The sequence below is a fragment of the Aulonocara sp. 'chitande type north' Nkhata Bay genome, linkage group LG18, assembly GCF_057382095.1.
Source record: "Aulonocara sp. 'chitande type north' Nkhata Bay isolate Kocher_YH1m ecotype deep benthic linkage group LG18, A_spYH_male_GT1.1, whole genome shotgun sequence".
In the NCBI taxonomy this organism is placed as follows: Eukaryota; Metazoa; Chordata; class Actinopteri; order Cichliformes; family Cichlidae; genus Aulonocara; species Aulonocara sp. 'chitande type north' Nkhata Bay.
In genome coordinates this window covers 11,851,424-12,139,781 of record NC_141361.1, presented here as the reverse complement: position 1 = coordinate 12,139,781, position 288,358 = coordinate 11,851,424, and the positions used below count along the sequence as shown (strand labels likewise).

General features: G+C 40.5%; 11 protein-coding genes and 1 long non-coding RNA gene across 40 annotated transcripts; 6 read left to right on the top strand and 6 right to left on the bottom strand.

Moving 5' to 3' along the window:
- Positions 1-4,736: 4,736 nt before the first annotated feature.
- On the top strand, positions 4,737-16,128 carry tmem200cb (transmembrane protein 200C, genome duplicate b). 2 transcript variants are annotated; one of them, XM_086272898.1, is made up of 2 exons: positions 4,737-5,095; positions 12,628-16,128. In XM_086272898.1, exon 2 carries the CDS (start codon positions 12,661-12,663, stop codon positions 14,209-14,211), a length of 1,551 nt encoding a protein of 516 aa, XP_086129024.1. In that variant the 5' UTR covers positions 4,737-5,095; positions 12,628-12,660; the 3' UTR covers positions 14,212-16,128. The 2 variants fall into 2 exon arrangements, with proteins under 2 accessions (XP_086129024.1, XP_086129023.1); XM_086272897.1 differs by lacking the exon at positions 4,737-5,095 and adding an exon at positions 9,809-10,059 and having other exon boundaries at positions 12,628-16,126.
- Positions 16,129-16,732: 604 nt separating this feature from the next.
- On the top strand, positions 16,733-77,202 carry epb41l3b (erythrocyte membrane protein band 4.1-like 3b). Of its 25 annotated transcripts, none has more exons than XM_086273461.1 (27): positions 16,733-16,886; positions 37,197-37,366; positions 40,821-40,964; positions 50,977-51,081; positions 51,310-51,352; positions 51,471-51,546; positions 51,758-51,976; positions 53,849-53,936; positions 55,144-55,188; positions 55,826-55,978; positions 58,247-58,344; positions 58,783-58,958; positions 59,222-59,427; positions 59,827-60,411; positions 61,761-61,814; positions 62,893-62,928; positions 63,357-63,422; positions 64,097-64,285; positions 64,999-65,058; positions 65,775-66,479; positions 67,303-67,335; positions 67,510-67,581; positions 68,872-68,955; positions 70,001-70,099; positions 72,220-72,300; positions 72,646-72,761; positions 76,080-77,202. In XM_086273461.1, exons 3-26 carry the CDS (start codon positions 40,911-40,913, stop codon positions 72,754-72,756), a joined length of 3,438 nt encoding a protein of 1,145 aa, XP_086129587.1. In that variant the 5' UTR covers positions 16,733-16,886; positions 37,197-37,366; positions 40,821-40,910; the 3' UTR covers positions 72,757-72,761; positions 76,080-77,202. The 25 variants fall into 25 exon arrangements, with proteins under 25 accessions (XP_086129587.1, XP_086129578.1, XP_086129577.1 ...); XM_086273452.1 differs by lacking the exon at positions 16,733-16,886 and adding an exon at positions 30,017-30,141 and having other exon boundaries at positions 37,170-37,366; positions 40,827-40,964; XM_086273451.1 differs by lacking the exon at positions 16,733-16,886 and adding an exon at positions 30,017-30,141 and having other exon boundaries at positions 37,170-37,366.
- Positions 77,203-79,350: 2,148 nt separating this feature from the next.
- Positions 79,351-82,129, top strand: LOC147308100 (zinc finger and BTB domain-containing protein 14-like). Its single transcript, XM_086272855.1, has 2 exons — positions 79,351-79,489; positions 80,132-82,129. The coding sequence occupies exon 2, from the start codon at positions 80,155-80,157 to the stop codon at positions 81,325-81,327; it is 1,173 nt and encodes a 390-aa protein (XP_086128981.1). The 5' UTR covers positions 79,351-79,489; positions 80,132-80,154; the 3' UTR covers positions 81,328-82,129.
- A 39,527-nt stretch (positions 82,130-121,656) lies between these two features.
- Positions 121,657-143,222, top strand: LOC147308099 (protein APCDD1). The gene is made up of 6 exons (XM_086271248.1): positions 121,657-121,710; positions 121,799-122,064; positions 129,077-129,260; positions 129,973-130,498; positions 140,645-140,966; positions 141,977-143,222. Exons 2-6 carry the CDS (start codon positions 122,025-122,027, stop codon positions 142,438-142,440), a joined length of 1,536 nt encoding a protein of 511 aa, XP_086127374.1. The 5' UTR covers positions 121,657-121,710; positions 121,799-122,024; the 3' UTR covers positions 142,441-143,222.
- Positions 143,223-146,044: 2,822 nt separating this feature from the next.
- On the bottom strand, positions 146,045-165,222 carry LOC147308098 (vesicle-associated membrane protein-associated protein A-like). The gene is made up of 6 exons (XM_086271251.1): positions 165,012-165,222; positions 156,592-156,744; positions 154,766-154,869; positions 153,704-153,784; positions 148,423-148,602; positions 146,045-147,095 (listed from the first exon to the last, which is right to left on the bottom strand). The coding sequence occupies exons 1-6, from the start codon at positions 165,067-165,069 to the stop codon at positions 146,934-146,936; spliced, it is 738 nt and encodes a 245-aa protein (XP_086127377.1). The 5' UTR covers positions 165,070-165,222; the 3' UTR covers positions 146,045-146,933.
- A 2,514-nt stretch (positions 165,223-167,736) lies between these two features.
- rab31 (RAB31, member RAS oncogene family) lies at positions 167,737-178,562 on the bottom strand. Its single transcript, XM_086270767.1, has 7 exons — positions 178,354-178,562; positions 176,024-176,103; positions 174,809-174,890; positions 172,686-172,757; positions 172,265-172,371; positions 170,587-170,696; positions 167,737-169,719 (listed from the first exon to the last, which is right to left on the bottom strand). Exons 1-7 carry the CDS (start codon positions 178,387-178,389, stop codon positions 169,622-169,624), a joined length of 585 nt encoding a protein of 194 aa, XP_086126893.1. The 5' UTR covers positions 178,390-178,562; the 3' UTR covers positions 167,737-169,621.
- On the top strand, positions 177,794-184,860 carry LOC147308096 (uncharacterized). 2 transcript variants are annotated; one of them, XR_015125949.1, is made up of 3 exons: positions 177,794-178,390; positions 181,948-182,197; positions 182,345-184,860. It is a non-coding gene; the product is annotated as an uncharacterized LOC147308096 (long non-coding RNA). The 2 variants fall into 2 exon arrangements; XR_015125950.1 differs by having other exon boundaries at positions 177,797-178,390; positions 182,412-184,860.
- ralbp1 (ralA binding protein 1) lies at positions 180,469-190,953 on the bottom strand. Its single transcript, XM_086270766.1, has 10 exons — positions 190,777-190,953; positions 188,537-188,839; positions 186,002-186,433; positions 185,563-185,912; positions 184,895-185,056; positions 184,005-184,136; positions 183,566-183,676; positions 183,364-183,485; positions 182,385-182,505; positions 180,469-182,212 (listed from the first exon to the last, which is right to left on the bottom strand). The coding sequence occupies exons 2-10, from the start codon at positions 188,784-188,786 to the stop codon at positions 181,910-181,912; spliced, it is 1,983 nt and encodes a 660-aa protein (XP_086126892.1). The 5' UTR covers positions 188,787-188,839; positions 190,777-190,953; the 3' UTR covers positions 180,469-181,909.
- A 2,152-nt stretch (positions 190,954-193,105) lies between these two features.
- On the bottom strand, positions 193,106-213,326 carry twsg1a (twisted gastrulation BMP signaling modulator 1a). Its single transcript, XM_086272671.1, has 5 exons — positions 212,903-213,326; positions 212,015-212,175; positions 200,945-201,044; positions 195,611-195,871; positions 193,106-193,591 (listed from the first exon to the last, which is right to left on the bottom strand). The coding sequence occupies exons 2-5, from the start codon at positions 212,138-212,140 to the stop codon at positions 193,410-193,412; spliced, it is 669 nt and encodes a 222-aa protein (XP_086128797.1). The 5' UTR covers positions 212,141-212,175; positions 212,903-213,326; the 3' UTR covers positions 193,106-193,409.
- A 2,144-nt stretch (positions 213,327-215,470) lies between these two features.
- Positions 215,471-257,172, bottom strand: ankrd12 (ankyrin repeat domain 12). 2 transcript variants are annotated; one of them, XM_086271204.1, is made up of 13 exons: positions 256,988-257,172; positions 232,158-232,272; positions 229,619-229,769; positions 228,266-228,337; positions 227,711-227,851; positions 225,852-226,055; positions 225,481-225,623; positions 223,979-224,126; positions 219,455-223,863; positions 218,539-218,637; positions 218,209-218,352; positions 218,012-218,107; positions 215,471-216,749 (listed from the first exon to the last, which is right to left on the bottom strand). In XM_086271204.1, the coding sequence occupies exons 2-13, from the start codon at positions 232,215-232,217 to the stop codon at positions 216,564-216,566; spliced, it is 5,853 nt and encodes a 1,950-aa protein (XP_086127330.1). In that variant the 5' UTR covers positions 232,218-232,272; positions 256,988-257,172; the 3' UTR covers positions 215,471-216,563. The 2 variants fall into 2 exon arrangements, with proteins under 2 accessions (XP_086127330.1, XP_086127331.1); XM_086271205.1 differs by lacking the exon at positions 228,266-228,337.
- Positions 257,173-258,927: 1,755 nt separating this feature from the next.
- Positions 258,928-267,110, bottom strand: ndufv2 (NADH:ubiquinone oxidoreductase core subunit V2). The gene is made up of 8 exons (XM_086273358.1): positions 266,953-267,110; positions 264,281-264,334; positions 262,272-262,334; positions 261,726-261,842; positions 261,483-261,651; positions 260,950-261,059; positions 259,215-259,291; positions 258,928-259,125 (listed from the first exon to the last, which is right to left on the bottom strand). The coding sequence occupies exons 1-8, from the start codon at positions 266,992-266,994 to the stop codon at positions 259,032-259,034; spliced, it is 726 nt and encodes a 241-aa protein (XP_086129484.1). The 5' UTR covers positions 266,995-267,110; the 3' UTR covers positions 258,928-259,031.
- Positions 267,111-268,529: 1,419 nt separating this feature from the next.
- acss2l (acyl-CoA synthetase short chain family member 2 like) lies at positions 268,530-282,689 on the top strand. 2 transcript variants are annotated; one of them, XM_086273356.1, is made up of 18 exons: positions 268,530-268,821; positions 268,974-269,169; positions 270,718-270,809; positions 270,969-271,072; positions 273,115-273,187; positions 273,817-273,892; positions 274,794-274,878; positions 275,174-275,311; positions 275,874-276,044; positions 276,139-276,272; positions 277,732-277,864; positions 278,729-278,785; positions 279,063-279,143; positions 279,522-279,630; positions 279,783-279,851; positions 280,006-280,182; positions 282,001-282,075; positions 282,158-282,689. In XM_086273356.1, the coding sequence occupies exons 1-18, from the start codon at positions 268,698-268,700 to the stop codon at positions 282,283-282,285; spliced, it is 2,022 nt and encodes a 673-aa protein (XP_086129482.1). In that variant the 5' UTR covers positions 268,530-268,697; the 3' UTR covers positions 282,286-282,689. The 2 variants fall into 2 exon arrangements, with proteins under 2 accessions (XP_086129482.1, XP_086129483.1); XM_086273357.1 differs by lacking the exons at positions 268,530-268,821; positions 268,974-269,169; positions 270,718-270,809; positions 270,969-271,072 and adding an exon at positions 272,095-272,908.
- Positions 282,690-288,358: the final 5,669 nt, after the last annotated feature.

Below are 288,358 nucleotides of genomic sequence, written 5' to 3'. Positions count from 1 at the left end.
GACGTCAGGGGTACAATTTAGTGTTAACAATTGATCTGTCCAGTTCACAATGTTTGGATAACTGAGTGTCTGAACACTCAGTGCCAGAGGAAGGATTAGTGCTTATTCAAACAAATCCAAAAGTTAGAGAGAGACTGAATAAAATAAACCAAAAGATAAAGATGTAAAGGAAATGATGGATGGATGGATGGATGGATGGATGGATGGATGGATGGATGGATGGATGGATGGATGGATGGATGGATGGGACAACTGTAAAAAACTAACAAGAAGGCATGATACTCATTACACTGGCACCTCATTGTTAATGTGGCCACTTGGAAGCAATAGAGTGGAGCAGGTTGTTACCATATAATTGCTTTTTAACTTATATAATGAATGAAGGGATATATGGTCTGTGTCTGCCCGCATGTTTGCCCTGTGATTGACTGGTGACCTATCCAACTAGTGTACAGATTTCAACAGCACATCTCAGTTTTTCCAGATGATAAAGCAATTCTGCTGTAATAAATGAAAGAAATATTTTAGCGTGACTCTTTGGGCTTCAGTTATAAGACATAAATGTGTAAAATAACAGAAAATTCTGGTAGCTCGTTGTCTAGATGGCCCTGTAATTATAAAACAGAAAGTTATTCTATTTATTTGTGAAAAAAACAGGAACTTTACTGTTATTTAATTATTTATTTATTTAATTACTTCAGTGTAATATGGATAAACGGGGGAGATTTTAAGCTTTTATGACTTCCTTTACACTTTCCAAAGGCATCCAGTGGGCCTGATTAGACTCTTTGCCGGATCGATTCTGGCCCCCGGACCTTATGTTTGACACCCCTGCTTTAGAGTATAATTACTGTAAGCAATCCATGCACATTGTCACATTGTTCTCTCATTTTCATTTGACAAATTGATCTTATAAAAGGAAGATGAATTATAGCTTCTTTAAATGAGATCTGCAGGTCACTTCCTGGCCATTGATTTTTCCTTAAAGAAGATTCATTGTTAACGTTTACAAAGCACAGCAAAATGCACAGGATCACTGACATAAAACAAACTTAAAGCAGACTCAGAGCACATAAGCAGACATTAGGCTCTGCCCTGCCTGCATCAATAATGTAGTTAAAACAATGGTGTGGATCGGTCATTGTCCCGCTACACTCCACTGTTCGAAGTGGGTTTTTTTGGGAACACAGGATAGTGATGAGTAGGCATTCTCGCTGGACCATTTGATCTTAGGCCAGTGTACAGACTGCTTTGTTGCTCTATTTTCCTTTCCTTTCCTGTTTTCCTGTCTCCCACTCTTGCTAGAAAAAGGTGGCAGTGGGTGAGTGTACACTATGTTCGAGTAATTTAACACAACATGTTCCGCTGCGTGCACTCATAATTTTTGGAGCCTTTTTGGCAGTGGGTACTGTTTACTATGATAGCCAGGGCTGTGATAAAATTGTTATGTGTGTGTTGTTTTTTTTGTTGGGTTTTTTTTTTAGCCTTTTGGGCTCTGTTTTTAGGAAATATAACAAATAACAAATGTCAGACATCAGAGATTCTGGTCTCACATGTCCTAGCCAGATAACCAGCATAACAAAGCTGACTTTTACCATGTAAAATAAGAAAACCTACTGTTGTCAGCTGTGGATTTAGCTGAGCTACATGTTCATGCTAACATGGACATTGTCAACATGACTTGCTGAAGTTCAAAACTGAGCAACAGAATGGGGAAGAAAGGTGATTTAAGTGACTTTGAACATGGCATCGTTGCTGGTGCCAGACCAGCTGGTCTGAGTATTTCAGAAACTGCTGATCTACAAAGATTTTTCCACACAACCATCTGTGGGGTTTACAGGGAAAGGCCAGAAAAAGAGACTATATCCAGTGAAGGGCAGTTCCCTTAGTGATAATGTGTTATTGATCCCAGAGGTCAGAGGAGAATGGCCAAACTACTTCAAGTTGACAGGTAGGCAAAAGTAACTCAAACAACCAATTGTTACAACCAAAGCAGAAGAGCATCTCTGAACAGGCAGTATATTGGACCTTGAAGATTGGAAAAACATTGCGTAGTCTGGTGAGCCATGATTTCTGCTGCAAAATTCTAAATTTAGGGTCAGAATTTGATGTGAACAACTTGAAAGCATGGATTCATCCTGCCTTATATCAATCATTCAGGCAGCTGGTAGTGGTGTAATATGTGGAGAATATTTTCTTGGTAGATTCTGGTAAGCATTTTTGAAACACCACAGTCTACCTGAGTATTGTTAATGATCATGTCTATTTTTTCATGACCACAGTGTAACCATGTTTTGATAGCTGCTTCCAAAAAGATAGCGCACCATGTTATAAAGTTTAGATAATCTCAAACTGGTTTCATGAAGTTCTAGCTATGCTAGCTAACAAGCTAGAACATAGCAACTAGGTTCCTAGTACATATCATGTAACATATTGGTGCAGGTTTTAGAGTATGTTTACAGAGATTTAGGATGTCTACATTACATGTTTTGTAATATCTGTTCTAACTTTCCTAAATGTCTCCTGTGGAAAATACCCTCCACCTAACAAAAAACAAGTAAAACCACAAATTTTCAAAGAACATTACATCCACTCTGGAAACTAAGCTATATTGAAAGCAAAAAAATAAACTGAAACAAAATAAAAAGTAACTAGAAAATACAAACTATAATCTCTATGCCCTGTGTGAATTTGCTCAATAGTCTACTTCCGCATTCTTTTGGGGTGTTTCAGGGACCAAATAAAAAGGTTTTGCCAGATTATTGAACTCCAACATCTGTAAGTAGATAACTATAACTAACATTTTGATTTATATATTGGAACACTGAATTAAATATGTGTATGTTATATAGGTCTTTATGGTACTGAAACATGCTGTTGGAGCACAGGAGAAACATCAACGGTTAACAACCAGCTGATGAACATGTCTGAATATTTAGCTGCTTTAGAAACAGATATTTCCCTCAGGAGTTGGTGCACTGCAGACCAATAACAGCTGGTAGGAAAGTGAATATTGGATTTACTGTTATCATTTAGCCGGAAAGCACAATCCCAAACAGAAGCTAATGGTAATGGATATCAGCTGGCTGTTAAAATTTTCACTGTGCTTTTTTTTTTTTGATGTTATCACTGAAAGCACTTTACACTTCACGCCACACACACTCCTATTCATAAAGAACTAATGATACATTAGTGCAGTTTCCACATCTTGCCCAAGGACACATCAACATCTATAGTTCCAAAGTTGAAACTACAGATCTTCCGATTAGATTGTTCAGCAGCCAGATACGTGTTGGACAATATGTGTGCATTGTGTTGACAGCTGTTGATGGGCTGTCCCAAGTGGTTAAAACATCAATTAATGTGGGTTTAACATCGTTCAGAAGCAGATGGAAAGATTCCTGTGATGCTCTTTGGTTTTCTCCGAAGCATTTTGTTTCTCCACTCAAAATGAAATGTACTACATGAGTGCAGCCTTATTACATCTTCCTCAAAACTTTCTTGCTTTGCTTTGAGCGTTTCTCCATTATTATCCTTCTAATGTCAGCTTTTAATAACGAAGAATAATGACAGTACTGGCTGTGCTTCTCTGAGCCTCACAGCCAGTAATCAGTATTTATTCTGTATCTGTTACATGCTTGTGTGTTAAAGAGAGGTCTGAATCTATGATCCCTTCGCTTTGTCATATTGTCCATTTAAAGTTGTGATGAAAACGAAGGTTAAACAGGTTAGACTATTTTGCAGTTGTGGCTGAAACTGATTATCCGTCCAGATGCACACACAATGATATACAATAGTAACTCCATTCACTCACTTTGTTGGCAGAAGGAAAATTGCCGTCCTCTGAGTATGCTCGGACAGTTGGGATTTCAACTGTCCTTCCAGCAGTAGAGGTTAATTTGCCCGATAACACAAATGAGCCTGAGGCCTGCAAAGGCTTAATTCATTGGGAAATGTTGATTAAAATATTAGCATATGAAAAGATGAATGACCTCAAAGATTCTCTGGATAAAAGCAGTCAAAAGTTTTTGTGTTAGGTCAGCCACTGAGATGAAACCCTTTTGATTGGAAATACATTTTCCGGCTGTTGCTACACAACTGGGAATGTTGTGATGGAGATAAGTGATTAATGTGCTAAATATATGCACTGTAGGATCGACAAGGAAATTGTGTTTCTAAACAATCCGTGTTGTCAAATTTACAGCATATTCGACTCTCCAAAGTCAAACTAATATAATGGAGTCCTTTATCCCAGCAGTCATATCTATCTATCATCCACTGCTGTTTGTGTCACTCAATCTGGTGACTCACAAGTCTTTTGAAATGATTAAAGAGCTTATCCAAAGAAGAAAAACACTTTGGGGAACAATTGGCTTGTTGGTCTCCCATCGCAGCACCTAGTCTCCAAACTTTCTGTGCCACAAAGTTGAGGTAACACTATATGTGTTACACAACAGAAAATAGAAATAGGAGTGGAGCTGTGAAAAAGACAAACTGGCCACATTAGCCTAAAACCCATTTATAGGATTGTGCTAAAATGATGAAAGGCTTCTTTTGCCATAGCCTGCATGTTTTTGAGACTGTGCTCTTGTTTTTGGGGGGGTTTGTGTGTGCGTGTGTCCGTTTTCCAACATAGCGTTCTAGTTTCCTCTCAACTTTTTTGTTTTGAATTCTTCCATAAATCAAGCAGTGTTTGCAGTCATATCGGTACTTTTGCTTTCTCATTCTGCAGCTTTTGACTCATCTGAGAATGCATGATGTAACCGAAGGTCACGTAGCCCTGTGCGGCCAACGCCAAGATTCCTTCCACTTGGTTTACCTGCTCAGGTAATATCGTGTGACTGCTGCTGCTGTATCCATAGCAATGAACCCCTGCAAATGCCCTCGACCCAGGCTCCTCTGACGGGCTGATTAGCATGCATGGATGAGGCCTGAGCCCTTCACTGATTGGTCCTGTCAGTTCCTGGCATGGGTTCTGTCTCACCCCTGCAGAAGACCCAGCTGGCTGTATGCTGCCCTCCCATCAAGCTCACGCCTGCTGCATTCCACATGACTGGACTTGTCCTCCAGGACCCAGAGAACATGCTCCTATACAGTGAGTGTCAGTGCCAGCATGTCTCACTGAATCACATGAACTGACGGTTGTCTTTCTATGCATGTAGCACAAACTGCAGAAGTAGAAGCTCTAAATCTGCAAGAGAAAGAGGGTTGCTTTGACAGTTGTGCAGTGCAATAAATATCAAATGTTCTTATGTCATCCTATTTTTTCCCTGGTTTCTCTGGGTGAGCTCTTTTCATTATCTCCCCATTCCATTTTGAGGGGGCGACTTCTAAAAATGTCAGCTAAAGAATATGCTGTGTACAGCCTGTCAGCTATCACTTTTGCCCTCTCATTTGATTCTCTGTTGCCTCTGTCCCAGCCCTCCAGCCTAGATAAAAAGGAACCTCTTCTAAGGTGTTTTGCGAGGCATTATGAAACGGTTGCCATGGATACCCAGTCTGAACAGGCTCCACATACAGGCAGCAGAATAGAAAATGACAGATGCAATATTTCACATTTCAGAAATTCCTCTTTCTCTCGTCAGCACACAGGCTGATGGACTGTTGTGTTAAAAATGCCAAAGATCAAGACCCTAAAAATAGGTCTGCCGGGCGATGTTGTGGTCCTCATTTGAGGCGCTGCTTGCTTCGTGTTCCACAGTGACTTGAATGGTGTTTTCCGCCTCATTTTGGTTTTTGTTGTTTCTCCCTGAAGAGATGACCTATATTATCTAGGATGGGAGATCAAAGAAGGCTTCCTCACTGATCTTATGAAGCTCGCATCTTCCAAGCCCCGAGAATTAGTCCAGATTGCGCAACAGCCTCGCTCCCCTGCAAAATGTGGCCATGAAGGCAAACACTGCATGGAAAAACAGCTTCTTTTGTAGTTGTTCAGCCTACAGGGTTCATGATCCTGCAGTTTAGGAATTGCACAGCTTTTTGATGTTCAGGATTGTAATTACTGCCTTTTCTTTAGGTAATGCATACTCGGCACAATTCTGTTTTGTTGCCCAACTGATAATCATATTCAGAGAAAGTTGTGCATAAACTAGGGCTCAATATATGCATTTACTTTTTGAAAAACTTTGGTACAACTCAGTTCAAACTTAAAAGTTGTCCGAGTTTTGTATCTGGGTCTGTTTTATCTTGCAAAAGACACTGGGTCCATATTTTACCCATGAATTCCCATTAGTGTTACAAGCTGATGATATGTGAGCTAATATTGGCCTCTATCCGAGTCCTGGGTCCTTGCTCGCCTATTAATCAGCCATTTACACTATGTGGAAATGAAACAGGGCCACCAGTGGGAACCAGCTACCTGCTGGGAGCAAGCATTCACCTGCTGCTCTCTATTCACACCCTCTCCTGATACTTCCTCATCAATTTATTGGTCTCTCTTCCTGCGATGACTGGGCGTCTTGCTCCATTTCCAGCGTGCTGCATGATGTCAGTGACGCATGGCTGCTGAACATAGAACCGGACGGACCCGAAATGCCCATATGTCTCCATGACCTGTATCAGTCTTAGCGCTGTCATGCATCTCATTAGCCACAACCACAATCTGCACATGGACCCAAATGGTCATTCATCAAATGGAGGTCTTCTCCCAACAGCACCTGAGTAGTGGTGCCGAAGATGCTTACTCTGGGAAACTTTGGTGTGATTTATGAGGAGGCCCAACATTCCCATGTTGTGGAAGATAATGAACATAGTGGCTCTATGGGCCAAGAGATTGATGCGTCTGGAGTTAAGCTTTCATTGCAATGGGTTTTGGTAAAGAGTAGAAATTCAGCTTTTTGACCCTGTTTATATACCTGCAGCAATTGGGGAGCTTGGTGGATTCATTGAGTTCTAACAGATAATCTAGTCAAACGATAAGTCTGAGGATATTTCATATTTTCTTGGAAATAACAAAAAAATGGCAAAACCCACAAAATATATAGATGCTGCTAACAACTATTGATTATGTGGCAATATTCTAATAACTTAGAGCTCCACGAATGTAGCTAAACTAGTTAAAAACATCTATGAAGCACATTGTTGCTGGGGGTTTGTTTGTTATAATGAACATGGGCAATGTAATTTGTTTTGTGTCCACCACTCACCCCTCTGCTTTTGTAGCTATTTTTAGAGAGTCAATTGTGTATTCACCTGCAGCTGAAAATAGGCCCCTTAATTTTAGTATGAGTAATGTTTTCTAAAGGTCAGTGCCCAACGGTTTAAGGAGATTATTTTTCAAAGAATTAAAAAATATAATTCGTGTTCTTATTCTGAATATATTTTTGTACAGGCCAGTGGGCACTGGTTAGGGATGTGAGCCCTAAACATTGTTGCCTTTTGTTTTGATTGGATTTGATTTGAAGAAAAAAATCCTTTATCCTTTAATCACTGAGAGCTCAGATCAGAAAAAAATCAGCTTAACTGATGAACCATCATCACTCTTGGTCATCACCTCTAAGAGCTAGAAATGTGGCATGACCTGATCTTTTGAACTGACTCCTAACTTCAGGTGTAATTGTGGCAGCATTTCCTGGGGGCAGCTGATCTCTCGCTGCGCCCACATTCCAAGTTCCTACATTCCCAATTAACTTATGAGACCAAGCTAAGAAAGAAATGAACTGAACGCCCCGCAGCTCCTGAAACTGCTTCAGACGGATCTTTTAGCTGTTAACCGGCATATTACACTCAAAAAGAATGTTGGATGAGGAAATGGAGCCAAAGGACAAAGTGAATGTCTTCTTCTGTGCTGTGGCTGTGCAGATACAGTAACAAAGCTGGTTATGTTTCAGTTGCAGAAGCGCTGGAGCTATTTTTGACACTACAGTATATGAGAGCTTCTCTGTGGAGATACTTCGATATGTGAGAGATGATGTGGGGTTTTTTGTTTTTTGTTTTTGGATAAGGATCAGAATGTTCTATAGAAGCAGATTTGTTAGGGCTTGAATAGAACTGTATATGCAGGGCACATCATTCATAGCGAGCAGGACCGGAGGCTGGTGTTTTAAATAACCGTGACAGACATGATATGATCACTGAGGAATAAATTGAATTATTGAATTACTGCTGATGGAAGACCCAGTATTAGAAGACTAAAACATAGCGAAAGCTCTATATCGCTCTTTCCATCCCATCTTTTTACTTTTTACTTTTTCATATTCCTTCATTTCTTTCCATATGTAGTGAAAACCAGCTGTAATTTATCACTGTGCTGTAGGTGAATTTAATTACCTGGGGAAGTCTTGATAATAAATGATTAAGTATGCAAGGGCATAGTCATTAGGGAAAGTTGGGAAGTCTGCAGATTTTTTTAAGTAGAAGTTTCTACAAAAGTCTGCAGTCTGCTCTTTTTCCTTGTGTTACAGTGGAATACATCTTTGGCGTGGAACACATAGATTGAAGGCGCTGATAGTGGATCCCATCCCATCCTCTATTTGAGACAGCAGAGTGAGCCCAAACTTTATTTGAATTCCCTGCATTTCCTATCTCGCCTGTACTGATAAACAGCAAGAAGAGAAAAAAAAAAACCCTTTGAAATACAGTGCAATCAAAAAATAGAGAAAAGTGTCAGGCTAAACTTGTGAATCTGAGAGTGGGATCTCAGGCTGATTACTGATTGGAATGAAGTGTTGTTGAAGGGGGGTGTAATCTCTTGAAAATGAGATCGTACTAGAGAATTGATGTGCAGATAATGATGTGAATAAGTGTGTTGACTGCAGTGCTTTGGATTGCATCTGTTGCTATCTTTAAAAATTATATTTCCAGATGTATATTTAGAACATCAACGATTAAGAGATGCAGGAGGTAAGTATTTCCTCTTTTTTTTTTGCACCAAGCTGCTTTCAAAAGCTGCTTAAAGTGACTGAATTAAAAGTGTAACCACATCAAGACAAGAGATGCTTTCACTTGCCCTTAAAAATAACAGACACACAACTTATATTCAATCAAATATTCAATAAATCATGTTAAGACACGATCTGTGCTGATTCTTTTGCATCACTATCTGTTGACTTATTTTCATGGAACATCATATTTTGGAATGTTTGTTTGCAGTAGCAGGATTTTAAGTCTCTGTCAGAAACACTGAAACGTCTGTTGTGTCACTGTGTCTTACTATACCACACAAGCTTAGAGCTATACAGAAATCTGTTCCAGACCTACAGACCTACAGTGCACCAGTCAACACTGGGGATTAAAGACAGCTCTTTAAAACCCCGTCGGATTATTTACCATGTCTCTGTATATTTCGACTCTGACTGCGGCATGCACGCTAGAGTTTTTTCTCTGTTCCTTTCCTCTAATTTATGCCATAAACAAAACACATTTCTGGGTCATAAATTTGCAGCCAACTCTCTGGAGCATCAGAGCTGAGCTTTGTTATGTGTGCTTCCTCTGGCCAGTGTAGAGCTGCTGCCTCTGTCTCCAGTCTCACATCACTAAAACACATCTGGACTCTGTCATATTTAATTTTGTTAAACACAAAGACACAGCATATAAGCAATTATAGCAATCTAACCCAACTGGGGGGAAGGTAAGGATAGAAAACCAAATGATAGATGATGCATTTGGTGTATTTAAATGTGGACTTCAACTCCACTATGTGCAGTTTTAAACCCATAGTATAGTAATTCACTCATGCATGGTATTTCTGCTTGTTTAACCACATGCAAATGAAAAGCCTGGATGACAAGTTGCAATTGTCATCAAACTCCCCAAACAACAGTGCAAATACATAAATCAAGGAAAGTCTCATGGTGCAGAATCTTTGTCTTTCTATAGAGGTAAGAAATCCTGAAAAATCTGGAGGTGTTTGCAGTATGATAACAGCTCTCCCCTTTCTCGTTACTCAATAATCACCACCAATGGAAATGCGGTTGGCCCGCCCCTGCCGGTCTATTGTGAATCTGCGTTCAACTGGGTACCACTCTTCCAGCCTTGGCACCAAAGTGGCGCACCACGACATGCACAGCTGAACGAGGAGTGCGCCTTTGAAGATGTTTGATTGCCAAGCTACAATTTCTGGTGAGAGACGCGCTGATTTACGATTTTATTTAATCTGCGGTTTTTATCAGGCGGGCTATTTTTCGCGCTTATGAAGCGGGTCTGATTCCCGGTGTCGAGGTAGAACGAGGTTTGTGAAGTGGTTTAATTCTGCGACCGCCTCGTTTAGGTTGGTAGTATTTGTGAAAATCGAGTAAGTCGACATGAGTTTTTGATGTCAGGAAGGCGGTAGACTCAGAGCACTGGGCACTGGAGTCCGTTTACTTTCATTTATGATGCTGCTTTTTATACATATATAAATATTTCGATTGGTCTTCCTGATAGCACGCCTCCTCTTTCAAATGCACGACAGATAAAAATGTGTAAATAGAGCACCATTTCAAATGCGGATCGGCTCATGCCGCTTAACTTTTTTATGGTCGTGGTGTTGCCAATAGATACCGATTTCGCATAAGTTGTGAAGGCAAAGCAGGGAGAGCCGAAGGCATTGCTTGCTATAATTTTTTATTTACGACACAACTCTGAATTGTAGTTTCAGTTATGAAACCACGAGCTTCGTCAGGGCCGTGGAAGAAATATGGATGTTTGTCATCTGTCTGCACCTTGTGAGACCCCCTCCTCCTCCAATACCGTATTTGGCTTTGTGTTGGAGCGAGAAGCGTGCGTCGTGGTTCTGGGCATTTTCACGGCACCCCCAGCTCCACGGCAGCTCGTGTTTGCTTCACGGGATTTTTTACAACAGAAGGGAAACAGATGCGCCCTAATGTCAACAGCCGATTACTCACGCAACATTGCGCGAAAAATGCGCCCCCGCAGCTCAGATGGACTGAGCGTTAAGACCACCCTGGTCTCCGTTTTGCCACACGAGCTGGGGGGGGGGTTTCTTTTTTTGGGGGGGCGGGGGCGAACCGACGGGTTGGCAGCTTCCTGTTCAGCACCGCAGACAGAGACAAAATCCGACTTGTCCACACCCGCTTTTGGTCCACGTTACCGCTGCCCTTCTCTCCCCAAACATAGAGAGAGTACCGCCTACGCCTTATCGGTTTTAGTGCAGGTTGAGTTGCTCTCGCCCAGGACGTATTTTGAGTGGTTATTGGATGTGATATACACTGAAAGTCGCTATAAACAGCAGCTGAGTACCTGTGTGATGTTTGCTGAAGCTCAGGTGCAGAGGTCCGTGCTCTACTTTCGTTGGAACAGCATGTAATAACTTGAATTATAAAGGGATTTCGAAGGCCATCGTGATTATTATTTTGTCCCACGACAGCTTTTGAAAACGTCTTATTAAATGGAAGGAGTGTCATGAATAAGTTATTCACGAACCCAAGGTCTAAGTCTTACACAGTCAGGCGTGATTTATAAAATTAAATATCTAGCTATAGACACAATCAGACAGGGGCTAGAATCTGTCTAATTAATCATTCTTATCCTCTGATTGTTATTCACCACATGTGGTTGGTGCGCATCAGCAGATGTCTGTAATCATGATAAGTGTTGGTGGCTTCGTTGCCCTTTGAACCAGAGCTTCTACGATCAGTCAGCAGTGGCTGGTCTGCGTTGCATAATCGTAAAAACCCCAAACAAATTTAAACATCCTACATGGCTGTGTTGCTGTGTAAACACATGGCTAATAGCTCATATTTGCCTTTGTGATGTGGTGTGTGTGTGGATGCAGTCATGTTGAAGCACAGCTGCACTGGTTGATGACGAAATGGATTTGGGTGGAAAGCAGGAAGGGATAGTGTTTTATGGGAGAGATTGGTGGAAGAAATGAGAGGCAGAGAAAGAGAAGGAGAGCAAGAAAAACAGAGTGAGGTGGAGAGAACATGCCTGCTGGCCTCCTGTCTGGACACATTACATTTTCATAGGCTGATATCGCACCGGCACAGCTGAATATAGATAACAAGCACTTCTTGTTCTACGCTGTCAACTTGGGTTTTTGTCTGTCTTTTGCTTACGTCTTCAGATTTGTAGATCCAGCAGCAGCAGATGTATACTATCTTTTATTTAGACTCCTTCTGATGACTAATATTTGCCTCTGCCTTTAGTCGGATTAGTGCAAAGAAGCAGGCTAAATAAACCTGTTGCGTAATCTGAGATTCAGGGCTGATTAAATCACTGGCAGACCATGAAAATTAGCCATGGCCCTCCTTTAGGTCCTCCTTGGACAGATTTTGTTGCTAATATCTTACTAGTATTCCACCTCTGATATTTTTTTTACACCTTAAAGAAATTCTTGACGAGAATTTGATGAAAAATAAAAACATGTCTGTACAGCAGATACACAGCTTGAGCAAAAGTTTTGAAACAGGCAACTTCATTGTACCCAGTAGTAATGAAATCCCTCTGCCAGGTTCTCTAAAGCTCACCAAAGAATTAACTTCTCCCCATGCTTTACACCTTTCTTCTAAACTAACCTTCACATGTTAGCATTTTTATTTTTTTAGAGTGAAACTAGATAAATGCTAAGACTCTTATCGTTTGAGCTTACCGAGATCTGACTTGTAGTAGTATGCAGTATGCAGTAAACATCCTCTCTGCTCTCTCCTCAGGCTTATCTTCTCTCTCTTTTGTTTTGTGTTCTCACAGACTGAGTGACAAGCCTGTGGTGTAGTCGCCACCATGATAGCCACGGGTGGCCTGCTGCGCATGAACAGGCGCCAGGATTCGCTCCGATCGAAAAACCGAGCGGAGAACAAACGGAAGAGGAAATCCAAGAAAAAGAAGAAAAACGATGTGGTGGTGGTGAAGGGCAAACTCAATCTCTGCTCCCCTGCTGGTTTGGTGGCTGCTGTTGGAATTATAGTTCTTATGGTTGGGATTTCCATGGCTGTACTGGGCTACTGGCCCAGCCAGAACCAGCAGGAATACCAGGAGCGCCGCAGAACCGGGGGATTTCACACCAGCAGGATGAGCTATTCCAGAAGTCCTCAGATTACCTCCAACCTGACCCGTGGTGAGCCTTCCTCTGGCCAATCAAATCTGTTCAACCAGAGTCATTCTAACACCAGTGTTTCCAGCCCGTCCCGTCACTGTGGCTTTTTCTGTGACTTCCTGGATAACTATTTGTATTCAGACAACCTGAAAGTCTTCGGACCACTTGTGATGGGAATTGGTATCTTTCTCTTCATTTGTGCTAACGCCGTCCTCCATGAAAACCGAGACAAGAAAACTAAAATCATAAACCTGAGGGATATCTACTCCACAGTGATAGATCTGCACAGCATACGATCAAAGGAGTACTCACCTCTGAACGGCATGGTGAATTACACCCAGTCAAAGAGTGCAGAAGGGCCGTCGGGTACATTCCCAACAAGTGGGATGCTTACTCGCAGTTCCTGGCCCTCCACTGGAATCACTTTCAAAGGTGAGGTAGATGGCGAGGAGGTATTCAGACGCTCCTCATTGGTCAGCAGGCCTCGTAGCTTGTCCAAAGATGTGCAGAGCTTCACAGAGACTGTCTATAGCATCTATAAAGACTACAGCAATAGCAGTGAGCAGGCACCTCAGCCCCGACAATGGGAGACCACCTCCATCGTCACCTCTTCTGTGAACGCTTTTACCCTGCCAGTAATCAAACTGAACAACTGTGAGGTGGGGGAGAAAGCAGAGGCAGAGGGATGCTCAAAGGAGGAGGTTGTTATAGAAGCTGCTGCTGAAAACATAAGTGAGGAGGGACAGGCCAGCAGCAGCAGCCAGAGAGATGTGATGTACGGTAAGCAGAAGGAGGCTTCGATCATGGACTCTCCTCCTCCTCACCGGAGCCACGAGGACACCGACACAGGTATCCAAGAGGGGGTGCCGCAGGCTCAGCGTCAACCGCAGAGGCCTCAGCTGTTTCCGCCATCTCCTGTTGCCAGGGCAATGGGTTCACGGCTGTCGCTCAACTCTCTCACGGATCAGCCCAGGCCAGCACGCCGCTGCAGCTTGTCTGTGTCTGGGTGCCGTCAAGGTGACAGAGCCAGGCGGTTCAGCTACCCCCGTCTGGAGCACTCCAACAGCAAGGGCTACATAAAACTGAATGACCTGGGGGGTGAATCCTTCGAAGCCCCCGACGCAGACACTTCTTTGGTGGCCCCTAAACAGGAAGTAGCAATGGACGCAGCAGCGGCGGAGGAAGAAGCTCAGGGACAGGACAATTTGGCGACACCGAGCACCTCTGGAGAATCCTAGGCCTCTTAAAACTCTTTGATGTCTTGTTATTTGCTTCGCACCCTCTTATGTGATTGCTAATGGGTGAAGCTGGCCATTAGAGAGGAAAGGAAACACGGAGAGTAAGCAACTAAGGACTATTGAAACATAGCCATGAATACTCAAGAGCAAGACTCTATAAATACACCAGACCAACAGTTCAAAATTCAGATGTAATTTTTCTATTTTTTCAATGTAGCAAGAGCAATACTAAAGACTTGTAAGGAGATTTAGAAATGGTTTGTAAAAAAAAAAAGAAAAGAAAAGAAAATTTGATCAGATGAGGGTTTTTTTTTCTTTTGTATAAGAGTAAGGCAAACATTGTAGCTTGTAGAATTGCCAAAACTTTCACTCTGAACTACTGTCCAACATGTCGTACTGTAGCATTAACATATGCCACAGATATTTAAATAGTCTAGATTTGCTTCTCTGCATTGTTATGTGAATACCACGTGAATAGGTGAACTGAACTGAATCTCAGGTAGATGTCTGGCTTAGGATCGGGACCTTGAGGACAAGGTCTTCCCTATGTGCACACACTTGTTTATATGAAACATTCATGGTTTAATAAATTTGACTGTAACACCTCCATTGGGTCTAATAGATGTCTTTGTGTGATATTAGATTAAATGCCACGAATGCAAAATGGCTTGTTTGCTCCAAATAGTTTCACTTGCGTTAAGAAAAATTAAAAGGATTAAAAAACTGGAAGTCGGACTATGATTGATTGTGTGGCAAACGTAGAGACTGTATGGATTTTTTTTTTCCTGGACTTTAGCCGTACTTCTCATTACTGGGAAACACTGCAGTGGTATTGATGTTTTATTATTTCTGCCAGCTGAACCGAGACCAGTGACCTATAAGTGACCTTTACAACAGTCTTCTTAATAATTGTCTTCACTATTACAAAGGGAAGTTAACAGCTGAGTATCTGCTCAAATGGGTGACAAAATAAACAGGGAAAAATAAAATGGGCGTTTATTGATAATAGTGACTGTCATAACTGTCAGTGCCCAATAACTCACCTGGTTGAGCAGGTGACCCGGAGGTCAAAGGCTGCTGTATAGGGGTCTGAGCACAAGTCTAGATCAGATAGTTTCCTGTGTGTCATTTCCGCACGATCTCTTCTACTGTATTGTCAAATAAGGCCTCAAAATGCTAAAAAAAAAAATCCCTTGAAAATCATGTTCAGCTGAGATCTGGCAGATAGATGCTAATCATTCAACAATCCCTTGTATGCAAGCAGGTGCATTTATTACTGTTTCTCCATTTACTTAAACAGATTTTTCCATACAACTTGTATGATTAGCACCAAAAAAAAACCCAAACAGGTAGTATTCAGTTATCCTAAGTGCATCAATACTCCTGTTTTGTGGCAATTTATACATAGAGTTTATCATATGTCTACATGACTTCATCATAATCTGCTACTGTACTATTGTACTTTTTAACCTCACTGCAGTTATAGATACACCTTTAAGTTGTGCACATAAAATACAATAGACTTACTCTATAGCTAGCCCTATATTTTTTTTTAATATAGTTACTTATATGAGATAAATGCATGCCTTGTACTGTTGTAAATGCATATTGCACCACTGCCACTTCACTGTGTATACAGTGCTGCGCATCATAGAGCCAGGCCCCTTTCTTTACATTTTGCTTCTAAAATGCTTTCTTGTATTTTTTTAAGAGATCTTGAGCAACAGTTCTCCGGGGCTTATGAAGGTCGTTCATAAAAGTGCCATCAGATTTTGAATCTACCATGCAATACCATCTGTCAAGTGTCCGATTAGCAACGGCTTTGTTTTTTGTTTTCTCAGCATAATGATGATCCAAACACACTGCCACTGCAGTAAAAGCATGAGTGAACACTATCAGTCATGCATTGGCCTCCCCAAAGCCCGGACCTTAACATTACTGATGCAGTGTGGGATCAAATGTCAACCAACAGTCCTTCAACAAGCCTGGAGAACAATTCCTTAAGTATACTTAAAGAAACAGACAGTTCAGAGTTCAGGCTGTGTTGAAGAGTAAAGGTAGCTATAGCAAAACGTTGACTTTCAAGCTCATTGGAAGTACACAGACTCTGTTTTTGCCTTATACACATTTCTATGTATGCTTGCATCCGTTTCAATAAATTCCTGTGACTATTTTTATTTTCTTTGTTAAATAAAAAGAAATAAGGGGTACTTCAAGACTGTTGCACAGCACTCATCTTCCAAGTCCTACATATTGTTAACAGTTCTTACAGGATCAGACAAAAAGTCCACTTCGAAGTTTGCAGACTATTCACGAGAGGAGCCAGCGCAGCTCAGCCTAACGTGGCCATCTAGTGGTCATGTGATGTTTGAAAAAAACAGAAGAAGAAGAAGAAGTACAAAAAATAAAGCGACCAGCAGGTGGCACTGGGTCTATGCTGGTTGAGTCGTGGGCGTGCCCGTTTATGAGCACCACGGGGCCGATTTCTTTTTAGAGGCAGGAGGGGGCGGGGTCAGCTCGCTCCGTCTCTGGGAAGGTTTGCCAAATCTGGCGCTCACAGGTGTGTGATCCCTTTCACCCGGACGAGACCCACGCAGGGGATTCCTGGTCTTCGTAGCGCTCCCTGACCAACAGCTGGCGTTTGGGGAGTTTGTGTCCCCTCGCTGAACACTCAGGTAAAGTGCTCGCTTGTGTTTACACTGTTGTTTAGTTTGTGTGTCGAAAAACAGGCTGTCACTATATGAGCACGAGCAAACTTAAGTCGGGTTTTTTTTGTAATTAATGCAGCATTAGGATGTTATATGTGGTTGTTAATATTTCTAAAGGGCTATTCTCGTCGTCTGACATATCTTAGTAATGTTCTGTTTCATTTTTCATGTCTTTTTTCCGTTGCAATCACCGGGCTTTCCACCACAACTTGACCTGCTGCTTTCCCGGCGATCTGTTACATTTCAAACGGTGAGTACAAGTGTTTATGGGCAACAATGTGAAACACACAGAGAGACAAGCACAAGGAATAATTTGGAGTTAGAACAAAATACGTTTCAAGCGGCAGCCACTTCACACATTATACTGCAGAGTAAAGGGCCAAACAGACGCGATCAATACTTTACCTCGCTTTATTTTGAAAATCTAACGTGACGGAGCATTGAGAAACTTCGTGTAACAGCTGTTTAAAAGTGAAAACAAGTCAGATCCATTTCTTCCCGATACAAATACAAAGCCCTCGATAAATCTAAGTTCTGTGTCACACTTTTGACTCAAGTCTTTTACAATTTGCTGAATGCGTCTATAATCTCCTCATCAGCATTTTTCTCGGGCTATTTCTTAACTCGTTTCTTCTCATAACTGCTGAGGAAGCACTTCTTGTTTTCTTTGACACGCACACACACAGACACACACAGACACCTGATTAAATGTTTGCTGGGCACAGACAGGCTATTCGGAAAGGGGAAGTTGTCACAGCATGTGTTTCCTCTCCTTGAAATAGAGAAGACGTTTCTGTTATAATATTCTCTTTCATCTACACTGAACTGAACATTCATCTCATGGCATTGTTAATAGGGAGGTCCATATGGCTGCAATGAAATTTTATTTGATATTTAATCTTTTAGATATGTATGTATCTTAATATGGGACAGTGCGTTTTATAGTGCCATCTGACCATTTGCACTTGAGTAATTTCAGCAGTTTTATAAGGTCGAATGATGAGTTTGAATGTACAGGACTGAGGAGATAACACCGGCCAAAGTCCGTGGGACTTGTCTTGTTCACTTGCTTGTGTGTGCAGTCTTTGATGTTTCTGCGGATGATTGGTAGCATTTTGCTGAGGCTTAACATTTCTTGTACCCCATGAGCTGGCTTGGACTGGCCAAAATGTTCTCACTCTGTCATACCAGAGGAAGTAGTGTTATTTAATTTTGTGTCTTTCACTGATATGTTAGCGTTGTCGTTAAGGACAACTTGGACCACAAAGAATGGTTGGGTTGTTGTTTTTTTTTGTTTTTTTTGTTTTTTTTTTTGATAGTTTTTTTTAAACCCTTCTAACTAAAAACACATTTTAGCTGATTTTTTTTAAACCCATTAACTCCTATGAAATCGTTTCTTTTATTATCATTATTATTATTATTATTTTACTTCAGTAGTATATATTTTGTTATTTTGGTTGCTTGGGGTCAAGTTAACATATTGTTTGTTTTTGTTTTGTTTTTTCAACTTGTTAGCTAACAGTTGTTTTACATACCCAGTCGTCACAGTGGATCATTTACACTGGTGTTACATTTTCTGTGTACACAAATATGCGAGCTTCTGAGTAACATAAAATTTGCCTTCAGCCAACCAGCAAGTTTGTCGTGACTGCGTGGAGATGTTTGTTTTCTTGTTATGCATGGCCAAAGAATTGGAGAGTATAAGGTCTGTTTGACTTCTTTCAGCACTGTTTTGGTCTCTACCAACTGCTGGATGAAATGGCTGTCTCTATATCCAGCTGCAGATGGTGCCCAAGCAAAGCTACTTTAGCGCTAACATTCCTGTCAGGATAGGTAAACAGTTTGCATTCTGCAAAGGCAAATAAAGCCTCAGCGAGCTTTGGGTGATAAAACTCTTTCAATCATTTGCTAAAAGCATCCCTCTCACTGCTGCATTGTTTTTATTTCATACATTGCTATGATGATAATAATACAGCCAGTTTAAATATTCAAAGCAGGTAAAATAAGTATTATTTATGAAAAGTTTAATCCACAAAATTTTTGCTAATTTGCTTCTTCACCGGGAATTTGTAAGTTTGTGTTGACCACTACTTTGAGAAGATCACCATATAGAAAAATCCAGACATGTGCACCTTTTGAAATGGCTGATCTTTTCTAACTTTGGCAAAAAATGTGCAAAAGCTAATAAAACTATTAGGAGAGGAAAGTTTTCCAGGACCTGTTTAAAGGATGAATTCCACTTAAGGAAAGGCATTAACTCCAAACAAGAGTTTTCCAGCATGCTCTTCCTCCAGCTCTTTCTGGAAAAGGTACAACGTAAATTGAAAATGGCAAGCTGCACTTACAGATTAGCCAATAAAACATTGTCTTAGCTGCTGTGATTTATGTGACACAGCTGGAACATGGAAAAGGCTATTTAAATGTGTTGGGTGTCCATGTTGCTTGTTGATTTTTTTTCCAAGTTGGACCAGTGGAACATGGGAAGGTTGTAATTACAGGCAAGCAGCTGGGAAATTCCAAATTGTGACCAAAACTCCAAAGCTGTATATTTTTTTCAAACATGCATAGTTCATGAGATATTAAGTCTGAGGTTACATTGATGTTATAATGGAGTAGTCCTTTAGAGTTTCCCATGTTGCCTGTATAGCCTTTTGAGAATCAGAGGATTTTCTATAAGTTGTATTAAATTTTATTTTTTTTACTTTGTTAGCTGCCTCTACACTATATACAGGCAAAACCAGATAAAATCTCTTCATCGTGGTTTAAAAAGAGTCATTCACGTCACACATCTAAGGCTTTAAGAGCTACACAAAGACAGATTTCTTACTGTTGTTTTGATGTAATGTTGTAGCTGATGAATCCTATCTCTGCCTATTCATCTTAGGAATTTACATCAATGCTGCTGTCAGTTTAGTACATGATCAATAGCACTAGGTTTGGACTGCAGGAGAATACATTATTTTACCTGCTGCTCTTTGTTGCTGTGACTCATTGTGCTGCTGTATGAAAACCAGTGGAAGGGCTAGGTGTGTGACTCAGAAGTAAGAGGTTAAAGGTTAAAAGGAACAGCCAGCAAACCCTTGTTGTTATAACGATTCATAGATAAGTAAGGCAAAGGTTGGAGTATTGTCTGTGCACTTTAAATGGAATGAAATGGTTATTACATTAAAGCCACAACTTTCCCATGGTGCACATGCTGGATTTTAAAAGCTCATATTACATTATCTTTGTGGAAAGCAATATATGCTTTTGAATACTGTTATACCAAAGTGAGTGTTTCAAATCAATCTATTTTTGCAGTTCTAGTGAAACTTGGGTGCTTTTGAATAGTGAGATTGAATTCTAATACAAAATTGTGAGTTTTTATATATCTATATCTCGCTCTCTCTAGATAGATAGATAGATAGATAGATAGATAGATAGATAGATAGATATAATGATCAAGGGGTTGCTGTTGCTCAGATCATCAGCTAATTGAAAAGTCAGTGGTCTAATCCATGGCTTCTTTAGTCTGCACATCGAAATATCCTTAAGCAGGATCTGTGTTTCTCCCTCAGAATCCATCAGAGTGCATGTGTGTGTGTGTGTGTGTGTGTGTGTGTGTGTGTGTGTGAGAGAGAGAGAGAGGAATGTTGGATAAAAGCTCTTGTCTGAATGTATGTGACTGGGTGAAAGAGCCCTGTAGTAAAAACGACTTTTAAGTGCTCAATTGAGTAGAAAAGCACTACATAAGTACCAGTCTATTTACAGTTTCGATAGCAAAGTGTTAATCAGTGATAATCACAGACTTTGTGCCTTCAGGTGTACAGTCTAGTTCAGTCTATTAAAGCAAGTTGAACCCAACGCGTGAGTGCAGCGCTGCTGTCTTCAGAGGCTGGAGGAGATAAAACGTATGACTCAATCTTGTTGCAGTGCATTGATAAGCTTGTTGGGAGCATTGTTATCTCCCAGCATGCCCAACCACTTGAAAGTGGTCTGGAGCGGTCTTTGCCTTATAAAGCCGTAGTCTGCGCGATGGCACCCTGAAAGTCACAGGCAGCAAAGAGGTTACTCTTTCAGCTTAACCTCCAATGGGATGCTGGGCAGGACTTCCAACAGTTTACATCAGAGTAAAGCTAAGACTCTTATTGGATAGAATATTTTATATTCGGTAGATATAAAATAAATTCTTCATATTTTTGTTAAGTGGGTTTCTGCGCTTGAGAGTTAAATGATTTTAGATGAGAAGGTTGACTCTAACTCAAATCTTGAATCTGTTTTAGGCTAACGATGCTACCTGGTTAGCATTATTTAGCACAAATATTCAAATTGGTAAGAAAGGCTCACCTATTCATGAAGTATCCCCTGGTTTTCCTCTGTCTCGCAGAAGCACTCCAGGAAATAGTCTAGAACATCTCTCCTATAAAACCACAGCGCAGGCTGCTGTTTTTAATCCTAGCTTTCTGTACCAATTAAACAAGAGCTCCTTTGCTAATTATTGAGCTTCAGAGGTGTACAGACAGGTTAGCTTCCCCTGCCCCCACATTCCAGCCTTTATGCTATATTAAGCTAAGCTCATTGACTTTTGATGGCAGCTTCATAATTATTGCAGGTAGATTAAGTTTCACATCTAACTCTGGCTGGGAAGGGGAAAAAAGAGCTTTTCCCTTTGAGAAACAGTGTTGAGTGCTTATTGGAAATGTTGGTTTTCATGAAATCAACACAGATAAATATTTTAGATTTAATTGCAACAGTTGAGAGGAAAAAGTGTGATTTATTGTAGACCAGGCTGGTTTGGATTACATAGTCGAAATCCTCCTTAAAGTGCTTTGTTTTTCACGAATTGGTATCCACAGCAAAGCCAAAAAAGGAAGCTTTTTTCTCTCCTTGTTGCCACGTGCTGCACACGTGCCGCCCCTCGCTTACTCAGACAGTTCCTAACCAAAAGTTACTTGATGGGCAAAACTGTGAATTCCAAAGGTTGTAAATACAGCCCTCATTTATGATGCCTCGAGATAAGATGTGCTTCCTACATGCAGAAAGCAAGTATCTTATTATTACTTCATTTTTATTTCTTCTTAATCTGCAACGTGTGCCTTTCAGCCAGAGCTGAAAAAAGTGTAGGAGGTGTAGTGGAATGAGGGTGTGCGCAAAGTGGGGTAGGGGGTTGATTTGGAAGCTTTTGCCCAGTGTGGGGTGTCAAAATCAGACTCTAATTTCCATTGTGTGCTTGCTGACCTGCAGCCCTTTGGGAGTGAAGGCATTTGCAGCTGAGTTGAGCTGGACAGTAGGGGATGGTAGTCGTGACTGGTTGGAGGTGAAGTTCAGCCCATTTGATTTGAGTTCATTCAGTTCAAAGTGTAATTTACAGACGAACTAACGCAGTCATAAACTCTCAAAAATGCATTCATAGTTTGAATAATGGAACTGTAAAAAACCCTATAAAAGCCACAGATTGCAATGATTAAAAATGCCTTTTTATCGGAATGGTTCAGGTAAGCATAGAAATATCATCTAGTGAAGTGTTTCTCTTACTGTGTTTGAAAACCCAGCAGACAAAATGGAAAGTGATCCTGTGTTTGGCAAACAAAAAACAAACCAAAAAAGGCACATTTTAGAGTAGCAGTTATTTTCCCCCGGACCTGGGATTTGCTGAAACTGCTGGAATTTTCTTTCTTCTTTTTGTAATTGGATCACACGGGTGATTTGCCAGGTTCTGTAAGGGACATGCTTCAACTTAATTGTACATTGATGAAGTGCCAGCTTGCTTGTTCTGACCACAGTACTGTAAATTGGATTGCTGTAATGAACTTCATGAGGTTCCTGATTATAGAGAATGAGCATATAGACATATTTATACTTAACAAGCTTTACAGTGTGAATTTTAAGGAAAAAGTTTTTTCCTCAAAAAACTAGGGCTTGTAGTATTACTTCTCACTTTTTTATGTTCTTGTGTTAAATGAAAGTGAAATGTAAGAAGATCAGCTGAATGCAACTTCTATTACATTTCAGTTTTGAGTCAATTGAAATAAAAGAGACAGTGGTAGAGTTGTTAACTATTGTTTTTTGTCTTATGTTATCTGCTTTTGTTCATACTTGTTTTGATTCTAAGAAAAGAAAAGATTTTAGAAGTAAACTGGGTTCAAGGTCAGGGTTCTCAGCAGACGACCTGCACGGGAACTCGGTGTCTGTACACAGCAGAAAAAAGTGAAGAGTTAAGCAGCCACATAAGCTAAGTCGAGTCCACAGATCACATGTTGGCTGTCTTGCGTGGTATTAATCATTTTGCTGACCAAGGGCTGCTCTAGAGACTTGGAAGAGTCACCGATGTGCACTCACTTATCTGTGAGTAATTATATGTGAAGATAGAAAGTCACAGCACAGTTAAAGGCCAAGGCTTTATTGCCTCAGATTTAAATAACCATTGAGAAAGGGTGACACGCGCAGCCTGTTTTATTACATGTTGAGCTAACAATTATATATTAAAAAACCCCACAAGTGTTTAAATATTTTTCTGCAGAACAGTTCTGTTTACCTTCTGCCTTCTAATGGATATGGACTTAGAATTTTTTTTGGATTTTCAAAACAATTGAGACAGTAACACATTTTGAACATTGCTTTGGAACTTCAAAACTGGCTGTTAATTTAACATTAAATCAGACCAGTCATGGATTTGTGAAAACCCTGCCTACAATAGATACTCTTCCACTTTGAGGAGCTTGTTTTAGGCTACCAGCTGACAAAAACCAAAGGCATTCTGACAAAGCCAGGCTTAAAATATTAGCATATTTAAGACCTAGTCTATACAGTCCCCTGTTCATGTTGAACACTGAAGCAGATTTACTGCAGTAGCAGAAGACCGCTGAGTTCCACTTCTGTGAGTTAGGAATGGGAAACTGAGGCTACAGTTCATACCAGCTCACCAAAGATGGACAATAGAAGGTTGTCAATGTCTCTTGATTTCTTAGTCCTGATTTCTGACCCTAGGGTCAGAGTTTGGCATAAACAATATGCTGCTGCTGGTGTAGTGGTGTGGGGGATATTTTCTTGGCATTTTTTAGTGTTTAAAAAAACAAGATGTGTAAACGCAACATCCTACCTGAGTATTGTTGCTGACTTTGTCCATCCCGTTATTATCACAGTGTGCACATGATGGTTGCTTCGAGCAGGAAAACTCACCATGTCACAGAGCTCAGATCATCTCAAATTGCTTTTATGACAATCAGATCACCCTACTCAAATAGCCCCCACACTCGCAGATCTCAGTCTGATAGATATGTTTGGGATGTGGGGGAACAGGAGATTTGCATCATGGATGAGTAGCTGCCAAATCTACAGCAACTCTAGTACTATCATGTCAAATGGAGCAAAATCTCAGAGAAGTGTTTCCAGCAGCTTGTTGAATCTGCCATGAAGAGTTACGGCAGCTCTAAAGGCAAAAAAGGGATCCAACCCAGTATTAGTGTCTGCTTTAACAAGGATCAATTTTCTGATGGTGTATTTTGGTCTCTTTTTTTGCTGTGTGGTAGCCAAAAACCACCTCATGAGGTGTTTAGGGGATAATCCCCCAATGTCACTACCATCACAGACTGTAACAACTTCATTACAGAACTACCCAAAATATATTTAAGCTACTCCCTACCCTCAAATATGAAAGTGGGAGCAAGCAAGCAAGCAAGCAATTTATTTATATAGCGCTTTCAGATCAGCCACGAGCTGAACACAAAGTGCTGTACACTTGACATGCCAAACATGATACATTGAGCATGTTAAAAAAAATGAGAAAAATAGTAATAATAATATAAGATAAGTAATATATATATAAACACATTTAAAACAATAAAATCAGCACATTAGATTAAAACAATAAAATCAGGGTCAGACTGTGTCATAAGCCAAAGAGTAAAAATGAGTTTTAAGACGTGTTTTAAAAGTGGACAGTGCTGGGAAAGATTGTTCCACAGATTAGGAGCAGCAATAGAGAAGGCCCTGTCCCCTTGAGGATGATTGATTTGAAACAAGTTTCATATTTTATCTTCTATTGGCAACATTTTTTTAAGTAGTTTTTCATGACCAGCAATAAAGTACTGTCTGTTTGCCTTTGTTAAGCAGCTTAAATGTTCAACATTTAACCATTTTTATTTGTTATCTAATGACCAAGCTCCATTACATTTAATGCTTCAAGTATTCAATGTGCATTGATATTTCCTGTAGGGACAAGCTAATATGCAAGCTCTCATCCCTTATTTTACTGCATTAAAGTCATACCGCCGCGACCCGCTGGCTAGACAGGCCCTGATGAGCAATGTCTGAAACAATCAGTCTGGTCATACTGCGCCAGACTCCACCAGCTCTAAATGTAGATAACCATTGTTTAGCTGGACAGAAAAAAAGATATTGTAGCTAGTTGTTACAGCCTCTTGTACACTATGTTTTCTCAGAGAGCCTCATTGTGGTAATGTGCACAACAATTTGTTTTGGAAGCATAAGCTATAGTACTCATTACAAAAACAAGACAGGACGTGAAGGGGAGGGCGTGTAACAGACCATCACTGATCTCCACTGGTGGTAAGGGTATGTGACAAAAGCAAATCCTTTCACTTTTTTGTGGTTAATGGACATATCACTTTAACACTCAGGCTGGTAGCCCTTTAAGTTATTACATTTATTACATTTACATTTATTATATATTACAGGTATTACATCATCTCCTAACTACACAAGTAAGAGTTGTTTGAATAAAAAGACTGTATATAGTGTAGTTTAATTACTTTACTATATCCACTAAATATAAAACATTGTTTTATGGTTTTGTTTTATGACTTGTCCACCGAGAGACTGAATGAGGAAGCAGCTGTCTGCTTTCTGTATATAAGTGTCACTGTGTGTTGTTCTGCTATGTGGAAAGCACGCCCACTTTGTCACTGTCACTATTTATGTATGAATTCAGCAGAAAGTTCTCATTAGTGTTCACGACTGCATGTTTATATTTGTGTAGCATATTGTAAGTGTGGGCATCCAGCATGAAAGCAGTTCAATGAAAGAAAAGTCAAATGGGTGATCGAGTTGGGTCAAATTCCCACTGGGAGGCGGGAGGCAAAACCCACAAATCCCCAGAGGGAACAACCCAGACTCTAATTAAGAACTCGCTTTTATGTCTGTATTTGTGAATGCACACAAACCAATATGTATGCCTGGGAGAGCGCTGCAGATGTGCGTTTGCGTCGCTGCGTTCACATCCTCATAATTTCCTTTTTTTTTTTTTTATTGTGCCTTAGATTGTTTTTCAGTTGGCAGTGGATGATATAGAGATTATCTAGCTTCAGCTCTGTGACAGAAGTAGTATTTGAATCCTTTATGCAAGTAAAATTTCTACTATACCACAGAGTAAATGTCCTACATTGTCCAGAAATATTCATGGAAAATGTACTTGAAATGTAAATAGTGGAAGTGCTTGTCGTGCAGTTCCTGTCAGTGTTATATTTCTGGAAAATGATACTGATGCAAAAACTTGTTCCTGTGGATGGTCAAAGTGAGCTTTTTTTAATGGTGGTGACTATTTTAACCTGAAGCGTGTGTTTTAAGCTTATTACTGCTTATATATGTTGAATATCTGTTGCGGGGTCCTTACCCTACAATATAAAGTGCCTTGAGGTGACTGTGGTTGTAAATTGGCTCAATATTAATAAAGTTGAATTGAAATACTAGTCTGCAAAGTAACTTTAGCCGCTACATAAATATCAGAAAGTAGAAAAGTGAAACACAGTTTAATGTACACTGTTGAACTGAGATTCAAGTCGCCGCTCTGTCTAGACACATTTATATTATACGCACGCACAAGATTCTGAAATGTTGATATAGAACATGGCATAGTGATAATGTTTATGCTTTTAATTCTTGGAGCGTGACCTATGTTGGATTTTTGTGGCCAATCCTGTTTCTGTAGCCTAAAAGCATTCTGATATAGATATTTTCAGTTTGTGTCTCCAGCTCTGTATCTAACAAGCAAGACATTACTTTACATCACGAAATGGCACATATCAGACAATATATACACGAATGCCAATATTGGTGGAATGTTTTTTTCCAGTGTTATAAAGATGATATTTTTGGCAATGATTTGTTATTTGTGTTGTAAACAACAATTGCCTCTATAACACATTAGGTAAATGAATGGAGCATATTGGTGAACAATATAGGCTTCAGAAATTGTTTTTAAAATTTCTTTATTTTAAACAATTTTTAAACAAATAAAAATGTCCACTTATGAGTAGGGCTGAACGATATATCGCATTTGCGATAATATCGCGACATGATCAAGTGCAATTTTCTAACCGCAAAGGCTGCGATTATACTCTGGACATGTCCAAATTCATGGGCTGCATCCTCCTGAGGCCGCATTTGTAGACCGACTACGTCACAGCGACGCGCCGAAGGCTGTCCAAATTACTACCATATCCCAGAATTCATAGCGCGGCCCAGCCAAACTCCAGTTTCCAGCAATGGCGGCCGCTACTGAGTTTTAAAATTACTCATACTAATCTTTCAGGGTCACAAAATAAACTTTTAACATATTTTCAGGCGAGAAAGTAGTTGTGTAAACATCAAATATCTGCTCGGTTTATCAAGATATCCCATATTTGCAAAAGTGCTTCGACGTTTTCAGAGGCGTCTGCTACCCACGAGCTCGACAGCTAGCCGGGAGCTCGAGGGTTACTGATGCGGCCGAGAACGGCACAACTCCCGGCACATCATTTTCAGATCACCGCGGAGTTTCGCTGCTCGGGTTAAACGTAATATATAAGTCACTTAGACAACCTAAAAATGTTATTGTTGGGCTTTTTTCAGTGTTTTGTTTGTTCGTGAGTAAATCGGTTTGGCTGAGATTAAAGTTATTAGATTAGATAAAATAAAACTTTATTAATCCCCCGGGTGGGTTCCTCCTTGGTTTTCACACAGCTGACTAAACGTCAAACAGAAAACTTATTAAACAGAAGTATGAGACAGTCGAGAATTTACACCAGTGTCTGGTTATATTTTAGATAGCAAGAAGCAGACGGCCGAGTTTATTAAACTCCACCGAGACAGCGGTGACGCTAATCAGAACGACCGTCCAATTTCACGCCTTTAAATTTTAAAGGCGTGTTTGTGTGTGTGTGTTTATACAATTGCTATTATGTTTGCACTTTATGTGTAATGTTACTGACTGCAGAGATCAGTAAGATGTGTGTATTTTTTATTTATTAGTTTTATTTATTTAATATTATTTTTTAATTGAATGACTGTCTAGTAGTTCACAGATGTCGAAAAACTGAGTGTGGTAAAGCCACTGATTTTTTTTTTTATGTATATTTCTGCAATCTGCACATTGTACTGACTTTCATTTTAATGTTTACACCAGGGTTCCTTGTCAGCACTTTATGCTCAGATGTTTGTAAGCTAAAAATAAACTATTGTGTATGTTCAAATATACTGTTGTGATTGAAGAAGTTAAATAAAAATGTCAGTCATCAATTCATGCATCACCTCATGTCATCATAACAGAGGTCTGTCTTCCAGGAAAGAACAGTTTAAAATTAATGTAATATAGTATTGGCCATACTATATGATGTATTGCTTGTCTTTGTTTAATAATACAGAAGACAAAGACCTTAAAAAATAATCGCATATCGCATCGCAATCGCAATATTGGGGCAAAAAATCGCAATTAGATTATTTTCCATAATCGTTCAGCCCTACTTATGAGATTTGGTTGCTGTGTGCTATGCTTGACACAGTAGTTTGTTTTCTTTTGTTGTTGTTTTTTTAACAAAATTGTTTAATGAATTCTTGACCATTTAGTTAAAAATGGTCCTACTCACATTGAAAACTCAATTTTAGATGAGACTTAATTTAGATTAATTTAAACAACTTTTGAAATCTATCCTGCCCAACTCTTTAATAGTCAGTTTATTTTAGAAATTTTGTATCTATTTTGAAATATTTTTCACAAACACATAATAATTCAAGTGATTATAAAGGCAACAGATTAAACCATTTTGAAAATTACATGTTAGAGCAACGGGGTTGTACACGCTAACATGGCTTAACAGATGACATACATATGACAAGGACCGCAGATGTATTTTTTATTAATATTTTAAATGTTTGTAGCATATGTTTGTTTTAAATTGATTTGTTTTATGGTAACAGGATTGCAAATAACAGACTGATCACTGTTAGGGCAAAGTGCTTGTAAAAAATAAATGGTAAATGGCCTGTATTTATATAGCGCTTTACTAGTCCCTAAGGACCCCAAAGCGCTTTACATATCCAGTCATCCACCCATTCACACACACATTCACACACTTGTGTTAGTGTTTTCATGGGAAAAGATGCTAGCAGTGGAAATAAAGCAAGGAAACTTGGAATTTGATTTGTGTTCTTTGGGGAATATGAGTAAGAGTGTTTTGCCTTGATTGGAGTGGCACACTCCATCTAGCCAGAAAGTACTGGAAAAATACGAAATATGTCAAAGAGGGCCTTTAGTGTCCCCATGGTGTTAGCACAAGTTGCATGTCTATCACCGTGTTGTCTCTTCCTTTAAATGAGTTCCGGTAACAGCGCTGCAAAATTATTCTTTAAAATATCTTGATGTAAAAAAAAGTGTCAACTATTTTTAAGTGGATTTCTAAGTCATTTTAACATCCTATTTGGTTACAAAGAAGTTGAGAAAATGTTCTCAAAGAACTGTTTTGTATTTTAAGGCTTTTAAAAAAATTCTCTCAGGAAAAGTGCAGTTTACGCAACAAAAGTATCCTTTAGTCTTTTGCGCATGCATTATTTTCAAATTCATGGGTGGGACAGAAAATACCCTGCAGACTGTAGAACGGCCCACGGACACCTTTAAACTCAACAATCAGTTGAGCACATCATCCTTCCTTTGTTACATTCCTCCACTGATTGACTTTAATTTAATCTCATGTCCGTACATAGAGATGACTCTTAGTGTCGTTCGTCACTAAAACAACAAACCTCGTGCCATCAATTGCTGTGCGCGTGCGTGTATGTGTATTGGGAGGAGGGTGCTGCTAAAATAATGCCCCGGCTGTTCTGATATCCCACAATTCTACTCTCGGCTGCATAGTGGAGTTTGATAGGCTGGTGGAGAGGGGAACTGCAGCAGAGTAGCACCGCTGTCAGGAAACAGAAGCCCACTACGAATGCAACTCGCATAACCAGCTGAACGAGGACGCCGTGTCTGGTAATAAACCCATTTTCTTCGCTGCTTGTCGTTTGTACCATTACACCGAGGCTCACTTAGAGAAGATGCAAGTTTCGCTGCTTGAACGGCTCTTTGTGAGGTTTTGTCTCGTGCCACATTTTCGATCGCGTGCTCACAGCACCCGCAGCCGATGACAGATGATTAACATTAGAGTACAGTTTTACTGTATCTACTCAGGCGGAAAAAGTCTAGTGGACGTGGTTAACCGAGTCAGAAACGGGGGTCATATGGTTTTTCTTTCTTTTTTAATCCCACTGTGGTTTCACATTGTAACCATTCGGCGCGTAACACTGAAGCAGAAAATGTTGCTTTTTGCCGACTGAGCTGCCTGCAGCGGTGGTTAATCTGAAGCTAAAAGTCGGGGTATGCACGGATATTTTAAAGAAGCGCACCGCTTGAGGTGAAGCTGGCTAACGTGCTCAAGTTTCGGGGCCAGAAAGTGGGTGAAATTGGTGAAATGAGACGATACAGATGCTTGTCCGACCTTCAATCCCTCCCGTTTTTACATCAGTGAAGGAGAGCGCTGAGTCACTGGCAGGCAGTGTTACAATTTGCAGACAATTAATGGATTAAAACTGTCAGATTGTCCGAGGTTAAGACGACACACTTCGGTGTTTTTGATCTGCAGTGCGGTAGGCGTGGTTACGGGCAGGATGACACGGTCTGGATCCTCTTTTAGCATCCTTACATCCTTGCTGCCACAGCATGCAATGGCTGGAGACTGATTTGACAATTTAATTAAGATGCACAGTAAGCTGCTGTTGCAGTAGCATTGAGAGGCAAGAACATTGTGGGCCTTGTAGGCAGGGATTCATAACTCGTTTACTGAGGCTGCACCTCTGTTTACAGCTTTAGTTTGCACAGTGACAATGGAGGAGGCAGTCTTTTCATTTCACTCAACAAAAACTGCTGAGACCATTGATTTTATATGAGGAAGACCCAAATTTATATTGGTCAGTATTGTTGAATCATGATTTTTGGCTTGTATTTATACATATATAAACCATAATTTGTCTCATATACTAAAGAATAAGATGCTCTGACATCTGTAGCTGTGATACAAATGGTGACTCTCATATCAAAGGCTACAAAGATGAGCAATGACCATTTGTAACTTTTTTCTACTTCTAAATGTCACTCATCAGTTATTTGTCCAACTGTGTTTGTGTGTATATATAATGTAAAAATGTCTAGACAGACAGGTGACTTGATTATAGCACTTTCATCATCAGGATTTTGTAACACAAAAATCACATGAATAGCTTTGTAATGATCTGATCATTACTAAAACATATTTTTAATAGTAAACCACATGACTATGTCTCTGCTAGCTCACTCAGACATCAGTGTATCTTTGTATTTTTTTTTGTTGTTGTTGTCTGTAACAGCTCATCAAGCTGGATTAGGTTGTAGAATTATGTTACCTTTAAGTTCTAGTAGACACAATGCCATGTAGTGACTGCTCTTAATGGGAATGCACTGGTATTCCATCAGTATTTTTCAAGTTAGTCATTCTTGGCCTATTACTGTCCAGTGAGCATAAAACTAATTTAAAAACATAATGAGCAAATGTGCCTTCAAATTTACACAGTAAACAACGTAAACGGGGAAATAAAAGGTTTATTTTAACTTTTTTTTTTTTTATTAGTGCCAGCAGGCATTATTAGTAATTAAGTCAGATTTACTGATTGTAAATCTCCTAAAATGCTTAATCTCTTCTGGTCCGTCTCGGCCACAGTATAAGAAGTTATTAGCTTCTCATCAATATACAGAGACTTAGTTCTAATCTTTTACATTAACAGGGGTTTTTCCCTTTGTCAACTAAGGCAGACAACTCAATCGAGAGCCACTAACTCCAACAAATCCTATCAGACAGATTGTGTTTGTGTTACCCTTTCACAGAAGTCATCCATGGCCTTAAGCAACTGCATGTCAACAATCCCGCGTTGATTGTGTCGCACGGTGTGCATAGTCAGAATGCAATAACAGTACCGGTAAGCTAGCTGTGTTGCCCACCGAATCATCGGAGGCCTCACTGCTAAAGACAGTAATGTAAACGCAGAAAGCCGACAGGATTTATGGCCGCCTCAGCAAAAATGCTCCCTGCTTGGAGTCACCTTCATGTGACCAGTCTACCTTCCCCAAATTCTGCTCTTGAGGTCTCACGTGTCAGCTAGATTTGTGAGGGTTCAACCAAAGGGCTTTTTAAAATTGACATCTGAAACGGCTGCTAAATTATATAATCAAATGTGCAAATACTATTTGATCAGATGTCACAAGGCCGTTTTCATGGAAGTCTCAGCGAAACCTTACAGGGATCATTTGAATGACTTGCACTCTTAAGCTGTAAACTGGCAATGGAGCGTACACACAGAAGCCATAAACCATCTGCCTCAGATGCTTGCTGAGTCTAAGATTTTACAATTTCACGCATTTATTGTCTTGCAGGGACCTTTTACAGAGAGTTGTTTTTGGAATGTCTTTGCTGGCTCTTCAAATGAAACCCATGTTTTTAATTGTCAGAACTGTTGACATGCTCAAATTTTCCTACACCAGAGCAGGAGAACATTCAACCCAGTGTGGTATAAAACATCTGGGTCGTGTAAAATTCTTTACTCAAGTGCACGACTAAAATGCACAAAGCTATATGAAAATGTTGTAAGGAAGGTTTTCAACTCAACTTTTGATTAACTGGAAATGGCAATAATGACCTCTATTTCATTGTTGTCACCTTGTGTGATGTCCAATCAGGTTTTTGTGTTTCAGTAAACTCGGAAGTTTCCTGGGATGATGCTGGACAGCATTTTTGGCAGAAGTCTTGAAGGTTTAGGAAGTTCTAAAGCTGTGATTAATCTTTTTTTTTTTTTTGATTAATCTGGTAATTGAATTTGTTAAGACAGCACTTGGCTTTTTATATATGGCGGTAATCTTTAGATGTCTTTTTGTGTCACAAGTACAGCACAAACCCAAAACAACATTTTTTTTAATTAATTAATTTTTTTTAGTAAAGTAAGAGGAGGTAGAGCTTTAAATAAAAATGTTTTAATTACTTAAGTTATTTATTTTGATAAATAACTATTTAAGTAATAAACTTAATTGATTTATCTACTAAATCTACTAAACCACAGACTTCTCCAAAAACATGTCAATAATTTTCTTAGTCAGGACAGTTGATGAGACTTTGGGGATCTGCAGGGGTGCCTAATTTGAATGTCCAGACCAGCTACGTGATATCTTGTTACAGCGGCTGGGTTTTGGTCTGCGACAGCTGTCGGCCCTGCGGCCATGCAAAATGGTCAGATCTTATTTGGCAGGCCTGCTCGGGATGGGCCTTGACGTGTCAAGCAACGCAGACTATTCCCCTCCATGTAACCTCCATAAGTCCCTGAGGGGTAATGATTGTGGGGGCAGGGGCGGCAGGGATGGGCCCAGCTGTGGTGTACTCTGGCTAATAGCACTCGGCACAGATGGCAGTCCCTCATCCTCCCATGTGTGTGCATGAGACTTAATGTGCACAGGCCCCTTTCCAGCAGTGTGCATTACAATCACACATGGCCCTTAAATGGAGGTCTGCATGCATGGGCAGTCCTACTACAGTATTTAGTGTCTGTGATCAATTATATAATAATGCAGCTACACACCGATAAAACCCTGGCTGCACTTTTAGGATGGATGTGAATATCCACTGCAGTGTACAACCCAACCATTGCAGCTCAGTGGGATTTTATTGGTCTGTCCAGTGACAGACAGCAGGTTTTATTAACTGTGGGCCTCTTTGGATTCACAGAAGGATGAAGCATGATAAAGCAGTATTAATGTTTCTTCAGAGGTGGGTGGTTTCTACTTGTCCTTCCTTGGAAGGCATAACACAGAGAGTATTAGCTTTTATCTTAAGGTGTGACTGAGGAGACTATATCTGCTTTCATCAGCTCACATTTGACCGTGAAGCTACTAATCCAAGAGGTAAATTTGATTATATCTTTGACACTAAGTGCTTTTTTTTTTCTTCTGTAAGTGCTGACTTCTACTTTTATTACTTCCAGAATTTACAGGGGGAACAAACAGATGTTTTAAAACTTCCCATTTTTATAATACGCTTCTGTTTTAGAGACGGTTCCCAGTCAACAAAATGTTTTGCATGTAACTGATTCTAGATCAAGTACATACATTAGTGAAGTTGAGGTGAGAGGATGAGCAGTAATTTAGTTGCTTTGTCAGCACATTGAGTTGTCTATTTCTGTCCTTATATACTTGTTAAAAGGTAAATCTTGTAAGTTTACTAGAGCCTTCAAAAAGACTTGAACTTGATAAAATGGCATTGAACCCTTTCTTTTCCAAACACACATTTTTGAAGTACTTTGGCTGAAACTTGTCTTCTATATTGGTACAATATTGGGCAGCTACTAGCAGAAATCCCAGGCAATACATGGCTTTCTTTCTGAATGCATAATTTATGTACCAGTCCATGGTGGAGGGCCACACACAGGACTACTGTGTAGGCTGTTGTGTTGCACTGTGAAGAGTGCCTGTCACCAGTGACTGAACTTATTCTTCCTCCATTTCTATGGTGCTAAGATGTTCCGTTCCACCACTCCTTCCATAGTTCCTTTTTCATAAAAGGATTAAGAAAGGCAAAGGTTAGCTACGCAGCCATCTTCTGTCAGCTGATTAGTGATCCGCGCCTCAACTCTGCCGCACATGACACAACAAAGTTGCAGCGAAAGAGGTTTTGACAGGATTTTTGCTTGAATTCAGCTCAGTGGTCTTTTACATTTCTCGTCTTCACTTGGAAAACATGGGTTGGAATTTGGACCTTGTGACTTTATTCGTTTATTCAAAGTGCTGCTGCTCAGGCTTTTAATCTTGATTAGGTCATCTTTATAGCCCTTTTTATGAGGTCTGAAGTTGAAAAGTGTTTGATCAGCACGTTGCATTCAGTGACCCTTAGAGCTTAGAATGCTCATGACTTTTTAGAAAGCATAGTTTCCACTGATTTGAGTCCATGAATTACTGTTGCTTTATATCAGCATCATTCTGATCCATTAAATGACCAACAACATGCTGGTTTGAAGTGTTTCTGCTACTTGGCAAAGTTTGAGTTTGCATTATTTTTGAACTGCTAGTTTGAAGCAATTCCATCAGGATTTAAGAGGAGTGCTCATTAGCAAAGATGAAATATTTTCTGGCATTCAAAAAGCAATTGCCTGTTTAAGTAAAGCATCGTTCTGCATTAGAATTAGCAGCTAATACCAAATGGCTTTGAATCAAGGGGCTGACAACACAACCTTGAGTCTATTCAGCTCAAAACTATTTTGAAGCTAAAAAGTGCAAGATGAACAACGCATCCGAGGCATGAGGTCATGTAGTCCAGCTGTTGATAATCTAGACGCATGGAGCTGGACGTGTTTGCCAAATTTAAATCTTTAAGGTTTTCAGAGATTTTTTTTTTCCAGTCTGGTAAAATGTCTTGAAAGGCTTGTAACAATCAGATGTAATCAGTCATACCAAGTAGATGTGATCTTGTTTTAATGTGCTCAACGTTTGAGTTGCAGATGTTGCCATTTCTTAATGACTGTTTGATTATTTTGGGGATGGCCCCTAAGAAGTGTTGGTTTTGTTGATCCAGACAGTGCTGACCATGCCCACAGCTAGAAGTAGATCTTCCTTGGAATCTTCCGTGCTTGCAGTAAACACAGCCCTATAAATAGAGCTCAGGGAAAAGCATACCAGCAGCAGAATGACAGGCATCCATACTACAAAACCCAGGCTCTGTGCAGCAGAGGCGCAGTATGCCGTTCCACACACAAACAGCCTCCAAACCCCACATCCCAGTGTCAAAGACTGTGGGTACAGTTAGCCTCCGGTGTGAGCTGTCCTTTCTGTCATTTTTGTTTGTCAAATCTAGCCATTAGATATATCCTCATTACCCAGCCTCAGGCCCTTGGGACCACATCCATCGCTGGTATGCTGCTATTCACAGAAGCAGAAGGTCATGCCATGAAAAACACGTACTGGTGCAGCTCAGACACTTTGGATTCCTGAGTGTAAACACTACAGAGAAACTGGGGGCTTTTACTTTAATACAGAGTTAATCAGCTGTTTTGTGTTGTTAAAGTAACTGCAGATAAGAAAAAGGCAGATTACTTTCTGCTTTCTCCAGTGAATTGCTGCTTTTCATTTAGTTTTCCTCTGTGGAATTAATATATTTAAGTTTGATTTTTTTTTTGTTTATTTTTGATATTTGCTTCGAAAATGTAAAATATTTTCCAACTTCAAATTCCCAGAATTGTCTGAACAACAGGTAGGAAGCATAAAGTGATGTTTTTTTTGTCTTGTGCAAAAAATAGTGGAGCTCCACACTGGAGAGCTTGAGATGTTTGACATTTCCATCGGATTCATTCAAATATTTAATCAATTTAAATCGTTTTATTATGGTTTCTCACTTAATTTCCTCCTAATCAGCAAATTAGGCCAATTTAATTGATTTACACATGTAAATTTTTCACAGATGCTTTTATCAGAATGTGAAACAACTGCAGAAGTTCATAAATTATTTGATTAATAAACTGACAAAAGTAATTGGCAAATATATTCAGACATTTTCCTAGACTTATTTTTTCTCATATTTTAGAAACCAATTTATAAAAAAAATACTTGCAGAAATAGATATTTGTTACAGTTGCAGATATTATTTTAAATTTGTTTAATTCCCCTTAGTGAGCTTTGGATATATTGTAGAATTTGTTGACGTCATGGTACAAGCAGTCCAAGCCCTTAGCATTGTCAGCTACTGACACTACTGTGATTAGTTAAAAGGGGGACGTGAGTGCACCAAAGCCACTTGCATTCATGCCTATTCTGCTGTCAAACAATATCCACATCTCTGCATTTGCATCAGAGGGGAGCTTATCGTTAGACGGGCCCAAAAAGCGGCACTGCATCAATTCATAACAAGTCAGCTGACTCATCCACTTTTCCTCTTTACCCTCAATTTTCCTCCACTCCAGTGTGATTTACCATGACAACTGAATCAGGCGCCGACTCGGAGGCCAAGCAGCCACAGGAGAATAAGGAGACAGAAAAGGGGAAAGCAAAAGCGGCATCCCAACCCAGCCAGGTGGCAGCCGAACCCGCCTTGCCTCAGAACCAACCGGAGCAGCTTCCAGCCGCCGTCGGACACAGTACCCCGGCCAGGAAAGAACAGGTCAGCCTCTTTGTAACCACATCCACCCACTGTCACTTCTTTTAAAAATGGAACATCCATCCATCGCATCCACCATAATTTTCCTTTAAACATACTTTTACTGAATTTAATATTAGGAAAAAAACAAAACAAACTTTGCCACTTTATTTAAGAATGATTCTTTTGTGGTGTAAACATTGTATAGATCCTTTTGAATTTGACAAAACATTACACACCATTCATCCCTCTTCTGAATGAATTGTGGCTTTGTGAGGAAAAAATGGAAATGAACGTGGGGAGGGGGAGAGAATGTGAAGACGTGACCTCAGTCCTCCATGGCGGTTACAACCATGCGTCAGATGCATTTGTTTGTTTTTGAGGAAAGCCTGGTGTTCAGTTAGAGCTTTATATATTAGAAATGGGAAGACGGATAGATCAAGAAACCTTCAATTGTGGATGCTTTGTTTTCAGGCTTTACAGCAACTAAGGCAGTTTGACAGATATAGTCACTGTCACTGATCGGCCACACGCACGGGCAGTTTGGTGAGGGATGATTTTAGTTGTTTTATTTTGCCGTCTTTGTGTTTTGCCTCTTTCACAGGTTTTCTAAATAACTTGTCTACATAACAGCAAGGATGCCACAGCCATCCTTGCTGTTATGTTGAATAACTTATGAATGTAGTTCAGTAGAAACCTGGCATTATTTGCAATCATCACAACAATCATTTGTTGTACTGACTGTTTTTTACATCTCTCCCAATTTGCAACTTCCTGCAGCTGTGGGGACAATGATTGGAAGAATTTAGGGAACAACCTGGAATTAAACCCGTTGAGTTGAGTCTGAACTATGATGAAGACTTTTGGTGTATTTTAAAATGTATCCATAAGATTGCACACCACTTCGACGCATGAACATGTTTAAATGATTTTACATGTTTGACAAAGAAGCTGGACGAGTCTAAAACCAGAGAACAGTGATCTCTGGTAGTATAATATTATACCCTGTAGCCTATCCATGTTATATCTGATGAAGCCTGGGAAGCTACTGATGTTATCTGAGCACTAAGTGCTTGTCTTCAGGTTTTGGCCCAAACAGCCTTCTGGCTCACTATTTAATCGATCTACAGATTGAATTTCCAGTGCTTCCAAACTACAGAGGTTCAGTGTGAGGTAGATCCCTCCTGCTTCTCTAATTTATTACTTGAAAGAAAAACATTTTCACCAGCTGCACATGCTTGTAGATGTGGTCTCTTACTGTGGTAGTTAGTGGAAAATGTATATAAAAAGTTACATCTCAAACAACTTAACAGGTCACATTCCCAGTCTACATAGTGTTTGTGTTGCTTTAAACGTCTAGGATGTGTTTACTCACTCAGAAAACTTTAAATCCATGTTCAATAATTTTTTTTTTTTTGGTGACTTTGAACTTTGAACTTCTTAATATGTTGGAGCGTGTAACCATAGTTTGAATGTGCTCAGGCTCACAACCCCACTCATTCAGCAGGTTCTTATCATGATGTGGAAAGGAGAAGGATTTAAATGGTGCCTTTGTTGAAAAGAAGCTTACACGTGAATCATAACAGGCTGTAATGAGAGAGCAGCAGTCGCAGGGCGATGTGATGGATAAATTAATTATATACAATGCAGGGTAATGTGGTGAAACGGTGATGAAATAAATGACATGTTTTCATGTTAACAAAGTCTGACTTGTACAATATTTTGCATTGATGTTATTGATATCATTTGTCTACATTAAACACTTCTGTGGTAGCCAGATTTTAATTTCAGCTTTAGGCTTTACATGGGCGCAGCATTGCTTTCATTCAGATGCTAAAACTTGACTGTGTCTGCAATCTTTATAAAGCTATTTAGCGTTGCTAAAAGAGCAGCATATTCCCTTTGGCCTCAGTTGTCCTTAGGAATGGGGTTTTTAGTCATAAACCAAAAATCTTGGACTATTGATGGCGCTGGATTCAAAATACTGGGAATCCAATTACTACCCTGTCTTCCCAGGGTAATGCTTATTTGTGCTGCATTTCTCAGACATTAGTCAAGCACTTGGTGAGATATTTAAGATGTATACAGAGACTGGATATAAAAGATGGGTGTAATATGGCCAGCACAAACATGTGTTCTGAGAAACCGAGGACACTGCGTGCTCACACAGTAGTGACTCGTCAGTCACAGCATAGCCATGTCCTAAAGCATTCCTGCTCCGTCATCTGCTTTTATCGAAATCGGGATCAGGAATTGAAGCAATTGAATGGGCAATTGTTACCATAAAGTGATTAGGAAAGCACCTGCTGGGATAATAAGGCAAGTGAGAAGTGGGATCATTATCTTACAGGTTTCTACCTGAGATTTCTTTTTTGCATATAGATGAGTCGCTCCCTGCTGGCCACTAGAGAAAATGCTAAGGCAGCTCCCTTTTGGCTTCACCTCTCAGGCTACAGTTTGTGGTTTGGTCCAAAGTGAACATTGCTATTCTCCTAGATCCAAGTAGCTCCAGGGGAATAGTTATACATATATATGATCTTCTTTTATAACTTGCAGTGTTGCCCACTGAGCTAATCGACCCCAGGATTCTTTCAAATTCACACAGCAACATTATGCACCCCTTGTTTTTCCACACTGAGGATGATCAGTGATGCACCATCAGTGTTAGAGCTGTGGGAATTGCCAGGAGCAAGACTGAGGGGAAATTGCACCAGTCTGACACAACACTGTCGGCCTTCCCTGCGAGGCACGTTCTCCAGCAGGGTGCACATGTAACTGTGATTTCATACATCTGTGGTGCCTGTTCTCACCAGTCATACGTCAAAACAAATGGGGGGGGGGAGAATGTGTTTTGTGGTATTTCCTAGAAATGTTAACTTGACCTTTCATTCTTGTGTTCTTTAGAGTCATCTTATTCTGCTTCTATTGTTTAATACTACATCAAAATGAGTCTACGGGGAGAGTAGTCCACATGAGCTGCAGTAGATACTGCAGGAACAATGCAATGAAAATGGCTTGAAGAGCAAGATAAGAAATGTTCTTCATCAGAATAAAAGGGGGGAATTAAATTCACTGTATGTAAGAAAGAAAAATATCTCGAAGCAACGGCGTCTATTCAGCATAAAGTCAGTCAGCAAAGGCTTTGTTTTCAGCGAAGTGGAAAATTGGATTTTCTCTCCTTAAGACAAAATGGCGGTACACCCCTAGCTGTTCTCAGTGGGACCTGATTACACTCAGTCAGGGTCCCAGTGTCTATTTTTAGGTTTACATTAACGGTGATTTAGGTAAGGAAACTTCTCTTCTGGTGGACATTTAGAGACGTTAATGCCTCTATCCACAATTAGCATGACAAGGTAGAAGCAGCTCATTACTTTTAACAAGGAAATTCCACTCAGCTCTATCCCAAATGTAGAAAACTGTTATTGTAAATGTATTATTCTCATTATTTTTAAGTGACACATTTTCCTCTTTTTGCCAGGAGCAGCAGGAAGAGGATCTGGTATCCCACAGGTCATCCACCAGTCGTCTGTCTAGGTCTCCGCTGAGAGGAGTCAAGAAGGTGAAGATCATGCAGTGTAAAGTCACTCTGCTGGATGGCTTAGACTTCACGCTCAATGTAGAGGTGAGACGCTTTAAGTTTAACACAGAGTGGTGGTCATTTTAAATATTCTGTTTCCATCAGCTTCGTCACTACTTTAATATGTAAGAGACTCGAGCCACATGGAAACTGTTCAGGTCCAAAAAGAGAAGGCAAGAATCAAATCAAATCACTTTTATTGTCACATCACATGTGCAGGTACACTGGTACAGTACATGTGAGGGAAATTCTTGTGTGCGAGCTTCACAAGCAACAGAGGTGTGCAAAAATACAATAACATAAGAACAAGCAAAATATAAGAATGGCTAAATCTGAGAATTATATGAATAAATATATGTACAATATAAGAGTGTATGCATATTACTGAATGTGTGTGTGTGTGTGTGTGTGTGTGTGTGTGTGTGTGTGTGTGTGTGTGTGTGTACATATTTAAAAATTAAATGGAGTAAACACAAATAGAATATACAGAGGTTAGCAGTTGGATATTGTGCAAAACAAGGGGCATTACTGTACAGTATGGAGTGCATAATGTTGAAGTTCCAGTAGTGAAGCTGAGGTGTCTATGATGGCCTGATGGAAAAAGCTGTCTCTCAGTCTGCTGGTACAGGACCGGATGCTGCAGAACCTCCTTCCTGATGGAAGTAGTCTGAACAGTTTATGGCTGGAATCCTTGATGATCCTTCCCGCTTTCCTCAGGCACCGCTTCCTGTAGATGTCCTGCAGGGAGGGAAGCTCACCTCCAATTATCCGTTCAGAGCACCGCACTACTCGCTGGAGAGCTTTGCAGTTGTAGGCGGTGCTGTTGCCATATCAGGTGGTGATGCATCCAGTGAGGATGCTCTCAATGGCACAGCGATAGAAGGTCCTGAGGATGTGGGGGCTCATGCCGAATCTTTTCAATCTCCTGAGAAAGAAGAGGCGCTGCTGCGCCTTCTTCACTGTTTTGTTTGTGTGTACTGACCACGTAAGATCCTCAGCCAGATGTACACCAAGGAACCGGAAGCTGCTCACTCTCTCCACAGCAGCGCCGTTGATGGTGATGGGGGTGTGTACTTCTCTGCACCTCCGGAAGTCCACTATCAACTCCTTTGTCTTTGCGACGTTGAGGGTGAGATGGTTGTCTTGACACCAGTGGGTCAGGGCGCTGACCTCCTCCCTGTAAGCCGTCTCATCACTGTTGGTGATAAGACCCACCACTGTAGTGTCATCCGCAAACTTCACAATGATGTTGGAGTTGTTAGTGGCTGTGCAGTCGTAGGTGTAGAGTGAGTATAGGAGAGGGCTCAGTACACACCCCTGTGGAGCACCAGTGTTCAGTGTGATGGGGGATGAGGTGATGCTGCCCAGTCTGACCACTTGGCGTCTGTCAGACAGGAAGTTAAGGATCCAGCTGCAGAGGGAGCTGCTCAGTCCTAGATCCTGCAGTTTCCTGTCCAGCTTCGAGGGAACGATGGTATTGAATGCTGAGCTGTAAGCTACAAACAGCATTCTCACATACGTGTCTCTCTTCTCCAGGTGCGAGAGGGCAGTATGTAGTGTCAGGGCTATGGCATCATCAGTGGACCTGTTGTGGCGGTATGCGAATTGTAGAGGGTCCAGTGAGTCGGGTAGTGCAGAGCAAACGAAGTCCCTGATCAGCTTCTCGAAGCATTTGCTCACGATGGGGGTCAGGGCTACAGGTCGCCAGTCGTTCAGTGAGGAGATGGTGGAGGATTTGGGTACAGGGACGATGGTGGCCATTTTGAAGCAGGCTGGGACTACAGACAGAGAGAGGGAAAGGTTGAAGATGTGTGTAAACACTCCGATCGCCTGGTGGGGACCAGAATCGGCTGATTTCTAGTGTTTTCAGCTCTGACTGCTGAATGGCTGGTTGGCTCCCTTTATGTCGTGTTTATATAAGAACTTGTTTATGAGCCCTGTTCCATCACATTTGTCAAGTAAAGTTATCTTTATTTTTCCTTCTGCATGTGAAATGCAGCTCATGGCGTTCCACTGCACTATTATTATTATTATTATTATTATTATTATTGTTATTATTATTATTACAGTTGAACGATGTGAGCAACCTTACGTATTGCTTTAATATATAAAACAAATGTTTCCTGTCAGGGCGTCAGTAATCATCAGTACTCACATGATTTGATAGCTTGTGCCAGTGGTCTTCTCCATTACCCAGAATTCATCTGTGTGTTACTTTTATGATCCCTGCACGTTGTATTAACAGAATAAAGCTGCTGTTTTGACGGCCCTGCTTAGAAGCAGTGATTTCACGCTTTTCTCTGCACACTCGCATTTGCATTGTCAAACTGTTTTATGGGATTTTGTTTTTCCTCCAAACCTTCTCTGGGTAGTCTGTAGGGGGGAACAAAATATTCATGTAATGGTTCTTAAATGTTCAGTTCTTACTTCAAAGCTCATCTGCTCTCCAGAAATAAACCCTTTGAGGAAAAGAGAGCCAACAATCAGTGGAAAAACATGTGTCTTTGTGTTGTAAATGTGAAACTCGGAACCCCACACTAGCCTAGAAGCATGGCTTTTATCATAATATAGGGAAATTAAATATGGAAATGGGATATTTTGGGAGGAGAAGAAATGGAGCATGAGTTGGTTGTTAATCATTATTAGCATGGCGGGGTGTGGATTAGGGCTGAACGATATATCGCATTTGCGATAATATCGCGACATGATCAAGTGCAATTTTCTAACCGCAAAGGCTGCGATTATACTCTGGACATGTCCAAATTCATGGGCTGCATCCTCCTGAGGCCGCATTTGTAGACCGATTACGTCACAGCGACGCGCCGAAGGCTGTCCAAATTACTACCATATCCCAGAATTCATAGCGCGGCCCAGCCAAACTCCAGTTTCCAGCAATGGCGGCCGCTACTAAGTTTTAAAATTACTCATACTAATCTTTCTGGGTCACAAAATAAACTTTTAAAATATTTTCAGGCGAGAAAGTAGTTGTGTAAACATCAAATATCTGCTCGGTTTATCAAGATATCCCATATTTGCAAAAGTGCTTCGACGTTTTCAGAGGCGTCTGCTACCCACCAGCTCGACAGCTAGCCGGGAGCTCGAGGGTTACTGATGCGGCCGAGAACGGCACAACTTCCGGCACATCATTTTCAGATCACCGCGGAGTTTCACTGCTCGGGTTAAACGTAATATATAAGTCACTTAGACAACCTAAAAATGTTATTGTTGGGCTTTTTTCAGTGTTTTGTTTGTTCGTGAGTAAATCGGTTTGGCTGAGATTAAAGTTATTAGATTAGATAAAATAAAACTTTATTAATCCCCCGGGTGGGTTCCTCCTTGGTTTTCACACAGCTGACTAAACGTCAAACAGAAAACTTATTAAACAGAAGTATGAGACAGTCGAGAATTTACGCCAGTGTCTGGTTATATTTTAGATAGCAAGAAGCAGACGGCCGAGTTTATTAAACTCCACCGAGACAGCGGTGACGCTAATCAGAACTAGACCGTCCAATTTCACGCCTTTAAATTTTAAAGGCGTGTTTGTGTGTGTGTTTATACAATTGCTATTATGTTTGCACTTTATGTGTAATGTTACTGACTGCAGAGATCAGTAAGATGTGTGTATTTTTTATTTATTAGTTTTATTTAATATTATTTTTTAATTGAATGACTGTCTAGTAGTTCACAGATGTCGAAAAACTGAGTGTGGTAAAGCCACTGATTTTGTTTATGTATATTTCTGCAATCTGCACATTGTACTGACTTTCATTTTAATGTTTACACCAGGGTTCCTTGTCAGCACTTTATGCTCAGATGTTTGTAAGCTAAAAATAAACTATTGTGTATGTTCAAATATACTGTTGTGATTGAAGAAGTTAAATAAAAATGTCAGTCATCAATTCATGCATCACCTCATGTCATCATAACAGAGGTCTGTCTTCCAGGAAAGAACAGTTTAAAATTAATGTAATATAGTATTGGCCATACTATGTGATGTATTGCTTGTCTTTGTTTAATAATACAGAACACAAAGACCTTAAAAAATAATCGCATATCGCATCGCAATCGCAATATTGGGGCAAAAAATCGCAATTAGATTATTTTCCATAATCGTTCAGCCCTAGTGTGGATGGAGTCATTACTTTCAGAGCTCGATAATCTGTCAAAGAATTTTATTTATTTATTTATTTATTTATTTATTTGTCGGTTTGCTGTGTGGTTTTGACCAACTGTGTCAGACTGTTTTGAATTTCTCCATTTGTATTATCTTATTATTTCTGCTTTGTAAAGTTTTTCTAAAGCAGAACTGTTCGCTTGAGTGGGACCCTCTGATAAGCTGCAGTCTTTAAGTATCGAGTATTCAGGAATAACCTCACAACTAATAGAGCCTTTGAGGCAAATGCCTTTCTGTTGTAAATATGAGTTTAGCTCCACAGCCAAACAGCTGCTTTCTGCCCTTCAAACAGTCTTTCTTTCTGTCTGAGTGTCATTAATTCAGGAGTAAGTCTGACTTCTGAACTTATGTGACATTTGGCTCATGAAATATTTCTTCCATAGCAAAGTTGAGTCTTTTGTCAAAGTTAGGAAACTTTGTAGGATTCCCAAAACGTGTTCAGGCTGAAAAAGAGAAGCAGACCCCCCTCTGCAAATCTCCTTTAGTGGATTCCTCCCCACCAGGGGCTGGGATGGAGGGATTGGCTGGCTGGTTTGGGGCAATGGGGGCAATTGTTGGAGGGAATCGGTGTCATTGACACAGTGGGTTGGCATGATTACGAAGGCCCACTGTGCCACTGGAAGGACTTTTATTAAGGATGGTGACGTGGAAGTGGGGGATCAGTCCAGATTTGTTAACCTTAAGTCAGGAAAAGTTTTTTTATTTGTTTTAGTTTATGCTGAAAGAGCTACACATGATCTAAAATATGAACACTTTAAGAAAACAAAGACATTTTTGAGAATTTTCAATTAAAAACATTTCATGTTTTATTGAAATGTTTAATAAATGTGTTACACAACCTGAAAAATTCAAAACATGACTCTGAAGCCTTCTTTCACAAATGGCAGGTAATTTAACCCTCGTGTGACCCTCGTGAAAAAAGGGACCCAAACGGGACCCTTTTTTCACGAGGGTCACACGAGGGGTAAAGGGGTATCTCACCCTGGGTGGCTGTAGCTCAGGTGGCAGAGCAGGTCAGAGCAGGTCAGCCACTAATCAGAAGGTCGGTGGTTCGATCCCAGGCTGCATCCTGGCTGCATGCCAAATATCCTTGGGCAAGATACTAACCCCATGTTTGCCTACTGGTGGTGGTCAGAGGGCCCGGTGGCGCCTGTGTCCGGCAGCCTCGCCTCTGTCAGTGCGCCCCAGGGCAGCTGTGGCTACAATGTAGCTTGCCATCGCCAGTGTGTGAATGTGTGTGTGAATGGGTGGATGACTGAATGTAGTGTAAAGCGCTTTGGGGTCCTATGGACTAGAAAAGCGCTATACAAATGCAGGCCATTTACTAATTTACTGCTGCTAGGCAACGTGCCTTCTGTGTTATTACCAAACATGGCTCAAGCACCAAAACACAAACACAACTAAGCAGCATCTTTGGTTTTAGTTTGGCTTGGTTGGCTTGTAAATGGTTTACAGTAAGCTTAATATTAAGAGATAAAGGTCTTTAAGCCAAAGCTGAGATAACCTTTACCACCAAGGGTTGTTGTTTTAGGTTTTTTCTGACTGAAGTCCACTCCTCCAGATTCACAGAAAACGTTATTGATGCTTTTCTTAAGCAAACTGATCTTGTGTGTGTAATCAGTAGGGTTACACCAGACAGCAGCAAGATGTGACCTAATCGTGTGCTTTCAAACATGTTACCTTATGAGATTTATTTATAATGTATCAGTACATTTGTTTATTTTAATTGAGTTTACTTCAGATTATTATGAATAGACAGTCAGTTATAAGGAGCTCACAAAAGAGAAAAATTGATAATTAAATAAAGTTTCTAATTTTAAATTCTTTTCTTTTTTCATCTTAATACTTAGTGTTTACTTATTGCATCCCATCTGCTTACTATCCTGTAAGCTCCCAGTGCTGCCCACCTGCTAGGATGGGCAAAGCAAAGGCTTTCTTTGCCCCACTTTACTATTTCTGAACACTAAGATCCATTATTTTAGGGAATACTTCCAGATGACGGTGGATTTGGTGTATTAGAGGGGATATGAACTACTCTGTGGAGTAAGAAATATAAAGCAGAGAAAAGTTGACAATTGTATCGTCTAAAATGTTTGATTATACAAAAACATCAAGCAAAAATGAGAAAATTCACATTTAACCTTTAGCTCATAGCTCAAGCGTAGCTCATTGCCTAGACTGTCCCGTACTTATAAAACGTGAAGTTAGTGCTTATTTAGTTGGTGTCAAAAATGTTACTTTTTTTGTCTTTTCTTTTTTACCATGGACCGAATTGAACCAGAAAAACTTTTTTTTTTTTAATGCTAGATTGTATTCCATCCATCCATCCATCTTCATCCGCTTTATCCGAGGCCGGGTCGCAGGGGCAGCAGCCTAAGCAAAGAGGCCCAGACCTCCCTCTCCCCAGCCACCTCCTCCAGCTTATCCGGGGGAATACCAAGGCGTTCCCAGGCCAGCCGAGAGATATAATCTCTCCAGCGTGTCCTGGGTCTGCCCCGGGGCCTCCTCCCGGTGGGACATGCCTGGAACACCTCACCCAGGAGGCGCCCAGGGGGCATCCTTGTCAGATGCCCGAACCACCTCAGCTGGCTCCTTTCGATGTGGAGCAGCAGCGGCTCTACTCTGAGCCCCTCCCGGATGGCCGAACTTCTCACCCTATCTCTAAGGGAGAGGCCAGCCACCCTTCGGAGGAAGCTCATTTCTGCCGCTTGTATCCGCGATCTCGTTCTTTCGGTCACTACCCACAGCTCGTGGCCATAGGTGAGGGTAGGGACGTAGATCGACCGGTAAATTGAGAGCTTCGCTTTTACACTCAGCTCCCTCTTCACCACGACAGACCGGTGCAGCGTCCGCATTACTGCAGCTGCAGCCCCAATCCGTCTGTCGATCTCCGGCTCCCTTCTCCCATCACTCGTGAACAAGACCCCGAGATACTTGAACTCCTCCACTTGGGGCAGGAACTCATCCCCAAGTGTGTGAATGTGTGTGTGAATGGGTGGATGACTGGATATGTAAAGTGCTTTGGGGTCCTTAGGGACTAGTAAAGCGCTATATAAATACAGGCCATTTACCATTTACCATTTATCCCCGACCCGGAGTGGGCACTCCACCCTTTTCCGGCTGAGAACCATGGCCTCAGATTTGGAGGTGCTGATCTTCATTCCCAGTGCGAGCTGGAGGCCCTCACCCGATGAAGCCAACATCGGGTGAGGGTGCTAGATTGTAAAAACAGGAATTTTTATCTTATTCAATTGTTTATCTATTACTTTACTACTTTGGTGTAGTATAAATGGTAATGGGGGGGGCTTTATTCATAGGAAAAGCTGTAAAAGTTCAAAATCTATACACTCGTTCACATTTTCCAACACCTTCCAGTGGGTCGAATTGGAGTCTGACATGGCTGATTCTGGACCCAGGGCCTTTCATTTGACACTCCTGGTTAAATGAATAACAATATTGTTACAGTGCAGTTTTCTGCTTAGAAATGCACAACATAGACATTTTGTGACACTCTGTGTTAAGAAGCAGTGCTTTTTTTTTATTTATATTTTTTAATTTGTGGGTGCAGAAATTTTACACCTACTCGGGACATTTACTTTTCTGCACACCTTTTTAACGAGTAATGCTACAAAATCAGGCTGTGTTAATCGATGCAGTGGCGTGCATGACACCTGCTTGATAATGCTCTTAATCACAGTAAAGGTGTCTCCATTTGTGCATTGTTTACAACAGTGACTAATACTTGCAATCACTATGATATAAAGCAGGAGACTAATAAGTTCGCTGCTTCCTGTAAGGCTTTTCATAGCAGCAGTTAAGGCACTAACATGACCAGTCAGAAGAATTAAATTTCAGCTTTAGGGGGAAAAAATGCTCTGTGTGCTCCTGCAGCTGAGGGTGAGCCGGACAAAAGCCAGGTCAGCTTATGGTGTTTGACACAGTAGTACAGCTGATGTCAGAAGACCCTCATAATTGCCAGGGAGTTCTTCTCCTCCTCCCAGTCCAGACTTGAAACTGGTCCAGAATGTCAGGATTTGACATTTTTATCCTCCTGACCTTGTAGTTTTCCAGCTCAATTTAATTTCCTCCTGTGGGGGGAAAAATGTCCGCAATAATCGTTTCCCATCATTTTCTATGACACAGAACAGCTGAACCGCTCTCCCTCACTTCAAAGGTTGTTGGAGGCAGAAAAACATCCCACACAATGTGTTGAATTGCTTTCAGTTAAATCATCCTTTCTCTAAAGGACATGAGAATTCATGCTAAATTTTGGCTTTAATTAGAGCTAAAGTGATTAGTCAGTGAGTCTGTTGGCAGGCAGTTATTTAGCCTATTTTGATAGTCAGTTAATCAAATTTAGTCTTTTATCTTTGTGAAATTATTATTGTTGGCTTTTGGACAGTCAGTTGGATGACACAGGATGCCTGAAGGGAACAAAGACTCTGGAAAAATGTGTTGTCTAACATTTTATAGGTCAAGTAATGACTGAAAGTGTTCTTAAAATGACTAGAAAACTAATTAAAGTAACAGATGAACCATAATGCATGGTTTGATGCACAATCAGTTTTTAATCCTTAGGAGTGTTTAACCTCTGTGACGGTCTCACTGTCCTGATTGATCAAGCTTTCACAATTTAAGATCAGTATACTTCTGATTTCTGGTCTTTCTTCTGCTAGAGAACTCCAGGAATACGTGTGCAGTACCCCATTAGCTTATTTATAGATATAGTTTAATGATTGGCAGCTTATTTGACTGATCTGAAAACCTCTGTTTGCATATCACAGCCATTTTTTTTTTTTTTTTTTTTTTTTTTGTCTGTGTCATTTAAGCCAGCCAGCTTTAAGTGTTGCATTAAGAGGAGATTGTCACACCCAGGCAGCAGTAGTCTGACATAACTGTGCTAATTCCCTCGGAGATGTTCTGGTAGGATTAACTCTCTGCCACCAGCACCTCTACCAGCATTGTTAAAATCACACGCGCACACACATGCAAGAATCTTCTTATTTAAAGATGTGTGTGTGCTCATGCACACACCCGTTAGTTCTTTGTTTCACATCCAGGATGTATTATTGCATCCATGTGAGTGTGGCAGATAAATAGCCGTGTTCTGGATAGGTTAGGCTGTGGCTGTGGGCTTCAGCCGATCCAAACGTGACGAGCTGGCATTGGTTTTGTGCAAGCAGAAGACGTCTGTGTCATGGCAACTCGGGCCTTAAAATATCCTCTGTGAGCTGGTCAAATGAGTACTGGAAGTCCAACCTCTTCACGAGGGGGGGGATGACAAAGCTCCAGCTGATGACGTCCAGCACTCAGATGTGCAGTCGATCGATGTAATGCATTCACGCAACCAATGGTCAGGAATTTGAAAGTGTGTTTATGCTTTTTATAGAGGGAATCGATCCAGAGTTGCCAGGTTGGTGGATTGTGTCTCCGGTACCCAGGCTTACATCACGCAGCAGAATAATAATAATAATAATTTGCTTCATTTTCACAAATTTATATTCATAATGGGGTTTTGCAGAGATGAGCTCACTTTCATTTAATTATTGAGATAACAATAAGAAGAGAAGGACTTGAAGGGGAACGCAGTCCCACGGCAGCGTAAAATAGCTTTTTAAGCTGCAACATGGATTAATGATATTGCTTTATTGTTTGTGTTTATCATTATTTTGTGGGTAATTGTTAAGCAAATCAGGACAAATGAAGAGTTTGCATTACTGGAAAAACTCTTAAAAGAAATTACACAATCCTACTAATCTAATTTGGTGTGACTGTTTATTTTAAATGAGTTTCTGTGTTCTGTATGTTCAAATGTTTCACATCAGTATACCCATCAAATGACTCTGCATTCAACATGTGCTTTTATTCTTTTTCTGTTCACAGAAACGAGCCAAGGGCCAGTTCCTCTTTGATAAAGTGTGTGATCACCTCAACCTACTAGAGAAGGACTATTTTGGCATTACATATAGAGATGTAGAGAATCAAAAGGTACTTTTTTATTTTAAGGCAATCTTATTAACTAACATGTTATATATTTTTACTTGGAAAGTGGTTCATCGACGGTAGGAAATGAAGTTAAATGTTTCTTTCAAGAAGACATTTATAAGATAACTGTTACATATGCATACCAGGCAGGATTTCCCCCTCTGAGTTCTTGGTAATTTGCTCCCAAATTAGAGATGATTTCATGTTTCATCTTCTGTGGTTGTCTCGCAGAATTGGCTGGATCCTTCCAAGGAGCTGAAGAAGCAGATCAGGAGTGAGTGCAGCAATCCAGTGAAGCTACCTGATTGTTATATCCTCTGAATTTCCAAGTGAAGCCTTTGATGTTGTTGAATGTTGATTTTTAATCATTTGATGTTCTGTCGATACCTCAGCTGGACCCTGGAACTTTGCTTTCAATGTAAAGTTTTACCCACCAGACCCCTCACAACTGACTGAGGACATCACAAGGTCGGTTTTGCTGTCCTTTGCTTATGTTCTTCTATAAACCTTTTATAGACTTGGATGCATAAAAATGTACTTCTAGCACTTAAAAATCTCAGGAAGTTTTCAAAGAAATGAGAAAATCCAGACATTAGATATGATTTTTTTTTTTTTTTAAAAACACGAAATTGCAGTTTTGTTTACATATATATTGTATATTTTGTCCTCATTCTCTCAGGTACTACCTGTGCTTGCAGCTGAGGGATGATGTAGTTTCAGGTCGCCTGCCCTGTTCCTTTGCCACCCACACGGTGCTGGGCTCGTATACAGCGCAGTCCGAACTTGGAGACTATGACTCAGAGGAACTCGCCAGCGACTACCTCAGTGAACTGCGCTTCGCACCCAACCAGACCAAAGAGCTAGAGGAGAAGGTCATGGAGCTCCACAAGACTTACAAGTTAGTATCTGTAGTGCTATTTATTAATAGAAAGAGTCAGAAGGGTGTCAAATAGTCCAGTGAATTTATTATTGGTGGTCATAAACATGTCACTTTAAATTTCTTCTGTGGAAATGACACATGACATGTTCGTAGAATGTTTTTAGAAAATATAAACTGCTTTTCTCGTCTCACTGAATGGATCGCATATGATACATAGAACATAAAAGGACTAGTGCTGTCAGCGTTAATCTCGTTAAAATGATGTTAATGTCGTTAGTGAGTTAGCGCGTTAACGTCAGTTTAACGAAATTAACGTTGACAGCACTAAAAAGGACCCATCATTTTTTTTCTACTAATAAAATGCTCTGTTTGCATTTAGTGATGACATGTGTGTAATAAGGTCCTCTGATCAAATTCTTCATAAATCTGAAGTTGAATTGCACATCTAGTTTTTATGTCATTATTAGGCCTTGAATCAATCTGTGAATCTGAGTGAACATTCACAATCTGACCTAAGTCTCTCTTTTGAGCCCCCTCATTCCCCTTTATTGTAATGATTTGTCTGTAATTTGATGCTGGTCCATTGGCTGCAGTGACATTTCCAGGATTAGGGTCTTAGACAATAGGGCTGCCACGATTTGTCGACTAGTCACGATTACGTCGACTATCAAAATCGTCGACGACTGATTTAATAGTCGACGTGTCGTTTGAAACTTTGTACGATCACAAAAGACGCAGGAATAAGTGGCAGGATTTAAGAGTGTAATAACGGACTGAAACAGAAGATGGCAGCATTGCATGTACAAGGATGTCAGCTACCGTTAAACCCCGAAGAAGAAGAAGAAGCAGCTGTGTCCCAGAATTCATAGCGCGGCCCAGCGCAGTTTCCAACAATGGCGGCAGCTAGTTAGTTTTAATGTTACTCTTATTATTCTTTCTGGGTCACAAAATAAACGTTTAACATATTTTCAGGCGAGAATGTAGCTGTGTAAACCTCAAATATCGGCTCAGTTTATCAGGACACCACATATTTTCAAAAGCGCTCCGACGTTTTCGGAGACATCTGTTACCCACTAGCTCGTTAGCGAGCCGGGGGCTAGGCTCACTAGCGCCGTGAGAACACCGGACTCCCCGCAAATCGTTTTCAAACCCACCGCCGTCTTTCGCTACTCAGGTTAAATATATATAAGTCACTTAGATAACTTAAAATGTTATTGTTTGGCTTTTTTTTTTTAGTATTTTATTTGTTCCTGAGTAAATCAGTTTGTCTGAGATTAAAGTTATAGTTTTTACACAGCTGAATAAACGTCAAGCAGACAGCTGATTATCAGAAGTGTGAGATGCTCCAGAATATACTCCAGTGTCCTGTTATAGTTTAGATAGCAAGGAGTTTATTAAACTTCACCGAAACAATCTGCAAATTTCATTAAAATTTAATAAACTATCATCTTGTCTTTATTTTTAGTTAGCACAGACCTTAAACACTTCAAGCTGTAAGCTAATGATAGTTATATAAGAGCAGATGCTGCTGGTGCAATAAGCTGTAGTTTTACGTCTAATGGATGATGATCTGATTAGTCGACTAATCGCAAAAATAATCGGTGACTAGTCGACTATCAAAATAATCGTTTGTGGCAGCCCTATTAGACAATCTAAAAATGGATACACTTAGAATTCTCAATAGAACTTCAGCTAAAAACATCCATGAAAACAGCCTTTTTCCAAAATCTTTCAAGCTATAATCCTGCTAATAATCCATGTAGAGATTTTCTCTCTCTCTCTTGTCACATTGGTCAGAAAGGTTTAAGTCTGCTTTTAAGAAAAAAAGAGAGGTTTAAATCTCTTTGCCTTACGTGTTTATGTCTGACGTGCTCTGTTGTGTGCATTCAGGGGGATGTCACCGGCTGATGCCGAGATGCACTTCTTGGAAAATGCCAAGAAGCTATCCATGTACGGTGTGGACCTCCACCACGCTAAGGTAGCAAATCGCAACAAATCTTAAGTATTTATTTATTAATATTTCTTACAACACAATGATATATCAGTCTATAGAATTCAACCTAACTGGTTAATGTGAAGTCAAATGTGGAAATCGATTTAGTTGTTTTTTTTAAAGGTTAACCTGTGAGTTTTTACAGCGTGCTTCATTATACATGCAAACCAAACAGTAACTTTTTTCCCCTCTTTACAGTCGACATGTGCAAGAAAGCAAACAACCATCGCTCAGTCTCATATTTACTCATTAAATATGAAGTTAACATTGGCACAGAGTCTAAAAGTCTCTCTCCCACCAGTACATGAATATATCGCTAATTTACACAAATGAGAGGCTTCACCTTTATGTGAGGTTAGAATAGTCTTTGTGTAAAAGATGGACTTAGCTACCACGATATCACAGAGGCCTAAGATAAAAACACCAAAATGTAAAAACTAGTTATTTAATTTGTTACTATAAACAAAGAGGTGGAGCTGAAGGACTTTCACCTCGTCAGACGTGGTGGGTGTTTCAAAACAATTCATGTTTTTCAGAATGTGGACGTAAACTGTTTTTGGCGTTTTCTGTGTGAGGTCTTATACAAACACATCACCCATGCAGTCGGTATTGACGCTTGCTACCACAACACTGCTGCTTCAGACACATCATGGCTGCCACAGTAATGCCTCAATTTAACATGCCACCGCTGCTCCCCTGACTGACTGACATTGTGTCACTGTTGCCTCTCTGGGGATGGGATGGGTTTAAGAGGGGCGATAGGTGGGAGGGGGTCTGGAGCCCAGCTTGACTTGGATAATTTCCCATCTGTTTTATTCTACTGTCCAGATTGGATCAAATATGTCACTAGAAAACGGGCGGTAAAAACAGAGAGCTGGTGTAGGACAGCGGGGCCGCTGTTGTCATAAAAGAAAATTACAGCCATCAGTCTTCTTGATATGAATCTGTTATCAAATGTGCTTTGAAAGTCAAAAAAGGGTCTAGATGCACATGATGGGGAGGAAATTGCCTTCACAGATTTAGATCAGAATAGAGGAGATGACAGAGATGCGGAAGCGGCCTTGATCAAACGAGCAGACATCAATGCTCAGTGTTGCTTCTGTGAGTCACAGTTTTGATACACGAGAAAAAGATGTACATATCAGACCAGCATCCCTCTTTTGTCTTCTCTCCTCTCTCACTAAATGCAAAGTTGGTAGGGAATCTCTATGAATGCTTGGCTCCAGCTGAGGGAGAGGTAAGAGGCTGCTTTCCATGTGCTTTGCCCGAATGAGAGTGTGTGTCTATGTGGTCTCTACTTGTGCATGGTTTCCTTCAAAGGTGTCATTTTAAGCACCCCACAAATCACTTAAGGCTGGTTGTTCATGCTTTGGATCAGCGCCTGCCTTTTCAAAACGTCGTCATTCATTTTTACCTGCTCATCTCATGCTTTGTGCAGTGAAGAGCGTCATTTTTGTGCTTCATCCACCATTTCCCGAAACTTCACTGTTCCTTTTGCCAGTTGGAACCCCTTCAGTCTTAATCCAAACTCCACACAGCCTGCATAGAAGAGTTTAGAGTGCCATATGCCTGAATCTACTCTCCACCTGCCTGCTTAACCCTGTTATTATCACAAACCTGGCTCTTATCTTAAACTCCACTTTGTCCTGCTGTGCACCGTCACCTAAACGCCTCCCGTATATCCTGTAGAGTCTATGGAAGTTCATATTTTAGAGACCACAAAAAAGAAAAAGAAAACGGTGCCGTGGTCAGTGAACTTCTTTGTAAAGCTTGTCAAGGACTTTGTGTTAAATAACATCTTGTAAACAATATTTCAAACATAACGTATTTCCATATTTTGCTTTGTCGTGTGTTGATGTTTGTGTTGTTTCCAGGACTCGGAGGGTGTGGAGATTATGCTGGGAGTTTGTGCAAGTGGCCTACTCATCTACAGAGACAGGTTGCGGATCAACAGATTCGCCTGGCCCAAAATCCTCAAAATCTCCTACAAAAGGAACAACTTCTACATCAAAATCCGGCCCGGCGAGGTAAAGATACGTTATGAAGATACTGGAAATGACTTTCTTGCAGCAGCAAACATAAACTAGAAACCTTTTTGAAATTGTGTATCAGCTATAAAGACCAGTAATTTAAATTCTAACACGTGTTGTTGCCACTACATTCATAATACCCCATCTCTGCTATGTGTGCATTGTAGTCTGTAGCTGATTTATGTTGGAAATATGAATATAAAATTAGGGCAGGGAATTGGGTGATTGTAAAATGTGTCATTGAGATCTGTGGCAAAAGTACAGCACTGGGATTTCACTATGCTTAAACTAAAAAAATACATATTTATAGAGCACTTTTAAAAATCCACAACACAAGGACAGCAAAAAAGCAGTCATGGGCCTGATCGTGCCATCCATTATACGCTTTATTTGACTTGATTGCTAAGTCGAATGGTGGGATGGAGGTATGTTGGTGTGCACTTCCTCTTGCTTGGAGACTAAAGCAATATTCTGAAGAGCAATGGACCACTCAGCTGGAGTAGAGAGAGACTGAGTAACAACAACTTAGCTCTCAGTTGCCTGGCTGGGCGTCTGCATTCAGCCAGTAGCTACTAAAAACCCTGTGGCAGCAGTGGGTAGCACTTCTTCTGGACTTCATGAAACATCTCTAAGAGCTGATGAGTTTTTGAACAACCTCCAGGGTTAAGAATATAATGGAACCACTATATGTAATTTAGAGGCAGATGATTTTAACTTTGATTTATTTTTGAATGGCTGCACTTCTAAATATTGAATGCAGCTTTACCAATTATTGCTCTTAGCTTTTGCAAGTATTAAACAAAGTAAGGCATCTGCATTTAAACTAAAGCTGTCTTGTTTAGCATGTTTGTTTCAAAGGTTTTCAAAGGGGACACTAGATTGCACACAGTCAGTCAAACTTCAGGGATGTCAATCTGTCTGGTTAGGATATGTTAACCAGTGTGAATTCATTTCCTCTACCTTGGTGCACAGTGGCAACAACAAGACAAGCACCAAAAAAGAGAATTGTTTTGCGGGTGGTGGCAGCAAACCATTGCGCCTCCCGTCGTCTCTCCTGATTACTTTTGGTTTTCACTTGTGCCCTTGTCACTGCTGATAGCATGACCTGCTGGTACCTGCAGCCCTGTCAGGTTGCACAGGTAGTGCAGCTCCTCCAGGATGGCGCATCCGTACATGCTGTTGCAAGAATGTTTGCTGTGTCTCAAGAGTATGGACAAAATACCAGGAGATGTGCTCGTGCACCATTCATCCTGTTTCTCCTCACATAAAGCAGCAGATGCTTGTTGTGCAGCTGGGTTGAAGCTCTTCAGTCCAACTCTCCCTTAATAGCCCCCATTTCCTCACATCAGACAGCAAAAGTCTGTAGCCATCACCATTCCCTTTATGTGGGCTGTCTTGTTGTTGCTTCTTCAGTGCACTTGTAGTCACTTTGATTTGCACAAAAACAAATGAAGCAATGGTTTCTGCTTCACAGTGTCACCTTATTTTATTTATTTTTAGTAGTTTGCATTTACAGCTTAAAAATAGCAAACAACTAACAACAGTTACATTTAGAAGCAAGCAAGGTTGTAGCTCCTCGACAACGATACTTTAACATCAGCTTCCTTCTAAATGTGACAGTGCTTAGTTGCTGGATTTTTCAAAGTGCATGTACTTTTACTGCAAAGGGAATTAATTTCAGTGTCTAGAGCAACCGGGGAGAGCGTTTATCGGTGTTACACACACACACACACACACACACACCATCTGTACCACTGATACTCTGAGGAAACTTGACTCAAACGCCATCAAGCTTAACTTTACTATATTTAGTACTTTCAAAAGCTAACCGTAATAATGAAAGTGACTTCATGCAGTAATTTGACAATAAATCAACAGTTCAGTTACTGTTTCATGTATGAAAGAAGAATGAAACCAAACATTCCTAGAATAGTTGACATCAGTTCTTGCAGAAATCTCATGAAGTAGAGAAGAGCCAATAACTGCTGCTGCCTCTGGGCATCTAGCAATTACTGGCTAAGTTCAGCAACGCTTTGGGGAAAAAGAAAGTTGGGCGAATTTCCTTCTTTGTTTTCAAATGTTAATTTAAGTGAACACAATTCATTACGGTATTATCAAGCTAGAATGCAAAGCAGTTATCCTTTTAATTAAAGACAAATACCTTATAAAAACACATTAATATGATTAGGGGGAAAAGTAATGAATTGTGATTGTCAAAGGGATCTCCATGGTGACTCATACCACAGCATTTTGTCTCACTTGCAGTTCGAGCAGTTTGAAAGCACGATTGGTTTCAAGCTTCCAAATCATCGTGCTGCCAAAAGGCTCTGGAAAGTCTGCGTGGAACACCACACCTTCTTCAGGTAAGAAAAAGCAACAGACCTGTGATGAGAACACAGCATTGAGAAGTTTTAATTATAAATAATATGTGCACCTCGGCAGCTCAAGCTTATTCTCCACTCAATACCATGCATAATACATTGTTTCCCAAATGAATTTGTGAATCAGACATGTGATCGTACAGCTTTGTCGGCACAGATTTACTGCTAATCATTATACACGAATTCATGTCGTGAGAGAAGCATCGTCCAGACTCTTAATAGTTGTTGCCGTTTTGAAAACATGCGAAGTTTGTTCATTTAAGCAAAAAAAAAAGAAGGGAGGTTTTGAGTAGCGTGCTCAGCCCCACGGCTCTCTGGGGAATGTTCACTAAAGTAGCAGTTAGCGTTTCAGAGCACTATGCTTAAATCTGTGTTTTTATTTTTGGTTTGAATAATGTGAGTGTTGGTAACTTCTGACAGGCTCGTATCCCCCGAGGCACCCCCAAAGAAGTTCCTGACTCTCGGCTCCAAATTTCGCTACAGCGGCAGAACACAGGCTCAGACACGCAGGGCCAGTTCTCAGATCATCAGACCTGCTCCGTTCTTTGAACGCACCTCCAGCAAACGCTACAACATGTCCCGCAGCTTAGATGGAGGTGAGGTGTTGGTTTTTCAGAGACAGAGATTCTTGGATGTGTTTCTGTACAAGAGAAAGTTGCTATGCCTCGGGAAAGTGGAAGAAAAATATTTTCACCTGACTGTTAACGTAGCTGTTAAATTTTTGGTGCATGTTTAGCAGCACAGTGACAAATGCATAAAGGATATAATAGCAGCAATGTCCAGGAGCAAACCAAAGCTTTTTCACAGTGAATGACATGCAGTTGGCCATCACATCCATCTTTGTCCTCTGGTGTTTCAGCTCCAATTATGGAGAACCACGAGACCCTGATGAAGGACAATGCTGCTGACGGGGAAGCCAAAGTCATTGCCAAGGGAGACATTATCACCACTGTAACAACTGAGAAAAAAGCAGAGGAAGAGAAGGCTGAGGAGGGGGACGCTAAGAAGGACACAGCAGAGACACCAGAACCTGCTGCCACATCACCGCTCAGACAAGACACAAAGGTAAGTTGCTGTCCACATTTAGACTTCAAGGACTTCAGAGACATTGGATGTTTTCTGTTTGATTCAGAGAGGTGCTACACGTGAAAGACTAAGATTGTTTCTTAGAAGCTGCAGTTATTATGTTTTAAGCCCTTTCTGAGATTTTAATTTTGCTTTCTTTCTTAATAGACTTCTTCTTGGCTGATGAGAATTTCCCACTTGCTATCAGCTTAACCCTCTGCAGTAGACAAGGCCTAAATGCTTTTTCTCATTTTCTGTGCGCTTTACTAATTAGCTTTTCTTTTCTTGTTTTTCCTTTGACCCTCACACTATACTCGTGTGTGTGCTCATGCTTATTCGCCCCCTTCCTTTCCCCTACACACACACGGCCATCTCTTCATTGTCATTTCCCTCCGTCAGTGCACCCCTCATGCATTCTCATCTGACCCCCTCCGTTCTGAGCTCTCGCTCCCTTCATCCCCCATTTCATCAACTAAAGTACGGCGCAGGCACAGGGAGAACGCCCGCAAGCGGGCTTCATCAGTCAGTCCAGTCAAGAGCAGTACCGGGTGCCGCCGCCGGCAAGCCCGCGCCGACCATAAAGCCGCCCTGCTGGAGGAGCAGGCTCTGCTTTTGTCAGCCCGCAAGCAGAGGCTGGAGCAGGGCAAGAGCCGGGGCGGCACGCTCTTCTCCTTCTCCCTGCACCTGCCCGACCTGTCGTCCATCCTAGATGAGGATGGCTACATCACATTCCCTGACCTGTCAGAGATGCGCTTCCTTCCTGAGTGTGCGCAGAACTTCCTCCCCATTAAGTCACCTTCACTCATCCCCTGCTTCCTTTTCATTTTCTTCTTCCTGCTTTCCACTTCCTTCTCTGTGCCCTATGCCCTCACCCTCTCCTTCCCGCTGGCGCTGTGCCTCTGCTACCTGGAGCCCAAGGCAGCCTCCCTGACCGCCTCCCTAGCCCAGAGTTACCATGACCATGACAGTTCAGAGGAAGAGGAGGTGTGTTTTGCGGACGCCTGTATGTTCCAGTACCCGCCCCTGGCTTAGAATGACAGTCCATGATATCGGTTAACCCCTTACCGTGTCCTCTGCCGTTTCACCAGTTCAGAGCCGACCTGGAGACTGTCTGTCCCAGTGTCTGTCAGTCTCCTACTTTCAGAACCTCATCTCTGCCCAGTCACATTCATCCTGTAGACTACATCCTCATCAGCATCACGAGTACACGGAGATGAACTTGCAAGTCTCACCATCTCATATTTGATGTATGTTTAAAGAGAGGGTTAGACACAAATAGTCAGGGACATTAAGAGCTTCTGAGCTGCTTCAGTGACACGTTACCATGAACTCTCACTGAAGAAAAAAACAGTTCATCATGTGACTATTTCACTATCTGAATGAGCACATTGTGTTTACAGATTATGAGTATCAGAAGAAGTCACCTGTCTTCATTTAGTCACTAATCCTTCACCAAACCCCACAAAGAAAAACACGGCTTTTGTGGCTAACCCATCTCAGTGTTATCATGTACATTCAGGGCTTTTATAGATTAAACCGTTATCCATACCAGCTGCATGGGAACACATCCATATATATCTGCACTCAGTCTCTCTGCATTGCGTCCAGAAGAGCAGCACTAATTAAAATGAATCATTCAAACAGAACATCAGCTGAAAAGGGCACCGAGTGTTTCGGTGAAGAGGCTTGCCATGTGGAGTGCAAAGATGTGCTACCTTTCCCTCAAGCAGCACTCTTTGCAGTCACCAATTATGAGTGTAGTGTAATACACGCTGTGATGCAGAGAGACGGTGACCGATAAATGCATCCTAATCACCCCAGCATGCATGACGTGAGAGGAGGGGGAGGGCCTGAAAGTCAGGTTACTGTTCGGCAACAAATTTTTACTGTCAAGTGTTTTGTGTTTGTACAGTGACTACACAGCAAATGTCATATCCACGTGGAGTGATTGACATAAACCAGGATGTAGCCTCTCGTAATCACAAATTTGTATTATTGATTTAAAAAATATATATCAAATGTTACCCTGAAATGTCAAAGTGACTGACCGAAGGTTTCATCTTCCTCTGAGTCTGTTTTGCTTCTGCTTATTTTTCATTTGCTTTTTAACTGTTTGTTTTGTGGTTGTTCTTTTGCAGAACGTATCTGCAGTATTGTCTAATAATCTGTAGCTGACAGTGCAAACAGCCAATGCATTTCCATCTTCCCCATTATTGTGGCTATGAAGAATTTCTGTAGAGCATAAATGCAAATAGTCAAAAGTTCACAAGTTTGGTTGTTCTTGTTTTTCTTGCTTTCGACTTGGACCCGTTTGGGTGTGTCTGTGAATGCAGACTGACAGCGAACAAACTGATTTTGCCTTTGATGGAGAGATGACCGCTACAGAGGTTTGTACACAAAGAAAACCATCATAATTAAGGCATGCAGGAAATACAGAATAAAAAGGAAAAGCAAGGAAGTGCCGGTGAATTATAGGTCTGGTAACCACTGAAACGTTTTTTGCGAAAATGCAAAAGTCGTGTATGTCGTGCTCTGGATCTTGTTATGCCATTTTAGTTCCTTCCCTTTTTTATGTATTAAAATGCATGTCACAGTATCTGCACTTTTATCTCTTTATCAGTCTTTTCTACAGACTCCATTAATACTGACTGTTGGCTAAGCCCTGCACCTGTTGCAGTGTCTGTTGATGATAGACTTTAATTTGTAATACCTATAAACAAAAGCGTTTTTTAAACGAAGAGGATTTCAGACAGGCTTCTTGTGTCTGTCTGATTTCATCATCTGAAGTGAAAAATATTGCCAGATTCTGTTAGCTTAAGCTCCTGTAATACGCTCATTTTGGCCATAAAGGGGGAGACATAACCATCCCAAACTAATTTGGATGTTTCTATCTAATCGCTTCTGAAGTCTGGCAGCATCAGAAATAGCTGTTGCTAGAAGCTAATGGCTAAATACTGGTGGTTACACTTAAAGTCAGAAAAGAGAGCTTTTTAAAGAAAAACTCATCACACAAGTCAACGTCCACTTGGTTTGTGGATGTTGGTAATACTTGTTCATTGATTTAAGAATAAGCTCAATAGCTGTGTAGTATAGAGCAGAGAAAGTCACTGTTTATTCAGTTTCTTCCACTTTTTGATTTGGAAAGTTGAAATGAAATCAGCTGCCTGATAAAACTTGCTGTCAGTCCTTTTAAACCTGTGGAAAGATCCAAAGGTGGACATGGCTGCAGTTCCTTGTTACATATTTTGTCGTGGACTGTAGTTGTTCAGAGCCGGGGATTAGCTAACTGTCAGTTTCTGTTCATTATCTTTACCCGTTCCTTCCCTCTCTTACCTCTGCTTGCTTGTCCTTGTTGCTCGCTTTCTCTTTCCCTTCACCTGTTTTTTTCCATCTGCGTCTCTTCTTTAATAGCGCATTACTGTCTTGTCTCACTGTCTCTATGCTTTCCTCCTTACTTGCTGCCAGTCTGAAGCAGATGAGGACTCTGAGATGCGGACGCAGGTACACCGGGCTTGCTTCGCAGCCCTGCTCAGTGCATCACACCGACATCAGATGCACTGAGCCGCTCACAAATCAGCCATCAGTCATTTTGTTCAATCCATCTGCCTTCGCTTGCCTGTTGCTGCTGCTGCTGCTCACTATCATACCTTACATCAGACTCTTGCTTAAATCCACTGCGCAGACTTCTGCTGCTTTTTTGTGGAGTCGTGGTTATGTTTAATTTCCTGCTGTTGCTACACCCAGGACTCAGATTTCAGTTTTCAAGGTTCTTCATAACCTGTAACTTTTCAGTGCGTTGAAGCTTACCCTCATTTGTCAGTCATACTGTACAAACCGAGGCTCCCAGTTTCTCCTAAAACTATTTTGATTTTAATAAAGCATCTAATTCCCTTATTTACAGTTCCTCTCCCCCTTTCTTGTCTTTGCAGTATAGTTTCATAAGACGAGTAAAAGGGGAAAACGTTTTTATCAGACATAGTAATCTGATGCTAGAGGTTGGTAAGAAAAAAAATGCATGACTGAAATGTGCATGCAGGTTACTTTGGTAAGAGGAAACCTAACTGGTAATCGAAGTGGTAACAGATGTGTCTAACTGATGAGTGGCTGCTAGTATTTGAGATTTTGGGGGTTTAGACTTGCTGTGAGCATCCAAATGCATTCTTATGACAAAACAGGCTAAGTTGAAATAGGTCATTATTAACCTTGAATGAGATTTGGGAGTGTTCTTCTTAACTAAACCTATGAAACTAAATCTGTAAATCTCTGCATGAAACCAGTCCCCCCCGCCCCAGAAAATTAAGCTAGTCTTAAATGCTTCTTTAGCATTTCAGTACAAGCTGCTACTTTCTTAACAGCTGCCATGTGGGTGTACCTTTTTTTGCTTTTGTTTTGCGTTTTGTGCTAGCTGCTGCACAGGTAGCCTGGACAAAGTCCTAAACAGGCCTGTGAACAATAAGTATGAAGAGCCGAGGAAGCAAATAATGCAACTGATTTAGGTCTGCGGAAGTTTACGTCGCAGATCTTTTCCGAGCTGCATTTTATGCTGTCCGCGTATTTTTGGTAATTCTTTGGAAATGCAAGCTACCATTGCGTACATGAAGCATGGCCGTCGTTCCCTCCGCGCTGCTCCTGCCCTCATCATTGTATCACGGTTGATCGGCCACTTTAGGACACAGAGCCTCCGGCGGAGGTCGTCAAGCACCAAACCAACATCAGCGAATTGAAGCGTTCCTTCCTGGAGACCGACGGAAGCATCGCCACGCCCGGTCTGACAGAGTGGGAGAAGAGACTCTCCTCGTCCCCTATGCGCTCACCTAGATCGGATGAGGCACCAATGATAGAGCCGCTGGAGCTGGATGTAAGCTGCAGCACCACAGCAGACTGAATGATGGCATGTGTGTGTAGAGCATGACATCACCAAGGAGATTTCCTTTGGTTTTTTTTGCTTTAAAAAAAAAAAAGTAGTCAGTTCAGGATTTAGTGCACATTGACTCATAAAGCAGTAAATTTAATATTCATAATGAGCCTAGATTTTTATTTTTTCTCAAACGGTGCAAGTGTGGTCACACATTTTGCATCCCAAATGGTTTTAGTGCATATGAAAGGAGACGATGGGCACCTTGACAGAGGAGAATTATCTGTAAAGTTATTCAGAGCTGAATAAAGTTAATTTCAGTGAGTGTGTTTCTCTTTCCCTCTTGTCAGCTCATGTCTTCGGTAACTGATTATCATATTAATTTGTCTCGGTAATGGATGATGAAGTCATTAATCAGTGGTGTGATTGTTGTGCTCAGTGACATGTGCATTTTTATCAGAGTTTCTCCTTTACTTGTGATGTGTAAAATTATCTGATGGACTTGCACAGGACAAATGAGCGGCACTAATTAAAGTCTGAAGACGAGTCACTGACAACCAGTGTGTCTGACTAAAAGGCAAGAAGGTGAAGGAGCTTTAGGATCCAGAGTTGCCACAATGGAACATGCGGTTCCACTGGTTCTGCCCGTTCTTGTATTTTTCTTGAATATATGTGACTTTCTTTAAATGTCTATTTATGTTTTGTTCCCTCTGCAGACTAAAGAAGATGAGCCAGCAGCAGATGAGACAAAAGAGGTGGAACCTAAAATCACTGAGGTAAGCTGCTTCCACTGAGTTAATATTGAACATGTGTGAGACTTGTTGTTTTTGTTTGTTTGTTTTTACCTTTATCTATGTGGAGTTACTTGTAGCTTGTGGTTCTTTGAAAGAACAGTGTTTCTGTCAATTTCTGCTTTTTTTTTTTTCCCCCTCAACACTCTCTAAGCTTTCTTTGGCCGCTGTTTGAAAGCTTTTAAAACGTCCTTTTTGTCTTTTCAAGTTTAGAAACCACTAAAGACTCATTAGTTCTTATAGTGACAGTACCTCTGTCTCTGCGGAGGGACACTAGAACTTGCAGCTCTTGGAGAAATTGAAGTGTGATTACTAAGAGCTGCAAATTGCCTGTGGTCGTTGAGAGTAGGACGCCGTTGTGGTGCAAATGCATGTTTTTTCCAGATTTGATTGTAGTTGAACAAACCATTAAACTGTTGTAAGAATTTAAATTGACTTGACCACATCCACAAAAGTTGGTTAGCAAATCACAGAAAAACAACAGAAGAAATCTCAAATTAAACCTATGGCCAGTGTTTAGGACTGCCCAGTCTTTAAATGTACTGAAATATGTAAAATGTTATGTTAAGTTTGTTTAGCAAAAGGTGTGTGTGTGTGTTTTCTCCTTGTGCGTTCTTTATTTCTGCTGTGTATTGGCTTTGTCATGTCCTCTGTCTACTAACTTGAACGATCCATGTCCAATAAGCCAAGTGTCTCCCCAGGCAGCAAGTTATCTGGTGAAATATGTGGTGGATAGTATGACAGCTGATGGGCCCACCTCCTCTGGGCCTCATGGGATTAGTCTGTCAACCACTATGGACGACGACGTCTTTATGGACGGGACCCTGAGGGAGGTGGAGGAGAAAACCCCTGAGTCCCAGGACGAGGTGTCAGAGAGGTTGGTGGTGAAGGTCAGCCCCGGAGCTATGAGACAAGAAGTGTCCCAAGCCATCAGCGACAAGAAAGGGACGCTAATTATCCTGAAGGACGCCGAGGATAAATCAGACACTGAGGGCAAAGAGAAAAGTGCTGTCCCTGGAGAGTTTAAAGCTGATGAGCATGTAATGCGGATGGCTTCTAAAGAGGAAGAAATCCCCAGAGCAGACACTTCAGTTGTTACAGAAGCTCAAACTACAGCCGCCAAGATGCTGAGTCCGAAGGTGGAGATAAAAACAGACAGCATGACTCAGATTAAAGGCATTGACTCGCCTAAGAAGGCTATGGCATCATGGATCTCTGAGGAGGTGAAGACGGAGACTCCAGAGTTCATCAGTATGTCAACAAAGGAAGTAAAAGATATGAAGACTTCTGATGGACTACAGGAGAGAGCAGAAATCTTCACTTTCAAAGAAGTCCAGTCTGAGCAGTCAAAGTCCAGCCTGACTCAGATTACAGTTTCTGAATCTTCAACTACATCTTTAGTTGTGGTACTGTATGAAAACTAAAAGTAACTATTCAGTTTTGGCTGCCTCCCCTCATATCTCCACCACCACCACCCGCTGCCTAGCCCCATTTACTGCCTTCACTCCAGCAGCGACCAAACCGGTCTAATAACTCAAGCCCCGTGCATGGCTAACAGTCCCTTAACACCTAGCGTTTACACGCATTCTTGCCAAACCGCTGGTTTCTTTTGCAGTCGGGCCCGCTGCTTCTTTTTCAGTGCAGCTGCTTTGGGTTTGTTTTTGAGTTTTGTTGACAGCTAACAGCTTGCCTTACAGTAGCAGCTAACTCCCGCAGCTGATAAAGGAAGAAATTGGGTCTCTGTCTGTTTCTACAGCTCTGCTAAGCGACACCATTTCTTTCTTTCGGTTCCGTTATCAGTTCCCTGAAAGCGGTGACTTCATAGCCCTGGCTCGGTGCCACTGCTGCAGCTTTCATCCTCCAAAATCCCCTCTGCCTCATAAACAGGTCGGGGGGGGGGGAATTGTATGGATCTACCCGAGAAGAGATTTCACTGTTCTTATGGAGCAGTTTTGAAAAGCAGATTAGTGGAAATTTGCTCCTAGTGGATTTAGTGATTCTAAAACCGGATTTTTGTTTAAAGGATTTAGGATTTGTCATAAGTCAGCACATTTAATAAGTTACATAATGGTATTCCATACAATCATTACATTATTTACTTTTCAGTCCCTTTTTTCCTTTTCCATGCTCTCTCCTTTGGCTCTTTAAATCCAGACTGTGACTTTTGACTGTTCCCTCTTCACCTCTCTCTCTCTGTTCTTGTGTCCATCCATCTTCCTGTCCCATTAGTCTACGTTGGAGTGTGTTTCCTCCTCTCAAAAGGTGACCACTGCTCTCTGGCCCTTACAGTAAATAAGTATTGGAACACAGGTTGTATGTAATTGTTGTACTGGTTGTACACGTGCTCATAACTAACAGTTGTTCCCTTTACAGGTTTGAATTTGCCCTGTGTGTTTGAATTTTGACATTATCTAATGATATAATTATCATTCACAGGCACCAGCTGGTCAGGAGGAGAAACCGGTGATAGAGACGGAGGCACTCCCAGCCAAGTCTGCAGGGCCATCGGTAAATATCCAGACCACAGAGGCTGTACAGGCCGAGCAATCGCACCCTACAGCAGAGCCACAAGCCATGAAAATGCTGGGGAGCTAAGCTTAACAGATGTAGAGGTGGAGGCACCGATGTTAAAAAATGGCAATGATGGGTTCAGATTTACTCTTCCTGATTATATTAGTGGTTATGGAAAGCAAGGAGAGCTGCCTTTAACAGAGGAGGAACCCGATGAAGAAAAAAATAAGAGGTTTTTGGAGTCTTTAGAAAAGAAGTTTGCAGCTTTTAAACATGCAGGGGAGAAGAAGCACACAGAAGTGAAGAACAGGGTTCAGTTCTCTGATGAGGTACAATTTTTCAAAGAAGAATTCCCCGTAAAGACAGAAGATGGTATGGAGGTGGATGAAGAGGTGGTGGAATGTTTTCCAGTGGCCCCTGAGTGTACAGAGGATGACTCAAAGAAACTTTCAGAGATGTCAAACCGTTTGCCGTTTGAAAAAGAGAAATATTACCATGTTAAGATGGAAAGCCCAGAAGATGAAACGGAGGAAGCAGAGGTTAAACCCTTGGCTGTAAAGAAGGGAGTACCTCACAAGTATGACAATAAAGAAGTGAATTTGCAAAAAATGGAAGAAAATGAGTCAGAAGGGAGAGGAGATATGATGGCATCAGAAGAAATTGTAGAGGGCAAAGCACTGGAAAAAGAAACTGAGGTGCGAGGCCAGACAAGCCCACACAAAGGGACTCTATCTGAACTCCTTAGGTCACACACACCAGCTTCCAATTCGCCTTCTGCTGTGCCTCGGTTGGAGGTAACATTGCATAAGCTTCAGACGCCTCAGCCTCATTATTACAGACTCACCATCTCCCCCCGCATCACGGCCCACCACTAGTAATCGATCTAGCTCTGCCAAACGCATGGATTTATTTCTCAAGCTCCTAACTCCGCAGTTTGTTGCTGTGCAGATCAGCTGACCTTTTAATTGATGTGGTGCACACACTTGATAGAAAACTTGTGATTCCCGTTCTTCAGTGTCCTCCCCTGCACTGGATGAGGGACTAACACATGACTGCATGCTCTTTTAGAGATCTGAGGCACTCGGTGACCATCCTTGGCTTAGCTTATTAGCATTATTTTAGTCAATGTGATTTACTTATTTTAAGAACAGAAGCACACAGTTAACAGTGAACACCTGTAGCATTTGATTTCAGGCATAACATCTGACTCAGGTAGGGTGCTTTTCATAATGCTGGTCTTCCCCTGCAGGCATTTATTTGTCCCTGTTTTGTGTATTTGTCAAACAGAGTCCCGACATTACCGCAGTGGCTACCAAAGACATGCCCGTGATCCACACTGAGACAAAAACGATCACCTATGAAGCTGCAGAGGTACATGTGACCACAATGTGTGACTGTCGTAGTTATTGGATGGCAGTGATGGAGGAATAGTGTACGAGTTGGTATAAGAAATTTAGCAGTAGCAACAGCAGGATTTGAGGTGAACTGACAATCATGTTGCAGAGCAGCACTCGTTCACTGAGTGCAGTGTTTGCATTTGCCTGGGAGGTCAAATATTAACCCGACTTTTAGCGCCATTTTGCTCCCCACTACCTCTTGTGAGAAATGTTTGTTTTGAAGCTTAAAGCTGCATTGTGTTCAGCTGCTAGCTTCTGACTATAATCTGCTTGGTGAGCAGCCAGCATTTAATGGAGAACAGTTATCAGAAACGCAAAAAGAAAAAAGGTACAGCAACTGCCTGCTGTGACAGCAGACGACCAGTGAGAGTGAGTCAAAACACTGAAGTTACTGGAAAGTCTGAGCAGTAAGAAATGAGATAAAAACACATTTTTGAAGCTTTGTAGAGCTGATGGGAACTGCAGCAGTTGGAGTTACTGCAGCTTTAAAGCTCAACTATAAATTTTCATGGATTAGCGATGGATTAAGTCAGCGTTTGTTAAATGGGGTACTCGCATCCCTTAGGCATGCTTTTAAAAACTGCAGGGGGGTAAGTATGTCTACCTCTGCCAAGGATGTTATGTGATTGGTTCAGTTTGTTTGTTTGTTTGTTTATAGCAAACAGTGTGGCTCACTTAAAACCACCAAGAGTTATCGTCTGACCTGCAGTTTGTCTCACTGTTTGTCTTCAGCTGCAGACTTGGCTGAAAAACACTACCTGCACAGCAACAGACACACACAGTTATCTACTATATGGTGGGAAAAGTCAACATGTAGCAGCATGCAGCACAATCCAGATAATTTTCTCAGGAGTTAGTTGAGGCTGAAACGTAATTGAAAAAGAACTAAACGTGAATGAGTTTGAGCTTTGAGGTTTCCACTAATCAGTATTTATTGGAATTTAAAGAAGGTAGTACTGCTGCTGTGTTTAGATGGTTTTATGTGCAGTGCTCATGTAGAGTGTTTTGTGTATCAACAGGTTGAGACTAACGGTGATGCAGACCCCGGAGTGTTGCTGAGTGCTCAGACGATAACCTCAGAGACCACCAGCACCACGACAACCACACACATCACAAAGGTCAGGGCACATCTGTTGTTGCTTTAGACCAGGGGTGTCAAACTCAAATACACAGTGGGCCAAAATTCAAAACTGGAACAAAGTTGCGGGCTAACATTAATATTTATTGAAAAAAAAAAAATCTTCCTCCAGATATAAGAATGAATCTTTTCTTATGGAACAAGCAAAGCTTAATATTAAACAATATATATATATTAGCTGTATAACACCAGTAGGCCAGCTCTAATAGTAATTTGGTATGGCTTCGCGGGCCAAATGTAATTAGGCTGCGGGCCAAATTTGGCCAGAGTTTGACACCTATGCTTTAGACTCTTCACGCTTGTTGTACATCTGAGCGTCTCTCTTCTTTCTGGCAAGTTTCAAACCTGAATCGCTGAATAAGCCGGGAAAGTGTTCTCATCAAGTGATCGCAAGTGTGTGCCTGCCCAAGGGGATGAAAACAGATGCATATATCCATCCCCTGGTTTTTATTTTCATGAGTTATTACAGTTTTGTTTTTATCGGTGCTTTTAGTATTGTTATTATTAGTAGTAGTAGTATTATTATTATTATTATTATCATCATCATTAGTATTATCATCAGCTGCTTAAGCTACAAAAAAGGCCAAACAAGTTCAGATACCTAGATTAAGACTTTCTTATGACGAGCTGACGGGAGTATTGCAGTGACTGGCTCAGCTTCGGCGCCTAATAAGCTCATCACTGGACCCACTTCAGTTTGCCTACCAGCCTGGCATTGGAGCGGATGATGCCGTCATTCACCTCCTACATCGTTCCCTCGCTCACCTGGAGACCGCTGGAAGCACTGTGAGAATCATGTTCTTTGATTTCTCCAGTGCCTTCAACACCATTCTTCCCTCGGTTCTAAAGGACAAGCTGGTGAACTCTGGAGTGGACCATCACCTCACTACCTGGATCCTGGACTACCTCACCGACCGACCACAGTATGTGAGGACTCAGGGCTGTGTGTCGGACAGGGTCGTCTGCAGTACGGGGGCCCCACAGGGAACGGTTCTGGCTCCGTTCCTCTTCACCATCTACACTGCAGACTTCTCCCACAATTCCACCCAGTGCTTCCTGCAGAAGTTCTCTGATGACTCTGCAATAGTCGGCCTCATCACTGATGGGGACGACAAGGAGTACAGAGGTCTGACCCAAGACTTTGTGGACTGGTGCCAGCAGAACTACCTCCAGATCAACGCCAGTAAAACCAAGGAACTGGTGGTAGACTTCCGCAGGCACAAGCATTCTCCACTGCAACCACTGAACATCCAAGGTATGGACATTGAGGCTGTGGACAGCTACAGGTACCTTGGTGTTCATCTGAACAATAGACTGGACTGGACTCATAACTCAGACGCCCTCTACAGGAAAGGGCAGAGCAGGCTGTACCTGCTGCGGAGACTCAGGTCGTTTGGAGTGGAGGGCCCACTCCTGAAGACCTTCTATGACTCTGTGGTGGCTTCTGCTATCTTTTATGGTGTGGTCTGCTGGGGCGGCAGCATCTCTGCTGGGGACAGGAAGAGACTGAACAGGGTGATCCGAAGGGCCAGCTCTGTTCTAGGATGCCCTCTGGACCCAGTGGAGGTGGTGAGTGACAGGAGAACGGCGGCTAAGCTGTCATCCCTGATGGACAACATCTCCCACCCCATGCAGCAGACTGTGACAGCACTGAGCAGCTCCTTCAGTGGGAGACTGCGGCACCCACGGTGTGGGACGGAGAGATTTCGCAGGTCTTTCCTCCCCACTGCTGTCAGACTCCATAATAAAGACTTTAACTGATCAAGCACACACATCCATACATATGCAATAATACTAAGTGCAATAATCCTTTCTGTCATCGTTGTATTTTTACTCAGTTGTATATAGTATTTGTATTTGTATTCTATTTTTATCTATTGTATATTTATTTTATTTTATTCTACTGTATATAGTATTTTATTTTATTCTATTCTGTACAGTTGTGTACTCTATTATTCTTATTGTATTCTAATTTTTGCCTCATAACTTTTGCACTGTCCACTCCTGCTGTGACAAAACAAATTTCCCACGTGTGGGACTAATAAAGGTTATCTTATCTTATCTTATCTTATCTTATTTTATGTGTTTTCTGTTGGTCAGACGGTGAAAGGAGGCATATCGGAGACAAGAATCGAGAAAAGGATCGTTATCACCGGAGACGCAGACATCGACCATGACGAGGTCTTTTAGTCCTTTCATACTGTTTCTCTGCTTACCCATACTCATTATTTTTCTCTTTCTGCAAAGCTGATTATTTGATTGTGTGGTAAATTAAAAAGGTCAAGTGCTGAGCGGTGACTTAGTAACCGTCAGGATATTTAGGACAGGAATGGGCTAACGTGACATTTTAAACAAATTAACTCATCATATGGCTTAACAAGTTCTGGACGTATAAGAAATGTGACTAAAAATGACTTCCCTGTTGGCATACTGACTTACAATCCAACATCCCCGCTCCCTCCCTGCCTTTCTCCGTTCTCTGTCTCCCCCTGGTGATCCCTTTTGGCACTGCACTCCCGTATGTAGGCTCTGGCTCAGGCCATAAAGGAGGCTAAAGAACAGCACCCTGACATGTCAGTGACCAAAGTAGTGGTACATAAAGAGACAGAGATCACGCCAGAGGAGGGGGAGGACTGAACCAGGTAAGACAGCAAGGCCCCAAGTCCCGATCCCGGCGCTGTCCTGTTTAGTCTGGTTTTAATTTGGTTGAACTGGGCTTTGTTTTTCTTGTTTGTTCTTTCAAGCTGGTTTCCTCTCTTAGGCATGCTGCTTTTCCATCAGCACTTCTTCTCACTGGTGCAGATAGCCCTGTTTCTGTGGTACTTACAACTAATGCATCATGCTGCTGTCATTTCATTCCCCTCTGCAGGGAAAAGGACTGAAGATGCATGTGTGCACACAGGCCGGATATTACAGTCTCAATTCGTAATGACAAGGCTTAAAAACATTTACAGTAATGCTGCCGGCAGTCTCATGCAATCTAGTGCAATATGGCTACAACACTTCCCTCTGCTGGAGAGAAACACAATGAACTTTTATTTGAGAGCTACAGCCATGTACTGTGTGTTTAAAGATGTCTTTACTCCCTTTTTTTAAAGATATTTTGTAAGTTTAAATTGCTGCGCTAATATTACAGTTTTCTAAATAAGAAGTGTATTCTTATTTATTTATTAGACACACATGTGGAAAAATGTTTGAAATTATGCCTGCATGTTGTGAAACATTGAGTGAAAAGATCTTCCATATATTGTTCTGCCTGCATTGTGGTAGCTCACAAAGAGCACAGGCAGGGATGAGCGATTAAATTCCAGCTGAACCGGCTTCCGCTCCGAGCCTGCGACTGCAGACGCGCCCGTATGGACTGAAATCTGATCTTGAGTGCACACAGATGTGCTTTGGTCTATTTTCAACTACGCTCTGTAAATTTGAAATTATATATGTTAGCTGAGGAAATCCTTGTGTACCCAGTTGTACAGGTCACAAAAAAGATTACATTTGGAGAAATTAATTTTTAGGGCTTTTTTGAAACTACTGAATATGCATGTGACATAAAATATCAGATTTAATCTGATTTGAAAGTTGTTCACTAATTGTTCTTTTAAAAACTCTATGAAAAGTTTGTGACACAAAGGCGAAAACCGCAATAATTTTGCAGCAGACAGCAGCCTGCTTTTCATGGAAATGAACACCAGAGCCTGGGGTTCATCCCTGAGATGATTCTAGGGCACACTGTGACACACTTCTGCTTTCAGTTGCACTTCCCTGTTTTTGCACGAAGGGAAAAATAGGTCAGCAGTCCTTATGGCGTTTCAACAAACTCTGCAAATACAGCCATTTGTGTTTCAACTTGTCCACTGTGGGTATTGTGAGGATTTTCTCATGTGTGGAGCTGTTATAAAAGAACTTTGCATTTCACTGCAGCACAGCATGTCATTCTAGTTGCCTTCTCTCAAGCATTTATAGTCTCTGGAAAGTGCTCGCTGTCAAGTTTTACTCTAGTTCACCTTTTGGCAGTGAAACTTGTTCCTTTATCCTCTGACTGACTGAAACGGTCCCAAGGCGCTGCGTTTGGGATGAGCGAGCGTGCATGTGTGTGCTTGTGTGACTCACCAGATGGGAATGCTTGACTTTGTTTCTGCAGCCTTGCCCTCAGTCCTGTGTTTGCGTGTGTGCTGTCTTATCTGAGTGTGCTTGAACAGCTCTGGTAACATGATAATAAATGTTTGTAGTGTTTTGGGTAGTTGTTGTTTCCCTTGGGTGCTAGATACACACAGAGTGGTGGTGCAACCAGAAAAATTGGAAATCACCATTTTCTTCCTTTTTTGTTTCTCATGTTAGGAACACGTCCACAATGAAGTCAAAATGTAACTTATATTGTTTTAAATTGCGTGAGATAGTTTCCTGTTTATATGCCATTTAATGTGGGTGTGAAGGATTTGATATCAACAGGTGGTGACTCAAGGCCTAGCTGTATACAAATGTTGGCCAATCGTAGCCATAGGGGGACCAGTAAGGGCGATAAAGTGTGACACAGTCTGACACTGGAAAAGAAGATGAAGGTGAACAAGTTTGACATTGCAAGCCAAAATCCTGGTTTTCCTTGTCCACATGTAAACACAGAACAGAGTTTCTGGGGGGGGGGGAAGCTCCATTTTCTGTGTGGATGAAAGGCCAAAACACATAGAATAAAGCCACGTGCATGCAGACAGACCGTTAGCAAAAAAATATACAGCCCAGCCTCAGGACAGATTGAAAAAGTGAAATGTGACATGGACACAAATCGCCTGTGACGGTCAACACAACCTGGAAACAAATGTCAGTTGGAAGCATGTTTACTTCCCGCAACAAAAACTGTTATGAGATGCCTCAGACGGGCGTCTTCATCAGGACAATGATGATTTCTTTTTTTCTTTTCTTTTTTTGGTGGTTTATGGTGGTTAAAAAAAACAAAACAAATTAGTAGCTGTCAAACTGTGAAGCGCCACAGGTAAAAACAATAAACATGTTCTTCTTAAGGGAAAATAAACTAGTTTGTTAGTGTTACTATGTGATTTTAATGATTCCTAAATATTCCCTCCCCTTAACCAATAAATCAACGAGTGAAGATATAAGTAATGATAGCACCTAACTTTTTAAAATAACTTAAAAAGGCAATATTATAAGGCCTACTTTTTGAGCTATTAGTGATGCGCTTGTTGTTTTTAACTTATTTACCAGCTGTCACTAAAAAAATACCTCAACTTTTCTAGTCTCCTAACCTAATAAAGTATAAATAACATTAAACATCACCAACAGGTGTAAATAGTTCAAATATTTACCACTTGTGACTGCTATGCAGATGTTTATGATTATTTGGTATTTGGACTTTGCATTCTTATTGCATTAGCATTTGTTGCATTTATGATATTTTAGAGCCATAATAACTGAAGTTGTTTAGTTATTGTTTACTTATTTCAAGTACCAACAAAGTGGAGCTGGGTTTAAGTGGAGGCAGTTTTAAATACAGTAAATAAAATAATAATTCTTAGTCGGGGGGACTAATGATAAATCATTTTTTTGTGTATACATCCGTGCTATACAACTGTGCTAGCTACTGTAATTAAAGTTCAGGGAAATTGGGTCTAAAGTGAAGTTGTTGGGGTTTTTTTTTTTTTCTAAAAGCTACAAGCAGCTGCTGGTTGGGTAAAAGAGCCACATGTTTGAGACCCCTGGTCTAAACACGTGTAGGAGTTGTTGAATCCGTTGTCAGGATGGTACTTTTGTGGATTTCCTGTTGCCCGACTAGCCTGTGTGTATCTGTCTTGTATATTTGCATTTTTCTAACTTTTCTCTGAGCGTCTGTTTAACTTAACTGCCTTAAGCTGAAGTGAGGCTCATTTTCACTCTTTGGCAGAATGAACAGTGGCAGTAAATGTTCAGCTTACAGGATTCACTGACTTCTATTTCCTCTCCTCTTACAGGAATAACTCTGAGGGCTTTTTTTTTTTTTTTTTTTTTTAAACCTCTGCACCCTCCCAGAATCCAGCATCCAGAACTCCACATATAACGTCGGGACTCTCAGAAGACTAGAAAGGCCTCCTACTCTCCAAGTGCTGCAGCTCCGCCGCTAGTCACAGCCATCATCTGCAAAACAACTAAATGCATTTTGCATGAGAAGGAAGCAACGTTGCATTATCAAACAAGATTATACAGAAAACCATGTGATTCTCCAAGTGGTTCCTCAATCCGTCTGCACGCCAAATCCCTGTGTGCAGCAAGCAAAACCTTTTGCTTTCACTGCCTTATATGACTTTGATGCATTTTTATGATTATTGAGAATAATTATTGTAGCAACGTTTTATTTATGAAATAAAGCCATCACTCCGGAAACTTAAAATCGCTGTAGGCTGTATATGTTAGAGAGCGTACACTATTTAACCTCGCAGTAGAAGTGCCAACGTTATTTACAAGCAAGCATCGCCTCATTCCTTCAAACAGCTCCGTGGTTATCCAGCAGGTATGTCACTACAGAAATCACTACAGCTACGTACTGTACATATCAAAGCTTTCCTAGGAAAATAGCAAATTATCTTTCAAAGTTGATTTTTTTTTTTTTGTCATGTCTACTTGAATAGCATTTTCCTTTATATCAGTGTTTCATCATTTCTCATTGATTCCCCCACTTCAAGGTTTTTAGAGACTATGTCCTGGCAAAAAAGTCAAGGAATCAAAGGTTTCTGGGCATGAAATGGATTTTATTTGCCTGTGGAGGGTTTGTTTTTTCTCCAGGGTAGATGATCAGCTGCAGCACAAGTCCCAGGTTTGTGTGACTGTGAGGCAAAGGGTTCAGACTGGCGAGCTCTCCCCTGATTTACATTCAAAGCCAAGAGAGATCTATAATCCCCCTCCACTTTCGCCCACCCTGAACACATCAGCTGTGTTGCCCCCCTCTTATCCATTCTAATGTATCCAAAAAAATGAGTATTATTGATGTACAGCTGTGTTTTCCTCAAAAAGGTGCAACAAAAGTGGCAAGTGCATTTGTTTTGTTTTGTTTTTTTTAATTTGCTGGTCTCTTCTAAAATAATAAAAACCACCACAGTACTGAAACCTGTGTCAGCACTCATTTATGCCTCTTTAAGTATCAGTTTTTGTCATCTCCAAATATAGTTAAAATAGTGGAAATATGATTGAATAGTTGTGCTAATTTTAAATTATGTGTAACTTTGATTTTAATTTGATATTAAATTATTAAATCTTAAAGTTTCACTTTATGGAAATATGCTAAAATCAATTAGGCTGAGCACACGGCAGAAACGGATCGATCTTTAAGCGGTAAAATCAAACTTAAGCAGGGTGAAATTATCTAAAAATGACATAATTAAAGTTAAATTAATGTTTAAATATGATGATGGGAGGCGGTTGAGGCTGTAAGCTGCAGCCCATCTATTATTTATGAAACCAAATGCTCCAAACCCTTAATTGACCTGTTAAAAGGAGAGCCCGCGGGCTAATTAAGACAGGCGTTGTGCAGTCAGAGGTAATTACTGTGAATACGCGGAAGCCCCGCCCCTCTGCGTACGTGCGGTTATTTCCCAAGATTTATAGAGAGTAAGAGCGCTCACTCCGTCTCTTATTGTGTGAGTAAATGTGCATTTGTTACTAAAGTGCACCTCAGAGTCGCATGAATGTCACCACAGTGGTTACAAAGAATATTAATTACACACAGGATTAGAAATTTATAAAAAAAGTGAAAGTATTTCCAGGTGGAAGGAAACTTTTGAAACACTTAAAAATCTACAATAGAAATGTTTTTTTGTTTTTGTTTTTTAAGAATTGTCACACATGTAGTGACAGTAGAAAACATGTGGCACAATGGTGCATTATGTAATTGTTTTAGCATTCTAGCCCACTTGAGACCACACTGGGCTGTAGCCCATGAACTAACACTCCTGCTGAACAATATTGGAGTAAACGCCCGTGGCTGCTCAATCTTGAGCATCATTTGTCCAGTATATCTACCATCCCTCCTGTCCAAACCATCTCAGCCTGTCCTCTCTAAACCACTCTGCCTCACGTATTCATTTCTAATCTTGTGAACGCTACTCTTAAATTTCAGCATCTTAATTAATAATAATAATGGATTGCATTTATATAGCGCTTTTTGGGACCCCTCAAAGCGCTTTACAATACCACTATTCAGTCACTCTCACATTCACACACTGGTGAAGGCAAACTACAGTTGTAGCCACAGCTGCCCTGGGGCAGACTGAAGCGAAGCGAAGCGAAGCTGCCATATTGCACCATTGGCCCCTCTGGCCATCACCAGTAGGCGGTAGGTGAAGTGTCTTGCCCAAGAACACAACAACCGAGACTGTCCGAGCTGGGGCTCAAACCAGCAACCTTCCGATTACAAGACGAACACCCAACTCTTGAGCCACCGAAAAACAGAAAATTTTACATGTGTGGTGGGGGGCAAAGGAGGGGCACATACCTCTTCAGCAAGTATGTGAAAAGCCCTACATGTAACAGAGTCAACAAAATATCCACAAAAACACTTTAAATCTATTTATTGTATTATTATCTCTTTTGAGAAAACAAAGAATTTTTTTTGTATAAATGAGACCCCCCTCCCCCCAAAAGTTCCCCAAAATAAATACAGAAAAAGAACTTAAATGACTGTACTGGGGTGATGAACATAAAAGTTGTGGTGGGCAGCTGGGGGCTGTTGCTTCCCCGTGCCCCCCTGTAGGTCTCCCCCTGCTAAAAGCTTATCAAAAAGAAAAGCTTCAAGCCCAGATGATACTTTGTGTCTGTAGGTAGGTTTTTGGACACCCAGGTTATGTCTAAGACTTGGACTGAAAGCGAGTGGACTTCTTTATGTTTCTTGAAGACATTTCACCTTTCATCCAACAGACTTCTTCAATTCTAAAACCAAATGGTGGAGAGTCCCTGGTATTTAAATCCTAGTGGGAATTGTCCCTTAAGGGGGTGTCACGTGTCTCATTGAGTGTCACTGTGTATCTGCATTTCTTGGCAATTTTGTTCAGTTAATATGAATAAATAAATACTTTTTGTAATCAAATGTTCTTAATTTTAACTTCAAGACGTGAACAGACGGACTATCTGATGGGTGTTTGCTTGTATTATATTTAAAAATCACCAATATATTCAGCACGTCGTCTGATTTCCGGCAGAGTGAGTCACCACCGCGTGTATAGACGATCTCGGTAGCGCGCTTCGCTCCGGTGCTGTAGGTGGCAGCAGAACAATGCAGCATTTCCTGTGGAGCCGCACAGTCACAACAAGAGGAGGAAGAGGAAAAACGACAGCTCTGGATCGTCGTCGACTGCCTTGCGTGACAACACAGGGAATCGCGTTCAGGCTTCGGGTAATAACATTTTTTATTTCCTCTTTGTCTGCTCGGGCGGCGCGGAACAGCGCGCGGCGGGTTTTTGGAGGTTTGTCGGTCTGTTCGCCGCCGTCTCCTCTGCTGTTTGTGAACTCAGTTAAAGGCACCAGAAACATGCCAATGGAGGCTTGCTGACCAAAATGGCTGGGCGCAGTGAAATGTGAAATATTCTTGCTAAGGTTATCCTTCCTGCACGCGACGCGACTGTCACGCGAACTCGGCGGTAAAACGCGCTTTTTAAGTGGAGAATAGTGCGCGTGTTTGTTTCTGCTGCCGTTACTTTTCTGTTTTTGCTTCTTATTATTAGCGCTACTGCGGCTCTGGGCCCTGCCGTATTTTTTCTTCGGGGTTTCTGCATCGGTTGTTTGGCCACTTGTTTGCTCTCTTGTCTGTCGGGGGCTTATTTATGAACAGGTTCACCTTCGGTTGCAAGTTTCTCCGATACTTTGTTTGTTAGGCGCGCTGCATACGCTACCTGTATATATTTTCCAAAGTGGCATGCAAATAGAGCTCCACCCCTCAGCTGTGCAGGGTGCATGCATGCCCTCGTTCTTTGGTGGGAATCAAAATATTTGACAAGTTTGCTGATTTTTGTTTTTTTTTCCCTGCCCCCCTCTGCAGGTTGCTCCAGTTTGTCCTGCAACATGTCTGATTTACTAAGATATATCGACTATGACCACAAAGCCACCTTTCTGAAGATGCTCAACCAGCAGAGGTTGGAAGGTGAGCACTGTGATGTGGTGGTCGTGGTGGAAAACATAGAGTTCAGGGCTCACCGCTGTGTCTTGGCCGCCTGCAGCAACTATTTCAAAAAGCTCTTTAAGAAACAGAGCGACGAGGACAACTCCATCGTGGAGTTGGACTTCATCCGTTCGGATATCTTCGAGGAGGTGCTTAATTACATGTACACAGCCAGGCTGGCTGTGAGGAAGAAGGACATCAATATGATGATGTCGTCTGGTCAGATCCTGGGCATCAACTTCCTGGATAACTTGTGCACCCAGAAACGCGAGCTGACCAACATGAAAACGCGGGAAAACCAGGCTCCGGGTGACCATGGGATGAGAGCTCAGGATGCCATCCTGAAGGAGCTGGCTATGGAGGAGGTGAGGAAGAACAGCTTCTATGATCAGGGGATGGATAGCATGGGGCCCGGTGGCTCACACGTGTCTCAGCCGCACAACTATAACACCAACATGGGCAAAGAGCCGCACAGCCACACCTGGGGCTCATCGACCTCCAGCGACATGAAGCTGGAGTACCTGCTGTATGGCCACCGCGACCACGGCTCCTGCCAGAGCACGGGAGCAAAGCCCATGGACCACAACGCCAAAAAGGAGAGGCTGCTCACCGCCAACCGCCCCTACGGCTGTGAGCACTGCCCCAAAGCCTTCACCACTGCCGCCCACCTCAAAGAGCATCTGAAGATCCACTCCGGTTTCAAGCCTCACCGCTGCGTGGTGTGCGGCAAGGCCTTCATCAGGGGGCCCGACCTGAAGAGGCACGAAAGGGTCCACAGCAACGAGAGGCCCTTCGCGTGCCAAATGTGCGAAAAGGCATTCAAGCACAAGTCCCACCTGAAAGACCATGAACGGCAGCACCGGGGCGAGCGTCCCTTCAACTGCGGCTCCTGCGACAAAGCCTTCATCAAAGCGTCGGATCTGAAGCGCCACTGGAACACCATGCACAGCGCCAACCCCCGCAGACAGATGTCGCTGTCTCCCGCCGCCTCCCAGCAAGGCCAGGGAGACGCCACCGACCAGAGAGACTGGAAAATGGAGACCGGGCTACACTCGCATAACTCTGGGGACTGTTGAGCCTGCAAGCACACGTGCATACACTCACACACAGACACACATACTGACACGCAGACACACTTACATACAAATAAATATGTATACAGACTGACACAACCACAAACCTGTGACAGGCTGCGTGGCCTGACATCACATGAACAGCAATCGGAGTGAGTAACAAGAGATCATAGCATGTTAATAAGACTGTGGGGCTGTATTATTATTCTAAAGAGTTATGTCAAAGCGATGTTTCCTTTCCACCTGTAAAATCATGTAAATGTTTAGTTCACACTCTACATATATTTTTCACAAAGCATTGTTGCTATGTAGACTGAGGGTTCTCATAACATTATTCTCTTTTACTTTAATGGGATATGTAACATTTAAATGTTTGTTTAACCTTTACTGGATTTTATGGAGATGAAACGAGAGAGTGTAATAGAGAAAGGGGGGGGGCGGGGAGATATTTCTGCATAACATTTGTTGCATTGAGTATATTCACGTGGATGTTTTTAATGGCTGTGTTTAGTTGTATTGATTGATATTACACTGTAAGAGTAAGAGTCACCATTTTGCATTCAGCGCAGATGATACCAAAGTCTTGGGACTCTTGATGGATCGCCTTTATTGAGGTTGTCCTGCCCAAGCAACCGGCCAACTAGATTTACTGTTATACAGTATAACTGTCATCCAGCTATCAACAGTTAATGATAGATGTCTGTATATACTGTAGCTTAGTTTGTTGCACAATTAGAGTACACAATAATGAATTATGCACATATAACATTGTCCTACTCCAACACTTTGACAATAAACACCATTTGCTGTGTTTTATTGCTTTGTCAAAGGGGTTTTTTGGAAGGTAGAAGCGAGCTGAGCACGCTCCGTGGGATATGTGTCATGCAGAATAACTTTTCCTGTCATATCAAACCATGAAGGTAACGGTGCCACACCCAGATCAGCCGCGGGACACAGATCTGATCTTCTTTTTCTTCAAAGTTGAGCAACATGCAATGATTGAGTTTGGTCTGCTAAATGGCTACATGAAGCAAAGAGCTGCCTGAAACAGCAGCAGGCGTGTCCACTCGTCACAGCAGAGAAAGCACAAGTGGCTCCGATCCATTAAGTTTCCCAGTAAGCCTTGATGGCAAACCAGCAAAGAGGCGGGAGCTCCTCAAAGTTGGACCGCAGCCATCGTTAATCCACTTGTGCCTGCCCTCCTGTTAAGCCAAAATGATCTTGGGGGAAGCTTTTTGTTTTTATTTATTTTTTAGGTTGGTACTTTTTAAGTGTTTTTCAATAACTTAGTTGTTCAAAAATGTTTCTCTAAATTAGACAACAGACTCACTGAGAGTGGGGGGGGGAACACAACATGTTGCAGGTAGTTGAAGCTTAAACTTCCTTTCTCCCGCACATGTAGCAGCACCTCGGGGTTTGGTTTATAAGCCTGGCCTATGCAAACAATCACATCTGTTTCCCTGCTCCCACCCGCTTTAACCAGCGCTCAAGTCCGCTGAGCCCTTTGTGTGTTTGTCCAGCTTGTTTCAGCTTTCTTGCATCTCTATACTTTAACACATGCGACGAACCTCGCACTGACCCGAGCATCATGTGAGCGAAAAGCCAATTTGCACACGGCATGAAGCCAGCGAGTGCACCCAACATGGCTGTCCTTTAATCTTGAAGGGGGAAAAAAAAAATCCAAACATAAGTGCAGCTCTCTCATACTCTGCATGCAACACTAGATGGTGCCCTGTTCATAGTGATTGACCTGTTGCTGCCCAGCTTGACCTGCTCTCTCTTTGACTGTCCGGAGCGAAAGATATAGGTATCAGTATAAAAGTTACTCGGTTTCTAATGGATGCTCACGGGTAGGGAGGAGAAGAGGGGAGGGGGAAAAAAGAGCACATATGGTTCCTGTGTGTTGAAAATGTATGCGTTCTCACACCTCAGTGTTTTCCATATATTTACATACATCTGATTCCAGTGGTTGGAGCGAGGCCAGTTGCAGCATCGGGGCCTTACAGTCTCCTTTCTGTTTGCAGTGACGGGCAGATGGAGAAGCTCAGTTCTCATTTATGACAGTTTGACCGCACAGTTTAAGGAAGGGGAGAACATCATCAGCGCTGATCCCGTTTGATGCCTGTATCTCACATTGATCTATTTTAAACTGTCAACAGGTTTGATCGCCTGTAGTTTGGGGTGAAGCCGTTTTTGTGGGAAAACTGACGTCAGTGTCTAATGGAAAAGGCGAGCCTTGCCTCACTGATGTCAGTAGATGCCCGAGATCTGTTTTCTGCATTTCCTGGCCCTGCTGGACTGTACTCTCTCTGTGTGTGTGTGTGTGTGTGTGTGTGTGGTGTGGGGGGGGGGTGTGGGAGTGTGCATTAAAGCCAGTGAATGATGCAGGATATGGGTTTGTATCACATTGTTAGGCTCAATGAGGCTGGGTGTGTGCGTCTTTGTGTCGTGCCTGCCTGCACGTCAGTATCTTTGAAGAAGGTTGAAATGTAATGTGTATGTGAATTGGTGTGTGTGTGCACGCCTAGGGATTGGTGTGATGAGAGCTTTTTGTGTGCTTTTTAAAGTAGCGCATTTATATGTGCGTGCACGCACGTACACGTGTGCATGCATGTGTGATGACTGAGCGAGGAGGGGCTGGTGGATAGCGTGCATCCGTGTGTGTGTCCGCTTGCATTGAGTGTTTTTGTGCGCTACATGCATCTATAATGAGCTCTCTGTGTGCAAACACACATTCTTGTGTGAGTGACAGGCAACGAGTAAATGTGTATTCATGCATGCGTGCGCACCCATTCGTGCCTGTATTAGGATTATGCGTTTGTGTGTCAGTGCTTATATGTTCTTCCGTATGCATGAGCTTGCCTGTGCGTGCGTGCGTGCGTGCGTGCGTGCGTGCAGAAGCACACATCAACACTATTTAGGGAATTCTTGCTTCAGCAGTATGAATTCCATAATGCGCCGCGTCACATGAATGAATATATGTATTTGAATGTGGCATACATTAGTAGTGTGGGGGGCTGTGCATTCAGATTCATGTCTGCAGAAGTTTATGCGGCTTTCTCTGCGTGCATACTCTCTCTTCAGCTTTGGTTTATGTGTGTGTGTGTGTGGGCGCGAGTGCATGTGTACAACAGTGTGTGTTGGCATGTATGTGTATATGTGTACAATGAACACCCGGTTTCCATTACCCAGGCCGGCGTGGTTCCCTCAGCCAGACCACAAACCTCCTGTCTCCACTGTGGCTCCACCCAGCGCTGCCACAGGCTTCCCAGAAAAGAACAGTGTCTAATTAAAAAACTTTAATTACATTCATCTCATCTCTCTCGCACTCACATACACACACGCTTGGGGAGAATAAAATAACTGTATATAAACAATTCCTTGTGATAGATGAGAATGAAAGGCCAAGCCAGCAGGTTTTTTTGTTTTGTTTTGGGTTTTTTTGTTTTATTTCCTCCCAGGCGGAGAACGGCTTTTAATCAGAGTTGCTGACATGCACGAGCCATATAGTCTCCTACGATGTTGTCCTCCACTTGAGCACCATCTGGAATTTCTTCAGCTCTAAAAGGACTTTTTTTGATCGTGCTGTGTGTCACTCTGTCCTCTGCTGTCTTTTCACAAGTAGTTTTATGCTCCCGATATGATCTCTGAGGCATCTTAAATGTTGAAGAAGAAAAGTATAAATCACTGAACAACTGTGCATCTCCAGTTTATGTACTGTATAAACACACTCGGGTTATTAAACTGATTTGTGGGATGGCACTTAGAGTGACACGACTGTAAAATAACGCTCTATTAACGGCTCGTCTTCGGAGTGAATGTCACATTAATGCAAGGAGGATCTCTGAGGAATTTTCCTGGGGCGGTTCACTCATCACCTTGAACGCATGGGCCTCCCTATCTGACCTGCTTCCCCTCCCGTTCCCATCAGACTGCATAGATGTAGGTTTATTAACTGTGACCCTGTGTGTCCACAGACAATGTATGTCTTTGTTGATCAGGATGGCGAGAGTCGGACCGGTTGAGGTAGGTTATCGGGCCATCTACAGAGGACTGAGAGAGTCGGCTGGATCGCGGCAATCTGCCTGCGGGACTCATTGTTCAGGCCCAGACCAGATGTTCCAGCTGAGAGATTACCATCATATCACTCCTCAGTGGGGAGTCCAGCCGCACTCTCCACGTCCTATGTCACTGTCTCCCCTTCCTCTCTCATCCCTTATCTTTTCCACCTGCTCTGTTTTCTCTACATCCACAACATTTGCTCCCTTCTTACTTATCTCCGTCCTACTCTTTCCCTTCTTTTCTCCTGTTTCTGCTCCTCCCTTACTCCCTGCTTCCATCGTGTATCCTCTCCTTCCTTATTTCCTCATCTCCCCTTCCTTACATCCTCCTTTTCTTTATTCTTCACTTCTTCTTCTTCCTCCTCTTTCAACTCCTGATGCACCTGTTTTCCCTCCATCCTTTTCTTTTAATCATTTTTCTTTCCTCCTTACCTTCATGTTACTCTCCCGTCTTCCTCAGCGATAACAACCGAGGGACTCACTTTGGTCAAACACAGTTCACGCTGTTCTCTTCTTCCCCTCCTTCCACCTCTTGTTATCAGTCTCCGCCATGAAGTCTCGCTTTAATGAAATTCCCCTGCTGATCACTCTGACGGATCTGAAGGCAGTGTTTGTTGGGAGACCACATCTGGGGAGTAGCTGAGGGCATGAAAAGGAAAAGCAACTGTAATCTGGTTCTAAAAAATGTTATCTGGAGTCTGTCCTAATGTGGAATCGTTTAGGAGAAGATTTGATTAAAGTAACTTGTAGATTTGGTGAAATGTAACACATTTGATCAAAGAATCCACGAGTTTTAACAACTGCCAAACCGGAAATGCAGTTTTCCCTGGTCAATCCAAAAATGTGTACAGTAAATCCTCTGCTGTGGGAAAAGCTCCAGTTTTGGCTTTAAGAGTTTTAAGATTAGGCTTAACACTTGTCTTTGTGTTAAAGCTTACAGTTAGAGCTGATCCGTCGTCCACTCTGTGCATTTATGCCTCTGCTGAAACGTGCGTCTGACCTCACTGTGTTGGTGTGGTTAGAGTGGTGGAAAGCGTGTAGAGCAAGTCAATAAAAGATTAGGTGGTGGTGGATGAAGGCATAAAATTCAGGACTTTCACCCACCAGACTGGGGTTTGTGTTACATGTGAACCTGGATTTACTGGACTTAATGTTTTCAGTAAAAACACAGTTGAGGTTTAAGCATGAATAAAAACTTTGTTAGGGTAAGGCACCAAAACTACTTGCTCATCTTTAGGTTAAGGACATTTACATTAAAATAAACCCTTTTTGTTATATTGACCCTGTATTTATATATATATATATATTAAAAAAAACCACTACTTACTGGTCTTTTTTGACAGCAGGCCCTAAAAAAAGTTTTGCCCATGTGCATCCTACCCCCTCATTTCAAGCTGTTAAGCTATGACATCACAAAGCGTGATTGTTGCTGGCCTAACGTTGATCATGATGTCGTAAGAACAAAACCCACATGGCATTATCAGATTATTCACTACCCCATGTTATAAGCTCTTGAGAATATTTCTGTTTGCAGATGGCCACCCTCTCTCAGCCTGGTCTTGTCTGAGGTTTTTTTCTTCCCCACAAAGTGCTTGCTCACAGGGGACACTTGGGTTCCTAACTACAATGGTGTAATGCCATTATATGACATGTATATAATAGATTTATATGCACGACGTGATGAATTATACGAATTGCATTTCACTTAAAGAATTGTCGAAAGAGTCTGATCCTTTTCCAATCCAGCTATCCAGACATCAAGGTAAAGACAGCCTACTTTGTCTTCAGCCTTCACCTCCCAGATTATGGCTTCATCACAAGTGGCACTGTGGCTTCTTCCCGAGAAGAAAAGGTCACCAATCTCTAAAGGGGAGGTCACCCTGTATATTACTTCAGGCTGTGAAGTCGGTACGGATCGTCTCTATTTGGGATTCAGCAGCATGTCTTGCTGTTTTCAAGAGCTGTGTCAGCCTAGACATCCTCAACAATATTATTATAAAGACCTGTCAAAACAGGGAAGGAGGTGAAAGAAACATTTCATTCAATGACTCCACTGAGAGCAGCAGCTATGGGAAAACAGCAGCGCATGTCAATTGGATTGAAGTCTGGATCCTTAATGTTTTTTTCACCAGATGTTAAAATACCAATTATAAGCTGTTGTTTCCTGGGCTGCTGTTAAAGGGTATTGCTTTGATCTTGTTCCACCTGGACTCTTTGTCCTGTATGTGTCCGAGTGTGGAGGGCAGCATTGATGTAGGTCTGCATAAAAAGTGGGCCTTGTCTTTTCTTCAGCCAGACACCAGCACTGCAAGAGCTTCACTTCTGGGAAATTTCATATAAAAACATGTTTTACAGATAGATTTTTAATCTGCAGTTTGACGTAAGATAAGATAAGAACCATGTTATTAACAAGTTTTCAGCAGTGTTGTCAGTGTTGGAGTAGGGAGGATGAAGGATCTTTGATATTTCTTGAGCACACTTCCATGCTTGACATAGTGTCACATAATCTGAAAAATCCTCTAGTTACCATCTGCTCAACTGTACAGGTGCAAAAACTGAACAAACATGATCCCCATTTTGCTCGGAGCAAAGGTAAGTAAACACACCAGTTTACAGAAAACTCAAGTCATTTTCATCGGTTTTACTTTTCTTTATACTTTTCTGAAACCAGTGTAAGCAGTACATACAGTAAATGCATAGATGTAGACATAAAAAGAATAAGTAGACAGTTTTTGTTGTAAAAAATAAGAAATTAGCATGCATTTGCCACTTCATGCTACCACTGAACAGCAATGTTCAGTAATTCCAGTATTTATTCTTTATTAAGAATCAACAGCTCAATGAAATACTTGTTCATTAGCTGCTAATGAATCAATATTATTACGTGTAAGTAATTATGACTGTGTGTGATTCTGCAGGGGGACACCTAAGATTAGATGTCCAGTGGGTGTGGAGTGTGAATAAAACAAAGAAACCAGTCACCATAATTTAGCTTTATGAGCTCCAGTAGATTTTTCTTTGTGTGCGTGCTGTGATCAGCTGACCTGCTCTGCTGCTCTGATATATGCACTGCTCTCTGTGTTCAGCAAGATATAAGCAAATGTTTCACAAATTGCAGATTACGGATGATTTCCAAACCCCCCAGACACTAATAAAGTAGTAAAAAGGTAGAATATTTTTCAGTGAATCCAATCAGCATCATTCACTTAAACATGAATTGATTTCTGCTACCCTTGATTTAACGTAACACTTAATTTAAAAAAAATAATACATGCAAGTTTTTTAAATCACTTCTTACTTTTCCAAAGTCCTTTTCTGTCCTCTCTATCTTTCTCCACATATGAAAGTGAAATGCAGCCGCTACTACAATTAGCTCACAGACAAGCTTGGCAGAAGCAGTTTGTGTGTTTTGTGATATTTGTTGAGCGGTTTTAAAAATGTGTATTTTGAATTTACCTGCCACTTAAAAAGGTGTAATGGTGGCGTACAACAACTTTTGTACATGTGAACCATGAACACATCACGGGGATGACGAGAGAAAAGGCATGTGTTAAAGGTGTAATCAGGCTGTTAAATCTCATTATTTTCTTATTACTGAACAAGTATCTGCATGCCCAGTGCACCGCCAGCCTGTAGCACATGAAACATGAACTCATTTGATAGTAATGTGGGTTAACCTGCCTAATTTCTTATTAACCGAATGTCCCGGAAAGCCGTTCCAGATCACTCAAGCACACATTAACATCATTGTAACCATCCTAGTTTGTGGCTGCCTCTCTTCTGTTTTCAAGTTTATCACATGGTTTCTAGCCTTTAGTAAGTATATGATTATATTGTATATCTCTTGCTCAAAAGCAAAATTTATCTACTTTCCTCTTTTCCAGTTTCAAATTGTGCAATCTTTGAACAGTCTTTAGATTTGAAAGATGCGTTTTTTTCATGTCACTTTCAAAGGAAGTGAAATCTTTGACAAATTATCTCCAGGGTTTCTGTGTAAAACAATACACAGCAGCAGTGACCGCTTTCCGCCACAGATGTCACCAAAATCAAAGCAACGTGAATGTTACGATTATGGCTTTAAGTATCACCATCAACCGTTCTGCTTTCATCCTCTCACACATGACTCACATCAGCCCAGAGCTGTTGTTATCGGCTGCTCCGGCGTCCTCGAGCTGCTCTGACCCTCTGAGAGCTGCTCCATTAACAGTGACGGCCTTGTCTCAAAACCAGCACAAGCGGTCAACAACACCACAGTCAACGGTTTTGAACTCACTATCTAACAACAAGCGCCCAGCATCATGTAATGTGGTGGCTGAGCAGAGAGTTTAGGCGCTTATTGAATCAGACTAATCTTGCGGCCGACATGTTCAAAGGAAACCTTTATTTTCCAGGTAGTGGCTGCCAGCCCAGTGAATGACCGCAATAGAACAAAGAGGGTAATGGAAAGATGTGTGAGGTTTGCTGTGTGCACATACTTCCTGGGAACTCATTTGAAGGCACAGTTATCGACATCAAACCAGACTTTAAACTCTTGATACAAAAGACTCGAGCAGTGATTAAAAATGGGCATTTCCTTTCCAAACTCCCACAAGATAAATCAAGCTCAGCCACGGACAAGGAACGCACAAGTGCCTAAAGTTTGACCTGCCGCCATAAACACCACGAGGGCCACGAGGTCGACAGGCTTCCTTCACATGGATTTCAATCCCCTCCTGCATAGCAGTTGCTGTTTCAGCTCAAAGTTGTCACATTGTGCAGGGAACAGGTGGCGTGATGGCGACCGTGTCACTGCAAGGGGTAAAAATGGGGTATGACACATTGTCGGGTGAAAAGAAATTACGGTGGCCCTAAGAGGTCAAATTGACTGCAGCTTAAGAAAAACCCAGCAAATATTTTTTAAAATGCTGAAAAGGTGCACGAAACACAACAAAAGTTGAATAAAACACAATAGAAATAGTTAGATGTGCTTTTGCAGAATTTTTCTATTTACTGGTGTTTCTGAAGTTGCAATGCATTTGAACTTTCAGGGCCACTGTAGAAAATAGTTCTTACATGAAAGTGCACAAGAGCAAAGTTTTCTTTGGGTAATTTTGGTTAGTTTTCTTGTTTTTGCTGATCTGCTAAGTTTAAAAAAATACATTCAAGGGAACACAGTCGAAATTTTAAAAACTCTAGATGGATCACTTGATTTATACCAGACTTAAAGGTGGTTACAGCGGGGCGCAGCGTGTGAATGTAAACAGGATACAGCACTGACTCTAATTCTATACAAACACTCCGTTAGCACATGCCTTTCCCTGCAGTGTACACACACACCTATGACACAAGTCCATCGGCTGTCACAGGCTTTCTGAGGGGGTTAAAGAAACTTGGATGATTAAATGGCTCACAAGGTGAATTATTTACCAGCCTGATAGTGTTAAAGGCTTGAAACCCAACATGAGTGATGAAAAAAGTGGATAAACTGAATGGGTGCTTCCTCCTCGCCCATCACCGCCACCTTCCACACACAGACACAAACTCAAGTTAAACATGTGCATAGGTGTTGGGCTACGGATCTGATAACTGAGGCCCTTTAAACGTAAACATGTGAGCTAGCATTTCCTATCCATCATGTCATGAGCACAGACAGATGAAAGGAGGAGGAGGGGATATGATTCACTGACAGTCTTTTAATGACTCTCCACACCTTCTCCAGTAATGGTGATAGACTTGTTTCTTCCTGAGGAAAGGCAAAGGATAATGTTCCCGAGAGGTGAAGCACCACTTATTTTGACTTTGACAAATTTGCTTAAGGTTAGGCTAACCGTGAAAACTGAAGTGGGGTAATGATTAAATATCTTTAATATTATTCAGTTAGTGTTGTTATCGAGGTAACTTATCCAGCTCTGATCATTAGCTGCTCTCTGCCACCAGCAGTTGGTTTCAGTTCATTAGCAGCAAACACTAACAGTTCACAGCAGTTTAGAGATGTTGTTAAACCCACCCTTTTATTGGCCAGATGTAAGCTTCTTATACTTTTCTTCCCATTCAGCCTAACACTGCATCCACTTTATGGGGGAACAGATATTTAAGTCACTATAGAGACCAACAGATCTGTCTTATCCAACAAGGATGCACAGCAATGCAAAGAAACAAGTGGAACTTTATTTATAAAACCCCATATATATATTATAATATATAATATATATGTATTATATATATTATACAAAAAAGTGCTTAACACATATTTTATGTCCTAAATTAACAGTCTGGATAAAAACTAAAATCATTTTTTAATGTTTCTGTAACGGTTAATCCACCAGTATGTGGAAGTTCTTTAATCTAAATGATATTTTTAATGATAAAATATAATGACTGCTGTTATCCATGAGTGATTGCGTTTACTGTTTTGTAAAAGTGCATGATTAGTTTTTGATTAAGATGCCAAATTACAATTACTACTTGGATTCCTGAACAGGAAAATGAGTTTCAATGAGTGAATGGCTCAAATGTGGGTACAACAATGTAAATTAACTTTGTTACTTGCCCAAAAAATAACATCATTTTTTAGGTTTAAACAGGTTTTTTGACAGATTTCTGAATTATTTTTTTCTTTTATGTTTCTAACAACTGGTCTAATGAATTTGTTAATGACTATAAATTAGAGGCGAGTGGATATCGCAACATACGGTCTTACATTCCTTCTTACACATATACATCCACAGATACATTTTGTGTGAACTATAGCCTATTTAACTATAGTGTGGGCTGATTGATTAAGACAAGGCTAAGCAATAAAAATAAGATTTCAGCAGTCTTTTAAAACAAATCAATGACTCAGCAAAGTTTAGCCGGCACAACCACAAAAGCACCTAATCTTAATCACATTATGACTGCTGGAACCTCAGCAGTCATGTTACTTGTGCAGGAGTCTGGTCACGTCAGGCTTTAAACAACTTTTTAAAAAGAATTCAGAATTTTATTGGAAGCTAATGAAGGGAAGCAAGGGTGGGATGATGTGCGAACGCCGACTAAATTGTGTTAGAGAGAATTTAAGCGGATACTAAAAGTTTCAGGTTACTGGCACACAATAAAAGGCTTAATTCTTTATACTGATTCTGAGATGAAAAGAACACGACTGGATGAGCTTAAAAAGTTCAGATTTAAACATCAAATGCTGTTAAAAAAAATAACACCAAGATTCTTTGCAGATGATTTGATACTGATAGAGAGGGGGCCAGTATAATGACTCACCTTCTTAGTGAAACTGCCAGGGCCAAACATTTCAGAATTTCATCAGTTTGGCCTTGGCCGAGATGACGTCCAGTGTTTTTTGGCATAAGAGAAACAGTGCACTCCACTGATGCTTCTGCAGATGTTAAAAGCATGAATCCAAAGCATTCTGTCAAAGAAAGCGGCTCAGTAAAAACTCGTAAACTCTTGTGAAGCAAATATTGGAAAACAGCCTGATGTCAGACACTGCCATTAAAGTTTAGAGGAAGCAGGCTCGTCATTTTGAATCAAAGCCCATTAACGCCCGTTTTTTAACATTAAAACGTTTATGAATTAGATACACAGTAAAGAGCTGACTCTGTAGACATTTTCAGGCATGCTCTGCACCCATGATGTGGTGCACATTAAGAAAGAGCAGTTACCTGAATACTCTGTCCACCTGGCACTCTCGCCTAAACCAGTATTTCCAGCACCAAGGACTTATTAGAAATCGATTTGGATGATGTAAAACAGTAGGTGGTGGACTGAGTCAGCTTGAACCACTAAAACCTTAATTTTTATGAGTGTAATAGAAATGTAACACCAGCATTGCTCTTTTTTTCCAAAAGTGTAGTCATATCCCTCTGTTTACACCACATAAGTGTAATTTTAAAAGGTAATTTGGGGGCTAGTCCACACCTCCGTGTCCAAGTTCATTATCACCAACTAATTTGTTATTTTTACAACCTTCTTTAACCTTTTCCAATTTCTCTCTGCGCTCCACCATCTCTTTTTTATGCAAGCAGAACTTTCAAACAACTAATAGTTTCAAGAAAAACTGTTTACACTGCGGCCTGTGGATTACCCAGTGTGATATTCCAAGAAGCAGCATCCATGTTGGATGATTCCAACATGATTTATGTCCAGTGCCAGTGCAAAAATTAATAGGCTCCATATGCACTTTAGTTATGGATAAAGTTAAGCCGTGGAGGTCTGGAGTAATACATAGCATGTATCCAAGAGCCTCTCTAAACTCTTAGCCAGAGCTTTAGTTTCCTAACCTTAACCATATTTTTGTGAGCCATCCATTTAATAATTGATCTCATTTCCGTGCAGCTCATCCTTACTGTGCATCAACAGTGAAGCCGACTTAAATCCACAACACATTCAGTTACAATGCGATTCAGACACAGTGTAACATAAAGGGTTTGAACCCTTTTTTTTTTTTTGGCTTGTTTTGCCCAAAGAGGCTTCGAACAGCGAACGCCCACTCTAATCTGCATCTGTGGTTCCTGGTTGAGGCGGCTGTTTAATGAGAAGCATTCCTGCCTTGGCGAGAGAGAGAGAGACACAGAGAGAGAGGGGGGGGAAAGATGGCCCATCTGCAAGTCCTTTAATTTTCAAGATTTGTACCTTTGATTTTGGCTTCCCCTCAATTGCTCCGCTCCAGTGACACCAGGTTGCCCGTGTGTGTGTGTGCATCTGAGGGGGCAGGGGATTCACACATGTGGTTTCGGGTAGCCTTCAGGGGCAGCCACATGTTGCAATGTTGCAGGAGTTGCTATCTGCTTGGCAAAGGTGAATGAAATATGATAGTTGCTGGGGGTTCTTTTTATGCTTCTGTCCCACAGTGAGGAATGCAGACAGTCTGGTTGGGGGGGGGGAGGTGTCTGCCATTATTCCCGGAGAGACAGAAATATAACGTTGCCATTACTGATGTCAGTGACATCTGGCTCCTGTGTGTCATATTGTATGATGGCAGATAATTTGATCCAGTACAGCGTAAATGACATTAAAATAACTCGCATAGCTGTTCTGAGTCGTTTAAACTTCAGTGGTTTAAAAAACGTTGAACAGGTGAAACTAATAAGGGGCATGTTACTCCAAATGCATAATAGTTAGGCTTTATTTTAACCTCTTGAGCCTCAATTTTGCCCCTAAAGCTAAATAAATCAGTGATGTCTGCTTGTTCCAACACTTTATCTGAGTGTTTTTATGGCTGCACCAGATTTCTCACGCTTGATTTTATGTGCAGCTCCTCTAATTCAGTCTGACATATGTGGTATCTTTGAGAACATGGGCGTCTCCACTAGAATTTAAGTTTAACTTGTATGGGTTTGAACAATGCTTGGCCACATACCACGAATCTGCAGCAATTCGAGGGTTCAAGAGGTTAGCTTCAAAGGGCATAATTGATTTAAACTAATGTAGGCTCACAAAAATCACCTTTTGTGTTAATTATGTAGTGGTCAGAATAAGAAATATATTTGGAAACACTAAATATCTTACAGATTCACTATGATAATATTAGTGTATAGCATTATTTAGGTTTCTGAGCTAAAAGACTGAACATGACATGCAAGGAAAACGCATCATTTGTCTGTTTTGCTTTCAAATTATGCAGAAAAACAGAGACAGCTTCAGTTTTTAACATTAGCTAAACTTAACCTAAGTGGTCGTTAAGGCCAGCTATTCTGTCGTTTTCCTACTGCATGATATGCAACATCAGAAAGTGGTTACTCACACAGATGTGTAACACATCAAACTGCTTTGAAGATCACCACTAAGCAATTATTGTGATTTGTTTTTCCATCTTTGTTTCCATATTATACAACAATTGCGCTATTTCAAAACCAACTCAAGGTCCTCCCACTGTCCCCATCTGCACTTGCTAGTTTTTGCAGCAACTTCAAACCATGTTTTGCAGCATTTATCTCCAAATCCAAAGTCCTTAAGTAGATCCACCCAGATGCCAAGTCACCAGACTCCATCCACAGACGAAGACCGTTCAGTTCAAATGAGTATTTGAACTGAACGGTCTTCGTCTGTGTGTTTGAAACTACAATTTTAAAAATGATCAATAAACTTCTATTCTTAGTTGCATGTCACCCCAGTAGAGCACTACACTCTCAGACTGTGGGTTTTCTTGTGGTTCCTAGTGTAGAATGGGAGGCAAAGCCTTCAGCTTTCAGGCTCCTCTTCTGTGGAACCAGGTCCCAGTTGGGATTTGGGAGATAGACAACCCCTCTACTTTTAAGAGTAGGTTTAAAATTTTCCTTTGTGATAAAGCTTATAGTTAGGTAAGTGTATAGAAACAACTCTGCATTAATTATTAATTATTATCCATCTCCGGCTCTCTTCCACAGCGTATCTATTGCCCTGTCTCCCTCCCCTCACCCCTCACCCTCATGGCAGATGGCTGCACTTATCCGAGCCTGGTTGTGCTGGAGGTTTCTTCCTGTTAAAAGGAAGTTTTCCTTTCCAGGTGTTTCCCAATTGCTTGCTCATAAGGGTCTTCTGGTTATTGATGTATTATTGTCGTGTAATACCTTACAACACAAACCGCCTTGAGGCGTGATTTGTGATTAGGTCCGAATTGAATTGAATTGAACTCTCTAACACATTCACATCAATAGACTGTTATTGTAGCTTTTGCTGGTTTTTGTAGTGGCAGTGCAGCAGTGTTGGTATATTAGTCTACTTCCCTAAAAATGGGTAAATAAGACATCTGGACTCATTTGTTTAGCACCTGCCAAAGGAAAAAGGAGTCTCAGCATAGATCATTCTTGGACACTAAGCCACAGCTGGAATATCTGGCAACCAAAGTCTTTTTTTGCAGCCTGTCTCCATGTAAACTTTTCAGTTTGTCTCAGCGTTGTTTAAGCGTAGTACAAATTGCACTGCATAGTGTGGGCTTGTTTTAAGTAGAGTGTGCAGAGTGTCTTTTAGCAGAGACATCAAACACAAATCTGCTTGTCGGGCAATGGAGATGTGCGTGCAAATGGGCTTTTGCTGTATGTGTAACTTCTCTGTAGATCAGATGACTGTGGGTAACGTGAAAGAGGCAAACCACAGATAATTGTCACCTGACTGTGTAGTTCTCTTTTCAGTTTCTGCTTCTCTCTCTTCTCTCGTTGGTGACACTCCCAACATCAGCGCACACGTTTTCAGCCAAAAAAGCTAAAAAAGCTCCGGAGACCAACATGTTAAAATATCCAGCAGCATGAATCTGGTCTCTTTGGGTAATTTCCTTTGTTTGGTTGGTTGTTTTTACAAAATAACTGTTTAAATATCTCTGAAACATACTTATTATTAGGAGCAGAACCAATTTATCAGTTGATTGTAACAAAGGGCAGTCTAAGGAGTTGGCTCCAGCAATTGCAATTTGTTTTTATTTAATTTAATTATTAGGTGATGGGTGTGCCATATTTAAAAAAAGAGAATATTGAACAAGTTTAAATATGACAGTGGTCTATGATTCAAATAATTTTCTGTTTTCCAAGAATGAGTAATTACCTACGTTTAGAGTTGCTAATATAATGAGTGAAGTACTATTTGGTACTATTTTGGTACTATTACAATTAACAGTCTTTGGGTCAGTGTTTGGTGCTTACTGCATGGTTAGGCAGCCAGCAGCATGAGACTTCTGTGGGTCAGAAGCCTCGGAGCTGTGGACCAGATGCACACGATTAACTCAGGCTACTTCAGATTAGTCCTCTTTTGAAGTTCAAGTTCCTTTTTTGTGACATTTTCCTTTGGAGATCAGCGATGCCTTGTAACACAAGACAGAGGGGAGGGCTGAGTGAGCTCAGAAGGCGGGAGCAGGGGGCAGCATGGGGGTCTTTTTGGGTGGTCCGCCCCCGAATGAGGAATGCCGATAGTTTGTCTTTGAGCTCATACAGATTGCTCTGTCACTCGGTATCTGATTTGGCCCTCGAGACCTCACCACCTGCAAACAAGCCCACCGGCCCTTTAAGCTGCACAAAAACGCATTAGGGTATGAAACAGTCAATACTGCCTAACTTTCACATTTTAAAAGAATGCCAGGACTTGTCTTTACTCTACAATCACATAACAAAAACTGTTTATTTTATAGTGTTATATTATTATATATATATACTGGCTGAGACAGTATTCCTTTACTGGTTTTATTATTTTATCTTTTTTAGATACGGACGTGACTGTTTGTCACAGGCTGGGTCTCTGACCCAGGATTTTGAGTTCTATTTTGTAATTTTCTGAAGTTTTCATGTTAGTTTGGTCATAAGTTTGTGTGTTATTCTTATTTAGGGTTTAGTGGAGGTTTAGGATAGTGATTATTTATCATCTGTCTCCCTGGTTTCTGTGTTTGGTTCCTTGTCTAGCCTTGTGTTGCTGTGTCTAAGTCTTCATATTTCCTGTTTTATTGTGAAAAGGCTCTTGTGTTCTGTGTTCATGTGGTTGATTTTACTCTCCCCTGTGTCATTATTTTTCATTTGCCAAAACGCTGCCTTGTCCAAACACAGAGTAGTAATGATTTTTAACAGTCTTTGGGTCAGTGTTTGGTGCTTACTGAAAGGTTAGGCATGGTTCACGGGGTTGGGAAGCTCATCTTGTTGAGGTTGCCGGTTCGATCCCCTACTCTGTCTGTCTTGGTCGTTGTGTCCTTGGGCAGGACACTTCACCTACTGGTGTTGGCCAGAGGGGCTGATGGTGTGATATAGCAGCCTTGCTTCTGTCAGTCTAACCCAGGGCAGCTGTAGCTAAAACTGTAGCTTGCCTCCACCAGTGTGAGAGTGAATGAATAGTGGAATTGTAAAGTGCTTTGAGGGCCTTGAAAAAAAGCGCTGTATAAATGCAATCAATTATTTTTATTCTAGTCAGCTGTGTCCTCATGTGTCTCCACTTCCCCTAATCAACTCTTGTGTGTATTTAATTCCTCAGTCTTCCTGTGTTATCTTCCCTACCCTTTGTCACAGTTTCCCAGTCTGGTCATAGTAAGTCAGAGTTGTTATCTTGTCTAGTCACAGTGAGAGTCCTACTCATAGTTTTCCAGTTTATGTTCAGGTTTGCCCTCAGTTTTGCCCTTTTGTGTTTTCGTGAGTTTTCAGCCCTAAATAAAGGCTCGCTTTTTATTAATTCCAGTTTTGTCTGCACTTGGGTCCTCTACTCTCTCCACACAGTCTGCCCCGGCAGCCCGTGACACTTTTAGGACTTTTAGAGCTTATATTTGATCACTATCACGCAAACTTTTTTTGTTCCAAAAATATTTTTGTGGGTGGAATGGAGTTTTTTTTCCACACGTGTATTTAGAAATTCTACAGTACATTGAACATTGAATTTATTAGTATGAGGTTTTTTTTTTACACAAAATAAACCATTAAAAAGTCACTGTAGTATTCCAAACACTTTACACTAAATAAATCTTTTACTTGCCCACTCTTTAACAGTACCAAAGACATCAATACACGTCCCTGAAATACGATATGATGACAGGTTTAATGCTGGTTCTGACCGCTGTTCGGTATGTTGACCCTTCTTCTCATGGCGTGTTTCCACAGCCCTACGACGATGCAGCCAAGACACAAAGACCTTTGGTTGACTTTATCAGACTTAGACACTTAAAATACATGAAAATCAAATTGCCTCACTTGAGTTCATGTCAGTTGCAGCTGAAGACAACAAATTTGTTCAGTGGACTCTAAAAAGACATGCAATGAACTTCATTTATGTAATTTCCTCCAGCAGGGCTCCAGAAATCTAATTCATCAAAGTCTTTAAACTATAAAGAGTTTCATTACCAAAGTAAGGCTCTTTGACTGTAATGTGCAGTTACCTGACTGTAGTATCCCTACATGTCCCAGCTACTAAAAAAGTCTTCTAACATCTTTCAGCTGATTCTAAGTTCAGCCCTGTCACTTGTATCTCCACCTTCTTCCTAAACACCCCAACAGTCAAATTACTTATTTCTAAAGATCACGAGAACACGTAGGTGAATATCTTACTCTGCTTGTTGCATGCAGTTCACATATAATCTTCAGAGGAAATTATTTGTGGTGAGGCTGAATGCAAAGTTTGTTGCTCATTGAAAACTGGCACTTCTGAGTTTGTAACATGAAACTATATTTTCATTTCAACTCTTCAAAAATCTGTTTCTATAAACTCCGTCTGAAGATTGAAGGTTCAAAGTTTTGTATTGTGATTAACAGGGGCAACTTTTTTGAATTATTCTTGTTGTTGAATAGATTAATTCAGGTCAGTTCAGTGTTATTTATATAATGCGAAATCAACAATAGCATAGAGAAAATAACAACAATCAGATGAGCAATCACTTGGTGACAGTAGGAAGAAAAAAAACTCTCATTTAACAGGAAAATACCTCCAGCAGAACTGGGCTCAAGGAGATTGGGGGAGGAAGCCATGACAAAAGACACACTGTGGAAGAGCCAGAGATGAAAAACAACTAATCTTTTAAGGCCGAGAGGTGTGTGAAGAGGAAACACCCAACTATATGCTTTATCAAAAAGGAAAGTTTTAAGCCTAATCTTAAAAGTAGTGGGGGGTCTGGCTACCATATTTAAACTAGGGGCCAGTTCCACAGAAGAGGGTCTGAAAGCTGAAGGATCTGCCTCCCATTCTCCTTTTTAATATTCTAGGAAGTAAACCAGCAGTCTGAGAACAAAGTGTACTGGAATATATATTTTATTTTATATCCTCATATTACAGATTTAAGTTTTTTTAAGCATTCATTTTGATAAATGTAAAGCCTTTTGGATATTCTGGCATGTTTATACAGTTTGTACTCTACCTGACTAATTTAAGTTAATGATAATATAAGGATATTAAGAATATTCAAATAAACGTTGAGGAGAATGTCTGATGAACATACAAGGAGTCTGAGTTTGCTTTGCGTACAACAAAAGCAGCTTAGCAGCGAGAAAGCCTCACTGTTGACAAAAACAATATGCATCTGAAAAATGGAAACCAAATGTAAGTAAATGATGAGTTACTTGGCTTAGCGTGCAAACATATGTGTCACAGCACTGGATAAATGCATTCCTTCTCCTGCTCTGAGCAACAAACTGCACCAACAAAAAAAAAGAAATAAAATTAAGCAATAAACAGTTCTTTCTTTATCTGCACACTATACTGAATAAGCTCCATTGAATTAAAGGGTAAAAAAAAATGCCACATGAAAATAATAGTGTCAATAGAAAACATGACTGTCTCCATCTGAAGCGCATAAAAGTAAAGTAATTATCTGCTGCTGCACACAGTAAGTCCTCTATAAGCAAAAAAAAAATTGCTTTGCCTTGGTAACTGGTTGTTTGGGTTAAGAGAGCTGAAAGTGCCAATAAATTACCTTTATTTAAGAGGGAGGCCAAAAAGAAAAGGAGTCTAGATGAAACGACTTCACGTTTTTAGAAATGCATGCTATATTTCACTGAGTTCTGCAGCTGCGCCGTGGCTTTCTTTGAAAATCCTCGTGGGCACCCTGACAAATAATGAGACAAGTGTTTGCGATAGTTTAGATATTGTCCAGCATTTTCCTCGGTCGCTCCTGCAGTCTGTTTCCAACCTGCTGGCGAGACCAGACAAAACGAGCCTGCCAAGAGATGTTGTCAGTGATGTGTTTGAAAATCCATTGCCTCGCAACTCATCAGTAATGAAGTGTTTGAAACAGTGTGGGCTGGAGAGTAGTGAAGGAGCGAGAGTGGCTTCAGGCTCAGTGACGAATCCTCTGCAAGTTTCTAATGGCAGAAAGAGTCATGCAACACTTTGGCCTGATCATCAATAAGGTCCAGTGCTCACGATCGCTTTTCTCAATCATTATCTTGTAAACTGACTTTTAATCTTTGCTCAATGTTTCACTTTATGTGGTGAGGGTGAATGAACCCCACCTGGACTCTGTGAGTGGTTCTTGAAGTGAACCACAAGACGTCTCAGTATTGAAACATAGCAAAGGTTCAATCTGATCTCTCACTAAAAATGCACTGCTACATTTTTTGGAGCTCATTCACTATAGCTCTTCAGTTAGATTGAATTGTGTCTGTTCAAAGATATTGTAGTCTTGGATTGCAAGTTTACCTCGATATTTCTGTCTACAGTCTTGTTGTTGATGCTCTTTACCTTCTTCTCCTTCCATTTTATGCCAATGATGTCGCATTAGCCACAGGTCATGCAGGGTAAGCAGTGTCAAATTTGGATAGCATGCAGCAACATCTCTTGGGCATAATAAGGCAGAAATTGGGGTTATTAGACCATCAATTGAGGGTGTGATGTCAGGGTGAGACATTTTGCACCACTGAGCAATCCACCCTCTCAGCAGCTACTTTTGCCAGTGTTTGATTGCCTTTGGCTAAAACCATGAGGAGGATGTGCTTTGGCTCCGGTATGACCAAGTAAATATGAAGTACAGGGTGGACCATTTATATGGATACACCATAATAACATGGGAATGGTTGGTGATATTAAAGTCATGTTTGTGGCACATTAGTATATGTGAGGGGGCAAACTCCTCAAGATTGGTGGTGACCATTGGTGGCCATTTAGAAGTCGGCCATCTTGGATACAACTTTTGTTTTTTCAATAGGAAGAGGGCCATGTGACACATTATTGGTAATGTCACAAGAAAAACAATGGTGTGCTTGGTTTCAAAGAATAAAATTACGTTGAAACCAAGCACAGTGTCGTTCTTATCAATATGACCCACAAAGGATCATTACCATTTCTAAAGCCACGGCTACCTTTCATATAATATGACTGGAGTGATACTGCTGAACGTTAATGTACTGACAGGAAAATCAAAACCACCTTGTGCCTCAAACAAGCCATTAAAAAACTATTTATGTGAGTGCAGTTTGATCCAGCTCATAAGTGTGGCTTATATTCATCTCCTCATACAGACTGCTTCTCCTTCATGTCCAGTGTCCAATAATGCACAAAGAGCCTCATAGGCACACAGTAACACATAAAAGAACGAGGATTATCTTTTCAATTTTCTTAGCCCTTGAAGTTATGCAAACAAGATGGAGAGGAGAGGGAAAATCTGGTTAATCGGACATCACAGAATCTATTTCTTAAACCCAGAAGAGCAAGATCTGCGAGGCTTTAAGTCCTAATGTTCTCCAGCTGATCCCCTCAGCTTCCACGGCCTCATTCCATCTTTCAATCACAAGATTATGACAGATTTTTAATCAGATGCAGACGCCACATTCCCTGACACTGTAAAGGCCTGCAGGCATCCGAATCATATTGTTCACATTCATCTTGAAACAATCTGAAGATGACAAAAGTCTGTGACACACACATACACACACTGTTCCCATCAGGCACTGCCTCGGAGGAGAGAGAGGTGATCATCTGCACATTGCTCGCCATGCACTGTGAGCTGTAAGGGGCAAAAGAAAGAGCACCCCAAAGACAATTAAGTTAGATTTCTGGAAACTTGGGAACAGATGAGTAGTAAGATTTTCAGTACAGTTTGATTTAAAATCCAGTTTGCAAATATTGGTGAACAAGCCAAAATCTAGTTCCAGTAACCGAGATTAACTGTGGTCAGTGGGTGTTTTCCAAGCCTTTTTAAGTATGAAATTCCTTGTTTGCATTTCCCTTGAAATTGTTTCCTTGCTGACTTGGTGCAAAAGAAAAAAATCCTTGAAGTTGGAGTGCTGGAACAAAACACATAAAATAAACCTACACATAATTTCCACAGGAAAGATACCAAATCGAGCTGCTACCGAAGCCTCTTATTAGCTTTGCCTGTTTTGACTTTTTGCACAGTCCTTATTGTTTAAAAAATGTAGTGTAAAAAGCGGTTATTACACTGATTAATAAATAATATATAGTAGGATCCCTGGGTTTGGATTCAGTGTTTTGAGTTTTTGTTACAGATGCATGGTTCTACTTCTTGGTTTTGCTAATACTTACGTTTTATTATCTACATTTCTAGTTCTCAGTTCCTTTAGTTTCGTTTATTCGGTTCCTTTTCATGCCCAGTCTGTCTTAGTCTTGTCTGTGTGTGTTCTCCCTTATATTTAGTCAGTCTCGTCTCCGTGTTTGTCTCCCTGTCTTTCTGTTTTCCGTCTCTGTATTTGTCTCAGCGTCAAGTTTGCATTTCTGTTCAGTTATTTCCTGTTTCACTTTATCAGCCTGTCCTCATGCGTCTTTCCTTGTCTCATCTGTTTTGTTATTTCCTGTGATCACTGTCTATTCCCCAGTCGTGTGCTGGTGTCTGTCTGGTTTCCCCATGCCGTGTCTTTATACTGTGTTAAATGAGTGTCATCAACTCAGTTTCATCTCTGTTTGTTTACCTTTTTTTCTGCATCAGGTTTGTATGTCTGGAGTCTGGATTTCTGTCTATGTTTGTTTCCTGTCTTATGTGCTTTGCTTCCTCTGTCTCATTAGTCTGATTTAGTTCACCTGTGTTCCCTGGTGTACTCTATCTCCATGATTACTTTGTGTGTATTTAAGCCCTGAGTTTCCTTCTGTTCCTTGTGGTGATCTCCCTTGATGCTGTGTCTTGTCTGCTCAGTGTTTCCTAATTAGAGTGCTCAAGTACCTACCTAGTTTTAATCCAACGGTAAACCTCCTCTGAGTTCAGTCCTGCATACTGGGTCCACACCTCTGCCTGCCACAGAGCGACACATGACAAGGCAAGCTGTCATCATGCTTCAAACAAGGAGCTTCATCAGATCAGAGGGATGTGGTTACATATGTGGTGGTTTGAATGTACGGCAGTGTTTGAACTCTGACCTCACATCCATCCATCACTTTTTAAGCATACAGCCAGTGCAACCAAGTGCAAACCTTTAAGGATGCTTATGAAATTCGTGTTGCACAGTGTAACAGCGCCTAATTTAAGATGTAGTTCAAGTTACTGCAGTTATGACGTGTTTATGCTTTTCTTAATAGTTATAGATGACATGTTGTTTCCAATGTTTCGATCCAGAGTGTAATGCTCCACTAGATGTCATGAATGCATCTCGCCAGATAACCAAATATTTTCTTGCCAGAAATGTTTTAGCAGAAACAAGAAATTAATTTTGTTGGCCAAGGTTCTTTAACAAATACTTAAAAATGTAAAACTACAATATATGTGTTTATAAAGAATACATAACATTTTCCATTTGTTGCACTTATGTTATTTCAGATAAGTTTCCTAAAAGTTTATATCTAGGTTCACGTTTCACCAGTCTCTATGATTTCATGGGCGCTTAAAAAATGAAACAAAAAAGATTCCACCTTTGTGCGATGAGGCAATGTTTTGTTCTAATTACTTCTAAGCATAGACTGTATACAAAAGATGGCTCCAGCCTCAGGCTTGTGGGCCATCAGCTTAGTTTTGTTTGGTTTGTTGGTTTTTTTGTATAAGAAGGGCATGTCAAGATGATGTAACGCTATCAGCTCATTTTAGCTACACTAATTACAGCTTAATAACACTCTAATAAAATACTAAGATTTCATCCACTAAAATTGCTTCACAGATCTCCTAGGTGGTCTGTTAGCAGAATTAATACAAATCCACATCATTATTCATATGACACATTACACAGAGTTGGGCATTTTAAAACAGAAGACTGTAGAGACTGACTCACTTGTGAAGCCAGACTCAAGTGGTCGTTGAACAACTGCAGTTTTTAGCACTTCTGCGTTGGCTTCAGTTTTCATCTCCGTAGGTTACCACCTCATTGTGAACTGTTTGGAGTGGTGCAGTTTGAAATATGAAAATAGTGTGTTTAGAGTTCCATGCAAGAATCCCATTACTTCATTTTTACTTTGATATATTTATGCCAATACATTGTGGTAATGTTTTGCGCCTTCTCTGAGACAAAGACAAAGGCTCGGTCTCGCTTTTTAGTCTTGTGTTGGACAAACATGGGCAGCTCTGTAATGACCTCAGCATGAAGTGTTAAAAGATGCTTTGTAGTTCACTGAGGCACAGTGCTTTCTCTCACTGGCATCACACATTGAAACAGACACACAAACACCCTTGGATAAAAAAAGATATAACGGGTTTTGCTTAACTCCAAAATGAAAACCTTTTTCCAAGCAACTCCCCGGTACAACTGCACAAAAACATAAAACAGAAGAAAAATGAAAAAGCATTTTGTGCTTTCTGGTGTTGCATTACACAAAAATGCAAACAATCACGCTCGCATATACACTGTGACTTATGGGAGAGTCAGACGCTGTTGAGGGGCTGTATTGTTGATGACAAGGGGCCGTGAAGGAAGGACAGGCTTCCTGTCTGTGATCTTGTTGTCGTGGAGACAGCGGGCCCCAGACAAATAGATTATCCCCAATCCTTTGATCTTTAAGAGGGAAACCAAAGAGGATCCTTAAACTGCCACGGTTTTTCCACATGAAATAAACCACTGACATAGTTCTGAAGTTCTTCTGTCAACGACTTTCATCTGACTCGTCGCCTGGTGGAAAAAGCTCCATTTTAAAACTCTAAACAAGTTCTTTATAGGTTTCAGTAACACAACAATTTGTTTGAGGCAGGAAACATCTTATTGGACAAAGGACTTATCAGTGGGCGGAGTCAAAGAAGCCCTCTGTATTTGAACAAGCTGGTTACCTGCTGATATGAATATAATAGAATAGACATCTTTTGAATTTTTCCTCTAAAACATAATGTTAACTTGATTTATATTAAATTTTTATGTCTATATTTTGAGATACATCAAAAAGTGGCCACTTTCCTTAATTAATAACAGTATGAGCCTTAAAACCCACAAGGAAGGGAACAAAAATCCTGTGATGTCATTGGTGCAATCAAAGAATTACAGAAGTACACCTGTAAAATGTTTCCTGATTTAAATTTGGCCAATCTCCCCTGCATGGGCCCCTCCTTGTGCAGCTCTGTGAAACGTCTGAAAGAGCCACTGTCCACAAAACAGCTGGAATTTCTCAAAAAAAGAAAAAAAATGCAATAAATTTCAGTGTTTTATTTGTATTTTTCAATTTTTCAAAGATTCATGTGAGTCAGTATCATTAACATGTTGTATTGTATTTTGTGTGTGTGTGTGTGTGGGGGGGGGGGGGGGGGGGTTGTACATTATGTTGTTCAAAGAAATGCAAATGATGATATTAAAGGGAAGACTGACATCATCAAGTCATTAAAAATAATTATTTCATTCTTTAGTAAATTTTTTCCTTTTTTTCATATAGTAGAAATGTTATTACTATATTCAAAAGGTGCAACTTTTACTTTGAAAGTGACGTGTGTCTTTCCTGAAATGAAAAGAAGACAGAAATTATTGTTTTTGATAGAAATATGCCTCTGGGACAACTAACTGGTACACTCGGGTCTGTTGCTAATCACCTCACTGATGCTGTTAGGAATCTTGGCGTTTTCATGGATAGTTCCTTCAAACTAGATAAACAGGTAAAAAACCAGCTTCCACCAACTACAACCAAATTTCTAAGGCTAAACCTTATATACCACGCAAAGATCTAGAGAAACTCATTCATGCATTCATCACTTCAAGACTATATTATTGTAATTCTCTTCACTTGGGTCTCCAATCTTCCCTCCTTCAGCGATTGCAGTTGGTCCAAAATGCCGCAGCACGTCTCTTAACTGGCACTAGAAGGTATGATTCCATCACCCCTGTTCTAGACAACTTACATTGGCTTCCTATTAAATATCGAATTGATTTTAACATTTTATTGTTTACTTATAAAATCCTAAATAATATGGCACCTGATTACTTAGCTGATCTCCTCTGTCTGTATAGCCAGCAATAAGATCATCGGGCCAACTGCTCTTAGTGCAAACTTGGTCTCGGTTGAAGACCAGAGGAGACCGTGCCTTTGCCATTGCCTTTATGGAATAATCTTCCTCTTGACATCCGCGCATCAGATTCTATTCAATCTTTTAAATCACGTCTAGCGTACTTGTTTAACCTGGCATTTGAGGCTAATATAGGGTCATTTACATCTGGGTCTGCATTTAGATTATGTAATTATTTTATATTTTATATTGTGATTTTTATCTGTATCATGGTTTTACTAGAAAGCACTTTGGTGTACTTCGGTCTTTAAATGTGCTATATAAATAAATTTGATTTGATTTCCTGGTTTTCCTGTTGCTTTTATATCAGTTTCATTGTACAAGTTGAATAATAGAGCGTGTGCTGAATTGTACTGTATGTCTTTGTCCAAAGGTACAACAAGACAGAAATTTCTCAATATATAGCTTTTTTGTATATGGACCATATAATATGTCAGAAATCAGAGGCAATATTTGTGCCAGTGACATAACACAGATGAAACCCAAAGCAAAGGAACCCATCAAAACGAAATCACTAAATAATTTGTGGTCTTCCTTTGTTAAAATCCAAGATAAGCTGAAAGAATCTGAAAACAAAACATCATTACTGATCCTGCTCATAAAGCAGGTTCAGCTCACCATGAGAACCTCAAACCAATAAAAATATACATTTACAAGCATACAGATGAGTCATGCTGCAGGGTAGCTCCTCCATTACTGCCCTGGGACAATGAGAGGGCAGCGATCAAACATTTATGAAGGTCTTTGGACTGACTATTTAAATATGAGATATGAGAGAGCGCAGTAAGCACAAACCAAGTGAACTGTAATGTTTCCCACTGTGCTCTGCAGGACTTTACATGAACTACATGTGTTCAGAGCAGGAATAGCCGAGCAGTGAAGTGCACAACTAGACTACTGTGAAAGGGAGATCGCTGTAATTATTAGTTAAATTTAAATGGTGTGTGTTTGTTTTTGATCACCCCATTGTCACTCACTGTAACCATTCTCATTTAGGAGAAACCTGAAAAGTTGTAATGTTGTTATTTAATTTAGCAATATAATCTTACGCGTATTAAATCTGACGCATCCTGGTGGCCTGATGGTTAAGATGCAGAGTGATTTAGATCTTTAGTTGACCTGTCATCCTCACTCAGTTTCCCAATCTCTGCGAATGCTGATGATTAAAGTGATTCTGATCCTGTAGATCATTTAAAATGCCTTGACATTCACCAGGCAGAGAGGCTCAAAACACTATCGCTCAAAAAATGGCTCTCTGTGATTTGTCTTCATCTTAATAAACAAAATCAGTTTCGTTTTTTTTCTGGTTATTCTCCTCCGGGTTCGGTTGTCTTCCAATCAAAACAGCCGGATCGTTCCATTGTACTTAGCATCTAGCATCCATTACAGACTCCTTGTATTGCCATGCTTTGGTTTGCTGCATAAACAGTTATGTGACATGTAAGATAAACACTTCATGTCATGTAAGCCTCACAAAGAGAACAACGATGAAGCGATGTAGGGAGAGGACAATAACGGAAAGACTGACTTTCTTTCTTGACTTTCTTTCTGCCGTAATCTTTCCTTCCTTTCCGAGAGAACAGAAACAGCCAGCAGCTTGAGGAAAATTCTTAATGTAAGCCTTTATGTTTCTGTGGTCGTGGCTGAAGACGGAGCTGCATAGGTTTCCTGCCAAACTCTACGGTGTCACATGGGGGTCATAAATCAAAACTATTATGAGGTTTCTGTAATGGTACAGTGCGGGCCGTTACGGAGAGTCGTGGAGGAGATGGATTTGATTCGGCTCGTCATGCAGCTGATGCTGATGTGGTTGTTGGTGGCCTTGTGGTCAGACAGAGTGTCCTTCAAAGACAGGAAGAGAACCCGCTGTGTCAGCAAATATCCGGCTCAAGAGTCCTTAAATGAAACAAGGGGAAACACCAGCCGGTGGTGCACAGTGGATTTCAGAGAAATCATTTTGTCTGTTTTGTTTTCTAATGTCATTTATTTGTATTTATTTTTTCAGTAACTCGACTCAAATATTTCCACTCTCTGATTTATTTGTGTGAAATTCAGCATCTATCTTTTTGGATGTTGTCATGGAATAAGAAGAGAGGAGACACATTGGTCATGATGGGCATTTTATTCCAGTGTTTTCACTTAACTTTGAGTTATTTTTAAATAACTTGAGAAATATGTTAAATAAGTTACTTTTTAACTCATCTAATGGCATTCATAAGCCTTATGGCTGCTATTAGTGAAGTGCCATCTTTGAGTTACACAGACTATTTATTCCCAACTCTATATGTATGCACTCAATCTTTACATGATTCTCAAGTCAAAATAATCCTTATTTATCTCATACTGGAGTTGGGTGCACCCCCTCTGTTCATCCTCTGTGTGAAACAAACCATTTTATCTCCTCACACTCAAAGGCCGCCCTCTTTTTAAACCAACTTTCTGCTCATTGATTAGTTACTCCTCCCAACTGGAGGTTGCGCAGCAGGTGGGTGGAGATGCAAGTGCTTCCACCTAGATCTGTGTGCCTGAGGTAACCATGTTACAAGTATAGAGCCAACAGCAGAAAAAATATCTGTAACAGAGCATAAAGAGCAGTGGTTGGTTCATGTTTAATTACTTGTACATTCACTGACCTCAGAATTCAAAGCTTTAGCCATGTTTCCTTATGCTGTTTAATTCTAGTATTTTACTTTTAAAGTATGTTAAAGTATTTCATTTAATAGATCAGGCTGCTTCTTTGTTTTTACTGCTGCCATCATTCCCTTCGCATACACAGAAAAGGCTACAGCTGAACAAGGAACAAGTTCAGGCTTGCCTCCTGGTGTGCAGTCATAAGTCCTTCTGGGAAATGTAGGAAACCACTGACTTCGTCAAATACAGGGAAAGTTAAGGGGCAAAGGAACACATGTAGACAAATTAAGTTTTGCCCTTGCTTAAAGCGTTTAAATAACCGTGAATTCCATTCTTGTGATTCTCCAATGGCCTTTTTCTGGATGTGGATTTTACGATTCTCATTAAAACTCTGCCCAGGACATTAAAAATTGTTCCTCAATAAAACATCTTTTTTTGTCCATGAGTCACATGAAATGCAGTCATGTTTTTGTGGTGAGAGACATCTACTTGCTCATCTGCTATCTATTGTCAATGTTTTTGTGGGGGCTGGAAAGTGACGATGTTCACTGCTGACATTAAAGTTTTGTTCTGATAACAGCTTCTTTTAGAGACCATGTCAGAAGATTTAAAAAAAAAAAGTCTAAAGTCTTTCACGCAGATCTGATTGGAAGTGGATATTATGTTGCACTGTTCAGTTTGCCCATTCATTATGATCAAAGCTGCTAACACCAAAGCAACAAGTCTTTCAGCCACACAGCTAAGTTAAACTGCTAAAAAAAATAATCTTCTGAACTGAAAAGTCCCTTTGAGATTGCTTTACAGTTTGCAGGTTGCTGTTGCAGTTGTCTGATATGTAAACTTGCACAACTCATGTCATCAGGTTTTATTTGGTGCATAATTAGGGAGTATTTCAACATCTTGCATACAAATTGCAGCCAGTCCTCGCAACCTTCTAGTGGCTAAAGCAATCACAATGAACTTTTTGGTGCAGCACCTGCTTTCTTCATTTTCACCCAGCTATTGCCACTTGTCAGCTGACTGATTAATAGATATTTTTCCCCTAGGTTCCCACAAGCCTAGGGAGCCAACAGCTCTCTAGGCCTGAACCCTAAATATCTGATAATTTCAAGACTGCACTTTGGCAAAGTAATGTTCCCCTTTTGCTCTCCAAATCCAAATCAAAGCTTGCTCAGATATGATTGGTCAGTATAACTTGGACAACAACCTGACTACAAACTGAAACCTGAATGTTTGTGGCATCAAAAACCTAGTTTGTACTGGATCTAGTTCCAACTACCAACCTTGTGATTTGCAGAACATCCGCTCAACCGCCTGAGCTAACAAATTCAACAAATGTGCTTAATTGTTGCTATTTATTGATATTTGTTTTCTTGTTATAGGTAATATTTTTAGTCTTGACTTTGCAATTTTGTTTTAGACAGAAGATCTTTCAACCCTGAAACTACAATGTGACATACACACGTATGCCGATGATGTGATTTATTTCCTTAACAAAACAAAGTTGGAAATTTGTTGACATTTGTTGTGTCAGCAGTTGAATATTCTCTGGTCATCTCTGTGTATTCATTAATAATTTCTGATGTTTTCAGATGATGACCAAGCTGTCTGCTGTGGTGAAGGTAATTTTATAGTAAACTTAGCTGGCATGAAGGCAGCTCCCACCCCTCTTGCCCTGCACCCATCTTCTCTTCTCTCTTTCTTTTTTTTATTTATATATATGCCTCTCCACCACAAGCCAGTCCAAAGAGCATCTGGTTCCTCTTGGGCCTGCGGTCACAACACTGACAGAGTGCCACATCAAAGCTCTTTCTATTCAGCCCACAGAGAAGAGAGGAGAGCAAAGAGGGAGGAAGAAGAAGAGAGAAAATCTGGGACAAATTCTGTTTCACACACATACCGCAAATCTGTCTTTGCTCATGGAAAAAATAAAGTGCAGCTCACATCAGTGGTGTTGCGTTGAGAATCCATCAATCTTTGCAACTGCTTCACTCATACAGATAGTCTGAGTTTGGCTCCCACGCTCATCCTTTTTACAGCCTCACAGGCTTTGGGTGGACATTTTTCTATTGTCAGTTTTTATTTTATTAGTGTTGCATCATTTTTAAACAGACCGTCTGAGTGAAACTGTGACGACAGGATTTAACGTGTGTTTGAAAAAAGAAATCAAAAGGAATTCCCGAACAAACAAATCTGCGCTGTGAAAAAGATCAGCGGCGATCAAAAGTCCTCTTAATGCCTTTCCCGTCTTCAGGCTTGGGCACGTACATGCACACTGAGGCACACTGAGAGATCAAATGTTGAGGGCTGTGATGGCACGTTTTGAAATTCGACCCTCCAGCAATTTTCCCGTCATTCAGAGGCACCAAAACACAAACATGAGTGTACCTGCCTTTTCCTGCTTCTCCGTGTGAGACAGCTGAGATCTGAGAGAAGAGGTTTTTTTACTCTGTTCAGACATGTTTTGACGATTGATGAGAAGAATGATGAATTGCTATTAAATTGCATTTAGGCTCTGCTCTATGTCATCTAAATTAGTAACAGATGAAAGCTGAGTGGTGAGCAGGGCTAAAAAGCAAAGGGAAGACTGACTCAAACCCACCAGTGCTGCTGGGCAAGAATACCTGCATAGATTCCTCAGCTAGCACGCTTTTGTTGTAATGTGTATTGAAGATGTTCATCTCTTCTGACAGCTGTGAGTCAGATTAAACCAGAAAGATGTTCAATCCATCACTGCACAGTAAATCTTCAACCAAAATCCAACCCAGTATTTTACAGTTTTAAATATTGAGGTGCTTGGGCTTGTGCTCCACCTCTCCACCAGCTTTCATGAAATTCTGCTCGGTGGTTTAGCCCCGTCAACTCACCTCAGCAAGGGTCTGATCCAGTCTTTTGTGACAATAGGACGTTTTGTGGTTTTAAACTGTTTGTCCAGGCTGAGTAAATATTCATTTAAGAATTTCAAAATAATGCAAACAGTCACTTAATTATTTCCAGTTTAGGTGAGTCAGTTGTGTATATTGTAGCCTCAGCTTCTTCTTCTTTCTGTACATGAGTGGCACACGCTGTGGCCTTCTGCTGCCTCAGCCCGTCACGTTGGACATGTTGTGTATTCAGAGATTCTCTTCTACATACTGTACCTTGGTTGTAACAAGTTATTATTTGAGCTTCGGTTGCCTTTCTATCAGCTCAAAGCAGTCTGATCATTCTCCTCTGACCTTTGGCATCAACAAGGTTTTCTCCCAGAAAACTGCCTCACACTGGATAGTTTCTCTTTCTCAGTTCCTTCTGTTTAAACCCTAGTGATGGTTGTGTGGGAAAATCCAAGTATATCAGCAGTATTTGAAATACGCAGACCAGCCTGTCTGGCACCAACAACCATGCCAAAGTCTCAGTTAAATCACCTTTCTTCTTCTTTCTGATGCTTGGTGTGAACTTCAGTGGGTCACCTTCACCAGTTCTACATGCCTAAATGCGCTGAGTTGCTGCCATGCGATTGGCTGATTAAATATTTGCGTTTACGAGCAGTCGAGCAGGTGTACCTAATAAAGGGGACAGTTAATGTATGTATGATATATTTTTAATTTAACCGTGAGTAATTCGCAGCTAATGAAATATATAAATGGCAGCCATGTGCTAATGTCACCTCAGGAACCAAGGGTCAAAAACCCTCTGGTTTCAGGCTATCAAGGAAGTGCAAAGGCCAAATCCAGCTGTCATTTTAGCAGACAGAGCCAAGAACATATACAAGAAAAACAGAAATACCAAAACTGGAGGTCAAATTTCATTAAAAAGGTTTATGCACTAACATTTACTGTGCATTTTATCATATTGTTAATACTTAAGAGTAACAGTACAAAACAGGACAGAAACATGGATGACCTGTTTAACGAGAAGCTACTGAATAACTACTTAATGCCAAAAACTAATATTGGGGTAATCAGCAATAAATGAGCCTGAAAGTGGGGTGTTTTATGATTAATTATGACTAATGAGTCCCTAATATTACATATGTATATAACATAATAAATTATCGCAGCTCTTAGTGTATAATCTTAGCTTCAGCTTTCTTATTCCAACATGTTTCTCATCAAAAAGGGTCTCTCGCTCGCTCTCTCGCTCTCTCATAGATGTTTACAGCATCCAAATGTAAAACCTTTAATGAGTGGCACCAACCGTCAAAGTAGATTTATTGATGTGGAAAGTTCTTTTTTATTACATTAAACTTTCATCTCTCTAAAGCTCTGCCATAAATAAGGATGTCATCAATGTGTGTGGGTTTGGGGGGTTTTGTGTTCTTTTAAAAAAAAACAAACAAACAGATCTTTAAAAAAGTTCCACAAATTTACTAAATCTCCTAAAAGTGGTGCCACGGACTTTAAATGTAAATGATGGATGCCTTTTGGCCTTTCTCCATCTCCCAGCGTTGTTGCAATCCTGCCATAACTTCTTGTCAGTGAGTCGTGTGATTTGTGCCACTTGTGTGCAGGACGTTCTGGATGGACAGGAAGCATTTCTTTGATGCTTGCAGCTGTCCAACACACCGACAAGCTGAAATCTTTGTGTCTGACTTTGTGCCCAGTGCTTCTGTTTAAAAACCGTCAAACCTTTGAGTCCTGTGGCGAAGAAGAAGGAAAAAAACACATTTTGACCTGCAGATACCTCAGATTTAGACAAAGAGACTGATTAAGGCTGCCAACTTTCCAACTTGGCTAGGTTTTGCATCATTTTGACTCATTATAAAAACACACTTTTCACTTCTGATCTATCATTCTTTTCCTGTCTTTACTAAACTTGCTACATGCAACAAATACAACATGTGTTTCTTTTTAAATATTTGCCACTTGCCATATATAGATTTTCTGTATATTAATTGCTTTTCAACAATCAATAAAACTACGGAAGAAAATTTAATAACTCTAGGCTGAGGATTCATATGGTGAATGTCTGCTGGGCATTTCCTAACATATTTGAATCAGAAAATTTTTGCATTCACTATTTGACAATTAAATTGGCATTCAGGGGAAAAAAACTCTGACTCTTATAAACTAGATGTTGGCCCTGTGTCTATAGAAAAGATTGTGCACTGAGTTCTCCTATTGGACACTAGTAGACAGTACATAAAGTTTACGTAATCAGATTAACAAAAAAAAGTACCCATAACAGATGGTTAATAGGCTTACATTTGAAAAATTGTGTAATTAAAGCTGTATTTGTCAAGAAATGGTTGATTACTTTTTGATGGCTTCAATCACAAATATGTACTCATAAAAAAAGGATCTGATCCAGTCATATGTAAAAAACTATACTTTCATAGGAATTCTAATCCTATGAAAGTAATGCTAATCAAACCACTTCATTAACTGATCTTAAACAAGAGTGGACTTGTATAAAAGCAGAAGCTTTGGCCATTGGCAGGTCTAAAGCATCCATGATTGTTTAAACAACATGCCACAATATTCCCAGTTGTGGACATCCCAGCAAATTCACCCAAAGGTCAGACCATGCAATAGCCAGAGAAATGGCAAAAAACCCCAAGAGCTACATCTCGGCCTTGGTTACGATGTTAAACATTAAAATTCCTGGAGTGTTTGGAAAGACTGCAAAGAGAAAGCTTCTTCTCTAAAAAGAACATGGCAGCATGGGTTAGGTTTTGCATAGTTGCCACTGCACAAACCACAGGACTTCTGGAACAATGTCAGCCTTTGAAGAGATCAGACCAATATAGTCCGTGATGTAGAGCGGCACATTTGGTGAGAACTGTAGCGCACGGTGGTGGAGGTGTAATGATTTGGTTTTGTTTTGCAGCCACGGGTCCTCAGCACCTAACAGTCACCGAGTCAACCATGACCTCTTATGTATACCAAATTGCTCTAGAGAGACATCTGTCTGGTCCAAACTGTGTCATTGCAACAGGACAATGATCCCACACAAAACAACAAATCTACAACAGAATGTTTGAAAAAGCAAAGAATCAAAGAGAGGCAATGGCCCAGTCAAAGTCCAAACCTCAGCCCGGCTGAAATGGTGTTGCTGGACCATAAAAGAGCTGTGTTTAAACAAATGCCCACAAACCTCAATGAACTGAAGCAATATTGTGAAGAAGTGTGGGCCAAAATTCCTCCAAAACAACGTGACATACTGATAAAGTCACACAAAGAACAAAGCATGGGGTAGTTATGACTTGGATTTTAATAGGACTGCACAGAGTACTGTGAAAATGTTTCTTTGGCGTGATTGTATCAATAATATGTCCAACTGCAAAGTAGTTTTTTGCACTGAAAATCTGTGAAGACGGAACAAATATTTGTGAGAAGTTTTGTGGCGAGGTGAATCTTTGTGCAAAATTGTCAGCGTTTGATTTTGAAGTTACCCAAAAGTGTCCAGAACGGGCTACGTGTTTTTATAAGATTCCTTTCGCATTATTACGCCAGCTGCAGTGAGAAATGCATTTCTAATTCAGTTACTGATTACATTTTACAACAATGTGAGTGATCTGTCACGGAGAGAGGTGCGGCTGATGTTTTCAGGCTCTCTCCTGAAAGATATTTCTATCATTTCCTTCGATATTGCCAGAAAAGAGACAGGGATCGTTATACAACAGATGACAAAAGAACGTGTGGGATAGGAGTTCAAACCAAGCACATTTTCTCACGTCCTCACAGCTGTTCGTGCTCAAAATTGAAGCTGCTTGACCAGCCAACATTCACTCTTAATAAAGTGCACTTGTATCGTTATCTTTTTATGTTTTTTTCCTCGTACATCTTCTTTTCAAACACGTTAAAATCATTTGTCATGTATATCTATGTCATAATCAGACCTTTTAACATAAACTGCAGCTTCCACTGGTTGAAGATATCTGCTCCGGCAGTCCAGGATAGTGCCAAGTCAGCTTGTGTGTTCACAAGCAGTTGGCACCAGGGAGGACAAACAGTGGCCTGTCAGAGAAGGCCAGAGGCCCCTGGACGGGCCAGAGGCCACAGAAACCACAAGAATCCCAACTCTGGCAAGGCAGAGCAACAGCTTAGCCCTCTTTTAGGTCCGTGTAGAAGGAGAAACAGGCATGCATCATGGATCCATCCTGCATCATGGATTCCAGTGACTTTTAAGACTGTTACCTTTTCATGGTTTGTGCACACTGATTAATCTTCTCCCCCGGCTTTATGTTTTCGCTCATTCTTATCCGCTATAAAAAAAAAAAACACAGCCTCAGCAGTCCTGAAAATCGCCCAAGGTAAACAATCCAACACTGAAAACATGACAGCTTATGGGTTCTGTCAGTGTTTCGGTTTTATCATTATTCCTGTGTGCCGAGCAGAGTGTTTTCATATCAGCGCTGCACTGGGTTACGCTCTGCTCACTGTCAGTCACCTCACACCCGCAGGAGGACCTGGAGGTCTCTGGGAGGAAGTACCTGCTCAGAAGCTTGTTGTCTCAGAAATGTGGTGTAACATATGGGTTTTTCTGAAGGAGGACAGATTTCAGATTTCAAGCCTCTACGAAAGCTTCGATTTGCAAATGATAAAATATCTGTTAAATGGTTGATGGAAAGAAAATCAGACCAACTAAATGTGTTCCTTCAGCTTTGGCACTTTTCATCCTTTTGTGTCTTCCTAGCTGTTTTGGGGTTGTTAACATATATTTTCAGGGACAGTTTATCCTTGACCCTGCAGGCCACTTTATTTCAGAGACCTTCTACACAATGGGATCTCTCATTGCACATGGGAGTATTTACCAAGGCAACACAGATGAAAAGACCTCCCTCCAGTCCTCGCCTGCCTCCTCCTTTCTTTCTGTCTCTGCTTCCCACTCCCAGTCTGGATTGACTTAACTGTACTGCTTCATCTGTCTGTGCAGCAGCATATGTTGGCCATACTGGAACTATACTTGGAGCCAGGCCTCTTTAGCTGGGCTCTGGGCTACCTCACATGTTTGACTGCTGTTTGTGAGAGGGTACCACCAAAGAAAATCACTGTTATCCTCCCGAGTTAAACAGTTGTTTTTTTTTTCAGAAGTATGTTTTTTATATCTGAAACACACATTTAATAAATCTTTAAACATGACACTCTATGTTTAATATAATTGCACAATTTTATTAAAATCAATCCTTGTCTTGTGCATCCTTTCTTCTGTTTTTAACACATATCCTCAAACTTATCTTGTATTTAAAAATCATGTGGTTCTCTGCAATGTTTGGCTGCCACCCTCTAACTTGATATACCCACCACAAAGCTGCCGTCAGTATCTCCTCTGTCCTGATATACAGTAACAAATAATCAACGGTTAAACAATTAATGTCTCATAACTCAGTGTGAGTTTAATGCTCACTGCGTGCCACTCCCTTCTCATTCCGCCTCTTGCAACGCTCTCCAGAAATGACACAAATGTCTGCAGGGAGACATGAAGAAAGAGGCAAACAGAAAACAGCACAGTCATCCAATTCTCCAGAACACAGGCTTAATCAGAAACAGAGAGAAAGCATCTTTCAAACGTCCCCTCTTACATTCATCTGCTCTGACATGTTTAGCGACACTGATGATACTTAATGCAAAAAACATGTCAGAAAGAGCCTTGGTGTTTTAAACAGGGAATAACAGCTTTTATCATTTGCAGATAAAATCATAATTGATGTTGACCAAGGCAAAGTTTTTTTGTTTTTTTTTTAAAGATGTTATATTAACCCTTCCTGCAGACAAAAAAAAGACGCCAAAATACCTCAGATACAGGCTTTCGGGGGCTTTACTGTCCCATTGAGCCTTTTGACAACCAAAGCAGCTTTATTTCCACCTCTCATAGATCGCATTCCTGCAGCAACACAAAGAGGGTGCAGTGATGCTTTGATTAGCCACACAGGACAACACAAGGGTCAACACACCAGAACAAGCCTCCCCAGTTTCACCTCCCTGCCTCCAGCTTCTCCTCTATACAGCCTTCTTATTAATACCCCTTCCGGGCTTCCTCTAAATCCCATCACTCTGTTTGTCCGGATCTTGCTCAACGGCTTTTCCGGATCCTGAGAAAAGAAGAAATTGAGAAAGGGGAATGAGAGAGAGAGAGGAGGCCTGGAGTCACTCTCCCAGAGCGTGGATACAGGATTAGAGGAAAAAGAGCAAATACCGTGGAGCATACCGAGGGGAGGCAGCAGCGAGGGTTAAGACTCCAAACAATAGGAATTAATTAGAACTCCCTCAGTGGAGCATTGCTCTACTGATTAAGGATTGGAGGATTACTGGATAAGCACATGAAATACTGTTTTTGTATATGGTGAGGCCTCCTTCAAAAAGGCTACTCTTTTAATCTTGAAGGCATGGATATAAGCTTCACCCTGCAAAACATGTTTTAGCACCTTATGACACAAATCGCACCTGGTACTCCAGAACACAAGTTAAAGCTTGTTACACATTTTTAAGGTTGAGGGGAAAAAAACTCAAGCAAAACACATCACATTTATTGTTGACTCAAATAATGGAAATCAAGCTCTCTATGAGAAATTTTTTCTACTTTATGTTTTTTAAATCGCTTTAAGTTTTGTCCACTTTGTTCTTTGATAACAGAGGAAATTAATTTGAAGGTGTCTTGTGACAGAAATCTCTCAGTCCTTTCCAAGCCGTACAATAAATGACCAATAAACAAGCAAAGGAGAACTTAACCCCTTGCCTGTAGATGAGTAGAGTTAGATTCAGCTGGAGGGAGGATGAAGATCAAAGAGTGTGCAAGAAAGTGGCAACATGCAGAAGGTCACACGGATATGATGCCATCCTCTAGGGCAGTGGTGGGGAAACTCCAGGCCTTAAGGGCCGGTGTCCTGCAGGTTTTAGCTGTGTCTTTGATCCAACACAGCTAATTTAAATGACTAAATTCCTCCTCAACATGTTGTGAAGTTCTCCAGAGGCCTGGTAATGACCTAATCATTTGATTCAGGCGTGCTGTCCCAGGGGGATATCTGAAGCCTGCAGGACACTGGCCCTTGAGGCCTGGAGTTCCCCACCTGGAGTTGCTTTAGGGCAGGGGTCCCCAACTAGATGTGTCCGTGATCCAACACAGCTCATTCAAATGGCTAAATTACCTCCTCAACATGTCTTGCAGTGCTTGCAGAGGCCAACCCTTCAATTTTTACTGTCATTTAATAACACAAAACTGACGAAAGAGCAGCAACTGGCACCCTGAGGATGAGAATGGGCCGGACAGACAAGTGCTGCAGATCTGCAGTGTCCAGTATAGTGTTGGCTTGCGTGTTCAACTTTTGTGATGGACATGTGACAAAAAACTATGAATATAAAATCTGTTTGACTGTCTGACTGAGCTACAGCTTAGTAAGTTTTAAAGGGAAATTAAACTGTTTAAGTTATAGAAAAGCCTGATTGTGGAAGAAGCTGTCTGAAATCTGTGAAGTGTTTTTAGTTTATGCCTCTTCAGGTTAAATTGGTTGGTGCTAAAGGCTGCTAGTTTCTGTAAAAAAACAGAAAAACATATACAAACCTCTATAGCCCATTTTCATTTCTAAATGAAGCCATTAGGTGCTAATACACAGAGATTTAAACCACACTGCTGCACACTGGTGGGGGAAATGTAGTCGAAGGACTCCTGCAGGTCCACCCCTGTTCTTGATGTGCCATACGACACTTTAGTGTATTTGCCTCCCAGTAAGTTGCTAAAAACCTTTTTCAGAGCTGCAGAGATGATCTCTAAAAGATCTTTTTCACTGACTTCTAAATTATTCTAAAGTTTTCTCAAGATCATTTACTCTATAAGTTTTTATTAATTTTGTTCTTTTAACCGATCATTTTGAGTTAAAACTGAGTGAAAGTCATAAATCGATAAGCTTATAATCAATAGTCTGGTGATTATAAGCTAGTAAGATGACGCTAACAAGTAAGTTTTTGATTTTCAATTTTTAAATGGATTTGGTGCTTTTGCAGTGATACAATAGAGTTTTAAAAGCAAATGTACCACAGATGCCTCAGCCTCCAACTTTCAGCCTCCAACAGACTGGGTGAGTGATGGAGGAGCTGGAGTGCAGCCTCAGGGTTAAAAGATCAGAGAGAGACAAGAAAACCTCAAATTGAAAAGAGTCGGAAACTCAAGGCCACAGTCTCTCTTTATCACACACACACACACACACACACACACACACACACACACACACACACACACACACACACACACACACACACATAACAGGTGTTCTAGGAGAAGGACACTGAACCTCTGTTGTTCTCCCTCCAGGCAGGAGGATACGATCTGAAGGTGTATAATTTGAAAGCCATGGTCAAGAAAAATGTGCAGCATCCATCATGGATGATAAGAAGGAGGATGTGGGACCTAATGAAGGAGGAACCAGTAAAGGCTAACCCTAATTCATCCTAAACAACATGAGATTTTCTTTTCTTTTTTAATTTATTTACCCTTTCATGTTCGGTGCAAGGCATTTTTAATCACTAACAAACTGACTTTTTTTAACCACAAAATATAATACACCCCTCTACTTTTTGATCAGTTCACCTCTTCATTAGACCCTTTCTGGCTTTTTGTTGATAAACCCCAGAGAGTTGCAGGAGAAACTAGGGGCAGGTATCAGGTGATGCGAAGATATTTTTGAGTGAGAAAAAAGAGACAAAACCAAAACTGTTCTCAAATTTTGGACCAGTAATACAATATCTGTTTTTTTATGGCATCTTGTTTTTACAGTCATGGATATTTAAAATGCAATGAGAAAAATAACATATTCAACCCGAAAATACAGAAAATGTACTCCCCCCAAAAAATATGAGAAGGTGAAAAATACCTTTTTTTTCTCTCTTTGGATTTTGCACTTCACTGGGGAAGCTTAAGCACCCTCCCCACGCCCATATAATATCTAAATGGGCGGGGTGAGTCCAATCTCTGGACACACTTCCAAACACTCCTCCGGGGCGCAGCACACAGGACACGCGCGCTAAAGTAAGAAAGCCTTTTGAACTCAGCACCACAATCTCTGACTGTTTCAGGGTGGCTCGCTGTAAAGTTTAAACTTTACTTTGATTTCCAGAGGATTCTTTGTTCGGATGCGAAAGTACAGCGGGCTTCTTATTCTCTCCCTCTGCGTATCGAGAGCATTCTTCATATGATGCTCGGATTTTGCAAAAGTGTTTTCTCCACGCTTTGGATCCAAAATGTGAGGATTTCTGTCGGAATAACTTCGGACGCTGAATAAAGGGAAGCCTGATCTCCGTTGTGACCAGCGTGAAGCTCGTTTTAATCCAACCAAGTCTGAAATGGGGCCGTCATCTAAGCTGCTTCTCGTTGCTTTTTTGGGTAAGAAACTTTTCCCCATGTGCTAGTGTTTGTTATTCTGAGGTTTCATGCGCTGCAACAAGTGTCAGTGTTAAAAGATTTTAAAAAAACTGAGCTCAAAGCATGTTTTACTCCACGTGCGCTTGGAAACATGTCCATGTGTTTCGTATTTGTTTTTCTATACAAGCTGTACAGTTAGAACAATTTCAGACGGTCATTTAAGTTAATTTATTTACTTTGCTAATCATTTAAACCGCACATATGTAAGATGTGGGTCACTCATAGGTTAAAATTCCCTTCATCACACCTGTTCACTATCATGGCTTGATGTTTGCCTCCATTCAGGACAAACTTTGTGTTAACTTTGCGCCTTATGCCATAGTGATGTATAAAGGTTAGAAGGCAATAAAAATCTTCCCCGAGGCTGCTGGGCAGATGAAAGCGCTGCGAGAGTTAAGAGCCACTTAAAACATCCAATCCTGATGAAAACCCTGTCTGAGCAGCAGAGGATTATGGGACTGCAGTTGACCCAATCCATCTGTTGCCAGTGACAGTGGAAGGCAACATTTGGCAGCAACTTCAAATAACCTGGTTGAGATAAAAAAAACATTTTGGGGTCCACTTATCCTTAAGTGTGTTTAAGTGAATCCGAACGTTCAATTAAGTGGTGTGTTATTGCAGCCTTTCAGAGTGGCAATGAAAATGCACTGTCAGGCTAGATTAGAGTGCGCTGTAAATTTACTGGGAGAGAAAACCTCAGCGTGTCTTTGGAGAGCAAAACGGAAAGGTTAAAAAAAAAGCCAAGAAATGGACCCACGGAAGAGCAGCTGCTTCTATTTCACCTTTTTACTGAATCTAATCTATTCTGCTCAGTGGACCTCAATGGAGCCATGAAGTTTTTATTGTATCTGCATATAGATATTGGCTTAACTGACAGCTTTACTTTAATGTTCATTTCAGAGTAGTTGCTGTTGTTTTTTTTTATCATTATATTATTTTGTGTGTGGTGGTCATGTGGCTATAGTTTCTTTAAATTTTCAGAAAAGTTGAAAGAATAGAAAGTAGCAATAAAAAAATAGAAACACATTTCACCCATATTTGCTATAATTTGACTAATATTACACATATATTGCCAAAATTGGCATTTTGGTTCAAAAAAGGGGTTAAAAAAAAAAGAAAAAATACACATTTTAATCTCATGCCTGCCTCTGAAATCCAGATTGGACAGATGTGCTATTGTATTATAAAATCATAGCCAATAATTCTGTACTTAACATCACAGTAGTCACTGTAAAGTAACTTTAGTGAATGGTAATACACCAACACGTTGCTGACACACTGTGATTGAAATCATTTAAAGGAGTTTGTGTTGATGTCTTGAAGGTTCATAAAAGCATTTGTGCAAAATGCCTAAAACATAATATATCGTATCAGCTAGTGCTGTCAGTCTGCCGATGCATCGGTCTGGCTCTGCAAAAGCTGCTGTAATTTGGGGTTGCACTGGGTTGGATGCCAGTTACCAGCATTTATCAGCTGTTAAAGTGGTCTGGAAGTCAAAGCAGTTTGAGACTAGCAGATCTCCAAAGACGCCAAATAACCATTGCCATAATTGCAAAGCATCACTCAGACAATTTGCACAATAATTTCATAGCGAGAGGGAGAGTCATGCCGGCATAACTGAGAGAGATGCAGTCAAACTGCAGCGAAAGGAAGCGAGGAAAGGAAGTAGGAGGCACAATTTGTAGCCCGGTTTGTCCTGCACATCTGTATCAGCAGCCAGTGCAGGAATGCAGTAAAAGTGCTGGTTGTGAAGTTTGGATGGATTACAAAACAATCTCATCTCAAGGTCCATTTAGTCACTTTTCTGTAACTTTTATGTGAAGCATGGTCCACATCAGCTGTTGGAGGTGTTGTTGTTGACACTGAAATGCAGATGTTCACATTTGCATTTTTCCTCTTGAAGGTTGAGCTACGAAGAATCAGATGGCTTCCAAGAAAAATCCCCCAAAAACCTTTAAAGTGCCAAAGCAGCTGCTAAATACTCTAAAATGAGACTACAGGGGCCCTGTGAAATTCCTGTTCCATTCGTGTGTGGTCTATGTTGGTGTATTTTTTCAGAATTAAAAAAGTATTATTTTTTTTATTAATAGTAATTATGGTGGTGACTTTTTTTCTTATTTCTTCAACATTTTTCAAAAACAGTCAAAGGTTTGGATTAAGGAAATTGGAGAAGTGGAAGAAAATGGATGGATGTCTTTAATTTGTCCCAAAGGAAGAAAAATTCTGAACAAAAATAGAAAATGTATTTTCCAACATTTGGTCCAGAGTAAAAAATCTCATCAACCTGATTGCCATGAGCCCCAGAGCCTGAAAATACCTGCTGTTTCTGATGGCTTTTCACTTGGCACCACTGTGATATTGACGATCATGGTTTTGTCTTAGCAACTTGAAATTTGTAGATATGCGTGTCCCACTGAGGAAAATTAAAACTGGGTTTCCTACTCCTGCCACCCTCGGGTAAAAACTTAGACTAGAAGCAATGACGTTCCCTCCTGGCTCAGCCTTCTTAATGTTTAATGCTCACCGCTAGCGTGCATTACACCTGCTAAACATGAGCGTTTTCTGTGCCAAATTACAGCCTGTATGGCTGTACTGTATCTTATTACTTGTTTTTCTCTCAAGTTTATATAAGTTTACCTAAATGCATCTAAAATACAAAAACAGGGAGTCAAGTGTAGCTCAAAGCTCCTCTTTCCTTTGACATTGTTTTGGCATTTCCCCCATGCAAGTACAATCTGACAGCTGGCTCTACTCTCTTGTTACTGAACCAAAGCAGTATTTTATGGCTTTTACTTCCTAATCTGTGTAAGTAACTTAGATAAATGTGTACTGGCTTTCGAAATGTGCAATTTTCTTTCTGATCTCCAAGTAGAAAGCCTTTCAAAGTACTCAAGCACCTCCACTTTTCTCTTTTTTTCTTTTTTTTTTTTTTTTATGTACTCTATAACTTCCCACCTCTGGATGCAGCTGCCCTGAAGTTGAAGTGTCATTTTGTCTACCCTTTTCAACTCCTGCGCGGTCACTGCCAGACTCTGAGATAACAAGAAGAAAAGTCCTTTGTCTGGTCTCTGCTCTGGAAATTTAGGATTTTTCTCTTCCCATAAATACTGTACAGTCTCTCTTCTTGTCAGGGGTCCCAGCCTTCTTACCTCACCAGTGGGATCGGGCCAACTGGAAATGTTCGCCGTGGTTTGGGACTCTGGGAGTTTTGTGGGTGCTTTGATTTAGATAGAGCAGCAGTTTGGGAAAGCAGCAGCAGCAGCGAAGGGCCAGAAAGAGTTTGAGTGGAGCCGTTCTGATTATTGCCTTCACGAACGAAGAGTTAAAAAAAAAAAAAAAAAAACTAGTGGAAGAAAGTCACACATTCAACACTAAAAAAGTGCAAAGAAGCAGGCGTCTGATGCCTCCTCTTATAAAGTCACTTTTAACAAGCTACGCATAACCTCCATATAATCATTTCCTCATTTATTTCCCTGTCTGAGTCTGTTTTCCATTTCGAGTAGGTCCACATTTGTCTTTGATGTAATGTAAGAAGATTTGTAACTGTGGTTCAAAACGAAGCTCACGTTTCATTATAATTTTGATATTTGCACAGGCTTCCCTATGACACTGCTGACTCTGGATCAGGTCTGTCTAACGTCATGACAGAAAGATATCAGCGATGTTGCTCACAATCTTATCACAAAGAGAAAAAAAAAACATTTGACCACGACTTAGGAAAACATTGTTGGAGATAACAAATTATGTCTTAATCTAACGAAACAGCAGATTTTCACAGAAACAAAGATTTATTATTCTCCTCCTTCATTCTCAGGCTGTTGCGTAAATCTGACATTAAGCTTCAGTAACCTTTAGAAACCACTCCCTCCTCAAAAAAATTAGTTCTTTTTTGTTTTGGGGAGGTTTTTTTGGTTAATGAACTTATGCTCACACAGTAATGTGAGAAAAAAGTACACCAAGTACCATCTTTACTCCAATAGCCAGCAGATTCGTGTCCCACCACTCAGTTGAAACTCCGTCTCTGCTGTGCGCATGCTTCAGTGCAACATGACTGGCTCAAATGTTTCATAGTTCAGCTGTTGATTGGCTCTTTGTGGATGAGGTGTGAAAACGGCAAATTTCTATTCAGGATTCTTCTTAGTTCCACTTTTCTGGCTTATATGATGCTTCTGAACAAATTCCAGACCCAACTCTGCCAGGTAAAGCTAAAAGATCACAGATCTACCTTTTTTTTTTTTTTTTTTTTTTTTTTTTTTTTTTTATAAAAAGCACTGTCGATATCAACTAGTATATCTAATTGAAATTCCCGTTCCAATCTTCATTTTTCTCAGAAAAAATGATCCGATAGTGTTATTCCACAGTTTTCCAGACAATCCCCGGGTCTCCACTGAGCACAAACTTCAGAAAACATTATGTTAGCAGACTGATGGATAAAATTAGTTTTACATATAGGATATAATTAAAAAAAAATCAGCAAATAAAATCTCAGATGAACCACAACATGACATATTACACTGTCATTGTTTAACAAAAACGAAGCCAAAATGCAGAAGCGTGTGACAAACTAAGTATACCCTCTGAGGTTTTAGCTTGTAGAATCATCTTTAACAGTTTTTAACTTGAAGTAATCGTTCTCTGTGCGACTGGATCGGGCTCTCGTTTGATTGCTAACGAATTCTGGCCAACTCGTCTTTACAGTTTCGTTCAGTTCATTGAGGTTTCCATGAACTCATCTAGGCACAGCTCTCTTAAGGTTCCACCACAACATTTCAATCAGGTTGAGGTCTGGACTTTGACTGGGCCGTTGCAACATCTCGATTCTTTTCTTTTTCAGCTATTCAGCCATGGGGATCATTTGACTGTAGAGTAGAGGAGTTCACGGTCAACTCAATGACTGTAAGGTGCCCAGGTCCTGGCTGCAAAACAAGCTCAAATCATCACCTTCAATCAACACTGATATAAGCTGTTTTTTCTATTATATTGCCTTTGCTTTTTTTGCTAAACGTGCTGCTGCGTGTTGTTGCCAAACGTCTCCACTTTGGTCTGATCTGTTTGAAGGACACTGTCCAAGAGGTCCTGTGGTTTTCCTGTTCTTTCTACAGCCAAGAGGCTGGCATACCTTCCAAACAAGCCATACTTGTTCATTCTTTTTCTGATTGTGCTGTCCTGAACTTTTAGCATTTAACATGCTAATTTGGGCCTGTGCGGTCTAAGATGTAGCGCTTGGGTTTGGGGGGGGTTTGCAATTTATCTCAGCTTTGCACGTTGTGACCTTGGGGTGAATTTGCTGGGACGTCCACTCCTTAGAAGATTGGTTACAGTCTTGAATGATTTGCACTTGTGAATAATCTTTCCGCTGCATAATGACAGACTTCAAACTGTTTGGAAATGGCCCTTCCCAGATTAATGGGCAGCAACAAAAGCTTCTCTGAGATCATCTCTGACTTCTTTCCTGCTTGAATGCTCCACACCAGCACACCCCCGAACTGCTTTTGCATTTTCTCTTAAAAAATTCTTCTGTTAAATACATAATGGCACGGTGTACCACTTTATGTTCTATTCACCTAATTTATAACCGGGTAACAGTTTCGCAGCTAGATTTCTGTTAGTTTTCTTTTGGATGTGCTCAACCCTTAAATTCACCTGCTATTAAACCCAAGGGGTTGCATAAAAGTGTTAAGTGTGTTTTAGATTATACATCTCACCAGGTTTCCTTTTTTAACACTCTCAAGCGCACACTGTTAGTTTTTGCTCTCATCATAGTGAAAACAAGCTGTTGGCAGCCGCTCAGATCGTTGCTGTGGTCCAAGCCGAGTGCAGGTGTTAAAAAAACCAAAAAAACATTTATATACATACGTGGATAACATGCAGCAAACTGTGAAGTGTCTCCTTTGATTTTTAAGATCAGCTACAGCAAACAGAGCAGCGTTACTAATACCACCAGCTGAGTCGGGGGATCAAGTCTCTCCCACTGTCCAGTGTTTCCATTCAGCAGTGCTGTGATGTGGTGATTTGCACACAAGCCTGGGCTAGCTCTCATAGGAGCTGCCCGACTGGGTGTAAAACAGCTGGATGGAGCTTTGTTCTTCATGGAGCTTTTGGCTTCTTTTAATCAGATGTTTTTCTCCCTCCTTCAGTGTTATTAGTCTCAAATTAAAAGCTCAGAGGCGACCGCAGTGGCATTCCTGGGCATTAAATGATATTGCCAGGCAAGTCGGGTCTGATAGAAAGAATTCATGGCAAAGTCTTCATATTTCAAGGTAGATTTTGATGATATCGGAGTATTACATGGCATAAATCCTTGAGGGAATGTGAGCTTCGGGGCTTTTCTCTGGCTGTAGGCTTTTTAAGTGCTTTCATTTCCGACATTTTATCCCTTTAAGCTCAGTCCATCGCTAAAGGTATTGTTTTTCCATGTGGTGCGTCAAGGGCACGTGGGCGGTGTGGGAACTGAGCATACAAATCTTCGTCATTTGTCTTGGTTCGTTTGAATGTTGTTGTTAAAAGTGAGTGGAAGCCGAAATTCACTAATTGGCCCTCAACCTGTCTCATGATCTGCTCATTTTCATTCATACCAGGTGTTACAGGTTGTTGGAGCAGCCATGTAATCTCTGGCAATGACAAGAGTTAAAATGACAAACTTAAACGTTCTAAACACTTCAAAGAGGCCTGGCAGATTGAAAGCATGAGGGAGACTGCTGTTCCGTTTGATCTCAGCGTAATTGGCCTTCCCAGTTGTCCTAAAAGCGGTAATTTTTTAGAAGCTAAAGATATGCCAGAATAAACAGATTCCTCTGTGGTTTATCCAGCCTTTCAAACTCGGTGACCCCAACATTTGATGTTCAAACGCTGCTCAATGGTAATTCAACAGCTGTTTACAATGTAATTTTTCGTTTTGATTGTTTTACATTTGTTATTGTACGTAAAGGCTCGTCATCATCATCTTTGTTTTCTCATCGTCTTGTTCCCACAGTTTGGGTTGAAGGTTCCTCTCTTCACTACTCGGAAAGCCGCTCAAGTCGCCTCTATCCAGAGAAAACCTTTGGCCGATCTATCAAAGACTCCCAGTGCCAGCACATGCTAAAGCACCTTCACAATGGCGCCCGGATCACTGTGCAGATGCCTCCCAGCGTGGAGGGCCACTGGGTGTCCACCAGGTTGGCGTCTTTTCTCTGTATCTTCCCCCTAACCAAAATCTTTAAGAGTTTGCATTACTCTCTAGCAAGCTACTACTTTCACTTCATTATAGTAAGAAACTCTTAGCAGGAGGTGATTTTTTTTTTTTTTTTTTTTTTTTGTTTAATTAAAGCTTACATTACTTTCACTGTGAGTCAATGTGTGTTCACCACATTTCTTTATTTTTACGCCCACTGATGTGGTTCACAGGCACATGGGAGTGGTTTGGAGGCTTCCTTTAAACTAATGGTTGCAACTCAACAATGGGGAAACAGGAACACAAATAGTAATAGACAAACTCATTGGTTATGATGTTAAAAAAGAACAACAGCAAGTGGGTGGGGCTTTTGCTCTTTATATATAGATATATAGATACAGATTAGTTTCAGCCTCCTCCTGTCAGGTCTGACATGTCTGAGCTTCTCTGAATGCACCACCAGACAGAAACTTACGCTGATCTCGTGACATTCTTCACAAAAGAATAAACCAAAGACGTACAACCAATAAAAAAGACTGAAGCTAGTCAATCTTCTGTGCAGATTAATTGGGTTATATTTCAAACATGCTGTTTGTGAAACTCAAGGCAAGGAACATGAATACCACTCAGCTCTTCACACAAACATAAATGTTTTTAAGGGTTTTTTTTTTTTTTTTTTTTGTTTCTTTTTAACAGCCATCTGTCCTCTCTTTCAGCTGTGAGGTCAGACCAGGCCCAGAGTTCCTGACACGCTCCTACAGGTTTTACCCCAACAACACCTTCCAGGCTCACCAGTTTTATTATGAGGACAACCACTGCACCAAACCCATCTACACGCTGGTGATTCGGGGTCGACTGCGCTTACGCCAGGCTTCCTGGATCATCCGCGGTGGCACAGAGGCGGAGTACCAGCTCCATCGTGTCCAGATGGTGTATCACACAGCCACCGTGGACAAAGAGCTCAGCCAGAGGCTCAACCGCAGCTGCCGAGGGGCAGTGAAGGGCGCCTGGGAACCCAACGCGATGTACGAGCTGGTGAGCGAGGAGGGCGACTACGACTGCACCAGAGAGCTTAACTTTGCCATGCATGAGCTGCAGCTGCTGAGAGTGGAGAAGCAGTACCTGCACCACAACCTGGATCACCTGGTGGAGGAGCTGTTTCTAGGAGACATACACACTGAACCATCGCAGAGGTTGTACTACAAGCCGTCCAGCTACCAGACCGCTTTGCAAAACGCCAAGGCAAGTCCCTAATGATCCTCCCTCGCTTAGGGCTTAGTGCATTGATGCTATTATGTAGCCTTAGACTTGATTCTAGAACAGAGTTTGTCCACTTGTGGGTCGTAATATTAAATTAAAGAGTTTTTATAATTACAAAACATTAAAAAATAAGTTTTGGGGCGTCCATAACTTTGAACTATTGTTATAGCCTTAAAAGTCTACTGCTGTACTTCAGCACAACCTGTTGGGTTGTCTAAAAGCCTACATTTTTTAAATCAGCAATAGTGTGACTGTATATAAAAGATGGCAACACTCATTAGTCAATTAAGTACCATCATGACGCATCAAGCTGAGTGTCATCACTGTCGCCATCTTTGTGTTTTGTAACCAGACATGGAGTGGATAGACTGTGAAGCTCTTAGACACTGAACCCTCGCACGGAAATCTCATTCTGAAACATGCACCCTTTGATCCTCTTTTGACTCTAGTGGGAACTGTAATTTACAAAATGAACATTATGTTGTATTAAAGACAGCTTGAAAGTAGTAACTCGGCTCAAAAGCTGATCTGCAGAATGTTTGTTTAGCATTTTCCAACAGACTTTCTTTGCAACCAGGCTCCTTTTTGAAACCAGCAGTCGCCCCCTTAAGGGCATTAGAAAGAATGCAAGTTTAAGGCACACCCAATTCGGTTTCAAATGTCACAACTGGAAGCTACTTCCATCTTTTATGCACAGTCTGTGGTTAAGACACTAGGCTTCTCTGTCAGTAAACAGCCAGTATTATTTTAAAGTTGGTAAGGCAGGGACTATGTTGAAGTTTGTAGTTGTGCAGAATCTCTGCCAGTAACAACAGTTATTACCTGCAGGGGATAGCTGCCTCACTGTGCAGGAACCATGACTTACCAGTAGGAGTCCTTAGTTGAGCGACGGGAATGAGAACTCTTCCCACCCAGAAACCTGACGTTTGTATTCATTGGATCGTAGGTAGGGTTTTGTTTTCTGTCCCGAGCATGCAACTCAGTGTGCAACCTCAGCTGAACTCCATCCCTGCTGTGTTGACCCTCCACGCCACAAAGACCACACACACCAGATAGAACCTGAGCTGACCTGAAAAACATACATTTTAATTTGGGCGCTATCTTATGTATAATTTAACCAAAATCAGTGAGGAGACCAGGATAAACTGTTTACTAATTGTGTTTGTGTTTTAGAGGGAAGGCCTGTTGTTTTTGTTTTTTTTTTTTTAGGGGGAAAAATTACATTATTCTGCTGAATTATCGAGTTATTGATAATCCAAATTATTCTGAGGCGGTTAAGCCCATCTGTTGTACCTAACTGATATCTATTTAGAAAACCCTAGTCTGTGTTAGGATCTCTGTGTAAGTCAATAATCTTGAGCTTAGACCTTTGCACACTAAATATTTGCACTGAAAGAAACCAGAAACTATCTACATACTGATTTCATCTCCACTGTGCTTACAGGATATAATTTCTGTATTTACACTGCTGAAAAGGAGTTTCCCTGCTGGCTGAAACCCTAGAGTGATGTTTTCACTGTCACCCTCTACAGAGATCACAATGAAATCCTGTTCGGGTCCGCTGTCTAAATAAACATTCATATGTATGGGGATGACGGGGCTTGGTGTTGCTGATCAGAATGTAAACGGTGTGTGGGGTGACGAGCTGTGATCAGACAAGCTCCCCTGTGGCGCTGTAATGACCAGAGCTGCTCTCCTTAAGCCCCTCTGGCCTGCAGAGATGCAATGTGAAACCGAGCCTATCTCTGGGAGCAATCATCATGCGGTATTCCTGGAATTTGGATTGATGCGGCCATATGAATTAGTCCAGTGAGCACATACCAGCTCCGATCTTATGCGTGCCTGGGGCTCAAATCAAACTGTTGCATGTGCTCCGTTTTGTCTTCAATCTTTTTGGAATAAAAAAAGGAAGTTGGACTGTTGGCGGAATTTTCAGTGACACTTCCAAACTGGGAATCAGTCCTAGAGTTGCAGCCTTGAAGGGAAAAAAGGGAGTTTTTGCTTCTGTCTCTTTCATTTCTGTTACCACTCCGGTTCAGTTAATGTCAGTGAAGTTTCTTTTTAACAAACCTTATAAAAAGTATTCTCTTCCCTGAAACACCGCCAGTCTTTTTGTGTATTTTCGAAACATCCTGCTGTCAAGCTAGAACAGGGACTGTTTCTTTGCCAGGAAGCAGTTCCAATAAAAACTCTTCAGTGTGTTCTTCAGATTACTGAGAAACAAAAGATTGTCTCTCAGTAACCTGAAGAGTGTTTCTGTTACAGAAATACTCTTCTTAATTTCTTTAAATCCCATCCATCCATTCTCTTTGCTTATGCTTTTCAGGGGGAGCCTATCCCATCTACCATAGGGCAAGAAGCTGGGTATACCCTGGACAGGTCACAAGCCTGATGCAGGGCTAACGTAGAGAGACAGACAACCATTCACACTTGCATTCACACCTAAGGGCAGTTTAGAGTCACCAATTAACCAAAACCCCATGGTATGTCTTTGGACTGTGGGATTTTCATTAAATGCATTAATCAAAACGGTGCATGCATCTACATACAGAAGATTATTGCCAATCACTACAGCTGCACTTTGCACTTTAGATCATTTTAATCACATTAAAAAAATGGATGTAGTCTTTGCACCTAATGCTTAATTATGCCAGTTTATGTATGTGTTTGCCTATGAAGAACCTATAGAGAGCCTTTCAGCCAATGCCAACATGCTCCCCTACAGTCCTCCAAAATCCCAAATGCATGGCGCGCTATATGGATGACTCTGTGTATCAGTTGAATGCTGATTGGTTGAAAAATGTGCCAGAAAAGGGAAGGGAGCACCAGGAAAGTGCACAAGAATTGGCTTTCCATAGTTTTTAACACTCAGTTTGACTCCTCTGCACTGCTGGCTAACGGACCAGCAACAGCACAAGCAAGAGTAGCGCACATGGGTGTGCCCCCATCTGACAAGATGCTGTCTGCAGGTAGATGGGCAGTATTTAGCTGCCAGCACACAGCCACTGCTGTACCATAATTTCCCCTTAAAAGGTGAATCCAGTGTCAAAGTGCCTTAAAACTGCATTCTTTCTAATGACCAACAGGGGGGCGACTCTTTAGGTTACAAATAGAAATCGGATCTGAAATTTAAAAATGACTCTGCAACTTAATCACTCATTTAAGTTTTTATTAAACATGACTCGATGTTTGTCCCGTTTAATTAAACTACTTCTCCGTGATGTAGTGGTAAATACATTCACCATACTCGCAAAATACCTACGGTTAGAGATTGGGTGTAGACAAAAGTCCCAGAGACTCACAAGCTGATATCTTCATGGCTCCAATCCTAAGCCTGAATGAATGGGATGGTGTCCGGCATAAAATCTGTGCCAAAACAAACATGCAGATCAGTCCACTGTGCTGATCGCTTGCTAAATAATGAAGTAGAATAGAAGATATGTGCTCCAAGGTTTTAATCGTATTCTCAGATTCAGCAATCTCTCATGTTTAGTTTAGTTTAAAAACAAATATGGTGATGGCTGAAATTCCTATCTTGAGGGTGTTGTTCACAGACCAATGTATGATGTCATCTCAGATACACAGGCTGTGATTTCAGCATCTTTCAACTCAGTGTGCTGGTTTTAAAACCATCAATTTCACTGCTTTGATTTACATTCAGACACAAACATAGTGGAGCGTTTAGTAGCTAAAGGTATTTACAAAAAGAGATGTTGGAGACCAGAACAGTGCTCAAGGAATAAACACTGGACATGATGGTAATAAAATACAGTTTAACTTGATTTAATGCAGAATAGATTCTTTGAAACTCCACTGTATTTGAGTGGAAACCAAACTCTTGAAGGTGAACATTATAAAACTTGCAAAAAAAAGTAGCTCCTTAGTAACTCCCTATTTGGGTAAACGTGGTCATTTGTTTCTATAATAACACAAAGGTCTACATTACAGTATTGTTTTTCACAGCATTTTTCAGTTACAGTAAATTAAGTTTCGTATATTTTCTTGGTAAAGCAGCAGTACAGAGTACCGCACTCGTTCTTACTCGAAAAGCACTCAACTGGACCATCTCTTGAGGTTGTAATGGTTTCTTTTTAGGGATTTTTTTATTTTATTTTATTGCCATGGTGATGATCCAATACATTAATCTTGAGCAGTGTACCCAGGGCTGGTCCCAGGACTGGTCCCAGGCCAGAACATTTGCTGGTGCCAGCATGTTCATTTGTGGTTCCTGGGTGGAACTCAGCAGTGATGCAAGAGCAAAGCGGGGGACTGTGTTTTTAAGTTTTCTGTCGCCCCGGCTCATTGCTGCGTCACTGAGGCGGCGTAATGACCACTTGATAATGATCCTTGTTAAGAAGGGATCAGTTTTGGGGTTTTTTCTATATTGTTGCTGTTTTTAAAGTGTTGTGTTTGCTCATTTTGTGTGTGTACTTGTTATGCTGCTCTTGGTCATTTCTTTCATGAAAGTACCTCAAAACTTGAGCAATAAAGCCGGTCAATCTGAGATGAAAGGTTTTTTATGAATTCCCAGGAAGTCGTCTTACAGAAGGGATACTGGTATAGCTCAATGGATGCCAGTTTAAAAAAATCAAAGTATTAGGACTGTCTGTTTTGCCAACAGGTCTCTACGGAAGGTTTTGAAAGTCTGATATGGTTTCAGTTTCTCATAAAATGTTTGCTCCTGGACATCAGCTTTCCCTGAACTACGTCCCAAATGGAAGAATTCAGCTCTAATGCTCCTTTATCTGCCATGACTTGGATTGCACTTTATTTGTACGTCACCTCTGTTCAGTATAGTAAAAAAAAAATGAAATGAAATGGGGGGGGGGGGGAGTCACTTATATGTAGCAAGGGTAGTAATATCCTCCCTCATTTCCTCCGTTTTTATTTTCTTCATTTCCAGTAAAGTTATAAAATACTTTGCTTCTACCTAAAAGTGCATCCAGCATTTCATGGCAAGCCGGACACTGTAGGCTCAACGCGGCAAAGAAACCTGCCTGCTAATGATTTCCTGTTAAATACAAGGTTGAACTCTTGGCTGGAGTCTTTGGTCACTGACACACTGAAAACCCATCCATGCTCAGATCCACTTAAACTTCTCAGCATTTTTGCTGGTTATGAGGGCATTTATCCCACTTGTACATCAAACATAATTAACCCGTTTACAAGTAAATAAAAGGGAACTACTCTGATGAAGCAGCCTTTTATTTTAAATGTAGTTTTTAATTGAACAATTAAATATTCAATCAAATATTCTCCTCCACCACCAGTTTGTTTGTCAGTAAATAGTTTATAAACATTTAACACATGCTTTATGACACTACCGTTATTATTACGTACAGAATTTCTTAATGCTCGTCATTGTCAACAATTGTAACTAAAATCAGAGTTTCAAATAAAAAATAAAAATTCCAAATTTTGGTCAAGAAACGCAGCCTCTCACACTCTGGTGTTATTTCAGTCTTCTACTGAAAGTCTCTTTGAACACTGAACTAACTGCATTTACACGGTTTAGATGAGGACGAGTACAAGCATGGCTTGTCCTTGTTCTGGCTAAGATGAGCCCTGTCACACCTGTGCACTGGGTTTATTCATTTATTTTTACACAAAATTTAGATTCATTTTTGGTTAGTTTAATCTTTTTCATATTCTCATATTTTTCTTATGATTATTACAGATTCACAGGTGGCCATAGAAGACTATCTGCCTCCATCTAACCCTCTCCCTAGTGTCCTCTGCATGTCCTCCTTCGCTGTATCCAGAAATCTCCATGTTCAGCATTCTCCTACTCTGCACATGTTCAAACCATCTCTGCATTGCTTCTTTAAAGCAGCCTGAGCCATTCCTCTGATATGCTAATTTCTAATCCTGTACATCCCGGATTAAAAATAAGCGGTTGTTGAGCTGCACTCCCAGGCAAATTCTTTTCATTTGAAACCTCTGACTTTCCAACTCTGCCCCCCGTTTCCAAACCATACACCGTAGCGGATCTCATTACCATCTTGTAAACCTTCATCTTCACTCTTGCCGCTATCCTTCTGTCTTAAATCACCCCTGATGCTGCGCTCTCTTCCTCACCTCTCCTGTGCACTGTCTGTGGCTTTGGATGATTTACCCCAAGTATCTGAACTCATCCACGTTCACTCCCTCTGCTCCTGAACATTTCCCCTGGTACACCTCACCGTCTCACCAGGCAGTTTAAATCATTAGCTGCAGAGCTGATATCTGTACAGTTATGTCCACTAATCAAGAGAGGATGAATTACCCATAATCCTTTGTGAATGAGGCCATCTGTGATTTAATGCTCTCCTTTATGCACTTTACTCTTTATGCAGTGGATGTGGGAAATAAACTCCCTGGTCCATCTCTCTCTTCATCCATTGTCCAAAGTGAGCATTTTTTTTTTTCTTCATAATTGATGATTATGATTACAACAGTTAAATATTGCTATATTAATGAAGCACCTCCAGCCCCCCACTCACAACTTTTCTGGAAGAAACTCTGAGCTTGTAGTGTCATTTTGTTTGATTTATATTTTCAGATAACATTATCAGGAAAAGAAGCAAAAAAAAACAAAACCCTGCACTGGTTTAAATCATTGGTAGTGTCATGATATATGGGACAGATTGGTATCAGTAGGAGGACATATTCATTGTTAGGCCAGACAGGAAGTCTATATTTTATGGGCTCTGAGTCCCTTCAGATACAAAACATTTTCCACACCTGCGACTGAAACTCTCCGGATTCCGGCTCTTTTTCTTATGTCCACACATATATATGCTAAAATATACGCACATGCTGCATTTTCCTCTCTTCATATGCAACTCTTATATAAACACACACATAGTGCACAGCTTTTAAAAACACTGTTCTCTCACACATATTCTGGTGGGAGGCCTCCCTTCCAGTCGTCCCATTAACCTTTCGCTCTGAGGCGGTTATGGAGCTGCAGTGGGATTATCTCATCTGCAGGATGTAGTGATACTCCAGCTTTTTCTCCTCATTTTACCGTTCTCCATTTCTTTCTTTCTTTTAAAACTCCCCATAAATCTCATGCAGACATAATGTTGTCTGGGAAAAAGAGCGATTGAGTTGAGAAGGTCAGGTCTTAAATTTTGACCACCCTCAAATAACAAAAAACTGAATTGGTTCCCTGGAGTTCAGTCTTTGGAAGAGATTTTGTGGAATATGGGATGTAGTTTCCAGCTCTGAGTCTGTTGGAGAGCCCCGGCCGTCCTGTCTGTGGACACACGCTGCTCCACCTGACTAGTGATATTAACTGAATATGATTAACTGTTTTTTTTATGCATGTACAAATGTTGTGTGTGTGTGTGTGTGTGTGTGTGTGTGTGTGTGTGTGTGTGTGTGTGTGTGTGTGTGTGTGTGTGTGTGTGTGTGTGTGTGTGGCATTAAAACTCAGCATGCTGTTTTCTGTGTAATGGCTTTAAGTAGTCCCGACATCTGTGTTGTACTGTGAAACAATGTGTTCTCTTTGGCTCCAAACACTCCAGAGGGTCAGACTGAATGAAATAGTTTCCTTACTCTCCTCCGAACAGATTCCAGTAGTTCTGTGTGTGAATTTCATGACACAATGTGCTGATGTCATGAAAGGTTTTCAGGACAAACAGATTTCAGTGAACATGCTTCTGTTTTGTCTTTGTTTGAGTAGCAGGCTAAACTTTGAGTTCGTGAACAGTTTGCACTATAATAAGCTGACTGTCTCATAAATGGTTCACTTTTTCTTTTTATCTGACCACTTCTTGTGCAGCCTTGAAATCTTCTCACATCACCCACCTGTATAAATGTAAATGTTGGATGCAGTCGGACTATAGACGGTATAAAACACAGACGTAACCACTGTGAAATCACTCACCACCAGTGTTTTCACCATTGTCATCTCGTGATTTGAACTCAGACATGATGAGTGGAGTTCTGATTATTGAGATTTTTCACATGACGTCATGTTGTGTACCAATTTAGACATGATGTGACCACTGACTGCCGTGGAAACTGGATTCAAAGAAGGCTTCTTGGGATTGTTTTGGTTGCTAGTAGAGTGTCACTGTCTTCTGTAGTTTTTATGATTGTCTTCAAATACTTGCTAACTGCTAGCCCAGAGGAAGTAAAACTTGGAAAAAGTGCAATGTAAACCAGAAATTGAGAAAATTTGCCATTAAAGTAACAACTTTTACTGTTACTGTTGGCTACATGTTTCATAAAGTGCAACTTTTACTTTGAAGACAAACGGTTGCAAGATGGTTGCAGATCAGACTTGTTCACACGATCCTACACTATCACCATGATTATCACACATCCAAAAATGACATATAAACCGTGTCAGTATTAACAGCAAATCTTGATTTCATTTCAGTCTTTTGACTAAAACGTCATTTAGTTTTAGTTCTATTTTAAGGATCAGTTGTTTTACTTTTAGTCAAGCAAATATCATAAGATTGTAGTAGAGTAAATATAAGTGTTTTTACCAGTGAGAGTTGTTCCACATGGTTTACAAAAGCAATTTCCTTCGGGGTCAACCTTCAGGATCAATAAAGTTTTATTGAATTGAAAATGGCTTATTTTTATTGACATCAAATGTGAAATAGCGCCATATGTCTACTCTTTGATTCCTCTCAAGTGTTTACATCGTCTTGTCTCCGTCAGGGGAAAAAAAGTTTGCTTAACGGAAACTGTGACAGTAAAAAATGTAAAAATGGCTTTACAAACAGCATATTAAGCACTGTCAACATATGAAGAGATTGGCTCATCTTCCAGTGCTTTGTGTCCGACAGTTTGTCACTGGTTAGACATTTAAGGTCTCGAATATTTAGACAACCTTCTAATATATTCTCCACTTTACAGTATCATTGCAAAAACAGCCTGTTTTTCTCCCCCTTTTGTTTTTATTTTATAGCTTCAGTCACCAATCCTTCCACTCAGAATCGGTTTAACTCAGGACACAGTACCCACTCGCTTAGTTTAGCCAATGGTTATTTGGACTGTCATCACTTATGAGTCGCCAGAATCCATTTTGACATCCAATGGCCTCTGGAGGCCACACTGCTGTTAGTCTCTTCCTGTGTGTACATCCCTTTAATCACATGGTATATCCCGCAGAGAACAGCAAAGACTTTATTGTTAGCTATAAGATTATACTGAGTACTTGTATTTCAGGCATCTGGAGCCTTTAAATGTTATTCTTGACATTTGCAAATCAGCGTTTGTTTGTTTGCTAGCAGACCTCGCCATCTTTGGCATGTTGGCATTTTTGTTTGCACATTATTGGCACAATCTGTCAATGCAAACACAATGGATGCCCTCATGTAACGTTTTGCAGATAATCCAGGTTTTGCCAAAAATAACTACTTGAGGGGATGACAGATCTTTTGTCCAGTATGTTGGTGGATATAGTGACCAGCTGTGCAGGCTCGCTTTTATGGAGATCAGAGTTTATGTTGGACAATCGGTGTTGGCAACAATTCATGGATTGTTTTTTGGTTTTTTGTCCTTTATGCACTAACGTTATTGCAGTTTGTGGTATCTTCAGGCAGTTAAATAAATTGTGTTCTTTTGCAGTGTAGACACACATAACATAACTGACTGTTTTTTTTTTTTTTTTTTTTTTTTGCACGAGTTTTTCCAAAAAAAGAATCATGATCCTCTTTGAGGGACAAGCTCTTCACGTTCCGCCTTGCCAGACATCTGATTTCTGTTGTATATCTGTCTTTGAATGCATTGTTACTCATCCAGACTAGTCCAAGAAACATCCAGCTGAGCTCTGCAGGAAACCGCTGTGATGACACACGAAGGCACGTCATCAGGCAGTGATTTAGGAAGTTTTATTTATTTATTTATTTATTTTCATTCCAAATAGCAGAGCATGTATCTTCTATATCACTCGATTATGCTCATTTAACTGTGGGAAGCCAAAACTACAATTGTGACTAAAGCTTGACTGACTGAGATTTATAGTCCTAGTTTGTATGTTTTCAGTAAATATGACTTTAGTCATGTGAAAAATCTCAATAATCTTTAGTGCTTTAGTGCTATGACTTTTTTTTTGTCTAAACTTACTATTGGTAAAATGAAATCAGTTGTTATGAGTTAAATTAATTTTTTTTTTTTCTTTAGAACCACGACCACAGCTGCATCGCCTGTCGTATCATCTACCGCTCGGACGAGTTCCACCCTCCCATCCTGCCGCCGCGGGCCGACCTGACCGTCGGGTTGTACGGTCAGTGGGTGAGCCAGCGCTGCGAAGTTCGCCCGGAGGTCCTCTTCCTGACCCGCCACTTCATCTTCCACGATAACAACCACACCTGGGAGGGCCATTACTACCACTACTCTGACCCCATCTGTAAACACCCCACCTTCACCATCTACGCCCGTGGCCGCTACAGTCGAGGGCTTCACTCAACCCGCGTCGTGGGAGGAACAGATTTTGTCTTCAAAGGTAACTTAGTGGTGTAATTGCATTTTTACCGTAATGCTGATTCTTAAAAACACTACCAAACCCTATTTTGATACAGTGTAGTTTAAACGCAGTTCCTCTACCAGTTCCTAACATTTTTGGCGTGCTCACTTTGAGCAGTGTTTGAATAAAAAGGTTAGACTGTTGCTTGTTTAATTAACTGGTAGTCGTGTTATGATCCATGTGATCCCTATTGACTTCGCAGACACAGTGTTTTCACAATCGATAGAAGGGAAGGACAGAAATAAGAACAAGGTTGTTTCAACAAGCAGAATAAACTGGTTCAATGACACGTCATTTAAAACTCAAGTCTGTCTATCTACCATTTGGAGACAGGCTGTAATGAAAGATGGATGCACCTACCCTAATATCGACCATTGGTTTGTGAAGTCTCACTTTGAGGCCTCAAGATCTTGTTGTTGTTGGTTTTTTTTTGTTTAAACCTGATATGATGAGTGAGTGTGTCCCTTCTGTGTTAGCATCACTTTTTAGATAAAGAATGTAGTTCTTTGTTTCTTTCCCACATTTCTTAAAGATGGGGCACCCTCAAAGATATGGAGTTTTAGTAGACTTGACTTTCTAAAAAGCGATGCCCATCTTGTATACTGACTGTGCACAGAGCGCAACAATGTTACTCTACGGCAGGGGCGGTGTCCTGCAGTTTTTAGATGTGTCTGTGATCCAACACAGCTGATTCAAAATGGCTAAATTACCTCCTCAACATGTCTTGCAGTTCTCCAAAGGCCTGGTAATGAACTAATCATGTGATTTAGGTGTGTAGACCCAGAGTGAGATCTAAAACCTGCAGGACACCGGCCCTCGAGGCCTGGAGTTGGGGACCCCTGCTCTAGATCACAGTGAAAACAAGAAATGGCCAGCCAGGGTTTCAACAAGTAATACTTGAGAGACAAAAGTTCAGTAATAGTAATAAAAAGGCTTAAAATAAGCACAATAGATCGCTTTAAAGGTCTTCTTATGTCATCTTCTTTTAGTGAACCACATGAGAGTGACTCCCATGGACGTGGCCACCACATCCCTCCTCAATGTCTTCAGTGGTAATGAGTGTGGAGTGCAGGGGTCTTGGCAGGTCGGTGTGGAGCAGGATGTCACCCTAACCAATGGCTGCGTGGCGTTGGGCATCCGGCTGCCGCACACAGAGTATGAGCTGTTCCGCATGGAGCAGGACGCTCATGGACGCTACCTGCTCTACAACGGCCAGCGCCCCAGCGACGGCTCCAGTCCGGACCGCCCGGAGAAGCGAGCCACGTCCTACCAGATGCCCCTGGTCCAGTGTTCATCCAGCAGCCAGCCATCAGATTCCAGCCAAAGGGATGACACACAGAGGCCTCCGTTGCACCCCAACGGCTGCACAGGATGGCACAGAGGCGGCCAGAAACGCGCCGCGCTGGCCATCGCCGCGTTCGTTACTGCTCAACTTCTTTTCTGGCAAAGCTAGAGAGCAGGTTGAGTATTTTATCCACAAAGACACAAAAGAGGAGTGTGGATTCATCAGAGACCCAGAGGGGGTCACAGAGACTGCATTGGTAGACTAAGTTTACATTTGTTGTTTTAATGAATAAAGGAGCATAAAGACTGGTCCCTAAACCTCTGAACTCTTTACCAAAGACTTGAGACTGCTGCACCACAGAAACTGCACTTTAGAGTGGAACCAAAGACTGACCTGTGTTTATACAAACATACAAAGATGTCTTTATATCCACACACAGACATGAGAATATGTTATATATGATCTATTTACCTGCGACTGTTTTATATGATCTATCATCGGAGGACACGCTCGTCACCGTTTACAATAAAATGTACTTAACGTGTTAGAATCTTTTCTTTTTTTTTTCTTTTCTTCGACATATAGCCTTGAAGTATGGTGAAGTCGGCAGCAGGTATTGGCCTCCTATTCCAAATAATGACCAAGCTCTTGTCTTGAATGAAATAAAACGCTTTCATGTGCCAACAGTTACCCTCCATGTAATCTAGAGAGATGTTTTTGTTCCCTCGCCGCTCAGACAGCTGCTTCCTCGCTGGCAGACACTCGACCTTGAGTCCAACGAGGCGGTTTTGTAGTTACGCAATGCTCACAGTGGGAACGACACCTGGAAAAGTGACAAACTACCACATCCGAGAATGCAGGAGATCACTTCAAGTGAGAGCTACATTAGTTTGTCCAAGTCATTCTCTATACTACTAATAAAGTGGATATTTTGGTTCTTTATCAATCTATTGCAACTGTGAACGATGACTGTTTTATTTCTCTCTGACTATACGCAAAGATCTAAAGGCAGGTTTAGATCTTCTGCCAGTTACTTTCTTGAGTCTATAAAACTTGTGATCAAATGGCCGTAACATTTAATAAACATTCAGAGGTCCACTTCTATTTAAAACAAATATGAAAGCAGTGAAGCTATGAGTTCTAGACTTCAGGCAGCCATCGACTCCAAAAGATTTTTATCTAAGTGTTAGAAACTAACCTTATATTAAAAATTGTTTGTCTAATTTTGAGCCTCTAAAAATGGGACTGTGTATAAAAATGTCTCATCTCTTCAAGCTTTTTGAATTAAAGCTGAGAATTTTCCCTTTAGTCACATCTTAATTGTTTGGTTTCCACTGTGGCTCTGTGAAGAAGAAAATCTACTGTATATAATCACTTCAGTGATATTACCGAAGACTCTCGCTGCGTCTAACACAAATAAGATGTTTGTGCAATCACAAAGGATCGACTGTGATGATGCATCACTGTGTAGTCAGCTGTGTTACCCGTCAACAACGTGGAGTTGTAACTGTGGTCTTCTAGCAAAGGCCTCTGTAATATAAGAAACAAAGGGATTAGTGTTTGTTGCTTCTTTCAGGTGGTTTTTGAACCTGAGGGTGGAATAAATTCTAAATACCTTAATGGGATTAAAGTCCTCATGTGTGGCTCAGTATCAAAACTCCACTCCTCCAGTGGGATCTTTATTTCAGCCTTAATTAAGCTCATGGGGTTTCACTCATCATTATCATATGTTGTCATTTCGATCTCCCTCTCGGTCATGGACAAGGATTGGAGTTTCCCAGCATGCTTCTGTCAAATTTAAGCTTGAGGTTTTGTGTGTCATCATTAATAGTGCATCGTTTTTCCTCAGTGTTCCCAGGCTAAAGAAGCTTTAACGGGCTCCAAGAAATGTCTCAATAACTGGATACATGTATGAGATTACAAAGGTTTGATACTCCTTCGTGTTCATTACTGCTCTTACAGCCAGATTTTGTATATTGTAGCTTACTGAACATTTAACAGGGAACATATTTTTGTTAATCCCTTTGTTACACTTTATGGTTCCCAGCAGGGCATTTAAAAAGCCCCAGTTTTATGGGTTTGCAAAGTGGATGTACGAGGGAGTCTTACATGGAAGTTTCCAAGGACAAACTGTCCACTGAGCAGCTTTAAAGGAGCAGATGGAGGCGAAATTTATCCTCAGACATATATGATCAGGTCTGTAACATATTCTCAGTACAAAGTTACTGTGAAGCAGCAGCATTTACTCACATTTGATAAGGTCTTCTGTTGTGCGCAATGAGTAAGGTGGAAAAAACAAAGGATTTAACCCCCCCAAAAAATATGGGGAGAAAAAAAAAAAAAAAAAAAAAAAAAAAATCCATTCAGGTGATGACAAAAACCTTAGCTCTATTGAATAGAAACATATACACGCAATTCGAGTGATATTACACCGTGACATATTACTTACATTAGCCACATCCTCCATCTGTGAGCCAAATATCGAGTGTTCCAACTCACCGCTCAATTTAAGCCAGTACATGTTCGTATTGTTATAGCAACAAATTAACTATGCTCAAACCTGAAAGAATAAATCATAAATATGGTTGATTGTGCTGCTGATGGGAGAAGCTACCCACAGCTTAAAATAATTGGTGGTATAATTGGTCATTACTACAGCCAATCATATAGCAGCAACGCATGGGTAAGAACACCTGCTGGACTTCAAACAGAGCTCCAGATTGGAGAAGAAAGTTGATTTACAACTTTGAACATAGTTGCTGGGTTTTCCCACACAGCCATTTCTAGAGTTTACAGATAATGGTCTGAAAAGACAAAAAACGTACAGCGAGCGGCAGTTCTCTGGGTAAAAATGGCTTGTTGGTGTCAGAGGAAAATGACCAGACTGCTTCAAGCTGATAATGAAGGCAACCTTAACCACAGTAACAATAACAACATTGACCTTTGGGATGTGGTGGAACGAGATTCACATCATGGATGTGCAGCTGACAAATGAGCAGCAACTATGCAATACAATCATTCAATATGTCTGAGAATCTCTGAGATATATACCATAAAGAATGAAGACAAAAACAGTACTAGCAACGTCTCACTCAAAGGGGCCACTCTGTACTTCAAGCATACAATTATGCAACTTTCAGCTCGTCTCTTAACACTATAGTCACACAGCCAAAGTCTAACATGCAATTCTCCAACTCTCTAGCGCCAAACAGAGAGAGAGGGGGAGAGAGAGAGAGAGAAAAAAAAAGTGGTCTTTTACCAATGCTGCAGTGAATCACGTCACTTTGTGCTTTAACAGAATAATTGTAGGTTTCAACTCCGTGCAAAAAGAAAAAAGTAAAATAATCAGCATCTTGTAAAGAACGCTTTCTCATTTTACCAATCAGGCTAACAAAAAAATAAAAATAAAAAATTTAGGAACAAGCTTACCACAGATGTTCCCCCCTCATCTGGAATACTATAATGTACCAGAAATGCATAAAATTACCTTGGCGTAACCGACAGTGACAGCGCCTAGTTTGTGGGAGCTCAAACCACAAGAAATGTACAACAATCCCTTCCTCGCTAACTCAAGTACAGCCCAAAACTTCCATCTTGATTCATCTGACCAATCTAGGTTACATCAAAATATATACATATATATCCACTGCAATACCTATGAAGCAGAAATATAAAGCAAATTTAGAAACGCAGGGTAATTCATATACTGTACTGCATTGTACAAACACAAAGTAAAACATTGGCAGCAACAACAAGCAGGAAAAGACAGCTATGAAAACCACATTTTTCATTTTTATTTTTCAATGTTGAATACCTTTGACAGGACTTTAAGAATGGAAACGTTATTTCAGTCAATAACTGCCTCAGAAGGATATACGATTTGTATAGTAGTAGCAATAATAATAATAATAATAATAACAATAATAAGTCTGTATTTGTATTGTGAGATCAAGACAAATGTACAAGAAGGAGGCACCTATATCCCCAGCTGGGCCTGAACATTCCAACACAAGTAGAAGAAATTACAAACCGAACAGATTTTACTTCAGAGGCAATCCAGCAACAGGTAGCAACGTCTTTATGATGGAAGTTCTTTCCTTTTTTGTTTAAAAGGATTTAAAACGACATTTACAAGACACCTAACATTCCATTCAATTCCTATTAAAAACAGAAGTAGAGGGAGAGAAGGGGGGGGGGGGGGGGGGGGGGGGGGGGGGGGGGGGAGATATTATTCTTTTGAGCGCTTCTTGCCCATGGTTAACTCTAGGTGCATCTTCCATGTTGACTGATAGTATACAACTTTCATTGTCCCACCACACTGGATATCTGGATTATACAGGCAAAGAAAAAAAAGAGAAAAAAAAAAAAAAAAAAAAAAAAAAAAGAGGGGGGGGGGGGGGGGGGGCAATCGCTTTTTGTCGCCTTTCCTCACTCAACTCTGTGCATACTAACTGTGTGAGATTGTAAAAAGGCGGCGCCTTCAAATGATACTGTACAGATGTGTTCACTGTAGGCCACACTACCAATGATATGGCAAAAGTCAACAGAAAGACTTCTCGGTTTTTCCAGGCCTTTTTCCTTTTCTTTTCTTTTTTTCCTTTTTTTTTTTTTTTTAATTCCAGAGCCGAGGCGTGGGATACGGCTGGCATGCTTCTCCCAGTCTACAAGATGAACTTCCCTATGAAAAATCCGATGAAGATGGCTGCTATGACAACGAGGAGGGATGGTAGGGAGGCGGCGCTGGCTTCCCGACCGAGCAGGCTGGTCGAGTTTGGTGTCATGTGGTCTGAGCGGGGCATCTTTCTCATTCTCAAACCTTCGTCCTGTGTAAAGAACAGAAAACAAATAAAGAAGAGGAGTGAATAAGGTAATAAGATTAGTAAAACACAAGCACGTTTACAGAAATTCTCAAACTTTGAGCCCAGACTTGCAGTTTTCTGTCCCAGTGACTACTGCACTTAAACTCATGGTTCACTCCCCATTGTTGAGAGACGGACTACGAAATAAGCAACCACAATATTCCAACATAGCAGTCGAGTTGGAGAATTTCATAGTGATACTAAGGAAGGAACAATGCTGTATATGTAAACAGAGAGAAAAAAGGTGTCCAGCGTCCTGCTGGGCTGCTGTAAAACCATCTCCAAAGTCAAAAAAGTTAAATTTGCAACTTGGATGCGCATTTTGAGCTTGTTCAGCCTTTTAACATATGTACTCTAAGACACACTTTCCAAGGCCATTCCCCTCATCTCACACAGTGAGAGAGCAGATGCTGAAAATCTGTTCTTATATATTTGCAGAGAGGTCACTAATGACAACTGAAACTGGCAGAAAACTGAGAAATTTCTCTTTACTTTGTGACCTCACTGTGGAGAAGACAATGTGTAATTTTCCCACTTTTAAGTACAAGAGCATCAAACTAGATGCACATCCTGTCATACTCCAACATACATGCCAACAAGTCATCTAATAGTTCAAATGAGTGTCCAATACCCTGAAAACGGTCCCTCCCTTTTCCAGTTTGCCTCAGAAAATTCCTGTTGTGTCACTTATCTAGCTTATACCACAAACAGAGCAATAACATGCAAATCCATACATTTTAATCTTTTATTTCAACTGATTTTTGCATATCATCTTGCATTCTTCAAACAGAAGAGGTGCGTTCATCCTGCTGTTTTCCAGCAGAGGGACGCGTCTTTCCCTTGCTAATGCTGAGACTGACTGCTAGGCCCTCAGTGTAGCTGTCCCTTCTCACTGCCTGGTTGTTGTGAAGCGTGCATTAGAATAAAAATCTGCATTCATACAACTACACAAAATTCATGTTTCCACTCTGACTGCTCTAACAAACCTCTCTCATCCTCAGTTCAACGCTCTGGAAGAGCCAGAGGTGAGAAGTACCCAGCAAAACACACCCACACAACATGCTGTGTTGCATTCAAACATGTTGCTGTCACAAGCCTCTACGGAGTTTGAAACAAACACACTCAAAACCACCAGAGAGTAGTATGATGTTGGTGTGTACTCACAGGCTCGTACAATTATATTTGACAGTAAATCCCTATTCACACTTTGTTTCAGTTTTATTCTGTGTGGAATGCATTAGCATTAAAAATCCAAGTGTTTGACTACAATTAGTTACCAATCATATCCAACCTTTAATTGCCGGTTCTCCTCACTCAGCTTGTTCATCTCAGCTTGCAGTCTCTTGCACTTCTCCACCACTTTCTTCATCTCCGCGTCGTCCGCTCCGGCAGCGATAGGCACCGCGGCTGCCGACGACTCCGCCTTCACGGAGTTCATCACGGGGGCGGCTCGGGTCACCTCCACGTCATTCTGCCCAACAAAGAGAGGATGAGGTAAGGCCCAGTATGCCCTGGGCTAAGTATGCCCTGGGCTAAGTATGGAGGTTAGCCTCTAGACGGACGCATGAGCCAAAAGAAAGGCGGCCTTGTTCGAGGGCCCCGAGGCTCATGGTGCCAGATGAAAGAGACAAGGAAAAAGAAAAAAAAAAACATGTCTTTCCAAAAGTCATGGTGGATGTGGCTTTGTGTAGTGGCACAGACAGCATGACAACATGAGGGGTGGAGGAAGAAAAAAAAAAAAAAAAAAAAAAAAAGAGTGCTGCATAGTAGCAGATGAATGTTGACAATCAGTACGAGGGCAGGATCTGGCTTTTTCCTGGCTCAAAAGCAGACCTTTAGGGAGTGACTACGCTCTTGAGGATGATTGGCCAGCACATAGTTAAGGCATTGAGTACTTAATAGAAGTTTATCCTGATCATTCTGGGCCATTTGTTAAACAAAAACATATTTCAAGCTTGAGTAAATAAAACTACATTAAAATTAAAATCACAGTCCTGGCTATCTTCCTGGAGGGTAACAAATAAAACCCTCTGGACATCATATCGCTCCCACAAGTCAGGCATTTATAATGAGGCCTACTAAGGCTCAGATAAGCAATGAAAACAAGGATGACTGATCGTACACAAACTGAATTTATTTTTTTAAGTCTTAAAAATGACCTAATGTGAGCCTGCAGAGGAGTTACTTATATATTGGGGGACCACACACACACAAAACCTAACTAACCTAGGTAACTCTGTAACAAAAACAAAAAGTCTGAACTTCTCTTTAAATTATTAGGACATACAGTGGAGGCACTAAGCTACACTAACATCTTTTTCATTAAAGCTTTCACCTTTTCTCACCTTACAAAAAAAGTTAGAGCTGCCTTTGTTATTCAGTGTTTCACATCAGCAGCGAAGACAAAGTTAGCTGTTGAAATGCAAAACGCACTGACGAGCCACGATTCCTGTGGGCCACAAGAATTTGATGCATGCTAAAAAAAAAAATATATATACATCTAGTAATTAAACATTTACATATAACATTTCTCCTATGCTCAGGAACGTCAGTATTGCTTACACATGTCCCTTTGGTCTTTATTTAAGTAGAGAGGTGTGACAGTAAAACACGTTGCTGTGTCTTTCTCTTTGTGCGACCTGCTACACCCTGATACATGGTGCACACAACTGCCGTCACTGCCAACACCTGGAGCTACCAGAAGGTACATTTACATAACAGTCGGTGGTTTCACTGATCTGGGCAACAAAATGAATTTTTCAAAGTTTGGAAAACTGGCAATAGAGCACAACACAATTAATGTATTAATTAATGTATTTTAGGAGAGACTTCAGGTTCTGATTACTTTTATGTGTTAAGCAGCACAGATTTCCCAAGTTTTCAATAAATAGTTTAGGGATATTTTCATTGACACAAGGCTGGCATGACCCACGCTAACATGTTCCTGTAAGCAGAAGATGACCTTCGGTACTCTGTGAATAGGTTCCATATTTTAAACACTCACACAGTACAATCCAGGAGGCACGTGGCCTGATCGGTCCTCAATTCATTCATAAAGAACTCCCTTCAGCTACAAAAAGAACTTGTGGAACAGAGAGTACAAGTCCTACAGATGCCAGATGCTTGTTCAGTATCATGTAGTAGTGCCTGAGAGTACACGACGAGAGAAAAATAAGACATTCAGGGCATTTAAAACTGCGAATATCATCCGAGTAAATATCACGATTAGGGCTGAACGATATATCGCATTTGCGATAATATCGCGACATGATCAAGTGCAATTTTCTAACCGCAAAGGCTGCGATTATACTCTGGACATGTCCAAATTCATGGGCTGCATCCTCCTGAGGCCGCATTTGTAGACCGATTACGTCACAGCGACGCGCCGAAGGCTGTCCAAATTACTACCATATCCCAGAATTCATAGCGCGGCCCAGCCAAACTCCAGTTTCCAGCAATGGCGGCCGCTACTAAGTTTTAAAATTACTCATACTAATCTTTCAGGGTCACAAAATAAACTTTTAACATATTTTCAGGCGAGAAAGTAGTTGTGTAAACATCAAATATCTGCTCGGTTTATCAAGATATCCCATATTTGCAAAAGTGCTTCGACGTTTTCAGAGGCGTCTGCTACCCACCAGCTCGACAGCTAGCCGGGAGCTCGAGGGTTACTGATGCGGCCGAGAACGGCACAACTCCCGGCACATCATTTTCAGATCACCGCAGAGTTTCGCTGCTCGGGTTAAACGTAATATATAAGTCACTTAGACAACCTAAAAATGTTATTGTTGGGCTTTTTTCAGTGTTTTGTTTGTTCGTGAGTAAATCGGTTTGGCTGAGATTAAAGTTATTAGATTAGATAAAATAAAACTTTATTAATCCCCCGGGTGGGTTCCTCCTTGGTTTTCACACAGCTGACTAAACGTCAAACAGAAAACTTATTAAACAGAAGTATGAGACAGTCGAGAATTTACACCAGTGTCTGGTTATATTTTAGATAGCAAGAAGCAGACGGCCGAGTTTATTAAACGCCACTGAGACAGCGGTGACGCTAATCAGAACTAGACCGTCCAATTTCACGCCTTTAAATTTTAAAGGCGTGTTTGTGTGTGTGTTTATACAATTGCTATTATGTTTGCACTTTATGTGTAATGTTACTGACTGCAGAGATCAGTAAGATGTGTGTATTTTTTATTTATTAGTTTTATTTATTTAATATTATTTTTTAATTGAATGACTGTCTAGTAGTTCACAGATGTCGAAAAACTGAGTGTGGTAAAGCCACTGATTTTTTTTAATGTATATTTCTGCAATCTGCACATTGTACTGACTTTCATTTTAATGTTTACACCAGGGTTCCTTGTCAGCACTTTATGCTCAGATGTTTGTAAGCTAAAAATAAACTATTGTGTATGTTCAAATATACTGTTGTGATTGAAGAAGTTAAATAAAAATGTCAGTCATCAATTCATGCATCACCTCATGTCATCATAACAGAGGTCTGTCTTCCAGGAAAGAACAGTTTAAAATTAATGTAATATAGTATTGGCCATACTATATGATGTATTGCTTGTCTTTGTTTAATAATACAGAACACAAAGACCTTAAAAAATAATCGCATATCGCATCGCAATCGCAATATTGGGGCAAAAAAAATCGCAATTAGATTATTTTCCATAATCGTTCAGCCCTAATCACGATATAAACATAACTGCGTGCACAGAGATTTCAGCTATGGCTACTTTTACAAATAACTTCTCAGAGACAAAAAGTTAAAAGCTTTTTGTTTTTTTGCTGAATAGTACAGGGAGAGATCTCACTTTTGAGCAGGGGTCTTGTAACAGGTATCCCATCATGAAGCATTACTGTCTGTGCTTTTTTAATAAAAAAAAAAAAAAAATACACGCACACGCGCACACACACACGAAAATTTCATCTCCATCCAGACAACAATGAGACCAAATCTAAGTTTAATGCGTAACATTTATGAAACCTGAATTTGATTAAAACAAGTGGAAAAACTGATTATTTATAGCACAATTTAGGATTTATAGTCTTTATAGCCCATTTTCCTCGATCCAAACCACATCAGACCAGGTCTAGATAAAAACAACCGCTGCAGTACATGAGACTGATCAAATTAAGGCCAGGTCTTTGATCTGGACTTTTTGTTTTTAAACTGCACAAAAAAAAAAAAAAAAGGTTTTAAAAAAGGTTATGATTCAAAGTGACACATACTGATGTCCTGACATAAATAAGAGGAAAGTATCATCTAGTTTCTACTTCAGTGGTCCCCATAATAAGAGTGAATCCTACTCAGATTTGCATATCTTGGATTAGGAACTTAACCCTGATATTGTATATCGCGGGGTATGTCCTATTAAGATGAGGGAAATGTGCTCCTACTTACACACAGTTCACAGTCAGCTGCTGGAAATAGAAAAATTATCCTAAGCAACACTGGTCCTACAAAATATAACTTATTTAATCAGTCAACACTGATTAGCTGTGAAAAAGTAAAGCCTGCTATCAGTCAGATAATCAGAATCCGTTCACTCGCAGTTTTTTGGTTTTCTGGCTACGTTGCAGTATTGATCTGACCTAGGGCTGTTCGATAGATATCGGATGACGATATAAAAACGTCTATCGTTTCATTTTACGCTATCGTTTGTTTCATGGTGTCACAAATAAACTGTTTACGGCAATATTTTCTCATCGTTTTGATGGTCACTGTAGTGGCTATATTAATTTCTTAAAGTTCTCTTATAATTAATATAACCACACTACTGACGAACAAGCGCCTGTTTTTATGCATTGTCGTTAGCAACAATAAGGGTAAAACCATCGAGTGTCTGCGTGTTTATTTTCTACGTAAACCTTTCACAATAAAGCTCAAGATCCTGTTAAGACTTTTCAAAATAAACTGAACCCGTGAAAGAGTATGCAGAGTATTTACGGATGAGAAGCAAGAAAAGAGCCGTCAGGTGCTAAAAAAATAAACCTTAGACTCAAACATTAGAACAGGCTTTTCCCCGCAGCACACCGTGTAATAAATACTTGCAAAGAAAACGGCGGCCGTTACAACTTATGTCTAAAAATGCCTCGTTTCATACATTGTTAAAAACACTCGACTCCAGGTACATGACGCGCAGCTGGAAACACTTCACGCAAGTCGAGCTGCCTGAGATTCACAGAAAATTTTAAATTTTTGTGATTTATATCGTTATCGGGACGATAGATGTCTTATATCGGGATATGAGATTTTGGTCATATCGCACAGCCCTAATCTGACCCATTTAAGCTTCATCCTCTTTACCAACCTGACATAGTTTCAGAAGCATATAGAACCACTGCTCCATGGGCAGTGTCTCAGCCTGTAAATCATCACACTGCTATTCTAACTGCACCTAGTTGCTGAACATTGTTTTAGCTGCAAGATGCTGCAGAGATCTTACACTCTGCTCTCGACACAGGAATGTCATGCTAACACTATGCCAGACAATTTTTATTTTTCTAGAGTTTTTAGTAGCGCATATCCAGTTCAAGGAGGGACTCTGATCATTGTACCTTACCACTTTATCATTTTCAGATGGCAGCTCAAAGACACATCTCAGCTTGGAGTCCATGAGATCATCTGGCTTTGCATCTTTCCACTAGTGAGGATTTAAAAGCAAATGAAAGCATGTTATTCATCAACTTGAACTTCTAGCAGATTAGATTCTGTTCACACATGCACATATTAAAACTGTGCCAACTACTTCACATTGTATGTACAAGCAATTTAGCCTTAAAATCTATATAACACAGGCGCAGCTTCATTTCCTTTTATTTCTGTTTATTTGAACTATTTTCAACATATTTCAAAATGGCACCACCCAGACTCTGAATTTATAAAGAAATAAAGTAGAAAAGTATAGTACAGACGATAAAATAGAAAAGAAACAAAAGATTAAGTCACAACATGAGACTCCATTTTATACATCAGCACCAGTCAGACCTCGGTTTGTCTACTATACTTCCTGAATTTTAAACCTCATTCAAAACAAGTCCGTTCATGAATACAATGACAAGGTATGTACAGGTTTTACTGGCTGACCGAGTCTCTGCTGTCCCCTGGTGGATAACTGGAAAATGCTTCAGAGTAAGGAAATTAACTCGGCAGATGATGATAACCCTTCAACTTAAAGTTTAACAGTAAAAGACTTTCTACTATCAAATATCATACATGAAATGTTTTCATTGAGTCAATCAAGTTAATATTTTAAAGCACAAGTCATGTGCATGTGATACTGGAATGCATAGGGCTCCTTTTACCAATAAAGACCGAACAGTAATGTTTGTTTTTACATATAAAAGGAAATGTGGAAGAAAGACAAAACATTTAAATGGGGATTTTTTTTAAGCTGATCAACTGTTTTATGTGAAAGAATTCAATAAGTATTAAAAACTATTCAGTTCAACAGATTTTAACTAGTAAGGTTTACCGTTTTGTTTGTGCAAATACTATAGTCATGCTTCCACTTTGACACATTTAAATGACTTCGGAGCTACGTAACCAAAGGTACACCTCTGTGTTATTCGCTGCAACATTAGAAGCAAAATAATGGGTTCAAAAGTAAATCCCAGTCACTTACCAATGATTCCATGTCGGTGACGTTTGGCGGGGCGAAAATAGTCTGCACCATGAATTTGTGTTTACTTTTCTCATTGGGGTCATAGTCAAAGGGCTGTAGCATGACTGTAAAACAGAAATGATCAATGAGAACTGTTTGAATAAAAGCACATCTATACACAGAAAACAGATCGCATAAACAGTCAGCATACTAAACACCAGAAATGACCTGTGAAAACGTCCGAGGCATTGTTTTTACAGCATGTTTTTTTAATTTATCAGTGATTTTTTCCTCTTTACTCAACTTTTATTAAAAATAGATTCCTTTTTTTTTTTTTTTTTTTTTTTTTTAAACAAAAAGGTAAATTTACAGTTTTTCAAGGTACTTTGGAGGATGATTGTTCCAAAGCATCTTTAGACCTTCTCAGTGTTCCTTTGTACTTCATGCTGTTAAGACCAGGGGGGCACACCATCTTCTGAAGGAGTCCTTATTGTACTTTAATGTGATTGTGTGAGACCAAACGGGTACCTCCCCAATGACACTGAAGGACCAATAAGAATCTAACTTTCGTAGCTCCTAAAAACCTGATTGCCTGAATTAAATTAATACACACTTCAGCGAGTCAGACATTCACAAGAGATCCATTTTGGCATCCTCCCTCCCTTCTTAAATAGGTTCATTAAAGGATCTATTGAGTTTCAAGAGGATGTCATTCATTTTCCAACTTAATTCAATACAAGCTCGCAATGTCATTGTTCACTAAAAGCATCAAAGAAATAAAGCCCTCTGAAACTTTAATGTGTGGATATTTCTGCACACAAACATTGAAATAATGCCATTTGTCATACACTAAACTGGCAATGTTTGCAAAGAACAAACAGAAGCAGTGCATTTAACCATTATGGAATTTAAAAGCACAATAAACATTACCAGGACTATGGTGCAAAAGTGCTTTGAGACGTTTCTACAGACATTCACATGTAGTAATGCTGAGCACGCTGGAGCTCAAATAACTTTAAGTTGCTAAACCTGCTGGAGGAAAAGGGTCACCGTTTTAAAAACAAGCAACCCATTTTCCCCTTTCACTGCAGTGAGTTGAAACAGTGCTTGTAGACAATGCAGGCAACTGTCTTTAAAATGACTAATGAATCTTAATAACCAGCCAAATTGAAACTAATCTGGCCCAATAAACCCCATTTTGCCTGCAGCCAAATTTACATACCAAAAAAGATGAAATTATAACCACTAATCAGAGTAATGTATTACTTCAATTAAGATGCTGATATGGGTTGCTTTCAGATGTGTTCTGTTAATATTCCTCATTATAAGAAGTTTTGCTTTATCTCAACTCCAATATTTCTGTTAGGCCCCAGTGGCCACCCTGAATGGACAATTGTGGAGCCTAAACACAAACTGATGGTACCCAAGCTACCTTAATGTCATCAGCAAACATAAGATAAACCAGCATTCAAAAGATATAGTAATGTATAGCATCTTAGATAGGTCAACTTGCTTAAAGGAAAACTGCTGAGATAAGGTCTCTGGCACAACTTGATCTACTTCAAAAGGTAGACAGAGAAGACGATAAAGCCTGAAGAAATTAAAGCTAAAGGAACTCTTGTTGTACACAGAACAACTTCATTGCTTGTGGCCTTAAGGGTCATGAGAAAAACATCATACAGAAATCATTGTAAAAACAGCATAGGTCACTTGGACTTTTTTCCCCCCTAACTGAAATCTCCAACTTGTTGACCTATGACTGAACATTTCCTTTATTCGCTCACACTCAGTCCGAATCTACATGTTCAAATGGGCGGCAAAAAGACAGTTAACAAATAAAAACTTACCAGAGATGTTGACGCTTGATCCAGGATCGATAACGCCGCTGTTTGGCCGTACGCAGTACCTACGTGGCGCTGTCGTTTTCACTTTGAAACACACTCTTCTGTCAGAAGGGTTCCTCAGTTTGAGGTTGGTGGTGACTACATCTGTAAAAGGGCCTGGAAAACAACACACACAAAAAAAAAAAAGCAGCGTTAGCTTTGTATTTCAGAGCAGTCTCCAACACTGGTGTATGGTTCAAATCCAAAATTCTGAAAACTTCACAGATGACTGTAGGGCTGCTCGATTATGGCAAAAATGATAATCACGATTATTTTCACTGAAATTGAGATCACGATTATTTGACGATATTTATTTAACCCTTTAAGACCTACCATAGAACCAAGTCCACCAGAGCTTATATTATTTTATTTTTTTACATGCTGTAGTGCCATTTGTGGGAGCATTTCAAGTTGCTATACATCAATACAACTGTTATAGCCCATATTTTAATAATATGTATGCATTAAGTCCATAGTAATTACATAAATTGCAAAAAAGTGCAATAAACTACAAAAAAAATTGAAAATCGCTTTTGTTTTGTTTACATATATTTCTACTTGGAGAAATTTAAGAGGTTTATCCCTCAAAACTTTAAATACAATAAAGTTGCAAAAAATAGTTTCCCACCACAGGAAATTTATTTTGAGTGTCTTCATAGTTTTATTTTGGAATTACAGCAATTTTTATATACTGCAGGAAAAACAAAAAACAATCCTATGATGCAAATTTGCAAAGAAAACAGCATGTGCATCATTTCACTGTGGGAAGTGTTACGAACAGCTGATAGGAACGGCAAAGCGTGTTTCTGGAATATTATGTTTTTGTTCCTGCAAGCGCTTTTTATGCAATTTTTGCAAAGCTATATGTGGAACGAAACCGTGACCGAGGACAAGCTGATGGCATAAGATGTAAGTACAACTCCTCCGGTTTCATATGCAAAACAAATTATTGCGCTAGCTTACACGGTTCAGGTTCTACAGGGATTTAAAAATAGTTACGCAAAACGGAGCGTGCTGCTCTGACCGGCTTTAAAGGGTTAACAATGACTTTTAAAAAATAATATAAAATAGTGTGCAACACCACTGAAGTTTTTTTTTTTTTTTTTTTTTTAAACTCTTTTCAACCAACGGCAGTCACTCTCCTCTCCAAATAACTTCTGCTTAGCTTTCCGAGCTTCCCTCGGGTCCTCTTAATCAGCGGTCTCCAACCTTTTTTGCACCACGGACCGGTTTATGCCCGACAATATTTTCACGGACCGGCCTTTAAGGTGTCGCGGATAAATGAGGGAGGGGCTAATAATCGGCTCAGTCATTTTTAATGATCGTTGAAAGCCCAGATCGTAATCGTGATTAAAATTCGATTAATTGAGCAGCCCTAGATGACTGAAACTCCTAGAATTAAGCTTTTATTCCCCCCAGTAAGTCTGCTAGATTAAAAAAATGCCACAATACTGAAGAAGATGGCTACATGTTTACACAGCAGTTCAGAAATTCAATATTTCAGGTTACACCTCCTCCCTGGAAGACAGAGAGGCATGCTGCGTTTTGGCGCCAAGCTTCAAAAAGACATTTAAAAAGGATTAGCTGAAAAATACTGACATGTAACTCAATTACAACAACATGATTAAGAAGCCTTATTGAATAGCAGGTTTCTTGGCTTGAGGCTACACTGTAGGGTAGTTTTTGCCACAAGTACAACAACTAGAAATCCATCAGCTGTGAAATTCTGTACAGATTTTGATGCAAGTTTTTTTGTTTGTTTTTTTAAATCCCTCTTTTTGCTAGAGAATTGCACATCTTCATATCATTTTTATTACTTGAATAAACAGGTTTTTAGGCTTCCTGCTCCTTTTCACACCTAATCGATAAACTGATGGCAGTCAACAAGGATGAGTCATCTGTACATCCCTCGTTATAACATAGGCTTTATGAAGACATGAGCTTAATTTAGACTTCCGCGAGAAATCTATGTCCTATGTCCAACTAACGTTGCGGGCTGTGTCGACCCAACATGTAGTTACATTTCTCAGGAGGTGCACGTCAGGTTACATACAAGGTTACGGCAAAGAAACTTTGAGAGAAAGACACCAAGTTTCACTATTTGGGGATGTTAAAATAAGAATCTTTACTTATTTTTTGTTCTTTTTAATAACTGTATAGCCTATCCAATACAGATGGTGGGGTGGAACGACCTATGAAAGCACAGTTTCGCTTGGGATATCAAAGATTACCTCTTTTTCCTGTATGTCGCTCAAGTGATCACCTGAATCAATTACCCTTCATGTCTCCAAAACAGCTAATTTCATATAGACATCCCATGATGATGCTGACTGGTTACGTATCAGGAGATCAAAAGTTGCACAACAGCCCACCATCTTGTGACACCACTGGCTTTAAATTAGGTCCTTAACCACGGTCAGCACTATCGAGCACAGATTGAACATATCATGTTGGAAAAAAAAAAAAAAAAAAACAACAAAAAAAACAAACAAACAAAACAACAACACACTTCTTGCCAAGTCAGAGGTACCCCAAACTCGATCAGCGCAATTAGGCTGGGAGTTTGGACAATGTCTCATGATGTTTGGTTAGCTGGGAGCACAGCATGGATGTTATAAATCATGTTTATAGAGTTTACCTGCCAGATAATTTGCAAGCTCATATGATTATTCTGATGTAACATATGTCAAAATATCCAAATTTGTGAATTTAGACACAGCTACAACTAGGGATGGGTATCGAAAACCGGTTCTTGTTGAGAACCGGTTCCCACTGTTTCAATTCCTTGGAATCGTTTGCCACTTTTAAAAACGATTCCCTTATCGATTCCAGTCGCCCCGAATGACGTCATCACGTTGAGTAGCGTCTTTTACCCAGTAGGAAACACGGCGCCTGAGCGGCACAAACGCTCAAAAGTTTGGTTACACTTTATGAGAAAGGATGACAACAGGGCAACGTGCAATACTTGCAAAGTAGAGATTTCATCAAAGGGAGGAAACACTACGAACATGCAAAAGCATTTGCTCAAAAAACACGCGATTGCGTTCAACGAATGTCGTGTTTTTGATCCGCTCCGGACTAGCGAAGCTCAACCCAGCAGCAGCGGTAGCGTTTCCACGTCCTCTCCCGTTAATACTGCAGGTAACTAATCAATTAGCATTGCATATTATGTTAGCGCGATTTACCTTATTACAAAACCTGCTATTACTGTGCGTTGCATTTAGATAACCATGATGAGAGAGACAGAGTCTGGCTGGCTCAGATGCTGGCAGTTGTCGCTGCAGTCTACCGGTAGAGTCTCCTTTCAGGCCAGGATAGACGAATGTCACCGAGCAGTGTCTAAGTTTGTGGTCAAAGGCTTGCACCCATTTGCCACAGCACATGCCCCCGATTTCACTTTGGTAAGTGAATGTGTTTAATTGTAGGCAGGACATTACTGGATATTCTTGTGTAATTGCTACAGAATAATTTATGTTAAACTTTGTTATTGCTACAGAAGAATATTTATTTTATTATTTTACATATACATTTTTTTTCCTGGGGACCCTGTGACACCCCATTGAAGAGCCGTAGGCTGTGGCTCTCTTTAGATCTCACTGTTGGGTTTGTAAGGCCATGTTACTCCTAAATTTCTATCTTGTTCAAAGAGAAGATATAAAACACAGTTCTAAGCTAATCGACCTTAGTGTTCTCCTTTAAAAAAAAAAAAAGAATCAATAAGAGAATCGATAAGGAATCGAATCGTTAAACAGAATCGAAAATGGAATCGGAATCGTTAAAATCTTATCAATACCCATCCCTAGCTACAACTTAATATTTTTATGGGCTCTGTTAACAGGTGTACATCTTCATGCATGCAAAAAGTATAAAAGATGCGCTTTACTACAGTGATGTCACCCACCGTTTATGGAGCTTCAAGTTCAGGATTTTCAGCAGATGATTTTGGCGTTTTGAGCCTGGCCATAATGATGGAGGGTGGATCTAATGCCGCACGGTCATTGGCTAACAACTTGTGCTTTACAAGTTGCAAACTTGCATCCAGACAAGGACCAAACTGCTTGTTGTGTATTACTTTGAAGCTGACGGTGGTCTCGGGTCCAGGTTACGGTTTCCTAGGTAACAACCTAACCTAACATATTAAATGAGTCATATATTACCAATAAATAAAACCTGTTACCCAATAGCTGCCAGGCTTCAAAATTTGAAATACACCTTTTTCATCATTTAAATTACTAGTACAAAAATTTTACATAGGTATCCAAACTAGTTCCCCCATATCTGCATTTTTTTTTTAACACTTCTAAAAATATCAGAACAAACCAAGAAACAGAAATATTCTTTCTACTTCCACAAGTTCTAAAGGTTGGCTTTATTTCTGGAGTTCAAAGTCAGCATTTAGCCTTGATTCATGCTCTGAAAGATAAGAAGGAATGCGTGACCAGAGCAGAATGGCTCCACCCAGCTAATACCAGAATGTACACTTGTGTGCCTACTGCGGCTTTTTTTTGCTTTTCAAAAATCACAGGTGAGTCACAAAATGCCTTCATACAAACTTGAAAAACCTCATTGTTAATGGCGTGTACTTCGAGGATCTTTGTTCTTGCTACACAGATGAGTTATAAAGAATGACTTGCTTCCTGACAGAACAATACCAGGTTGTTCTAAACAGAGCCTACCTGTAGTAGTATGAGAACCAGAAACAATGTCTATTATAGCTTCAGCACTATGCTATACTAGCTTTTGCACTATGATGCTGGAAAGACTAGGTAAAAACCATGACTTTTTTTTAATTTTATAGACCTAAACAGAAAACTAGCACAGATGAGTAACTGCTTCTATAAGCTCGAAATTAACTGAGCCCAAAATATTTCTACCTTCCGTGCGTTTTACACAATGATCACTACTACACCAAAGCCTAAAACTGGAAAACAGTTGTGTGCATCAGATATCCCACCCACATACTGCAGCTTGCATCCACTGCCCAACACTAAGATGCCACCTTTTCTCAAGCAGCATTAGCAGCACCTCTCTCATCTTGTTGCATGTATGCTGAGTTAGGGTCCCCCCAGGCCAGTCCTGCTCTAAAAATACCAACCAAGGAAAGGAGGGCTGCCCCCTCTAGCTTGCTGGAGGAGTCCCAGCAGAGGCTCTAAAACAGTCCAGCTTTCCAATACATGCAGACCGATTTAGCTCTGTCTCTGTGAAGGTAAAGAAGCTGTGGTCATCGTCCTTCTCCTCAGATTGCTTCTTCACATGAAAAACCGAAGCCACTTAAATGTGGGCCATACAAAAATGTAAAAACAAAACAAAACAAAAACAAGGGTGGGGGGGACAGCTCCCAAATTTAAGTGATGCATTCTTTAGGGATTTAGTACTTGGGATTAGAGGTCCCCCCCCCCCAATGTAAGATTTAATATGATGCTGGTTCAATAACAGGTTAAGTGGCCAAAGGGCTTAACAGGTATAAAGACTTGAGTCTCTAAACACGACCGGTTAAAAGTATGACAAAACTCTGGTTTGTATGAAAGCAAATGGGCCACTATACTGGAATTATCATACATGTTCTAAGTTAGGGTTTAATTTACCACAGCATAAAATACACTTTTGTTTATTAGATAGTCATAAATAACAGGAAGGTTCACAGACTTTTGTTAAGTAAGACAGAGTCATAAACATGTGTAGTCCCTACAAAAGGACTATTTTGATACAACCAAAACCCTGATATACAACATACAATATGCTTCCAGGTTCTACTGCTAGGACATAAACATATTTTCATTATAATTTACATTTTATATCAAATTGTTAGAATGTGGTTTATGACCCAGAAATTGGGATTTTCTTACATGTGCAGTGGATTAAACATTTTGGCCTCTGTGCTAAAGAACAAAACGAGTCAATGAGGATCAGTAAACAATGATCAGTATGAACAGCATCATACTGATGCAATTTAGCTTTGCGTCCAATCCAGAATATAAAAAGCCAAAAGTTTAATCTGATGAGGGAAAATGTAAACCGTGTGACTGATCAGTAACAGGAATAAGTCAAATTAGAGTAGAATTTCTTAATCGGGTAAAAAGTAGAGGTCCATAATCAGATTATGACGAACCATGTGTCTACCATCAAATCAAATCAAATCACTTTTTATTGTCACATGACATGTGCAGGCACACTGGCACAGCACATGCGAGTGAAATTCTTGTGTGCGAGCCCCACAAGCAACAGAGATGTGCAAACACAACAACACAAACGAGCAAAATACAAGAATGGCCAACCTGAAACTAATAAATATATGTACAATATATAATAGTGTATGCATTTCTGGATGTGTATACTAAATATTTTCCTACGTGTGTGTGTGTGTGTGTGTGTGTGTGTGTGTGTGTGTGTGTATACACATTTTTACAAATTAAATAGTAAAAAAATAAAATAAAATAAAAATAATAATAATAAAATATATAAAATATACAGAGTTGAATATGTGCAAAACAAGTGGCATTTATATATCAGGCTAAATACCCATGAAATTTTAACGTTCAGCTGGAGAAAGTTTCATCTATTTATTCTGGTTTACCTCGTTGCTCCCAAAAAACAACCTGTCCGAGACAAATAAGACTATTGGTGGCTTTCCAACCATATGATTGAAGAATTTTATCATAATAGCACCATTAACCTGTTGTTTGATGCTGTTATTATGACATAACAAATGTGAGTTTAATCAAATGGTTACTACCTTTTCCAGATGTCTTTCAACTTAAGCCAGAGCAAGTTTTTACTGATTTACATCCATACCCCTGTCCAATTACAATGTCAGCCTGTTGGAAAAGGCTCCATTCACCATCGCACTTTCTGTTGCACCTTGCATGATAAAAACATTCCTGGATTTTAATCAATGTACACAAATTTTATAAGTTTCAGAGTTTTAACATGGGGGGGGGGGGGGGGGTGCGCCTTTATTTCACCTGTGTCATCGTCAAATACAGGCAAAATAATAATGTCCAGGGTGAAACTAATAATTTTTAGTTTCACCCTGGACACCTCATCACCAAAACATTCTAATTATTACACCCCACCCACAGACACAGCGGGTCTGGAATGTGAGCTTGTGTCCTTCCTAATGATCCTATCAGACTACAACCAGTATCAATTCACACCTTGTCCAAACACCAGTGTCCTCTTATAACCTCGTCCAGGACAGTGGTACATTCAACAGAAAGAGAAATAACTGTCTAGTTCGCAAAAATGCTTCCAGCAGGCACAGAGCTTGGTAACTGGGACAAATACGAGAAGTGCTGTGCGGAATTTTGGGTCAAAATGAATAATGATGAGGATAAATAGTCCAACTGTGGAGATTGTTGTGTCACCCATGGCCTGGGAGGGCTAGCTTCATTGAAATCAGCGCCGTTTACTGCCACTTCATCCACTTGCCCACAAGAGCAACAGTTGGACTCACAAATGACCAAAAGTTATGTTCTATCTAGGACTTTTAAAAAATGTGATATGGGTCTCTTCAGGTCTGTCAGACGCAAAACAACACGGTTATACAACTACACATCAACTTTGGCATTAGCTGGCTAGCCAAGCTATCATTAGCCAACGGTTAACTGACACATCACTGGACGTTATCACTACCAGGAAAAGCAATCAGTGCTGAATGCGCGAAGCACCCTGCTTTCCCATGAATGTGCCGTCCTGTTTTGCCCAGGATGCGAACACACGCTTAAAATTAGCCAATATCTAGCTAATAGGTTTAGGTCAACTGAACTAACGTTAGCCCGGTGTTGCTATTAAAAAAAATAAACTATCCATGTTGTTACAGTTCACGTTAGCTAACCAAGTTTGTCATTCCAACTGTCAGTCACTTTAACTGGCTTCACAAGTTCCTGCCACAGGTGCATCAAGATGAACGCTGGATTTTTCATTCTGAAATTAATTTCTTTCCAGGGAATAGCCTAAGCCACAAGAGACAACAGTTTACTCCTGCTAACACAACTAGCAACAGCATAGTAGCTGATATTAAAAGTGAAGACATACACAAACATGCTTCTTAACGTGTAGACTTTAACTTTCCTTTTTTTAAGCAGTCACTGACAGCCACATCCTTCCAGCTCTTTGCCTGGTACTGTCAGTAAGCTGGTACTGAATAGCAGGCCACCTGGGTGCACGCCTGCCCGGCTATCCACGTCACTATAGCGCCAGGCTGCAGCGGCCCGTCCGGCTCCCTGGCTAACTTAAAATGGCGGTGAATGCTAGCTAGCTTGCTAGCAACGAAATTCGCTTGAGGGAGTGTGAAATCATTGCTTCACCACCACCACCACTACCACTACTACTCGCTGGACATTTGACACGACAACAAGTAAATAAATAATATTTCATTCACATACCTTTAAATTTGAGGTCAGACGGAGGGTCGAGGATAAGGATCTGATCCAACTTTGACATGTTGGCTGAAGGGATGCACTTGATTTCGGTATCGTGGAGTTTACTAACAAGTGGAAATCCTGGATCCCTTCTGCCACTACTGAGTCAAACGCTGACTGAGCTCAGCGAGCATGTGGGTACAAATACTTGAACGCGCGAGTGCACAGCCCTCTGTTGCGCGCACTCGTGGTCTGGCAACTGATGCGATTATGGTACAGTAAACGAGTTATAATGTGTGGACACTGAAATAGACGTACGGGGAAGGAAAAACATGTTATAAAATAATCTTATAAAATCCAGAACCAAGTTAAATTGTGCTTTATTGATTTAATCGAGAATTTTAATCAGGGACGTATGATAATCGCATGTCTGCGGTGTATACATGCACATTAACGCAGTAAATTCACTCTGCAGTAGTCTAGTTAAACCTGTTAGAAGTATTAGTGAACGTACATGTAACGTAAATGTAAGTGTTGTTTGTGGTTTAAAGGGCATGTTGAGGTTGGTGTGTAGCACGGGTCACATGTTGCCCTGGTAACAGTACCGGAGTGGTCACCCTTTAAAGATGTTTGTTTACGACGTAATCAATGTGTGCAATCAAACTAAACCACAGATTACTTAATCAGTATACTGATAACGGTATACTGAGTATACAGATACTAAGGGACTATAGGCCCTTAGTATTATCTTATTTTCACAGAAGTGATTTTTTTCCATCAATGCAAAATTTCATTAGACTATTTTAGATTTGGAGATCTTATAAAACCATGATTTTAACCACTACTTTTAACAACAGTTGTATCCCTCTGGGAAAAATTTGGAGACCAGTTGTAGGACTTTTGAGAGATGAATGTCGTCTGGTTCGTGTCTGATATATGACTCTAGCTGCTCAAAAATTCCAGGTCTTCTTCTTTGTTTTTACTTTTCATTTCATCATGCTTATAATGCTTTTCATTGGTGAAAAGTCTGATATACAGGCAGGCCAGGTCAGCACCTGGACTTTTCTCCTACTAAGGCAGTAATCAGATTAGCATAGTCTGAAATATGCAAAGCTTTCCCTGAAAGAGGACGTCATCTGGATGGGAGCTTTATGTTGCTCTAAAAAGTGTATATACCTTTCAGCAGGGATGATTGCTTTTCCACCTGGAAAAAGGTGTGCGAGCTCCCAGTTACACAAGCATTAATTCCCAGACACAGACAGTGATTTCTGGAAGTGTTCCTGAGCCCACGTAGTGATTTCCATGACAGAATCATGACTGTTTTTAAGGCAGTGCTGCTTGAACGCAGACTGGTGACCTACTGCCAACTAACCTAACTAGTTTGAAAATCTTCCTGCAGCTGTTTCTTTTTTAGTTAATACTGAAGTCAGTGCAGAAAAACACCAACTGGTTGAGGAGAACTCTTTCTAAAAAAGAAAAACTTTTTTTATTCGAGAGATGAAACTTAACACATTTTGGGCCATCATGTGAGCGTAGATGAAAAGGGGAATGCTAAAAAGGGGAATTTAAGATGCTATTTGCGAGGAATCCAGGGATTTTGTGCAGTGTGTGTACTCATTGTGAACTATTAATATCTGAGGCTTGCTCTCTTAGAGACCATTGACAACTGCGATCCATCACTTTTATGGGAATTGAGGACTTCTCCTCAGTAAGCTGTACTGAATAGGACGCAGTCTACATGTGATTTGAGGTGTTTAAAGCAGTTCAGAGTGTCACGCTTGTGCATGTTCAGAAATAATGATCATTTCTTGCTGTTAAAGATAAAAGGTTGTTCTATAGTGATATCGGGTTTTTTAGGTGAAAGCCAGACATTTGTTCTTCCCTACCAGTATCATGTTCAGACATTTCCATAGGACTCCAGTATAAGGTGGTTTAAATGAGGCTGCATAGAGTGTTTTCACAATGTCAAGATGTTAATGTCATGATACAACCCTCTTTTAGTGACTGCATCTTTCTCACTCATTTACCTATTATCAAAACTTAATAGAGATCTTGAGAAAAGAGGCTTGTTCGGTTCTAAAAATGAAAGGTATGGGTCATTACCAACACCTTAAGGGTGGTTAAAAGTGAAAGTACTGCGAGACCTCATTGGTGTCATAAGCCACTGTTCAATGACGATCCACATCAGTGGACAGATGGCCTGTTTTACTCCTCTTTCAAACCGTTTGTCTTCTCAGTCTAAAGTTTGAACTCTGGCATCCTTCAAAGAGTGGCCTTTATCCTTTAGATGCAGATGTGTAGCTCAGTCTTGTCCTGTCAAGGTGGCTCTTCTACGCTGTGCCATGCATTTATGGAATAGCTGTTTGTTTTCTCCAGTGAGAACACTATGATACTTAGCTTGTGTTTGGGAGTTTTGTCTTTGGCATGAACCAGCTTTTGTCAAGTGTGTCGCTGGGTCTGAAGTGTTCTGGGATGTCAAGCTTGTTGGCTAAAATTCTCCAGTTTCTTTGACAGCAAGCGGGATTCACCCCCTTTTACTTTTACAGCTGAAGAAGACTCTTGGATGATTGATAGATCAAATATCATCAGTTCAGTTGCCTCTTTGTTTTCAAGCTCTCTAGACTACTGGATGACTGAGAAACTGTACAGACATCAGCTTAGTTTGTAATCCTTTGACAGTGTTTGAGATCTTTGATGACACTTCAGTATTTCATTATTGGAAAGAGTAAAATTTGAAGAGAAATTGAATCTTCACTTCTTTATTACATTGATTAATATACAGATGTTAATCTGGTCTATAGAGTAAACAGAGAAGCATGACTGCAGCATACAGTATGAGTGTGACTGTAAAGGAATGGCAGTGTTATGTATATATTTGGTCAGACATGAGTAATTAATTCTAACAGTATGCACATTTTAGCCATGTCATACATTTTGTTTAGAAAAACATACAAAAGGCACTTGTGTCGCCATCTCAACACACAAAAGGGGGTCCAAACAATGCGCACTGAGAAATCCAGTCTACATTGTATGAAGGTTGTTTTCAATCATAACTCTTCCAGCTGATATAACTTTGTTTATATCTGGTACTAAGAAGCTCTTAAGTTCATTTCAGTTTTCATCTTAAGCCAATTACTGAGTGGTGCATTTTAGTGGAAGATTGTAGTCCCATGCCGCACACGTGCTCCAAATTAACCTCTGAGCTAAAAAACTGCGTCATATACCTAAAGGTATGCACCGTATGTTTTTCAGATAAGCAAGGCCACACAGACTAGAAGATTTCTGAATGAAGGCTGGTATATTTTCCCATATATAGGGCGGTAAATATCATTATATTTATGGCATTACAAAGTCAACATTTGATTCTATTATCCCATCATACCTGTTGATAAAAACTGTACACGTTATAATGTAAATAAGTAACTCAAGTACAAATGTAAACTACAAATGTAAGCTATGACAATGCAAAACTAATTGGTCAGTATTGTAATTAATTTTCATGTTCCTTCAAATAATTTCTCCTGTATGCTGAAGTTAAGGAGAACTGCAATAGTTAACATTTTTACTATTAAAGCAACTCCCAGCTGATACTGTGTAAATATGCAAAGTGCTGCATGATGAACGGTTTAAACGGTTAGGGCTGCGCTCCCACAGTTCTTTTAGAGTTTGGTTAGTATATGCAATATAACAGCTGCACACATGTTTAAAGTCAAATAGATGCAGTTCTTGTCTCTTATCAACAATACAAAAGTGACCCCTTTTACAGGTAAAATGCATGAAAAAACAAAAACACGACTGGCAGCTGTATACAGTCGTTCCCTGCAATGAAATCTCAATACACTTCAGCACGTAGAAAACATCTTTAACAAATCACTATGTAAACAGTTCTAGCATTGGTCACAGTGTTTCAGCCGGGGGTGTCATGCTGTAATTGTGATTCAAGCTGTTCCCACTGCAGCACTACAGTTAAAATCTTTCTAAAGCAAATGTGCGTGAAAAACACGTGAGGAATGTAAACCTGTCGCATTTGAGCTACAGAGATAAATGCTCGTCTGAGTTTGTTCTTAACGACCTCTTACTTAAATGTGGCACATGTGCACAAATGCTTCATGGGTGGAGGAGTTAGACTTGCTAAAAATTGATATTAAGAATTTCAATGTGTTTAAGAGCCACAGTGCTATAATAGTCTACAGAGAAGGAGAGTGATGAAAACAACTATTAAATTCCTGTCTTTAGAAAACACGTCAGCTCCGCTTGTTTTTAATTTGTGCTCAATTTTAAAGTCAGAGTATAAAATGAGTTGAAATTTAGAATGAGCTTCTGTATGTATCACACCACACAGTAGTTCAGCCAGAACACCACCTGAGGGGGACAAACTGAAGGCTTTCTGCTTCATGACTTCAGCAGATCTGAAACTGCTAGGAATAAATTAAATAAACATGCATGTTAAAACTGGTGGATTGACGCATATAATACTGCTGGCAGGTTTTTCTGTTTCATGTTGCAATCAACCACACGTGCAGGCCAACTTCAGTCTGCTCACTGTGCTGTCACTAGGGTAAGACGCCGTGTGGATTGCTGTGCTGGTGGGTCCTTAGTGCGGAAGGAAGTAATCTTATCAGCCGCTGCTGGTACTAGCAGCACCTCCTGGTGGATGGAGCAGGCTGTCGTGTGAGTTTAAAGGAATCATTGCTGTCCACCTCAGAATTTTCCAGGGGTGGAATTTGTTTACCTAAAAATACAGACATTTAAAGAGATTCCACATCAGATTTAGTCATCTTAAGCATACAAAGAGTTTTATAAATTTAGCTGAGTTGTATTTGGCATTGCTTCACTACTACTAAAATTAAGGCAGAGCAGTTTTTTTGATGACCACATGAAAGAAAGGAGTTTGCTTAGCTTAGGATACACAGCGTTGAACCAAAACATCCCAGCATCAATTAGCCGGAATAAAAATAAAACTTTCACTGTGTTATATTTGATTTAAAATGTATCCCCCACATTATGGCAGAACCTTAATGCAATTAAAACAGAAAATGTGCATTACAAACTGCATGTTTCATATCATCATTTGGAGTCATGCTGTGTTGCAGGCTCCAGGGTAATGTAGAGTCCAGGTTTATTTGGAACTGAATAATTAAAGTCAGAGATTTTTTTCTGCTTCCATTCTGAGCACAAACAAAAGATACATTTAAAAAAAACTGTCTCTTGTCACATTTATCCACTTTGTTAACTGATCATCCACTTCAGGGTCTATTCTAGCTGTCATACTGCAAGTTGCCAGGTACATCCTAGACAGGACACCCTCAATCACAGGGCCTGTAGCCAATCTAGATTCGTTGACCTAACAAATCCGTTTTTGGACTATGAGAGGAAGCTGGAGTTCACTAGGGTATTAACATAGACTAGTGTTTAACATGACCAACAGTTACTTTCACTGAAATGCAGACAAGAGAGAAGATTTTAGAGCTGATCCGCTCTAAAAGTGTAGTTACTTTTCTGGGGAGGTGCAGCAGGCTGCTTAGGCCACTCTAAATCAAGCACAAGACAGGACACACTAGTACTTCTGATGGAGAAAACAAAAAGCCACAAAACCTACTGATTTTCTGAAAGAGCTCCTCAACATTGACAGCATTTCGGGCACTCGTCTCAATGAAAATAGCCGCAATTGATTCAGCAAACTCCTTAGCTTCCTTCATAGGAACTTCCCTGTAAAAAAGATGAACAGTTCAGATGGAAAATCTGCATTTTAATTAGTCACTTTCACCAGTTGAGTTTCTAACTGGATGTAGACATGTTTTTTTTTTTCAGGCCTGACACTTCTTCTCACCTCTGATTGTGCAGCTTCCTCCATTTTTTTTAAGGACAAACTGCACACCGTGCCAAAATATATCGGGGTTTCAGCTTATAACACTTTGGGAATCAGTTTGTTGGGGTAGAAATGCCATTTTATGCCTGTCAAATTGTGTTATCTTTGCAATCTCTCATGAATTCAACTAAAAATGTTAACAAAAGATGTATATTTGTGACAGGCTGCCAGTAACAAAATGTCTACAGATACAACTGAAAATTGTTTATTTGCTAAGTTGTCTGTAATGTGAAGGCAACACTTAAAAAAGGACTTTTTAAACTTGACTGTTTCATAGGTCAGTGGCTCAACAAAGTCAGTCCACTGAAAATAGTCAGGTACAAGAACGTACAAAATGTACAGAAATAAAGTGGCGACTCCACACCTTTGCACAGTATTGTGTGACTTTACTGCACATATATTGTTGAAGGAAGGGATACAATAAAAGAAGACTTATAATTGGGACCAGAGTGAATAATAACACAACTTCTTCATCACTAAACATAAAGAGAAAGGTCATGTTGCTGCTTTGGAACAAATAAGACCTTTGAAGTGATGCCACAGACCTCCAATAACAGGGGTGTCAAAATTATTTTAGTTCATAGGCCACATATATATTTTAGTTTGGTCTCAAGTCTGTCAGGCAATAAAACAAAAATAGAAGTACTTTCTGAAAACGACCACAATTAACGAGCTATTCATTGACAGAACATGTGACGAAGAGCCTCAGAGATCAGTCTGCTGTCAGTACAAAGAACCCCAGTGGTTGTAAATTCAAGAAATGCACAAGTCCTTGGCTTAACCACCTTACTTCAGTGTGGTATGACAGGACGTGGCTAGACGATGATTCAGATCTCTGCCCGGATTAAGTTAACAGTTGTCCTGTTTCACTCTTAAAGACTTGCAACACAATACTTTGTACTTCTTCTCTGCAGTTTGCTCACTGTGAAAATCCCTCAACTTTGGACCCCTTTTGAGGTAAATTATTTCCATTTTCACATTTGTTTGTTAACTCAGTCTAACAGTGTCTGTAGAAACTTTTTTTAAACATATTTGCAACAAAAGAGATGAAAAATTGCAGCTTCAAAGAGACAAATTCAACAAACTCTGTTCCAGATGGACCCAGTACATTAAAGAGCTGAGAAGCGATTTTATTTAAGTGACTCTCCTTACCTAGGTAAGCAACTATAAGGTGGACATCACACCAAGATTGGATCAACTGCCTCCAGTTAGAGAAATACAACTGGGAACTATTACTTACATCTTCCTACAGTTTTGAGAAATTGAAATTCTGTTGGATATGTTGACCAACAATGTATATGGCTATCTGATCTTTGTCCCCATGTATGTTGTAAAGTTCCTTCTGTACAAGATCACCAATAAAAACTACAAATATAAAAAAAAAGAGAGATGAAAAAAAGAAGCCCACCTGATGTCTCCTAAATCATTCTTATTCCCTGCTATAGCTACTACAATGTCTTCTGGACCGTGTTCCTTCAGCTCCTTCACCCATTTCTTCAGCGTCTGGAACGAATCCTGGACAACAAGAAGAAATTGGGGTCAATCCTGGGATAGATCGTTTATGAGAATATGCCCAGCAGTTTTTTTCCGTCTCCTGTCATATATTCATTGCTTTTTTTTCCCCAGACGAGTTTCCATTAACAAACCAGGAAAGAATGACATTTGTAGGTCATGAAACACAGCATCTCACAGTGATGGAAAAGTAGCAAAAATTCTTCACTTACAAATGTTCAGGACAGCTGTTACTGATGTTTTTCATTTTTTCCAGGGAGCTAACAGCCCTGACACTTTAACCAGTTTAGCAATAGTAAACTTGCTGTTACACTTACCAGTTTAGTAATGTCATAGACAATGACAGCAGCAGCCGATCCTCTGTAGTACATAGGAGCTAACGAGTGAAACTAAAAAAAGACGACACATTTATATTAGTTAGCATGATTGATTTCATTTTTTGGTATATCACACATAAATATGATCCAAAGTGCTCAGTCTATGATTAATAAGGGGGAAAAAAAGCTTATAAAAGCCTGGCAGAGTACTATGCCCATACATTCTTACATGATGAGTTTATGGAAACAGTTACTTCCTCAAGTCCCCAGGCCTTTCTAACTTTTAGCAGTTACCTTCACTTTGACTTGACAAACTGTGGTAGCTTGTAAAGAAATGCTGAATGTAAAAATCACCTCACTAAATGTTAGCCTACTGCAGATAAACGATGAGTGAACGCATCGGCTAATAATGTACCAACACGTGCCAAACTTTGAGATCATTTATAAACAGTGAATCCAAAAACGAATGTCAATTTAAGAATAAATATCACACTCAGGTTATATTCTTTTACATTTCCTATACCAATGTATGGCATCTGTATCAAAATTATTTCTATTTTGTACTGAAGTTACTGTTGGTTTCTCTTATCAGTTAAAACCGGCACCATTCCCTTAAGCTTGCGCAGCTTTTCTTCTCCTCTGCACAGACACATTGCTCAGCAACTATCATCAGTACAACTATATATCCACTGCCAATGAGAAGAGAAGATACAATTCATCTCAAAGTTGCAGCAGTTTAGTTAACTCAACAATCATAAAAAAAAAAAGTCAATCGGTAGAATGGTAAATGGCCTGTATTTGTATAGAGCACTTTACACATCCAGTCATCCACCCATTCAAACACTGGTGATTTCAAGCTACATTGTAGCCACAGCCACCCTGGGGCGCACTGACAGAGGCGAGGATGCCGGACACTGGCGCCACCGGGCCCTCTGACCACCACCAGTAGGCAACGGGTGAAGTGTCTTGCGCAAGGACACAACGACCGAGACTGTCCAAGCCGGGGCTCGAACCAGCAACCTTCCGATTACAAGGCAAACGCCCAACTCTTGAGCCACGATCGCTCGTATGTATTTTAATAAAGTAGACAATGTGTGGCCAATTAAATAAGAAATCAAATGAGTGCATCATTTCCGTTTTAAAAAATTCATTACATTTATGGCTTGCAGAAGTTTATTTTATAAAACCCTTTTCAGTTTAAAAACATTATCAGTGCCTTCAAATAACATATTCCAGTGGTTCTCAAACTGTGGTCATCAATCAGATATCCCACCTGCTGTGAATGTTTTAATGCAGTACCTTTGTTATTATTATCACTTGTCACATCCTGTTTATGACAGTTAAAATAAATAACATTCATATAAGAAATAAAATTGTCTCATGTAAACTATATGGTGTTAAATAGGCGTATACTATTGTACTTTAATGTTGGTCATAAGGGTGGTATTCTAAGAGCCATATATTTTATGAGGTGGTACTTGTTTTGAAAAGTTTGAGAAACACTGACATGTTCAATTATATTTGGTATCTAAAACCCCAAAAATGTCAGGTAAGGGAAGCGTGTGTTTAAACAAGCAGATGGTGTTTGAATGATAATAAATGTAGAAAAAAATATTATGGCATGTTTTTGAAATTATATTAATTACTCAGACGTCACAGGTTTAATCAGCAAGCTCACAGTCATGATGATAACACTACACTACAGTGACATCAATATTTCAAGAGTGTCCACAGTTGTATTGTTCACAGATGTTTACAATCAGCACCACTGATCACACAAGATCAGTCGGTCAAATGTAATAATAGAACGCTCACAGCAGAAGTCCCAGCATACTTTTTTCACACATAAGCAGGAAATGCTCGCGTTAGTTTTTTCCATGCAGTAAGCAGGTTTGGCAAGCTTCAGCTATAACCCACCTCCCCCTCTTAGCCATCAAATTAATCACCGTGATGTCTCATGACCTTTGAACTCTTGTGTCAAGCATCCTGTTTCATAACCTATAAATATCTACCTATCACGAGTACCAGCTTTCTGATGCAAAGTTTAATGGAAAATCAACATCACATGTGTTAACTTAAAGCTAACAGCGAGTCCATGCGGAGTTTCTGTTGCGTACACTTACCCGTTCCTGCCCAGCTGTATCCCAGATTAGAAATTTGTGTAGCTCATTTCCACATGGCACTGTCTTGGTCAGGAATGACGCTCTGTGGATGATTTAAAGCATTTCACAACAGCTATTTTTTAGGTCACTCTTTAAAAACAAAGGGAAAAAAATCTGTGCATGTCAGCAGGAAAGTAAGAACACTGAAAACAAGTATGTTTGGGACAGCATGTTTGTTGCTATAGAGGCATGTAAAACCTCCTTTATTTCAGTGTTTATTGCACCAAGTACTAAGAAAACTATAATTTTTAAACAATTCTACAATCTTTTTGCCTTAAAGTGTTACTCCAAAGTGAGGGTTTTTAAAAAAAAAAAAAAATCAGATGCAATGACATAGTAAAATCAAGGTTTTTTCACAGGCTTACAGAAGTTGGAAGGTGGATTTGCAATTATTCATTTGAACCCATTTTCCCATAAGTTACATTTTTTACACTGTTTTCAACCACTACTCGTACCCTATTTGTGCATTAAAGCTTGCAAACACTTAACTAAAATTTGTACTTCAAAAATGTAATTAAATCACATATTTGTAATAAAATGAAAACACCTTATGAGAATTATTGGAGTTGTGGAGCTGAAGCAGGATGACTCCCGCGTGGGTTTGTCTTTATTTCAGTTGCTAAAGTTTGTTTAGAATAAGCTATGTGTTACCTGCTGAGGTTTCCCTTACAGGAAGGAGACCTTTTGGCTGAGCTGTACATGTTCTACATTGTCTCAGAGGTTATGACTATCACCAATCCGCCCAATTTTACTGTGGACTAAAGAAATATTAAATAGTAATAAAAGTCTGTTAAGTTTTAACAGTCTGACAATAGTGTCTTATGCAATTCCTTATATGTATATATAAGTATTCAGTTAAGATAAAAGACCCAAATGAAATAAGGTACATTCATTTTTATCTCTTGAGTAATCAGTTCTTCTATAATTAGGTTTAACTTCTGTAGCTTATAGACAGTTCATAGGATTATCAATCTACCCATTAGTACAAATGATGTGGATTGAGATCACTAAAAAACACAAGCTTAACTTGAGCTTGAGCATAGTTTCATTCAGCCAAATTACTGATTAACTGGCTGAATCTCCCTGTACATTTCTGTACATCTTTACTTCAGCTTTGTGTCCAAACACGATTGATTAGTTTCCTGCTGCTTAAGCCTTCTGCTGATTAACACTCACCCTATGGTTGGACTTATGTTGTGATCGAAATGATCCTGGACAAATCGGCAAACAATGCTGGATTTCCCAACTCCAGTGTCCTGCAAACATCAATCAGTCACAGGACATGCACACAAAGAGTGAGCGGTCACTATTGAACCTACTGGATTATACAACCATAGCAAATACAAGAGTATGCAACAGCAGTATTTAAGTCATTAAAATGATAACGTGAAATTATCCAGTAACACACGGTGTATGACTCTGTGTAACACGTACTTTCACTTTAGATTTCTTAAATATATTTTGATGGTAAAACTTTTGTACTATAATCACTTTTACTTATTAAGGGTTTTCACAATGAATACTTCACCTGCATTCTTACTAAGGGCCAGCAGGGGGCAACTCTTGTGGTTGCAAAAGGTTCCAGCTGTAATCAGCATCTTCCATGCTAACTCCAGGTGAGCACAACAATCTGCTAGCCACCAAAGCAATCACAAAGAGGCTTTTGTGCACAGCGTCCTCTTTGCGACTGATTTCACCTACTGTAGCAACAGCCAAGCAACCTCTGGGAACTATTCACCAACCACTCTGGGAATACACATTTTCCCTTGCAAACAGTGGCTATATCATGTCCATCATCATCCGAGATAATACCGGTATACATTTTTTTACTGATATCACAGACTCACTTCCTACTTACAGACTCCATTTAGTAAGTTGACTTTTCAGAATATACTAATTGCCCAACACAATCACAAGGTGTTAGCCAAATGAGCATGTGGTTCACAGAGAGAGCCACCTCTTATTAGTGTTGTGCAATACTGCAGATTTTAAGTAAATACAAGGCCAGTATCGCTGTTACCAATACCGATACTTCTAACTTATAACATCAACTTATGTAGAGAAGAGTGGTGTGTCATGACTTATGAGATGAATCACCATCAATTTGCAAATTCTGAATACATTTTATTGACCACAGTAATTGGATAACACAATAAAACACACCTTTCAGCTTTTTGTGTATCTTGAAACTGTGTTTTTTGGAGACCTGGAACGTAATGCCCTTTTGCCCCACTAGCACCTACTGGGCTCAGCATGGCTCAACTCAATTCGGTTTTTAGGTGGTACTCAGTTGTAATTGAAAACAACTGAAAAAGAGTAGAGTTGAGTCAAATTGGTACTATTGGAAAAAAGGCGCAAGTGTGCCTGTCTCAAAAAGACTTCTGTTGTTTAAATGGGTTATAGGGTAAAAATAAAATAGACATTAAAGTCTGTTTTATCCTTTCCCCAAAAAGTCATTTAATACAGTTCAATGGACTACATACTGAATTTAGATCATAGAAACTAAGTATCAATTCTATCGCACTAGTATCGATACCAAAACCAGTGCTGGTATCATTACTACCGATATCTGGATAGACCCCCCCCTCTCAATTGTTACCTCTGATTCCAAAAGACCGACATGTCAACAGTAATAATGCTCAACTCATTGTATCTACATTAATCTTTGAGTCTGTCTATAATTTAAACTCTCATGCAGTCCCACTTTTCATGTAACACATCTGATGAAGAAAATAGGACCCCCCACCCACCCACTTCTTAGTCTCCTAATGTGGCACCCCATTTTTTTAATCGTATAAACACCCCTGTACGGTTTTATGTGACTTTAAATGTGCATAAAATCTGCTCCTCCCGCTTGTTATAAGCATGCAGAGGTGTAACAAAAGATGGGTTAAGGTCAGCGTATGGTTGGGCTGACTCAAAAAAATATTTTAGTGAGGATGTCAGGGCCCTGAGGAGGTATGCGAGGGCCTAAAAACCTTATGAGGCTCTGAAAAGTTCCCAGCTCCCGACTTCAACATCATCGATAAAGCGACAGTTTGCGGTCCAAAGCGCTCTCGCCGTCCCTGTCACCGTTTATAAAGACAGACTGACGTGTTTCGCTAACGCAGCAAGAAATCTAACGGCTCGCTGGCTCCGATGATGACGTAATGGCTGATAAACTGTCAGAGCCGTTATAAAGTAAAGATTTATACTACACAGCAGAGCTTAATCTGTTAAGAACTACAAAATACATGCGAGAGGACATACTCAAAATGACTGCCGACCGATGAGGCTGGTTTTAAGCCAACTACTAGCTACTAATATTAGTTAAATTCCCAACTTATTTCACGAAGACGACAAAGAGTTCTTTTAAATAAAATACCGGAACTGACAAAGTACCGACTCTACCATTAAGTTGTAAACGAGCAGCTGTTAACATCAACATGTTGTCGGCTTTTTCAGTTTCGCAGCAGACTAAAGGAATTTGCCCCCAAAACGGATCAACAAAAACATCAACCACTTACCCCTAAAAGGCAAACCTTGAGCTCCCTTATAGCCATGGTAAGTTTTGGAAAGTTTTTAAATCATCATTTGTCAGTGTACACTCAATGTATTTCTTTCTTCATGCTTGAAACTCTATTATTTTCCCCTCTTCTTGGATAAAATAGAAACCCAGCCCCTGATACAGACAGACATCTCCACTAAGCGGCTGACAAGGCGCATAAAATACATTTTACAACATCCGGCAGTGACTTTCAAAATAAAGGTATCTTACAGCCGTTTTGGCACAAATAATGCGAAAAGGCTCCAACAAACAACTTCGTTTGCAATTTTATCTCTGCCTGTCAGTTACATGTTTATATTTTGAAATAAGAGATGAAAGATTTTAGACCTATTTTACCCTAAAAAAAACAGTGTTCTTTAGTTAAGAATAGATAAAAGTGCATACAATGGTCTTCAGTTCAATGAAAGTATAACAGGACCGGGAAATGTCGGTCTGCTCTTAACATATTTTTGCAATTAACTAATTTAACCAAAGACAATGACGACTGTGACAATGATGTTTTTGTTTCAAAAATAAAAGCCTAAAGTAGGATCATCACACAGCCGGCTGTGCCCTGGCAGCCAAAAATGACTGGGCTCCAGCCCAGTAATGGCTACCAGGCTTGGGTGGGTTTTTTGTAAGTGGGCTTGGGCCAGTTTGGACTGAGAATTGGCAGAATAAATGCACGCACACTGCATTAGGACTGAAAAACCGACCAAGGTTGGTAGTCTGACTTTTGACAAGATAAAGACTTTGTTCACTTTCAGCACCCAAACTACTACCATATATGGGCCAAGGCATTTCTTATAAATCAACTTGATTTTGGCCATTAAGGTGCCAAGCCGTTTTGTATACCTGGCCAATCTGTTAACATACTTTACAACATCACGAAACAAAGAAAGATGGGGAGGGCACCGAGGAAAACTGACAGTAACCACAGAGTCACAAGCTATGCAGGTTTCTGTGGTACATGATAGAAATGACCACAAATAAAAGAAAATACAACCATCAAGACTGAATAAGCTACTTATAAGGCAATTCTCAGTCATATGGTCTTGTGAGTTGTGATTTTATTATTTTTCATAGAAGAGTGAGGAATGACTGTGACACAGTAAATGTTGCAAGAAATCTATGGTTAAAAAAAGAAAAAGAACACCAGGTAAGATGGATGCATGGATCCATCCCCCACCTTCTATCAACAATTTAAGCTGCTGCTGTTGTAATAATGAGGGGAATCTTTTCTTGGCACACGCTGGGTGAAGAGAGCATCTTTGTAACCACAACCTAACTGAGTATTGTTGCTGACATGTTCATATCCTTATAGACATCCCTTTTTTTAATCTCTTTTTTTGTTCACTGTGCTCAGATGTCTCCAAATATCTCAAAAGTCACCAGATCTCTATTTCATAGAGCACCTTTCAGATGTGGTGGAACAGGAGACTCAGCCAACCACTCAACAGTAATTGTGTGATGCTGTCATTATCTTTATGGTTAAATTTTTCCAGCACCTTGTTCAATCTGTGCCATGAAGACATAAGAATTAAGCCAAATCTAAAGGAACAAAAATGTTACAACCTTGTAATAACAAGTTGTACCTAATAAAATGCCCAGTGAAGGTATGTATAGCTCTATGGTTAATATTAATTGTATATCTATAGAGCCAACATTTCCTGAAATGCAGTAGACTATGTAAATCTACTCTTTTAAATTACAACCATTGCTTCCTTCCAAGAGAAAATGGTCATTATGTTATGTGAATTCAAGTCAAGCTTTAATTTTGAAAAGACAGTTCCTAACATCCGTTGTTCTCTTAGTTTTTTTAGTCCTACTTGACAAGCCTAGTTTCCAAATCGGAAACCAGTTAAAGCCCTGACCAAAAAAAGAAAAAAAGAAAAAAAGCTGGGTGGCTCCACTATCTCTTGAGTAATTTGTTTTCAGAGTCAAAGTCCAGCTTTCTATTCTCTCAGAGATGCTCAGGTTTGTATTTAGGCAGATACTGTGTAATGGAAAATGAGAAGTACTAAATATGGAATACATGTCCAGCCAGACATAGTCGAGTGAAAAGGTAAACTTGAGGAAAAGAGACAGTGAGATAATTATTTTAGACTGACACTTTATTCTTCACAGCATTACTGTCTGTAACAATCAGCTACAAAAGCTCAGAACAATATGAAAATAACCTCACGAGAAGCTTCTGAGCCTGTTCTAGTTTCATGGAATCGGGAGTCCAGATGAGATTGCATGGATTTGCCTGTGACCAAAGCAGGGCAGTCGCACTCGCGTAACTCCATACAGGTTATTAATGGTAAAAAAAGAAAAGAAAACAACAACAAGAAGACAAAACACGAAGAGCTGAAAATACAGTATGTTTGCAATTTTACAATAATATACAGAAAAAGTAAATCAGGACACATCTCTGCCTTAAATATTATCGAACAATGACATTAGGTTGCAGCAGACACGGATCAGCTGTGAAATGAAAGGATTGAAGAAAACCTCCACACATGAAGAGTACAAAACAAAGTGTCTCCACCCATATAGGAAGCAAAAAATAAATCATCAGCACAGACTTGTTACATCCTTATTAAACTGGACAAATATGATCTCCCGCTCTTCCTCGTTAGTGCAGCGCAGGCAAAGGTAACTGAGAAGACGACTGCACTACGGAGCAAAGTGTGGCCTCCAGCTGTTTGTCTGCGTTTTGCAGCGATGAACACACATTTGTTATTTGGCTGTTCGTGTTTTCATCCACCGGTTAGTTGCGAGGTGCAACACTTCTCTGTATGAATCTGCCGTTCAAAAAAAGAAAACGAACCAGAGACTCTACAATATATTTATTTGTATATTTATATATTACTAAAAAGCTGCAACTTAAAATTAATGTACTTCTTGAATAGTCATCTGTGTACTTCAGAATACTACTTAAATATATAATATATAGATAGACCAATCATAAATTCTTCATCATTCAAAAAGCTTTTGTTATCAGTGGTTCTCTGGGGCATCCTCAAGTTATGGCACAGTGGTCTCTATCCAAAAGAAAAAGTCAAATTTGCATCAAGGTAAGGGATGAATCTGAGCGACAGGGACTGATGACATTTGTGGTCTAGTGATCGCTTCCTGACTTGCTCACCAGTGAGAAATAATCTACAATCTACCCTCTCTTACTCTCATTGCCTTCATTTCCCCTTCCTGCCCCTTCCTGCCCCCTTCATACAGGCTTGGCACGGCATATTTGAAAACATGGTCCCTGCTAGTCTCTTACAGTGGTAGTCAGTTGTCCGCTACACCAGCTAAACCTAGCATTTGTTTGTTTTTTTCAGGGTGGTTTTTTTGCATGAGGATGTGAAAAAGAAGGTTAGGACACCAAAGATGATATAAAAGGTTTTTCCTTGTCTGCCACTTGGTGGACACGGTCACTAATGAGCTCTGCAATGTGAAATCTCCAGCAGGATAGCGAGCAACGCTGCAGGACAACTGGCCCACGGTAGAGACGAACACCAGCACAGACGACCATCAAAAGCATCACAGAAGTCTCACATGTTGGTGTCTCTCTTGTCTTTGTTTGGTGAAGGCTTTGATGGATCCTTAGCTGCCTTTCCGTTGGTGGTGGCAGCAGCTGCATCGGCGGTAGGAGCCACGGCAGCAACGGAGCGCTTGGTTTGCTCATCGCTGCGGGCCTCCGGGCTCGGCTGTGTGGGTGGAGCCTGCTCGGCTGGCGGCTGGGCGGTCAACTCCTGCTGTAGCTTGTGGCTCTGCAGGAGGCGAAGCTGAACGCGGAGCTCCAAGATGGCCTCCTGCTCCTCGTGGATGGCCTGGTTCAGGTGAGTGTTTTTGTTCTTCAGGGCAACAAAGTACACATTCAGAGTTAGATCCTGTAAAACTCCAGCCAATACTTTCACTATTACCAGAAACAAAAGCATGCTGAGCTTCTGGAATACGAATAACCACAATTTTGTCAAACACCGCAGGACCACCGCAACAGGTAGTGGAGGCTGGATGCTTTCTCACCTCTAGTTCCTCGTTTTGCTTCTGCAGATCTTCCAGTATCATCTGCAGCTCTTCCTCATCCTCGCTCTCACTTTCGCTGTCTGATGAATACTCCTCTGTCTCGCTGCGACCCTGCTGCCGACTGCGGAGGAACACAATGCTGGCTTACTGCTAGGATCTAATGTCGTGTTTTACTTCATGGTCCCATAAACTTGTCTGACCACATACACGGTCTTAAAGCAACTTAAAGCAAGACTTAAAGTGGCTGCCGAATGTTGACTGGTTCACAGGTGAGCTGGAATAGAGCAGGGAGGGATACTGGAGTTCACTGGGAATGGGAAAAAAACTTCAAAGATCAAAATACAGAGTATTAAAAGCACAGGCAGTGGCTGCAGTGGACACTTTTCATTGCTTTTAACACTCTGTTTCACTTCAGCTCTTTGTGTGTTATCACTTTGCTCTCCTCTGTGACTGGCTGATGGACCAACAACAGCACAAGCAAGAGTGGCCCATAGACCCAAGTAGCCCATACACCTGTTGGGCCACATACTTGTATAATGCCTCTATCTGGCAACAGAGCTCACTCCAGGCAGACGGACAATCCCTGGACTTGAGTGGACAGCGAATGCACCATTTCTGCTCGACCATAAAACCAGAGGGAAAACATCATGTTTTTCTCTCAAACAGGCTCAAATGTCATCAGGGGTATTGCTGCTAATGAGGAGACATTCACAGGGGTTCACACAATGCAATGGTACCAGAGTGTTGTCCTGAAAACAGCCCAATATGGTCCTTCACGCACAAATCAAAGGACACAACAAGACATCCACTGAGGGATCTGAAATCAGCAGTCACACTGAAAATGATCTAAAGATCCGCAAGAAAATGTACCTGACTGGGACATTGACCACTTTTACATCAGGTATAGATTATAAATTTTACACTTCCAACACTGGAACTCTTTGTTCACACCTCATATTTAATCACTGTCCTCTTTTACCTCTGTATGTCTGCAATCTCTGCCCGCAGCCTCTCGATTTCCTCCTTCTCAGTAGCAATCTGTCTACGCAGCACCTGCTCAAGAGAGATCAGCTCCTCCTGCTCCGTCAGGATCTCATTCTCCTGATTATCGAGAGAACGAGAAGACGTTTAAAGGTTTTCTTGGCAAGCTGTTGATCGATGTGTTTTTATGAATTACTCACCTGTGCTAAAAGGAGGTTGATGACTTCCTCTTCATTCTCAGTCATCTCCTCCTTAGAAACGTCTTCCTTTGACAGGCTTGCTATCTCCTGGGCTATTTTACTCTCGCACTCCTAAAGCCCCACGGAGAGCAGACACATACAGCACAGTTAGAAAGTAGTTCTAGTTGAAATAACAAGACAATGCTTTAATCTTGGTCGATTCATCTGCATTTGCCTTTTTGTTGTTACTGTGTAGGGCCACATTATAGTTTATTAAGGACTCCCAGCTCAATTTAATACAGACTAAAGAAACAATCTTACTGCTGTTTCCTACCTTAATGAAGGTTATAATTTCTATACATCTCAGAAGAGGTGGAAATTCAAACCCTCACTGGTATTACTGGGTATACGAACAGCTATTGTATCCAGAGAAACATAAATACTGACATAGACAGATTACCTGACGTTTGGCCTCCCTCAGTTTGCGTTTCAGAGCGGTCAGGATTCTCTGAACCTCCCAGAGCCGCTCCTCTTTGGACAAGTCCTTCACCCCTGCCTGCAGGTCCCGGTGCAGGCAGTTCAGGAGGAACTCCTACACACAAATACCTTCATAAATATTGGCTGAAATTTACTTGATGACAACAATCCGCTCAAGACAAGTAGAGGAGCCAAGCACATTTAAAAACGTAGTCAATATGAGAATAAAAAAGTCCAAGTATTAAGTAGCAAAATAAACCATATAATCTTTTTAAAAAGGACAGTCTGAGATTCACGCATAACCACTTATAAATGACAAATAAAGTTAGTTGCCATGGATAATTAACATGATTTGAGCATCATAGGACAAAAAAATCTACAATAACTTTTCAGTATATTCTAAGTTAGGTGATCTAGGAGGGATTGAGATGTGTGAGCCTCCTCTGGGATGTTTTATTGTTTTGGAAATCCAGGCCACGAAGGAACATTTTTTAATGTTAAAGAAACAGCTTCAGCCGAGAGACTGGGGTTCAAATCGACAGACTAAACCATCTGAAGCTGACGTGTTTTCTGGCATTTTCTTTTATATACAGGTGAGTTCTGGCACACTGAGAAACAAACCCAAGATAAAGATGTGTACTGCTGACAAGACACTTTAATATAAATAGAAAAGGCCTTAAAGCTGCATTACTATGTTGTAACATTTTAAAACCTGCTTTAAGGGAAAATCATCATCTGCTTATATTAAAAAAAATAATTTCCTTTTGCAGCAGATATTAAGATATGAAGCAAAAGAAGAAACTTTTTTTTTTTAAACTCATTTGTTCAAACACTAAAATAGGCAGTCATTAGTTGCCACAGGACCGAACCCACCTGCCGTCTGATCTCCTCTTTGATGCTCTCCTGGGTCTCGGGCAGAGCCGGCATCGTCGCCATGTTGGACCAGCGGAGTGGCCGCACCACTGGCTTCAAGACTACATCCCCAAACAGCTCCTTCACGTGGGTGAAGAACATGTAAAGGACACGATTCCCAATCTGGAAAGGAGGCACACGGATCACCAGAGGGAAACGAGCACAAAGCTGAATTGTATCTGCACCAGTTCCTCCACAATACAAATTCCTGCATGTTTATTTAGCCTGATTAAACTGGCCCTGGACTGTGCTCATTAAGTGGGAGAAGTATTTATTTAACAGAGTTGTGGCGGCTGCTGCTGCTGGTTCAGAATAAGTGGAGCACCAACAGAGATGTCCCCTATGGGAATAAATTAGCTTCACTAAACTGGGCCAGGGTTTCAGAGATGAACTGACTCTTTGATCCAATAAAATTTCACTGGTTTGTTGCTAGGGGGAGGGTTGTTTTGTTTTTTTTTAGCTATATCTGAGCCTGAGCCAAAGCGCCACATTATTATTTGATGTTTAGTTTGCCTGTTGCTGGAAAATTGATGTTCTCTGCCCCAGCTCATGATCTTCTTGCATATTTCTTCCCTTTCCCATGTAACGGTGCATTTGCATTTTCACTGATTGATCTCCTTCCCACTGACCTGTATGGTGGGGTTAAGGACGATGGAGATATTCTGAATATTCATCTTCGTCTCTGCCTCCCTGGCAATGACGTGGTCCATGTGTGTGACGAGCCAGGACAGAAGCAGTCGGCTCTCCAGCGGCACTTCGGTCAGCAGCCTCTGAAACTCCGTCACCTTTTCGGCCTCGACCTGCCGACCGCAAGCATCCTCGAACCACTGGGCCAAGTCTCGACCGAGTATGTTTTCGGGCAGCTCGCGGAGGTACTGCTTCAGCAGGCTGGCGACCGTGTGAGGGTCATACTCCTCCAGGCATGGGCACTCCTCTCGGTCATACGCAGCTTTCAGTTCATCTACTTTGGACTTCATACCTGAAAGAAAAAAAAGAGCCAATGTGAGTAATCAGAGACGTTGTTTAAAAAAAAAAAAAGGAAGAAGGTAGAATCAAAATGTTTGATACCTGAAACCCGGTAGATGCCCTCACACTTCATCCCATAATTTTCAATGTAGTCCACACACTCTCTAAAGATGGCTGGTAGCTGGATGCCATCATACAGAGCTGTCCTCTTGATAGCTTCAGCCAGCGGGGCTCCAAAGATGGGCCTGAAGGTGGGGGTCTCCACTGGGACCGGTTCTGCCTCTGTGGCTGGTTTCTTCTTCTTCTTCTTCTCCTTCCACTGTTTCACCACATCTGCAGCTGTCAGGTCCTTTGACTTCTTATCCTTGGCTTTGTCCTCTTTGGGACCCTTCTCTTTCACCTTAAAATCCTTTTCTTTCTTCTTGGAGAAGCTCGGCTTCTTGAACACGTGGATTCCCTTGGAGCGCTTCATTTTGGACGGGCTCTCTGCTTCGTCTGCCGAGCTGTCCTCCTGGAAGGCGGCGTATCCTTCCGCTGTGAAAGTAAATAAAGAGTAGAAGAGGCAGAAATCAGGTTAGATCTGAAGGGAGTAGCACCTCTGTTTTCTAATCTCCGTCCTATAACCGAACTATGATAGCAGCGAAACAGAAAGAGGAAGAGAAACGGGTGAGAGAGAGAAGATAGCAGAGGAGGGGGAGAATGAGGACTAGGAAAAGAGGTCAGCCACTGATTTAGCATAGCTCCCACTGCACCTTACAACGCTCCTCTCCAGAACAGCTCACTCTAAGCTTTTTTTAAAGTGATAGCGAGGGGCCCCTTGTCACTTTCAACCTCCTAATTTTATCTACGCTGGGTTTCCCCAAGAATGGGCTCTGCGTATCACACCGCTGCCTGAGACACACCTTCACTGGGTTCAGTGGGTGTGTGCTGAATCTGTCCATCTCTTCCTCTCTCCCACCATATCCTGGTGTAGGAGCTAAATCCAGGCATGGAAAAATCATGACACAAAGTGGACGACGGTGAAAAACATCCCCAGCAGAGGAACATTTCACACCACTGCAGCCATCAGGATGGAAACGTGGGAGTAGCTCGCCTCATTAGTACTGATGTGACCTTTAGCTCCCTCGGTAGCTCCCAGTTGTTAAAATACAAGGTTTGAAATATTCTACATTTTTCTCCTTGTTGATGAATAACACAGCCATGTGCCGCCCTCTAAAACATATATTAAAAAAAATGTTGGAATGTTTTTGAAAATGTAATCTAATCTTTGGCTCAATTAAACTAGATTATAGGGTTTGTAGTGATTTCTATTATGTAAAACCTGTCCTGCTGCGCCTGTGAGAACAACATCTGACAGCTTTTTATTACCAGACTTCATTTCCTGGTTGTTTGGAAATGGTTGCAAAGCTATAAAATCGTCCTTATTTCATAAACCAGCCCAAGTCTGATTATAAATGTGTGTCCTGTTGTGTTCTACTGTTGTCAGTATTTTCCGTTTATCTCACTGTTTTAACCTCTTGGTCTCAATTCAACTTTATTTATATGTTGCCAATCATCTCAAGGCACTTTATAATGTAAGGCAGAAACCCCACAATAATATAGATAACTCAAACAACCTCCTTTAAGCAAGAACTTGGCAAAAGTGGGAAGAAAAAACTCCCTTTTAACAGGAAGAAACCTGCAGCAGAACCAGGCTCAGGGAGGGGTGGGGCCATCTGCCATTACCATTTGCAGGTGAGGAGGAGACAGAACAAAAAAAGAAAAACACTGCGGAATAGAGCAGGCGATAATAAGAACTAATCATTAAAGGGAAAGTGGTGTATAAACACAAAGTAAGTGAAAAAAAGGTATTGTGAAGTATTTTGAGAGATGGGTGTCACAGTTTAGCACCCACTATAAAAGCACCTTTTTCTTTCAACTGTACAGTGTACTCTGTTGGTTGCCATAATACTACAATGCAATTAGAATTAAGGTGCTACTACAGTTTATTGCATGATAACTCAAGCACAAGCAAACACAGCGATAGTGGTGATAACACAATCTATACTGCAGAGTTGGATATACTCAGTAAACTCTGGCCACCCTGCTTGGCTACCGTTACGTGGAAACACGAGGCCTTTTATGTAAACTCTGGACAACATCAGAGTTTATGTCTAATCAGAACTCAATACTGTCTGAAGTCGCCTTTTCCCACATAGCACACAGCAGGAGACGATAAGAGGGAAGTTCTCACTACTGGAGTTTAGATTAGAATGTCCTCAGTGTACACACTCACTCTCTTTGAAGTCAGCAAACAATTAAGTTCTTTGTTCCCAAGACTGGACTTCAGTCACACTTTGTGTTAGGGAGCTAAAGTTTAGATGTTAGATCTAACATTTGGGTTCTCATGTGCACGTTTTTTCAGGTAATGCCTGGAAAAGTAAAAGGTTTTAGAAGAACCAGATTATCATATTTCCACATCCAAGAAAACTGTTTTTTTTTCTACACAGGTATACATATTTAGATCACCTGGTGCTAAAAAACTTTTTCAAAGTGCTATTTTCAGAGTCAAAAATAAGCCTGCAATCTCAAATAGTTCACTTGTGCTATACTGTCCTTCCCTCCCTCAATCCATGTTTCCCAAAAAAAGCATCTTACTCCTTTTCTCCTTCTTCTTGAACTTGTTCTTCTTCTTGCTGTGCTCTTTGTCATCGTCGGAGACGTAGGCGTCGGGAGGCTCGTGGTGATGTCCATCGTGAGGCGGCGATGGTTCCCCGGTGCGGTACAGCCCGGGGAATTTGGTGGGGCTGATTTCCTCAGAGCTCGGGGTGCGGGCCACGCCCCCGGGGTGCTCGGCCCTGCGCTGCTCTGCGGGGCTGCTACTGGGAGGCAGGAAGCACTCGGTCATGGCTGCTTTGGCCTAATCACTCCTCTGATTCACACGTCACCCCTCCATCACATCTGCAGTGGGCAGAAGTACAAAATTCTGACTCAAACCAGTGTTTCAACTCATTGTTCAAAAATCTTTTCTACAAAAACATCAGTAATTGTGCACCTTTTCAGCCATATAATCAGACTAGAGCACTTAGCTCATTTGTTAATGTTGTAGTTTAATCTCAGGACCAGTGACTTAGATATATCCTGTGGATACCGTATGCTGTCTTTTACAACCTGTTCGGTATAACAGAGCTTAATTTTCTATGTTAGAGCACACTGCAACGATAGAAATATGCTTTCACAGCAAGGCAGATAAACTCAAAACAGAATCCAATCATTGTCAGAGAAGTATGTCTACCACCAAAAACAAAGATCAAGTTGTTAAAGCGAACAACATAGTTATAACACAATTTACCGCTTAAAGTTAAACATGTTTAACATAAGACTTTGCAGACAGATGAGAGAATGTATGTAAAATAATCACGATCTGTAACCGATCTTTAGATGTTAAGGTAGCAGAACAGTAAAACAAGCTGGAACTCTTTCCTGTGTTGTCTTCCTTTGTTTCTAAACAGTACGATGATAATCCCTAAAAAAAATGCAACTGCACCAGTAATGTCCACCCACCAGATGGGGCTTCTGTCATTCAAACAATCCCGCATCCAACATATCAATCCAGACAGCTGGAGTAGGAAAAAACCAAACGATCACCTCACCAGTCAGAGACACAGTGACTTATCTGAAGCTCATCATCTCACATTACTGTAAATCATGTGATGGGCTGTATGCAGACAGCTACCTGAAACAGCCCAATGGCTGTCCGCACTGTGGACGGTAAACAGAAAAAGGAAGTGCTGAGTACTTCCACATGTTTAAGGAAGTGAGTTAAATTACGTGACTGCACCTATTGATTCTAAGGTTTTGTAGGCTGAACATCATGATTATTATAGTTAACTAAAACTAGATGTGAAAAAGAAACATGTTAGGTAACTGGGATATAAAATAAGAAATGAAACCTTAATCTTAAACCAGTCATGAGTATCTATAAAAGGAGATAAAAGAAAATAAGTGCACACAGGAAATGTCAAGGTTATTTTTCCCCCCCTAATTTAGTCAATTCTGAAGAAACATGAGGAGGCTTCAGCGCAAGTGTTTGGGTTTTTTTTTTAAAGACTGTGATGTTTAGATGATTCATCAGTGTTGTGTTGGTCTTATCAGAGCTACTTACAAATACCCATCATATTACATATATAAAAGACTAAGACTGAAACAAATAAAAGCTACACATAGTTCAATAGTAAAGACCAAGCTGAAGCTGGCAAACCTACTCTGGAAGCTAGTCTACAACTAACCTGGTCTGACAAAATGATCGTTTGAAGACAGACAACTGATGAAAAATATACAGGTATGAAAACTATGTTTAACATCTCCTAGATGATGGACAACAATACATAACAGAAATTTATTTAGGGTGCAATGAATTCACGTTTTTCAAGAAAATAAGCAGCCACATGTTCCTTTAAAGTATCCTAAATTAACTCTGGTTGCAAACAGATTATTCAAGCCTGACTCTCTTTTAATCTTCCTTCGCTTTGGGCAAATTAAATCACCATTTTCTGCTGGGTTCCTTAAAAATGACGTTAGAACAGCTGGCTACTTATTATCTGCTCATTTGTTTAAATGGCAAGGTTCGTTTCTGTATCTTCGATGAATTTACAATCAAACTGTCACAGAGAGCTGCCCTCCTGTGAACGTAGGGCCCCATATGCTAACGACAGTTCAGCTAGCTGCCATCCTGCTAAGCTAGCTGGTTAGCCAGCCTATCAGTAGCGATAAAAACCGAAGATCCGTCCAAACAAAAACCAACATCTGATACACAGTTAGCTACAGATGGTAAACTATATTTGCTAACCGCTGCATTATGTTTAATCAGGCAAAACACAAAAGGCGAGAAACTTTACCAAGTACTATCCCGTTCCGTTTATTTCACAGTATAGCTTCCGGCTGCCTGTATACCAAATAAACCCATCTGCGCTTGCGCTCAAGCACAAGTGCGTGTCGGGAAATGGAGTTAAACGCAAAGAGAATCGTGTTTAACTCAAGTGAAAGAAATAGTGAAACATCTGTGAGGGAAAACAGGAGAAATATAACTGAGAAATATCATGGTCCTCTTCTTCTTGTTTCATGTGTTCCCTTCATGTTACCCCATCCATAGCATCCGCCTCTATCACACCAAACCTTTGTCTTCAAACTGCTCAACCTGAGCCGTCTCTCTGATATACTGATTTCTAATCTTGTCCATCCTGGTCACTGTCAGTGAAAATCTTTTTATCAAATCCACTGTCTCCAAACCATACACCATATGAGAACCCGCTAGAATCTTGTAAACTTTTGCTGCTTAAACCCATCTACCTTCACTGTTATACCTGTCTCCCTCTCATTCACGCACATTCTTCTCTCAAGAGCATACCTCAACCTCTCCAGGCTCTCTTCCACCTGCTCCCTACTCTCACTACAGATCACAATGCCATCTGCAAAAATAGTCCACAGAGACTTCTGCCTGACAATCACCCCTGCAAACACAAATGGCCACAGAGCTGATTCCTGATGTATCTGAAATGCTTGTTGCAGACCTCATTATTGTCTGGCTCCACATACATGCCCTGTATTGCCCTGACATACTCACATTATTAGCATATGTTTGCCTCTATAAGCTTACAATGGCTCATTCTTCTGTCATTAGGTAGAACTGAAACTTACATCAATGCACAAAAAAAAGATAACCACAAGTACATACACACATACATATATATGCCTTGACTAACACATATTTTCCTCAGCAAGTTTGTTGTTACTGTAACTTCCAAAGAGCAGTCACAGCCTTCGTTTCAGTCACAGGTTATTTTAAAGCATCTCTTCTTTTTCCTTAATCTTCCATCTGCCTTTGCTTTTCCTGAATGCAGCACAGAACCTATCCCAGCGGTTCACACACTGCTGTGCTACAGTTATGTCCATAGGTGTTTGGACAATGACACATCTGTTTGCATTTTTTAAACAAGGGTGCAGACATAATCTGGCCATGAAACTGCTAATTAATTACCGTTGAGTGTCAGAAAAGGATTAGAGTGCGTGCAAAAATTCCTTAATGTTTATTGCAAAACTTTTTTTTTCATTCCCCTGAATTACAGATTAAAGTAATAATTTATAAAAGAAACATTAATTTATATTCATTAAGACTGCAAACCAGTCATGGAAACCATAAACTCACCATTAAAGCATTTACTCATTTCTTGTATCAAGTCAGAAGTCACACCATTTTCATAGACTTCAATATAAGGATTAATGCAATTTTAAGGCATGTCTGCCAACATCCAGAAGCTACTTCATTTTTTATATATAGTCTGTTAGCAACACTCTGGCAAAGTAAGTGGTAAAAATACACCTAGTAGTTGGTAGAAGTGGGTGCTTCATTTATTTGGAGATCCTACCACAAACTTATTTTCTTTATAGGTTTCCTGGCTGAAAACAGTCTGGAACTAATGGCGTATGTTTAGGCTGTGGTATCGTTTTGATCTTAGCCACAAGTTCACTGCTATTCAAGCCAGTGTACAAGAGAAACTGTCAAACTGTGTTTTTAAAAAGCAACTAGAATCTAAATTTGGTGAAACCACATGCTATTCTCAATCATGTGTACTTTCCCCGAGCGCTGCGGTCGGACCCAGAAGACTGGTGGTCATCCTCACATATGAAACACATTATCCCTCTGATGATCTTTGTTGGCACCGTCGGCTCCAAACCACACAGCTGCAGTGGTGAAATGAGGTCGTGATTCAATATTTAAATAAAAAAAAAACAAAAAAAAAACAAGGCTTCATTGTGTCGGCCGGTGGAGGAGTCTGTGCAAACTGCTGTTGCATGCCAATTGGGAACACAATCAGTGATAGGGCACCCTGCTGCCTTTTGAAAATGTACTGGCATTACAAAGAGCATTTGTGTGTGGCGGTGAGAGATTGGCATCGGTAAATGTTCCCTTCTCCACCCACCCTCCCCACACCATTGCTTGCATGAGACGGTCGGTGAGCAGTGGAACACCTGTGGACCAGAATGGTATAATAACAACTTTGTTTCCCCAGGAAATGATGCGTTTCCTGACTTGGGCAACAGAAGAGCTGGAGACAGGCAACTAGGAAGACAAATATTTACCATTTCACTCATGCCATAAGCTTTTCACACATTTTTTTCCCCCCCCTCCCCAGAATATATAATGAAAGACTTTCTTAGAGACGGAAACAGTCACCAAAACGTATCTTTATTTGGCATGAGACTGGGATTTAGCGGACCATAATTGTAAAAATACATTATTCATATACAACTCTAGTAAAAAAAAAAAAAGGAAAATGCTATAAAAAAAAAAAATCTAAAAATATACAGTGAAACAAAAACAGCAGAATAAAAGTTTGCAGGGGTAGGAGGAGGGCTGCAGGGGGCATTTTACAAGGTAACTGAGGAATGCTAGCACATAACAGTCATAGTTTCCTCTGTCCCCAGTCCTGCGGTATGGGGCAAGCATTTGGTACCAATATGTGCCCGCACTTCAGAAGAGACAGTTCATGCACTTCACAAGCTTGCTGCCGTAGTCCACGCACTCCGGTCCGATGCACTGGCAGCAGGCGTTGTGAAACCAGCGGTACTTGGATCCTCCCATTGACTCACAGTATAGTTTACACTGACGAATGGACACGCAGTCGTCAAAGTAGACCACAGTGCACATGCTCTCTGAAATTAAAGAACAACACGCAAAGATGATGGTGTGAGTCACAGATCCAGTAAAGAGAAAAAACTAAACCTTTAACCCTCAATTTCCTGCTTTTCCTTAAAAGCTGAGGTCAAATTGCTGCGTCAAGTATGATTGTGTGTTCTGGTGAGCTTAATGAGTTAACAGCTCAGCTCTGAGGGATTGCTTTCATTATTGCTTTATAGTAAATAAAGCAATAGAGGTTGAGAGCCAAAATGGCCTCAAATTCAAATAAAAATGGCAATGTAACACTTCCAATTCCCTTAGCTGGAGATCTTCTGGCAGCACAGTCCTGCTGTAATGATACAAAAGTCTGATCCAACCGAAACTGGTCACAGTTCAAGACTGACTCTTCAGGTCACATTTTATTACCCTCAGTGAGTGAGCCTAAATGTGAACAAAACAAGGAGACGATGGGAACAAAGGAAAAATTAAATGGCAGCAAGTCTTGTTTTGTGTGAGCCATTCAAAAACGTAAAGCAATATGAGACGGCACATTTAGGAAAAGACTGACTGCTTTTAGTGGACCATGTGGCTTCTCATCATTAGTTACAATTTCTGTGGAATACGGTGGTTTCGCTGATGTACATTTGTGGTCAGAGGTTTACATACACTCATCTCAGGCATGAATGTCATGGTAATTTTAGGCTTTTAATCATTCCTTTGAACCCTTCTCTTTCCAGGGGAGAATGATTGGACAGCATACATCTTTAACGACTTTAACAAGGATTGAAAGTACAAGGAACTCTGTGCAGATCCCGGTATTGTCAGTCCGATGAGTGCTGTGAAAACCTTTTTCTGCTGGCAAAGCGTAGTAGTAGCAGTCAACCATGATTAATAACAAGAAGTTAACAGACCTTTGCCATGTCAGGTCCAGAGCCATTCTAGAATATTCATCACCGCTTATTCAAATATTTGAATCGATTTTCTTACGTGAGCATGAATCTCTATGATCAGAAAGCTGTATATTAATATACGAACATCTGTAGGCATGACAAAAAGTTTTATTACTGGACACGCTTCGATTTCCTAGTCCAAGTTTTACTGAATGAACTGGTTCTACTGACCAATCATATTTGAGCGGGCTTTGCTTGCGTGCAGGTAAGTCATCTGTGTGCAGGGAGACGGACAGATTGCATCTGTCAAAAAGTCATTTTTTAAAGTTATCTGCTTTTGTAAACAACAATTTGCAGACAGAAGAGGAAGTCTTAGCCTGGATATCTGCCGGCCACAGAAACAAGCAAACAAAACACGCCGTTCCCCCCCCGAGGACGAGTCATCAGACTAGATTGCTGATACATCGGTGTGCATACAGCATTTAAACTTCAGATTAAAAGAACGAGCCAGTTACAAAGAACTAAAGAGCAGCTGGAAGCATTAAACTTTTAAAACCCATCTCTGAAACATAATTTATAGACATTTCTTTATCTCGTTGTTGCTACACTGTCGTTTTATTCCAATTCATTTTTTTGACTGTTTAAATCTGCTGCTTTATGTTATTCACTCACTAGGACTTACTGATTATTAGATAAAAAAAAATATACTTTCATGTTTTGTCTTTTTAATCTACAGTAACTGGCATAACTTTATTCCTTTTTTTGCCCTTTTTATGTTCTAAATGTACTTCTCTTTGTGTACTTTAAGTTAGTTATTTTTATTCTCTTTTATTACATTAGCAACTTATCAATCATCTGTGAAAAGCCAGTAAAAGTTTGCTTTTAAGCACGCCGAAACACATGATTAAAGCAACATAAAACATTAATAATAATAAATAACTCAAGTTTTCATTATAAAGTTGAAATTTTTAGATTTCCAACTTAAAATTTTGACATAATAATAATAAGCCCAAATTTTGATTGGATTGCAATAGTTCCCCCCCAATTAATTATTTTTTTTTTGGCCTCAGTGACAGAAATATGCTTTCCTTCAAACTTTATGATCACACCTCAATGTAGTAAAGTGTGAACAGGTACTTTTCCACGCTAACGCAGCGGCGTTACCTTGACTGTCGAGGCTGCCGTGGATGCTGTTGCCAGGCACGGTCACGTTCTCGTGCTGGCTGTTGAGCGTCTCCAGGAAGGAAACCAGGTTCTCGTGATGCGACAGCTCCTCTGAGACGGGGAAGGACACGACCATCATGTTGATCTGCACGTCGCCTTCCGTGAGGGCGCGGAACAGCGAGGGGATGGGATTTTGCAGCTCCTCCACGGTGCTCTTGGACGTGGCTGGAGTGTCGCTGTAGTTCTTTGGGTTACACATCCCTGATGTGAAAACAGTGAGAGCACAGTGAAGGATCAGGTCACAGGAATCATCTCAGAAAGCAGAAACTGCTGGAAGTCTTGTTTGATTGAAACTCTGACTTCACCAACACAATGCAGCTAAATAACTGATGCTCACGAGGCAATTTCCCCACTTCTCTGGATAATCCATAGACATCACTGTCAGGTTTTATTAATTCATACAAAAGTAACAGTTATTGGAGTTACTGGATTATCCAGAGTAACAATGAAACTTGGAAAATAGGGCACAAAGACCATTAATTTACATATAAAGAATTTTTCCCTCAATTTTTTACATTGTCCAATTGTATTCATTGGATTCAGTTACATGCAGAGCCATTTGTTTTGTTTTTAACTGAAATCATTCAAATTTTAGACCTTATGCTAGTCATTTACTACACTCAGTAGCCTGGAAGGAATCAGGTTTATTAGTTTACATGATACAGTGTTTGCTGTGATCAACAATTCTCTGATGGAGGCTTTTGTATAGTTGCAAAACTCGTGAAATCTTTGAGATCATGTTTATTTCAGTGTAAATACAGCGTAAAGCAGCAGACTTTCACACAGTTTAAGAAAAAAGAAAAAGAGACCGAAGCAAAAAACTAGAACAGCAGTGAAGGAACGGGCCGGCTCACGATCCATCACAATCACAGGTTATTTTAATGTGTGAGGTTTTCTTGTCATTTTGCACAAATGAATAAGAATTCAAATCTGGTGAGAAGTTGAGGAGGCTCACAGTCAGTCCTCAGGACAAATTCATCTTGTTTTACTGAAATCTGACTGATACTCTCACAGGGGTAAGTCTCCAGGAAGTTAAACGCTTTCTGGTGACTTATCAGTCCTACACAGCAGCACGGAGGACTTAATCCTACGTACGAACAGCCAAGACTGAGGTTTCCGTGGGTTTCCCCTAAATTTCATACTTTCATTCCTATAAAACTTCTACTTTATTAAAAAAGTTGAGAATCATGACCATTCCAAAACACCTGAGAGGCAACAAAATTGTGTGTGTCTCTCTCTCTCTCTCACGTTTGTCTCCTTCACTAATCCACAACGTTAATTTCCCTCATTAAGAAAAAAAAAAAAGCAAATCTAAGTCTAATATTTTGATGTTTGATCTTAAGAAAAATGTTAGATCATAATTAAGAAAATTAAAAATCCTACAACTTACCCTCTTCTTTTATAATTTACAGTCTTTTAATGAACCTACTCACTGAGAACTGTGCGATTCAAGTGAAGAGTAAACATTTTATGGCATTTTTATTCAGATATATCACCAAGGACGTGACTGTGGGTCGCAAATCTACTTGAAAAACTGAGTGAGGTAATGTCAAAAATAGATATGCATTTTTGAGCATTAAGACATTTTTCCCCCTTTACAGTCTTGAATTATCCAGTTAAATCTTAAAAAGACTGGTTTAAAGGCTAAACGGTCGAACACACACACACAGACACAGCAACTCAGAAAGGGCAGTTCTGTAAAACCACACCACTGTCAAAAACGTCTCGTCTCAATTAAGGCCTTTTTAACACTTCATTTAATTTCCAGATACAGTAGTAATCACTCGACAAAGTCCCCACATCAAGATATGATCTTCCTAAGCCTTCAAATGAGTCAAAGTGAATTATAGTTAATGACTAAATCATTTTATGGAGAACGGAGTTTGACAGAGGAATTGGATTACAAAACTGATGCTAAAAGCAGAGCCAGAACAGCTGTTTTCGATAAAATGTACACATGGGTCCTCCCTCCATGTCCTCCCTCCCTCCCTCCTCTAAAATATAAACAGTCCTCTCCCCTCCACTCGGCCGCTCTAACGGCTCTCAGACACACACTTCAAAGTAGATGGAATTTGGCACAGGGAGCGTGTTTAGAGTGAAAACTTACTTAAAGTAGACATAAGGGTAGCGGCAAGGAGGAAAAGCAAAAACATAAATGAGGAGTATAAACTTGCTCAAAGCTAAAAGCCATCCTCGGTGTATTGTAAAAGGCCTGTCCGGGAGGAAAACGGCACGTAACATCTGTGCAGCAGCAGCAGGAGCAGCAGGATGGAGTTCAGAGCTCAGTGTCAGATTCTTGTGTTCGTGTTCCACATGAAAGAGCTTTAATAAAGCTTCCTTGTCAGCACGTGAAGCAATATCTGTCTGCTGGAGCTGATCTGAGAGAAGACTGGTTTACGAGGGCGAGAGCTCAAACCTCGTGCTTGCGTTCTCGCACAAACTCCAAACAGCGTGAGGGGAATCGAGACGTGTCAACAGGTGTCCTCTCTCACACGTAGCACACAGCTTCAACATGTTAAACCAACAGTGTGCGCACGCGAGTGTTATCGCTTCTGGAAATCTGTTTTATTTAGATGAGGGAGTCTCCTACGCCACGCAGACTTTGTGGGATCTGGAAGGTTATTAAGAGCGTTTCAATCTATGCAAGTGCAGCGTGTGAAAATGGCTACGGATAAAATTCTTAACAGATGCAGGCACCCTCCACAGGAAGGGATTTTGGGGGTGGGGTTAAACAACCTCCACCAAATAAATAAGTAAATAAATAAAAACCAAAAGAAGTGCAAAATAAGCTAAATCCACATGCTAAGCTACATACAGAATTACAAAACAAACAAATTTAGGGGGAGCCACAAAACCACCAGAGACAGAAACAAAGAAATATCAAACGAGAGATGCGAAATGGAAAGCAGAACACACACAAATGCACAAATTATCAAGGACACAGAAAAGAATGTGCAAAGCAGCTTTAAAGAGGAACAATCCAACCACAAAACAAGAGGCAAAAACATCACAAAGAAATAAAATAAGCAAGAAAGTCAGAACAGACACAAACAACTACAAGATAAAATACAAAAAGGACACAAAACAGTGAGAGTGACACAAAAATACCTGCGAGAGTCAAACACACAAAATGAGAATAATGAGATGCACAGCTAAATTACAGCTTTAAAAAAAACAACAAAACACTCGTACAGTCTGGATGTCGTGCAGCCATGTAGCGGAGGTGGGATAGCTTTAACAGCTCCGAGTCAGGCTCTTAAACTTTGACTCTGCTCACTGTTTCTCTTGTTTTTTTTTAACCAATCTGCCTTTAAGTCTGGTTTTCAAACCACCCCTGCTGCTTTGAAGTGAGTTACAGTTTTAACCAAAAGTCAAGAGTTCGTTTAAGCAGCTCGGCCTCGCTGTCCCTTCGGGGCCTCTTCATCCTTTGATCTTCGGGAGCACCTCGAGACTTCTGTCCATATGTGGAAGTGCTACTTTAATTTCCTGTGCTCTGATAAACAGTCGTCCTCTCCGCACGGAGGCCGAGACACGTTTGATATCTGGCTCTGCTCACCTCACACTCTGGTATCACAGCAGCAACACCCTGAGCAAACTGCAGCGGTTTAAACCTGTGTGCTTCTCAGCTGTCGAGCGCATTACAGCCGAGCTCTCAGGCTTTTACTGGGAGAAAGAGCTCAGAGATGAGACTTCAACTGGCACGTTCAGGTATGGATACAGATCAGTGTCAGAATTATTTGAACTACCTTACGAGTCAAAATATCTGGGGGGAGTTTAACACTTGCTGTGACAAGTCGTCAGGGTTTCTTACAACAAAACTGGGATTTCATTTGACAAAATGCAATCTTGGAACCACTGATGATCATCTGACAACGATTTAGCTCTTGAGATCTTTGGAATCATCTACATTCGTAACTAATGTTTGGTGCACACAAGCTAAATGATTGAGCTAATAGGCTAGCCTCTGGGTTCCCTGATGAGGTCAGCTCATCTTTATGGGGAAATTATGGTTCACCAATGGCAGTGTGGGCAGCCTGGGACTGCATGGCTACCTGCAGAGCACGCCTGTGGTCAGATTAGGTTGCTGTGGGTCCATCAGGTGCAGAGAATAGTAAACTTCTAGCACACGAAGATGATTTGGGGAAATTTGTGGAATTTTTTGAACTTCTACCTTTTTGCTACCTTCCCTGTCCCCGCCTACTCATCAACCGATCAGCAACGAACACACTCATCCATGTCAAGCACCATGCAGCATGGATTTTGGACGACTGTCGGGAGCATATTTACATGGTTTGAAAACCCCTCTTCGTGGACAAATCCCTCCATAAATCGAAACAATCAGGGTAGCATAAACTAAGCATGACACAGGCTCTGCTTCTATGCCACGACACTTCATCAAATTTTGCTTCCTCCTTCACATCACACCATGAATGTTTCAGAAGAAGTCTGCACAGTTCTCACCACATTTTTCTTCAAGTCAATCTGATCTATAAAGAGGACAGAGTCATTTTTCCAAACACAGAGGAACTTGTGTAATACTTCTGACTGAAACAAGCTCTGTCTTGGGCTGGCCTTAAAGCCATGTATTCTCATTGTTATGGGTACTTTTCCCTATGCAACCCTCTGAACATAGGCAGGATTCACAACAGAGTCCAGTACCAGCACTGTGTATAGCTCCCAAAGCCTCATGTTAAACCTGAATCAGTGGTGAAAGATGCACGATTAGCCATTTGTCCATGTTTTTTCTCAACATGGAGGAAAAAAAACAAAAACTCTGCTTCAGAAAAGGCAGCAAAAAAAAAAAAAGAAAAAAAAAAAAAAAGCAGGAGACCTTGGGCCTGATGTCTCACCCCATTTCTCTCTGACGGAGGAGGGGACGGCAGCGCTTTCATGTCACCTTTTTTGAGTGTAGAGTGAGCGATGAGGTGATTCAAGTTGAGTCATACAGTTCAGAAGGACAAAACAAAAACACTGTGATGTGACGTGGTGCTGTATGTGTGCGTGTTTGCACTTCAGTCTTGCCTCGCTGGTTACCGATGGAAATAAATCCTTGTAAACAAAACTTCACAACAAATTCAGCACTGCGGTACACACATCCATCGCTTCTGACACTAATGTCTTACGCACATGTTGAGCTCAGCAGATATCACCAACCTGCTCAGTGTGCAGAAGCCTGAACTAACAGTGAAGTTCTCCAAACCTAAAACAACACGGACCAACTTTCTGTCAGCTTTAAAATGCGTTGCTAATAAAAACGGAGTCCCCTGCACTCACCCACGCAGTCGCAGCACTCCTCCCAAAGATTCCCCAGACACAGCATGCACTCTTTACAGCAGGAGCAGTTCCCATCAGACGGACGACACTGGCACAGCTCCTGCAGGAGAAAACACAAACGTGCATCAGTAAAGCACAAACAGCTCGTGACTCGTTGCAAAAACACTGGATAGTACTGGCTGCTGTCCTGATTATTATGCTACTGGTTGTACAAGCATACTTGCTACACATCAGTAATTTTTTCCACTGAGATAAAGAGTGTGGACAGCGAGCATAGAAGCAAACCATTACAGAGACCTGTGCACAAACTGGAAATTATATTTTATGAAGGTAAAATATGGAAATGAACAAATTTAACCACGACCAACCGAAATGTTTCCTTTGCTATACACCACAAACACACTTTGTCCATGATGTAGGAATGGCAGCAATAATGCCAGCCACAGACGTGAGATGTCGACTGATACATTATAATGCAGAATGGCACGCTTATGTGGAACAGTGTCATCACGTAGTTTGTCCAGCAGAGTGACTTTGATGTCCACTGTGTCCAATACAGACATCACCGCAGACTGTACAGGCTTTGGTTAGGATGTCTAATATTAAAGTTAGTGACAATGAAAGTATGACTGAACAAATATGGCTTGTTTGGAAAGGTTGGAGGATGAAGCCTCTTCTCTCTTAAAAGAACACGGCAGCACGGCTTTTGTTTGCAAAGCGTCTTCTGAACAACAATTCTGGGACAATGTCCTTTAGACAGATGAGCCCAAAGTGGAGATGTTTGACCTGAATGCACAAACACCTCATTCAAACTCCTGTGTATATGGAAGTTTCCTACAGTCAAATATGACTCTAGTCAATGCATTCTGTATGTCTTCTTCAGTAGTCTTTCTCACTCACTATGTGTTAATAGACCTCTCTGCATTGAATCATACTTGTTATTAATCTATGTCTCTCTTCCACAGCATGTCTTTTGTCCTGTCTTCCTTCTCTCTCCCCAAAAAGTCGCAGCAGATGGCCCCGCCCCTCCCTGAGTCTGGTTCTGCCAGAGGTTTCTTCCTGTTAAAAGGGAGTTTTTCCTTCCCACTGTCGCCTAAGTGCTTGCTCATAGGGGGGGTCATATGATTGTTGTGTTCTTCTCTTTATGTGTTATTGTAGGGTCTACCTTACAATATAAAGCACCTTGAGGAGACGGTTGTTGTGATTTGCTGTATAAATAAAACTGAATTGAAAGTATCTGGCAAAATTGGCTTAAGCAACAGGACAATGGTTCCAAACACAGCAGCAAATCTACAACAGGCTGAAAAAGAAAAGATTCTACAGCCCAGTCTGGACCTCACCCTACATGCACTGAAGCAATGCCGTAAAGAAGAATTCCTCAACAGTGATGCAGCAGTCTGATAAAGTCATACACAATATAATTATTTAGTAGCCCTACAAGCCATTGAATCGTGGGGTGTACCTCGTTTTCACAGGACTGTATGCATTAAACACTGCTTAACAAAACCCGACTACTAAACTCATCTCAGTCCTGATGAATTTGATGCGGAGGTGTCTGACAGGTGCAGCAGAAGCTTCAAATCACAGCAAACACGCTGCTCAAACAGCAGACGTGCCATTAAAACATTACAGGGCCCACACAGGCCATTACAAGACTGCGCTCTGCGTGTGGCATTCATCGAAGAATGCGAGACGTCACCGCAGACTCGAATAACTGAAAAAAAAAAAAAAAAGAAAAAAGAAAAAAGAAACGGCATTTCCTTTCATGACCGCAGCAGGTCCGGACACGTTAATCCACACTTTCACATCACAGGTCTCGGTTTATGATCAAGTTAAATATTTGACACGTTCTTTAAAGAAAAACTGCACTTTGTTACAACTTTGGTTTACTAAACCAAGAATTCAACTGATTCACAATAAAGTAGCTAATTATGTTGATGATGTTTGTACTTGTAGTCATCAGTAGCCACATGTTAACAATTTACTTAATGTAATCAATAACAGTGGTTACCATGGTTCAGCATTTTCTAATTTGATGGGTTTGTTTTATTTTGTTTTTTTGGATTTCTGTTCATATTTTATCATTAAAAAAAAAAAAAGTGTTGGTTTTAGCCTTTTAAAATTTTTACTGCATGGAGGACGTGTCAGCGGCAAGATTTAGGAAAATCAGTGATAAAAAAAAAAAAAAAACCAAACAAACAAAAAACCCCACTTCACCAAAAGCAGTTGACTCACAGTTTTGTTGAGATCTCAAAGCTCAAACACACCATCAATGTCTCATCTGTAAGTGGTAAGAAATTATTTTATATTCAAACAAATACTAAAACTAAGGATATTTCCGCTTTTTATTTTTTATTTTTTCCCCCGCATACTCTTTCACGTGATTCAGTTTATTTTGAAAAGTCTCAAAAGCATCTTGAGCTTTATTGTGAAAGGTTTATATGGAACATAAACAAGCGGACACGCGATGGTTTTACCATCGTTGTTGCTAACCACAACCCATAAAAAACAGGCTTGTCCGTCAGTTGTGTGGTTACATTAAATATAAGAGAAAGAGAGAACTTTAAGAAATTAATATAGCCACTACAGTGACCATCAAAACGATGAAAAAAATATTGCCGTAAACAGTTTATTTTACGACACCACGAAACAAACGAAAGCGTAAAATGAAACGATAGACGTTTTTATATAGTCATCCGATATATATCGTTATATCGAACAGCCCTAGTCAGTTATGTCTTCTTTTTGACTTTAGGGCAAAAATAACCCTTTTTCCTGCAGTAGTGCCATTATTGTTATGCAAGCTGACCAATTTTAGAGACGCCAGCTGTAGAGAGCATCATCTCCCTTCTCTTGATTATAGTGGAACTAAAAATTCCACTTCTCATGTAGTCCCTAATCCCCAAAGAAGTTTTTCTACAGAAACTACGAATCCTAATGAAATCCACAAGATCAAATCCAGCCCATCAGATGAGAGTTAACACTTAAAGGAGAATTGGATATTGAACATGCTCGCTGGTGACATCCAGGTTGGCCCACAGACTTTCTGAGGACAATTATTAAGACTCATTTTTCTGCCTGTTAGGAAGGTTTTGCCAAATTCTCACAGAGGAGGAGGAGGATTAAAGTGGTTTTCATGTTTGCTAACAAGGAAAAGATCCAGGTTAACTTCTAAGAGGAAATAAATCTTTTGCTTTAGGAAATTTAAAAAAAAAAAAAAAAAAAAAAAAAACCCTGCCAAAGCAACAGGTGATGATACAGCCCAAACCATGCAGGCCAATCAGAAGCCTACAAACAATAACACACAGTGCACACTGAGTTCAACAAGATAAATAAAAGCACACACATTTGACCTTGCAAGACAAAAATCTCTGGTTTGCTTGTCTGCAGGTAAATGCCAAAAAATCTTGAAAAATTTTCAAGAAGTGCAATTTTCAGTGACTTAAAAAAACTAAACAAACTAACAAACAAACAACAAAATGAACAACAATTATTAAAAGTTGAACGTGTGCAAAGATCTTGTGTTTTTTTTCCTGTCCCACTCATTTTCTACATATCTGTACAGTGATGAGAGAGTTTCCATGAAACAGACACAAACATTCAAAAACATTCATGTGGATGTTTTTGAATGTCCAAAACATTCAAACTGGAACAAACTATCCTTTAAAGTCTTAAGTCTTTTCCAGACCGGAGTCCTGAAAGACTTTCACAGCTCAGGTCCTCATATTGGCACATGAAGTGAAATCTAAAGCATTTATTAAAGTACACAAAAAACTATAATAAAAACAACAGCTGTGCAAATAAGAAAGAAAATATAAAAGTCTTTGTATGACATGATCTCATACAGAGGCCTCACACACACACACACACACAGGCTTGAGCTCAACTGCTCACGATGCTTTTTTTTTTTCTTCCTTTCTCTTAGATGGAAGCTACAAGTTTCTGCAAACATCCAAAAACATGAAACCACTGCTGATGCAATACCTCCTGTACAAACACAGGGAAACAGCACTCCTGTGCTGCAGTGCAGTTTGCGTTTAGAGTTAAAACGACACAAAACTAAAAAAAGCGCAGTTGGTGGGCTTAAAAAGCAAGTGAGAGTGCCAGAGGAGCTCCTCTTCCTCCCTCCTGTTCCCCCATGACACTAAACAGGGAGCACATTCCTCCATGTCAAGGTCACTGGGATGGGGGAGGAACAGAAGGAGGGAGGGAGAAGAAAACACCTGGAGAACAGGACAGGGCTGCTCCCTCCATGACTCCTTTCTTCCAGAGTCTCCTTTGCAGTTTTGCAGAAACCATGTTTTACACATAGACAGTCTCTCTTCAGTGACTCACCATCGAGGGATTGCAAGAAACACACAGAGCTCACTTAATCACTGGCCTCTCAATCCCCAAACCTCTGATCAACATCAGATCCCATGAGTAATTATGACTCTCAAGGGTGAAATTATGAAAAACTAAACAGCTGCTCCTGGGAAGAAAACATGCAGCCTTAAATCAGGCAAAACGTATAAAAATAGAAATTAATTTTTTTTTTAAAAAAGGATGGAGGAGACTCATAGACCTGCATTTAGCCTGGCTTTAAAACAGTAACGGCTAACTGCCTACTAACTGTTACTTTAGCTGGATCCACTTAAAGAAATAAAAATAAATAAAAAGTACATAACAGTACATAATCACCTTTTCTTTTGAAGAAACGTTTTAGTGAATCTTATCTAAGAACCATGTCTTTATGTGACGTATGGCACTAAAGCAAGAATGCTTTTCATTAGCTTAATTTACAGTTACTAGTAAATTTGCTTATTTATTATGAAGATGTAGGCAAAACAGGAGGGAAGTGTCAAATATAAAGCTAAAGCTAAAATAACTGATTAGCTTACATTTCAAAACTTAAGGAAGGCCGGCTGCAAATCTACACGTCAGATTTCCAGCCGGCCTTCGCTTCAGGAGTGTTTTGTGGAAAACTTGCTCACATGTTTAGGGGTAAGAATTTAAGAAGTGATGTTAATTACCTTATATTTGTTAAGAATGAGCTCAAGCTTAGAGGGAGATAGCTTTAAAATAAGCACCTCTCTGTTTTTACAATCTTTGCTATGTGCAAAGACTAAGTTAGAGCTCCATGTTTTTGTTTTGGGTATTTACGGGAGTAGAAACCACAATTCACTTCAAACTTTTTTTTTCCTTTTACTTTATTTAATTCCATTTAGCACCCACATGAAGATGGGACATACAGTGGGGCAAAAAAGTATTTAGTCAGCCACCGATTGTGCAAGTTCCCCCACTTAAAATGATGACAGAGGTCAGTAATTTGCACCAGAGGTACACTTCAACTGTGAGAGACAGAATGTGAAAAAAAAAAAAAAAAAAATCCATGAATTCACATGGTAGGATTTGTAAAGAATTTATTCGTAAATCAGGGTGGAAAATAAGTATTTGGTCACCTCAAACAAGGAAAATCTCTGGCTCTCACAGACCTGTAACGTCTTCTGTAAGAAGCTTTTCTGTCCCCCACTCGTTACCTGTATGAATGGCACCTGTTTGAACTCATCATCTGTATAAAAGACACCTGTCCACAGCCTCAAACAGTCAGACTCCAAACTCCGCCATGGCCAAGACCAAAGAGCTTTCGAAGGACACCAGGAAAAGTATTGTAGCCCTGCACCAGACTGGGAAGAGTGAATCTACAATAGGCAAGCAGCTTGGTGTGAAAAAATCAACTGTGGGAGCAATCATCAGAAAATGGAAGACATACAAGACCACTGATAATCTCCCTCGATCTGGGGCTCCACACAAGATCTCATCCCGTGGGGTCAAAATGATCATGAGAACGGTGAGCAAAGATCCCAGAACCACACGGGGGGACCTGGTGAATGACCTGCAGAGAGCTGGGACCAAAGTAACAAAGGTCACCATCAGTAACACACTACAACGGCAGGGAATCAAATCCCGCAGTGCCAGACGTGTTCCGCTGCTGAAGCCAGTGCATGTCCAGGCCCGTCTGAAGTTTGCCAGAGAGCACATGGATGATACAGCAGAGGATTGGGAGAATGTCATGTGGTCAGATGAAACCAAAGTAGAACTTTTTGGTATAAACTCAACTCGTTGTGTTTGGAGGAAGAAGAATACTGAGTTGCATCCCAAGAACACCATACCTACTGTGAAGCATGGGGGTGGAAACATCATGCTATGGGGCTGTTTTTCTGCCAAGGGGACAGGACGACTGATCCGTGTTAAGGACAGAATGAATGAGGCCATGTATCGTGAGATTTTGAGCCAAAACCTCCTTCCATCAGTGAGAACTTTGAAGATGAAACGAGGCTGGGTCTTCCAACATGACAATGATCCAAAACACACCGCCCGGGCAACAAAGGAGTGGCTCCGTAAGAAGCATTTGAAAGTCCTGGAGTGGCCTAGCCAGTCTCCAGACCTCAACCCCATAGAAAATCTGTGGCGGGAGTTGAAAGTCCGTGTTGCTCGGCGACAGCCCCAAAACATCACTGCTCTCGAGAAGATCTGCATGGAGGAATGGGCCAAAATACCAGCTACTGTGTGTGCAAACCTGGTAAAGACCTATAGTAAACGTTTGACCTCTGTTATTGCCAACAAAGGTTATGTTACAAAGTATTGAGTTGTATTTTTGTTATTGACCAAATACTTATTTTCCACCCTGATTTACGAATAAATTCTTTACAAATCCTACCATGTGGATTCATGGATTTTTTTTTTTCACATTCTGTCTCTCACAGTTGAAGTGTACCTCTGGTGCAAATTACTGACCTCTGTCATCATTTTAAGTGGGGGAACTTGCACAATCGGTGGCTGACTAAATACTTTTTTGCCCCACTGTATTAAAAAAAACCGACTTTGTCTCAACCAGCTGACTTCTAGAAGCCTGCTGAGAGGCAGCACCTAGCATCTGTGAGCACAACCTCATCATCCAGTAAGTGTGAAGGTTACGTAATGGCCCTTTATTATCATTTGTCTAAACCAACATTAAGCTAGACTCAGATTTATAGCTACAATCTTTATAAATGTATTCTCTCCCAGAGCACCAGTGGTTTGAAGGACACCAGCAACAGCACAAAGAAAAAGAAGACGACATAAAATACAGTTCGTCTTTGGAAATGGCAACTTCTTAAATCCATCTGTACATGTAAGAGCCTTAATCTGCTGCACAATATCACAGTGGACGGGATGGCTGTCTGGAGAAACAGCTCAAAGATGGCATCTGTAAGGCCTGCACTCAGACCTCATTACTGTGTGATACGACACTGGATTTATTCTTTAAATTACAGGTCATTAAAAAAGTGAAGACTGAAAAAAATGAGCTAACATGCAAACTGATTTGGACACAGCCACTTCTGCCTTTATTCTGAGACAAGCAATTTGTCTTCTGGCGCTACCTTTATAGTTAACGCACAGACATAATTAGTCTGTTAGTGTTAAAATATAACTACGTCCAAAAGTAGAGTTTCCATTCTTTTTACTGAAGGAAAACAAAAAGGAAACAAGGTCTCGTCCCATTTATTTTCTTTTCAAGTTCTCTTTCTTGGCTGGTATCACCCTAAAGCAGATTTCATATAAATTCGAGTAAAAACACTAAAGATTTACTTGCCTAAGCCTCTTAAACTCTTCATCTCCTGTGATAGTAAATTCAACCTCTTTGCTTTTTCACCATATTGTTTGACAAAAGAAGCTTGAAGACATCGCTTTGGGCTCGAGGAACCTCCTTCACCTCTGTCTGACGCTGTTGGGAAACAGCTGGAAAACAAATGGACAGACTAATCAGAACAAGCGGTAGTTGCAACCCTACTAACAACAATTTCCCCACTGAGGTGGATGAGGTTATCTTAACGGCTTAAAGAGCTCTTATTAGGCTACCCTTGCTCTCAAGTGGAAACCGCTGCAATCAGTCAAAGCCCGGCTGCAGCGAGACAAAAGGGCTCTGGAGGGAAAGTGAGTATGCGCTCGTCCCACCGAGCGACCGCTATTGTGTTTCAGCTTTGAAATCTGCTGCCCCACCCTGCTAAACAGCCTGGTGTGCAGAGTCCTGGACAGAGCTGGATTGTGAAGTTTTGCACACATCTTAGACTCAAAACTGTAGGTTTCTCTCCACACAGACGCACACACACCTCCTCCTGACCTTAACCTCCCCTCCCTCCTCTTCGACCTCCTGCTCTCATGTTTCCCCACCCCTTGGTGGGGGTTTAGGGAATTCAAGACAAATGACTTGAGATGGCAGCAGAGCGCAAAAGTGAGCGTCGGACAGCAAATCCCACTAATCACAAGCAACATGGAGCGTCTACAGAGGGGCTGGAGAGGCAGAAAAGTTTCTCCTTCACGGCGCACACACACATAAATCGCTCTCGCCTCTGACAGCTAGCGAGTTGGTGTCGACGGGGTCACGGAAGCTACAGAGCTGTTGTCCGGAGCAGTGATTCATCAGGCGAAACAAGCCACCTGGAAGTAAAGAACAAATAGAGGGCCTCAAATGTTCTGGGGAAACTCAAGCCAGGAAGAAGGGATTTGTTTAGGAGTTTAATCCAAAAAGAAGTAAGCTTTAAAAAAAAAGAAAAGAAAAAAAGCCACGAGAGGCTGTATTTCCTCTGAAGATTTTTGGAAGAGAGCTCATTTTTCCTCAACTGTTTTTAGATCACTTAGCAATTTAAGACCTTTGCAAAACAACAAAATCCAGGAATTTCCTGGCTACAGTGATTCACGTGAGGATTTCTCAATTTTCCTGAGGCGTTTTCACACGTGAACTCAGGAAGATGTTTGTAGAATCAGTTTGGGACGCCTTCTTAAGTTTCCTTTCGCCTCAGCCACATTTTCCCCAACTGAAAATATCAGTATCTCTGTATTCATCGCACCATCACCTGCACTACTCTCACATCAGTGCATCAGTCACACAAAGCAAACTCTGAAAGACCAAAGGACGTCTCTTCTGGCTGTATCAGATGCTTATGCGCCCTCATACAAATCCTCGGCGGGTACCTCTTAGAAAAGTTGAGGGCTGTGGTGCATGTGTGAAAACAGCACAGATAAAATTCCTTGTAACAGTTTCTAAAGCTGCACACAATGTGGGAAATAAGTATTCGATCCTCTGACGAATCTGCAAGTTTGATGAAGTGATGATTTCAGTCCATTATAAGGTAGTATGTGTAACCAATAGTGTTCTTGATGACTCTGGTCCCAACTGCCTTCAGACCGTCAACGAGCTCCTCCTTTGTAGTTCTGGGCTGATCCACCACCATCATGATCATCTTCACCCCATGAGACAAGATCTTGCAGGGCGATTTATGGTCATTTTCGATATCTACAGTTTGGATTCATCTCCTGCCTCTAAGTCTTGTTTCTTTTCATACCCACTGCTCACAGCTTACATTTAACCATGTCCTACATGTCTTGTTGTACTGTTGGTAGTTGCTGCACGAAAAGGTTTCCTTGAAGCAACGTAGTGATCAAAAGGGGGAAAGGTTGGATTACCAACCAGGAAAACGGAGGAAGAGCACAGGGCTGCTTAGACCCCTCTGGGCTCTGATTCACAGCATGCCAAGCAGATTTTTTGGTAACTTAATTAATTGCAGAAACCTGAACCTTTGCATTAAAGCCGGCGCTGTAGTACTGATGTATTTTGCAATCCTGCAGCAATGCTTTTTTTTTTTTTTTTTTTGCATGGTACCCACATTAGTGGTTAAAATCAACTCGAAACTGCATACATTTAATTATTTCATTTAATTAAGCAATGAGTTTGGTCTTCATGACTAAAGCCAGACCTTCAAAATGTCTTGTTTTAGCTAAATTAAAAATAAATAAATAAATCTAAATCCAAGAAAAGACAAACTTTGGAAGCAGAATATGTTCGGGATTTTGTTGGATATGTTAATTTTTCTGCTAAACAATCTAAAAGCCAAATCTTGAACAAAGAAAAACAACAACAACAGCTTCCTCTCTTTACTTGCAAACATCGTGCTCCAAGAATAGAGTCTGGTGCAAAACAGAGCTGCAGCTCACGTTCACAAGAGGTTAAACAGGTGAAATAGCCACTGAGGTTAATGACAGTACTTTAAAGACTGTAATGGAAGAGGCAGGAAAGCTAAACACACAGCTCTGACCTACAGGACAGCAGCCAAGCAAAAATCTAGCTTGACAGCTGAAAGAAAGTCAAATCAAGAGAAGAGTTGGCCTTTCTAAAACCAACTCGAAACAAGAATTCATGAAGGAATCGGTGTTAACGCGTGGGCTGAACCCCCCATCCGAACGTGTGAGGAAAAAAGTGACATGAAGGAAGCGATGTTAAAAAGTCAACAAGCATGAATGAGTTTGATGTGAGATTTTTAAAAGCAGAGCTAAAAGAACCTGACATAAATAAATACAAACAAACGAAACAGAATGAAAGAAAGACATCCAACTCCCTATCAGCTGAAGGCTGGATAGCTTCACAGGTCCGCTCCCTTTCAGACGCCTCCAGGATTATCTAGGGAATGTATCTGCATTCTTTACAACAGATTCCATCGTTGCTCCCAGGTCCAAATCTTCATCTTATCCTGGCAGATTTTTAGACTCGATTTTGGCTGCCGTTGGATATTTACTGTTAGAAGAACTTGTATAAAACAGACCGACTGCGGAGGCATTATTTCCCCTCAGTGAATTCAGCTACCGCTCAAAGAAGCGCCGCTGTACAGTTTTGCTGCTTTTATGGAAGCAAAGTGGCAAAAAAGCGGACTCCTCGTCCACCTACTGCTGTCGCTTTAAACTCCTGACTTGTGTTTTAGCCAAGAGACACAACTGTGCCTGTTTACACAAAACAGCTATAAACCCTGGAGGATGAAAAGCTTGAACTTGGCTGCACTTCGCCGCTTTAATCTCCAGAGAAGATCATCACATTCGTGAGTTAAGTGCACCTGAGATTATGTGTCTGCAACCACAGAGTTACCTCAAGGAGGCGAAGCCTGTTTGCAAACACTCGTTCTTTCACACACCGCCTCACCACAAACATCCAGGACTCGGCTCCACGTTTAAGGTGCAAAAACCAAAAGCAGCTCATGGGAAAACCTCAGCATCCCTTACCTGGATGAGACATTTGCTGACGTCACTGGCGCAGAGGGCTTTGTTGCAACCGGAGGTCAGAGATAATATTGAAAGGAGGAAGAGGAGAACGGCGACAGCGGGGAGGATCAGCTCACCGGGCCTCATCCTGACGGCTCACCAGCAAGGCACTGGGAAAAGTCCTACATCAATGAGAGACACAGCACAGGATCTTGGATCAGGAATGGAGGATTAAGGCAAACAAACAACAACAGTTTAATTCCAAAAGAGGAAAGTGAAGCTCTGTTCGACTGGAGAGCTCTCCTCCATTTTGTGTGAGAGTTAACATCTAACTTCTACTGTTAAACACACACACACACACACACACACACACACACACACACACACACACACACACACACACACAGGAATAAAGTTTCATCCTAAAGTAGATGCAAATGTGCTGTCACGTGTGCAGGAACTCACTGCTTTGCCTTTCTGTAAAGTCTTAATTTGAACTTTTCTAAAACGCTCGCGTCACATCTCATTCAAAGCCAGCACTGCTTACTTTACTGAAGAACAACAACAACAACACACACATACACACATCTGGCAACATCAGCTCCCTTTCTCCCCCCTTTCTTCACCCCCTTCTATTTTTGTCGCGCTTTAACACTCTCTCCCATCTCGCTCCTACACTTCAACACTTGCAGCACATTGTTGCATTTCGCATGACGGCGAGAGAAAACATGTGAGGAACATTAGCTCCCCGAGTCCTGAACGCGTTTCTTCACCTCTCTTTTTCCCCTCCCCTGCTCCGCTCAAAACTTTGTCTCACTCGCACGCAGACACAAGAGAATCGAGTGCGCAAAATGAAAAGAAAAAAAATAACAGCGAGTAAATGCAGATATTAGAGAGTCTCAAACTTACCACAACGCAGTTAACGAGCTCGAGGTTCTCCTTTTTTTTTTTTTAAGGAGGACTGGGGTTGTGCTCTCTTTGAACCTCTCCAGGATGGTGTTCTGCCGCCGCTCAAGTGTCCACTGTGTCCAGAGGGCGTCAGTCTCTCCGCAGCACAAAGCGACAGGCAGTCGGGCGCCTTAAAGGCACACACACACTCCCTTTTCTATCCGGCGTCTGTGCAGGAAAACACCGGGTCTCGGGTCTCACACAGTCACCGGGTGACGCGCATGAATCATTCAGCTCACCTTTAACGTAAATATGAGCCCGGAGCAAAGTTTGAGAGGTCGGTGCGTAAAAGTGTCGTGCGTAAAATTCGCTTCTTCCAACGCAGGTGGGTTATGTTTGCCTTTTTCTTTCGCCCCCAACAACAAAGGAAGTATTTACTTTTCACTCCACCCCCTGCCCAATTACATACCCCCTTTTGTCTCCACTCTCATTAGTGGCCTTGTGGGTTGCTCATTAGGTCATCTGAAGCCGTGAAGCTGATCAGACTTCCAGCCGCGACGCCACCCTTCGCTCATTTGTTGCCGCCGCGGAAACCCTCTGATGGGGCGTTTAACTCCACAGGTGTTTTTTGTGAAACTTCATCAAAGACCCAACTGGCCACCACGTCCATAGCTGCAGGGGAGGAAGGCGAATTACAATTTTAATCGGATTTTTTTTTTTTTTTTTTATCTTAACAAAGGTTAATTAACTTTAAATTTGTGATAAATTATGTTTTGGACTAAAAGTCAGGTTTGAAAGTTGTCAAGATTAGTTTAATCAATTGCTTATGTTTATTTTATTTTATTTTCATTTGTTATGAGTTCTGTGGGTGTCAGAGGGAATATGAATATGTCAAAGAAAGTGTAAAAAAATCAGAGAATTATTGTGATGTATAACCAAACCAAAATATACGAAAATGTACCTATAGTAAAAATACTTTTCATCCAAAGTGTCCCTCTTAAGAATCCTACACATTATATTATTGAATCATAATTACTGATTGACGGATACGTGTAACTTTACTGTTACAGTTGCAGATGATTTTAAACCCTTACCTATAACACAGCAAGATATTAATAGATTTGTATTTTAAAAGCTGCAAAAAAAAAAAAAAAAAAAAAAACCAATTAACCAAGGCTTTAAAATTATTGATAAGGATTAAAACTATAATATTTGAATCCAAAATATTGCGGAGTAGACAATTTATATGTAGCATAGTGTTTACATATCCTAAACTGTGCTTCAAGCTTCAAGTTTGTCTTTCCAGCCGTATGTAAAATACTGTGGCATGAAACTGCATTTCTCAGGGCCAGAATATGTGAAAAAGTGGGGAACGCACAAGATGAAGACAGAGCAACACAAGGACAGGTTAAAAAATGTTTTAGGAAGGGTTGGTGCCACATCATTCCTCACTGTTATGTATAAATATACCTTAAAGACAGACTAAAGCAGTGGAAAAGCTCCACACTGATAAAACTTATGGTGTCGAAGGTAACAGTCCCGCAGTAAATCCTTCATTCATAAAATTGATGTGCAGGAATGATTGAGGTGACAAATAAAATCTGTTGAAGCCAAATAAAACCAAACTATTAAAACACATTATGTTCGTCAGTATTAATGGTCCATGTAGGACTAGTATTATCATGTTAATTATACTCCTTTAAATATCATCTTACTGGAATAATAATGCTGATGCAATCGTGTGCAAGCAGCTTGTTATGTTCCACCCAAGCCACTTGCTTCAGCAGAGCTTTACATTAAGGGACTCTCTTCACCTTCATCTGCTAAAGGAGGAAACTTAAACTCAGCTTTAAGCTGAACTTAAAAACATGCGTGTATGAGCAGGACTGCTCTAACATTTCAAACTGTTTTGAAGCCAGTCACATGACTTTCGGGTTTTAGATGACAAACCAACACCAAGAGGAGCGTCTTTAAATGCATAACATGTCAAAGCAGATGGGTTACTTCAGCAGAACACCACACCGGGTCCCACTCCAGTTAACTAAACTGAGGCCATTACACAGACTCACCAAGAGTGGGAAAATGTTGCCTGGTCTGATGAATTCATCTGCAACATTTACGCAAACATTGTTTTAATGCCAGAGCCGGAGTATCGTTGCAGATCATGTCACCCCTTTATCACCACAATGTACCCACCTTCTGATGGCTGCCTCAGCAGGATAACACAAGCCAAGCCAACTTTATGTATATAGTGGTTTAAAAACAGCAAGTGCTGAGCAACGTGCTTAACAATAAGGGCATGATTAAAATAATAAAAAATTTAAATAATAAATAATATAAAGAAAACTGCTCTTTTATCGAGGGGCTATTTTTTATTTTACTGCATCTGTTTTTCAACAGGAAAAATAATAAAGTCACAGCTGGAGGTGCAGCGCTGCTTACAGTGACATCTACTGGCTAAACATAGTACTACCACTAAATAGTGTTCAGCTGAGGTGGCTGTACTATGAAAATAGGTTTTTACCAAGAATCACACCAACAAAAAATTTAATTTCACAACAAATAAAATTTATTCAATTATATATTACAAATATCTACAAGTCATGTAACAAGTAAATATTAAAATAGACTTTTTTAGAACTATCGTTCAAAAGGCATTATGCTGAAAAAATAGGATTTGTTGTGATCTCACAATGAAACTGTAAAAGTATGATTTTTTTTTTTTTTGTTGTTTTTTGTTTCCTTGGAAGCCACAACAGACTTTAATGTGCACAAGACACAATGAACAACATGAGGAGTGAGGCCACAATAAGGACATAACACAATGGCGCAAAAAAGGGGAAAAAGAAAAACAAGAAAAAAAAAAAGTCTGAACACTTCAGTAAACCTCACAATTAAGTCCACAGTACAGCTCTTTAGGGAAAAAGTACAAACAATGCAACGCATGCACAGCATTTAATTGCCAAAGTCAAAGAACACCAGCTGTGGCGTGGATGTCCAGATGAGGAAGGAAGAAACAGCAAAAACAAAACAGAAAAAAAAAAAAGAAGCAACTGAAGCCAACACATGCTTAAGATTTTAAGCCAACGACAACATCACAAACAAAGAGGACACTCAATATCAAAAAAAAGGGGGGAAAAAGGGGGGGGAAAAGAACTTTGGTCCATTAAAACATCAGACAGAACAAGTTTACAATCAAAATATCTATCATTTTGTTGTTGTTTTACAAGTTTAAAACAATAATTACATGGCTATTTACAAATGCACAATTTATGTATAAAATAAGTTAAAAAAAATTAAGAGCACAGTCTGTACACAATGTATGAACACTCAGTTTGAAAACAATTGAAATCTTTCACTTGTGTGACCCTGCTTGATGAGGTGTTGTTGTCCACACGGCGCCTCCTCTCGCTGCACCGCCTGGCCCTGCTTCTCGTCTCGGCTCCCCGGCTACGTCTGTTGCCTGGACGGTCTTCCTTCCCCGTCCTCGTGGGCGGGAGGCCTGTTTTGGACTCTAAGAGCTCTGGAATTAAAATGGTCTCTTTTTTTAAGTGCTCTTTCTTATCACTGCCTCATTATAAGTGCTTCACATCTTTTCCTTTCCTGTTCCCCGATTGTGCAGGCTGCCCGCTCGTGTCAGCAATTTAGCTTCCGCTGTGGCAAAGCGCGTCTGTCCTACAGCTCATATCGGGGTCAGGTCAAAGTCGTCGTTGACCTCCACGAGCGGGATGTAGAACTCGGGGATCTCAAAGATGCTGGTGGACTTGTAGGTGGCCGGGTCCAGCTCCTGCAGCTTGAGCTGCCACTCCAAGCGCTGCACTGCGTTCAGAGCTGCTGCCTCGTGCTGCTGCCTCATCAGAAGACACGTCTGTGGAGGGAAGAAAAAGAGGTCGTGACTTCATCCAACAGCTGTTCTCATTTAGACCAAGAGCGTCCGTCTCCAAGAAAGAACTGGTGGAGGAGAGGGTAGGAAGAAAAAACAAAGGCAACCAAGAAGTGAAACGTTTTTCTCCACCCTGCTGCTAAACCCAAAAACGCTCTCCGCCACGCTGAATTCAAAACAAAAAACTGGACTGTACCATCGATCGACACCAGAGAAACTTTCCCTGGGTGCTTCATCAGGTACACCTGTTCAACTACTTGTTAACCAATCACATGGCAGAAACTCAGTGCACTTATGTACGCGGACATGGTCAGATGCTGGAGTTCAAACTGAGCATCAGAATGGGGAAGAAGTGAGACGATTGACGTTATTGTGGCATGGTTGTTGATTCACAAGTATTTCAGAAACTGCCCATCTGCAGACATTTAACCACACAAACACCTTGAGGGTTGCTGATGTCAGAAGAGAATGGCCAGACCACGTCGAGCCGATAGGAAGGCAACAGTAACTCAAATGACCACGTATTTGTGCCATATTACAAACCTCAAAAATAAAATAAAATAAAATAAAAAATAAAATAAATTGACAATGAGTTCACTGTACTCTGATGACCTCCCCAGTCACCAGATCTCAATCCAGAAGAGCACCTTTGGGATATGGTGGACCGTGAGCATCATGGATGTTCAGCAACTGTGTCATGCTATCATGTCAACATGGGTTAAAATCTCAGCAATGTTTCAGGCACCTTATTAAATCTGTGCCATGAAAAATTAAAGCAGTTCTGGGGCTCCAATGCAGTGCTAGTTAGGTTTACCTAATAAAATGGTCAGGAAGTGTAGTTGGTGGTTCCTTTTAGCACATTTATTTTTCATTCCTTCCAGAGAATAGCCATATGCAATTAATTAACTTATAAACATCCCCCTTGCTTTAAACTTGGAAGTCGCTGCTCTCTGGCTACCCCTAACCCTTCTCTTAGTTTCCTGGCTGCCTCTTGGCTTCCTGAGCACGGACGCCAAGATGTCACAAGATAAATCTCAGATGCATGAAAGGCAGAGATCTGCATCTTAGATGTAAAAAGCAACAACTAGCAGGATACAATCACTGAAAGATTAAAAGCATTCACATATGAGACAATAAGACCATCTAAAACAAGCAAACAACTCTTTCTACATTTTTTGGAATAGCATAAAAATCTCCTGCAATGATATTTCTGACCATTTCCTTATAATTTCAGATTCATTGCTCACCTTTAGTTTGTCAAACTTGTCGTCGACATCTTGTAACCACGACATGAACTGCCTGGCGTTGAATCGGTCCCTTACTGATGTTTTGCCATCATCACTCTATGAGACAAACAAATGATAAACTCTCAAATTCTCCCCAAAATACACTAAAAACACTGGACTGTAAAACATAAACCCATGGATGTCCTTGTGTTAATTACCTGGACATCCTGCGGCATGTTGTACACTTCCGCATCCAATAAAACGGTGCAGGCACTGAAAGGCAGAGTCTGATTGGCTAGTGTTCTTGCTGCCCGGTAATGGACTCGTAAGACCTCCTGCTCGTTTGAAACAATCAGCTTTTCCTTAAAGAAGGAAAAAAGAAATCCAGTCAGTGTCATAAATCCAACGTTTGTGTGTTAGCGTGAAACTCAAATCTTTTTAAGAAAGCACATGTAGCACAGCACCAAACACAGTCATGGTTAATATAACTGCAGGCATAACACAGACGACATTTAACAATGCGAAGCTCCAACAGCAGAACTACGTACCCTTTCAATGCTGTGCTGCAGTCGTAGTTTCATGCGGACCACCTCCTGCTGTTTGAACATCTCTTTGAGCTGCTCAGGTAATGACGGAGGAGGAGTTATCTGTCCAAACGAACCGTTTAAAAAAGGAGAAAGATTTTTACAAACTTGGTCAGGACTGCAGTTTGACATCTGAGAGATGAGAAAATATTATCATTTAAAGTTTAGTACTGGTGTGTAGCAGTGATGCAGTGCGTCTATGCAGAAAACTGAGCATCAGCTGTCCTGGTAAACATGGGGGATGAAATGCTTAAGGCTCTGAGCCTTAATAAATGAGCAGTTAACAGCAAGACATCAATAGCGTGCTCACAGTTTGGGTGAAAACATAAATGATTGTGTTGTGGACGGATGGATGGCTCGCCTTGGCATTAGCTCATCTGACTACTAGACTTCTTTTTGTCACTCTTCTGTTTCACTGATGAGATTTAATTCTCTTTTCAATATCTTTCCAACAAAGTCTCATCTCTTCAAAATGTATAACCTCCCCCTGTATAATCTATGACTGACCCCCCTGTCTTCAACACAGCTGCAGCGGTGCAACGTGCCGGATTAACACGACCGCCAAAAACGGGGATAGAGGATGTGACACAAATTTAATGTTAACGTTGACATGCAGTGAAAGGGAGAGCAAATGATTTTTCTTCCCAGAAATATATCAATTAGAGCCGCCTGATTAGTGTAAATTTATATTCAACTGCAGTTATGGATCATGTTATGAAGCCAACATAATGAGATCAAACCATCATTGTGCTCCGTTCTTTGCACTAAAGGTCAAATGGTCACTAGCTTCGTTTTGAATCATAAAAGAGTATGCACATCATCCCTGCTGCAGTTTTGTCTAAAAAATCAAATCAAATCAATAATAACAATGATGACTCACAGTTGGTATACAGAGTTTGCTGAGTGGGTTCCCGTCTAGGAGGTATGAGCCATTAAAGGTCACATATTCGTCATAATACTGCGGCGGCTGCGGGGCGACGCTGCACAGCACTTTACGCTTCTCCTCGATCTTCTTGCGGATGTGCAGGAACTCGTAGTATGGGTTAGCTCTGTCCGACTGGTAAGGTTCGATCTCCTCCAGCTTTACAGAGTCAACGATAGCCGCTAGCGACTGCTGTTCCCTCTCTTGTTGAGTGGTGGAGCACGGCTGGGAGAGCGACACCTTCGGCATCTTCCTCTTGCGTGGATGGGGCACGTGAATGTCCATTTCCTCGTCTGCTACGCGAATCTTGAGTTTCGCCCCTGAGGAGTCGGACTCCCGGTCTCCGGATTGCGGAGAGGAACTCCCTGAGGCGCTGCTGCTGACGTCTGTTGGATCCGCTGACTGGACGGCGCTTTGGCACTGCTCTTCTAGAGCTGAGGACGACTCTGGTTTCTCCTCGGCAGGCGTGACCTCCATGGGCTCCGAGGAGGCCTCTGCTTTGGATTCAGGTGAGCAGTCTGTACTCAGGCTGCCTTCAACGGATGAACTCTCAGTTGCAGCAGAGACAGCAGCACCACCACCGCTGTTGTGCGAGCTTTGTGGTACATCTGCTGTCCCTTCAGTCTTGTGTTCAGGGCTCGAACAGGACACGCTTTCCTTTTCCGTAAGAGCATCGAGACATGGGCCTGAGATGTCGCTGGAAGGCTGTGATTTCTTGCAGTCTTGGCCACTTGCATCTGCATCCTCTTGAGAAGGCCTGCACTCATCGGATCTGCTGAAACCCGTTGAGGATTCTCTGGCAGCAGAGGTGGGAATGTGCGAGCTGGTGGACGGTATGGGACTCCCCGCCGCTTCTGTTGTCAAGTTTTCTGCATCCGTTTCCATATTTTCTGGTTCTGTTCCGTGAGCGGTCTCCACGAGTGTGTCTTTTTGGTCAGAAACCTCCGTGGTAACTAACTCGGCCTGCTGCTGATTCTCAATACCAGAAGACGGGAGTGGTTCTCTATGCTGGAAGAGCTTTGTGTTTGTGAGTGCTGACAGCTCAGCAGCTTGAGAAGCTGTAGGTACTGACGGCTGATCAGATTCTTTAGTAACACATTCTGCCTGTGAAGTCTCCATCTGACACTGGATGTCTTGGACAGCAGGAGGCTCAGATAGAGGAAGAGGTTTCGGCTCCTCCGACCCACTTTGAGAACTACTGCACTGTGAGCTGCTGGACTGTGGAAGAGTCACGCTTTTACTGGGAAGATCTTTATTTAACAGTTGCGTTGTCGAGCATCCAGCAGTGCTTCCTTCCCTCTCTGTGACTGAATCGGTAACTGAATTTGAATTTTGTTGTGTACTCAGGCTCTCTGCGGTTTCTGAGGCCTCCTTCATTCTCGGCTCCTCTCCTGGGATCGCAGTCAGGTTGGATTTTGGCAGATTTTCAACAGCTTTGCCTTCAGTTGATGAGTTGGCATCCTCATCCAGAATAGCCCTGAGGTAAGGAGATTCATGCCTGCCGGACATCACTCGATTACCTTGTGAAACATCTGGAAGACTGTTGCAGTCTTTATCGTGAACAGACGGCGACCTTGTAGCTTGAATGACGAGGGAAGACTGGAGAAATGCAGGCTGGGAGTCTGAGGCTTCCATGTTTACATCAGAATCGTATTCGGCATTTCTGGGAGTTAATGTCGTTGCCTGGCATGAATCCTCCGAGCTGGCAACAGAGACTAAAGAAACAGACCTGGAAATGATGCCACAACGGTCATTCTCAGGACGGGGTGATCTCGTCAGACAGTTTTCCACGGCTGATATGACCTTTGCGCTGATAGAGGGCAGACTCTTCCCATCAAGTGACACCGTTCTGGGGCTAGTGCCGTCCTTCAGGGATTTATCTCTGCTGTGGACATCAGATGTATCAGAGCTTTTTGAGCGTGTTAGCTCCTTACTCAAACATGGTTCTGTTTTTGTTCTGTCTTTAGGCTTGGACTTCCCCGGATCTGCCACAGGCCGCTGTTTAAGCCTTTCCCGCTCTTTCTGTTTGAGTTTTTCTAGGTGCTTCCGATGCCACAGCTCAATCTCTTGGTCCTTCATGCTGAGCATGCGCTCAAAGCTGGTCTGCATCAGGTCATCGTTCACAAGTCTCTTTTCTTTTGGTTTGGCGTCTCGTATTGCTGGCGGGGCTTTCAATTTGGCCTTGTCTGCCTCTGTCTCACTGGATTTGGCCTTGCTGATTTTGGCCTGCTGAGAGCGGTCTTTGTGTCGCTCTTTATCCTTGTGTCTATCCGAGTCTTTGTCACGGTCTCGCCTATCGCGATCCTTCTCCGGCGTTCTCACTGCTTCCTCCTTTGATTTTGTAGATAAGGACTTGCCGCTCTCAGAGAGATGGCTTTTCTTCTCCTCTAAAAGTAATTTCAGATTGGAGGTCGAGGACAGCGTTCCATCTTTTATTTTATCTCTTCTTTTCCTGTCAAAGTCCTTTTCTTTGGCGCGATCAGATTTACTGTGATCCGTGGTCTTCTCCAGAGGTTTTCCTTTCCTATCAGAGCTTGTGCGATCCTTTTCTCTGTGATCCCCGGCATTATAGTCTCTGTCCTGCCTCTCCTTATCAGACCGTTTGTCGAACTTATCTTTACTTTTCCTGCTGTCTTCATGCTTTTTTGTTGTGGTTAAAGATTTCAGCTTCTCGTTTTCTTTGTAGCTTTTCTCTCCAGGCGAAACGGAAGAGATGGATCCCGCTCGCTCCTTTTCCTTCCAACGATCCACTGAGTTCTGTGGTTCGGTTTTGTCAGAGTGCTCTGTTTTGACCTTTTTTTCCTTGTCAAGATGCCTTTTCTCCATTTTGTCTGAGTCCTTTTCCTTTCCTGGGAGCCTCTTGTCAGTTTTCTCGCGTGAGCCTTTTTCTGCAGGCTCCAGCTGTTCTTGATCAGCTGTGATCCCACTTATGGGTTTCTCCTCTGTCTCTTCTTTCATGCTGTTGCTCTGCAGCGACTCCTCAGGAATCCGCCCTGAGCCGTGGCAGTCCACCTTTTCGTCATGCTCGCTGAGCTTTGAATCCTTCACCTTCTCTTCTCTTCCTGCCGCCTCCTTCCGCTCTTTTTTCACGCTCTTGTCTTTTTCTCGCTCCTCTCTTGGCCTCTTTTCCTTGCTGCCGGAGTGCTTCTCCTTTGGGTTTCGCTCATCTTTCACAGGAGAGGAATCAGCAGTCTTCTGAAGCGAGCTGCTGTCTTCACTTTCCTTTTTTACTGGCAGAGGTTCATCTGTCTCATCACTTTTGAAAAAATTTTCTTTCCAGAACTCTCTGTCAAATTCCAAATTCCTGTGGCTGTCTTTCCTGGCCTCCTTTTGCCTTTGGCGGCTCCGCTCTGCCTCATATTCCCTGCGGTGTTTGTCTTTCTCCTTGTGTTTAAATTTATGCTTCTTCACGACTTTTCCGTCTAAATCAGTCTTCCGTAAGGCACCCTCGCTGTCTATGCTGTTTCCTATGCTGCCGTCTTTGTAGGGGCTCGAGTGGCCGTCGTCGCCGTCCACACTGGAGTCTTTCTGTTGATGTTTGCTCTTTTCCTTGTGCTTACACCCCTTCGTGCTGGAGCCTTCAGTGCAGTAGTCTGCGTCTGTGTAGTGGTTGTATTTGACACCGTCCACTGGACACGAGCTGTCAGTAATGGAAACGCACATCTTCGCATTTTCCTGTTTGAGTGGTGTCTGTTTATCTGTCAGGCTGTGGTTCAGTTTAGGAGATTTGATGGCTGACAAGTGGAAGAGGTGGACGGATGAGTCATCTTTGGGACTGAAAGACATCTTGAAAGAGTCTTCCTCCCGGCCCTTCTCTGTGCTTTCAGACACTGTTGCCAGAGAGAGGACTAGCGTTTTACTGTTTTCTTTCCCATCTTCTTGGTTTTCCTTGTTTTTATTCTGGCTCTTGCTCTTCCTCTTAACTTTACCTTTGTCCTTTTGCTCAGTATTGTCCTTTTTCGACCTCGTGTCCGGCTTGACGTTCTCCGAGCTATGAGAGCAGGTGGGGGAGCTTCTCTTCTCTGAGAGGCTCTCCGTTTCGTCGCTGGACGTATCCGAGCTGCAGTGGACACGAGACGTCTTCTGCTTCTTGGACTTTGATGAGGAATCCCCCTTGTTGCTTTGCTTTACTGCAACGTGATTCCTGTCTTTGTCCTCCTTCTCCGGCTGTCGTAGCTCCCTCCTGAGGATGTGTCTGTCATTCAGGGCTTTACCGAGATTGTCCTCCTCTTCCTCGTCCTTAAATTCGTACTCATCCATCCCTGGCATGGAAGACGATGCTTTCGTGGCAGAGTCCTTTTCAGTATCAGAGTCTTCCATGTTGTCATCGACACTGGATGGATTGACAGATGGCGGGTCTTCAGATTCTGTGGAGTACAGTAGACTTAAGCTTCATTTACAGTGGACACATTACTGGATGTCGATGACAGGGGAGTAAAAAAACAAAACAAAACATAAATATTACACAGGAGGGACAATCACCTGAAGAGCTGTCATCATGGTCCGACACGGCTCCTTCTCCCTTTAATAGCTGTTCCAGCTCCTGAGAGTCGGCCACATCCACCGGGCGCTCGCCGCGCTTGTTGGCTTGGAAAGCGTTACCACCGTGACGAAGCAGAAGTTTCACAATCTACAGAAAACACAACAATTACACTGAGAAATCCTAGACAGACAGACATGCCTTAGATTTTTTTTAAAGGTAAAATATAACATTTTACCAAGGCATTTAAAATTGTAACAAAATGCACTTTAACGCAATCTGATGCATTTTGATCATTTTTAAACTCGAACAACTTAAAAACAAATTTACTGGCTGATGACCTAAGAGTGGCCGTCTTCTTATCATTATCATAAAATACTACATTCTGCAAGTTGATGCAACAGAAATAAATATTTGACTTAACATTTAATGACAGCCAAAAAACAAAAACAAAAAACCCCCAAACATGTATGCAATGTCCACATATAAATGTAACAGCACTCTGACTATTCCTGCATTAAGGATGGACTTGTGCAACCTTTATATTAGAGGTGCGATCAAAAAAAGAATTGGCTCATGAATACATACAAGCACACCAGATAAAAATTTGGCTGATCTCCCTTTTAAAGTCATCCTCTTGGGTCAGTTTTCAGTGCTGCTGCTATTTTTAGCTTGCTCGTTTTTAGGCTAGATTCTGATCGCTTGCATGTGTGGTCTACGATTTCACCGCAGCCCTCAAAACTTGAAGCAGCCAACTTCTATCTGTCAGACTGACTCTGCTTTCATGTGGTGGGGGGGTGGGGGGGGTGTCTGGGTGTCCAGCTATGACAAAAGTTTTTTGCAGGTTTCAGTTACAGAGTCCACAGTTTCCTGAGCGAACAGGAGTGCGAACAGGAGCATGCTTGTCAACATTCGCAAGATTGTTATTCACTGTAAATTTATCCCCCAAGGTGACACTGACACCTCGCTCGAGTTCATCTAACATCCTGAGACGTCTGAGGAAAATATTCAGCACAAACGACCTGAACTGTGATGCGTGCCATCCTGTGCCGGCACAGAGTGCATTATGAACACGTACGTTTTTCTGGCTATGTTGTCATAATCTTGGCTCACCAACCTCCCTACTTGCCAAATATGTCTCCCTGCCAAATCCACAAATTCCACAAAGTTGAAAGGTCACCGTCTTGAAAAGCTGAAGGAGATGCACCATGTATCTTAGAGGCAGTGCAGGAAGACAAAACAGGTCTTCTGCTGAGCGACCTAAAAGTAGCAGTCGCTTGGAAGCTGTCCGAGTTTGGTGATAAGCCAAATTTAAATCAATTTGTGTATTTTTGTTTTGATTCTCAGAAATGTTTAATCAAATTTTGTAAGTGCACTGAGACAATGTCCTTCTTACATTCTGTAACAATTTCACACATCAGACCTGTGCAGAGTCCTTAATCAAAAATTTTAAGTGCAATATACTTTTAAGACCTTCAGTTACAGACTAACTCAAAGCTCTTACATCTTTGTGCCCGCTGCTGGAAGCATCATGAAGTGGTGTGTCGTCATCCAGACCCTGTGTATTCACCTCTGCACCTGCTGCTATCAAGACCTTGGCCACATCATAGTAACCAAGATTACAGGCTTCATGCAGAGGCGTCCAACCTGGTGAGGACAGGAGAAGAGTCTTAAAAAATTTTTACCAGCTGTTTTCTCAATTCTACTACTCGACATACCAACAGCTGCATAAGCAGTAGTAATGCGCAGACTGATTACAGCTCATGTTGAGACATTGCCTTTGCATCAGCATCTGTTACTCAGTCTAATGTCATTATTAACAACTGCTGGGACATGATGAAAGCTGTTAAATGATCATCTCCTGGGGCGTCGTACCTGCAAAGTCTTTGACATTGACATCAGCTCCCAGGCTAATGAGCTCTTTAACTTGCTTAGCGTCTCCCCGGATTGCTGCCATGTGAAGGGGAGTCTCCCCTCGCTCGTTCCTCTTGTTGACCTTGTCTTTCTGCCGAGACGAGGCGCTGCTGGGGACTTTCTTCTGCACAGGGGTCGTTTGTGAGGGGTGACTCGGTGTAGAGTCTGGACACATGGAGAGAGAGAGAGCGAAAAAGACTTAAATGATGCTCGAAGAGAGACAGAAAAAAAAGCACATCACACACTAAGACAACTGCTTTTCTCTCTAGACTGAACAACTACAGTGAATCCAGTTTTACTGGGAACGAGAGACTGCTTAAACCCATGTCTGAGTAAGCATACATGCATCTGGACCTTTCTAGGAATTACACATGCACGTTTGAATGCATGGTGTCAGTACAGAGTTCACTGAATTCACAACATCCTGATCCACTCAGACAGAAAGACAGCACCTTCACCTAAAGCAAACTAGATCTACTGCCGTTTGCTACAAATTCAGGCTGTAGACAAACAGCAATAGTTGAAAGAACATGTATGGGTCTATGAAACATGAAATGGGGGTTGCCATAGTAATGGAAACTGAATAGCACTCATGGGACTGGCATGGTTGTGTGTTGGTGCTAAACAGAACCTACACACAGCTGTGCAGACTGTCATCAACAAAATGTATCTGTGTGCAGTCACATTTTTTGAATACTGATGTTATTATTAATTTTTTACTTCTCTCCTTTAGCGGTGAACTCTGCAGTCCCTCCGTTTTATCTGTGCACACCATCATCTTCATCGGCTACATGATGTCGGTTACTTTGGAGGACATGCACATATGTATACCTATGCAAATTCAGACAAATGCAGTTCCGTGATTTCCGGAAGATGCACTGTAATGTTTATCAGAGCTACTTTAATAAGATATGGAAATGGACTAACTGACAAACATCAGATCATTTGAGTACTTTTTCCACCACTGAATATCCCGTTTGTTGGCAATAACAGAGCAGTCCGTTACTACAGCATTACAGATAGCATCATATAAAGCACAGTCAGACTGTGCAATGGAGAAGGTACGTGTGCACATTTCAGACCATTTTCCTAACAAATGAGGGTTATCATTCCCCTCAAACTGTCTACTGTAACAGTCACCAATTTCTCATTGACTGCTGATGAGCACCGGTGACGAAGCATGACATACATGAACAAATGAAGAAGAAAGAAAAAAAAAGGTCTAGTGACTAGAGACCATATTTGGGGGAAAAGAAAAATTCTCAAAACTGCCAACAACGTAATGGAAAGGAAATAAATATTATTCAACTTATCAAGAGGAAGTAACTTTTTCACATAGCACAGGGTACAGCAAAAATCTCCTGTAGTAGACAGACTACGGCAGCAGGAAGTCGCATGGTACCGCCCCCCCACAATGCAGTTTCATCCCCTTCCAGCACCACAGCTTAATTCCCAAATATCCTGACCCGATTCTCTCAAATTCATTTGGAGTCAGTTTTTTGTAGGCTTAACACTGTCAAACAGCTCCTTTAATGAGTAAAGCAAAAGACAAACAAAACCAAACTGCAATAACTACTAGAAAACATGTAAACAAAACAAAACCAAACAACACAGTAACCCTAACCCCTCTCCAAGTCAGCTATTTTCAGATCTAATCTACAGCAGCGGTACAGTATCACTAACAAACACCACAGATAAGATTTTTATCCTATTCCTAAAAAACAAAACAAAAACAAGAGATGTTCTGAAGTATGACTCATCTAGCAGCAAATACACACTGACCCTTCTTGAGGACAAGGTGAGAGGGCGAGTACACAAACCTGGACTGTTGGCTGTCATCTGCATTAGGAGAGCCATCTGTTTGCGCTCCGACAGCGGATACCCAAACAAAAAGTTGGGTGCCTGGGATTTCTTGCCCCCAGCTTCCTTTTTCACCTTCTTCTTGTCTGGTCCATCTTTATCTGTAACAAGAATGAGTTTGGAGACAAATTACAAAAAACACCAAAAAAGGTAGTCTTTTACAAGATGCAACTTCATTGTGACTGCATCGCATTTTTCCTCTTCCCCTTGTATCTGTTGAGCGCGCAGAGAAACAGATGACAAGCATGAGGTTTAAAACAAAAAAAAAACAAACAGTTAAAAAAACAAAAACAAATAGAAGATGGCATTCTCTTAAGCCAGCCAAGTGCCCATGGCACTCCTCGGGCCCCCCCAGTCTCCGGTCGGTTGTTTAAACACAGACATGCGTGAGCTGTAATAGGGGGGAGATGCAAGGCGAAAACACACACGCGTGCATGTGTGCATGTGTGTTTACAGCAGAATAGCAGCGCAAAGTGGATGGGCGCGGGGGCTGAGGATCGGGCTGCAGCGATTACCTGCGTATATCCTGCAGGGAGGCACTAATCTCTCTCCCCAGGTCTCACTCGACTGGCCTGGGTCTGAGTCATCTACAGTGCAAAGCAGAGAGGATGGGAGGGGGGGGAGAGGGGAGGAAAAGGAGAGCAAGGTGGGGGGGGTGGAAGGGTGGGAAAGCACTGCATTAACGCTCGCTTGCTCTCTCTCACCCTCCTCGCTTCACATGAACTCAAACACAGACAGCCACAAAGGCACACTCGCACTCCACGCACAGATTATGAGTCATGGCAACACAGCAGACAGGAGAGGAGATCCGGTCCGAGGCGGTCACTGGGGTCGCTTCTTCGCCTCGTCCTACAGCTGCTCAACAAAAGGACCGGGGGAAGCTGCTGGAAGGCAAAGCCACTCTCCGCGCTAGTTTATTACGTGTGCGACATAAATTATACTTCCAAAATTGAGGGTTCTCATCTGTTAGAATGACACAGGACCACACAATGAAAAAGATCATGTTGAGCTTTGCTCTACAGAGGAGATGAAGGCAAACCTGCAGGACTTCAAGCAGTCCATAAACATGCAGTTTATTTATTATAATTACAGCTGTACGATACAGTAACCTATTTTTAGGCCTTGAATCTGATAAACATATAGTTAAACTTTAACTGAAAGAGGGGGTTAGAACAGTGTTTACACAAGTGAGAGGAAGAATGACATGTCTGCACTGCTAAGATGAGTGCATTTTTATCGTCAACATAGTGACAGTTATTGGGAAATCTGTACACCATCAGTGAGGTTCAAGACAACTGCAAAGGTCTTTCTACAGCGCAGTTTATAAAAACATATAAAAATACAAATACAAATAGTGTACTTAACAAACAAATGTTAAATACAGCATTGCAGTGCATTTGTAGAGGGTTATTCTACTATTGAGGATGTAAAACAGTGAAGATTCTTGGGGGGCTTTTTACAGTTCACTTATACACTGGATATCTACGGCTACATAGTTCACTGCTGGTTTTGGTCTTTCTTTTTAAATGGGTTTTGTAGATAAAGGACATAATGTGTTGAATGTAGAAAAAAACTAAACAAAACATGGTGTTATATTAGGAGGTGGGGTAGGAGGCCCTGATTACTATTTGTAACACTAAAAAATGAATACATTCTCATAGAATGATTCTTCATCCATCTCAGAATACACACAACAGGCCACAAGTTCATCAGTGAGACCTGACTTAGGTCCCGTTTTCGAAACAATATTGACCCGTTGTTGACTATTTGAAGACCTGTTTGACAGCAGGCCACCAGGGGGCAGTGTACAGACATGGCAGTGAGCCAGCAGCATGGCTGTTTGGAGGAGGAACAGCAACACTCCTTACCCGTGTCGGAGTCTCGCTCCTCTGCCTGGGGCGGACTGGTAGTGAAGGAGAGCTTGCGCTTCATGGAAGACTTTGCTTTCCCTTCCTTCCCCAGCAATTCACTCCGGTCCAACTTTGGAGTTTTGGTGAAAGGCGACAACTTGTCTTTGCTCTGTCAAGGGTGAGGAAGAAATAAAACACACACAAAGAATTAAAATCGGGTCAAACGAGGCATAGGTGTGGCCTCAGTTGAGTGCCGAGTGTGCCTGGATATGTAAACAAAGGAGCAATGGCCTCAAATGAACCCTGGCAGTCTCATTTTAAAAGCCATGTCAACTAGTTTGACAGCTAACAGGATCGAGCTTAGTACGCAGGTGGTAGTTCCTGCTTTACGTGACTTCTACTGCAGAGATAACACCGACTGCAATACGGTATTTGGGTGCTGCTTGCGAGGCTCACTTAAATGTTGTTCCCAAGGCGAAGTCTCAAGGGAAGAATACAAGATCTGGAGCTCCCCCCCCATCAGTTTACACACAAAAGAGAAAAAAGGGAAGAAAAATAAGTCCATTATTATGGCACTGTGCTGTGGGAGTGTGAAAATATTCACACCTGTGCAACCTGCACTGCCAGGCAAGCATTCAATACCATCAGACTTCATAGATTAACAGTTTCTTTTTAATGCACAACAGCACCTTTACTGATCATCAATTTAAATCATATCCGATTCAAAAATATATCTGCAGTCCCAGTCCTCAAATGCATTGCATTATAATCTGTATATAGCCTGCTGGTCAGACAAAAATTGTTTAGGGTCGTCCCCCACAGCTTTGGTAGATTATCTCATACTTGCATCACAACTTTCAGACATTTTATAGACAAACTGAGTGAGACACTCAGATTAACTGATGTTGCAGTGACAACTAATTCCTAACTCAAACCCTTCAAATTTAATAGCTATAATACTGAAAACACGTAAAGCAAGGTTGACCACGAAAAGCCTGAAATGGGACGATAAAGCAAGAAAATTACCTACATATACAGGGCGGCTTCCTGTTGAACACAAGTACCACCTCGTTTGGGTAATTTGCATTTCTTTGGTGACCAAAATCGGAGCCATAATTGAGCAGAAAAGACGACAACACCCACTTCAAAAGACACAAGATGTTAAATTTTATCCCTCCCACTTGCAGCTGCTGATTGCTTCTATGGTTGTAATTTTGGTTTTCAATGCCTGAATTGAATTTAGCCACTCCATGCACATATAAAACTATTTGATTCTACAGAAAATACACACGGTGGAGGTGGAGCGAAAACACTCCAGCATCAAACACAACCCACAGCAATACCACTAATCTCGCCATTATCACAGTGTCTTTCAGTTACTGGGTTATTCTGCACTCTGATCTGCAGACAAAGCTTTTTCAGAACCATTACTTTTAGTGTGCTGCACTTTGGTGCAGTAAAATACATTTCTGGCAGGAGGAAAATGTCTGCAGCATGGTGCTTCTTTGATCTCAGTGAAGCAATGTGCCAGCTGTGCAAAGCTGAAGTGTCTGGCACGGCTGAAAGTAGATGAGAGCTAAGATGTGAAGTACCTTTGCCTTGAAAATAAAGGCAGACACAAATGCTTCCTTGCATTTATGTAGAAAAGGGCAATTAAGCCCTGTTTGCATGGTAATATAGGAGATAGTACGTCAGATATTTCTCACGCACAACATTCGAGTGCATCTCTGGGTTAAAGCAGAATACTGTATCACAATAGAAAAAAGCCCCACAGAAATATATGCTGTGTTAAGAATATCCTTTTGATGAACCACAAGATTTATCTCGTTCTATCACTGGTAAACTACATACAATCAAATCACAATGTTGGCCGAACATAACCGCATTGATGTCAACATGTACATGTATGGCAGCTGAAGTGCACTGACATTTACAGAACAAGCCGATATAATGAATAATGCCGCTACAAGCTTAGATGTGCTCCCTGCTGGTGCCCAGATGTTAGTGTTCAGCAAGTGGGTGATGAGTGTTTACACATCAGAGCTCTAAAACCCAAGAAACATTCATGCAGATGTTTGAGAACTGAAACAAAAAAACAAAACAAAAAAACCCCTGTCACTCAGGAAGCAAAAAGTGACACACACACTCTAAAGAAGCATTAAAAGAAGTCAGCTGTCTTGGAGTCCAACACTCTCTGCATGCCACATGATTTAGCATCAATAACAGCTTCTCAATTTAGTTTTATTTTACCTGGTTTGCTCGATGAAAGAAAATGTGAATGAACCAGATTGTTCTACAATATCATGTGAACCAAGCAGTCAATCTTTGTTTATTCAAATGCCATTTTCATTGATCATGTGATCCTATTGACAGTTTCTGCCAAACTCTGAATTCATTTAGTTGTATTTAAAATCACCTGTGTATTATTTGGGGTCCAATTTTGTACAGTATTTCCCCAAGAAAATGTAAAGACTTTTGTAAACTTGCAGGAACTATTCCTTGTGTTTACCACAGGATGGTAATAGAAGCTTCTATTTGAAGTAAGAGAGTCACATACCTTCTTCCCCGCCTGCTTATCCACCATGGCTCCATCTCTGTCGCTCCCAGGTTTTGCCATGGTGAGGCAACCTGACTAGCTTAGACAGCTACAGCACAGTAGGTTCATCATGCACCTGGAGACAGAGACCACAACAGCAGTGAGGAGGATTTCAACCCTGCCACATCACTGCCTGTATGGAAGGCTGACCTAGTAATTCTTGCTGCAAACAGAGCACGCCTGCACGAGACAGTGGCAAGAGCAGGAGATGGTTTTAAAATGCAGGTACAATTAAATAACGTTTTTTTCAGAGACTGTTTATAGGCTTTCAGCAAATGTTTGTGTTACAGAGGAAACGAGCCAAGTAAAGAAAAGTCACTTAACCCCCACAGAGCAATGGAGGGGCAGGTATTGAAATAGTGCTGCCACAGAGCGCAACTCAGCTGTGTTTCAGGATGTAGGTTGAGTGGATCTGTAATCAGGGATTTTTATTGAAATTTCCATTGCATCTCTCGAGATTGACCTTAAAGCACCGGCAGGAAAAACTACATGAGGCAGCATGAATCACAGCTTTAGGGACTTCTTGGGTTTCTGAGAGGAAAACGTCCCCCTCTGTATGTTGTCCCTGCGGCCTACTCATCAGTGTAACCGAGCTCGTTTCTGATGTGGTTTGTGACGGTGTAGTAACACAAGCTGCAGAGTCACTGGGGTGCACTGTGGGTGCCAGCACTTTAGAGAAAGTACAACACTGAAGCTGAGCCTGCACCTGAAGCCAACTGTCAGTTATCTTGCCACATGAAGATTGCAGCTTTCAGTCATGAGACCCTCTATTATCTAGTACTTTGAATGAACTTTCCCTGCTTCCTTTTTTCGCTCACATATACACACCCAGTACCATGATGACTGAGCAGAAATAGCCTCCCGCTGCTTATGAAAGTCCCACTCTTACTCTATATTAAGAAACCTGAGAGCCATTGATTAGTTGTTAAGCAGCCTCCAAAATGATTGGGGCAGCCCCCATTACTCATAGGCATCAAAAATACAAGGGAACTCTAAATTTCATAGTAGACATTTAATTTTCCAAGAAGAGAACAAGCATGATAGCAGTTTTAGTATTGCACTTATTCATAAAACAACCAGGGCTTTTGTGTTAAGGGGTAAGCCATCTCAGTAAATAGCACAGCTCTGGTGTTCCCAACAATTCTGGCAAGTTCCAGGCTGAATAATTTATGATTAAATAATCAGATCAGCAATCTCTCACAGGAAAGTTCTGACAACAAAATGTGACAAAGTGTTTGGCACTGGCTAGCATGTTTTCTGGGTTTTTAAATAGGAAAGGACATTTCACAGGAAGAATCCTAGCCCATATTCACTGGGAACTATTTAATGACTCTTTAAAGATCACTTCCCACCCACAGACAATATACAGTATGGACATAGCCACCATGGTCCAATCCAGTGAATAGTAGTCTCATTATAATGCCCTGATCAGAGCATTTCTTACATCCTTGTAAAGACCCGTGATTGTTAAGTCATTAAATAATAGGATATCGTAGAGCTGGGCGATATGACCCAAAACTCATATCTCGATATCTTTTAGCTGGATGGCGATATACAATATATATCTCGATATTTTTTTAAAGCCATAAAGTAAGAACAAAAAGAGAGTTCTTAGTCAAAGCTGTGTCCCAGATGTCACACAGGCACTTGAAGAAATTACTCAAAAATAAATTATCAGCATTTATTAAATAATAATGCTCCATAAATAAAAGAAAACAATGTCGTTTTTGTGCATAACAGAGCGCGGTTAGCTCATTAGCGCGTTAGCTCGCTAACACGTTGACGCCGTCCAGCCCCATGCACTGGGCGATCTGCGGTAACTCTTTAACGGAGATTTGCTGTGTCCATCTTGTCGTTGCCTGTAGGTGAAGCTATGGGGGAGGGGGAGTTGTGTTCAGTGAAGGAGAGACGAGCCAGAGTAATGTTGTGCAGAGACAAAAGTGGACGAAAGAGAGGCAAACTTGCGACTCCACAAGTATAATTATAACGTGACATAGACTATATCGATATTGTCACATCTTATATCTCGTATGAAAATATATCAATATTTTTTTAAAAACTCGATATATCACCCAGTCCTAGGATATCCTAGATAAACTTTGTTTTTAACCACTCAAAATTTGCATAATTTACAAAAAGAACTTCGTGTTTTATTCAATATGTCCTAAAACTAGCAAATGAGCCCATAAACACAGGAAAGATTTTATACAACTGTGAGTCTGTTTTCAAAAGGAGTTTAGAATGAATGCAGGTTTGTGGCCCTTCTGCTTTGGCTTCACTTTACAAACACAGAATCTTCATCCATATTTTATACTGTCTATGATGTGGACTACTTGCGACAGGCTCTCTTTACCTGGGTTTGAACTGGACTGCATTTTCTTTTTCATTTTGAAGATGTTCCGCAGAGAACTTTCTGACAGCTGCACTTGCCTTTGCAAGTTTCTCCTGTTTACACAGTATCATCTAATCTAACCTTGACACATGTGTATCACAGGTCCAAAGCCTGGTATGTAGTACCAACTTCTACTTTCAGTGGCTGACAAATAGCTTTTACTTGCATTGCCACCATATTCAAACAGTAGTGGCATGTTACACACTAAAACCTTGATTATTCCTGCCTGGTCTACAAGTCTGATAGGGTCTAAGTGATGTAAATGTCATTATTAGGTGAGTGCGAAGGTCCATAAGAATGTACGCATGCTTGCCAATTTCTTATGACTGCACAGACGTCTGGAGACTTTACAATGCACCGACTGTGCATGAGACTTTAAGCAGATTTCAAAGAAGTATAACAGGAATGACTGCTCAGACATGATCTTTCTAGCTGCTTATGTCTTCAACAGAGTATATTGAAAACTTAAGCACTAACAAGGAAAGATATAAGACAAGAAACAGTCCTTTAAAAATGATTTTATACTTTATTTACTATTCGAGTAATTGAAAATCATAACCATCCTCAAAATTTATGGCTGTTTGCATTTTTTTTTCTAACACAGAGGTTCTACCATTCAAATGCTTTAAAAACCCACTTTATCTATCAATTACAAGCAATTGAGTCAAGTTTTTTTCTCCAGGAAAATGCATACATATTTAACATATCAATTTTACATGTTAACGTCAACTTGACGTCAACTTGTGCGTTTTTAATCATCATATTGTCATATTATAAAAGGGGGAAAAAAATTCTGATTAACTGTCAAGATTACTTGGGAACGAAACTGTTGCTTGCATAGTTTGGCCTCATTCTCTTTAACTTGTGCTCTAATGGGAGCCTGTCCTCATGTACAGGGTTAAAATTGGAAGGACAAGGGCAACCAGTATCCTTGAAAGACTGGCATTGCTTCTACACTATTAGTAGTGAAAAGTCCACTGTTAGTAGGTATACAAGTGATGGTAATATCCACTACATTCCATGTCTACAAAACGCTAATCACAAGTTCAAGGTCAGGTGAGGTTTTTGTGAGTTTTCTAAAATTAAGTGGTCATATTTAAGAGTCTTCAACTACCAAATGTTCAGCATTTAAGGATGCTGAACAGGATGCAAATATCGCCTTTGAAATTGAAGAAAAGTGAATGCAAGTGGCTTCTTCTAATTTAAACCTTTAGCATTAAGAAGCACAGCCTGTGGGGATCAGAACATATAAAAAGCCTTCAATTAGACACCATCCAGATGCAAGCTGAGCAACAAGCATGCTCTGACAGTGACACAATGTTTCATGTAATCACCTTTACGAGGGGCCATTTTTAGGATGTATATAAAAACCACAACTGAAAGTTTAATCAGCTACTCCAAGACAAAAGGCATGCCTGTCATAAACAAAGTGACAACGCTGACGCACGTTAAGGAGGAAACTGCTGTTGCTGTAATCTGCTCTGTGGTTGACATTTTTTATGTATTCGTGTATTCGTACAACTCTCAGGTTGACATGAATTATTTGAATATGGCATTGTTGTAATGTGTAGGTACTGAATATGATGCCTTCTTAGAGTCTAACCAAACTTTGCTCAGTCTAACCATTCTTAAGAAGTTGCAACATGTTTTTTTTTTTTTTAATAAATTTTTATACAGATTTTTTGTGTTTACTTACTGACTTAATGTATAAAGGAAATAATTTGCTGTTGTGAGGCTTTAAACTTCGATTCTCGTCGTGCAGTTTAATCATAATCTGACTACGTGATTCTCCATAACATCATCACTCATAATAATCTCTATTGGAAAGCAGCATACATGTTACACATGCTATTCACCTTTCCGGGGAGAAACCAGTCGTGCTGGTTTTAACATTAATAAGGCAACTAGACTTCTTTCAGTAATCCCACATTTTGCTTCTTCTGATACCTTTTATGATCTTTGCCGATCCTGTGTGATACTGTGGTGTTGACAGGTAGTTTTGTCCAAACACATGGACCAACTGCACAGCCGAGGCCAGTGAGAGGTCATTAGTCAGCAGATAGCCAGTAAGCAGCAGCATTGTCATTCACGCAGCTGAAAGGGAGAATTGAGCTGCCCACAGTCAACTTGTTGGTGTAAAGAGGCTGGTGTATTGGGGGTATTAAAGCAGTGTGGACAGGCCAGGACCAAACCAGAAAACAAACGCTGACAGGACTCCAATCTGGCACAGAGAGGAGGCGAGAAGGGTGGGACTATAATTACAGAGGTATTTGGGCACTCGCCAATTTGGCATTTGCATTTACTGCGTTTCATGTGCAGCTCAGGGCTGCATAAGCCCCTGCACGCTCTGCCATTAACCTCAGGCTGTTTCAAGTCCAGATCAAACCTCGCCTTGATGACTGCTACAGTTCACTGAGACTAAAGCGGAGATTAGATTGGCATGAGATGTCATACTGTGGCAAACAGTGTGAGCAAAAATTTTCCAAACCACTTAATATCACTAAAGCAGATTTATCAAACTACCCCCCTCAACAAAAAAAACAACAAAAAAAAACACAACCCACGAGTGGGAAAAGGTTGAGAGATGTGATTACAAAAATCATCGGCTGATTTTCTCAGTCTCAACGCCATCACTGTGGTTAACAATTCAGCAGAAAAGGACACTGATGAGCACTAACAACACATGGGCCACTTTGAAATATTTTCAATAATCATATATCTGTTGAAATACCAGCTAAAAATCTCGGTTATAATTACTTAGCAGTTTCTTCTCATAGGGCTGCTCGATTATGGCAAAAATGATAATCACGATTATTTTCACTGAAATTGAGATCTCGATTATTTGACGATATTTATTTAACCCTTTAAGACCTACCATAGAACCAAGTCCGCCAGAGCTTATATTATTTTTTTACATGTTGTAGTGCCATTTGTGGGAGCATTTCAAGTTGCTATACAACTGTTATAGCCCATATTTTAATAATATGTATGCATTAAGTCCATAGTAACTACATTAATTGCAAAAAAGTGCAATAAACTAAAAAAAAATTGAAAATCGTTTTTGTTTTGTTTTTTTTACATATATATTTCTACTTGGAGAAATTTAAGAGGTTTACCCCTCAAAACTTTAAATACAAAAAAGTTGCAAAAAATAGTTTACAACAACAGGAAACTTATTGTGAGTGTCTTCATAGTTTTATTTTGGAGATACACCAATTTTTATATACTGCAGGAAAAACAAAAAAAACCAATCCTATGATGCAAATTTGCAAAGAAAACAGCAGGTGCATCAAAATAAACTATTTCCAGCAGTGCAATTCGAGTTCTAAGCATCCCAGCAACTATTCAGAAAAGTCAAACATGACCAGTATAGGCTTTTAAGGCCTACAAGTAAAAAACTACATTTCCGCGAAAATGACGTCACTTCCGGTTTCGGCCAGGAAATGGCGGACATGCGACAGTTTGCGCTGACGTCTGTTTCACTGTGGGAAGTGTTACGAACAGCTGATCGGATCGGCAAAGCGTGTGTCTGGAATATTATGTTTTTGTTCCTGCAAGCGCTTTTTATGCAATATTTGCAAAGCTTTATGTGGAAGGAAACCGTGACCGAGGACAAGCTGATGGCATCAGATGCAAGTACAACTCCTCCGGTTTCATATGCAAAACAAATTATTGCGCTAGCTTACACGGTTCCGGTTCTACAGGGATTTAAAAATAGTTACGCAAAACGGAGCGTGCTGCTCTGACCGGCTTTAAAGGGTTAACAATGACTTTAAAAAAATAATATAAAATAGTGTGCAACACCACTGAAGTTTTTTTTTACCTCTTTTCAACCAACAGCAGTCACTCTCCTCTCCAAATAACTTCTGCTTAGCTTTCCGAGCTTCCCTGGGGTCCTCTTAATCAGCGGTCTCCAACCTTTTTTGCACCACGGACCGGTTTATGCCCAACAATATTTTCACGGACCGGCCTTTAAGGTGTCGCGGATAAATGAGGGAGGGGCTAATAATCGGCTCAGTCATTTTTAATGATCGTTGAAAGCCCAGATCGTAATCGTGATTAAAATTCGATTAATTGAGCAGCCCTATCTTCTCATAAATGAACAGCAGTCAAAAATGCCAAAGTAAAACAACTTAGAGGGAAATTCAAATATTCACACTCCCAATCATTTGCCTCAATTTAATATGTTAAACTCCGATACTGGGAGGAAGATTTTTCCTCTTATGTTTTAGAAAGCAAATGATTTTTAGGATTATTTGTGACTGATTTATCAAATTAAAATGACAGTTTTCTGTGGCCTTAATTGATATATTAAGTTTATAAAGGTTTAAAGTATAGTAGATTATAGTATATATATAGTAGAATGACCAGCACTTTATACATACATACATATTCACTAAAAATCTTATTTTGCTTCTTAATGTGTGCACTGATTGTGTATGTTGTTTTTTTATGTCTGTGTTTTAAAAGCTCAACCTAAGGATGGGCATTGAAAAATAGCTTAGGCCATAAATGCTGTGGTGTGTGGCATGGTTCATGTATTGTAGTCATTCCCATAAAAATAAACTGCAACTAAACATCAAGGTTGGAGGTCAACATATCACCCTTTACTAACCATCCTTCTTTACCTATAACATTGCAAAATTTGTGATTTCAAAAGAAGTAAATTCTAAATCTGAATGAATGAAGACAGCGAAATCCCAAGCCAAGTGTGCTGCTGCACTGCTGGTCTCTGTCTCCATTTATTTATAACCTAGCGTTCCTGCATTTTTAACTCCACTGGTTCCTGACTAACAACAATAACAACCATTTCCCTGTAGTGTTCGGGTGCGCCGGCCCTGACAGCAGAGCGGCTGCTAGTGCGTGTCCTTGCATGAGTGCAGCAGTCTGACAGGGGAATTGTGGTAAAAGACTCTGGGAGTGTTGGGGTATGTTCACTGGGGGAGGATGGAGGAGAGTGTATGGTGGAGATGTAGCCAGGAAGGATGACGAGCACACAGAGTATGGTAACCTGATCCACTGACTGCAGGATGGGACAGGGAGGGAAAGGGGGCTAAGAATAGCACCGAGCCTGACACACAGCTTGCAGAGCAGAGTACGCTGCCGCCACCAGCAGCAGAAACATTACTCCACTCCAGCTGCGAGAGTACTGCCTGCTGTGAGCTCTCGCACACACCATGTGGAACATACATGTGATTTTCCCCTGCTCTCCCATGTGGCTGTACTTTCGACTGCAGGCACACACACACACACACACACACACACCCCCACATAAGCACACGCACAACAAAAAACCCCTGATGAAAAGTGAGCTCTGACTAAACCACTGGGTTACACTGCAGTAGAAATAAAAACTGCTTAATTATTATCACGAATATTACAAATCCAGAGAAGATGTATTCAGCTTTTCCTACAATAGGATGTAGGGAAGACTGTGACATGCTCAAGGAGACGCTCGACGCCTGCTGCAACGGTAAACAGCCCGTCACGTGGTTGTGGTCCTACGCGCCATCGGGCTAAATGGTGGGGGAGGTCTCTCTCAGCTGTACATTCACTCGCTCCCTCCATCATCCTCCTCCAACAACGACTCCCTAATGAGTAGCAGGACAAAGCCAACCGCAAAGGCCCGATACTGGAGGGGTAGGGGAGGTAACAATATCCAGCAAAGTGCCATCTCTCACATATAAATATCTGGACTGAAGCTGAATTAGATGTTCTTAAATACCTTACACAAAATCTATGAGGTATAAAGGCTCTTCTATTTTCTGCCCCTTCAAAAGACAAAAGAAAGAAAAAAAAATCAAACAAAAAACAAAGAAGAAACAGCAGTATATCAGGAAGAGTCTATCATTTGTATCTGTAATGAATGCCTGGCCATATATTCAAATTAAGGGTTTGTGGTGTCTGGTCAAAGTAAGCAAGCAATTTAAAAAGCATAAAGAGCTGTTAGCTTACTATTCTACCCAGTATAATTGATATTTTTAAAATGGTGCTCAAAATTTATACTGGGGGGGGGGGAACCCGGGAATAAGCAGATGTAAATTATAATTGTCAGCTGTGCCTGGAGCAGCAACAATCAGTTACTTAATTTATTATACTAGCAATTAATTACAGGTATAATCAACACCTTAAACAGCTTCTTTTAGAAAACAGTTTTTAAAAAATATTGTGCCGTATTGCAAAAACAACAAATTTGGGTTCTGGACACATTATCCTGACGAGAGGTATTTTGGACTTTTTAACTCATAAAAAGAAATAATATTACCTGCAGCCACAGACTTTAAAATGCAATCACAACCTGTCTATTTTTTAAATGCAGAGTCACAAAAAGAGGTTGTATAAGCCCTTCATATCTTTGGGCTCTTAAAGTCACTCTCTTGTCATTCTCCTGACTCAACTATGCACCAAATTCAAAGCAGCATAACATTTCCAGCACAATGTAAGTGCAGCTTTCTTCCTCCCATCACTGGGTCATCTTAACTGAAGGCGCATTTCGACAAACAGCAAAAGAGACACTGGATGCCTCGAGGAGGCCGTTCACCTCTCACTACCCTAACCCCAGACAGGCGAAACACGCTGCCTCCCACCAGAGCGTCTGGCCTTCGTTCCAGTAGTTTTTGGCTTTCATAAATAAGACGGGCACACTGCTGGAAAGAGGCGGAGAGCACTGGTTAAACTCTCTGGCATGGGAAAAACATGGGTGGATATTAATATTAAGTAACTGTTCAAACCTGTACCAGTCAGCTGCTGCCAAATCTACAATGAAGCTAATAGCTTTTTGGTAGTACGACAGCAACTTTTATAGGTATATTTAGTCACTTACAACAACAACAACAAAAAAAAGTTGTGTCGTACAACTAAGTACACTTCATGTTTCATCTCCATTAGATACAGCATTTACTTTGCTAATGTCAAATACTATTATAACACCAGATTCTTTTGCCAAATCAATACTATGAAAGACATAATAAATTCATTTAAAGACCAGAAATTGTTTTTTGAGCTTTATTATGCAAGACAGAGTGCTGAACAATTTCAGTCTTATCCTTCACTTAAATCACTTAAAAAAAAAAAAAAAAAAAAAAAAAAACTCATCTAAATCTACAAGGGCGAGGCTCGGGACATGGCTTGCACACAAATAAAAGCCTCGTCAAATAACATGTTTGTACATGAGAGGATGTAAATAGGGTTAACTTCACTGGCACGAGAATAAGGCTCTAACCCGGACTGATGAAAAATGCCCACTAAACTGGTTCGAGAGAGTCTGACAGCCTTAAGAAGCCTACCGCCACTGCTCCGAATGTAGGTTAATGATCAGATACCCAAGCAGAGGACAAGAACAATGAAGCCTTTACTGCTGATTACGGGTTAAAAGGAGGGGGAGGGAATGTGGGAGGGATTAGACCAAAGGTTAGGACCCAGGCATAGGTCTTGTTCTCATTTCCACCACATGGCCAAGCTCACTTGACTCAATCAAACACTGGAGAGCTGTTGCTGCTCGAGGAAATATTGATATCCACAGTATGGATGGAGAATTGGGGAATTTTTAATAAAAAAAAAAATCTGACTTTGAATTAGCAATTATCAGACTTGGCATTAATAACAGTGAGCTATATGCAACAGAAATGCATCTCATGTTGGTAATAGGGCTGCCACGATTTGTCGACTAGTCACGATTACGTCGACTATCAAAATCGTCGACGACTGATTTAATAGTCGACGTGTCGTTTGAAGCTTTGTAAGATCGCAAAAGACGCAGGAATAATAGCAGGATTTAAGAGTGTAATAACGGACTGAAACAGAAGATGGCAGCACAGCATGTACAAGGATGCCAGCTGCCGTTAAACCCCGAAGAAGAAGAAGCAGCTGTGTCCCAGAATTCATAGCGCGGCCCAGCTTAGTTTCCAACAATGGCGGTAGCTAGTTAGTTTTAATATTACTCTTATTATTCTTTCTGGGTCACAAAATAAACGTTTAACATATTTTCAGGCGAGAATGTAGCTGTGTAAACCTCAAATATCGGCTCAGTTTATCAGGACACCACATATTTTCAAAAGCGCTCCGACGTTTTCGGAGACGTCTGTTACCCACTAGCTCGATAGCTAGCCGGGGGCTAGGTCACTAGCGCCGTGAGAACACCGGACTCCCGGCAAATTGTTTTCAAACCCACCGCCGTCTTTCGCGACTCAGGTTAAATATATATGAGTCACTTAGATAAATTAAAAATGTTGTTGTTTGGCTTTTTTTTTTTTTTTTTTTTTGTATTTTATTTGTTCCTGAGTAAATCAGTTTGTCTGAGATTAAAGTTATAGTTTTTACACAGCTGAATAAACGTCAAGCAGACAGCTGATTATCAGAAGTGTGAGATGCTGGAGAATATACTCCGGTGTCCTGTTATATTTTAGATAGCAAGGAGTTTATTAAACTTCACTGAAACAATCTGCAAATTTCATTAAAATTGAATAAACTATCATCTTGTCTTTATTTTTAGTTAGCACCTTAAAAGCTTAAAGCTGTAAGCTAATGATAGTTATATAAGAGCAGATGCTGCTGGTGCAATAAGCTGTAGTTTTACGTCCAGTGGATGATGATCTGATTAGTCGACTAATCGCATAAATAATCGGTGACTAGTCGACTATCAAAATAATCGTTTGTGGCAGCCCTAGTTGGTAACAAAAACTATTAACTGAAAAATATCCTGTTTAATACATGTTAAAAAAATGAATTAAAAAAAGCCTCATCACTGTTGCAACATGTTTGCTAAAACAAAACGCCCTCCTTTTCCTTTCAGAGAATTTGTAGGCAATGATTTAAAGCCCCTGGTGGCAAAGACATTACCTACATGACTATGAAACAAAACACATCTGCAGCTAACAAGGTGTCACAGCCACAAGGAATCCTATCCACTCGGTTCCATATGAGCAACTAGCTGGCCACAGTCTGAAAAATAAACTGTGAGGCAAATATTGTGTCAGTTTTCATTATGACATTCAAGATACGACTCCATCTACACCTGTCAAATCCTATTAAACTCGATGAGCTGCCGATCCGATCACAAGCCCGACACATGGCTGCCTGCGCAGTGCCAAAACCACAGCTCTGCAGTGCCAGACTAAGCTTAGATGAGACCAGTGTGTGCGGAGAGGTTGAAAAAGCAACTTCAGCTTCATGCTGCGAGGAGTCTACAGATTACATAGCACACCAACCTTTTACCTTTGATTTAAACCTCTTAAGTCAACAATGAAATACCAAAATTGCTCTTGAATAGCTGGAAGTTAATCAGTTAATTGTCTGAAGGCCTGGTTGAGTAAAATATTTAAACCTCTCCTTATTTCAACACTATAGTCTTAATGCTTAAGAAGACACAAGATGCCTTGAATCAACAACGCAGAGACAGCAACCATTTTCAGAGCTGGTATATTTTTTTACAGTCAGCCCCACAAGACATGCAGCATATTAATGTTTGTTTTTTTTATACCAATTTGTATTCTAAAGTGTTTCATTTAAAGAGTGAGGCTGTGTGGAGATAAAGGACAAACTCAGAAACATTAGATATTCATTGAAAGGAGTTAACCATTTACCTTCCCTCGGTCATTTTACACTGAAAGTGGATGACCTTGGTACTAAAATACATCAATTAGCTTAACAATTACATGAGGTTTTACAGCGTTTAGGACACTTGGTTAGATTTGTCCATTACAATGCACTCAGTGCTCCTGCGTGATTTCATATTACTGTGCTTTAGTGTTTTGATGAAGTGGTCAATACTGGAGCACTACATAAATCCATGGACCATAATACACCACAGCCACACCATTAAAACCATAAAGAGGTGAGGTAAATAACATTGGTTCAATGTAATGTTCTGCATTGAAACCTTGGGTCTGGGGATTCACGTGTGTGTTATGGGGAATTTAAGGTACTGTATCGTCCTTTTACATCTCTGTTGCTATAAAATCAACCAACACAAAGCCTATGTTAACGCACCTTTGTGCAGGCCTCCAAAAAGGTGACAGTGTATAGCTTGATGGCAATGATGCTTTGCTATGGGCTGTAAAGTTAGCGTTAGATAGAAGAGATGCTACTTCGACTGTTTTTAACACTCGGTTTCACTTCAATGTGAAGAAGTTCTGTTTATTATTACTTCCGCCTTCTGTACAGCACAGGCTAATCTGTAGCTGTAGTACATGAACAGCATGAACAGAAAAAACAAAAACAAAAAACAAACAAACTGCATAGCCCACGTTGCATGTTGTTCCACATATTTATGAACCATCACCAATGCAGTGCCATACTGAGCGTCTGATGTTAACATGTTCCACCATTTTAATGCTGTTTTAGACAGCTGGGAGCAGTACCAAAAGGCCTCCCTGTCTGGACAACGTGCCCCACCAAACTGCAAAACCAGCTGAGCGAAACTCAAGGTGGGAGTACGATCCAAGTCTAACTGAACCACCCCAGAATGTGTAAGAACTTATTTTAACAGATATCTTCAACATGCAGAACCTGCAGACAAGGTAAAAGGTTTTTTGCACTGCAAGATTTCTGGTTTCTGTTTGCAGTCTGGGCTAGGGCTGCACGATTAATCGTTAGAAAATCGCGATCTCGATTCATACTTATGTGCGATCTCATTTCCAAATGACAACGATTTTATAAAAAATTAAAAAATAAATAAAAACACGACGACGATTGTACCGCATTTTGATCCGGGACGTAGTCTGCACGAAAACAAGCGCTCACTCTTCCGGCTCAACAAATGACAAGGGCGGAGCCTTATACCACGTGATACAGAAGCTGTGCCGTGTGATGCTAAAATTAGCAGAGAAAAAACAACTGAGAGCACGTCAGGGATGACGAGAAAGTGACAGGAGAAAATCCGTCCCAGTCAACCACCCAAACATCAATAACGGGAACCTTATACAGCGCTTCCCTATACCCGTCGAACTCCCGCAGGCACAAAGAAATTACGGAGGCTATCACTTATCACCTGACCAAAGATATGGCTCCCATCAACACTGTGCAAAACGAGGGATTTAGGAAAATGATCAACACTCTAGACAAACGCTACACAGTGCCATCCCGCAACTATTTTTCTATTGTTGCACTACTTGCTCTATACACGCAGTGTCAACCAACGGTGGAGACGGAATTTCAAGCAGTACAACATTTTGCGGCAACAACAAAATGTGAGACATTTATTGTTTTTATGTTCAGTCTCAACTGTTACGAAGTTGATGTGCAGTTAATAAGTGCAATAAATATTTGTACTGGAAAAGAAAATCGTGAGAGAATCGTGATCTCAATTCTAAGCCAAAAAAAATCGTGATTCTCATTTTACGCAAAATCGTGCAGCCCTAGTCTGGGCTGTATTACACAATCTTGTTGGAGCAGTTGGTGGCTGCATGCAGATCAAAAGAAAGAAATCTTTGGGAGTGTCCTTCAGAATCTGCCAAAGTTCCCATGTCTGTTTGGGTGGCACAAAAGGAGCCTACATTTTTCATTTTGTGGTTTATTAGTGTATATAAGTCAGCCCCTTCCAAGTTTGTTTAATCTTTACTGTAATCATATGCAGAAACATGAAGAATTTCAACAACTGTGCCCAATTTCAGCAGGTTAATTCTAAACATATCTGAACTGCTCTAAACTGTTTTGTGCATGAAAAGGGCCACAGTTGATTATACTTCAAACAAGCATGTTGAACACATGCTTTGCTTTCATGTTATTTAATCAATAATGTTTGTTTTCAATTGTGTCTATAAAAACAAAATGAAACTGATTAATGTATAGGTTCTGCCACATAAAAATGTCTTTCCTTATTACTACATGTGCAATTAACTTTAATAACAAAAAAACCCTTTAAATTTAATGGGCTGGCTGTAGCTCAGGAGGTAGAGCTGTCATCTACTTGTTGGAAGGTTTGTGGTTCGATCCTTGGCTGCTCCAGTCTGCATGCCAAATATTCTTGCGCAATATAATAAACCCAAGTTGCTCTCCAGTGCATCCACTGGAGTATAAATGTGTGTGAATGTTAGACAGAAAGCACTTATGTAGAAAAAGCATAGACAATAGCGCTTTTATGAATGGGCGAATGAGGCAAGTTGTATAAAGTGCTTTGAGTGCTCAGGTAGAGTAGAAACAGTGCCAACATTGCTATGTTGCCGTTGCTTCAAATATTTTAAACAGTTAGTAAGACATAAAACCCATCATCAAAGGCAACCCTAACTCTTATGATAGGTGTATAGGTTACTTCCTGTATAATAACCCTAAGCGATCTCAATTGTAGCCTGTTTTCACCTTAGCTTTAAACCCATTTAAAATGAAAACTAGCACAGTCATGGATAGCATAAAGCAGCATGCAGAGTACTGCCAATGATTAGCACAATCTGATCACATTTCTCCACTCAAAAAGAGCTCAGTGACGCGATTTATTCTACAACCAAAAGGAATCCACTGAAATTGTCCAGTGAATGAAAATCTCATTAACCTATTTTACAGCAGGAGGGTCCTCAGCCTTCCGAAAGCATGGTCACAAAACCGAGCCAGAGTAAACAGGATATGACTGCTTTCTTTGGCATCAGTGAAGTGAAAGCAGTCCATGAAGAATGCAAAGAACACACCCACTGTCAAATTGTCTTTTTTCACAATAAACTAGCAACAGACAGATATATCTCTCACTGCTCATTCATAAAATAAAACTTTAAGAGCTCTTTAATAATTTAAAAACCTACAGCATTGTAATATTGCAACCCAGTCTGTTCCTTCCTTCCTGTGCGCATGAGGTGCATTCACAGTCAAGCAGGAAGGTCACAGGCTCTCGAACTGTCGGCCTTTAAAAGCATACAATAGATTATCAAGCCGTTACACACAAAGATAATGCACTCAACGTACCAAACAAAAACAACACTTTGCACACATTCAGCTGCTGGCAAAGGCCAGCACATGTTGTGAAATCAGGAGGCTCCACCCTCTTCACAGACACATGCACAAGCGCACGCTTGCTAGGCCTCTTGAAGACGCAGATACTCGGCTGATGGAGCCAACTGCAGGTTCTGGTCTAGCTTGAGGCACATCACATCATGACCACTGCTTGCTTTCATGCTCCCTTTTGAACTGCAACCCAATAAGTGTAGTCGACAAGATGAAGTGAAAGTGATACAGAACAGAATTTTAAGCTGCCTCAAATAGAGGAAACAGATAATTTCTTTGGCTTATTGTGCTTGGAGTTTTTCCCATCACATTTGTTGTAACCTTTTTAAATTTCACTCCATCTTCTAAGATGACCAATCTTCACCATCACAAAGCTTAAACGGCACAGCCACAGTAGCCTCAATAACCAATAATGGCAATTTATCAATACTCAGTGGGCAGTGGTGTTCACTTTGCTGAAGAGTGAAGAGTAAAAAACAAAAAAAAAAATGACTGTTTGGGGGGGATTTCCCTGAAGATATGGCCCTGCTGTGAGCACTCAAAACAAAAAAGAGGAACCCCAATCAGAATGTTAGTAAAGTAAAACAGCTTTATTACAACCATAAGTCATTCTTGCTCTTTGTTGCTGTGAAATGCTGCAATATGGCAAAGATCAGACCAAGCAGACAACATATAGGCCCAAAATACCAAAGATAGCCAAGCTAAAACTCTCAATGTGAAGGACTCGAGTACAAAAGGCACAAGTTTAGGTCTTAAACAGACTGCTTATGTTTCACATGAAATGAACCAATACATTTAGTAAGCTTAAGCTCATATGAAATCATTACTTTCCTTCACTCAGTGATGTCCAAGTCATCACTTTGTGTCTAGGCTTAACCCTAAACCCGTGAAGGGTTAATACCTTTCTCTCTTGTTCTCTAAGAGAATGTCTTCTAAATAGCTTAAGACATTTTCCATTGCACCGATCTGCATTTAGAACCCTCCACCTCCATGTGAATGTTACTCCTTTAATCTGCCGCCTCTTATTTTTCCCCTTTCTTAAATTACTTCTCACCCAAAAAATGCATAACGCACAAAACATTTGATATGGCAAGTTAGGCATTGTGTTATGGACTAAAACAAATTACAAAAACAAAATATTGTATAATACTGGAGACAAAAACAATAAAAACTGGAAATAAGTATTATGTACTTTCCACTGTATGAAAAATAATCCAAATGAACAACTGTAATGCAAACAAATTTTCTCAAGAAGTGCACTGTAAAGAGGAAATAACGTATGCCCTTACATAATTGCTCAGGCATTACAGCACCTTAGTCAATACCCTATTCTCTAAGAAGCTTATAGTCTGTCTGGAGAGGCTTTATACTATAGATGTCATGCTAACATTTTCCAGTTATTTTTAGAGCAAGCCCTCTTTGTGCTTGCATTATTAAGCAAGAAAATATTGGAAGGAGTCTAATAACAATCTAAGAAATCTGAAAATTTGACGTAGCTGGACTTTCAGTTCAGTATTAACTGTGTACTTGGGCTGCATTTCTTTACAAGCGTCTGCATGGCTCTCAGCACGTTTCTGTCTATGCCTCTTATGACGATCTGCCTCGACGGCATGTGTAAAACTGATGTGACTGCAGATTCTTTCCCACCATCTGATTTCCATGATCTGGCAGAAATAAGAGGAAAATTAGATTTTTGAGAATCCAGACCTGTCACTATGCATGCGAGTGTGATCAGAAGATAAATGCTGGCATTAAATATTGCCAAGACAGCCAGAGAAAATATTTCAAACTGACCAAAACTGCTCTGTAATTAATGTCTCAACCACAGCGCGACCGCAAGAAGCAATTATTCAGATGATCACTTTATTACTATATGACATAAAGCTACAATGTTAAATACAAAAACAAAATGCTCCGTCTAAACATAAGTAGTTTTAACTTGCTTAATGACATTACTTTTAAATAACAGTTTTTCTGCAGATCAAACACTTCATCGTTACAGGAAGTCATATCACATTGACATATGGATTGATACGCAGTTGTGACAGTTGAGTCACAATTGAATTGCTGTTTAACATGCCCCTCCTTTATGGCAAAGTCTCACCTGCAATTGACTACGCCATGAGACAAACTCTGTAAGGGATTTGTAGACGAGCAATAAAAGCTAATTTAGTGTCTGAAGGAAAGAAGGATGAGTGAAAATGAAAGCAAAAGCTTTGGAAGAGCAACACAAACAAGATCCAATCAATGAGAAAGAGGAAATTAACATATCATATGCCAGTTCTAACAAAAATACTCTCAGAGAACAACAGGTCATATTCTCTTGCGGAAACTGGTTGAATTTTAAATAAAAAAAAGAAAAACAAAAAAAGATTTGCCAGCTGGTTTGTGAAACTGATCGTCATCAAGCTACATGTCAACCGATATCTGCCCACTGGCTCTTCACCCCATACATGTGCTAGACATTTTTGATGAAGGTGTCAGCCAGCTTATTATCAAAAGCAGATTTTTAAAAGTAAAAAGTTAGTCATATGCCTGTGAGTAAATACACTATAATAGAACTGTCAATGCAATGATAGGATGGGCAGACTGGCAACTGCAGACAAAGTGCATTAACCTCCTAGGACCTGCCGTCCACATATGTGGACATCACATTTTGGGTTATTTAGACCAAAATACTCAATTTTGCTCAACCGGGGCCTGATATCCATTTACGAGGACATTATACTGCTACTGTTCTATCAAAATTTTAAATGAATATCCTCATATGTGGCTCTGATTCATAAAAAGACAAATCAGGTAAAAAAATAAAAAAAATAAAAAATCTGGTAATTCTTTGTTTTTACATTCATTGGGCCCCAATATGCCCAAATATCAAAGAGAAATTAAAAATGCATGCCGTGGAAGAGTTCGGGTCTTAGGAGGTTAATGTCATTATAATTTCAACGGCTTCTGGAATAATGGGCAATGCCTGCTAGAGCAGGGCGATATGGCCAAAAATATTTATCACGATATATATTTGAAAATTTGCGATAACGATATAACCGACGATATAATTGATGCGAGACAAAATACAACTCCACAACATTACTAGCGCAAAAAGACAACCTTCCATTTATTTTCACTTAAACAAGAAGCTGGTTTTTATGTACATTAAAGCTTTATAAAAATGTAACAGTGCAAATGCAAATTCCTTGCTGAAAGTTTAACCAAAAGGCATTTCCAGTAGAAATGGGCTGACATATCCTGAGCATAACCATGTATAATATCCACTGAAGTTAAAAAGAGGTGCTTTGCAACATTAAACTGCAGTGTGCAGTATGTATTTTTCGGACCATAAGGTGCACGGGATTATAAGGCACATTAAGCGAAACAAAGCAGTCAGATAAATCAAACTTTATTAAACTCATTCTTCTTGCTTCCTCCACTTCTGTACCATTGATTCATTAATGTTGAATTCTCTGGCAGCTGCTCTATTCCCATGTTGTTGCAGTATATTAATGACTAACCTCGTATTGTGGATGGATTATCTCAGTTGTTCTCCTGACTGAAGTTTGGTCCGTTTACAACATCCTGCCATGCGATTGCATTTGTCTCTAACCATGAAGAACCTTCACGTTAACTTTTATAAGTGGAAAAGTGTTAGTGTTCGTCCTCCAGCTTCACTGTTTATGTTATGCTAACATAGCTGTGTCGCTAGCGATCACGTAGCACATCATTATATACCAGCTAGCCCAACTTCAGTAACCCTACAAACGTCACTGCTGTTTAGTTTCCTGTCTTCATTTATGTTGGAAGTGATAGCAGAACTGTACGTTTGATTTTTTTCAGAAATCTCTCAGTCAGAACATGCTATATCATGCTTAGGTAACTAGCGAAACTAGCGAGCTAACTTCCGCTAGCTTCCTGCTAACGTCTAACTCCGTTAAATGTAATAACTTTAGTTTTCATGGATGCCTGGAAGTTAAACTTCATAGTTACACCTGGTAAAGCAGCAATGCTGATCGTTTTATTAAAGATGAAAGAATTTAGACAGTTTTTAACTCTTAGTGATGCTGCAGTGTTCGTTTGACCTGAAGATACGGAGTTTAGGACCCAGATTACTCCCAGATTTAAGAGCATCTTAGTCCGACAAATATGACAATAACAACGGCCGCTTGCATGTTCTGCAAAAAAAATGTGCTTTGTCGTGTATCTGACGGACAAACACCAAACCAGTTCCACATCACGGAAGTTGCACCATTTTTACAAACCAATTCTGGTTCATCTGTTTCACTCAACAATCGGCCATGTGCGTATGAAAACAAAGGCACTGAGCATGCGCGTTTTACTCCCATTCTATCGCGATATTTCATTTTCCTATCGTTGCCTAACATTATACCGGTATTACCGTGAACGGTATAATATGGCCCAGCCCTAATGCCTGCTATCTAATGGCAGAAAGGTGCCCATTTACCTTGCAGTTTGACAACAATGTAAATTCAGCTTGTTGGGAATTTGGGGAAGAATTGCTCTAGTCCTTCCCTAAAAACTCTAACTTACTGTTTAGTGGACCATGAACCAAAATGGCCAAAATGGAGCCTTTGGTAGAAAGATCTATCTCAGGAAAGTAAAACCCGCTAGATTTCTGAAGATCAACCTGTGGAAGGATCAATGATTGCCTTTGTCTCCAGATCGCCCGGTCCACTTTTGGCAAACTGTAACATTTGACCATTTGCTCTGAGATTCTGCTGTTCACCCCATAGCCAACTTGCAGGCCTCTCAAGACATGCGAGTCCTCATGAGCCTGGGGCTCTTTTCACCCCCACATGCAACCACAGACTTTATGCATTTAGACTGAAGAGGAACTTTACTATCAAAAAACACCCACTGGTCAGGACATGCAACCATTCATGTTTTTAATGTACTAAGCCTACCTTTCCCTACCTCCCTCACATTTTCTAGGTGTTTGTTTTTCATTTTAAATTATATCTAAAGGTCAATAAAACTCACAAAAAAAGACTAAGTTGAAAAATGTTGAGCTGTCTTACCGCACCAATAACAAAGGTAGCCAGGAAGAAACAGAAGAAAGTGAACTGGTGCATCAGCAATGCAGACATAACAACAAAACAAACACGACATTGGAGTATGTCTTGATGAGTTTGACATGCTGAAACTTTGAAGGGGATAGTAGTATTTACACAGCTTTTCTCTTGTCCTTTTGTGTTGTTTGTGTGTCATCCGGCACATGTGCAAGTCTTTTATTACTCCTAAGTACTTGTTTGGGCAGCTATTTCGAAAAATTTAATTATTTTAAAACCCCAACATCAAAACCACTAACAGGTCAACAATGAAATGTTTTCTGGAAACCTTTATATAAATGTATTTATTAAAAAAATAAATTAAAAAAAATATCATACTGACACCACCACCCACCCAACCATTGTTACACTATGCACAGAGGTTAACAGTAGAACATACCAAACCCTAACCCTAATGCTATCTTTAATTTCACTTGGGACTGATTCATTTAAAATCTTGAGGTGAAAAGTCAAACAAGCAAGCAACTTATTGTTTTTGAAATTGCTGATTAGTAACACAACACCTCCAATAGCAGCCACCATGGCTGTTGGTAGCAGCTAACAGCAGGACAATGTATCCCAGTATTCTCTGGAAGAACATGAAAAGTAAGACAAACAAACAAACAAACAAACAAAAAAACAACAAAAAACAAAGAGTTCAAAGTATTGACTTGACCTACAAACTCTCTGGATCCCCATGCAATCTATCCTCTATCTGATGCAGCACAACAAGTCCGGTCCATGGAGCCCATACCCCAAGTCTGCTCAATTATGGCAATTCACATTGAGATCACAGACAAAAGCATCAAGCACAGATTGCCAGTACAAAAGCCGGGAATGGCATTTGATGCTCCTTTCCAGTGGCTCCACAGTAGTGCTTTACACATTCACCTAAGAAGCCTGAGATCCCCGGTTCAGTGCTGTGAAGAAACACAAATCCCTGTGGGGTTGTGTCATGAAGGGCAACCAGTACAAAAAGAAATTCATCCAAATTCAACATCTGGAGTTACCCACTGTAGCGATTCCTCGTGAATAAGGGAGCAGATGAAAGCAGCTTTTTTCAAATTTAATTCTCCTTTCTCTACTTGTTAAAACCAAAGTGTTTTCAGACAATTAAAATTGTTTTAATATTAGTGCTGACCAAAAGATGATCTAAATCTGGTACAGCATGTCAAGGAGTACGTCTGGCGGTTAATAGAAGGACAGAACACTGACTTTATGCTTCTGCTGGGAATTTATGTAGAGCTTAGGATGTAGCATATGCCGGTGCTTGTGCTGACTGTGTCAATGGCGATGTGCACATTAGGTTGTGTCTTAACTTTAACAGAGGAGCATGAATCTGATACACACGCAGCAAAGGAAAAGGTGCCATGGATTTATAACACAGGGCAAATGAGTGCACAGATGTGATAAAAGAAGGAACTGCCTTAATTGTTTAATCTAATTTTAAATCATTAGATTGAATGTCAATTTTGATTAACTGGAGAGCCCTAATATACCCTTAAACCTATACGCCCCAAAGAACCTAATCTTTTGTAGAGAATCACACCGTTACACTGAGGTTATGCATTTTTAAAATCACCAATTAAGTAATACAACTAAATAAATGTTGTTTGCAATGAACAAAACGATAAACAAAAGCCAGGGCAGTGCCTTTTTGTTACTTAAAACTGACATTTATTATTGGACACCATCATTTAATTTGCTTCATCAGTGTCAGCTACTAAACTACCAGAAGACTGAAGTGAACAAAGAAAACCCTTTCAAACAAAAAGAAGCATCTTCTCTTCAATGGCACCACAAAAAAGGCACCCATGACGCACTGCAAGAAAGAGCTTGGTAATATACTGCAGTGTCAATTATGTGTCCTACTCGTATTGTCATAACCTTTAGTGCCGTGGGAGGTCTCATTCATCCTCAGGCAAATCATCATCACATGATACTCAGTTGCCAGTGAGAGAGATGTTAGTACAAACTCATTACAGAAAGTAAAAGAGTATTTTAAAAAACAAAAGTTCGAGGTGACACAAGCACACTAATGAAAAGCCTACTAATCCCACCACGTACAATTGAGTCCAAAACAGCAGTGACCAATCAATCAATCAAGGGAGAAGACAGCACTTTAATGCCTGAAGAATCATGTTCCCTAATATGAGAGTGATATGTTCTATTGATAAAAATCAGCTACTGCCAATTTAAGTCTATGAATAACATTTTTATTTACTGTTCTGTCTATATAAAATGTATCTAAAGGAATAGCAGATTAACAGTGGACTACATTTAACAAAACATTAATATGAAAAAGTATCATGTATTACTACATCCTAACTTGCTCCTTAGTACATTGTTAATAAGCAAATAATTGCAGCATGGTCCTGGTGATTTATCTAAATTGCAGCTGAGGTTAAGGTTAAGTTTTAAAAAATGATTTAACAAGATTTATTCTAAAGGAATTGTAATTACAATTGCGCAAGAATTTACTCATCATTGAGGACTCACCATTTAAGGTATTTAAGTGCTGTTCCTTAGTAGTAAGGTCAATTATGATGTGTCATGGCGAACTGGAAGTATGCTTGCTGTTATACAACCTTCTATAATCTTAACAAATTCAGTTTAATTAATCAGTTCCTGGTTTAAGGTCAGCTAAAGAGTGAAATTACTAAATATAACTTTAACTGAAATGACAAACAGATCACCCTGTTTTAAGAGTATTTTTCATGCATTCCTGTAAGATTTGGTTATTTAAAAGGCCACAGACGCAAGCTGATGCTACAATCAATTGTCAGCACAACAGTTGAATTGTAACAACTAATGCTTTATTTTAGTAACTCTCAAATTGTAAATGGAGGTTTCTAGAACACTAGCAGTATTCAAGTCAATATTCATGTCTCCAAAATTAAAATAAGCCCCCCAAAAGAGACAATAAGAGTATGCGTTTCTGACAGTTGGTTTCTTATGGTTTTATTTTTGATGTAACCTTTAAGCAGCTGCTCGATTAGTTAATCTCTAAATATGACACGTTTTCATGTTTGAATTGTGGTGCTAAATAGCATTCTTCTTCATGATCCCAAAATGAACATTTCTTGTAATATTGAAAATGAAACAATTATTTTAAAATGGCCAGTTAACTGTATTTACATGTGCTGTTCCTTAACAAAGACATAAAAAAATATATTTTACATTTAATACTGTTGTTTTTTTTAACTGTATGAAAAAACAGATTAATTAAACACCATTACAATATGACCATTACACTGTCTACATACTGCATTCAATATAATAGTATAAGACGAATACACAGTATTTTGTATGAGACAGATGTCACTTAAAAATACTGCCACTAGGACCAATTTCGGACTGATTCTAAAAAAAATTAAAGCTTAATTTAACAGTGTAGACGTGCTGCAATCCAATAAAACTCTTTAACTTAACGTATGTTCAATTTCAGGTTGACGTTTCGGTTGATTCAGACGGGTTGCTGCACAGATAGCCATGTAAAGACAAGCAGCTTTTGTATCAGGCAACACACCCCCAAGATGTCACAGTCACTGCCTGGGAGGCGCAAGCTCCGGATTTCTAATAGCTATGCTAGTTCCTTGAGAGAATTTACAAATCATAACTACATTTTACAGCATATTGACTGCTACTGTCCCGCCAAACTACGCTGGTTGTAAATAAACGAAGTGGCGTTGGCTCGATCATTGCAGAAACCACCACCCACCAACGTTAATGCCGCTCGTGCTTCCAATAATCAAAAAGTAATGTTGTTGAGCGCTAAAATTCGCAACTTGGACATAGATAATAAACACGAGCTGTGGTGTTAGTTGATTAATCTGGCGGTGAAATTCGTCTTGCGAGTAAATATGTTGTCTAATGCTAGTGCTTGGCCAGGACAAGGCAAATTCAAGTTCACGTTTCGCGATTAAACAGCAACAGTCAACACAGGGAGCACAGCACAGCCCGAGACAAAAGCCCACTGCAGCTCCTTTACTGCCCTCACAACGATCCCCCTCCCCAGCGCTTAATCTAAGCTAGCTAGCGAGCTTGTTCCCAGACCTACACAGCCCCGTTGGCTGTCTGGCTGTCTGAAGCTAACCCAGCTCGCTCTGCTTCGCCCCGACATTTTCCTATCAGCGCTCTGTATCCTCGCTTTGAAAGCACCGAGCAACTAAAGGCAGTTACTGGGGTGGAAATTTCAGTTAGCGTAGAATAAGTCCTCAATGTGTGTAACGCACGTGGCGCACAACTATACCAAGCCCACGCAAACACATAACATTCCCATTTTCGCACGCAGTTTACGTCAAGTTAGCTTAACGTTAGCCAGCTTGCAGTACAACTTAGCCAGATTGCTAGGATTTTTTTACCCATCCTGATCCGAGGCAGTCAAACAAGAAACCTCGTTTTGCGCTTACCTTTAAAAGGGGTTACACGTTCCCACCGACTCATTCAGGTTCCGCTATATGTGACTATTGCGCAATATTAACAGTTAATTTCCTAAATACTGGACGTTAACCGTAGCCTACGGCTGTGTGACGTTCATCGCTGGTTTTGAAAACATCCAAGCCGTTCGTCGCTCGTCCTCTCGGAGAAAAACCTAGCAAAACATGCAAGCGTCATTTTCATTGGTAGGGAGAAATCATGTGACCACCAGAGCACCACCGAGCTTATAAGGTCTGCGTCTGCTGGATAGACTGTAGATGGGTATGTGTCAAACGGTTTAACTTTCATTTAACCGAAGCCGTGAGTAAATTCGCATCTTTAATTTTAAGAATACGCTTTTTGCTGAGACATGTTGTACGTTAGCGGTGTGTGTAGCACCTCAAAGTGGCTTTTGAGCGTGTGTATTTGAACCGAAAGGAGGGAGAGAGAGGGAGAGAGAGAACAGGAATGGGCACTTGACGTCATCTTTTCCGCTGCTGTGCTGCGGTCAGTGGGAACTTTCTCGAAGATCACGGCTGAGGTTAACAGAGGAATGGCGTTTTCCTTCTTTGTCGTGAGCATGGCTGCGGACTTCAGGCCGCAGTTTCAGTAATTAGCCGATCTGGTTAAGTCGACCTATTAGCCCGCCAATTCAGTGTATGAGCCAGCTTAGAATTGGTTGCGCAGTGACATTTGCATCATGTTGCATGCATTGCGCATGCGTCACCGTGCATAATGTTATATGTTGCAGAGAAGAGCTGGGTTGAAAGCGTATTGGTACGAGGAAAGTGGGGGAGGGGTACCGGCTAGACATGAAAACGGCCTCGGGATGGGATGAAAATGAAACGACAGGACCAGTTGTAGGAAGTGGGGTGCTGTTCAAGGCTAAGGGGGCTGTGTTTATCATGTAATGTCTTGAATGAATCAACTTTAAAGGTGTTTAAGCAGGCGGAATCTTAAGGTCAATACGTGGTTCTTTTGTTAATAAAGTCAGTCACAATGATACTACCCACAGTCTAGTTTGGAGTATATTAATTGGACATGTACTAGATGAAATAATTTTTATATTATTCCTGTCAGAACCATCAGGTAGTCTCTACTAATGTCTTAAATGTATGTCCAGAACCAAATATAATGAAACAATGTCAATAAACCACATTTGAAATGAACTAAATAGAGGTAACATGTAGTAAAATAACTTTACAATTTAATCATAATTTGTTACACCATGCGTAGCAGCATATCTGGTGGTATTTACCGTTTACCAAAGGTTTTCTTTATGAATAAACAATTTAAATGTCACTGATCCACAGTAATTGAAAGACATCTAAAATTGGTCCACTAAAATATATTTACATCCAGTAAAATTCAGAACAAAATATTAAGGACCAAAAATGACTTTGGTAGAGCTAGTGTTAATTAAAAAGGCTTTATACTTTTTGTTTTAGCATGTGTAGTACTTCAATAAACATCTAATAGCTTTAGCTTGTACTGTTAGCTTTTAATTACATGATTTTTCCATAGGGGCATACATGGTAGGAATATGCATCTTATTGTGCATGTGCTATGCTGTAATTTTGAGATGTCATATTTGAATGAATTTGAGTGTACAAAGGATGTGATTCATACTTAAGTAAAAACCCTTCATAAGGTTTCCATAGGTGGCCATCACTGAAGTGGCAATGACAGTGGAAACTGTCACATAACTTACTGAGGTAGAAATACATACTATTTATGTAGTATCACAATATGCACAAAAATATTTAGCTTTAGGCTTACATTGACGTATTAAGAAGCTTTACTATTCCAGTCCTTTAGCCAGCTTTGCTTAGAAGTATCTAGAAATATAACAACTGCTACAAATCCTGCATTTCATGTTTCCAGTTTTGTTTTCCTTGTTGGAATCCATGTAAGTGAGACACTGACACCTTGAGAACATGTACAGGAACAATTTATTTACACAATATATCTGACTTAACCATAACAGTTTCACTGACAGCTTGCCTTTGTAGCAAGCAGAGAGTGGCCCAGAAATGTCTACAGGTCCGATCTTACACCGAATCCTGGTCCTTTAGGAGGCTCTGTCAGGGAAGTCAGTCCGCCTGCAGGCTCACAGGAGAATCGGCCACTCCTATAGAAAAAGAACAAACTTCTTCATCTACAATCAGTTCAATGACTTTAAAATTATATAAGAATCTATTATGCAAATTGTGCACGTACCTGGGTCCTGGTGGAGGGACTCTGCCTGCCTTAAGCTCATCAATAATATCCTCGATATCCTTTGGTGTAAGGTCCTCCTAGAATAAGGGATGAGAGCAGCTTAGCTTTTGGTCATCTGATGGTCCATGTTTTGATTTTCACATCCTCCAATCTGTAAGAAGATCTATTATATTCTAAAGACAGGGGAATACTTTAAATACTATCTTTGTAATTCAAAGGAAATTATGATGATTTATTCTAAATTGAATAAATGGATAAATACTACATCAATGTCAGATTGACCATGTCAGTCAGTGACTGTATTTCACCCAACAGCAACTTTTCCCAACTTTCAAAATATCTTATTGTTGATCTTTAGGACATGCAGGGCAGCACCAATTTATCAATAGTAAGATCTATGAGCCTACCAATATGAGCCAATATCAGCCTTGTTCACTAAAACAAGAATACTGACATCTGCAGTGATATTTATAGGCATCAGTGGCTGATATGTATCTCTTGTATCATATCAGTTTTCCCTGACTATAAAGTATACAGCATAACAGACAGCTAATCGACTTTAAAACAGGAAAGGATTTTTGTAATGAAGATTTTTTTTGGTTTGGCTGCAAGAGGAAACCAAGAAGAGGAAGTAAACAACAACAGAAAAATGATAAAAAGGAAAAAAAAAAAAAGTACATATACCGTCTTCAGCTTATTTTAAACATCAGTATCGGGCCAGAGTTTCATGATCAGCGCATCCCCAGTTTTCCAATCAATTATTTTTTATGGCCACTAATAACTATAGCCAATAATAACTTTGACTTTAACTGTCAGTAAAGTTCAAACCAGCTCTGACAGATTTAGCTTTTTTTCCAAGTCGTGCTAAAGAGGATACAAGTGTCAAATAGTGTTTTTTTTAATTAATTATTTTATTTTATTTACAGTACAGCTACTTTATGATATTGCAGAGCTGAACCATAGTGTTAAAAATGAATGATATAGACTTGCCCAAAACCATTATGGCATTTTTTTTCAAATCTCACAATGTTCTTAAGTACAAAGACTGAATCGGGTGGTCTGCTTAATTAATACTGGCTGTGTGCTGCTCCAAAGCTGCTTCTACCTTCATATTTAGAAGCCCCTGAACAACCCGACACAAGTTCAAGCTCTTATTTGCAAACTGTGTCATCCTGAGTAAAACTAAATGTGTAATTGATGACTGAATTAATCTAATCTCCAAAGGCTGTGTGTATGGCTTGAGTGTTAATTATTCACATAAGAAAATGCCAACCTCAGCACAAGGTACTCTTGGTATTCACACATTGTGCCTTTTCTCGCTAATGATGATACCTCAGCAAGCTGAGGTGTTGCGGAGAATTCCTCCTTCACAGTCATCTTTAATTGGGTAATTCACTTAAGCTCGGCTTGCAATAACTAAATGTCCCATGGTAGAATTATTTTCACATGGTTAACCACAAAAGAATCTAAAAAGAAAAATTTTGACATCACACTTGGTTCAAGAAGTTGATATTTTTCCAAACTAATATAATGAATAAGAAAACACTCGTGTTATAGCTGATTATTTCTCTATTTTTTTCTCCCTGCTCTTAATTTCCTTTAGAGTTTTCCACATGAGAGGAGAACTCCAGAAACGGTGCTCTGTACACATTCTTTGTGAAACTCGTTTGAGCTTTAATCTAATTTGGTTAATTTAGTTAAAACGTTCATCTGCACAGACGACTCGAGCACTCACATAATAGTTGTCGTTGATCTGAACCATTGGAGCATTCACACAGGCACCCAGGCATTCCACTTCTATTACAGTGAACATCTTGTCTGGAGTAGTCTCCCCAACTTTGATACCTGTGGAGAACCAAATGGAGAGACGCTTCATATTCAGCTAGTCTCATCTGACACTCTACAGATTGTCTTACTAAAACAACAAATATTTTTAACTCGAGCACTAAAGCCTGACGTGCCACAGCTGTTAGCCACATATACGAGTTAAAAGGAAGAGTAAAACTTCACTATGGTTGACTTAAAGAACAAACCTTGTCCTCTATTAAATGTAACGTAGGCTCAAGTGTGTTGACAGTTTCCTTGCTTGATTTCAATCTTGTTTGATGCTACAGCTTGATATTGTTTGAATACCAATGGCAACTGTATATTTATACATTTGTTCTCAGTCTCTGTTTATCTCAAACATACACAATAAAAAAAAGTTTGTTTTCATCTGTTTTCATCTCTTCATTGGTTTCTCAGCATAAAATGGAAAAGCACTCTTACCAAGTTTGTTTTGGATGGCCTCCACGATGCTGTCTGAGTTACAGAGCATGCAGGGTGTTGTCGTGCAGATTTGAATGAAGTATTTTCCCACAGGCTTACGTAGGAACATCGTATAGAACGTTGCTACTTCATATACTCTCATTGGAGGGATTTCCAGCACCTCTGCAACCTGAAATACAAAATTTATATAAAATGTGTTGACGAGCATCACTCTGCTGGAAAACACTAAAAATATGACTGTGCCTTGTTCATGGCAGAAATAGGGAGCCATCCATGTTGCCTTTGGGCCAAATCCAACACGGGGATGGTGGCTGCTTGCTTGTGTCCTTCTGGGTACATTGAAGTGATCGCCTCAATCCTCTACAGTGAACAGAAAAAGATATTTTTCCATAACTGTATTTCCCATTTTTATTTTAACAATAAGGCCAATTTATACAGTGAAATAGTCCTAATATAATTCATGTACATGAATTAAATGATACTATAATTGTAGAGTACAGTACAGTAGTAGGTAGGCCATCTATCGTTGAGCTTTTTTTCTACAAAAATACCAGGAAAATACATTGTGTCTGGTGTATTAAGGTGGAAAGGCAATTAAATAACTACTAAATTAGTTACAAAATAAAGCTAGAGACATCTTAAGCCAATCAACTTGGGTATTTCTGAAAATAAATTCCAGCTTTTGTACAATAACACAAAATCAATACCTGCAATTATCTGCTATTACTGGTAATGAAAACCACATCAGTGCATTAAAAAAATACTGTTCAACACAGATGCGAGGCTCACCTTCTTGTTCTCCTCAGTGAACTCAAAAGGTGTGTCAGGGTTGTTGTCAGGAGTATCTCTGTGCTAAAAAAGAATAAGGATAACATTAAAGTAGATTAAACTTTATTTATAACAGACACACACATAACCGTCTTCGGTATATAATTATCTGTGTATATATTAAATCTTGTGAAGCTTCTACTGAGGCTGAATTTTTCCTTAACAGCTACCACTTTCATGCGTGAGTAACAGATCTGTGAGCTGCAAACAGTATCTGATAAAATATTAACAGTTCATCATGTAAGCCCAGAGGGAAACAGGTGCTACTACCCAACGAGAGAACAGACTCAACACAGACAACTATTATTTCTGCTTCTGCACACACTGCCCCCTTGTGAGCAGCAAAGCTCCTTTGTGCAATAGAAAAATTGAGGAGGGAAGAAATTTAATGTTTTTTGTTTTTTAATTTAAAGCAGCCAACCAATGCATTAATTAAAAAAGAGTGTCATAAGAATTTTTTTTTAAATCAAGCACAGGTTAAAAACAATGTTACTACCGGGGGACTATGGAACCAAGGAGAGTTTCCAATGCATGAAATTATCACAAGATGTTTTCGTGTGGCTGTAATGGCTCCTCCCTGGATAAATTAAGGTCTTTTGGAAAACAGATACCACTGGGATCAATCCTGCACAAACATACTGCAGAGCTGTGTCTTCAATTAATGGCTGAGCCTTTTTTTTTGTGCAAAATTTTCAAGTTAGTGACGCATGGACAAAAACACACTCCAAACCCACCCAAACAGATCAGGATAACAAAAATACAGCATAAGGACAATACTTGACACTGGTGACAGTAGGTTTATAAGTTCTAAAAACCTTTGCATTTGATCCTATCAGTCCAATAAAGGAGTTGGTATAGTGTTAACAAAGGTTTTATAGTCGTTTCTGAGCGTGTAGGTGATGTTTTCAAGTGGGACACATCTACATATCTCTGAGATCCATCTAAAAATAGGTAGTTGGAAGTCGGACTTCCACATAATGGTTATGCACTTTCTAACAATGCATAGAGACAGTTCCAGGAACTTCTGTTGGCTTTTTTCGTAATTGGGTACCAACCTTTAAAATCCCCTAATAAACATATTTGAGGATCTAATGGAAAGAGTAGCTCTAAAACCTTTGACATAATGTTGGAAAATTCATGCCAGAATGCCTTTACCTTTGTGCAAAAACACAAACGCTCCTCAATGCTCTATAAACTCTGGTTTATATTTATTTAATTTTTGTGGCGTGATGTAAGTTTGATGGAGATTGTTGTAATGTCTGTCTGTATCTGATATTAATGGTTACATTTAAACATTTCTGACATTATTCCGACCATCGTTCTGCCTCAATTGTTACATGCAAATTGGACTCCCACTTCTCCCGTGACCTGTGTAACCCTGGTTTTGGAGCAGCACTCACTAAGACAGAATACACTTTTGAAATAAGACAAGGTGAGGATAAATACAGTTTCTAAAAGTTTCGTGATTAAAGTCCATGCTTGTGAAAATTTGTTTATGCATACACCAAGTAAAGAAAGCTGATATGGTGTTGCTGTTTAATCCTGTTTTATGAAGTCCATCAGCAAATCTTTTTCTTAACCCTTCTAAAATGTATTAACATGAATAATTCATTTTCCAATAATAGACAAAAATTGCAGAAGTAAGTGAACTTCTGCCCCAGTGTAACTAAAAAAACAATGTTAGTGTGACATAGTAACAGCTAGACTGACTGCGTTGAACAATGAGCAGTAACAATTAAACTTAGTAGTAATATAGATATAGATAATATTAGAAATGACTACAAATTGTTGCTGTAATTTACAAAATTTTCCATGAGCTGCTGATCTATAGTAACCCACCATGATGAGCTCACACAATGTATAAAAAAAAGCCCGTACAGCATCAGCGTGTACAGCATCCGCATGTACTCTGTTTTTGTCTGTCACCTTCTACACATTTTGTGCACTGAGGAACGGAAAGTGCTACTCACCACAAAAATGCCACCAGCTCCAGCACGTACAGCAGACTGATGCAGACTCCTGGCCTACAAAACATGAGGTTTTTATGTAAAACTAGGATAATGTTGAAGTAAACGTTAACTTAATTTCTATTTAATTTAAATTTCATTTTCAAATTATATGTGTGCCCTTGGGAAGTTAATACAGGTGTTCGAGTAAAAAAGTTTGAAGTGTTTAAAGTTTAAAATGAACCAGGAACTGGGAGGAGTTAAACTGCAGATGTCAAATTAACATTGTGATTTAAGATCATCTGTTAGTTTTCTAAACCTCTTATTTATTTTATTTAAATGTTAGTCTGTAGATTAAACTCCTTCAAGTCATATTTTAAACAGAACTGATGCACTTAGACATAATAAAATATGAATCTCACATCAATGACCCAAAGATTGCAAGACTAAAGACTGTAGGTAATTGTTGACTGACTGGCTCAATGTAAAAGGTCAAATTTATAGTGACTGCTGCGCCTGCCTTGATTTGTACACAACTATACTATTAATAAAACTTTAAAATACATACAGCAATAAAATGGAAGGTTTGCGCTAGGGCTGGGCGATACGACCCAAAATTCAAATTTCAATATTTTTTAGCTGGATGGCGATATGAGATATATATCTCGATATTTTTTTATTCCATAAAGTAAGAACAGAAAGAGAGTTCTTAGTTAAAGCTGTTTCCCAGATGTCACACAGGCACTTTTATTAACATACAGCATAGGTGTACATGAAAAAATTACTCAAAAATATATTATGAGCATTTGTTAATTAATAATGCTCCATAAATAAACTAAAACAATGTTGTTTTTGTGCATAACAAAAAGCTCACAATTGTGCAGTCAAAATGTAAACTAAAGGACGCTGAGCATAATAACAACGACAGATTTCACAGCTGCTCTAGTCCCAAGTTCTACTGCGTGACTGACAGCCTGGAGTTTGAAATGTAACCATGACTCTGAACAGGTGTCATTTATGGTCCTTATACACACAAAGTACGGTAATATTACGTTGAAGCACAGTAAGTATTACTCCACAGCTCCGTAGTTTACCAAAGTCGTACTCAAACATTTTTGACAGATTGCTGAGCGCTGTGTTCCACATAAAATCGGTTCGCGGTCATCAAGCACAACCAGAATTCATACATCAGGCGCGCTGTCAACTTTTGAGAAAATGCAAGGATTGTAGGCTGTGCAGCCCCTCTGGGCTGCATGGCGTTAGCGTGGTTAGGTCGTTAACACGTTGACGCCGTCCAGCTCCACGCACGGGGCGATGCGCAGTAACTCGTTAACGGAGATTTGCCGTGTCCATCTTGTCGCTGCCTGTAGGTGAAGCTATGGGGGAGGAGGAGTTGTGTTCAGTGAAGGAGAGGCGAGCCAGAGTAACGTTGCGTAGAGACAAAAGTGGACGAAAGAGACGCAAACTTGCGGCTCCACAAGTATAATTAAAACGTAACATATACTATATCGATATAAACGATATTTTCACATCTTATATCTCGTATAAAAATATATCAATTTTTTTTTTTAAAAAACTCGATATATCGCCCAGCCCTAGTTTGCGCCTAAAGTCAAGATTTTTGTTTTCTAGTATGAGAAAAAATTATTTTGAGAAATCTTCCTCTAAAGCGATGAAGTGGAATTAAACTAAAATGTTTGTTACTGGAAAATCTTATTTACATAAAGTATGACACAATAGTGTAAAGGTGAGTAAAGTTGTGTAAAATAAACCTCTTCGTGTATATTTTAACGTTTCCCACTAGTCCGAAAGAAGATATGAAAACTTAATAACCCCAAATCTATAGATTTCTATTTCTAGTCCACTATATTTAGAAATTAATTGTACTACGTTTATACTACTGAATTTTCTTGAAATCTGAAGCTGCGAACAATTCTACATCACCATAATATTAAATATACATCTTGTAACACATTATGCCTTATTATTAAAGTTTAAGCTGCACAGCTGTATATAAAACAATTAAAATGAGTCCCAGTTGCAATGTTGGAGTGATTATACTTATATAATCAAAATTTATGATCTGATAGTACGATGTGTATGACTGTGAAATGTGACATTCTGCATAGTGAATACCTTAGATAGCTTAAGTACATGTACAGTAACAAATGTGTAGAATTACTACTTTACTAGTAGAAACTTTGCAGTATAATTGATATTTAACAGATCTAAAGCTTTTGCAAGCTGTTATTATACACAAAACTTCTTGTGCTGAGCCACTTTTACGTAAATCATTGCTTTATGTAAATTGTAAACAGTGTTATCTGATCCAAGTTTCCAGCTAGATTAATATTAAGTGATTAATATTGCTGTGTTTTCCCATACTGTGAATTTACAGTAGCCATGCAAGCAGTTATATAGGGTGAAGTTAAAGCCAACTGCATGTACACGAGCCTGCTAAAAACCCATTCTAGCGGCTATGTTTTCCTTTCGCTGCACATTTTTCCAGCGATCGCCTTTTAAAAGTTTGACAGCAGAAAGCTAATTTAGCTAGCATGCTAGTGTTACCCAACGTCATTTTGCTGAGCGGCCTCCACTGCATGCCCTTGTGAAGAGTCATAGCATTTTTTTTTCTCCAAGTTATCGAAAATTGCACCCAAACCTTTCCCCAGATCCATAAAAAATCACAACCGTACCGCCTGCGACACTGCAGAGCGAACAGCAGCAGACAGAAACATCTTGTCGCTTGAAGTTTGGTCCCGGTGCGTTAGGAAATGAACGGGACAGCGGTAGCCACCATCAACACAAGCGCGCTCAGGTTCGATGCATACTGTCTGACGCACGACGTGACGTCTGTACGTCTCTGCGCTTAATCGATCCCAGATTCAAGTTGGAGCTCAAAGTCAGTCAACGTTGAGTGTTTGCGAAAATTTCTTCTACATTCAAAAAACAAAATTATGCAAATATATAATGAACATTGTTTTTCTGTTATCATATTTTAAATTAAAGAGTACAAGAAATAAAGACGCAGTAAAAACGGTCAAACAAAATTATACAAAATGCTTCACAACAAACTTTTAAGTAATATCTAATATTACTTTAATAAACGTGCTCATTAAAAAGACAACATACTGCAGTAAAAATACTGATATACATTTAGTGGGATTACGTCTGGGATCTCTCTGAGCCTCTTTTTGTTTGCTGTGGTGATGAACAGGTTGACAGACAGAGGTCAGGAGTCTTCGTATATTCTGATGTAGTGAGAGTTGGTAGCAGGTGGGAAAAGCCTGGAGAAGTGGAGGTATGCACTCCAGGGAAAATGAATTATAGTCAGAATAGAACACATGTGCACGAATGAAAAAGACTGTGGTGAGACCTGCAGTATTTGAAGACGGTGTTTGTAACAAAAAGACAGGAGGTAGCTGGAGGTGTCAGAGTTGAGGATGCTCGTTGGGAGTGACCAGGATTAACAAGACTGGAAATCACTGCATCAGCAGAGCGATTCGTGGATGCAGTGAAGCAGGACAGGGAGAATGTTGACGTGACATAGGCGGGATAGGGTGAGAGGAAGATAAAACGCTGTGGCGACCCCTAAAGGGAGCAGCTGAAAGTAGAAGCGGACATTATATAATTGCGAATAATAATTTGTCTCAGGTTAAATTGTTATGACTTATTTTCTACCGAGTATAAAATATTTTTATTATTTCTGTATTTGTTTTTGGTTCTTTTAAGTTTTTCACATGTGTTTTGTTAGTGGAATATTGTTTTCTTTTCTCTAAGGATATTTTTTTTAACTGTGCTATGTTTGCAATGTCAGAGGATTAAAGCAACCGTAGGGTGGAAGCAGGGGTTTTACAGTGAGCTTTCCCATAAGCAATTTATGTTTTAAAAGACTAAGTTTTATTAAATGTTAGTGTTAAAAGGATTCAGGAGCTGTCTCTCACAGCAGACATGCATTGGGGATTGGGCAGGGTTTGTTTACTCTGAAAGTGAATAATTGTTGCATACCTCTCTATTATTATTATTTTCTTCTTTTCACCAACATCACCCATCAGCCTCCTCCCTTCAAAAAAATGTTTGCCTGAATCCGCAGCATTTATCCTGCTGGGGGTAGACGCCTCCTTGTCCTCCTCCACCACCCACTTGCTTAGAAACATAATGTGATCAGCAGGCCAGGGATGGCTCATCCAATGAAAAAGTGGGAGTGCTGCACTCCATGAGCTGATTGGCTGCCCTGACTCTAAGCAGACTGAGCCAGAGCCTGCAGATCAGGGATTAGGGGTGGGTCTTTCTGCATGCTGAATTGTGTTGGTTCAGTACAGGCCTTGTAGTGTTCTTACCTCACCCAGGAGGATTCAGACAGACCAGCAGGGACTCAGATTATACCATTTTCTGACTCACTCTCCAATGATATAGGCCTGTCTGCATCTGTACTTCCAAAATGGTTGTTCCTGAGTCTCAGGACAAAATGTACTACCCTCTTAATGACCTGCAGAAGGATGCTCATGTGCCTGACTTTAACTCATATCTGGCATTGTACCAAAAGTCTCTGGAGAATCCAGAAGGTAGGTCAAACTTGTCTGTATTTTTAGTGCAGCGCTTGCAGCGCTTCCTTGCCGTTCATATCTCTTTGAGCCTGTCTGCATACAGTATCTCTTTGTGCTAATCTGCCTTATCTGCATCCCATAACACTGATAAAAGGTATCGTCTGTTTTAGCTTTCTGGAAAGAGGTTGCTGATGAGTTCTTCTGGAAGAAGCCTGCAACAGCACCGATGCTGCAATACAACTTCGATGTGACGAAAGGGAGCGTTTATGTGAAATACATGGAGGGAGCCAAAACCAACATGTGCTATAATGTCTTGGACAGACATGTGAGGGAGGGGAGCCTTGGTGAAAAGGTTGCCTATTACTGGTAAGCACCAGCATGCCCCCAGAGGAAATAATAGCTATGATGGGAAATGCTGCCTGGAGTTATGCTAAGTATTCCAGTCAAAAACAACTGCTGTGTCCCCTGTGCTGACCCCAGAACACCAAAACAAACCACAGGCAGCGCACATCACTACAGCAGTGCTTCTTCTTCCTGTCAGAAGCAGAAGATAAAAATTTACAGATTTTATACACTATCTGTCCAACAATTTCTTATTGTTTTATAATGCAAAAATCTATTTCTATTTGATTAATCAACTACAAAAAGTCTAACTAGAGCAACTAACTTCACTTGATAGACGAATGTACACACATTACATTTTTAAACTTATTCTAGCTTTAAATTTTAAGTCATTTAAATGATTTGAACCTGCAGTTGCGTGCTGATGACCCCACGTCCTTGTCATATTACAATAAAGCCTCTACTTTATGATGTTTTACTATTATATTATGACAGTTATTATTTGCTCTGTCAGCTGTTTAAGCTTAGCAAGCAGGAAGGTTGTTCTGCACGCTCAGCAATGTAAGGGTTCAGTGGAACTTGGCATACTGGAAATCACCTGTAGGAGAGCATTAATGCTATTTACACTCAAACAAAGCACTTGTATGATATACCTGCTCACGTGTTTGCCGTGACTATTTTAGTACACTCTGTAAGGAAACTATAACTATCAGCTGTGGTGACAAGTTATCAATTTCCACATGGTTTGTTTTGAGCAACAGTTGATCACTCATGTGACTTTAGCTCACGCTTTGTCCAAGTATAATTTGAACAACTGTCTAAACTGGTAGAAGAATGCAAAAAAATTTTTTTTTTTTTTTTTTTTTTTAAATAGAACAGCAAAAATGCTGCAAAGAGTGCCATTTCAACAAAAATCTGGGGCCGTGAAAGAAGTTTAAGTGACAAATCAAAAATAAACACATCTGAAAAGTAATCTGCTTCTATAGTATTTGTATAGATTGGTATAGATTAAATATGGGAAATTTTGATTATCTCATATTTTGGCAAGTGGAGTCATATAAATGTTGGAATTAAAGAGGTCTCATGATCGACCCCTGCGGAACGCCATGTCTGAATTTGGTTTGCTCTGCTGTACATTTTCCCAAAAATAAATAAAGACTTTGACAACATATATGCAGGCTATTTCACATAGAGCTGAGTTACAACATTTGCTATCACATCTTGAAGTCATTTCTCAGTTGCAGAATTTCATCTGTGCAGTCATTTATTTCATCATTCCCATTTGGCTTGGTACCATGCTTTCTGCTGCCCCTTCAAGTGTGCCAAATTGTTTTCCAAATAACTATCCTGACAAACATCCAAGCCTAATATAGACTTAGCAAAAACAGGAACAGGTTATCTCTACTGTGAACTCAAAGAACTCACCGGACAACACTGTTGGGGAAAGTGGGAAAGTACTTTTGTGTGCAATTGTTTACCAAAACAGACGAAGAGACCTCTGTAGAATCACAGACAGGTTTTGTAATACATTTATACATTTGAAAGTTTCTCTCTTGTGTGCTGTCTTATCAGGGAGGGAAACTCACCTGATCATCAAATGGCCATCACCTACAGCCAGCTGCTGAGCCATGTCTGCCGCTGTGCTAACGTGCTGAAGCAAATGGGTGAGAACCTGAGCTTATGGTCATGTCCACGATTAGTCCATAATTATTTAGTCCATGATTATAATACATAAGTATAGCTTTACAGATTTTGCTGACAAACTTAGTTTCAGAGATAGAGTGGCAGTAACTTGTTTTATATGTATATATATTTTTATTAAGGTGTGAAAAAGGGAGACAGAGTGTCTATCTACCTACCGATGATCCCAGAGCTTGTGTACACAATGCTGGCCTGTGCCAGGATAGGTGCTGTTCACTCTATTGTGGTAAGTACTATTATGACTATGCACCATATGCAACAATTTTACAAAACTGAAAAGTCTTTTTTTCCTGTCCAGCATTCTCTAATATCATATGTGCCATCTGCATGGTGCATTTTTGCAGACTGTCAGAAAGTAGGCTGCTGGTTCTTGCTGCTCTGATTTCCACAAGAAAACATTGTCTGAACCCGAGCTGTTGCTTCTGTTAGTGCAGACTGCCCTGCTCCAGTAGTTTATCAGCTGTCTTCTACATGAACACAGCACCAGCAGCACCTGCACTTAGTATATAGGTCAGACAGTTGCTGGCTGTTTCCAGTTTGAGAAGGCACTAGAGTCACTGCAATTCTGCAAGCAAGCCAACACTCTTTTAGATATTTAACCTTGCTCTTCCATGCAAAGGTTAGTAGCTCTGCTTAAAATAACTCTAGAATGTGAGTCCAAAGTGGGCGCTTTTTATAACTCGCAAAGGCTGGCAGAGTTAGATATAAGTGACCTTGTCTTTGCTTAGTCATTGTTGTATATCGTCCAACTCTCAGTTTTGATCTGATTAATTTACTTTCGACAGGAACAACACTTGGCATGGCAACATAACAATCTTTGGGACAGCGCCAGCCTTTTAGATTATCCCGTGACTGCTAATATTAATCATGAATGAGCAAAAAGGATTGGTCCATGGAAACTTGCAGGAGAGCCAATGCCAATCATGCAGTGACATTTTGCTGAGTCCAGAATCCTTAGTGACCTGATTCATAATGCTTCATCAACACTGAAACTTTATGCTCTGTGAACCATTAACCTTGTCCAGATATCCAGACCTCCTGTCTGGATTCTATGTGAATGACAGTCATAGAAAAGAGCAGTTAATGTCTGTCTGCTTTGTTATGTAAAATTCAACAAGGTTTCTAAATCTGTAAATGATGATGAGAAGGAGCAGCATGCTCCATCACGGTGTAATATCAGAGACATAACAGCTTAGTTTAGGATTTTAGAAGGCTCCACACTTCTTACAACTTCCAGCCTTTAAAAAAAAAAGGAATATGTTGGCTCAGTACTCAGCAACATCTGCTAGTCTGGCTCAAGGGTTCTGACTCAGTTTTAAATTTCTAAATGATGTTTCCTAATAATTGTGATTTATTTCTCATGTTAGTTAAAATAACTTACACACACTAAATAAAAAGCATTTAAAGCTGCTATATTGAAACAAGTTGCAAAAAAAACTCTCTCAGCAGCCATCCTTTGCTACCTAGTCAGTCCCAAACAGGCAACATACACAGTTATTGAGTAGCTGATAGGCATCAAAGTGGAGAATTTGGCAGATCAAGAGCCAGTTATTTCCCTCAAGATCTGGTACAGCTGAAACACGACGCTACAGTCAGTGTGAATGAATTGCTACAAACACAGCTCCAAATATACATTAAATGTTGCTCTATGTTGGTTGGATGATTTTGTGTAAAAACCTTATTTACACCTGCCGCAAGTGCCTTAAAATGTAGTTATTTAGCCAGTTCTTCATTAAGATTATCAAAACAACTTTATTTGGAGGTAAAACCAGGAATTCTTCTTCGTTTGGTCTCCATTTAGGGGTTGCCAAAGTGGATCATCTGCCTCCATGTTTTCTCTCACTACACCCATGGCCTTCTTCTTTGATCTTCCTCTTTTCTTAATGCCTGGTAGCTTCATCTTCAGCATCCTTTTTATCCAATATATCCTCTATCCCTCATGTGTTTTTGTCAATGCTGCCATCTTCTTTTACTCTGTAACAACTCATCCCGTCTCCATCCTGCCTGCACTCTTTTCTTCACCTCCATCGTGCTTCGGATGATCCGATTCAAAGCAGCCCAGGTATATAAACTCATCCAGCTTTACTGCATCTACTCCTGGCTTCTTCACCTCCTCCTCTCCAGTTGCTCTTTCACCTGGTCCCTATTCTCACTAGAGAAAAAAAAACAAGAATTCAAAAGTGCTTTCTTTAAAAAAATCGTGCAAATGCTCCTGAAATGATTGTTTCTGTTATCTAACGTCCTCTGTTTTTCTCTTTGCTTGTTCAGTTTGCAGGTTTCTCCTGTGAGTCTCTGTGTGAAAGGATTGTGGATGCCCAGAGTAGTGTACTGGTGACAGCAGGTAGGTCTTCAGGCAGCCAAGTGTTTGTCCTGTCCCTGCGTTTCCCAAGGTGTGGCAGAAGGATAAACTGTACATTTTATCCATTTGCACACATCAGATTACGATGTAGCTGACTAGTAAGCACTGTTACCACTCTGCAAGACAATCTTAAGTTTACGTCTTTGCAGGGCCTTTCTGTTTGAGTTTTCTCTGTGAGCTCTGATGTGTCAAACAGAACATGTTAGGTTAATGCTGCCCAAGTTAATCCAAGATATTCCTGCAAAAGAAGCTCTTGATGTTAAGAGTTTCACTATCTGGTTATATGAAGATATACAAAGGAACAAACATAGCTTTGTTTTTCGTTTTAAAAATAGGACTCAGCACAAAATTAAAAATGATCAAAAACAAAAACCACCAATCTCTATTCTAAACACTGATTAACTGTGCTTGATGTGTACATTGTTCTTTTGTGGTCCTCACTCATTCAGTAGCTCCTAATGTGTCTGTTTAAAACATGTGTGCCAAATGGCAGCACCACAATGAGATGTTTTGTTTTGCCAGAAGCTGCAAAGATGATTCCCTGCTGTTTACTTTTACTTCTTCATCATAGCTCTCTGCCTCTACCTGTTCCTCCCTCTGTCTCCTGTCAGATGGTGTTTACAGAGGAGAGAAACTGATCAACCTGAAGCAGATTGCAACCGAGGCTCTGGAGAAGTGCCGGGAAAGGTAGCTCCTGCTTACAAAGCCTACACTTTCCCAGATTTCAGTAACCACCCTTATTTACACTGGCTGCAGCTGGTAATGGAAGTCAGCCCCTGGAATATGAGTCATTGCACACACAGACGCACACACACAGAGCAGTCAGCTGATATCAGAGATGTTAAAGAATAATACAGCAAGACTTTTACATTAACGAGGTTGCCGGGCAACATGGAGCACCTTTATCAGGGAAGCCCAAGCTGCTCATCTGCTATAGCAACATGACTACGAGGAATGTTAGCTGAGAAGCAAAGCATGCTGGGAAGGATTATGGGAGTATCTGGGGTACAGATGTGGTTAGAGGTAACTTTGAGGCCATATGTGAAAAAAATCATTTTATGTCAAATTTTCATACCAACCCTAACCCCTGTTATAATTACCATCAAATCACAGTATTTACTTTATTTACTTAAATTACTGTTATGGTGATACTAATACAGAGTTGAGAAACATGAGAAAAAAACATAAAGCTCAGGAACGTTTACGTGTATGTGGGTCCCCCATCTATGGATCCCCTGAAATTATATAATGTATGCTTTTTAATCTTGTGCACAAAGTATACATACAAGATTTGTGCTGTTCACAGTGACCTAATATAGGAAAGAACTGTGTTAAGTCTACAAGGAGCAAACAGCAGTAATCACTTCCAAAAAGAAACTTTTTTTGGATAAATAACTTGTGGACACATGACAAAATATTTCATCTCATGGGACTTCAGGCGCTCGACCTACAAGAACCAAGATGTGACCCCAATCCAGTATTTGCAAATCCTTGGAAAGCAGAGCAGCATGCATGCACTCAGTATCCATTAGGCAAAGACTTTATGCTTTTACTACCTTTCACTGCTTTTCTTTTTTTTCTCTTTTAGAGGGTCAGCTAGTGTCACCAAATGCCTCGTCATCAAGCACCATGCACTGAAGACAAAAAGTGGAGGTGCATGCAACAAACTACAGGTTCGTCAGCTCGAAAAATGAACACACAGTGACAAACACATATTTGTCACATTGTAAAACGATTCTATATACATATTTATGTCTTTATTTGAATAACTACAAGGGGAAAAATATATTTCAGAACCAAAAAAATGGTTCTGTCATATTTTTCCAAATATTTAGCCTTTAGCTCTTCAGGGCATTCTAAATTAGAGTTGAAATTGGCATGTTGCACTCCTGCTGGTGTGCTTGGCAAGCAGCTGTAATGATCCGGTTTATGAGTTTGATTTGTTCCCTCCTGTTGTGGTGCATTCAGACCCCCTGGGACTCACAGTGTGATGTTTGGTGGGATGAGGCCATGAGGGACTCCTCTGAGGAGTGTGAGCCCGAGTGGCTGGATGCAGAGGACCCGCTCTTTATCCTCTACACCAGCGGCTCCACCGGCAAACCCAAGGTGAGGCAGACGTTCACATGCAGGCGAGTTTTTTTCCACAAACACAGCAAGAGGCATGAGGGAAATCTTATCATTTACACAAATCGCAGCATCTATTTATTACAATGATAAGCCTATAATGACTTTAACCGGGCCAGCGTTTACATAATCTGCCATGAAATAGTGAGAATTAATGGTTTTCTGTTGCTGAGAGGCACAAATGTAATCCTTGAAAGTTATCTGCAAGCTCCACTGTTGTATTTGTGTATTCTATTTGTGTGTGTGCGTGTGTGCGTTGTTATAGAAAACACAGAATTTATGGATTTTTCTTTTACACAGACATGTTTCTTTCACTCAAGACATAAACTTTTACTTTAAAATGTTATGGTTTACCTTATGGGCACTTGTTTTTTATTCCAAACAGGAATTCGCTTTCCCACTATGAGAGCGTGTAAACAGAACTTGACTAATATGCACACAGAAACACACCTCCATACACATCTCCTCTGCCAGCATTAACAGATCCCTTATTTTTGCTGTCTTCTGTCTCCTTGTTGACCTATTTTTTGCTCACTTGAAACAGGGTGTTCTCCACACTGTTGCTGGATATCTGCTCTACACGTCGATGACCTTCAAGTACGTTTTTGATCATCACCACGATGATGTGTACTGGTGTACAGCCGACATTGGCTGGATCACCGGACACTCCTACATCACCTATGGTCCACTTGCAAACGGTGCTACGAGCGTCCTAGTGAGTCAAATCAGCAAGGTGTCACATGTATAGAACATTAAACAAAAAATGGAAAACCAAACCTCCGTGTGCATGTGTCTGCATGTTTTTGCAGTTTGAAGGTATCCCTGTTCACCCCCATGTTGGCCGGTTCTGGGAAGTAATTGAGAAGTACAAAGTGACCAAGTTTTATACAGCTCCTACAGCCATCCGCCTGCTGATGAAGTATGGACGAGAGCCACTACAGAAGTATGTGGACACATCATCTGCTGCAATAAATAAATAATTACAAACAGCATTAGCTCCAAGATATTTTGGCTTTAAGGTCGCAGTTTTACTGGGGAAGTGGTGCAGTTGATGTGGTGCCTCTCTTGATTTGGAAAGACCTCCGTCAACTTGTTCACTTCTTATATAACAATTTGGTTAGTGTGTTTTCAGATTTAGAGCTATGACCCAATATGGGAACAATTGAAACCTCTTCTTATAAACTACAGGATAAAAACAGAAGACACTGAGTGTTTAAATAGATTTTTCTTTCTCTGAACAAAGAGACAAACAACAAACAAATGGTTTATTTTAACGAAATATTTTAACTAAGCAAATCTAACTTGAGTAGTATGACAAAAACTTTAAGGGCTTTAATCTGACTATTGATAGACTGTCATATTTGTACTAAGTTAAAGCTAAGTTTAACATCTTAGCCAAGTACTTATTGTAAGCATTGGCAACAAAAGACCTCTTTCAGATTATTAATTTATCATATTATTAATATTAACTATGTGATACTTTCAGCTGCTGCCTTGTCACAAAGAGTTCCCACAATAGGTACCACCACATTTAATTTGGCAATTTTATTCCTGATGCCCACAAGTGGAATCCCACTAGCGACCTTTTGCTTGCTAAGCTAATGCCTTAACTACTACTCTATTAGCCAAGCATTAGTATGAGCACATTTTTAATATTTACTAAGTAGTGATAAAATAAAGGCTTAATTTATTTTGTTTAGTGAGAGTTAACATATGTACTAATATTTGAAATCGTGTTTGTTAATATACTATGTTTACATTAATAAGGATTAATGTCTATGCTAGCTTTGCAGCCAGTTAGCATAGCTTAGGAGTTGCTTTCAGTCTTTGTGTGAAGCTAAGCTAACCTTCTAGTTACTGGAGCTGCATATTTGAGTATAGAAGGGAGGGTCAATCCTCTCATCTAGCTCTCAGCACTAATAAGAATATTTTTCAAAATTAATAATTAATCGGAACACAGTGTTGGCACAGTAGCGACAAAAAGAAATATTCCAAATCACTAATTACAAGTTTGGTAGAACTGTAGATAGAAAATATTTAGCATAATCAAATAATAGTCTATTTGTCAAGAGAATTTAAAATAATCTTACTTAGACAAACATTCTCAACAATACATGCAAAAAATGAGTCATTATAGACAATTATGAAAAATTAAAATTATCAGCTATGAAAGCTTAAAAATGCAAAGTCTCACCGAAGTCAGATTTTAATTCACTATTTAAACAGAGCACAGTATCAACATTATGGTAAGGCTAAAACAACATAGAGCACTGAAGTTGTAGTTTGAAGGTGAGATTGTTTCCTTCTTTGTTGTCAGTAAGGAAGTTTAGACTTTGAACTACAAAGAGCATGATAAATACCACTCAATGACGTGATCTAAGGGAAATCTTTTGATTTGTCAGGTATGACCTCTCCAGCCTTAGAATTCTGGGTACTGTGGGTGAACCCATCAACCCAGAGGCGTGGCAGTGGTACTATGAAGTGGTTGGTCAAAGCAGATGTCCCATCGTTGATACCTTCTGGCAAACAGAAACGGTAAGAAACAAGAAACTGACTACAGAGGTGTTATTAGGAAGTCGTACTCAGGCGTATCGCTTCAGAAGAACTGCAGGGTCTGAAACAACTTTTGTATGATGAGCTGGGATAGCTCTTCTCAGGATGTGTAGGTGTTTAGATTCTAAGATGATGCTAGGTATGCGTCAATAGGGATAAAACGATAAAAATATATAGTACCTCAATGCGGGATTTTCCCAAACCAGTCACATATTCTTCCTGTTAAATGGGATTTTTTCCTTTCCACTGTCGCCAAGTGCTTACTTGTAGCAGATCATTTGAATGTTGGGGTTTTCCTTTATATCACAGTAAGGTCTTTACGTTACAATATAAAGCACCTTGAGGTGACTGCTGTTGTGGTTTGCTGCTATATAAATAAAATTGAATAAAATATTTGGAAACGAACATGGAAGTAACATAAGAGAAAAACACTGCTCCCACAATATTGAAATACAACAGTTAAACTACACTATATAAAGTCTTGTAGTAGTAGAAGAATTAAAGGTATTAATAATTTTAATTGAATTGTAGTGAGCATATGCTAAAACCTTTAAAATGCCCAATAGGAAAGTAGTCCTTTTGGTAATCAATGACATTTTAAAAAAAGCCATGACTGGGATTGTTTTTTTTTTGCTTGCTTTCTTTTTCATAGGTGGGCAACATGCATCCCAGCCCACCCATAGATACACCACTGATTGATTATATTCTTGATTGATTGATTGATTAATTGATTGATTGATTGATTGGTAATTTATTTCAACATGTGAACAATATACAAGGCATATCAAATGTTTTGCTTTATTACCTCTTTGTTGCTGTGATATTTTATGTTTGTTTTCTCCTTAGGGAGGTCATGTCTTGACTCCTCTACCTGCTGCTACACCGCTGAAACCAGGCTCTGCTGTAAGTGATAACAGTTCTTCCACGCTGACATTTCTAAATCTAAAACATACCTGCATGTGAGGACTGTCATTAGTTCAAGTCGTGCTGGTATGCAAGGGTTTTTCCCTGTGCGCATGAAAATGGCGAGCATGATTTAACAAAAGCAGGGCAGGAAATGCAGCCTGGTTCTCCTTATTATGATCCAGATAATGATCTGGAAGAAACGCTGCAGCTGCAGGGGAGTTATTAAATGAAACAAAACAGTTATCTCACATTAAATCCAAAACTCATATTTCAGACTTTCCCTTTCTTTGGGGTGGAGCCGACCATCCTCAACGAGCACGGAGAGGAGCTGGAAGGTGAAGCTGAGGGTTATCTGGTAAGTTTCAATTCAACACAGCCTCATTTCTCTCTGTCACAGTGATCGTATCGAGCAACAACGAATACATGTGTGGTAAAGAGGAGAGGAAGACGAAAACGATGTTTCACTGTTAATGTTGGCCAATGAACCAGCAGCATGTTTATTATCTGAATGTAATCAAATACTTTTAGATTTTTTACATTTTCATTTACATTCTTCACCTTCTTATGCTTTCTGGAAGTATTTTTCCTGGATGTGACGTTTATTTTATTTAAAAATAGTTTAAATAATTATATAAAAAATTAGAAGAAGTGTATTTTTTTGTCGTTGAACTCTTCAGTGTATGGATGCAAATAAAATTTCAAAATAGCAATGGCAGTAACACCTCTCTTTCAGGTATTTAGGAGGCCGTGGCCTGGAATAATGCGCACTGTGTTCAAGAACCATGAGCGCTTCGAAAATACCTACTTCAAGAAATTCCCAGGCTTTTATGTGACTGGAGATGGTGAGATCCAAGAATCAGCCCTAGCTGGCTATCACTCCCAGGCTGAAGATTACTCAGGATAGAGTTTTAGTTCTCAACATGAACAATTTCTCACTAAAGCACCAAAGTGAACCACGAGACCCCATATAAAGTTTTGTTTTGTCCTCTCTCAGGCTGCAGGCGAGATAAGGACGGCTATTACTGGATCACAGGGAGAATAGACGACATGCTGAATGTGTCAGGTACGGTGCTGTCCCTCAGAACTTATTTTAAGGCTGTTATCTAATTGACATAAATAACTTTAAATATTCTCAGCACATTTTTATTTATTAGCCTCTCCAGGAAATTGTGCTATTCATCTCTGCAATGGCCTTGCATATCTTTTCCCCCCCTCAGGCCACCTGATGAGCACAGCGGAGGTTGAGGCGGCCTTGACGGAGCACGCGGCTGTGGCGGAGGCTGCGGTGGTGAGTCGACCTCACAAGGTGAAGGGAGAGTCCCTCTACTGCTTTGTCACCCTCAAAGACAGCAGGGAGTTCAGTCACACGCTGGTGGATGAGCTCAAGAGACTGGGTGAGACCTTTGATTAGGGTTAAAGTCCACTAAAATTCATGCGTCTTTGTGTATCAGTGGTCTCTTGTTTTGCATTTGATCTAAAATAAAATGTTAAATTAAATACAAATACAACTTCTGCTGGATTCAGTCCTGTGAAAAACTAAGCAGTAACTGTGCAGTAACTTGGCATAATTGTTTTTTGTAAGACTTTATCAATCTCTCGTACCTTTGGGAAGAACCCTGGCCCACTCTTCTTTACAGCGTTGTGTCAGTTCATTGAGGTTTGGATAGGTTTGTTGCCCTCTTATGGTCCCGCCACAGCCTTTCAATCAGGTTTAAGTCTGGACTTTGACCCGATATTTGCACCTTGATTGTTCTCTTTTTCAGCCACTCTGTTGTGGATTTGCTGGTGTGTTTGGACAATTTTAGCCAAGTGTTCAGCTTTTGGACAGATGGCCTGATATACAAAAAGAGTTCTTGGTGGATAAAGAAACTGCAAGGTGCCCAGGTCCTGTGACTGCAAAACCAGCCCAGATCATCTCCACTTGACAGTTCGTGCGAAGTGTTCGTGCTGTGTTTTTTTTGTTTCCCAATGTGGGGTTTGTACACTTTGGACAAACATCTCCACTTTGGTTTCATTTGTCCAAAGAACATTTGTTAAGATGCAACTTTCCTAACATAAGCTGTTCTTTCATGTTCTTTTTGATAGAAGAGGCTTTCTCCCGCTATTCCTCTTAACCAAAGGTATACCTATTCAGTCTTTTTCTAACTGTACAGTCAGAACATTCAACATTTGACATATTAATCGAGGCCTGGACTCTCTGACATGCAGCTCTTTGGGTTTTTTTTGCTAGCCTTGGGGTGAATTTGTTTTATTGAGGTGGTCAATCAGATGGTAATTAAATGCTACTTACCCACTTAATTGCTATGGAAGCAGTAAGGATGTACTCAGTTTTTTGCAGGACTGAAAATTAATACAGCTTAAGAAAACTTGCCCAGTTGTGGGAAAAAAGACATTGTCTGGTCTAATTCTTCTTCTTATTTTTACTTCTTTATCAAGAAAGACCAACAGTAAGGGATACACTTTTGTCAAAAGGTTAAAGTGTCTTTATTATAGTATCTAAATCACTCAGGACATCGAAGTCAACTACATGCTGTAAAATTTCATATTTTTCAAGCATGTTCCATATGTTCTTGAAAAATTAATAACAGTTAAAACAAACTGAAAAACTAAAAAAATACCCTTTGAGGGTATAATACATGGGTTTTCAAATAAGTTTCCCCAACTTTTTTATGCTTCCTGTTTCTGCACCAACAGAACATCGTACTTTAATACTTTTATTATTTGGCTTTGGAATAGCCAAATATGAAAGTTCATTTACAGCCAACTGTTTATGTTACAGGGTAAGTTATTTTATTATATGGTAAATGGCCTGTATTTTTATAGTGCTTTACTTAGTCCTATGGACCCCAAAGCACTTTACACTACATTCAGTCATCCACCCACTGATGGCAAGCTACATTGTAGCCACAGCTGCCCTGGGGCGCACTGACAGAGGCGAGGCTGCCGGACACTGGCGCCACCGGGCCCTCTGACCACCACCAGTAGGCCATGGGTGAGGTGTCTTGCCCAAGGACACAACGACCGAGACTGTCGGAGCCGGGGCTCGAATCGGCTACCTTCCGATTACAAGACGAACTGCCAACTCTTGAGCCACGATCGCCCCACTTGCATGCAATTGAGAAAAAAGCTAAGGAAATGCTCCAAAATAAAAACAGCCTTTTGTTTCTTTTTTGATTGATTTTTTTTTCCTATTTTCTACATTCTCTTCTCAGTGAGAGAAAAAATTGGCCCAATCGCTACACCAGACTTCATCCAGAATGCCCCAGCGCTCCCAAAAACTCGCTCAGGTAACAGTCCAACACCTTTATAAATCGACATCATCTTCCTCTACTTGCCTCCTGTGTAACATCGTGTCCTCATCCACTTCAGGAAAGATCATGAGGCGAATCCTCAGACAGATTGCTCGCAACGACAAGGACCTCGGGGACCTCTCCACCCTGGCTGACCCCAAGGTGGTGGAGGTTCTGTTTAGCCAGAGATATGAAGCTGCAGCCTGAAGAAGAAGAAGAAGAAGAAGAAGACAACAAACTCTCTGGCTTCAAACTATGCTATTGTACAGATGAAGACAATCACAAACTGCTGCTTTTTGGGTGTGAATGATGGGAATGGGATCACAAAGCACAGCACAAAAATACAGCAGACATTAAAATGTTCTGATTTTTTTTTATGTATGAGAGAAAACAAAACATAATTGAAAATGTCAAATTGAATCCCAGATGTGCTTTTTAAACAGATGTATGAATGCGGTTGTGTTGATGGTTTGTGTTTGGGCCAAAATGTCACACGTACTAGTTCCTGTGAAGATGTTGAAGGATGACCTTAATCCTTATTTACGCCTTCTTTTCGACTGATGTATATTTCCAACCTGTGGTACATTTCTATGAATAAAGTGTTTAATCCAGCTGTTGTTTTTGTTCTTTGCCTTTGAGCACAGCAGCTGATCGACGCCCTCAAGTGGCAGGAATCATCCTCTGCATCGGCTGCACTGTGGGTTACTACAACATCCTTTTAACTGCCATGCGGAGGTTTTCTACCTTTTGTCGTCTAACGATGCAAGGAGTGCACACACACGCAGCTTTGATGATGTGATCTGTACGGCGGGGAGCAGCGATTATGGGAGACCAAAGGGAGGAGAGGGCTGTTTTATCTTAAGAGCAGTGGATTCTTTTGAAACTACAAGCATCTGTTGTTCTGAAAAAGACAGAAAAGGCAACTATAATCTGTTCATTAAAAAAAGAGAGAGAGATTAGGCTGCAGCAGGTTTTAGCTCAAAGGGGCCGTTTAATGTTAATGGGTCGTGTAGAGTCAGTGGACACTGGCTTTGTCCCTGCGTGTCTCCTCCACGTCGCACACATGCAGGCATGTGTGAGAGCGTAGGTGGGGAGGACAAGGACAAGAAAAGAGACCCAGCTATGGGCAGTGTTACATCATCACCCCCAGCAGCAGGAGAAGTGGTTACCATGACAACCTCTTCGCCACCATCACCACCACCGCCCCACATCTTCAACTCTCTCCGGCTCACCCTCCTTTTCTTCCCCCTCGTTTGGTCCCATCAGCAGTCTGCAGATGTTTTGTAACCTGACATTTTAGAGGATTAGTAACGCAATCAAGCAATTTCAGATGTATTTTTTTTATGATTTCACAAAAAAGAAAAGAAACAAAATATATCAATAATTCAAATACAGGTTTACAGGTTTACTGTACATTACACCAGTAGTTATTGAGTCCAAATTAGCTGAGTCCAACTTCTCAAAATAACCAGTCAAGTGTGTCATATTTGATAAATGAGTTTTTGTGACTTTTTGAGTTGTCTACATCGTCAGTGACCCCTCTCCCCCTCCCCCTCAAAAAAAGAATGATAAATAAATATAAATAAATTGCATGATACATTTTAAATAAATATATTACAAGATTAAATGAAATTAAAACTCGTATATGCAAATTTCTATTCCATCAGAAGATTCACTAAAGAGTCCATTTAAATAAATAATAATAATAATATTCTGTAAATTATTTCATGGTTCAGGGTTTAAAGGGTTAAGGAACGAACAGCCTGAGGATTTTACCTGGGATAAAACTATGGACGGTGATAGTACTAACCATGATTGGGCCGCACATTATAAAGGTAACGAACACGTGTTGCTTTATTAATAATAATGTGTATTATTACTAATCAATAGTGCAGCACCCAGGGAGCAGTGTGTAGAGACAGTATCTTGCTCAGGGGTACCTCACGGTAGCCGTTCAATGGATTTGAACCCCCAACCTTCCGATCATGGGGCAACCACTTTACCTACTGATCTATCCCAGCCCCTTAGACAGATAGCTGTGCATTTTAGGGGAATAAAGTGTCCTTCTTTTGAGTAAATAAAGTTGTTAAAACAGTATTAACTGCAATGCCGGTGATGCAGGATTTAGCTGTTGGAGTGATGATGGTGATTTGTAACTCGAGCTCAGAATCATACACTAACAGGGGTGTAACATGTCTCTAAATCCCTGATCTGGTTCATACTGAGATTTTTGAGTCATGGTCAACATCAGGAAAAACTCTGACTCTAATGTGACATGACTAAATATATATAATAAATATATAATATATAAAATATATAAAATAAATCAAAAATATATGCATCATTAGATTAAAAAAACATTTTAATAACAAAAAAAAAAAGATTGTGACTGCAATAAGAAAGATTACATTTTATTTAATTCTCCATGGCTTACTGAGGTCTTGTATTATTGCAGCACGCTGTTCTGTTCATAACAAGCTTAGAAAGTCTTTATGTGTATTCTTCATGTGGAAACAATTTGATTTGACCTTCACATATAAAATTCAAATATAACAATCAGGCAGAAGGTAATATCCCGTCCAGCTCTCCACAGCCTCCAAACCAGCAGCACTGAGTGACATACGCAATCTGCGCACACAAAAAACACTCTCAAACGCTGTCATTTAAAATGATTAAATTGCACAAACTGTATCTTTAAAAGGCGAGCTGTCAGTGCTGACAGAGCACTCTGACAAAGCTGTAGTCAGCGTGGCAGCAACAGGCAGAAGCCATCCAGCCTCCAAACAACAGGCAATGAATTATTAATGAGCCGCTCGTCATCCAAATGTTGTGATGTAGGATATCTGCATTGCTCCAAACACCATCTGTCTCTCCATACTAATTATGATTTCTAACCTTCAGAAGCTGTGCATTGTATTATTACACTATTGTATTATTCTTTATGCTACCCCTTCTTATATTTTACCATTATTAGCTTAAAGACACATGGTTTTCACTGCTATGCCGATGACACCCAGCTCTATCTGTCCATGAAGCCAGATAACACACACCAATTAGTTAAACTGCAGGAATGTCTTAAAGACATAAAGACCTGGATGGCCGCTAACTTTCTGCTTCTTAATTCAGATAAAACTGAGGTTATTGTACTCGGCCCTGAAAATCTTAGAAATATGGTATCTAACCAGATTCTTACTCTGGATGGCATTACCTTGGCCTCCAGTAACACTGTGAGGAACCTTGGAGTCATTTTTGACCAGGACATGTCCTTCAAAGCACATATTAAACAAATATGTAAGACTGCTTTCTTCCATTTGCGCAACATCTCTAAAATTTGAATTATCCTGTCTCAGAGTGACGCTGAAAAACTAGTTCATGCATTTATTACTTCCAGGCTGGACTACTGTAATTCATTATTATCAGGATGTCCAAACAACTCGCTGAAAAGCCTTCAGCTAATCCAAAATGCTGCAGCAAGAGTACTGACAGGGACTAGAAAGAGAGAGCATATTTCTCCTGTTTTGGCTTCCCTTCATTGGCTTCCTGTTAAATCCAGAATTGAATTCAAAATCCTGCTCCTCACAGACAAGGTCTTAAATAATCAGGCCCCATCTTATCTTAATGACCTTGTAGTACCATATCACCCTATTAGAGCACTTCGCTCTCGCTCTGCAGGCCTACTTGTTGTTCCTAGAGTATTTAAAAGTAGAATGGGAGGCAGAGCCTTCAGTTTTCAGGCCCCTCTTCTGTGGAACCAGCTTCCAGTTTGGATTCGGGAGACAGACATTATCTCTACTTTCAAGATTAGGCTTAAAACTTTCCTTTTTGCTAAAGCATATAGTTAGGGCTGGACCAGGTGATCCTGAATCCTCCCTTAGTTATGCTGCAATAGACGTAGGCTGCCGGGGGATTCCCATGATGCATTGAGTTTTTCCTTTCCAGTCACCTTTCTCACTCACTATGTATTAACAGACCTCTCTGCATTGAATCATATCTGTTATTAACCTCTGTCTCTCTTCCACAGCATGTCTTTATCCTGTCTTCCTTCTCTCACCCCAACCGGTCACAGCAGATGGCCGCCCCTCCCTGAGCCTGGTTCTGCCGGAGGTTTCTTCCTGTTAAAAGGGAGTTTTTCCTTCCCACTGTCGCCAAAGTGCTTGCTCATAGGGGGTCATATGATTGTTGGGTTTTTCTCTGTATCTATGAAGCGCCTTGAGGCGACTTTTGTTGTGATTTGGCGCTATATAAATAAAATTGAATTGAATTGAATTGAACTGTGTGTGTATGTGTGTTTGTGCCAGTGCCATGAAGAAGACTGGGCACATCCAAAGCAAATTACACAGACAAAGGAAGAATCAAGGAGGCACCAAATGAATGGCCTCTTTTTGTTTTTGCTCCTCAAAAGACGGACAGATGGTCTAACTGAACTTGAAGGCTGTTGGACTTTTTTTTCTTCTCAGTTTGTGTTTGCGAGGAAACTTTGAGATAACTTGATTGGGATCAGCAGCAGTCTTGTGTGACGCGCAGCAGATGCGATATCTGTACGCATGTGAAAAGAGCTGAATGGCATAGAAAAATCAGATAAACTGCTTTCACAGGTTTTATTTGGATGTTGGCTGCCTGTTGTTTGCCGAGATAATCCCACACTGCTTCAGTAATGTTTTGGATTCTTTCCATGACCTATATTATTCCATTGTGTGTTTTTTCCATCCAGGTATACTTTTACTGCATTGGCAGTGTGTATGGAATCACTGTCATGCTAAAAAGTTAAGCCTTTGCCAGTAGGACACTTTTCAGGTGGATCAAAATCTGAACGCTGTCTTCTGGGTTCGAAATTCCACAAATTTGATAAGATCCCCAAAACCACCAACTAAAAGTCAACCGCAAACCACAACGGAGCCTCCACTGTGTTTGACAGGTGGCTGTAGACACTGACTGTTTTACCTCTCTCCTGACCTCCACCGTACATATTATGATGACTTAAAACATTTTGCATACCTCCCCATCCTCAAGGCTTCTTTACAGCTGCCCTTCCACTGAGAGCATTTCCGATTAGGCTTCAGTGAACAATAGATGGATCAACAGTACATGAAGGTACAGGTGCATCTCTCAAGTTTTTCCTCAGTGATGATTTTCAGATACTGTTCATCTGCTAAAGATGTTTTTTTACACTTGTCCAGTTTCCTCAGATTTTTTGAGGACACACTGCACAACATACATAGATTGCTTGTAGGAGAAAAGTAGCCAAAAGTAGCCAACTTTGAAAGACCTACATAACGTCTTTGGATTTAGACAACCCGAAGCTGTTGAAATGTGCCAGTAAAAACATAATATATGTACTGTTTATTTGATGGGACACTAATTTCTCTGTACTTGTTTTTGAAAGCAAAGGAGTCGCCTGCCTCTTAGTATTAGAAGGAATAGAGGATTAAGGCATTTTAGCATGTTTCTGATTAAAGGTTTAAAAGAACAACAAGAGAACGATTGATATTTTATGTTTTAGGAATAATACTTTGTAAACACTTTCACTTTTAGATTATGTTTACGTTTGTAAACATAATGCAGCTGTACTCTTTCACATTTCCTGTAGATGTTTTCTTTGGTGGACATTGTGTTTTTGATTCTGCGCCAGCCTGAGCGCCAGCCCTGCTGCTTCAGTTCAGGGTTCAAACGGTTGTCACACTCCTCCACACAAAGGGTCTGCCTGTTTACTCGTACAATGGTGTGTTTCTTGTGGCGCAAATACCCCCAAAAACTTGACACCCAGCCTCAGCCATGCTGCTTCCCCAGTATGGGCACTACGGGTCTGCGGCTGTAGACGGGAACCTCAGGATGAATAACGATGTAACTGAGGGAGGGAGGAGAAGGGGAGGGCCTTTAAGCAAAGCTCTCGCTCTCCATGAATTCTCCTTGGGGCCAAACCTCTCGCCTGCACCGAGTGTGGGGCTTTTTGTACTGTTGGCATGACAACCTCTCAGCTAATGGCACAGCCAGGCCCATTGTGTCACTCATTGTCTGTTCGAGGCCTTTGCGCACAGCTGCAAGCTTGTGCAATTTAGGGTCCAATTTTTTGACAGATTGCATGCTGAACAACGCAGCGTGGAGCCCTCAGAAAGGTTAATGCTGTCAGCAGGACACATGGAAAATGAAGGTAGTTAAGTAAAAGTGAATAAAACATGTCTTTTTTAAAGATTGTACATGCTGTCTTAAGTTTCTAGAGAGCATTTCATTTTATTGTTAACAGGTTTAAAATGTGAACAAAGACAGGGAGTTGCTTAACACT

Bases quoted from the DNA above. Each gene is read 5' to 3' on its own strand.
- tmem200cb (XM_086272898.1), top strand. From the start codon at position 12,661: ATGATAGCCACGGGTGGCCTGCTGCGCATGAACAGGCGCCAGGATTCG.
- epb41l3b (XM_086273451.1), top strand. From the start codon at position 37,181: ATGACAACTGAATCAGGCGCCGACTCGGAGGCCAAGCAGCCACAGGAG. The intron at 40,965-50,976 runs GTGAGACGCTTT...TTCTGTTCACAG, and splicing joins ACTTCACGCTCAATGTAGAG to AAACGAGCCAAGGGCCAGTT. The intron at 67,336-67,509 runs GTGACCACTGCT...TATCATTCACAG, and splicing joins GTGTTTCCTCCTCTCAAAAG to GCACCAGCTGGTCAGGAGGA.
- LOC147308100 (XM_086272855.1), top strand. From the start codon at position 80,155: ATGTCTGATTTACTAAGATATATCGACTATGACCACAAAGCCACCTTT.
- LOC147308099 (XM_086271248.1), top strand. From the start codon at position 122,025: ATGGGGCCGTCATCTAAGCTGCTTCTCGTTGCTTTTTTGG. The intron at 122,065-129,076 runs GTAAGAAACTTT...TTGTTCCCACAG, and splicing joins GCTTCTCGTTGCTTTTTTGG to TTTGGGTTGAAGGTTCCTCT. The intron at 130,499-140,644 runs GCAAGTCCCTAA...TTTTTTCTTTAG, and splicing joins CCGCTTTGCAAAACGCCAAG to AACCACGACCACAGCTGCAT.
- LOC147308098 (XM_086271251.1), bottom strand. From the start codon at position 165,069: ATGTCAAAGTTGGATCAGATCCTTATCCTCGACCCTCCGTCTGACCTC. The intron at 153,785-154,765 runs GTAAGTGACTGG...AATCCTCACTAG, and splicing joins TCACCGACATGGAATCATTG to TGGAAAGATGCAAAGCCAGA. The intron at 147,096-148,422 runs GTTGGATATGAT...TTCTTTACACAG, and splicing joins AGGAGAACCGGCAATTAAAG to GACGAAGGTTTGAGAATGAG.
- rab31 (XM_086270767.1), bottom strand. From the start codon at position 178,389: ATGGCTATAAGGGAGCTCAAGGTTTGCCTTTTAGGG. The intron at 174,891-176,023 runs GTGAGTGTTAAT...AATCATCCACAG, and splicing joins AACATAAGTCCAACCATAGG to AGCGTCATTCCTGACCAAGA. The intron at 169,720-170,586 runs GTAGGTTTTGTG...CTGTATTTTTAG, and splicing joins GGAGCTCTTTCAGAAAATCA to GTAAACAAATTCCACCCCTG.
- ralbp1 (XM_086270766.1), bottom strand. From the start codon at position 188,786: ATGACCGAGTGCTTCCTGCCTCCCAGTAGCAGCCCCGCAGAGCAGCGC. The intron at 185,913-186,001 runs GTATCAAACATT...TTTTTCTTTCAG, and splicing joins GGGCATCTACCGGGTTTCAG to GTATGAAGTCCAAAGTAGAT. The intron at 183,486-183,565 runs GTGAGTAATTCA...CTCGATAATCAG, and splicing joins TCAACCTCCTTTTAGCACAG to GAGAATGAGATCCTGACGGA.
- twsg1a (XM_086272671.1), bottom strand. From the start codon at position 212,140: ATGAGGCCCGGTGAGCTGATCCTCCCCGCTGTCGCCGTTCTCCTCTTC. The intron at 195,872-200,944 runs GTGAGTGCAGGG...TTTTCACATCAG, and splicing joins GGAGTGCTGCGACTGCGTGG to GGATGTGTAACCCAAAGAAC. The intron at 193,592-195,610 runs GTAACGCCGCTG...CTTTAATTTCAG, and splicing joins CGGCAGCCTCGACAGTCAAG to AGAGCATGTGCACTGTGGTC.
- ankrd12 (XM_086271204.1), bottom strand. From the start codon at position 232,217: ATGGCAAAACCTGGGAGCGACAGAGATGGAGCCATGGTGGATAAGCAG. The intron at 228,338-229,618 runs GTAAGGAGTGTT...TTTGCACTGTAG, and splicing joins GGAGCGAGACTCCGACACGG to ATGACTCAGACCCAGGCCAG. The intron at 218,108-218,208 runs GTAATTAACACA...TTTGTCTCATAG, and splicing joins ACATGCCGCAGGATGTCCAG to AGTGATGATGGCAAAACATC.
- ndufv2 (XM_086273358.1), bottom strand. From the start codon at position 266,994: ATGTTTCTGTCTGCTGCTGTTCGCTCTGCAGTGTCGCAGGCG. The intron at 261,843-262,271 runs GTGAGCCTCGCA...TGTTCACTGTAG, and splicing joins TCACTGAGGAGAACAAGAAG to AGGATTGAGGCGATCACTTC. The intron at 261,652-261,725 runs GCACAGTCATAT...TTTGTATTTCAG, and splicing joins CTATTTCTGCCATGAACAAG to GTTGCAGAGGTGCTGGAAAT.
- acss2l (XM_086273356.1), top strand. From the start codon at position 268,698: ATGGTTGTTCCTGAGTCTCAGGACAAAATGTACTACCCTCTTAATGAC. The intron at 278,786-279,062 runs GTAAGTGATAAC...CTCATATTTCAG, and splicing joins CGCTGAAACCAGGCTCTGCT to ACTTTCCCTTTCTTTGGGGT. The intron at 279,852-280,005 runs GTACGGTGCTGT...TCCCCCCCTCAG, and splicing joins CGACATGCTGAATGTGTCAG to GCCACCTGATGAGCACAGCG.